At 38.4% G+C, this 284,311-nt stretch overlaps 1 protein-coding gene across 2 annotated transcripts; it reads right to left on the minus strand.

Moving 5' to 3' along the window:
• Positions 1 to 121,296: 121,296 nt before the first annotated feature.
• Positions 121,297 to 243,274, minus strand: IHH (Indian hedgehog signaling molecule). Of its 2 annotated transcripts, XM_053698154.1 has the most exons (4): positions 242,552 to 243,274; positions 149,464 to 149,725; positions 138,119 to 138,290; positions 134,742 to 136,940 (listed from the first exon to the last, which is right to left on the minus strand). In XM_053698154.1, exons 1-4 carry the CDS (start codon positions 242,849 to 242,851, stop codon positions 136,703 to 136,705), a joined length of 972 nt encoding a protein of 323 aa, XP_053554129.1. In that variant the 5' UTR covers positions 242,852 to 243,274; the 3' UTR covers positions 134,742 to 136,702. The 2 variants fall into 2 exon arrangements, with proteins under 2 accessions (XP_053554127.1, XP_053554129.1); XM_053698152.1 differs by lacking the exons at positions 134,742 to 136,940; positions 138,119 to 138,290 and adding an exon at positions 121,297 to 124,568.
• Positions 243,275 to 284,311: the final 41,037 nt, after the last annotated feature.

Below are 284,311 nucleotides of genomic sequence, written 5' to 3' on the forward strand. Positions count from 1 at the left end.
TTGGCTGATAGAATCCTATCAGCCAATCGGAATTCGACGGACGCCATCTTGGATGACGTCATTTAAAGGAACCTAATTCGTCGGGAAGTCGTCGTGCCGGATGGATGTTCCGCATCGGAGGAGCGAAGAAAGAAGATTGAAGATACCGCTTGGAAGAAAACTTCGCCCCGATGGAGGACCTCTTCTCTGCCGCTTGATTGAAGACATCGCCGGATGGAAGACTTCTTCTTTGCCGCTTGGATGAAGACATCGCCGGATGGCAGTGGAGGCTACTCCATTGGAGCACACTCGCACGTACTCCATTGGAGCACACTCGCACGTGCCCCCCGCAGCCCAGAAGAAAGAAAAAAAAAACAGAAAAAAATATATAATTTTTCAATAGCCCCCTATTGAAAAAAATTATATTTTTTTTTTACCCCCAGGATAAAAAAATAAATTTGTTTCAATGTTTTTTTAATACAATTTTTATTATTTGTGCCCTGTCTGGCCCCTGTACTGTTTGAACATACACACACAGTGTCACAGCCACTGTAGTACGATCTAATAGTCGGTCCCTAGGGCCTAAGCGCACGTGTGATAGAGAATCTATGGCACTGTGTCTGTGCGCATGCTAAATTTGGCTGCTGCGCAGCTCCCAGCCTCCTCATCCCCATAGACGGCTGATCGCACACTTCAGCCTGTGCGAGGGGTGGGAGGTGTTTAGAGCGAGCCCAGGCAGCAGCCAACGACACAGGAGAAGAGCCGAGTCTGAGCGTCATCACTAACAGTCACGTGATGACGCTTGAGACGCTCCTCCCAGGTTCCAGTGGGTCAATCCTTGTATGGAGATGGGGTCATCCGAGGTGCTGCCCGGGTAGAAACAAAAACACATGCTGAGCCCAACCAGGGCCACGTGCTACTGCGATGCCGACACCTACTGTCATCGGAGTGGTGAGTTTGGTGACTGCTAAGACTAGCTACCAGGGACAGTGCGGCGGCAGGTCTTTAAATGTATTAAGACCTTTTGTGGAATATTACTTCTAATATTTATTTGCCTAAATAGGATGTGTGGTACAGTTTAGGACCAATGACATTGACATGTTGCAGGTTTGAGTGCTGTGGTAGTCACAGGTTTTATTAGGATGCATCAGTTACCCCCATTTTTTCTTAGGGATATTTTACCATGTATGATTGAAGAATAGCATTTTGTTTGGTTAGTTCTGTAATAAAAAATATGATTGTGTATTTAATCTAAGTCATCCAGCAAATTTGTGGGTAATGCATGCCATAGTATTAAGAAAGCATATACAAACATGTTCGGTATGGATTTAAGGGCATAGTTCATTTTTATTCTACCTAAAATGAGCTGAGAAACAAGTGTGCTCCAAAATATAACTAAAGAGCACTGATCATTGAAGCCAATTACTGGGCATTCTCCGTGGTAAAAAGCTGTTTGTGGAATGTTATTTTCCCTAAAATGAGTACCTTTAGGAGATATATTCTTTTTAAGGATAAACTGGATATGAGTTTTGTTAAGCCCTAACAGCAAAAATGTAGCATTTTTTTCACATTTAGTCATGAAAATGCTATGATTGTGCATCTGTTAGCACTCTACAAATAACTAATTATAATAATGCCTATGTTATACTACAGTATCTATTTACTATACTAACCATGGGATTAATAAATCATATACACGTTTGGTACCTGTGTGCTAAGGAGTCATAGGGTAGTCTTATTTTCCATTTTTATTCTTTCTCCTTACTGCTATGTCAACAATACACATAAAAACATTCTGTTAAAATATAAAGAATACAAGAATACCTATATTGAAATGTGTTTCCTGGATGGATTTTAAGAAGGTTTTAGAAAACATGTTTTTTTGTGAGATTATGATTTTCAATAAAGGATATCAAGAGAATTAAGTTAATTTAATAATAGAAATAAATTCAAAAGTCTAATAAAATTGTATGCTCTTTCTGAATAATTTAAATTTTGACTTTCATATCTCTTTAATCCTGGTAAAAGGGATAAACACATAACTACTGAGAAGGAGATGACTGCTGAGTGGGTATGTGCATATGCTTTTAACTAGCTCACCAGCTGTGTCCTGCTCAAGAATTAAGTGCATCTATGTGTTTAACTTACTTAAGGGGTTTAAACACTAATACTAATGGGAAAATAATATGCTCTAAAACACTTAGTTTATTTTTGCATTAGAATGCCCCTTTAACATAAGTTTATAGGTATTGATTAGCAACTGTGTTAGTCCTCCTTAAAGGGATAGTTTATTCAAAAATAAACTTTCATGATTCAGATAGAGCATACCATTTTAAACAACTTTCTAATTTACTTCTATTATCTAATTTGCTTCATTCTCTTGATATTCTTTCCTGAAAAGCATATCATGATAGGCTCAGTAGCTTCTGATTGGTGGCTGCACATAGATGCCTCCTGTGATTGGCTCGCCCATGTGCATTGCTATTTCTTTGACAAAGGATATATCTAAAGAAGGAAGCAAATTAGATAATAGAAGTAAATTGGAATGTTGTTTAAAATTGTATTATCTGTCTGAATTATGAAAGAAAACTTTTGGGTTTAATGTCCCTTTAAGGTAACTGGCAGAGTGTACCTATGTATATGTACACACCCACATTAAAATGGGCGGAGCCATATGAGGGGCAGGGCTAGTGCTCCCCCATCTTCAAAAGTCACCAGCCGCCACTGCCGGATGGAAGACTTCTTCTCTGCCGCTTGATTGAAGACATCACCCGGATCGGATGAAGAGTTCTGCCCGGCTGGGTGAAGACAAGGTAGGGAGATATTTAGGGGGGTAGTGTTAGGTTTATTTAAGGGGGGTTTGGGTTAGAGTAGGGGTATGTGGGTGGTGGGTTGTAATGTTGGGGGGTGGTATTGTGTTTTTTTTTTTACAGGCAAAAGAGCTGATTTCTTTGGGGCATGCCCCGCAAAAGGCCCTATTAAGGGCTGGTAAGGTAATAGAGCTGTTAACTTTTTTAATTTAGAATAGGGTAGGGACATTTTTTTATTTTGGGGGGCTTTATTATTTTATTAGGGGGCTTAGAATAGGTGTAATTAGCTTAAAAATCTTGTAATCTTTTTTTTATTTTTTGTAATTTAGTGGGTTTTTTTTTTATTTAGTTTAGTTTATTTTATTGTATTTTAGTTTAGATATTTGTAGTTTTATTTAATTTATTGATAGTGTAGGTGTATTTGTAACTTAGGTTAGGATTTATTTTACAGGTAAATTGGTAATTATTTTAACTAGGTAGCTATTAAATAGTTATTAATTATTTAATAGCTATTGTACCTAGTTAAAATAAATACCAAGTTACCTGTAAAATAAATATAAACCCTAAAATAGCTACAATGTAATTATTAATTACATTGTAGCTATCTTAGGGTTTATTTTATAGGTAAGTATTTAGATTTAAATAGGAATATTTTAATTAATAATATTAATATTAATTAGATTTATTTTAATAAGAATTTAGCTAGGGATGTTAGAGTTAGATAGGGTTATTATACTTAATATATATATAATATAATAACGATATTAACTATATTAACCCTAATATAATTAGGGTTAATATAGTTAATATATATAATATAATAACTATATTAACTATATTAACCCTAATATAATTTATTTATAATATAGCTGGCGGTGGTGTAGGGGGATTAGATTAGGGGTTAATCTATTTAATAAAGCTAGCGGTGGTATAGGGGGATTAAATTAGGGGTTAATGTAATTAATATAGCTGGCGGCGGGGTAGGGGGATTAAATTAGGGGTTAATGTAATTAATATAGCTAGCGGCGGTGTAGGGGGATTAAATTAGGGGTTAAAAATTTTAATATAGCTGGCGGCGGGGTAGGAGCTCTCATTAGGGGGTAGTTAATGTAGGTGGCGGCGGTGTAAGGGGCTCACATTAGGGGGTAGATAATGTAGATGGCGGCGGAGTAAGGGGCTCACATTAGGGGGTAGGTAATATAGATGGCGGCTGGGTAGGAGCTCACATTAGGGGGTAGGTAATGTAGATGGCGGCGGTGTAAGGGGCTCACATTAGGGGGTAGGTAATATAGAGGGCGGCGGTGTAAGGGGCTCACATTAGGGGGTAGGTAATATAGATGGCGGCGGTGTAAGGGGCTCACATTAGGGGGTAGTTAATGTAGGTGGCGGCGGGGTAGGAGCTCACATTAGGGGGTAGTTAATGTAGGTGGTGGCGGGATAGGAGCTCACATTAGGGGGTAATATAGATAATGTAGGTGGCAGCGGGTCCGGGAGCGGCGGTTTAGGGGTTAATAACTTTATTAGGTGGCGGCGGGGTCCGTTAGCGGCGGTTTAGGGGTAAATACATTTTTTATTGTTTGGATAGTGAGGGGGGATAGCGGATAGAGGGTTAGACGTGTCGGGCTATGTTTGGGAGGCAATTTAGACAGTATGGGAGATTTAATAACTTAGTCAGGTTTTGTAGGCGCCGGCAGTTTCTAAAGTGCTGTAAGTCACTGGCGACTCCAGAAATTTGTACTTACGCAGATTTCTGGACATCGCTGGTTTGTCAGACTTACGGCACTTTAGCATCTGACGGCGCCGTATATAGGATAGCTCGAGTTGTGAGCTGAAACTACGGGCGGCGGGGTTCCCTCGCTTGCACCGCAAACTACGATCTTTATCGGATCGTGCCCCTGAGCGGGTCTGTTTTTATCACAGAGTGCTTCTGGCCAGCTGTCTAGTCACAGCCCGGCCCGACCGCGCCATTATACTCTCAGCGGGAGCGAGCTGCACTGAGTATAATGGCGCGGTCGGGCCGGGCTGTGACTAGACAGCTGGCCAGAAGCGCTCTGTGATAAAAACAGACCCGCTCAGAAGAGCACAGAGAGCGGGTCTGAAAAACGGTCATTTTTTATAAAAATTCACAGGGAATATTAGGTTTTATAAAGCTGTTGCTAATATAATGTTATATAATTCTGCACTATGTGCAGAATTATATAATATTATTTTTTAGGTTTACTGGCCCTTTAAGGAAATCAAAAACAGTTCAGAAAAGAAAAGAGAGAGCAAATATGACAGCAAATCAGAGACATAAAGAAAAACAAAAAAATACTTATGCTCATAGAAAAGCACGTTCAGAAAATTAACAATCAGAAACAAAAAACCATCTTAGCATAAGCAATATAGAAAGGGAACATAAAAGGAAACTTAGTGCAAGTTATGTAAAAAGTCATTGTACAAATTTGACTAAACATACTCAACATATTGCAGCATTTGCGAGATATGATGATTCATTGGTCATCATAACTGTGGAGAGCTAAATGTAATATGCAGCAACTGTGATGCATTACATTTTGCAGAAGAGCAGCCATTAGACAAATGATTTAGTCAATGCTGCAGCAAAGGAACAGTAAATATTGAAGCTATTAAAGTTGCTCCTTTACTAGAAAGTCTAATGACAGAAAGTCATAAACATTCAAAAATAATTTCCTAAAATATTTGATCTTTTAATAATTCCTTAGCATTTGCTTCAATGGGGGCAAATATTGCTCCTCCTCCCGGTTATGGCCCTTACTGTTTTAAAATTAATGGACAAATATATCAGAGAACTGGATCACTACATCCTTCCAATGAGGATAATAGAAAGTTTGCACAACTGTATATTCTTGATCCAGATGAGGCTACACAACAGTGCCTTGAGATTGATGAAAATACAAATTTCAACCTTGAATTAATGACTGAGTTGAGTTCTTTTATGGCTTTAAACAATCCTTTTGCAGAAGCATGTAAAATGTTATATGAAGTAGAACAAGAATGTTTAGCAGCTGCATCGCGAAATGGTGTTACCATGGCAATAGTACAAGATCGCAAAAACGATCAACGTAGATATAATGCTCCTCGGTGTAATGAGGTAGCTATTATTTTCCAAAATGCAGATGGTGAACCTCCTCTTGAGCAAGATCTTATTATTTATTGTCGAAGTACAAACAATGAAAAAAAACAGAAAGGATAAGTATTTTAGATCCAAATTTGGAACCAATGTTGTATCCACTTCTTTTCCCTTTTGGGGATCAAAGTTGGTCACCTAAAATGAAACTTAGTTATAACCCTACTACAGTTAGAAATATAAGAACTCAATCCTTAGCAAAGCCAAGAGAAAGGGTCACACAAATGCAATTTTATGGTTATATACTTTCCAAACGTCACGAGTTTAACCCATTTCTGAGTGCTGGGAAATTAACTCAGCAGTACTTTGTAGATGCATAAGTTAAAACAGAAGCTAATTGTTTAAACTATGTAAGACAAAATCAATACAAATTAAGGGTTGAAAAGTATACAGGTCTCAGGGCCGGATTGGGCAGCCAGGATACCGGGAAAAATCTTGGTGGGCCGCCGGCAGGCAGCTCAGCTGGGGCCGGGCTGACCTGGCTGCTGCTGATGAGCGCAGCAATTAGCATTAGGGCACTCGGATGGCTAGTAGTTGGCTTCAAGGGCTGCACCTGCAAGCAATGCTTTGCAATTTGCATATGATATTGCATTGGTGTGGTGTAGGGCACAGGCAGCCGCCGCCGGTGAATACTGAATATTATTTTTAATTTGTATGCTATTGCGGCAGTGCCCGCAGGCCGCTCAGTCAGTGCTCAGCTCCGTTCCGCCTACCCCACAGTGAGTGCACTGCCCAGGCTCCAAGTCATAGGCAGCAACTAGCAAATCTATTCTGACTGACTGTGTATATGTGATACATGCTGCCGCTGGGCCAGCATCACACATATACACATTCAGAATAGATTTACTGGTACTGCCTCTATAGTATAGTTGCTCTAAGTGCTCTTGTATTGCTTAGAGGCGGAGCTTAGTTAGTAGTGTCACTGGGTGAGGTCAGGGAATGCAGGGGTGGGGTGAGTTCAGGGAATGCAGGGGTGGGCCCGGCCCAGCTAGAGCATAACTTTAGTCTATACACTACTATCATTATTGTAGCTATAATAATACTGCCGCAACATCGCCATGGTTAGAATGTGGCTATAGCAATGTTACTGGCAACGTAACAGTTCTGGAACCATTGAAACCTGTAACCATAACCTTAGTCCACTTCCTAACCACAAACCCCAAACTGTTCCCTAACCGTAGTCCCTATAATCCATAACCCTTACCTTGAGGTTATTTACTGGACACAACATTTCTGCAGAGAGATATCATAGGCGGCATGGTTTCTGCATTCAGAAGATCTTAGCCAGCAAGATCCAAGCTAAAATATTGTGGGTGGTGATCTTATGCCCATAACATAGTAACTGGATATCATTAGATTTTTGGGATGGACTGTATGAAGTGGGACTTTTAAATAATACAAGTGGCTCAGTAGTGGGTATTAGAGCCAGTTGCTGCAAATTGTGAGCACCTCCTACACCCCTTGTTCCTGGCAAGTAGATAATAACTTTGTCAGAAAGAGGCTGGTTAAAGTGATCCAACCTCTTATCATTCTCTAAACTTAGTGTGTCATATAATACTATTTATCTATGAAGACAAAACACATGAACCATGTAATAAAATCAACATCCAGCCATCTCTTCATTTGGAGTTTAATTTTGGAGTTAGTGACTGCCCTGACTTTTTCCTTTCTGCAGATTACAGGGCTGCTTTTATATATATATATATATATATATATATATATATATATATATATATATATATTTATTTATTGTGTGTGTGTGTATATATATATAGTGTGTGTGTGTATGTATGTGTGTGTGCGCGTTAAAGTGCATTTCTTTCACAATTTCCTTTCACAACTTTTAGTGCGCGCCTTAATTTATTCCTAGTATGCAAACAAGCACCGAATTGGTGAGGAAAATGAAGAAAAGATTCTTCGCAAAGCTCTTTAGCGAAGATTCAAAATATAATAGTGTTTTAATGACAAAAAGAAAGTATTATTCCATAATTGAAGATGTAAAGCGAATAAAAGTTTACAAGAAGAAAGAATCATCTCAAGATTATCGAATAATTCAAATGTATGATGTGTTGACTGTACAAGGCTGTGAAAAACTCATTGAGTTGTTGTCAGATGCGCGAGAAAGTGTGAAAAAGTTTGTCTATGCCGAAGAATTGCTTGACATATTGTATTCTACTCATTTGTCAATTGGACACGGTGGAAGAGACAGAATGATCAAGCAATCAAATACACTGTATAAAAACATAACCCAAGCCCAAATAAAAATGTTTTTGGATTTATGCAAACCTTGTCAACAAAAACAAAAAAGTTTGAAAAAAGCGATTGTTGTAAAGCCGATTATTTCATCGCATTTCAATAGCAGATGCCAGGTGGCATCGATTACCAATCTCAACCAGATGGAAAGTTTAAGTTTCTTCTCGTATACCAAGACCACTTAACAAACTTTGTTGTATTGAAGCCGCTCACATCAAAACGGGCAGATGAAGAGGGCTATAACTTGAAAGTTATACTGGAGTTCAAATGAAGGCATCTTTTAATGACCTTCAAAGAGAAAGTTTTGAAGAAATAATTGCTGCATCGGAAAATGAAAGTTTACCACAAAGGTGTCATTTCCTTGATGGTCAAGGTGGTAGTGGAAAAACTTACCTGTACAAAACTCTGTTGAGGACAATTAGAGGGAATAGTGAGGTAGCATTACCAGTTGCTTCAACAGGTATTGCAGCAAATTTGCTGGAAGGTGGACGAACTTACCATTCACAGTTTAAGTTGCCAGTTCCTCTGGTGGATACTTCAACATCTTCCATGAGGCAAACCTCTAATGATGCGCAATTGATCCATAGTGCAAAAATAATTATTTGGGATGAGTCAACCATGTCTTCCAGTGATGCACTTAGATGTGTTGACAAACTGCTTCAAGAGTTGATGAACAACAAACCTTTTGGAGGCAAAACTATTCTGCTCTAAGGGGATTTTAGACAAACTCTTCCTGTTGTTACACACGGAAGTAGAGCAGCTATAGTTGAAGCAAGTATAACATTTTATCCACTCTGGCATAAGTTCAAAGTTTTGAAGCTGACTAATAATGTCAGATCTGGTGATCCAGAGTTTACCTCTTGGCTTTTAAAGCTTGGAGATGGACTACTGACAAATGAGCATAGTTTGCATGAAGACATCTTTGAAATTCTATCCCAAATGATATGCAAAGACTCCATTGTAAAGGAGATTTTTGATGAAGAGTTAAAAGATTCTGATGCTTTTAAGTTTTCAGTTTTCATAGTGATGTTGATCAAATCAATGAGGAAGTACTGAGTTTGTTAGAATGTGTAACCTCTACTTACTTAAGTACAGATTCCATTGATGATGAATCACAGGAATATAGGGATAACTACCCAGTTGAGTTTTTAAATGAATTGGCTCCTTCTGGAATGCCAGTTCATACACTCAATCTAAAAATAGGTAGTATTATTATGCTTTAGCGTAATCTTAACACCAAAAGAGGACTTTGTAATGGCACCAGATTAGTTGTAAAAGCATTGCGTGAAAATGTAATTATTGCACAAGTATTAACAGGTACAGTTGAAGGGCAAAATGTTTTCATTCCCCAAATAGATTTAGCCCCAAGCAATACTGAACTTCCTTTTGTGTTAAGAAGACAATTCCCAGTTAAATTAGCATTCGCTATGACCATTAACAAAGCTCAGGGGCAAACTTTAGAAAGAGTTGGCATCTATTTGCCAGAGCCAGTTTTTAGCCATGGACAGTTATATGTAGCTTTTTCAAAGGTAAAAATCTCTGCAGATGTAAAAGTAAAGGTCATAGACGGACAAGAACAAGGAAAATTAATAACTTTAAGTGATGCCTGTTTTACTAAAAATGTTGTATATAAAGAAATATACATAAAGTAGACATAATTTAAAGAGAACTTTTGTATTTATTTAGGACAGTAGTTTGTCCAATTAGAGTGTGTCTATATCTGTAGTTTATTATATAGAAAATATTTTTGATATATTTAAGATAGTAGTCCATTAAAAATATAGTATTGCTACACATGTAGCTTAAATTTTTATATAAAAGAAGAGTTACAAAATACGTTGTTTCAACATCTGTAGCTTAAAAAATAATTAGACTGCCCTCTGGCAGGCTTATCGACTAGTCTATAATAAACTACCTTAAAAATGGGTATTAGAATAGTAATTTTTTTTTTATTACTTTTGATAATTCGTTTTGTTATTTTGTGTATTGTTTTTTTTTTCATTTTGGGGTGTTTTTTATTTAGAATAGCCATTTTTTATTTTTAATGGGCAGTAAAAGAGCTGAAAGCCCTTTTAAGGGCAATGCCCATACAAATGCCCTTTTCAGGGCAATGGGTAAAATAGGTTTTACTTTATTTTTATTTTGTGGGTTTAGGGGGGGTGGGGGTTTGTAATGTTAGTGGGTCTTTGTGTTTTTCTTTTGTAGGAAAAAAGCTGATTTATTTAGGGCAATGCCCTACAAAAGGCCCTATTAAGGGCCCTTGGTAGTTTATTATAGATAAGGGATTTTTTTATTTTGGGGTGGGTTTTTTTTTTTTTTTTTTTTTTTTTTAAAAGGTGTATTAGAATAGGAATCATTTTTATTGTTTTGGATAATTTTGTTTGTTATTTTTTGTAATGGTAGTTTTTTATTTTTTGTAATGTTAGGTTTTTGTGTAAGGCAGCTTAGGTTTTATTTTTATTTCACAGGTAAGTTTGTATTTATTTTAACTAGGTAGTTAGTAAATAGTTAATAACTATTAACTAATTAGTCTACCTAGTTAAAATAAATACAAACTTACCTGTCAAATAAAAATAAAACCTAAACTAGCTACAATATAACTATTAGTTATATTGTAGCTAGCTTAGGTTTTATTTCACAGGTAAGTTACTTTGTATTTAGATTTAAATAGGTATTATTTAGTTAATAATTTAAACTTTAATTTAGGGCTATTTAAATTATGTTAAAGTTAGGGGGTGTTGGGTTTAGGTTTAGGGTTAGGTTTAGGGGTTAATATAGTTTAATTTAGGTTGTTGTGATGTTGGGGCAGGCGGTTTAGGGGTTAATTAATAGGTTAAGTTAGTATTTGCGATGTGGGGGGGCGGTTTAGGGGTTAATTGGTTTAGTTAGTGTTGGCGATGTCGGGGAACTGCGGTTTAGGGATTAATAGGGTTAAGTACAGTTGGCGATGTGGCGGGTGCATTTTAGGGGTTAATAGTTTAAGTTAGTGTTGGCGATGTCAGGGAACGGCGGTTTAAGGGTAATACTTTATTTAGTGATTTATTTAGTGTTGGCGATGTTCGGGAACAGTGGTTTAAGTAATGTTGGCAATCTGGGGGTGTGCGGTTTAGGGGTCAATAGGTTTAGTTAGTGTCGGCAATGTCAGGGAACTGAGGTTTTGAGGTTAATAACGTTTATTTTGATGTGTGAGGCGGCGGTTTAGGGGTTAATAGGTTTAGGTAGTGTTAGTGATGTGGGGGGAGGGCGATTTAGGGGTTAATACCTTTAGTGGAGGCGTGATAATTTTGTTTTGGCAATCGCCTGAAAACATTAGTTAGAAATAACGTTTCGGTCTGTAATAAAGATTCGGTCCGACATTAATAATAATTTGGTAACGGTTTCGAATGCATCCGAATTTCAAAATTTGTAACGGCATGAATAAATTCCAAAATTGAATTACCGACACATACCGAATTATTACGAATGTCTTGAACCAAATTTTTTTACAACCCAAATCGAAACAAAGTGATGCAAACCGAATTTTTCAATGGCACACAAGTCTAATAATAATAATCCTAAGCATATCAGTAGCCCATTTAAAAACTAAGGCCTAGATTTAGAGTTCGGCGGTAGCCGTCAAAACCAGCGTTAGAGGCTCCTAACGCTGGTTTTGGCCGCCCGCTGGTATTTGGAGTCAGTGATTAAAGGGTCTAACGCTCACTTTTCAGCCGCGACTTTTCCATACCGCAGATCCCCCTACGCCATTTGCGTAGCCTATCTTTTCAATGGGATCTTCCTAACGCCGGTATTTAGAGTCGTTTCTGCAGTGAGCGTTAGAGCTCTAACGACAAGATTCCAGCCGCCTGAAAATAGCAGGAGTTAAGAGCTTTCTGGCTAACGCCGGTTTATAAAGCTCTTAACTACTGTACCCTAAAGTACACTAACACCCATAAACTACCTATGTACCCCTAAACCGAGGTCCCCCCACATCGCCGCCACTCGATTAAAATTTTTAACCCCTAATCTGCCGACCGCCACCTACGTTATACTTATGTACCCCTAATCTGCTGCCCCTAACACCGCCGACCCCTGTATTATATCTATTAACCCCTAACTTGCCCCCCACAACGTCGCCGCAAGCTACTTAAAATAATTAACCCCTAATCTTCCGACCGCAAATCGCCGCCACCTACGTTATCCCTATGTACCCCTAATCTGCTACCCCTAACATCGCCGACCCCTATGTTATATTTATTAACCCCTAATCTGCCCCCCTCAACGTCGCCGACACCTACCTACACTTATTAACCCCTAATCTTCCGAGCGGACCTGAGCGCTACTATAATAAAGTTATTAACCCCTAATCCGCCTCACTAACCCTATCATAAATAGTATTAACCCCTAATCTGCCCTCCCTAACATCGCCGACACCTACCTTCAATTATTAACCCCTAATCTGCCGACCGGAGCTCACCGCTATTCTAATAAATGTATTAACCCCTAAAGCTAAGTCTAACCCTAACACTAACACCCCCCTAAGTTAAATATAATTTTTATCTAACGAAATAAATTAACTCTTATTAAATAAATAATTCCTATTTAAAGCTAAATACTTACCTGTAAAATAAACCCTAATATAGCTACAATATAAATTATAATTATATTATAGCTATTTTAGGATTAATATTTATTTTACAGGCAACTTTGTAATTATTTTAACCAGGTACAATAGCTATTAAATAGTTAAGAACTATTTAATAGTTACCTAGTTAAAATAATAACAAATTTACCTGTAAAATAAATCCTAACCTAAGATATAATTAAACCTAACACTACCCTATCAATAAAATAATTAAATAAACTACCTACAATTACCTACAATTAACCTAACACTACACTATCAATAAATTAATTAAACACAATTGCTACAAATAAATACAATTAAATAAACTATCTAAAGTACAAAAAATAAAAAAGAACTAAGTTACAGAAAATAATAAAATATTTACAAACATAAGAAAAATATTACAACAATTTTAAACTAATTACACCTACTCTAAGCCCCCTAATAAAATAACAAAGCCCCCCAAAATAAAAAATTCCCTACCCTATTCTAAAATACAAATATTACAAGCTCTTTTACCTTACCAGCCCTGAACAGGGCCCTTTGCGGGGCATGCCCCAAGAATTTCAGCTCTTTTGCCTGTAAAAAAAAACATACAATACCCCCCCCCCCCAACATTACAACCCACCACCCACATACCCCTAATCTAACCCAAACCCCCCTTAAATAAAGAGGACATCCGGACCGGCAAACATCTTCTCCAAGCGGCATGTTCTTCCATCCGATGACGACCGGCTCCATCTTGAAGACCTCCAGCGCGGATCCATCCTCTTCTTCCGACGACTAGACGACGAATGACGGTTCCTTTAAGGGACGTCATCCAAGATGGCGTCCCTCGAATTCCGATTGGCTGATAGGATGGCTGATCGGAACAAGATGGCTGATCGGAACAGCCAATAGAATGCGAGCTCAATCTGATTGGCTGATTGGATCAGCCAATCGGATTGAACTATATTCTGATTGGCTGATTCCATCAGCCAATCAGAAAATTCCTACCTTAATTCCGATTGGCTGATAGAATCCTATCAGCCAATCGGAATTTGAGGGACGCCATCTTGGATGACGTCCCTTAAAGGAACCGTCATTCGTCGTCTAGTCGTCGGAAGAAGAGGATGGATCCGCGCTGGAGGTCTTCAAGATGGAGCCGGTCGTCATCGGATGGAAGAACATAGAAGATGCCGCTTGGAGAAGATGTTTGCCGGTCCGGATGTCCTCTTCTTGCCGGATAGGAGGAAGACTTTGGAGCACCGGATTATGGATCGCCAACCCCCGCTTGGGTTGGATGAAGATCTTGGAGCCAGGACGGATCGTTGAACCTGGTATGGTGAAGACAAGGTAGGAAGATCTTCAGGGGATTAGTGTTAGGTTTATTTAAGGGGGGTTTGGGTTAGATTAGGGGTATGTGGGTGGTGGGTTGTAATGTTGGGGGGGGGGGTATTGTATGGTTTTTTTTACAGGCAAAAGAGCTGAAATTCTTGGGGCATGCCCCGCAAAGGGCCCTGTTTAGGGCTGGTAAGGTAAAAGAGCTTGTAATATTTGTATTTTAGAATAGGGTAGGGAATTTTTTATTTTGGGGGGCTTTGTTATTTTATTAGGGGGCTTAGAGTAGGTGTAATTAGTTTAAAATTGTTGTAATATTTTTCTTATGTTTGTAAATATTTTATTATTTTCTGTAACTTAGTTCTTTTTTATTTTTTGTACTTTAGATAGTTTATTTAATTGTATTTATTTGTAGCAATTGTGTTTAATTAATTTATTGATAGTGTAGTGTTAGGTTAATTGTAGGTAATTGTAGGTAGTTTATTTAATTATTTTATTGATAGGGTAGTGTTAGGTTTAATTATATCTTAGGTTAGGATTTATTTTACAGGTAAATTTGTTATTATTTTAACTAGGTAACTATTAAATAGTTCTTAACTATTTAATAGCTATTGTACCTGGTTAAAATAATTACAAAGTTGCCTGTAAAATAAATATTAATCCTAAAATAGCTATAATATAATTATAATTTATATTGTAGCTATATTAGGATTTATTTTACAGGTAAGTATTTAGCTTTAAATAGGAATCATTTATTTAATAAGAGTTAATTTATTTCGTTAGATAAAAATTATATTTAACTTAGGGGGGTGTTAGTGTTAGGGTTAGACTTAGCTTTAGGGGTTAATACATTTATTAGAATAGCGGTGAGCTCCGGTCGGCAGATTAGGGGTTAATAATTGAAGGTAGGTGTCGGCGATGTTAGGGAGGGCAGATTAGGGGTTAATACTATTTATGATAGGGTTAGTGAGGCGGATTAGGGGTTAATAACTTTATTATAGTAGCGCTCAGGTCCGCTCGGCAGATTAGGGGTTAATAAGTGTAGGCAGGTGTCGGCGACGTTGTGGGGGGCAGATTAGGGGTTAATAAATATAACATAGGGGTCGGCGATGTTAGGGCAGCAGATTAGGGGTACATAGGGATAACGTAGGTGGCGGCGGTTTACGGAGCGGCAGATTAGGGGTTAAAAGTGTAATGCAGGGGTCAGCGATAGCGGGGGCGGCAGATTAGGGGTTAATAAGTGTAAGGTTAGGGGTGTTTAGACTCGGGGTACATGTTAGAGTGTTAGGTGCAGACGTAGGAAGTGTTTCCCCATAGGAAACAATGGGGCTGCGTTAAGAGCTGAACGCTGCTTTTTTGCAGGTGTTAGGTTTTTTTTCAGCTCAAACTGCCCCATTGTTTCCTATGGGAGAATCGTGCACGAGCACGTTTTTGATGCCGGCCGCGTCCGTAAGCAACTCTGGTATCGAGAGTTGCATTTGCGGTAAATATGCTCTACGCTCCTTTTTTGGAGCCTAACGCAGCATTTGTTTGAACTCTCGATACCAGAGTTAAATTTATGGTGCGGCCAGAAAAAAACCCGCGGAGCGTTAACAGCCCTTTTACCGCCGAACTCCAAATCTAGGCCTAAAAGTGCAAGCACAGAGTTGTGTTTTCAATGAACTACCCTCCTAACTTTTTCACAAATGTGGTCACACTAGTTTAGCCACCTATTCTCCTATATCCTTTATCCAACAACTTTAAAGGGACAGTATACACCTATTGTTATATAACTTTATGTAATAGACACTTTCTTTTAAAGAAGAATATGCACAGATACTGATCTATAAATCCAGTATAAAACCTTTTAAAAACTTACTTAGAAGCTTTCAGTTTAGCTCTGTTGAAAAGGTTAGCTGGAGCACCCACTGAAAGTGGTTCTATAGCAAAAATAGCAGACACTCCCCCTTCCTCTGCATATGAAAAGACTCTACACAAACAGGAGCAAGCTGGAGTAGGTATGCGTCAGTATACTTATAAAACTTTGGGGCTTGGTTAGGAGTCTTAAAATCAGCACAATGTTATTTAAAAATCAGTAAAACTATATATTTTTTTACAAAACAAAACCTGTCTGGGCTATATAAATGGATCATCTACAAAACATTTATGCAAAGAAAAATCTAGTGTATAATGTCCCTTTAAAGGGATATGAAACACAAAAGCTTTCTTTTGTGATTGACAGTGCATACAATTTAAAAACAAAAATCCAATGTGCTACTTTTAGCAAATTTGCTTTGTTCCTATGTTATTCTTTGTTGAGGAGATACCTAGGTAGGTGTCTGGAGCACTTCATGGCAGGATATAATGCTGCCATCTAGTGCTCTTGCAGATGGATAACATTGTTGCAAAACTGCTACTATATAGTGTTCCAGACACGTGCCCGCTCCTGGGCTTACATCTCTGCCTTTCAACAAAAGATACCAAGAGAATGGAGGAAGTTTGATAATAGAAATAAATTGGAAAGTTAAAATATCATGCTTTATCTGAATCACAAAAGAGCTACTAGAGATTATCCTCAGACACAGAGATTCCTGTGATCTTCTGGAAATGTCATCCCAAACACAAGAAAAAGTCTGCATAGGTCCCTCTGGCTATGTTCCTTATAAAATATATTTTTAAAAATAAAACACATCAATATGTTGACAAGATTAACTGATAATCAAATCCAGAAGTTACAATGTAAAGATACATTCAAATATGCTTTTTATAATATATACATTATATATAGATATACATATTTACAAGAAGACATGCACAGCACTGTATAATAATAATTATTAAGTACACAGGCAACAATATGATTTGTGTGTGTATATAAATATATTATTTTATTTATTTTTTATTATTATTTTTAATGATTTCATAACTGAAATCCTGTCACTGTGAATGTCTGCAAGAAAAAGAATGAACATTAAAATGTTTAATAAACATATATCTGAAAACTTTTATGGGACCTAACGAAAAGAAAATATACAAAATAGATTATAATTACTCTTTTTTTATTTTCTTGGAGAAAGCCTACTTTTTTTTTAGATTGAAACACATAGAAACTGATTCTATACAACCTCCCAAGGGAAATTCAGGTCCCAACTTGATAATTGGGGTCAGTCTTTATTCTGTATGGTACCTCCTGCCAGGAGACATATTACAGTAATTAGGATAATGAAAAGTGAAAGTGCAGGCATCTGTGATCAAATCTAGCAGCCGTGACCCTTGTCCCGGCCCAGCATTAACACAGTGAGTATGATAATAGGAGGGGGCCTTGTCTGCCAGCCTCCCAATTCATGAAACTGAAAGCCAACACACTCCTCAACACATCTGTCACTTCCTTAACCACAAAAGAACAACTCATCTGTCATTGTTGGTGACTGCTACTAAAGACACTTTAGCACCTATTTTTGTCAGACTAACGTCCATTAAAGCAGAGTGTATGACTAGTCTCTCCAGCAGCAAAGGGTTAATTTACATACCAAAATAAAAGGGCTTTTAAGGGTCACTGGTAAGTGATTAGGTCAATAGGGCAGACTTAACACACAATACTGACTTTCTGCTTCTTTCTGAAGGTGTCATTATTTTCATAGTACTGTTCAGCTAAGCTTTCTTGTTGAGATTAAAATGTAGTTTTATAAGTTTTTGTGTTAATACAATGATACAAAGGATTTTCCTGACATAATATCACTGAGCCTCAGGCCTCTATTTAATTCATTACGGTACTTTTTGTTCAATTAAAAGTATTTTAAGGTTGTAGCAAAAATACATTAATTACATTATCTTTGCAAATATTTTGAACAAACAAAATGAGAATTTATACTTCTTGCTGTCTTCTAAATAGTAAATATTTTTTCTAAAATAAATACTAATCCTATCTATATATGCTTCCATTTGTATTATTATTATTATTATTATTATTATTATTATTATTATTATTATTATGTAAGATGGGTTTGGAGAAGAAAAGATTTCCAAAGAAAGATATGGCTGGGTAAATCTTTAATAAACATCTTTAAAAAAAAGTGGTAACAAGAATTTTGATACAAAACTTGCAGCTAGATTACGAGTCTTGCGTTAGATTTAAAAAGCAGCGTTGAGAGGTCCCAATGCTGGTTTTTAATGCCCGCTGGTACGAGTCTAGCAGGTACAGGTGTACCGCTCACTTTTTTTCCACGACTTGAGCATACCGCAAATCCACTTACGTCAATTGCGTATCCTATCTTTTCCATGGGATTTGCCTAACGCCGGTATAATGAGTCTTGGAAAAAGTAAGCGGTAGACCCTCTCCTGTCAAGACTCCTACCGCATTTAAAAGTCAGTAGTTAAGAGTTTTATGGGCTAACGCCGTAACATAAAACTCTTAACTAAAGTGCTAAAAAGTACACTAACACCCATAAACTAACTATTAACCCCTAAACCGAGGCCCCCACACACATCGCAAACAGTTAAATAAAATTTTAACCCCTAATCTGATGACCGGACATCGCCGCCACTGTAATAAATATATTAACCACTAAACCGCCGCACTCCCGAATCAACAAACACTAGTTTAATTTTATGAACCCCTAATCTGCCGTCCCTAACATCGCCGCCACTATAATTCCTATTTAAAACTAAACACTTACCTATAAAATAAACCCTAAGCTAGCTACAATATAACTAATAATTACATTGTAGCTATCTCAGGGTTTATTTTTATTTTACAGGCAACTTTGTATTTATTTTAACTAGGTACAATAGTTATTAAATAGTTATTAACTATTTAATAACTTCCTAGTGAAAATAAGTACAAATTTACCTGTAAAATAAACCCTAACCTACAATTACACCTAACACTACACTATAATTAAAGGGACATTATACACTCATTTTTCTTTGCATAAATGTTTTGTAGATGATTTATTATATAGCCCCAAAAGTTGTTTTTTTTTAAAAAATGTATAGTTTTGCTTTTTTTTTTAAAATAACATTGCTCTGATTTTCAGACTCCTAACCAAGCCCCAAAGTTTTATGAGAATACCGTCAGCTACCTACTCCAGCTTGCTCCTTTTTGTGTAAAGGGTCTTTTCATATGCAAAAGAAGGGGGAGGGGGAGTGTCTTATTTCCCACTTGCAGTGGGCTTTCCAACTACCTTTTCAACAGAGCTAAACTGAGAGCTCCTAAGTAAGTTTTTAAACAGTTTTATACTGGATTTTTATGTCAGTGTCTGTGCATCTTATTCTTTATAGTAGTGTCTATTACATGCAGTTATATGAAAATGAGTGTATACTGTCCCTTTAAATTAATTACCTAAACTAACTACAATTAATTACAATAGGATCAGCCAATAGGATTTTTTCTACCTTAATTCCGATTGGCTAATAGAATTCTATCAGCCAATCGGAATTGAAGGGACGCCATCTTGGATGACGTCACTTAAAGGTACCGTCATTAAGTGTTAGTCATCGGATGGAAGAGGATGCTCCACGTCGGATGGCTTGAAGATGGACCCGCTCCGCTCCGGATGGATGAAGATAGAAGATGCGACCTGGATGAAGACTTCTGCCCATTTGGAGGACCTCTTCTGCCCGGATCGGATGAAGACCTCTGCCCGTCTGGAGGACCACTTCTGCCCGGTTGGGTGAAGATGTCTCAAGGTAGGGTGATCTTCAAGGGGCTAGTGTTAGGTTTTATTAAGGGGGGATTGGGTGGGTTTTAGAGTAGGGTTGCTTGTGTGGGTGGTGGGTTTTAATGTTGGGGCGGTATTGTATTTTTTTTTACAGGTAAAAGAGCTGATTACTTTGGGGCAATGCCCCGCAAAAAGCCCTTTTAAGGGCTATTTGTAATTTAGTGTAGGGTAGGGATTTTTATTATTTTGGGGGCCTTTTTATTTTATTAGGGGGATTAGATTAGTTGTAATTAGTTTAAAATTCTTGTAATTATTTTATTATTTTCTGTAATTTAGTGTGTTTTTTTTTCGTACTTTAGTTTATTTAATTTAATTGTAATTGATTGTATTTAGTTTAGGTAATTTATTTAATGATGGAGTAGTGTTAGGTGTAATTGTAACTTAGGTTAGGATTTATTTTACAGGTATATTTGTATTTATTTTAACTAGGAAGTTATTAAATAGTTCATAACTATTTAATAACTATTGTACCTAGTTAAAATAAATACAAAGTTGCCTGTAAAATAAAAAATAAACCCTGAGATAGCTACAATGTAATTATTAGTTATATTGTAGCTAGCTTAGGGTTTAATTTATAGGTAAGTATTTAGTTTTAAACAGGGATCATTCAGTTAATGATAGTTATTTTTATTTAGATTTATTTAAATTATATTTAAGTTAGGGGGGGTGTTAGGGTTAGGGTTAGACTTAGGTTTAGGGGTTAATATATTTATTATAGTGGCGGTGGCGTTGGCGGCGGCAGATTAGGGGTTAATAAGTGTAGTTAGGTGGCGGGGACATTGGGGGTGGCAGATTAGGGGTTAATAAATATAATGTAGGTGTCGGCGATGTTGGGGGCAGTAGATTAGGGGTTCATAGGGATAATGTAGGTGGCGGCGGTGTCTGGAGCGGCAGATTAGGGGTTAATAATATAAAGCAGGTGTCATCGATGTCGGGGGAAGCAGATTAGGGGTTAATAAGTATAATGTAGGTGTCGGCGTTGTTAGGGGCAGCAGATTAGGGGTTAATAAATATAATGTAGGTGGCAGCGATGTTGGGGACGGAAGATTAGGGGTTAATAAGTGTAAGATTAGGGGTGTTTAGACTCGGGGTTCATGTTAGGGTCTTAGGTGTAGACATAAAATGTATTTCCCCATAGGAATCAATGGGGCTGCGTTAGAAGCTGAACGCTGCTTTTTTGCAGGTGTTAGACTTTTTTTCAGACGGCTCTCCCCCATTAATTCCTATGGGGAAATTGTGCACGAGCACGTTTAGCCAGCTCACCACTACCATAAGGAGCGCTGGTATTACAGTGAGATGTGGAGCAAAATTTTGCTCTCCGCTCACTTTTCTGAGGCTAACGCTGGGTTTGTAAAAACCTGTAATACCAGCGTTGTCTTAAGTGAGCGGTGAGAAAAAAATACTTGTTAGCCCCGCACACCATTACCGACAAAAACTCGTAATCTAGGCATTGGTTTTTAAGTTTATATTTATTTTTCTCTAGAAAAAGCTGTTGTTTGGTTAGAAACAATTATACGCCTAAAAAAATATTTAAAGGGATAGTCAACATCAAAATCGTTATTGTTTAAAACAATAGATAACGACTTTACTACACATTAACCAGCTTTGCAAAACCAACATTGTTATATTAATATTCTTTATAACATTTAAACCTCAAAATTTCTGTCAGTTTCTAAGGCACTACAGACTGCCTCTTATCACATACTTTTATATTAGCTTTTCACAACAAGAGACTGCTAATTCATGTGAGCCATATAGATAACATTGTGCACTCCCCCGTGGAATTGTGGCTGACAATGCACTAATTGGCTAAATTGCAAGTCAATAGATAAATAGCCATGTAATTAGGGAGCTGTCAAAAGTGGCTTAGAAACAAGGTTATCACAGACAAGTATATTAATTTAACCATGTTGGCTGTGCAAAACTGGGGAATCTGTATAATAAAGGGATTATCTATATTTTTAACAATAACAATTTTGGAGTTGACTGTCCCTTTAAGAATATGGGTCAGTAATAATTGTTTATTGTTCATCCCTTCTCTAAAAAGAAGTGCTACAAGAAGCTAAAGACATAGTTAGATCCTCTTTTCAGACAACCTACCATATAAGTATCAAAGACATAAACAGTGGAACCTAAACATTCCTGAAATAGGGCTAAAAGAAAGAAACATAGCTTCAAATCAGTATAGCTGACCATTCTATCACTGGCGGCTAAATCATGTATTATATTACCATATATATGTATAATTATAAAGGTATGGGTGAGCAAGCTCCCAGACAGGGGAAACCTGTATGCCCCCAATCACAACCATTTGAAATCGAACATTTAGCATGACACATTAAAAAGATACTGCATAATCGACTAAAGGACATTAATTCCTTATAAGTAAATGTTTTATAAGCATTTGAACTGTAACTTTGGTAACACAATTTGCTTCTTTGGTAATAAAGTAATCACTGTGTAGCATGTTCTGAATTCTGCAGGATGTACTCAGTCTTTCTTAGAGGAGTGGAACAATCACAGCTTTTAAAGGTAGTTAACATAAAAGTACATGCTTTTGATTTTTGTTTTTATTGTGTAAGACCATTTTATGAGGGGCTTAATTTTGAGTTTTATGTATATAAAAGTCCCTAGTTACTACTGACATTCTAGTCTACTACACCCCCCCCCCCACCCCCACCAAGCCATGAGACAAAAAATTGCTAGTCCTTTCCTAACACAGATCAGTAGACCTATGGGTTTATCAAACATGTAAACATTTAGACAAAGTGCTTTAATCAGTAATTATCTGCTTTCACAGTAAATGGTTAGACTGTCATGGCAAACTTCTGTAGCAGGAAAGTGTTTTTTTTTCACAACTGGATATGCCTAATACGTGTGCTTCAGAAGTAATGCAAGCAGACATGGAGAAGGTGGCAGAAGGTGAGCGCGCTGAAAGAATGAACTTGTGGGAACTGATCGCCTTCTCAGTGTCTGTCACAGATGTTAGGAGGCCAGAGTGGGGTCATATTCCTTCCACAATGTTTATGTGTCAGTCCCGTTGTGATGCTAATTAGTACATATTGATGATTGTGTTTCCCTTGGCTTGAACAAGGAGTTTGCACATGCCACCCACTAACAGCCATTAGTGTGAAGTGTGCTGGGTTTTTGTTGGAGAATCACATCCACTTATGTTCATCCTTACTATTTATTTTAGGTTACCTAGCTTTAAACAAAAATGGGGGTGTATATATATATATATGTTACGGGTGACGTCAGAAATCTGGGTAAAGCTGACATTACCCAAGCAGCTATGGGTAAAGCCCGAAGTAATTTAATTTCCCCATCTACACTATCTTCATGCATGGGAGCCTGGTCTTTATTTCCTGCTATTGGATTACCTGTATTAACTTACTTGCAATACTTTTTGCTACTGTTTGCTTTTTAAAAAAGGTTTCAATAAAGATGGACTTTTAACATTTTACTTACACAAACTGCATGGAGTGTTGCCTGCTACATTTTTGAATATATATGTATAGATCTACATATATATATATATATATATATATATATATATATATATATATATATATATATACACACACACATATGTATTTGTGTTTATATGTGTTTAGCTGTATATTTACTGTACATACTTCGCATTCCAATGTTCTTCACTTACAAGATAATGTCCATTTTATTCTAAAATAAATTTTTCTATTTATGAGTGTATATTCCTATACCTATATATCTATTGCAATAGATATATAGGTATAAATATGTATTTTATATGATCAGTATCAGAAATATATATTTAATACTAAAAAGTACATTATTTTCTGTGTGAAAAACAGCAAAGTAAAATATGCTTTTTGTGCATCGCGTTTCTCAATTTAGACTTTAAAATTCGGGTTAGCGCACAACTTAGGATTCTAAAGGTGTGTTATTGAAATATTAACAAAAATTAATATAAATTATTAAAAAATTAATATAAATTATTAAAAATGAATAAACATGGAACTTCCGGTGGGCGGGCTCCGGGATAGGCAGCAGAGCAGCAGAGCTCCGCACCAACTTGCTCTAACTTGCCCAATAAACTACCTTCTGTAGCTCATCCACGGCTAATTTTGCCCCTCATCTACCCAGCTGCCTCCCTGGAGCCCCACGAAAAAACCCTAGGCAGGGCCCGCTGCCCGGAGCAGAGGGGTTACTTGGTGGTGATCCCCTCCTGCACTTTTTCACAGGAGTGATTCCAGCTCCCCCACCGAAGACCCCTATTCTAATACCTCGGAGTGAGGAGACACAATCCTCGGACACCTACTTGCCGATGTACTTGCGGGGGTCAGTCCGGCTCCCGCTCTCTGCCCCCGGCGATTCCTGACTGCACGGATCTGCTGTGGGGGAATGCGCTTCAGGCGCGGCTGACGCCATCTTGGGCCCACGTGGCGCGCTGTCCTCTAGAGTCGGCCTAGTGTGAAGTGGAAGGTGAGGCCGAATATTGCAGGGAAAGGCCATTGTAACACCCGATGCCTGATACCCCAGACTCCGGACCCTTGCTACATTGGACTGCTGGGCGCCTGGACACATGGTCTTTGCTGCTGTCTGGCAGTGGGCGACCGATGGGACATTGAATCGGTCCACTCGCCTGGAAAGGTCCTTTGACACCGGAGAGGGCCATCATAGGCTCCCTCCGTTTGACGCTGAAACTCACCAACACGCCGGGGAGGTGCCCCGTGCTCACAGGGAACCGCCGCTACACCGGGTAAGATCATTACACCTGCACCCCCTTGTCCGCCTCCTCTGCCCATACATATAACCGTCCACCACTCCTAGCTGTGTTATAAACACGGCACAGAGACAATTGCTTGTTTGGTACCAATACACTCCCCTCACGGCCCCTGGACATCTGGACTGGGTCTCTCTTTGTCACTCATGGAGGTAACTACTCCTGCATCTGCCTGGCCTTTTGTGGGGTAGAACCTTGCTGGACATTCTTGCTGGTCCTACGCCAGAACCTAACAGGATATCTTACAACAGGATCTGGTGAAAGAAATATTAAGAAAGTAACTCTCTCTGGAGACTGATTGCCCCCTGGCTGCCCCTACATTGCAGGGAGAAAGAAGCGGCTACTTTACTTTGCAAGGCCTCTAGGGAGGGGACCTAGACTACGCTGTGCCTGTGCACCTTGTTATCCAGGGGACAGAAACTTTACAGACCCCCAGGGGGACATTCTCCTAGAACCCCAGGGTCAATTTTCTCTTTACCATATTGCATAAAGCTGCTTTGTACTGCATTGTATATAATTGCTGTCGGTTTTTGCCGCTAACCATTCTTCTTTCCCCTATAAGGCAGCTTGGTTTTGCTCCCTAGCTCACACTGGGACTCTGTCTACTTGCGAGGAGATTGCAGACTGGGGTGAGAACTCAAGAATTCCATGCCCCTTATGTTGACAGGTTTTGACAATATTTCCTCTGTTGTATACTATTTTGCTCATTGATGGTTGATGTGTTCTGTTCTATAATTGCCTTATCTTATCTTTTACTTTGTAATAGCAACGTAACACCTGCTTTTAAATACCTTACTTTTTCCCTTGACAGTTCTTAGGTATATGGATAAATATTTAACTAACACCCCAATGGCGAGTCGTAGTAAAGCCAATGACCGCCGTCACAGAGTTGCTAGTGATCAAACCACTCAGGGTCACAGTTCTGAAGCCCCGCTAGAGGGGGAGCAGGTGGACACCCACCCTATTGTAAAACAAATCACCTTACTTTTCATGCCTAAAATTGACAACCTACAAAGGGGTGTAGACACCCTTGCGGGTGAAGTCACGCAGTTCTCAACCAGGATTGGGGAGGCGGAGGGTAGAATATCTGATCTGGAAGACTCTAATATCAATACATCGAGTAAAGTGGCACACTTAGAGAAACAAAACACATCCCTCCAGATGAAAATAGACGACCTAGAAAATAGATCGAGACGCAATAACTTGCGTCTCCTTGGTCTCCCAGAATCCGTTAAACAACAGGAATTGATTCACTTTATAGAAAACACTTTGCCATCACTGCTGAATGTATCTATCAAAGACCTTATTGGAGGGGTGGAGAGGGCGCACAGGGTAGGGCCGGATAGACCTAGTCAGAATTTGGAGCAACCTCGCCCCATAATGATAAAATTCTTGCATTTTCATACCAAAACTGCCATCTTAAGAGCCTACAGAAAAGTTGGCGAGCTGATGTTTGAAAACTCAAGGCTATTACTGTTCCAGGACTTCTCTGCGGACCTAATGAAACGCAGCAGAGAATTCTCGCCTCTTTGCTCACAGCTTCATAAGGAGGGTAAACAGGCCTACCTTTTGTACCCCGCTAGGCTCAAACTGGTCACCCCCAGGGGTTCTAGATTCTTTGAGACCCCAGCTGCTGCCCAGGAATTCTTAGACAAATATGAGCCCCTGGCGCGCAGCCCCACACACAGCCCTCAGAGACACCTGAGAGGGGAGGAGGGTTGAATGGGAAGTATAGGTATAGCTAATAAATGTTTAATTATGTCTAATTGTACCAGACTTAAATTGACATAATGGTTGATTGGGCTTGGATACTGACTTTGTCTCAATTAATTACGCTACTATTGGGACCCCCCTTGGGGAAGGGCCGGGTGTTTGGCCCGCTCCCAGACACAGGGTTCACGCTCGGGACAGCCTTAAAGGGCTGTTCCGGTTGTGAATTCACAAGATTTTGTTACAAATGTTTTGAGTTCTTAGTTGAGGCAGCTTCTCTATGGCTGCTTCCTATTATTGGTGCACATGATGAAAAGAATATCTGTCATAACATGTTAATTTTTACTGATCTTATTATAAATACTGTATTAGATTGGGTTCTGATGACAAATTTGAATTTCTTTACAGCACCACTGTTTACAATGACTGTTCAATGGGGCCTGGCTGGGACTCGGCATGGTGAAGGGCTGAACCGGGAGCCTCTACACACGCCGCAAAGGTTTGAAACGATGGTTTTTGGGTTTTTTTTTTTTTTTGTTTTTTTTTTCTCTCCCGACCAAACGGTACTCTTCCTTTTTCTCCTTTCTCCCACTCCCCCTGTGTTTGTCTGCGCTGCCATCTACACCTCACCGCCCTTAGCCATGAAAGTGCCCTTAACACTCACATCATACCCACTAGATAAGATTTAATTTATATTCCTGGAATATAGAGGGAATCCACTCCCCTATTAAGAGGAAGTCGATTTTAACCCACCTTAGGAAAAAACGTGCAGAGATTGTATTCTTACAGGAGACTCACCTCTCAGACTTAGAACATAGTAAATTGCAGACTGGCTGGGTGGGAAGAGTTGAGTTTGTCTCATATAAATCAGCTAGTAGAGGATTAGCTATACTTTTCGGTAAGCAATTGGAATATGAGATTTTAGACGTGCTTAAAGACCCTGAAGGTAGATACCTGGTGGTGCAGATTAGAATCTTAGACAACACCTACACCTTATGTAACATCTATGCCCCGAAGCAAAGAGACAGAAAGTTCTGGGATTCCATCACGACCCTACTCACGCCCTATCTGGGTACCCACATCATTCTAGGTGGAGATTTCAATCTAGCTCCCAACCCCCATTGCGATAGGCTTAGAGACCCTAACAGATGCGCAGCGAGAAGCCTACCCAAAGTTTCAGATAAATCTGAGAGAGAAGTCTTTGAGGGTTTGGGGGGCGCCCTGGATGTCTCAGACGTCTGGCGCCAACTCAACCCCGATGGCAGAGATTATACCTGCGTCTCCAGGGCAACGCCTTCCATGTCACGCATTGACCTCTTTATGATTTCAAACTCGGTGATCACTCAGGTCATAGATACAAGATTGAGAGATAGTTTGGCGGAGGCCTATCGTGCGTATTGCACTACCCCCTCTCACAACACCTACCGTGCTTATACCGGCATCAAACTGGAGTATGACTCACTCCTTGCGCACCAGGCCTCTCAGGCACTCATACGGACCCGGGGTAAATACTACCGGTACGGGGACAAATCTGGAAAACTTTTGGCCACTCTGGTGAAACTAAGCACCTCCTCCAAGCATATTGCGGCGATTAAGGTCGGGGACAGAGTCCTGAGGGATTCGGGGGCTATTGCAGAGGCCTTTGCCTCCTACTACTCCTCTCTGTACGCAAGCGAACTCCCTACGGGGAACGTGGTGAGGGATCGCTTCTGGGAGACCATCACTCTCCCAAAACTCTTGGAGGAGCAATTGGCCACGCTGAATGCCCCTATAACAAGAGAGGAGGTAGAAAGAACCATCATGAGCATGTCAATGGGTAAGGCGCCCGGTCCCGATGGCCTACCGATTGAATTCTATCGCCTACTCAAACCGCAAGTGGCCCCCTCCCTCGTGGATCTGTTCTCTGCCTAATCCGAAGGGGAGAAAACCCCCTCCCCGGAGTTTCTATCGGCCTCTATCACATTAATCCATAAAGCGGGTAAGGACTGTTTGCTACCTGAGTCTTATAGGCCGATTTCTTTATTGAATTCGGACTATAAGATCCTTACCAAGTTGTTTGCCGAGAGGCTGAAGTTTATTCTGCCCAGTATCATCCATGAGGACCAGACGGGCTTCATGTATGCACGTTCATCGACGGTTAATGTGTGAAGGGTCTTACAGATTGTCCAACACTTCTGGGCGGGTGCCCGTGGTCACAGGGAAGATAGACCCGAGGCCTTTCTGCTGTCCCTGGACGCGGAAAAGGCCTTCGACCGTGTGGAGTGGGGTCATCTGTTCCACACCATGGCTCAAGCCAACTTCACCGGTCCCTTCCTTGCCCTTATCAAAAATCTCTATCAGGCACCAATGGCAAATGTGCTAGTGAACAATATATTCTCTCCCAGCCTTCAGTTGCACAGGGGTACTAGGCAGGGGTGCCCTTTGTCATCCCTCCTTTTCAATTTAGCTTTGGAGCCATTAGCCATCAAGCTTCGTCAGGCCTTTCCAGGTATCGATGTTGCGGGTGTTCCGCAGCATCTGGCTTTGTACGCAGATGACATGCTCCTCTTCGTGCAGGACCCCCAAGCGCACCTACCTAACATTCTGCAGATTCTTGCTGAATTTGGCCTGTTCTCCGGTTATAAAGTCAATGTGCAAAAATCATAGATTCTCTGGTTGAACCGCGCAGGGGGTTTGGATGCGGAGTACCCCTTCTCGGTAGCCAACCAGGATATTACATATCGGGGTATCAGGATTTCAGCTAACCCCAACAGACTATATGCTAACAATTTGACCCCTATTTGCGCGAAACTTCAGGCGCAAAACTTCAGGCTCAGATGAACAGCTGGAGATCTCTCCCACTTTCATTGTCGGGAAGGGTGGCCCTGCTCAAGATGGTGGTACTCCCCCGATTGCTCTATCCATTGCTCATGCTCCCCTTACTTTTGAACAAATCCGATATCAAACTCTTAAATTCGGCAGCGAGAGCCTTTATCTGGCAGGGGAAAAAATCAAGGATCTCAAGAGACAAGCTTAGCTTGCCCTTTCTCCACGGAGGTCTGGCGCTCCCAGACTTTCGGCTATACAATTGGGCCGCTCTGATCCGACTGGTGGTGGATTGGCAGGTTGGCACTGCACACTTTTGTCGTATAAATCTAGAACAGGCGGTGCTGGACAATGTCTCTTTGGCTTACCTTCCACACGTACCAGACGCAAAATCCCTGCGGCCCCTGGGTCTTAGCATGCTATAGAAAGACCCCTTGAAGGCCTGGTTACTGGCAGATAAATACCTGGGTAAAACTTGTCATTCCTCTCCTTACTTACCTATTAGGAGAAACCCAGACTTTCCGGCAGGCTCTGAGACCCTGCCTTTTCGCATTTGGGAGACGCGGGGGCTGTCTGCACTTAAACACTTGTTAGACCCGCTAACAAAAACAATCAAAACATTTGGGGCTTTGCAGAGAGATTACAATATACCAAGAGCTCATTTCTATGCCTACTTGCAGGTTCGTCACTATATGGGGGGGCGCTGATCAGAGACGGTGCAGATTTTTGGGAGGGTTCCCCCTTCAGCCTTTCTCAGACACTATATGCCATGGGTAGGTTCTCGCTTTCAGAAATTTACCATACACTCCTACACCACCTTTCCACTTCTCATCAGTCTTCGATACAGGCAGGTTGGGTTAGAGAGGATATGAGAGAGGTCTCTTGGATAGAAGTAAGGAACAGCTTGGAAAAAAACAGGAGGGCGACTTTGTCAGCTTCGTACAGAGAATCTCAAATACGTTTCTTGCACAGGGCCTATCTCACCCCAAGGGCACTGGCAAAATGGGTTCCATCCTGCCCGAACAGGTGTACCAAATGCGCCTTAGCTAACCCCGGGCTTTTCCATTACATATGGGATTGACCCCCAATTAGGCAATACTGGGGTAAGATACAATTCTGGTTGAGAAGGCGGTTACAGATACAGATTGATATACTCCCTGAGACTATAATATTTCTGTTGTGGGATGAGAGACTCCGGCAACAGGACTCGATACTAAGCCTAATTATTTTAGTGGCTAGGAAACACTTACTACAACACTGGATAGCAGACAAAGGCCCCTCTTTTAGAGGTTTCAAATATCTGCTAAAATCACAAATTTTCATAGAACAGATGGATGTGAGACCCGATGTTCAGAATAGATTAAGTCTGTTCCTACGCAAATGGCGCAGACTTATACTCACTTTTGAGCTGGAGGTTCAGAGGCTCATTCTCAGACCACTTAGGGACTCAGTTGCCTTCATGGAGGACACACTTAGGGGAGACTGGGACCACTTACTCAACTAAAAATCTATAGGGGATATTATGTCAAACTCCGTAACCTCCCTGTATTCTTATCTCCCTCTCCACCCTCCCCCCCTATTACCACTACAATATCCTTCCCCTTTTTTTTTTTTTTTGCCCAGCCAGGCCTCAGCACTACAGCGGTCCTGCCCTGACAGGTCCGTAACAGCTACCTCTGGCAGAGGTTTTACTATTTGCACTGGTTAGTTAGGGTTATATTGTTTAGTTAGGTTTACGGTTTTGTATTTTGAAAAAAAAAAGGAAAAAGGAGAGTTTGGGATTAGGATTTATGCACAACTGCCATTCCCATTTTCTGACATATACTGAAATACAATTTTCAACTGTTATCTTGTTATGGTAAATAATGTGTTAAACATGTAACTTGTATTCTACCATCTGATATTGTAATGAACAACCATTCCCTGTTGAATTGTGACAGCATCATGGAATCTTGTTTTATTTGTGCATTTTGTCCTCCCTAATAAAAATGATATTCTAAAAAAAAAAATGAATTAACATATTGTAAAATATTCTAATTAATCCATAGAATTTATCTATTTATTTTACAGTATGTTTATTAATTTTCAATAATTTATATACATTTTGTGAATATTTTAAATGTAATATTTCAATAGCGAGTTTTCATGTGCGCTAACCAGAATGCTTTAAGATCTAAATTGAAAAATGCAATACGCAAAACACATATTTTGCATTCCTATGTTCTTCACATAGAAAATAATATACTTTTTAATATTAAATGTATATTTCTATATATATATATATATGATACTGTTCATGTAAAAATATACACTCATATATAGAAATATGTATTTAAGAATAAAATGGACATAATCTTGTAAGTGAAAAACATTGGATATACAGTAAACACAAATACATATGTACACACACACACACATACATATATATATTTATTTAGACATGTATATGTATGTATCTCTATGTTAAGGCCCTTCACGGCCTTTTTTTTCTCTAACACCTTAGACCTCATATCTTTGATCCTTTTTATTGAGAACTTTTTATTGCAATATTTTTTTGTAATAGTTTGCATCTATAGGAATAGATACGCAGGTATAGGTATATACACACATGTATAGAAATATGTATTAAGAATAAAATGTACATTATCTTGTAAATGAAGAACATTGGACATAGAGTAAAACACAGAAATACATATGTACACACACACATACATACATATATATATATATATATATATATATATATATATATATATATACAGTATATATATGTAGATATACTGTATATATAGAAATGTATATGTATGTATCTCTATGTTAAAAGGACACTGAACTGAACCCAGAGTTTATCTTTCATGATTCAGATAGAGCATGCAATTTTTTAAACAACTTTCTAATTTACTCCTATTATTAATTTTTCTTTATTCTCTTGCTATCTTTATTTGAAAAGCAAGCATGTAAGTTTAGAAGCTGGCACATTTTTGGTTCACATCCTGGGTTGTCTCTGCTGATTGGTGGATAAATGCTGTCCAGGGATCTGAACCAAACATTGTCTGGCTTCTCAGCTTAGATGCCTTATTTTTCAAATAAAGATAGCAAGAGAATGAAGAAAAAATGATAATAGGAGTAAATTAGAAAGTTGCTTAAAATTGCATACTGTATCTGAATCATGATAGAAAAAAATTGGGTTTAGTATCCCTTTAAAGGGATACTAAACTCAATTGTTTTTCTTTCATGATTCAAATAGAGCATGCAATTTTAAGCAACTTTCTATTTTACTCCTATTATCAATTTTTCTTCATTCTCCTAAAATGCCATAAAATATGTTGAGATTTGTGCATATCCTAAAAGGGCTAATTAATTAAAAATAGTCTGCATAAAAAAATGTTTAAATATTGCTGGCAAGTAGTTTAAAATAATTTTCAAAAATAAGCAAAATGAATTACAAAGCTAAGCTGCCTGGGGCTGACAACTCCACCCCCTTATCAGTGTTTAGACACAGGCATTGTATTTCAATGAGTTCACAGATTCTAGGCATGCTCCAGCAGATAATCCCTATTCACTTTTGTATTCTACCAAAACAACAATGGATATAGATACAGCCATAAAATGAATTGTGTGGGGGGAGTTAGAGCTTTACAATTCAGAAACTAAACAATTCAGAAACTAAAAAGAAAGGGTTAATGGTGAGGCACTGTAGTATAAATTTGCAGGTGCCCCAACTTGTTTTATGTCCCTTTAAGTTTAGATGCCACCTCCCACCACAACTTTTTTCTTAGCTCAAGATTTTGCCAGCTACTTCAACAGCAATATCGACTCCATCAGAAATGAAATCAGCTCTCAACATACTACCGGTCTCCCACCCCTTCAAAAGCTCACAATCATCCAAAACCCACATAGCCATAAATTCAACTCTTTTGCCCCTGATACAGAGGAAGAAGTTTCTGCCCTTATACTATCCTCTCACCTCACTACCTGTCCCCTCGACCCCATCCCCTCACAACTACTCCCCTCCCTCTCTTCTACCCTTACCCCTATACTCACAGTGTCTCACACACATCTTCAACCTCTCCCTCAGCACTGGTATAGTTCCCATATCTCTTAAACATGCATTAGTCACACCTATCCTCAAAAACCTTCTCTTGATCCATCCTCCCCATCCAACTACTTCCCTATTTCCCTACTTCCTCTTGCCTCAAAGCTTCTTGAAAAGCTAGTTTATGCATGTCTATCCAATTTCCTTACATTAAACCCCCTCCTTGATCCACAGCAATCTGGATTTTGCCCCCTTCACTCAACATAGCAATTGTTAAGGTTACCAAAGACCTACTTACAGCAAAATCCAAAGGCCACTTCTCTCTACTTATCCTCCTTGATCTGTCTGCAGCCTTTGATACTGTCGACAACCCTCTTTTGCTCCATACCCTCCACTCCTTCGGCGTCTGCGACACAGCTCTCTCTTGGTTCTCTTCCTATCTGTCTAACCGTACCTTTAGTGTAGCCTTCTCTGGGGCATCCTCTGCCCCGTTACCTCTTTCTGTTGGGGTACACAAGGCTCTGTCCTCAGTCCCCTTCTCGTCTCATTCTACACGTCATCATTAGGTTCCTTAATAAAGTTCCATGGGTTTCACTATCATTTGTATGCCGACAATACCCAAATCTACCTCTCTGCACCAGAACTATCTCTTTCCTTGCTAACCCGTGTCACTAACTGTCTCTCTCATATCTCATCTTGGATGTCCTCTCACTACCTCAAGCTAAATCTCTCCATAACTGAGCTCCTTATTTTCCACCCTTCTTCCAAAATCTCCACCCCCCATGTCTCTATAACTGTTGATAACTCCATCATTACCTCAACCTCACATGCCCTATGTCTTGGGGTCACACTTGACCCAGATCTTTCTTTCACTCCTCACATTTAGTCCTTGGCTACAGCCTGCCGCTTCCACCTTAAAAACATCGCTAAAATCAGACGTTTCCTTACACAAGACACAACTAAGATTTTAATCCACTGTCTCATCCTTTCCTGCCTCGACTATTGCAACTCCATCCTCTCTGGTTTCCCTAGCTGCCACCTAGCTCCTTTACAATCCATAATGAATGCCTCTGCCAGGCCCATCTTCCTTACACGTCGCTCTTCATCTGCCGCACCGCTCTGCCAATCCCTTCACTGCCTTCCTCTTGCTTTCAGGATTAAACATAAAATTCTCACTCTGACACACAAAGAACTCAATTGCATTGCTCCCCCCTACATCTCAGACCTTGTCTCCAGATACTCTCCCTCCCAACCCCTTCGCTCCACTCATGATCTCCTACTCTCCTCCTCTCTTGTTACCTACTCACATTCCCGTTTACAAGATTTCTCCAGACTGGCTCCCATCCTTTGTAACTATCTGCCTTGCTCCACAAGTTTTAAAAGCTTCAAGTGCTCCCTGAAGACTCTACTATTCAGGGACGCATATAACCTACACTAACCTTCCTATCTCCACTGCTATCCCCTTAAACCCCATAGCATGTAAGCCTATGAGCCCAGCTGTTTGTAGTCCACCTTCATAAGAGACGACTACAACAGTGCAACTCACAGCAGGACCCTCTACCCATTTGATCCCTGTAATTGTTTTTTACATACCACCTATGTTCATAGCGCTGCGGAACCTTTTAGTGCTCTACAAATACCTATTAATAATAGATGCCGGCCCATTTTAGGTTCAGCATTCTGTGTAGTGCTTGCTGATTGGTGGCTACATTTAGCAACCAATCAGCAAGCGCTACCCAGGTGCTGAACTAAAAATGGGCTGGCTCCTAAGCTTAGATTTCTGATTTTCAAATAAAGATTGCAAGAGAACAAAGAAAAATTGATAATAGGAGTAAATTAGAAAATTGTTTTTCAAATTGCCTGCTCTATTTGAATCATGAAAGTATCCCTTTACGGCACTTCGGATCTTTTTTTCTCTCTAACACCTGATACCTTATATCTTTAAGGCCTTATAACTTTTTATTGCAATATTTTTTTTAATAATTTTTATCAGACAATGTTTTAAGAGTGTAACTGTACTGTGAAATGTATTTTTAATGTTCTTTTGTGACACTTTTTATTCAAGTGTCACAGTTAAAGGGACAGACAAGCATAAATCAAACTTTCATTATTCAGGTAGGACTTTTAATTTTAATCGACTTTCCAATTTACTTTTATCATCAAATTTGCTTTTTTCTCTTGGTATTCTTAGTTTAAACTAAACATAGGTAGGCTCATATGCTAATTTCTAAGCCTTTGAGGGCTACCTCTTATCACATGCTTTTTAAATCTATTTTCAACACAAAGAGACAGAAAGTACACGTGGGCCATATAGGTAACACTGTGTTCAGGCACAGAAAGTTATTTAAGATCTAGCACAATACAATGCTAAATTTAAGACAATAGATAGTAAACAGTCACAGTCATGTGATCAGGGGGCTGGAAGAAGGTTCCTAGATACAAGGTAATCACAGAGGTAAAAAGTATATTAATATAACTGTGTTGGTTGTGCAAAACTGGGGAATGGGTAATAAAGGGATTATCTATCTTTTAAAACAATAACAATTCTATGGTTGACTGTCCCTTTAACCAGAGCTCTGAGGTCGCAATAAATTCAAATAATTTGACGCACATTAAATTCAATTGCACTCGAGCGAACGAGTTCCCTTTCAACTTGAATGAGTTTACTTTCAACTTGTAATATGCGCGCTACTTACGACACGTGCAAACACCTGCAACAAACCCCTTAACACACGCGTGTAACAGTTAGTGCTCCGCTCGTAATCATATGTTGTCTAACACAGCAAATGATAATAAGTGCTAGAAATGCAAGTAAACAAAAATCACATCTAGAAACCATGTTATTAAAATGCCTGTATTTTGTTTATAGTCACATTTTTAGATGTTACATACAGTACTTTTACTTTTTTTAAAGCAAACGAGAGATTACTTTATGCCATTCTGTGGTGTTCGTTGGTTTTCTAGTACCATGATAGCTGTTTTCTGAAAATCGAAACGCAAAATAGTTTTAAAAGACCTGATTTTCCATATGAAGTATCTCCTAACGCGACCTGTTGTCACACATTTAAAGGTGTCAGCTAGGGACCACCACCCCTGGGCGAAAAGGTATTAGTTGGCGCTTCAGTATACCCCAAACCTGTCACTATTAACTTGCAGAGGGATGAAATTTATGACATTGCTTTAAAAAAATATGAAAAATTTTCACGTCAGAGTAGACTGTTTTAACGGCATGTTTGTGGTATTTTGGGATTTAAAAAAAATGCTGTTATCTTGCACAGTAAACATCTGTTCTGTGCAGTCATACTAAAGGGGATCTTCTTTGATGGAGTAGATCTCAAAACTTTACACTTTGATAATGGATATTGTGAGATTGTTTTGAGTCCCCCTAATGTTGATTGTAGAGGTTGTGGCTACAAAGTAATACAGCTTGATAAATTGAGATAAAAAATGTATAATAAGCACTTTTACCTACTGTCAAGATAAATAACCCAACGCACATGCCCACTAAATACCCACAATGCACCTTTACAAATAGCATTATTAGTCACTTATTGCTATGGGTTTGGAACAGAAGAGGTTCATTTTACATGTAACTTATTGTTAACATTACATATTATAGAAATGATCAATCAAAACACTTGTAATGTGTTTGTTAAACCTATGAAACGGACATTGTTTTTGTAATATTTTTCGTTTGTATTTTTGTTTTACTATTGTGTTATCAAGAACCTAACAACCGAAAACACGGTTTGTTTGTTTTCGCATCTTTTAAAACTTTTTTTTGCTGCTGAGTGGTTTAATAATAGAACCAACAGTCGATTGTAATCTCTTGAATTACTTGCTGCTGACAATACTAGATCCCGATGTCTACCAAAAATATAGGAAACATTGTGACTGACCCATTATGAATAAATGTTTATCTAAATATATTTTCAGTGCAGTGATTAATTTCTTATGTATATACATATTGTCAAGAGATACAACTTGTATTTTCTATACACTAGTATTGTTTTATTGTGCATCTGGGGATCAGAATGATCCACACAACGTTAATTGTGTTTTTATGTTTCTAAATTCATTATAAAAATGAGTGCACTAAGCAAAAGGAGTGCACATAAATTTAAGTTTGTTTAAGGGTCAGCAGACTGGGTCATTTTTCAATGGTTATTGCCTTTTGTTGATTATTCACCAGTATATCAATGGAAAGGTCAGTTAGCACTGACATCATAGCCATTTCATATGTGAGTTCCAAAGAAGTGTGATAAATTATGTTTATGAAAACCCAATAGATATTCCAGATCTCTTCATGTAAGAGTGATATCCAAGGAGACATGGACAGTGTATTGGCTTTTCATCAAGTATCTGACCAAGGATGAACAAAGGGTTATCTCCAGGATATAGGAATGTTTGGCTACAATCCACATTGCTCTTCCCTTAACAGCTAATCCTTCTGCTCACTAAGTTACAATAGGTGCGTAATCTTAAAGGGACATTCCAGTCAAAATTGGATTCCTCATGGATGCATTTCAGTTTTTAATAGAAGCATTTTTGTAATATGCATCTGTTAGCAAAATACTTCTAATAAAATCTATAGTTGTTTCAAGTGTGTATTTAAGTATGCACCGTGCACCAGCATTTTAAATGCTTCACTTGCTAAGAGAGCCTACGGTGCTTCAAGCACTTGTACCATCTGGTAATTACTCAATTTGTTAATTGCTGACATGATACAAGGCCCACTGGCTCTCTCAGCAGCTGAATGATTTAAAATGCTGGTGCACTGATAATATCTAGCTATGCTTCACATGCATGGCAGAGAAAAATGTGAACACTAAAACAGTAATAACTTTTACTAGAAGCATTTTTGCCAATACCTGTATATTGTACATATGTTTCTATTCAAATATGCAATTCATCTATGTGCTTTTAAATTTTGTCTGGAATGTTCCTTTAATTGTGAAAGCCCTGCCAGTATCAATTGCTCTTCCCAATCAATTCAATTTAAGGTTGTACGAAAATATTGGTATCCGCACTATGACAGTCATAGTTGGCTTGGTATTCATTAAGGAATATATACTTCCTTCGTCTACTGCAGTTCATTTGAGGATGGCCTTGCTTCTAGGGGGTTAAAGGGATATAGATGTCAAATTGAAACTCTCATGACTTTGACTTTATCAAAGCTGATTTGTTTTTATTGTCTGTAAATTATCTTATCGCTTTACTGTCTAATTATTTCTTAATAAATAATTACTTAGGCCTCGATCTGAAATAATTCACCGGTCAAGACGTGATTTTCCACGCCAACACTCGCAGGTGCAGTCCTCATAGACTTCTGTAAAATAAAGGGTCTGTCCCTGCGAGTGGCGAGATGTCTCCCATACAAATAATGTGCGCTCTCTGCTAGGTAAAAGTTTGCAATGGAGGGGGAAGTACAGAGGGGGAAACCTACGTGTTTTAAACCATGAATATTAAGCTTAATACAAATCAGATTACGCTGTTTTCACCTTAAATTCACTGTAATTTTCACATGCATGTTATTTCTTTTCAGAATAATTAGGGCTAGATTACAAGTGGAGGGCTAAATTATTGCGCTCCCACCAATGGGCAAATTTGCCCCTTTGCGGGAGCACAATAAGTAACCAACCATTACAAGCGGCTGGGTATTGCTAGCGCAAGCTCGCGGTAGCAATTAGCACTCTGAAAATGAGCCAGAGTTTAAAAATAGAGGGCATTGTAGTTTTAATATAAAAAAAGTGATTTTTTTAAATTAAAAACAACTGCCGTTCTGGTACGGCATCAGCACGAGGCTCCCATAGGAGCCTAAGGCAGTGTGCTCTTGTGAGCGCAATGCTTCCAATTGCAATTTACTTTTAATACCAGTGCAAATTATCATGCGCTGGTATTACAAAGTGGAGCGCTAATATCTCTTGCTCAAAAGCAATAATTAGCGTCCACTTGTAATCTGGCCCCTAGTGTATTAACTATTTTGGTGAAACCTTGCCACTTTTTAATTGGTGAGAAATTACAGTGAGCACTGTAGTGCGAAAAGGTTTATAGAATTACTCTGGAATTTTAGAGAAAATTTCATATATATACATGGAACGCCAGAGTTCAGCAAATGGTGTGTTTGTATATCTGTGTGTATATGTGTGTGCATAAATGTGTATATGTGTGTGTGTTTGTATATATGTATGTATAGGTGTGTGCATACATTTGTATATAGCAAAACTTCCAAAAGTAGCAGTAGCGTTCACTGGTGCGGACAGATGCAAATGGGAAGATTTTAGATTAAAACGTCCATTTTATTGTCAAATACAAAATATAAAACACTTAGGGCACAGCACACAGGCACTGATAGCTGACGCGTTTCATGCCCGTAGGTATTTCATCAGAGCTCTGATGAAATGCCTACGGGCATGAAACTGCTACTTTTGGAAGTTTGTTTGAATTTAAACAGTGGGTGTGAAGGAGAGCCCTTGCAGCTGCTATCACTTTGTTGCCATTGGAGTGCTTTTGTAGCCATTAAGCCGAGGGGAGAATAGTTACCCTGGTTTTCTTTCTGGGATCCTACCTGTATGGCGGACCTCCTGGTGAGACGTGAATGATCACGGATGGGGGTGTGGATCCGGTAAGGTACAAGTTACATAACAGTGTGATACATTGTAAATAATAACTTGGTGAATAACTGGGGTATACATATATATGTAGCGTTTCTCCCATATAAACATAGCAGAAGGGACTGCTCATATTTACTACTCCTATGAACAACATCATGTGTAACAGCTATCAGTATTAACTGATGAAATATTGGAGGAGTTTACATGAACTTTCTTTTTGTAACTTCACGATATGTTTGTTTCAACTCTTGTATATATACATTTGTATATATGTGTGTGTATATTTGATGTGTGTTCGTGTGTGTATATGTGTTTGTTTATCTGTGTGTGTATATATGTATGTATATAAGTGTGTATATGTGTGTATATATGTATATAGATATATAGTATTACAGTAACATTATAATATATATAAAATAAAAATTACATTACTTTCTTTCAGGTAGATTACGAGTTGTGCGTTCGTGTTTTAACGCTGAAAAAATTGTAATTTCAGTGTTAAAACAGCAACGCAGCCATTACAAGTCTTGTTGGTATAGCTGTACCACAAGCCTTTTAGCCTGTAACGCAACGCCAGTCCCGCACTCGTAAAAATTATGTTTTTTCATGGGACTTCCATAGCGCAGCCATTACGAGTTTTGCAGTGAGGCTAAAAAGCTTGCGTTCCAACCTATACCGACAAGATCCGTTGCGCCATCTGAAAGCAGTAGCTATGAGTTTTACGCAAAACAAAACTGTTACATAAAACTCATAACTAAACTGTTACAAAGTACACTAAACACCTATAAACTACCTATTAACCCCTAAACCGAGGCCATCCCGCATCGCAAATACTATATTAACGTTATTAATCCCTAATCTGACGCTCCCGACATCACCGCCACTAATAAAATTTATTAGCCCCTATTCTGCCACTCCCCGACATCGCCACCACTATACCAACGTTTTTATCCCCTATTCCTCAGCACCCCAACATCGCCCACTCTATAACAAATATATTAACCCCTATTCAGCTGCTCCCCGACACCACTATAATAAACCTATTAACCCCTAAACCACAAGCCCCCCACAACTAAATATACTATATTAAACTATTAACCCCTAAACCAGAAGCCCACACAACTAAATATACTAAATTAACCTATTATCCCCTAAACCGAAAAAGCCCCCACATCACAATAAACTAGTTTAAACTAGTAACCCCTAACTTAAGCCCCCCTAACTTTATATTAAAATTACAATTTCCCTATCTTAAATTAAGTTAACTTACCTGTCAAATTAAAAAACTAAGTTTAAACTAACAATTAAACTAATATAACTATTAAACTAAAATTAAACTAACTACCAATTAAATAAAACTAAAATACACATTAAAAAATCCTAACACTACTATAAAAATTACAAAGTATCTAATTACTAAAAATAAAAAATACTAAATTACAAAAAATAACAAACACTAAATTACGAAAATAAAAAACAATGACACCTAATCTAGGGCATTGCCCTAAATTAAACAGCCCGTTTACCTGTAAAAAAAAATACAAAGAGCACCCAACAGTAAAACCCACCACCCAACCAACCACCCAAAATAAAAAAAACTAACTCTAACAAAAACCTAAGCTACGCATTGCCCTGAATAGGACATTTGTATGGGCATTGCCCTTAAAAGGGAATTTAGCTATTTTGCATTGCCCTGAAAAGGACATTTAGCTATTTTAAGAAAAGCCCAAATCCTAAAGTAAAAAAAAAACCACCAAAAAAAGTTTAAAAAATCCTAACACTAACCCCCGACGATCCACTTACAGTTTCTGAATTCCGGACATCCAGGCAGCGAGAGGTCTTCATCCAGGCGGCTCCATCTTCACCCATTGTGGGACTGGCATATTCTTCATCCCTGCGGAGACGGAGGGGTCGATGCGCGGAGGCGGAGGTCTAGGCGAAGGTCCAAGGCGGAGGTCCAAGGCGGGGGTCCAGACGGAGGTCCATCGGTCCGACGTGGAGGTCCTCTTCATGCCATCACCTGCTGCAAACTGAAGATTGAAATGCAAGGTACCCCTTTATTACTGGGTGTACCATGGTATTCCTATTGGCTGAAAATGTTTAATCAGCCAATAGGAATTAGGGCTGCTAAAATCCTATTGGCTGTTCAAATCAGCCAATAGGAATTAGAGCTGCTAAAATCCTATTGGCCGTACAAATTAGCCAATAGGATTTAAGCAACTCTCATTCTATTGGCTGATTCGAATCGCATGAAGAGGACCTCCACGTCGGATCGATGGACCTCCATGTCGGATCGATGGACCTCCACCTGGACATCCGCCTTGGACCTTTGCCTGGACCTCCGTCTTGGACCTTCGTCTGGACCTCCTCCCCCCTGCATCAACTGCTCCACCTCCGCAGGGATGAAGAAGATGCCGGTCCCGCGATGGATGAAGATGGAGCCGCCTGGCTGAAGATGGAGCCGCCGGGATGAAGATCATTCAAGCAGGACTTCAACAACTGTGAGTACCTAAAGAGGGATTAGTGTTAGGTTTTTAACCTTTTTTGGGGGTGTTTTTTTTTTTTTAAATTAGGGTGGATTGCATTCCGCAATCGCAGGTGTTAGTTTTTTTTCTATCCCGCTCTCCCCATTGATATCTATGGGGAAAGCGTGCACAAACACGTCAAAACAGCGCTTGTAATTTGTGCGGTATGGAGCTCAACACAACCATATCGCACGCACAAGCCGGCTGTTTCAAAACTTGTAAAAGCAGCGCTATGGAGGGTGAAATAACGCAACGTTTGTTGCGTTCGTTAGAAACCCTCTAGCATGCATAACTCGTAATCTACCTGTATGTGAAGAACATTAGAATATAAAATATGCTTTAGGTCTAAAGCAGTGTCAGGTTAGCGCACATGAAGAGTGAGTTACTTTAAGACATGTTATGTATAATATTAAATATTAAACAATAATAATTATTATAGATACTGTAAAAAATGTATAGAATATATACTGTATATATATAGTTGTAGAAAAAAACAGCACTCACTGTACTAAGTGGTTATTCCGGGGTGCTTCCCAAGTAATATATAGAAAAGACTGTCCACAGGGAGCACTAAAAACTGTGTTTAGAAATTTTTTAGTACATCTATAATAATTATTTACATTAATTATTAATATTTTTCAATATTTTATATTTAATAAATACATAATCTACCTTAATATAACTCATGTCGGTTAGCGCATATGAAGAATTCGTCTACTCCTGTCCGGTTTATGTAACCAAACCAAACAGGAGTACTCTAATTCTTTAGACCTAAATCGTGAAACTTGAAGTGCATATTTTACATTCCAATGTTCTTCACATAGAAATTAATGTAATATACATATGCTAGCTCCAGGCATACACAATGGTACTTATTTAACTGTTTTTCAGCGTAAAACTGGATCTAAGACCATTCCAACTACACAAGACAATCTAAAATGGACTTTAGGAGCCTACAATAACCCTGCTGTACCAGTTCTGACAAATTGTCAGCCCATGTCCTGAGCCGGTATATCGAGGCCTCTCTGTGTAACGCCCGACATCTTGTTTTTCTTTCCGGAGCGTCAAGCATAATTACTAGCTACCTACTGTATGTGACAGGCTTGTAATCGAGATGGAGGGGCCACACAGGTCATTGGGGGATATGTTGCAGATCTTTGACCGCCAACTAGATAGCTGCTTCCTAGACTTACATAACACTTTAGTAACGGCAACTCGAGGAGTGGCAGAAACCACGCATCATGACGCCGAGAAACAACATAAGGCAACGGAGCAACCCCCAGAGCATCGACCTGAACCATCGGTGAGAGGTCTCGCATACAATCGCTTTGATCTAGATCTCACGATAATATGGCTACAACCGGCTACCAAGTTCTCGTCGGACTCTCCCGCAGGAGTACCTATACAGGCGGCAGCTAACAGGAGCAGTGTGGTCCGACCGGAGACAGCGCAGAGGGAGATATTACAGAGGCAGCTGAAGGAAACAAGTCATAAAATCACCCGAAATCCTGTAACCCACACGCTCCCTAACGATTTGGAGATTGATCTTGCTGCGATTCACATGCTCCCTAACGATTTGGAGCTTGATCTAATTGGAAACCCCCTAACATGCCTGGAGGCTAGGTCGAGTAAGTTACTAAAGGCCGAGACCGGGCTAAAGTTACCTCCAAGGCAGCACCCTTTACCTATATCTCCCAAAAGCCATGTGCACTTCATCAAGGGGGGTCACACAGTTTCGGATGAGAGGCGGCTTAGTTTCAAAATGGAGGCGTTAGCAAGACAGCTAATATGGATCCGAAATGCCAAATTACATACCGGGATATGCACGCCATGCTTATCCACACCACAGCCAGATGCTGATCTATCCTTCAGTCATTTCATAAAGGCAGGAGTGGGGTGAGTTTAGAAGCTGCGCAGCTGAGGCCTTATTCTTCAGATCCTACATTAGGCTTCTCTTTACCGGTGACTCTTGGATGCCTATGTGAGCCCAATGCTGTAGCTATTCACATAGCCTTAACTGTTTCATAGTTTTTTTGGCATTTTGAAATACCCTTGAACATTCTCCCGTTGTGGTGAACTTTGAACTGCCTTGGATGATTAGTCCCATATATATGCCTCTTGGGGTACTTGATTAATATTTTGTATGAAACCCTTATCTGAAAGGGAGAACTCTGAAACCCACAATAGTTTGTAATAAGTTTGTGCTCAGTTTGCTACGTATAGATTAATCCAACATATTATATTATCTCCTACTTGTCAATATATACTATTACGGTAGAGGTTTTAGTGGTATATACAGTCAACCTATCAACAAAAGTTAGATTTATTAGATGGTTTGTTGTTTTACATTTAGCTATGCAAGTCTCTTAGCTGGTATGGTTTTCCTTTTATTTATAAAGAATATTAAATCTACATTATTCGACAAACTATTCTGGTAAAACAGTGGACCACTCAGAATATCTCCTATTAGATAACAATAGGCCATTATTATTGCATAGTTTAATATTACTTATACCTCTCCTATATATATTAGTGGTTAATGCTGCTTTACTCACTATAGGCAACATTATATGTTGTAGTGGGGTCCAATGAGATTTTACTAAGACCCTTCTTACTTACCTAACTATGCGCTTTTATCTGTTTGTTTTTATGTGAAAATTGCTATATCTGGTTATTGCTAAACTGAGCTAGCTAGCATTGCAGAGTTTACTGTTGATATTACATATGTTATGGTGATGTTTTATTCAAAGATCTACCTTATCTGCCTCTTCTTTGTGGGAGAGGAAACATGTACACTTTATTTACAAAAAATATCCTACGCACTATGCTTGCTTAGAGTTAATGGTATTTGCTAAATGCATATCTGTATATGTTCATATTAGTGTAGTAATGTTGCAATTTGTACAGCTGAAGGCCTATTTCTACCTAGCATAATGTATACCCCAAGTGTTTGATTCCTATATCTGTCCTAGATTACCCCCCCAATATTACAGTTTACAAAGGTCTCTTTATTCCCATATTTTGGGAGATATAACAGCCAGATTAATAATCTTGTCACAGTTCATAGTTGAGCTTTCCTAGATTCTAGTGTAATCTCTCCCATTCAAGGTCTCATCACAAATGCTGATATCTGAGACAATAAATTTAGCTCCCATATACTCTCCCTGGCCTGTGTTGTATAAGGTGTCTATAGTTTAGCAGAGTTAGGTAATTAAACACTGGTTTGTAGGCAGGATTGCGTCTCTCAATAATAATATGTTTCTAACTGCTTAAACTGGGCTAATTTTATGATTACTGTAGTATAGTGCCTATAAAGAACCCTATCTCACACCCAGGTATTTCTTAACAAAACATGTATATTGATACTGGACTCACAGATGTATGTATATATGTGTTCTCAAGCTAGCTTCTTGAATATGTCTGTGACAGATTTAGATATTTACCTCTTTATGTACTGGATCAAGCAGCCTAAAAGTTTGCGGTCACCTTTAATGTGGGCATTTATATGTATGTGCACTATACTGTGCGTTTTGAGACTTATAATGCATTAGGCTATCTTTTATTTAACACTAGTCTACATTATAATAGCTAAGTTTTCCTAATATACCTAATGCTGTTAGACTTTATATGTTCATTCTCGAGTTAAATGCTTATCTGCAATTGCACCAATGATGTTTATCTCTTAACTTGCTTATGTTTAGAGGCCCATGTATATTCAGGATTAGGCCTTAGACCCAGATCCCAGCTGGCTCCCACAGAGTAGCAGAGTCGTACTATTTATTATGTACAGCATATTTAGGTAAGCTACCTACAGAAATTAGTTTAGGTAGCAAACATCTGGTTTTGCATTTTTATAATTCCAGAATTAGATATTTCACTAGTTTCATTAAAGATGAGTGTATTCCCAATCAAGCCCCTGGGCTACATAACATAACCTAACTATATTTATAAAGCAAAGCCCTTAGTAGCATTGATGAAAAGTCACTCAATTTGCATACTCTTTGAGAACACCCATATCATCAGATGATATGTAGCTCACATTTACCCTATGCTACTTGCACTTAAATATAGCTCCGCCCCCCCCCCCCTTTTCCGTATACATATAGCGGTGCTTACCCGCTGAATATCCTCCCCCCCCCCCTTATAGCTAGGCCCAAGAGTGGCTGATACTTATGTTACACCTCCACAGGCTGATATTTTGGTCTTAGGTAATATTTTGCTAGAGTGTGGAGTTCATACGCTGATAATATAAAAGAAGTTCTATTTTATCTCGCCAAAGATATTGTCTGTCCTCATAACCAAAACTGAAATGTATTTTTTTTTTTTATTGCTGTATGTGCATATTGCTCTCTCAATAATGTTCTTGAATAGACAATGTATTATTCTCTCTGTTGTAACTTTTGCCTTAGGGCGAGTCTCTGTTTAGACGATATATGCTTTAACTTCAATAAAAAAATTATTTTCAAAAAAAAAATATATACATATATGTGATAATATTAATGTAAAATATATATCAATACCTATATAACTATATGAATATATACAGGTATGGTATATACAGATATATGTAGGAATATATATTTAATAATAAAGTACAATTTTCCTGTATGAGAAAAACATTGGAATGGGAAAAGTAAATACACAGTAAAACACATTATATTATAAAATTATAATGATATATTATAGCCCTTGCAGTCAAACACATGGCCATAATTTGTATTAATATTTATACAGTATGTTTACTTGTTATCATTGTGTAACAGTTTATTGTAATGTATTTATGTTTTTAGTGCAACTTTTATTTTATCTCTAATCCTTTATGTGAAGTCTTCAGTCGTGCTAACCCAACGCAACTTAAATACAGCTGTACTTGTGCAGTCGTGATTACTTTAAACTTCTAATATGAGCTCAAGTTAGCGTGGACGCAATATCCCTATATCGCTCATGTGCAAACGTCAGCGCGTCACTTGTAATCTAGCCCTATGTATTTTAAGAAATTTCTTTAGTTCAAAAAACATGTTTTTAACTTACTTTGATACATTTGTAATATTGCTATTGCACTATATCAGACGTGTTCTATTTTAAAAACATGCAGTGGCCGATTTATCAGAGTGCAGTGGACATCGATAAATGCCGACAACATACGCTGTCGGCATTTACCATTACACAAGCATGTCACAAAAAATGCTTGTGCAATGCCGCCCCCTGCAGATTAGCTAGTAGAGGGTTTCAATCAACCCGATCATATCAGATCGCGCTGATTGCTGTCCGCCGCCTCAGAGGTGGCAGACGAGTTAACAGAGCAGTGGTCTTAAGATGGCTGCTTCTTAACTCCTGTTTCCGGCGAGCCTGAAGGCTCGTGCGCAAACAGATGTATACGGCCCCATTCGTGCCGTGATAAATTGGCCCCAATGAGTTAGATTACTAATTCACTTGAGCACAATTGAATTTAAAAAAGTGTTGGGATAGCGCAACCTCAGAGCTCTGGTTAACTGTTACACTCGACTAAAAAGTTGCACAAAATAAATAAAAAATACATTTAAAGTACAGTTACAATCATAATAACACTATCTAATAAAAATATTTTATACATACATATAAATATATATATATATATAAATATATAAATAAATAAATATGTATATGTATGCATATATATATGTTAATATGTGTGTACACATATATTTATGTATTGATATGCGTATATATGTATTTACAGGCATACATATGCATATAAATACATAAATACATATGTAAACATAAATAGACATATGTAAGTACATTGGAGCCTTTGCAGTCAAGTAGATGAAAACATGTAAAATCATATTTATGCAATATCCATATATAATAAAGGGTTTAACTGTATATTTACTGTAAATATTTCACATTCCAATGTTCTTAACATAGGGGAATGTGTTTATAGTATTTACAAATAGATATTCCTATAGATATCTGTATATATATATTTAGATGGAAGAAAATAGGTACTCACAAAAGCAGCGCACCCAATGGTGCTAGTGGGGCAGACTGGAACTTTGTAGTGGTCCAGCTCACTGTAGGTAGGCAAACTGGGCACATAGATGAGATTCTTATCACAGAAACATCTCAGGTGCCTATATAGAATTACAAAGAAAAGCTACCATAGCCTAGTACAGTAAAAACTGGTGTAGAGATAATAAAAGTTCACACTTACAAAAGGTACTGCACCGCCAGGTGCAGTAAAGGCAAGCTGGGACCTCTCAGTCGCCCAGTAGACCACTCTCCCCCATGTCGGCTCTTTAGGCTCACTACGATTGGGCTGCATTTCACCCCCCCCCCCCCCCCCCCGGTTTATGGGAGGGACTGATCGGATGCTCTCCGTAGCTGAGCATTTTGATAACAATATTTTTATATCTAGATGGATGTAAGATCACAACCACACAGTTGATCTTTAGGTGGTCTAACTTTATGTGATCTTCATCTAAAAATCCCCTATATTGTATACCGCTCCTATATCAAGGAACGATTTGGCATTTTTTGTAGGTGGGGGGTTTTTGGTTTTAGGGGATGACGTCACCATCTCTTTTACGTTGGCCCTAAGTGTTCGGTCTGATTGGATGACAAGTAACACACCTACAGTTGGGGGAAGTACCCAGAAGTCGAGTGAGATGGCGATGTTGCCATCGCTTATTAAGGTTATCACTGACTATATGGTAGGTCTTGACCATATTATAAGTTATTCGCAATGGGCTATACTTCTTACAACTCTCTCCAAGATGATATTTACTAACGATTAGATCTCCCTATAGGTATATGACCCATTTTATATTTTTTTTTTAAAATACATCAATGAGTGCCCTGATAAACATAGGGAAGGAGGGGTTTATGCAACATACAATTTTTGTATTAAAAGTAATATTGATGGTATCTTTTGGGTTAACCCATATGTCTTATGATGGGTCAATGTGCCTATACTGATGAGATCATGTATTTCTGGGGCCCACAATTTTTGTATACATATATTTTTTGCTATTTTGCAGATATATTTATGTGTTTGCACAGATGTTTTATTAATTTTTATTTTGGATTTGTACATTGTATTATTGTATATGTATAATTATAAATATATATTTTTATATTGTTTATACATATATGTATAGTTATTACTATTGCTGATGCTGGGTTGACATGCTAGCTTTGGTTATCTATAGTATTAAATTGTTTACTTAGATACAGTGGTTTATATCAGTTACCATGGCGACCCTTGCAAAGGCATTTCACACACAGCTGATGGTAATTACTAATTAACCAATCACTGATTAGGACAGTTGTGTTATATAGCAAGTGTATCAATCATTATCACACTGAATAGCCTGAGGAAACAGCCCTTGAGAGGCTGAGAAACGCGTTGTTTTGTTTTCAAATAAAGATATATGTTTTTATGATACACTTGCTGTTGTATGGGAATTCTTCATGCCGGTTCGTGGAGTTTGGTGAGGATCCTGTTTGCTAAGAGAGTGGTCTACTGGGCGACTGAGAGGTCTCAGCTTGCCTTTACTGCACCTGGCGGTGCAGTACCTATTGTAAGTGTGACCTTTCATTATCTCTACACCAGTTTTTACTGTACTAGGCTATGGTAACTTTTCTTTGTAATTCTACATAGGCACCTGTGATGTTTCTGTGCCCAAGCTCTCATCTATGTGCCCAGTTTGCCTACCTACAGTGAGCTGGACTACTACAAAGTTCCAGTCTGCCCCACTAGCACCATTGGGTACGCTGCTTTTGTGAGTACCTATTTTCTTCCATCTAAATATCCTTCTGCTTGACGGTACTAGGCCATGTTGGTGCCTCTGTATTTTTTCTTCTCCAGAATATCGTACACCAGGGATTGACCATCCTATGTCAGAGAGCGGCCACACCATTGGAATCCAAAGACTTTCATAGTGTCTTGTTTTGTTATTATTTGTTTTGGAATTAATTGTGTGTGTTTTTTTGTGTTTTTTTTATTTTTAATGTCAATTTTGATTAATTTTTATTTATTTTATTATTATACATACTTAGGAAGCGCCCCCTATGGGATTGATGCCTAGTTGCATTTCTCTGTAAAAAAAAATTTTAGATAAATATTTTCCCCCAAAAAATTATATATATATATATATATATATATATATATATATAAACCATATTTTTCTATGTGAAGAACATTGGAATGTGAAATATTCATATTTTCATGTCGGGTTATCGCACTTGATAAAATGTGATCAGGTTTGCGCCCGAGTAGGGTGTTAGCTTTTTTTTTACACTTTTTTGCTCCATTGAAATGTATGGGGGAATACGTTAACGCGGTCACTATATACAAAGTTCGGCTTTTTGCATGCTTTAGGTTAGTGCAAAAAGCCGAAGTCTAGCAGGGTTAACAAGCGAAGGGGAGCGATAACTACCGCTCCACTCATGATATAGCTCAAGGTGTTGCGAGACTGGTGAGACTGAAATAAGCATTTCTCACTGATCTTACAGTCCTTTGAACATTGGGCTCAAAGAGAGACATCTGAATAAAATATCTGAGTTTAACTGATCACTTAGACTATTGTCAAGATATTTAATGAGGGAGATAAAGCGTTCCTAAGTTTAACATATCTGCAAGAATGTTTGTCATGCTCTGAAAGTTACAGAAAATCTGTCTATAACATATATAAGGTCTAGGAGGCTTCATTACTTTTACCAATTACCACCAAACCAATTTCTTAACACTTAACTCTATTTTACTTATCTAACCTTATTTAAAATAAAAACACAGACACAGTTGTTATGGCAAAATATGGAAAGGTCACGATTTATTAAATAAATTTAATTTTGCCATTTTTACTTTTAAGTTTTGTAGAGCAAAATTCAGCTATATCATAAATCAAATTTACACACCACAAAAATGCCACTGCATTAACAAGAATTTTGGGACCTACGTCTAGGGGGGTGGACCACAAATATCCCCCCTGGCGGGGCAGGAGGGGAAAGGAGAACCCATGGCATAGCCCACCCCATAGATAGACCACCGGATCACCCCTCAGGGCTGAGTATGCCGCGTGATCCCCCCATCCCCCTATGCCATGCCTACATGGTACTCAAACTTCACTGCCTGCTGGGATTCCCAACTTTACTAGACTAAAACAGCTGCCGTCTTTTTATCCTCCAGCCAGCGTAGACTGCCGGGTCACCTGCTGTCTTTTGGTTGTGCTGTGTTGTTTCCCTTATGGAGGAGCACGGGCGGTCTTACTATGACTCGACCAAGTAGTCAACGTTCTGCCCCTATACGTGCTGCTACTGTTCTCTTTCACGTGACCTCTCCGGATTGTTGCAATGTCCTTCATTGTTTCTAGGGTGGAAGGGTGGGAAACAAGGAAAAACAAAGGTTAGTGACCGCTTCCTGTTGTCTCCTTCCCTATATCCCCTTTGCTCCGCTCCTCCCCTTCCCCTTGTCTTGTCCAATGGCCTCTCGCTGTCCCAAGCCACTCCTCTCAGGTAACCCCCTCTTGGCTATCCCCACTCCGGCACACCTAGCCAGCCTATTGTTCTTCCAGAAGCCCCTCCCTTAGGCCGTTCCTCTCATATGCATTCAATACACTATTTTTACATCACACCTGAAAAAAGAGAAAGCTGGAAGAAGAGAAAATACAGCAGCGGGTAAAACATGGTCAGTCTCTGTAAAAAACAAAGACTAATTCCTAGTATAGAAGGAATCAGTTTGGATATAAATATGGCAAAAGTAAAAGATATCTTGTGAGGAGAATAAATAGAATACTCAAGTGCTGGAGAAAATGGAGCAATATCAAGTAATGGTCACAAGATGGCAGCAGAGAACATTTTTTTTGCATTTTTGTACACAGCTACACATTCAAATTGCATCCACTTGTGGCATAACAGGCTTAGGCGCAAAGATCTCAAGGTGATTTCTGACCCAAGAAAGGCTGGGCAAGAGGGACACATGTGAAGAGTTTAAACAATTATATATACTAGTAAATGCAGGTGATTTGATCTCATACAGTGACAGAAACATGGCTATAAAGTTACAGTATTGTTGCACAAAAGAATAAAGAAATAGAAGGTGAAAGAATGGGAGATTTAGTCTTTTATAAAGCAGAAAAAAAGAATATTTCAAAGGCAGAATATTATGGACTTAATAGAATTGCGGCCAGATTACGAGTTTTGCGGTAAGAGGGGTGCGTTGCTAACTTGCACGTTATTGTCACCGCTCACTTACCTACAGAGCTGGTATTACAGGTTTTCCTAAACCCGGCGTTAAAAGGCAAGAAGTGAGCGTAGAGTAAAATTGTGCTCCATACCGCACTCCAATACCAGCGCTGCTTAAGTCAGCGGTGAGCTGGTTGTACGTGCTCGTGCACGATTTCCCCATAGACATCAATGGGGAGAGCCGGCTGAGAAAAAGTTTAACACCTGCAATAAAGCAGCGTAAAGCTCCGTAATGCAGCCCCATTGATTCCTATGGGGAAAGAAAATGTATGTTTACACCTAACACCCTAACATGAACCCTGAGTCTAAACACCCCTAACCTTACACTTATTAACCCCTAATCTTCCACCCCCGACATCGCCGCCACCTACATTATATTTATTAACCCCTAATCTGCCGCTCCGGACATCGCCGCCACTATAATAAATATATTAACCCCTAAACCGCCGCACTCCCGCATCACAAACATTAGCTAAATATTATTAACCCCTAATCTGCCGCCCCCAACGTTGCTGCCACTATACTAAAGTTATTAACCCCTAAACCTAAGTCTAACCCTAACCCTAACCCCCCCTAAATTAAATATAATTAAAATAAATCTAAAGAAAACCTACTATTAATAACTAAATAATTCCTACTTAAAACTAAATACTTACCTGTGAAATAAATCATAAGCTAGCTACACTATAACTAATAGTTACATTGTAGCTAGCTTAGGGTTTATTTTTATTTTACAGGCAACTTTGTATTTATTTTAACTAGGTAGAATAGTTACTAGATAGTTATTAACTATTTACTAACTACCTAGCTAAAATAAAATGTAAAATTAAACCTAACCTGTCTTACACTAACACCTAACACTACACTTCAATTAAATAAATTACCTAAATTAAATACAATTAACTAAATTAAATACAAATACCGAAATTACAAAAAAGAACAAACACTAAATTACACAAAATAAAAAACAAATTACAAGATATTTAAACTTATTACACCTAATCTAATAGCCCTATCAAAATAAAAAAAAGCCCCCCCAAAATAAAAAGAACAGCAATAGGCAAGGTATTGTATTTAGCTATGACATGTATCACCTGTAAGAGATTCGAGGCTAGTGGGATATATAGATGGTGAGAAAAGCAAATCATTTAGTGGTTTTACATAACTGTATAGAAATAAGCCTATACAAGTCATACCAGCAGCATAGTCTAACACAGAAACAGAGTACATTTCCACAGCAGAAGCAAGCAAGGATACACAATAGCTCAGACAGCGCCTGTAGGATTAGGGAAAGCAAGAACCAGGGAACTTCTGACTGATGAAAGACAGCCAGAGCTGCATAAAGCTTGTGCAAGCAGAGAGAGATTAACTGCTTGTGCAATGCCGCCCCCTGCAGATTTGCGGCCAATCGGCTGCTAGCAGGGGTTGTCAATCAGCCTGATCGTATAGAATCGGGCGGATTGATGTCCGCAGCCTCAGAGGCAGCAGACCAGTTAAGGAGCTTTTAACTTATGTTTCCGCCAAGCCTAAAGGCTCGCGCGGAAACAAGGGGGTTAGGGGCCATTCGGACCTTGATAAGTCGGCCCCATAGAGTCACAATCTGAAGGTAGACTAGCTGATTCAGGATTCATTTACAGAAGAAACCCCCCCCCCCCCAAGACTAGTAGAATAGATATGGCAATGACACAGTAATGCATTTCAATTCACAAAAATCTGTCATCAAAATCTGTGTTTGCTGTGTTGGAAGCGTATGCAGTAGAAGCTTTCACCATGAAATTGTGGTGTATCATTTTTGTTATTTCCATATTTCTTTATGTTGAAAAATAAAAAAATTTAAAACTTAAAGAGATACTGAACCCAAATGTTTTCTTTCATGATTTAAATAGAGCATGTCATTTTAAACAAATTCATATTTACTCCTCATCAATTTTCTTTGATCTCTTGGTATCTTTATTTGAAAAAGCAGGAATGTAAGCTTACGAGCCGGCCCATTTTTGGTTTAGCACCCTGGATAGCGCTTGCTGAATAGTGGCTTTAGTCACCAACCTGCAAGTGCTACCCCTGGGGCTGAACCAAAGATGGGCTGGCTCAGAAGCTTACATTCCTGCTTTTTAAAATAAAGATACCAAGAGAACGAAGAAAAATTGTTAACAGGAGTAAATTAGTTGCTTAAAATTGCATACTCTATATCAATGGTGAAAGAAAAAATTTGGATTCAGTATCCCTTTAAAAACTTTAAAACATATCAACCAATTTACTTTCAACTTTAAGCATTTCTAAAACATCAAAAAATGTGTTTATTTGTATGTATATCAAATTTGTATGTATATCGAATAGTAATCTGATTACACTTCTTCCAAGAGAAGTCCATAGAGCTTCAGAGAGTTTACTCAAGAAGTAATTACATGTTTTGCATCATAAAGGGGAATTCTGAAGTCCAACAGAAGAATACCAGTCATGTTCACAAAGATTCTAAATCTTTTAATCTTTTACATTTACTAATACATCAGCAAATTAGCACATGATATTACTAAATAATCCAAAATCAAGTAGGACAATAAGAGAAAAATTAATGAAAAAAGGGGCAGAACAAAAAACTAGAAGATTAGCATCTTTCAACCAGATTGGTAACCACTGTTCCAAAACATAATGAGCAGCAGTGATGATAACCAATCAGTACAAGGTAAGGACTAATTTACAATAAGGAGAATACATTCCTGGAGGTATGACAAGAGGATTGCTTCTTAGTTGTGCAAAAGGAGGACTTGAATAGCTGAGGTATACTATTAACAATAAAAGATCATATCATGATATACATTTAATTGATCAGATTTGAGATAATAGTATTGTTCTAGTAACAGAATTTGGCTTTCATGCCCTTTCCAATCAGACAGTAGATATCCTTGTTATTTTCAGTTTTTCAGCATTTATCAGTATTGTACATAAATTAATGATACTGTATTATTATCATTTATTTGAATAGACCCACAAAATTCTGTAGCGCAGGGTACAGAGATAAGGGTAGTAAATCACAAACACCTAGATTACGAGTTTTGCGTTAGGAGGGGTGCGGTGTTAACTAGCAGTTTATGCTCACTGCTCACTTACAAACCTGGTTTTTAGAAACCCGGCGTTAACCGCAAAAAAGTGAGCGAAGAGCAAAATTTAGCTCCACATCTCACCTCAATACCAGCGCTGCTTACGTTAGCGGTGAGCTGGCTGAACATGCTTGTGCACTATTTCCCCATAGGAATCAATGGGGGAGAGCCGGCTGAAAAAAACCTAACACCTGCAAAAAAGCAGCGTAAAGCTCCTAACGCAGCACTATTGATTCCTATGGGGAAATACTTTTTATGTCTACACCTAACACCCTAACATGAACCCCGAGTCTAAGCACCCCTAATCTTACATTTATTAACCCCTAATCTGCCATCCCCGACATTGCCGACACCTGCATTATATAATTAACCCCTAATCTGCCGCTCCGGACACCGCCACCACCTACATTATAGTTATGAACCCCTAATCTGCTGCCCCCAACATCGCCAAACCCTACATTATATTTATTAACCCCTAATCTGCCGCCCCCAATGTTGCCACAACCTAACTACATTTATTAACCCCTAATCTGCCACCCACAACGTCGCTACCACTATAATAAATGTATTAACCCCTAAACCTAAGTCTAACCCTAACCTCCACTAACTTAAATATAATTTGAATAAAAATAAATAATTCATATTTAAAACTAAATACTTACCTATAAAATAAACCCTAAGATAGCTACAATATAACTAATAGTTACATTGTAGCTAGCTTAGGGTTTATTTTTATTTTACAGGCAAGTTTGTTTTTATTTTAACTAGGTAGAATAGTTATTAAATAGTTAACTATTTAATAACTACCTAGTTAAAATAAAGACAAATTTACCTGTAAAATAAAACCTAATCTAAGTTACACTAACACCTAACACTACACTATAATTAAATAAATTAACTAAATTAAATACAATTAATTACAATTAAATAAAAATTATCTAAAGTATGAAAAAAACCCACTAAATTACAGAAAATAAAATAATTACAAGATTTTTAAACTAATTACACCTACTCTAATCCCCCTAACAAAATAAAAAAGCCCCCCAAAATAAAAAAAAGCCCTACCCTACACTAAATTACAAATAGCCCTTAAAAGGGCCTTTTGCCCGGCATTGCCCCAAAGTAATCAGCTCTTTTACCTGTAAAAAAAGTACAAACCCCCCAACATTAAAACCCACCCAATACCCCCTTAAAAAAAAAAACTAACACTAACCCCTTGAAGATCACCCTACCGTTAGACGTCTTCACCCAACCAGGCAGAGTGGTCCTCCAGACGGGCAGAAATCTTCATCCAAGCCGGGCAGAAGAGGTCCTCCAGACGGGCAGAAGTCTTCACCCAGACTGCATCTTCTATCTTCATCCATCCGGCGCGGAGAGGGTCCATCTTCAAGACATCCGGCGAGGAGCATCCTCTTCATCTGGAGTCTTCTTACTAAACGATGGTACCTTTAAGTGATGTCATCCAAGATGGCGTCCCTTCAATTCCGATTGACTGATGATCAGCCAATCAGAATTAAGGTAGAATAAATCCTTTTGGCTGATCCAATCAGCCAATAGGATTGAGCTGGCATTCTATTGGCTGTTCCAATCAGCCAATAGAATGCAAGCTCAATCCTATTGGCTGATCCAATCAGCCAATATGATTTTTTCTACCTTAATTCCGATTGCCTGATAGAATTCTATCAGCCAATCGGAATTGAAGGGACGCCATCTTGGATGACGTCACTTAAAGGAACCTTCATTCGTTGGGTAGTCGTCGGCCAGGAAGGATGCTCCTCGTCGGATGTCTTGAAAATTGACCCGCTCCGCGTTGGATGGATGGATGAAGATAGAAGATGCTGTCTGGATGAAGACTTCTGCCCATCTGGAGGACCTCTTCTTCCCGGCTTGGATGAAGACTTCTGCCCGTCTGGAGGACCACTTCGCCCGGCTTCGTTGAGGACTTCGGCCCGGTTGGGTGAAGACTTCTCAAGGTAGGATGATCTTCAAGGGGTTAGTGTTAGGTTTTATTAAGGGGAGATTGGGTGGGTTTTAGAGTAGGGTTGGGTGTGTGGGTGGTGGGTTTTAATGTTGGGGGGTATTGTACTTTTTTAAATGTGAATAACTTTTAGTATGTTTTATCAAATGTCCTGAAATTTTCAGAATATGTTTGAATAGATAGATTAATGTATTGTGGTAAGTTTGGGAGAAATTGGTTAACATCTAAGTTCAATTTTGTACGTTAAGCCACATTAAACTCCCCAAAAAATAAGCTTAAAGTCACTCATTTGCCTTGTGGAAAACCAATATCCATGAAACTTCTAGGATAGGCTTAGAAAATGGAAATCTTGGGTTGTGAAAAATTATGCAGCAATTGATTAACATTTGGCCACTTTGTTACTCATTAAGCCACATTAAGCTCCCTAAAAAACAAGCTTAATGTCACTCATTTGCCTTGTGGGAAACCAAAATCCATGAAACTTCTAGGATAGGTTTGGAAAGTGAAAAACTGAGTTTGTGCCAAGTTTCAAGGCAATTGATTGAAGTTTTGCTGAATTTTGGTACATTAAGGTTTTACATTAAGCTGCTCACATTAAATCTTTTAGGATTGTAAAAAAAATGTTAAATGCGAAAAACTTTTGGTATGTTTTATCACATTTCCTGAAATTTTCAGAATATGTTTGAATAGCTAGTTTAATGTATTGTGAGAAGTTTGGGGGAAATTGGTCAAATGTTGAAATGTGTGTCGATCTCAATCCGACGCAGATCGATGCTTGCGTCATCCCAGATATTTCAAATACACATTCGACTCTATATGACCCTTTTTCCAATTTACCAAACATTTAACAGGTACGCTTGCGTCTATTCCAGCGCAGCGTACCTATCGTTCAAACTGCCACCCTTGAGGCCGCGGATGCCATAGAAATCAATGGGAGTCTGAAAACACAGAAAGGTTATGTTCGATGCTGCAAGACGATGAAGCATATTAGATGATAAAAGTAAATTAGAAACTTTATTAAAATTCTATACTCTTTCTAAATCAAACAATATTATTGCTCCAAATTTGGTGCAAAGTATTGCTTCAATTTTGATGCACTAGTAGATAGAGGGATAAAAATGAAATACATTACTACTTATGGATTATGTTACATCTTTGTCTATTATTACAAAGCAAGAGGACAATATTATTGCTCCAAACTTGGTGCACTAGTAGATATAGAGATAAAAAATAAATAAATACACAACATAATATAGCTAACTTCCTTTTTTTTTTTTTTGGATAAATCTATATGCACCATGTTTAAGGCATGTAATACAAGTCCCACTCACCACTTTTCGCACCAAATATGACGCAATACTCTTAGACAACCCACATACTAGTGAATGTTTCCACCACTTTTGAATGGGATATGCATAATCACATGATTTATTACATCAGCCAATCAAATTTAAATATACATTGTATAGTATCATTAACGAATAAAATTGCTTGATACTTGTGTCATTGATCACCCATCAGAACTTGTAAGTGCTATCTGTTACATTGTGTATTATACTTTGAAAGTATGTATATGTGTAATTAGAATTAAAGATAAACATTGATGCTGACATTAGGACACACAATGTAATATTTTAGACAATGATTTTAAAATTTGAATGATGTTTCATTCAATATAATCTTAAGCTGATAGCTCAAAGAGATAGCCCATCTAACATTAAACCTTCATGATTCAGATACAGCAGAAATTAAAATCACCTCTTAACTGTCATGCTATTTTTAGTGTATTTTTTTCCTTCTCTTGAATTTCATTTTAATTAAGAAATGTCATCTTCTTTGCCAGCCAATTTTGTAATCCCTGTGTAGGGGTGGTTTTTAAAACTAGATTGCAATCCGGAGGGGTTACACAGGTACAGAGAGAAAACTGGCCCACCTCTTAAAATATTCATTGATTGTAAATAAATACATATGATACCCTGATGACATGTTATATTCATAATTATTCCTGCTCAGAATAATAATACATTTACACTATATACACTATATACACATATTGGTATAAATAAACACAGAGACATGAAAGACAACATTGTTTAGAACAAAAAAAGGAATTTAGGCACATGTAAATATGTTTGCAAAAGATTTCTGACATAACACACACACACACACACACATATATATATATATATATATATATATATATATATACATACACACACAAGCATGTGAAAAGATATATGTACAAATTCTAGCATTAATAATCATTCAGGGTCAGCTCCAGAACGAATGAAATGGGGGGGCATTTTTTTTCACGAGGGGGCACGCATTTAAAAAGCATGTATGAGAGTCAAAATAGGAGCAGACCTACTGGGGCAGTCCAGGGGTTACATTTATCAGATCTCTGGCTATGCAGGAGTTAGATTTGTTTATATTTCTGGAATTGCAGCGGTTACATGTGTCATATCTCAAGGAGTATAGGGGTTACATTTATAAGATGTCTGGCAGTGCCGCAGAAGTTACATTTACCAGATTTATGGCAGTGCAGGGGTTACATTTGTCATATCTCAGGAATGTCTCCCACATATGTCACAGCCAGTGGACACTGTTTGCATGTGTAGCTCTACCAATGACCCTACTAATGATTAAATAAGCTTTTACGTGACAATAAGTTTGAGTGCCAAGCAGTACATTACTTGTACAGATATTATTAATGATATTTACCAGCACACACACAGTATATATATATACATATACACACACACACATATATATACAGGGAGTGCAGAATTATTAGGCAAATGAGTATTTTGACCACATCATCCTCATTATGCATGTTGTCTTACTCCAAGCTGTATAGGCTCGAAAGCCTACTACCAATTAAGCATATTAGGTGATGTGCATCTCTGTAATGAGAAGGGGTGTGGTCTAATGACATCAACACCCTATATCAGGTGTGCATAATTATTAGGCAACTTCCTTTCCTTTGGCAAAATGGGTCAAAAGAAGGACTTGACAGACTCAGAAAAGTCAAAAATAGTGAGATATCTTGCAGAGGGATGCAGCACTCTTAAAATTGCAAAGCTTCTGAAGGGTGATCATCGAACAATCAAGCGTTTCATTCAAAATAGTCAACAGGGTCGCAAGAAGCGTGTGGAAAAACCAAGGCGCAAAATAACTGCCCATGAACTGAGAAAAGTCAAGCGTGCAGCTGCCAAGATGCCACTTGCCACCAGTTTGGCCATATTTCAGAGCTGCAACATCACTGGAGTGCCCAAAAGCACAAGGTGTGCAATACTCAGAGACATGGCCAAGGTAAGAAAGGCTGAAAGACGACCACCACTGAACAAGACACACAAGCTGAAACGTCAAGACTGGGCCAAGAAATATCTCAAGACTGATTTTTCTAAGGTTTTATGGACTGATGAAATGAGATTGAGTCTTGATGGGCCAGATGGATGGGCACGTGGCTGGATTGGTAAAGGGCAGAGAGCTCCAGTCCGACTCAGACGCCAGCAAGGTGGAGGTGGAGTACTGGTTTGGGCTGGTATCATCAAAGATGAGCTTGTGGGGCCTTTTCGGGTTGAGGATGGAGTCAAGCTCAACTCCCAGTCCTACTGCCAGTTTCTGGAAGACACCTTCTTCAAGCAGTGGTACAGGAAGAAGTCTGCATCCTTCAAGAAAAACATGATTTTCATGCAGGACAATGCTCCATCACACGCGTCCAAGTACTCCACAGCGTGGCTGGCAAGAAAGGGTATAAAAGAAGAAAATCTAATGACATGGCCTCCTTGTTCACCTGATCTGAACCCCATTGAGAACCTGTGGTCCATCATCAAATGTGAGATTTACAAGGAGGGAAAACAGTACACCTCTCTGAACAGTGTCTGTGAGGCTGTGGTTGCTGCTGCACGCAATGTTGATGGTGAACAGATCAAAACACTGACAGAATCCATGGATGGCAGGCTTTTGAGTGTCCTTGCAAAGAAAGGTGGCTATATTGGTCACTGATTTGTTTTTGTTTTGTTTTTGAATGTCAGAAATGTATATTTGTGAATGTTGAGATGTTATATTGGTTTCACTGGTAAAAATAAATAATTGAAATGGGTATATATTTGTTTTTTGTTAAGTTGCCTAATAATTATGCACAGTAATAGTCACCTGCACACACAGATATCCCCCTAAAATAGCTATAACTAAAAACAAACTAAAAACTACTTCCAAAACTATTCAGCTTTGATATTAATGAGTTTTTTGGGTTCATTGAGAACATGGTTGTTGTTCAATAATAAAATTAATCCTCAAAAATACAACTTGCCTAATAATTCTGCACTCCCTGTATATATATATATATATATATATATATATATATATATATATATATATATATATACACATACACACACAGTATATATGTATATACACACATATATATATATATATATATATATATATATATATATATAAAAATATATATATATATATATACACAAACAATATATATATGTGCATTGTGTGTATGTGTGTGTGTATGTATATATATATATGTATATATATATATAACATGTAAATAATAAACATCAGGCTATTTCACTCATTGTCCCACAGCTACATTTGAAGTGTGTGTATTTGAGCACCTATAATCTGACACACATTTTACACTGATCACTGCAGATAAAGCAGGCATAATGCACACTTGTTTTGTGTGACCTGCAGTGGGGAATCCAAGGAATTCCCAATTTTCTTCTTTATCTGTGGCTGCCAGGATATAAAGCACAATAGGGAAGGGATACTACTCTCACACACACATTGGTTATACGGCTGTGTTTTCACAAAATTACTTCTGCCTTCCCTCTCACTGACTGTTAGCTTCTCCCAGCACTTCCTGCAGAGGTCTGATGATGTCATCATCTCACTTCAGCTCTGTAGTCAGTGGGCTAGCAGGAGGAGGGGCATTGCAAGCCCTAGGTTAACTGTGAGAGCACCAGCAGGGAAATGCAACTTTATTTGTTATCTGGTTATAAATAGAGGAGAGTAAAGAGATTAGCTGGGCCCTCCAGTGGCGGATCTCCAGAGTCCAGTGGCTGCAAATGGTTGATGCGACATTTGGGACCCTGGACGTTCGGTCACTTTTAAAATGTAAAAAAAAAAAAAAAAATGTTTTTAAAAATCACTTATTTTGCCCTGGGGGGCACAGCATTCCATTTGGGGGGGCATTGCCCCAATGCCCCCCCCCCCCCCTTAGAGCCGACCCTGTAATCATTTATAAAAAATAAATAAAAATAACATGAGATAAAAGCATATCATGACTTCTAGAAATACAAATGCACATTAATTTATGTGAAAGTATCATATAACAAATAAATATAAAAATAACTTTCTATGAGATATTATTTGTTGAGGAATAACTCAAGCTATTTCTTGGATATCAACAGATGAGAAATAAAAGATTAGCTTTAGAGAAATGTGCTTGTTCATGGACAGTAATGAAATGGTATAAATAAAGTTGGGAAAAAACCTGAATAACTGCGACATCGATGACTGTTAGTTAACAACAGTCCGATGCTCATTGCACCGTACTTGACGCACGTGTTTTTGATGTTCTTTTTATAAATAAGGGCATTGTATGTGGATCCGCAGCAGAGATGTCTGGCGAGTATGTTGACGCCTGCGAAAGCGCCGAGATTGAGGCTTTGAAAAGTAAGTCCTCATATGTTTTACGATTGAAAAAAATGCTAAATGTAAATAACTTTTGGTATGTTTTATCAAAAGTCCTGAAAATGTTAGAATATGTTTGAATAGATAGATTAATGTATTGTGGGACATTTGGGGGAAATTGGTTAACATCTAAGTTCAATTTTGTAAGTTAAGCCACATTAAGCTCCCCAAAAAGCAAGCTTAATGTCACTCATTTGCCTTTGTGGGAAACCCAAATCATTGAAACTTCTAGGATAGGTTTGGAAAGTGAAAAACTGAGTTTGTGCCAAGTTTCAAGGGAATTGATTGATGTTTAGGTGAATTTTGGTACATTAAGCTCTTTTTACATTAAGCTGCTCACATTAAATGTTTTACTAGGATTGTAAAAAAATAGTTAAATGTGAATAACTTTTGGTATGTTTTATCAAATGTCCTGAAATTTTCAGAATATGTTTGAATAGATAGATTAATGTATTGTGATGTATAACCAGGCTCTTATCAATATGAAAATATGATTGACATATTTTGCATTATAAATAACATATTTTTAATTTTGCTTTGCACCACTACACCTGTGTTTGTTATATGACAAATATATGCCCTTTTCTTTTCCCTTGTTGTACGGAGTGTTGCATAATAAATAAATATATTTTTAAAAAAACTATGAGTAACATATATATTGTTTGAGTTTACATATATAGAAAACAACATAAGATAGTGAGGCATAGTCAGCTCAGGGATATGTGCTTAATCGCACCTAACAATTTATAACCATCTTCATATCTCCTGTAAAGAACGGTGCAGTTCATCTAGGAATCCCTTCTAGGCCACCTGTCAGTATTATGATTGTGTGTGAGGGACCCAGAGCCCTTTACACAGCAGGATTGTCACCTCTAGGACGCAAAATGCATAGCGGACATACCGTGCAGCATAAATTAATATAGCAAGAGTCTCCATTGCGATTATCTTCCAAAGAAGACCAACTACTATTACCTTATGGATCATCTTTTTGTTAAGATTGTGGATTGCCCATAATACTGTTTAGGCTGTGAGTGCCATATGGTAGTTATATGCTCAGAGACGAGTGATAAAGAGCATTATTCTATAGGATGTTCAATCACTATCGTTATCATTAGTTTGTTCTGGTCCTTGGGATAGGGTGCCATGGAATCCCTATTCACAGGATCTTGTGAGCTGTCTGTTTTTGAATTGATTAATAAATCTGCACTGCTCCACTCGAGGCTTTAAAAATGGCGGTCCAGCATCTGGCGAATATTCCTTTCCCATGCTTCTAAGGTCTCCATGTCAATAGTTCAGTTTAGAGCTTGGTCTTTGCAAGCTACTACTGTTCTGTGAGAATGTAATGCAGAGGTTCTCACTTTTTAGCAGGTTGTTGGTTGCTATGATACCCGGCTGGCCAGGAGAGAAGATGTTACAAGGTGTGTGGCAGCTGTTAACTCCAAGGGTCCAGAATAATGCTCTAGGATAGGTAAAACCGGTAGGGAATAAGGTCCTCCAATGTAAAAGTGGATGTTCTTCTTTCTTTACATAGTTGGAAGGAGGAATATTTATTATAGGTATGTTTATAATAGCTTATTTTCCCATTTGAGTCCAGAGCTACAGGTTTTTGCGTCTTATCATGGCCGCTGCTAGAGCCCGCCACCAAGCTTTTTTTAATCATGGTCCCTCTTTGAAAAAATATAAATAAATAGGTTTTATATTTCAAACATAAAAGACGAAATCCAGCGAGCTCCAAAGCAAAAAATAGTTTATTCAGATTACACACACTCGCCTAGATTTAGAGTTTTGTCGGTAAAAAGCAGTGTAGCTAACGCTGCTTTTTTTCCCGACGCACCCTTCCAACAACGCTGGTATTTAGAGTTGTCTGATGGGCTGCGTTAGGCTCAAAAAAGGGTGCATTGAGCCCAATGTAGCACCACTTCAACCCTCAATACCAGTGTTGCTTACGGTAGCGGTAAGCTGGGAAAACGTGCTTGTGCACGATATCCCCATAGGAAACAATGGGGCAGTTTTGGCTGAAAAAAAACCTAACACCTGCAAAAAAGCAGCGTTCGGCTCCTAACACAGCCCCATTGTTTCCTATGGGGAAACACTCTCTAAGTCTGCACCTAACACCCTAACATGTAGCCCGAGTCTAAACACCCCTAATCTTACACTTGTTAACCCCTAATCTGCTGCCCCCGCTATCGCCGCAACCTACATTATCCCTATGTACCCCTAATCTACTGCCCCTAACACCGCCGACCCCTATATTATATTTATTAACCCCTAATCTGCCCCCCCCCAACGTCGCCGCTACCTTACCAACACTTATTAACCCCTAATCTGCCGACCGGACCTCGCCGCCACAATAATAAATGTATTAACCCCTAAACCGCCGCACTCCCGCCTCGCAAACACTAGAATAAATTTTATTAACCCCTAATCTGCCCTCCCTAACATTGCCGCCACCTACCTACAATTATTAACCCCTAATCTCCCTCCCGCACCGTCGCCGCTACTATAATAAAGTTATTAACCCATTAAACCTAAGTCTAACCCTAACACCTCCCTAACATAAATATAATTTATATTAAACGAAATAATATTGCTAAAATTAACTAAATTATTCCTATTTAAAACTAAATACTTACCTATAAAATAAACCCTAATATAGCTACAATATAATTAATAATTACATTGTAGCTATTTTAGGATTTATATTTATTTTACAGGCAACTTTGTATTTATTTTAACTAGGTACAATAGCTATTAAATAGTTATTAACTATTTAATAGCTACCTAGTTAAAATAAATACAAAATTACCTGTAAAATAAATCCTAACCTAAGTTACAATTAAACCTAACACTACTCTATCATTAAATTAATTAAATAAATTACCTAAAATTACCTAAAATAAAATACAATAAAATAAACTATTCTATAATACAAAAAACCCCCATTAAATTACAAAAAATAAAAAAGAATTACAAGCAGTTTAAACTAATTACACCTAATCTAAGCCCCCTAATAAAATAAAAAAGCCCCCCAAAATAAAAAATTCCCTACCCTATTCTAAAATACAAAAGTAATCAGCTCTATTTTATACTTACCTATAAAATAAACCCTAATATAGCTACAATATAATTAATAATTACGTTGTAGCTATTATAGGATTTATATTTATTTTACAGGCAACTTTGTATTTATTTTAACTAGGTACAATAGCTATTAAATAGTTATTAACTATTTAATAGCTACCTAGTTAAAATAAATACAAAATTACCTTTAAAATAAATCCTAACCTAAGTTACAATTAAACCTAACACTACACTATCATTAAACTAATTAAATAAATTACCTACAATTACCTGAAATAAAATACAATAAAATAAACTATTCTATAATACAAAAAAAACATTAAATTACAAAAAATAAAAAAGAATTACAAGCAGTTTAAACTAATTACACCTAATCTAAGCCCCCTAATAAAATAAAAAAGCCCCCCAAAATAAAAAATTCCCTACCCTATTCTAAAATACAAAAGTAATCAGCTCTTTTACCAGCCCTTAAAAGGGCTTTTTGCGGGGACTTGCCCCACAGTAATCAGCTCTTTTGCCTGAAAATAAAATACAATACCCCCCCCCCAACATTACAACCCACCACCCACATACCCCTACTCTAACCCACCCAAACCCTCCTTAAAAAAACCTATCGCTAACCCCCTGAAGATCATCCTACCTTGAGTCGTCTTCACTCAGCCGAGCCGAATTCTTCATCCAAGGTGCGCAGAGGAGGTCCATCATCCGGTAGAAGTCTTCATCCAAGTGGGGCAAGAAGAGATCCTTCATCCGGTAGAAGTGTTCATCCAGGCGTCGTCTTCATTCTTTATCCATCCGGAGCGGAGCCATCTTCAAAGGAGCTGACGCGAAGCCATCCTCTTCTACCGACGGACTAACGACGAATGAAGGTTCCTTTAAGGGACGTCATCAAAGATGGCGTCCCTTCAATTCCGATTGGCTGATAGAGTTCTATCAGCCAATCGGAATTAAGGTAGAAAAAATCTGATTGGCTGATGCAATCAGCCAATCAGATTGAAGTTCAATCCGATTGGCTGATCCAATCAGCCAATCGTATTGGACTTGCATTCTATTGGCTGATCGGAACAGCCAATAGAATGCGAGTTCAATACGATTGGCTGATTGGATCAGCCAATCAGATTTTTTCGACCTTAATTCCGATTAGCTGATAGAATTCTATCAGCCAATTGGAATTGAAGGGACGCCATCTTGGATGACGTCCCTTAAAGGAACCTTCATTCGTCGTTAGTCCGTCGGTAGAAGAGGATGGCTCCGCGTTGGCTCCTTTGAAGATGGCTCCGCTCCGGATGGATGAAGATTGAAGACGCTGCCTGGATGAACACTTCTACCGGATGAAGGACCTCTTGTTGCCCTGCTTGGATGAAGACTTCTACCGGATGATGGACCTCCTCTGCGCACCTTGGATGAAGAATTCGGCTCGGCTGAGTGAAGACGACTCAAGGTAGGATGATCTTCAGGGGGTTAGCGATAGGTTTTTTTAAGGGGGGTTTGGGTGGGTTAGAGTAGGGGTATGTGGGTGGTGGGTTGTAATGTTGGGGGGGGGTATTGTATTTTATTTTCAGGCAAAAGAGCTGATTACTTTGGGGCAATTATAAATTAGCCTTCAGTAAATAAAGTGTCCTATACTATGTATAATCCAAAAAATGGAACGGAAGGAAATCACTCATGCCCTCCTGATTGACCATCTCAAATGTATGTATATTATTAATTAACCATTTAGGAGTAAATATAGGGGATTCCTTAGCTCATTATCTGTATTGCCAATGATTAATGATTTCAACATATGCATTAAATCCCTTTGGACATCTAGTTTACAGTGTGAATATCCAGAAGACCTCCCTGTGTAAAAGTTTGGAGGTTTTATCTCCCCCCTAGGACTATTTGCTATACACTCAATGATATGCCATTTGAAGGAATTCACTATCTTATTCTGATCTGTTATAAAATGTTGCACCAGTTCTGAGCAATCTATCCCTTTATCAATATTGTTAAGGTATTCCCTAATACGTGACCGTGCCTTACGTGTTGTACACCCTACATACTTTAATTTGCAGTCTGTACATTCCACCAGGTAGATCACATATCTGGTGCAACAGTTGGTACAATTAGAGGAAAGAAAAACCCTTTGTCTGACCCTAGATTGGAACCTATTTGTTACACTAGTATGACTACAAGCAAAGCAATTTGAGGAATGGCATTTAAAGTGCCCTTTAACTTGGAGCCAGCCAGTTCCACCTGTACTAATCTTTCTGAGCATGCTTGGTGCTAGGATATTCCCAAGTGTACGACCCCTTTCTGGGAATATAATTGCAACCATTTGAAACAAAGTCCTTGAGGCTATCGTCCCCTGTTAGAACTAGTAGGTGTTTGCCTATATCCCACATATTTCTGTAAATTGTGGACTTAATGGGGTGATGAATTTGGGCTTAAAGCCATCAAAAGTATAATGTTCTTTAATCTGCTGTACTATACATTTATTATAGTGGTGGCGAGGTCCGGTCGGCAGATTAGTGCTTAATAATTGTAGGTAGGTAGCGGCGACGTGGGGGGGGCAGATTAGGGTTTAATAAATATAATATAGTTGTCTGCGGTGTTAGGGGCAGCAGATTAGGGGTTCATAGGGATAATGTAGGTGGCGGCGGTGTCCGGTCGGCAGATTAGGGGTTAAAAAAATTTATTACAGTGGTGGCGATGTGGGGTGGCCTCAGTTTAGGGGTACATAGGTAGTTTATGGGTGTTTATGGGTGCCTGACTCTAAATACCAGCGGGCGGCCAAAAGCAGCGTTAGGACCCCTTAACGCTGCTTTTGACGGCTAACGCAGAACTCTAAATCTAGGTGACTGTTACCAGGGTAAATAAAGCTTCAATGCAATAAAAGCATCAACAAAAAGATGCAATGACCTAACAGCTCCCTTACGGCAAAAGGTGATCTCGTTCTATGGCACTGAATTAGGGCATAAATTAGCCTTCAGTAAATAAAGTGCTCTATACTATGTATAATCCAAAAATGGAACGGAAGGAAATCACTCAATGCCCTCCTGATTGACCATCTCAAATGTATGTATATTATTAATTAACCCTTTAGGAGTAAATATAGGGGATTCCTTAGCTCATTATCTGTATTGACAATGATTAATGATATCAACATCTGCATTAAATCCCTTACTTTAATTTGCAGTCTGTACATTCCACCAGGTAGATCACATACCTGGTGCAAAAGTTGGTACAATTAGAGGAAAGAAAAACCCTTTGTCTGACCCTAGATTGGAACCTATTTGTTACACTAGTATGACTACAAGAAAAGCAATTTGAGAAATTGCATTTAAAGTGCCCTTTAACTTGGAGCCAGCTAGTTCCACCTGTACTAATCTTTCTGAGCATGCTTGGTGCTAGGATATTCCCAAGTGTACGACCCCTTTCTGGGAATATACATGCAACCATTTGAAACAAAGTCCTTGAGGCTATCGTCCCCTGTTAGAACTAGTAGGTGTTTGCCTATATCCCACATATTTCTGTAAATTGTGGACTAAATGGGGTGATGAATTTGGGCTTAAAGCCATCAAAAGTATAATGTTCTTTATTCTGCTGTAGCATTGCCCCTCTATCCATTCTATCCACCTCAAGAAACGCTCTACTAATAGTTTTGTGCGAGTAGCCTCTTTCTTGTAACTGTTTCTTTAGAATATCTGATTCCATTAAGAAATCTACATTAGACGAACAATTTCTTTTTAACCTTATGAACTGTCCTTTATCCACCCCAAAACCAGTGTGTTTGGGGTGGCATGACCTGGCATGTAAGATTGTATTTGAAGTAATGGGTTTTCTAAGCAATGTAGTTATTACTCTAAAAGTAACTGGATCACCTATCAAATATAGATCAAAATAAGGTATTTTGATCTTATCATAAGTTGATGTAAATTGTAAGTTCAAATTATTGGAATTAAGATAAATGATTAAATACTTAATGTCTTGTTCAGTCCCTGCTCACACAAAGAGAAGGTCATCAATGTATCTTTTATATGATCGTATATTCACTCTGTATGGATTTCTTTCTCCAAAGATGTTGGACCTCTCCCACCTACCCATAAACAGGTTGGCATAAACGGGGGCAAATTTAACGCCCATAGCGGTCCCACATCTTTGGAGAAAGAAAGTGTCCCCAAATTTGAAATAATTATGAACTAGTAGGAAATCCAGGACTCTAATCAGGTAGCTTTTCAATTTAATATCATAGTTACTATACATGTCAAGGGAATACCTTATTGCTTCCATTCCACACCCATGTGGAATGCATGAGTACAAACCCACTACATCAACTGTTAACCAAGAACTGCTGGTATTCCAGACTGCTTGTTCTAAATTTGTTAGCAGGTGTGTAGTATCTTTAAGGAAAGATGGTAATTGCTGGACAATAGGCTGCAGGAGAGACTCTACCCAACCAGAAACCCTCTCAAAGAGGGAACCTATTCCAGATACAATGGGCCTTCCTCTCACCTACTCCAAGGACATTTGTACCTAGGGGAGGTGATGGAAGATTTGGATAATAGGAGTATTGACAAAAAGATAATCAAAAGTATCCTGGTCTAGGATAGCCTCCTGCAGTCCATCATCCAGCAAATCCAAAAATTGTAATTTTAAAACATTCATAGGGTCACGGGGGAGGGTGAGATATACTTCTTTGTCATAGATTTGCCTTTCTGCTTCTTCTCTGTCCAGCACCACTATGTTACCCCCCTTATCTGCTTGTCTGATGACTATGTCATTTCTTTTTCTCAAAATCTCTAGGGCATGTCTCTGACCCTGAGTGAGATTCTGGGGGTCACACAGTGGTACCTAGACAATTGTACCAGGTCTTCCTCTATCCTCCGGTGGAAAGCTTCCAAGAAGGGGCCCCTCTCCCTCGTAGGATAGAAGATTGACCTTGGTTTAAAACCTGTATGTGTGGTTTTAGCAAATAAATTAGGGGAATTGGACTCATAGCAAAGATCCTGTAATAGAAAATAACCACAAGCTTCCCTAAAGTTGATGGTACCCATTATTGGGGGGAGGTCATCAAAATTATCATGATATTGATCATTAGTATGTCTATCAGTTTCATGGGTTTGTATATCTTTGTCCCAAAAGAACTTCTTTAGTGTAAGATCTCTTACTAGACGATTTACGTCAGTTAAGGTCTCAAATAGATTGAATGTTGCATTTGAGACAAAGCCCAAACCCAGGCTCAAAACTGATATTTCATCCTCATCTAGTGTGGAATTTGAAAGGTTAATGATTTTTATATTCTGTATTTGTTGTATTGACCTCTCCCCCTTTGACCTCTTCCTGTGTTTCTTCCTCTTCCTCCTCCCCGTTTCCTTCCCCACCTGCCCAAAAAGGTGTTGATTAGTTTTACTACTGGTTTTTAAACATGGTTTAGTGGTGGTACTGAATGTCAGTGAATCTTCCTCATTTTCTCTCATACATTCCCTACGTCTCATATCTGTATTATCCATATTTCTATCCCTTTGACTATGGTTTCTAGTGACCACCAGTTCTATTCTAGTCGAGGTGGAATCCTGTCTATCACGTGTTGTCTTATTACCCTGTTTGGGTCTAGCCACTAGTTCTTCCTCTTCTGATTGGTCACTTGACCCACTTTTAGTAGAGTGACCTGCTTACTCATCGTCAGTAAATTCAGAGTCAGAAAAAGTAACTTTCTTCTCTAGACCTGATGTTTTGGGTTTTTGGTTAAACCATCTTCTCCACTGTCTGTTTATTCTATTTGAATTATGCCAGACATATACCTTATTGTTAATGTAATTATCATTTTTACGGTTACATTTTCTTAACTTGAAATTATCTAATTCTACTCTGAATTTGTCCACACTTTCCTTCAAAACTCTATCCAGGTCATCATATTTGGGGTGTTCTATAAAATCATTTAATTGTGTCTGGACATTAGTTAATTCCTCCCTCATTTTAACTAGTTGTTTATCTTTGAATTTAACTATTAAACCCATTAATACTTTGGAACAATTAGAAAGTGCTAAATTCCACTCATTAACAAATTCATAATCTTCAACTTGAAATGTCAGAAACTTTTTCAATCGTAGCCGCCTAGGTATAAGCTCAAGTAGGAGATATTTCTCCAGGGCTCTCTTGTTCCACCAAGTCCTATATTCTTTAATCAGAGTCCGTTCCATTAGAAGAAAAACTTCACTAATGTCCAATGTCTCTTGTTGTCTAATGAAGGTGTCCTCAAGAGTAAGTCTATTAGTGTCCATGTCTGTCAGTGGTTGAAGAGAAAAAAAGCTCATTGTACCCCCAGTGTGTTAGTTCCAGTTCGAGAAATTACGTTCTCAGTACAAGTATAATTACACAGCACATTCCCATGCAAAGGTCAAAAACACTGATTAGTAATTACACTCAAAGATACCTTTGCTCGTAGGCTCCAGGCTTTTATATAGGCTGCTTGTAATATTACAAGTACTAGTCCTATTTGTGGACAAACCAAAAGTACACCATACGTAACAAATTTCAAAGAACCAGTGCATGTCTTTTCTGTTTCCCCGATCTAAACAAATATTTTTGCTGACAGTAAACAGCGGTATTCTCACTGTGTGGTATTATTCACTCACTCCTGGTCCGCTACACGTCATGCTGTATAGTGAAGATCCGCTTAGCAATTATGGTTCACCCATCCTGCGATCAGCTTCATCCCCATTCAATCTGGGGACTCCATTGCGGCTCTGGTCACGTAGTAAATAGCTTATTTTACCATTTGAGTCTGGAGCTACAGGTTTTTGCGTCTTATCATGGCCGCTGCTAGAGCCGCCCCCAAGCTTTTTTTAATCATGGTCCCTCTTTGAAAAAAAATAAATAAATAGGTTTTATATTTGTGTTTTTTGTAGGCCTCATTGGCCTCTTCCTGTGGTCAGACCTCTTATCTTAATAGGACAGTAAAGTCCAAATTAAACTTTCATAATTCAGATAGGGCATGTAATTTTAAACAACTTTCCAATTTACTTTTATCATCAAATTTGCTTTGTTCTCTTGGGCCTAGATTTAGAGTTGGGCGGTAGCCGTCAAAACCAGCGTTAGAGGCTCCTAACGCTGGTTTTGGGCTACCGCCGGTATTTAGAGTCAGTCATTAAAGGGTCTAACGCTCACTTTCCAGCTGTCGTGGCTGTCGTGGCTGAAGTGAGCGTTAGAAATCTGACGACAAAACTCCAGCCGCAGAAAAAAGTCAGTAGTTAAGAGCTTTCTGGGCTAACGCCGGTTTATAAAGCTCTTAACTACAGTGCTCTAAAGTACACTAACACCCATAAACTACCTATGTACCCCTAAACCGAGGTCCCCCCACATAAACCCATTACTTCAAATACAATCTTACATGCCAGGTCATGCCACCCCAAACACACTGGTTTTGGGGTGGATAAAGGACAGTTCATAAGGTTAAAAAGAAATTGTTCGTCTAATGTAGATTTCTTAATGGAATCAGATATTCTAAAGAAACAGTTACAAGAAAGAGGCTACTCGCACAAAACTATTAGTAGAGCGTTTCTTGAGGTGGATAGAATGGATAGAGGGGCAATGCTACAGCAGAATAAAGAACATTATACTTTTGATGGCTTTAAGCCCAAATTCATCACCCCATTTAGTCCACAATTTACAGAAATATGTGGGATATAGGCAAACACCTACTAGTTCTAACAGGGGACGATAGCCTCAAGGACTTTGTTTCAAATGGTTGCATGTATATTCCCAGAAAGGGGTCGTACACTTGGGAATATCCTAGCACCAAGCATGCTCAGAAAGATTAGTACAGGTGGAACTAGCTGGCTCCAAGTTAAAGGGCACTTTAAATGCAATTTCTCAAATTGCTTTTCTTGTAGTCATACTAGTGTAACAAATAGGTTCCAATCTAGGGTCAGACAAAGGGTTTTTCTTTCCTCTAATTGTACCAACTTTTGCACCAGGTATGTGATCTACCTGGTGGAATGTACAGACTGCAAATTAAAGTAAGGGATTTAATGCAGATGTTGATATCATTAATCATTGTCAATACAGATAATGAGCTAAGGAATCCCCTATATTTACTCCTAAAGGGTTAATTAATAATATACATACATTTGAGATGGTCAATCAGGAGGGCATTGAGTGATTTCCTTCCGTTCCATTTTTGGATTATACATAGTATAGAGCACTTTATTTACTGAAGGCTAATTTATGCCCTAATTCAGTGCCATAGAACGAGATCACCTTTTGCCGTAAGGGAGCTGTTAGGTCATTGCATCTTTTTGTTGATGCTTTTATTGCATTGAAGCTTTATTTACCCTGGTAACAGTCACCTAGATTTAGAGTTCTGCGTTAGCCGTCAAAAGCAGCGTTAAGGGGTCCTAACGCTGCTTTTGGCCGCCCGCTGGTATTTAGAGTCAGGCACCCATAAACACCCATAAACTACCTATGTACCCCTAAACCGAGGTCCCCCCACATCGCCGCCACTCGATTAAATTTTTTTAACCCCTAATCTGCCGACCGCCACCTACGTTATACTTATGTACCCCTAATCTGCTGCCCCTAACACCGCCGACCCCTATATTATACTTATTAACCCCTAACCTGCCCCCCACAACGTTGCCGCCAGCTACCTACAATAATTAACCCCTAATCTGCCGACCGCAAAGCGCCGCCACCTACGTTATCCTTATGTACCCCTAATCTGCTGCCCCTACAACCGCCGACCCCTATATTATATTTATTAACCCCTAATCTGCCCCCCTCAACGTCGCCTCCACCTGCCTACACTTATTAACCCCTAATCTGCCGAGCGGACCGCACCGCTACTATAATAAAGTTATTAACCCCTAATCCGCCTCACTCCCGCCTCAATAACCCTATAATAAATAGTATTAACCCCTAATCTGCCCTCCCTAACATCGCCGACACCTAACTTCAATTATTAACCCCTAATCTGCCGACCGAATCTCGCCGCTACTGTAATAAATGGATTAACCCCTAAAGCTAAGTCTAACCCTAACACTAACACCCCCCTAAGTTAAATATAATTTAAATCTAACGAAATAAATTAACTCTTATTAAATAAATTATTCCTATTTAAAGCTAAATACTTACCTGTAAAATAAACCCTAATATAGCTACAATATAAATTATAATTATATTATAGCTATTTTAGGATTTATATTTATTTTACAGGTAACTTTGTATTTATTTTAACCAGGTACAATAGCTATTAAATAGTTAAGAACTATTTAATAGCTAAAATAGTTAAAATAATTACAAAATTACCTGTAAAATAAATCCTAACCTAAAATACAATTAAACCTAACACTACACAATCAATAAATTAATTAAATACAATATCTACAATTATCTACAATTAAACCTAACACTACACTATCAATAAATTAATTAAATACAATATCTACAAATAAATACAATGAAATAAACTAACTAAAGTACAAAAAATAAAAAAGAACTAAGTTACAAAAAATAAAAAAATATTTACAAACATTAGAAAAATATTACAACAATTTTAAACTAATTACACCTACTCTAAGCCCCCTAATAAAATAACAAAGCCCCCCAAAATAAAAAAATGCCCTACCCTATTCTAAATTTAAAAAGTTCAAAGCTCTTTAACCTTACCAGCCCTGAACAGGGCCCTTTGCGGGGCATGCCCCAAAGAATTCAGCTCTTTTGCCTGTAAAAAAAACACATACAATACCCCCCCCCCCAACATTACAACCCACGTCATTTAAAGGAACCGTCATTCGGCGAGTAGGCGTCGGTTGAAAAGGTTGGATCCGCGTCAGTTGGAAAGAAGATGGCTCCGCTCCGCTCCAGAAGAAAGACGATTGAAGATGCGGCTTGATAGAAGACTTCATCCCGATGATGGACTTCCGACTTCAGCCCGATGATGGAGTTCTTCAGCCGCCGCTTGGATCCAGACTTCAGCCCGAGGATGGACGTCACTCTTCAGCCCCCCGCTTGGGCTTGGATCAACACTTCCGAGGCTTGGATCAAGACTTCCGAGGACAGATCGGTGAACCTGGTATGGTGAAGATAAGGTAGGAAGATCTTCAGGGGCTTAGTGTTAGGTTTATTTAAGGGGGGTTTGGGTTAGATTAGGGGTATGTGGGTGGTGGGTTGTAATGTTGGGGGCGGGTATTGTATGTGTTTTTTTTACAGGCAAAAGAGCTGAATTCTTTGGGGCATGCCCCGCAAAGGGCCCTGTTCAGGGCTGGTAAGGTAAAAGAGCTTTGAACTTTTTTAATTTAGAATAGGGTAGGGCATTTTTTTATTTTGGGGGGCTTTGTTATTTTATTAGGGGGCTTAGAGTAGGTGTAATTTAGTTTAAAATTGTTGTAATATTTTTCTAATGTTTGTAAATATTTTTTTATTTTTTGTAACTTAGTTCTTTTTTATTTTTTGTACTTTAGTTAGTTTATTTAATTGTAGTTATTTGTAGGTATTGTATTTAAATAATTTATTGATAGTGTAGTGTTAGGTTTAATTGTAATTTAGGTTAGGATTTATTTTACAGGTAATTTTGTAATTATTTTAACTAGGTAACTATTAAATAGTTATTAACTATTTAATAGCTATTGTACCTGGTTAATATAATTACAAAGTTGCCTGTAAAATAAATATTAATCCTAAAATAGCTATAATATAATTATAATTTATATTGTAGCTATATTAGGGTTTATTTTACAGGTAAGTATTTAGCTTTAAATAGGAATAAGTTATTTAATAATAGTTAATTTATTTAGTTAGATAAAATTTATATTTAACTTAGGGGGGTGTTAGGGTTAGGGTTAGAATTAGCTTTAGGGGTTAATACATTTATTAGAATAGCGGTGAGCTCCAGTCGGCAGATTAGGGGTTAATGTTTGAAGTTAGGTGTCGGCGATGTTAGGGCAGATTAGGGGTTAATACTATTTATTATAGGGTTATTGAGGCGGGAGTGAGGCGGATTAGGGGTTAATAACTTTATTATAATAGCGGCGCGGTCTGGTCGGAAGATTAGGGGTTAATAAGTGTAGGCAGGTCTAGGCGACGTTGTGGGGTGCAGATTAGGGGTTAATTAATATAAAATAGGGGTCGGCGGTGTTAGGGGCAGCAGATAAGGGGTACATAGGGATAATGTAAGTAGCGGCGGTTTACGGAGCGGCATATTAGGGGTTAAAAAAATATGCAGGTGTCAGCGATAGCGGGGGCGGCAGATTAGAGGTTAATAAGTGTAAGGTTAGGGGTGTGTAGACAATGGGGCTGCGTTAGGAGCTGAACGCGGCTTTTTTGCAGGTGTTAGGTTTTTTTTCAGCTCAAACAGCCCCATTGCACGAGCACGTTTTTGAAGCTGGCCGCGTCCGTAAGCACCGCTTGTATCGAGAGTTGCATTGGCGTTAAATTATGCTGTACGCTCCCTTTTTGGAGCCTAACGCACTGAAAACCCAGCCATTCTGTGAACTCTAAATACCAGCGGTATTTAAAAGGTGCGGCCAGAAAAAAGCACGCGTAGCTAACGCACCCCTTTGGCCGCAAAACTCTAAATCTAGGCGAGCGTATTTTTAGTTAAAACTAAACCTAGGTAGGCTCATATGCTAATTTCTAAGCCCTTGAAGGCCGCCTCTTATTTGAATGAAGTCTACCGTTTTTCACACCTAGAGGGCATTAATTCATGTGTGACATATAGATAACATTATGCTCACGCCCGTGGAGTTATTTAGGAGTCAGCACCAATTGCCTGAAATGCAAGTCTGTCAAACTATCTCAGATAAGGAGGCTGTCTCCAGAAGTTTAGATACAAGGTAATCACAGAAGTAAAAAGTGTATTAATATGGTGGTATGGGTATTGGACGCTCTTTTCTGAGCCTATGCAAAGACTGGTCATTTATCTACTTTCTTGGAAAGTGTTATTTCTTTTAGCTATTTCTTTTGCTAGAAGAGTTCTCTGCTCTTTTTTGTGTTCCTCTTTATCTGATGTTTCATCGGGATAAGGTTGTTTTTTCAGACTTTTGACTTTTTTTTATTGAGGTAAGTTGTTTTGGCTTACAGACGATACATTAGAGCAGCACACAATTACAATTCAAAAATATCCAATAACTGAACATGTTTTCCATGAAACAATTGGAAGGTGGAAATAGCAAAAAGAACAGTTGTTACTGCTGTCAATAGCACAAATCTGAGAAGTGATTACAATTGCAGCATAATAACAAAACAGGGATATGCCAATTACATGGGAAGCCTTCTCAGAAAGTCATACCATTTAGGGTTAATTAGAACAGTAGAAGGCCACCTGAAATAAGAGAGACCGCTTGTGGATCTCATCTCATAAACCTCAGCTTTATTTTGAACTTTATACTATGGGGTATATTTATCAAGCAGCGGATGCTGCAATCTACCCCCGTAGTTTCAGCTTCCCCTGAAACTGAAGTTAAGAAGCGCTCCTTAACTCGTCCGCCACCTCTGAGGTGGCGGACAGCAATCATGTGATCAGATACGATAAGGATGATTGACACCCCCTGCTAGCGGCCGATTGACCACAAATGTGTAGGGGGCGGCTTTGCACAAGTATTTAACGAAAAATGCTTGTGCAATGATAAATGCCAACATTGTATGCTGTCGGCATTTATCGATGTACAGCGGACATGATCCACTACAGCTGCCCAATGATAAATCGGCCCCTATATCTGAAATCAATGTCAACAGGTTTAGATTTTCCCTAGTGATATAGTGTTAGCAGCAATCTCTGGCCTTCCCCAATGGTTGAGCATTGGTTTCTGTTGGAGGTACCATAATCATAAGGGGGAAGACTTTTGACATTTTGATTTCTTGCCTAAAGTGGTTTCTTCAGAGAACTTAAGCTGAGAGAAGTTGTTCCTTTTTTGTGTTGTTTTCTAGGTATGCTTCTGAGAGATCATTACTTGGATATTGTTTGGGCACTTGACTATTTCATTGCTGCTACTAGAATTTTAGACAAACTTTTAGTTTGTTCTTTCTGATCCTAGGGAAGGGTCTGAAGACTTCTGCTGTTTCTTTAGCCTTTTGGTTAAAACTTTTGTTTTTCAAGCTTTTTTTTGGAGGCAAGTCTGCCTCCGCTGCAGCAGATTTCTGTTCATTCTACTAAGTCAGTTGCAACTTCTTAGACTTTCAATAATAAGGCTTCAGTTGATCTAGATTGCTAGGCAGCTATTTGCTTTTCTTTTGTTAACTTTTTCTAAATTCTCCTTTTTAAGGTTTTTGCTTCTTCTTAAGCAGCTTTTGGTAGAAAGTTTCTTCAGGCAGTTGGATTTTTGTTGTTGTTGCCTTTTTGCTTATTTTGGGTGCATACATGTGTGTATGTATGTGTATGTATGTGTGTGTGTGTATATATATATATATTATAGAGCTCTTGGGGTTTGGGAATCTTTGCCTCCTCCTAGTGGTAGAGAAGGGTAATTCCCATGAGTAATGGATCATGGACTCTCACCACCTGTATGAAAGAAAACATAATTTATGCTTACCTGATAAATTAATTTCTTTCATGGTGGTGAGAGTCCACGAGACCCCATCCTTTGTTTTTTCCTGGTTTTTTTCTTCTTCAGCGCATATTTTTTTCCCTGCTTCTTTTATGGCTCGTGTTCCTTTTTCTTACCTCACTTGCTTGGCTATATGTTATAGACTGAGGTATCTGTAAGGTGGGAGGGGTTTTATAGAGCTCTTAGGGTTTTTTCAATCTTTGCCTCATCCTAGTGGTAGAGAAGGGTAATTCCTATGAGTAATAGATCATGGATTCTCATCACCATGAAATAAATTAATTTATCGGATATAAATTATGTTTTTTTTATGTGTTGATAGTGATTAGTTAACCTAACCATACTAATAGATTAGTCAATGTTCTGTGTAATTCATACATTGAGTAAATATATTTTAAATTATTTTTAAAGACATCTATAGATACAAGCTTAAAGGGTCATGAAACCCCCCAAAAATGATTTCATTATTCAGATAGAGCATACAATTTTGAACAACTTTCCAATTTACTTCTATTATATAATTTGCTTTGTTCTCTTGGCATCTCTTGTTGAAAATAATACCTTGGTAAGCTAAGGAGCTGGCTGCTGATTGGTGGCTGTTTATATATGCCGGTTGTCAATGGCTTACAGATGTATTTACCAAGTTCCCAGTAGTGCATAACTGATCCTTCAATAAAGGATACCAAGAAAATGAAACAAAATTGATAATAGAAATACATTGGAAAGTTGTTTAAAACTGTATGCTCTGTCTGAATCATAAAAGAACATTTTTGGGTTTTATGTGTCTTTAATGTCTTAAAAAAAACAAACAAAAAAAAAAAAAACAATATGACTGGTTTTATTAAAAGAACAAGACATATTTCCAAGTGAAAATATGGGTAATTACAGCCAGTTCAAATCTGATACTACTAGACTAGCACTCACATTTTAAAGGTAGTAGAAAGAAATTCTTGGGGGCCTATCTATCAAGCTCCGAAAGGAGCTTGAGAGCCCGTGTTTCTGGCGAGTCTTCAGACTCGCCAGAAACAGCAGTTATGAAGCAGGGGTTACAAAGACCACTGCTCCATAACCCTGTCCGCCTGCTCTGAGCCGGCGGACAGGAATCGCAACAATTCAACCCGATCGAGTACGAATTGTTTGATTGACACCCCCTGCTGGTGGCCCATTGGCTGTGAGTCTGCAGGGGGCGGCATTGCACCAGCAGCTCTTGTGAGCTGCTGGTGCAATGTTAAATGCAGAGAGCGTATTGATCTCCGTATTCAGCGATGTCTTGCGGACCTGATCCGCACTGTCGGATCAGACCCGCAAGACATTTCTTAAATATGCCTCTTGCAGTGTTCATTTTGTCATTTTAAAAAGGCAACAAACTAAACTGAATTAAAGGTATAAATTGTATACATTATTTAAAAAGTAATAACTTATGGCTAAATTACGAGTTTTGCGGTATGAGTAATAAAGCAGTGTTAAGGCTCATAACGCTGCTTTTTCACTCGCGCTGGTATTATGAGTCTTGCAGGTTTAGGGGCTCTGCACAATTTTTTTGGCTGTACCGCAAATTAACTTACGCAATTTGCGTAAAGTATTTTTTCAATGGGACTTCCATAGCGCCGGTATTACAAGCTTTTTCTGGCAGGCCAAAAAGTGAGCGGTACAGCCTATCCCGCAAGATTCGTAACGCATTCTAAAGTCAGTATTTATGAGTTTTACATTACAGAGCTGTAGCATAAAACTCATAACTAAAGTGTTACAAAGTACACTAACACCCATAAACTACCTATTAACCTCTAAACCCAGGCCCTCCACATCGCAAACACTAAAATAAAATTATTAACCCCTAATCTGCCTCTCCCGACATCGCCGCCACTAGAATAAACATATTAACCCCTAAACCGCCGCACTCCCGCCTTGCAAACACTAGTTAAATATTATTAACCCTTAATCTGCTGTCCCTAACATTGCTGCAACCTTCATTACAGTTATTAACCCCTAATCTGCTGCCCCTAACGTCGCCGCCACTATACTAAATTTATTAACCCCTAAACCAAAGTCTAACCCTAACACCCACTAACTTAAATATAATTAAAATAAATCTAAATAAAAATTACTATCATTACCTAAATTATTCCTATTTAAAACTACTTACCTATAGAATAAACCCTAAGCTATCTACAATATAACTAATAGTTACATTGTAGCTAGCTTAGGGTTTATTTTTATTTTACAGGCAAGTTTGTATTTATTTTAACTAGGTAGAATAGTTATTAAATAGTTATTAACTATTTAATAACTACCTAGTTAAAATAAAGACAAATTTACCTGTAAAATAAAACCTAACCTAAGTTACACTAACACCTAACCTTACACTAGAATTAAATAAATTACCTAAATAAAATAAAATTACCTAAATTACAAAAAAAACAACACTAAATTACACAAAATAAAAAGACATTATCAGATATTTAAACTAATTACACCTAATCTAATAGCCTTATCAAAATAAAAAAGCCCCCCAAAATAAAAAAAACCCTGGCCAAAACTAAACTACCAATAGCCCTTAAAAGGGCCTTTTGCGGGGCATTGCCCCAAAGAAATCTTTTACCTGTAAAAAAATAATACAAACACCCCCCAACAGTAAAACCCACCACCCACACAACCAACCCCCAAATAAAATCCTAACTGAAAAAACCTAAGCCCCCCATTGCCCTGAAAAGGGCATTTGGATGGGCATTGCCCTTAAAAGGGCATTTAGCTTTTTCAAAAGCCCAAACCCCTAATCTAAAAATAAAACCCACCCAATAAACCCTTAAAAAAACTTAACACTAACCCCGAAGATCCACTTATGGTTTTGAAGACCGGACATCCATCCTCAACGAAGCCGGGAGAAGTCTTCATCCAAGCGGCAAGAAGTTCTCAACAAAGCCAGGAGAAGTCTTCATCCAAGCCGGCAGAAGTGGTCCTCCAGACGGGCAGAAGTCTTCATCCAGACGGCATCTTCTATCTTCATCCTTCCGACGCGGAGCTGGTCCATCTTCAAGAAATCCAGTGCGGAGCATCCTCTTCTTTCCACGGCTAACGACAAATGAAGGTTCCTTTAAATGACGTCATCCAAGATGGCGTCCCTTGAATTCCAATTGGCTGATAGAATTCTATCAGCCAATCGGAATTAAAGGTGAAAAAATCCTATTTGCTGATGCAATCAGCCAATAGGATTGAGCTTGCATTCTATTGGCTGATTGCATCAGCCAATAGGATTTTTTCACCTTTAATTCTGATTGGCTGATAGAATTCTATCAGCCAATAGGAATTCAAGGGACGCCATCTTGGATGACGTCATTTAATAACGTGCAAGTTAATACCGCATCCCTCATAACACAAAACTCATAATCTAGCTGTTAATTTTTTATCCCCTGTGTCTCTTTAAAGTAATTGTAATCTTTAATAGTTTAATCCACAGATTATAACAATATTTATAAAAACAGGGGAATTTATACTCATTAAAACATTTAAAGATGCTAGATGGTAAATATTTTTAAAAGGAAGAGTCTTTAACCCATTCCCGATGTCAGGACATTCCATAACGTCCTAACTGCACTGGGCTTTAGCGCCGTTATGATGGCATGAAATGTCCTAGCCATTTGGCTGTACTGATCGCGTGATTTCCATGATGGGATCGGGTCAGGGGTGTGCCTATGACACTTTGCGTGCCCTCCAGCCCACGATCCCAGTTAGGAAGCCGTTATGGCTTCAAGACAGCAGAATTTCCACTGGTGCATTGGAGTGAAATGTTAACACTGATCAAGTATAATAATCATTGCCTTAATTGCTGCATTACAAGTACTATTTGACTTCAAGTAAATAAAGACATATATACACAAGATGAGTTACGCTAGAGGTTGCAATATGGGAGGCTACTTTACGTATACAAGGATACTAGGCTAAAATATTTAATCTCTCTAGCAAAAAATTCCAATTTCTCCAGCTCCAGTTCTGTTACAAGGGGCGTAACTACAGGGACCTAGGAGATCCTACACATATGGTCCAGTATTGAGTATACATTTTATTACAGGGTGCCTGGTGGGCATCTGTTTACCCTACATCATGCTCGGTCCCTCTGTTTGCTTTACAAGGGGCGTAACAGGGGGGTGGAAGGGTAAGGGGGGATCCCTACACTACAGAAAATAAATTATAGGCTAAAATATTTAATCTCTCTAGCAAAAAAATTCCAATTTCTCCAGCTCCAGTTCTGTTACAAGGGGCGTAACTACAGGGATCTAGGAGATCCTACACATATGGTCCAGTATTGAGTAAAATTGTGGTGTGAATTTAATAATAGTGAGAATTGTATTAATGCATTTACGCAGGTTATTTATTGAATGTACTACATCACACAGTACTTTCCCCAGCGTACCTATGTCCAACACTATGACACATGCTGTCCCTGCTGTCAGCTTAGACAATGGAGACTGCAGCCGGGGGCAGAACTATATAAAGCCAGATTGCCAATACAGACAGTGACAGACAGAGGGAGGGATGGGTCACTCCCTACACTATGAAAAAAGTGGACAATGAGAGGGAAAATGGGCCCTACAGGTAATAACTTGAAGGGGGAGGTGGGGAGGGTGAGGGGGATCACTAGACTACAGAAAATAAAAATAAATAAATAACTAAATAAAAAAAATACTCCTCCCCCTGACTACACACTTGCATATTGTCAGTAACAAATATGGGGGTGCAGTTGGAAGGAGATGGAAGTAACAGGGGGGTGGAAGGGTAAGGGGGGATCCCTACACTACAGAAAATAAATTATAGGCTAAAATATTTAATCTCTCTAGCAAAAAATTCCAATTTCTCCAGCTCCAGTTTTGTTACAAGGGGCGTAACTACAGGGACCTAGGAGATCCTACACATATGGTCCAGTATTGAGTATACATTTTGTTACAGGGTGCCTGGTGGGCATCTGTTTACCCTACATCATGCTCGGTCCTTCTGTTTGCTTTACAGTGGGCGTAACGCTAGAGGTTGCGCTAGAGGTTGCAATATGGGAGGCTACTTTAAGTATACAAGGATACTAGGCTAAAATATTTAATCTCTCTAGCAAAAAATTCCAATTTCTCCAGCTTCAGTTCTGTTACAAGGGGCGTAACTACTTGGACCTAGGAGATCCTACACATATGGTCCTGCATTAAGTATACATTTTGTTACAGGGTGCCTGGTGGGCATCTGTTTACCCTACATCATGCTCGGTCCCTCTGTTTGCTTTACAGTGCAAGGGAAGCTTATGGCTTTGCCTTTACATATATGCTGCCAGGGTTTTACAAGAAGGCAGTCACAATGTAGCGGTACACAAAAAACTGCCACCCTATTGATACAGGAATGTTGTGCAAGTGCAGATCACCTGGTGCTGACTAACCAATGGGGAAGGATGACTCACAATCACCGAGAAACAGCTACTGCTCCTATATGTCCGATGGCTCAGGTCCTGCTCAAACAGCCAGAAAGTTAAATGAGGGCCTTTTCCCAGTGCTTGCCCTGGGGCACAGTTAGGTCCAGTTACGCCCCTGTCTGTTACTCTAGGCTTCTGATTCACTAAAGCTCATCCAGCTCTCTTTATTTTAGTTAATCAACTGCCTAGAATAACATACAGGTTGGGATAGCTGGGGAGGCTGGAAAAGTGTTTTTTTTTTTTCATCTAAATTTTTCCTATTTTTTAAATTTCAATAAGATTAATTATCAAATGAATCTCACCTGTGAACCTTTGGTTTTACATCTTAATATACCAAAGTTAAGTCAAATTCATGTTTTCTGTTAACATAGTTTAATGGCAGCTAATTTTGCCTAATATATATTGTAAATGTTACTATTTGGGTAAAAACAACACATACGGGATTTAATGGACTATATTTAGCTGAACAATTAAAAACAGTAACTGTTAAAATTGTGGTGTGAATTTAATAATAGTGAGAATTGTATTAATGCATTTACGCGGGTTATTTATTGGATGTACTACATCACACAGTACTTTCCCCAGCGTACCTATGTAAAAACACTATGGCACATGCTGTCCCTGCTGTCAGCTTAGACAATGGAGACTGCAGCCGGGGGCAGAACTATATAAAGCCAGATTGCCAATACAGACAGTGACAGACAGAGGGAGGGATGGGTCACTCCCTACACTATGAAAAAAGTGGACAATGAGAGGGAAAATGGGCCCTACAGGTAATCACTTGAAGGGGGAGGTGGGGAGGGTGAGGGGGATCACTAGACTACAGAAAATAAAAATAAATAACTAAATAAAAAAAATACTCCTCCCCCTGACTACACACTTGCATATTGCCAGTAACAAATATGGGGGTGCAGTTGGAAGGAGATGGAAGTAACAGGGGGGTGGAAGGGTAAGGGGGGATCCCTACACTACAGAAAATAAATTATACAAAAAAAACTATCTGCATACTGGTTGCCAGTACCTAAGATGGTGCCCAGTGGGAGTTAGTAGGTGTCAGATCCGAGGGTAATCACTGCACTACAATACATTTTACCCTTAACAGCTAACTAATTATTCCCTTCACTGCCAGGAATTTCAGAGGGGTGGCGCACAGTTGCAATTAGCGGCTTTCTAATTACCAAAAATCTAGGCAAAGCCATGCATGTTTGCCATTTCTGAGCAAAGGGGATCCTAGAGAAACTTTTACAACCATGTATCTTATGACTGCTGTAGTTGTGTATAAATAATTTTAGTTTGAAGCCCAAAGTTGTTAATAAAATTAACATTTTTTTTTATATGATGGCATTTGGCATTCAAAAGGTAGCATGAAATATACCAAACTGGGTCTAGATCAATACCTTGGATTCTCTAGTTTAAAAATATATATATATATAGTTTTAAGGGGTCAGTTTTAAGAATTTGGGCAATACTGCTTTACCGAATGAGAGAAAATAATTAAAGAAAAAAGAAAAACAAGGAAACATACATACGTTTGGTCTCAGCTTAATCAGAGGATGCCTTTGAGGATGCCTTTTTACTTTTTTGTGGTAATTTTACAATAATTTTGTAATTTTGAGAATAAATATATATTTATTTATTTATATTGCGGGTTTGGTTCCAGACCACCACAAGCAAGTATAGCAATAAAGTCAGTCATACTCATTTTTTTTGTTTCCCAGTACATATAAAGTTATATTTACACTATACTGTAGTCAATTGTGCAATTGCATTATGTCTAAAAAAGCAATGTACATATTAAAAAATACTTAAAGGGACACTAAACCCAACATTTTTCTTTCATGATTCTGATGTAGAATACAATTTTAAACAACATTCCAATTTACTTCTATCATCTAATCTGCTTCATTCTTTAGATATCCTTTGTTGAAGAAATAGCAATGCACATGAGCGAGCCAATCACACTAGGCATCTATGTGCAGCCACCAATCAGCAGCTACTGAGCCTATCTAGATATGCTTTTCAGGAAAGGTTAGCAAGAGAATGAAGCAAATTAGATAATAGAAGTAAATGGAAAGTTGTTTAAAATGTCATGCTCTTTCTAAATCATGAAAGAAAAGAATTGGGTTTCATGTTCCTTTAATTGCTAAAAAATACTAACCATCATCTGAGCCGTCAGGGAGTCAATCTTTTTGATGATAGTTTATATATATATATATATATATATATATATATATATATATATATATATATATATAGGCAAAAAATTGGTGTATGCGCACTCTCACCAACGTTCAACAACTACCAGGGTGCTATACGGTGTATGATAGAAAAACAAAAAAGAAGCACTCACTGGATTTTCATCAAAAAGTGACCAGAAATTTAATGTAGTTTGTGACGTTTCGGGACAACAACAGTCCCTTCCTCTGACAAATAAACACTGAACAAAAGCTGCCTTAAATAGGCTCCCAAATACACTCCCCTCAGGTTCAGCCAATCAGGCTGAATAATTACACACACCCATTAAGTGACCAATGAAAAAACATAATCCAAATTGTGCATGTGACTGTTATAACGTTATTGGAAAAAAACTTTAAAAACACATTCCCTTTGGATCCCAATGCTAGTAGTCATGCCCTCTAGTGACAATAAACATCATATGTAATTATCAATCGTCTAAATAAATGCAAAAGATCATAAAATCATCTATTATTAAACATTCAATCAAACATTGGATTACAAAAACTCAACTTGTAATAGATTCTAATTCGTCATTCCTCTTACTCCTGATCCGCCCCTTGTTGCCAGGGACGCAATCAGCTGTAAGACTATAGCCATCAACCAAAGTTACGGATCAGTCCCTGATTACTGGGCACACAGACCTCGGTCTAATTCTAACCCTCAAACCAAATGCGCATCACCACACACAATAGCGCATCTACTGCTAAATTCCTTATTGTCTGCACCTTTCTAGATACTCGGTACCCGATCGCCTTGTGAAAAACTAACAAGCATGTAAACATAAAATCGTCCAATGGCAAGATGCCATGTAAAAATGGGCGTGTATAAAGGAGCGTGTATGCCTCAGTAGTAGATATGCTAATGTCTAATACATCACCTACCAAAAAGCCAATAGCAAGGAGCCACGACAGAAAATAGGCGTATACATAAAGGCTTGCCTGTCTCAAACGTAAATACACTGACATCCGATACATCGCAACCACAACCACAAGCGAAAACCAAAATAAAAAAGTGAAAACAAAAATCCCAACAACACAAAATGCACCAATGCACAAGCCAACACAAGCACACCGCTCCAATCCCTCTGTGCACCGGCGACCGCATCATACACAGCGCAATCGCAATGTCCAAATTGTCAATATGCACATAAAGCAATGATCAGTCACATCCAGTGCAACACACCCCCGGGTGTACACAACTAAACTTATAACAATGATTTACTTCTAGAACACCTATTTGGTGTCCCGCATATTTAATATGTTTTCTTAAATATTGCCATCTATAAATCAGTGAAACAAATCCAGCCAATCGCTAAAAGTCTAGCCCTACTAGGGCGTGTTTATTAACTCATAGTGCCTAAAAAGTGAGCCTATTGCTCAAATCCTAACGTGAACTATTGTCACTTAAAGATTATATAATCCCCGTCTAGGAAAAAGGGGACTGAAAAAATTCCAAAAATTTATTTAAAGAATATTAACACATGTGTCTAAATGTGTGGACCTAAAATTATCACCTAAAAAGTGCATAAACCTAAAAAATAAGTGAATCTAAAAAATAAGTGAATCTAAAAGATAAAAACATATATCCCCACATGTTAACCACACCATGTCTTTGCCCCAATCTCGGGCATCCAACTGTACCCCCAAAAGGAAACAAGGGGGGGGGGGAGGGAAAGACAAAAAGGGGCTGCATCATGTAGGGCATGACAAAACTGCAGAAGGATCCAATAGGAATCGTGTAACCACTCCATTGGAGTGATACACCACACGAACAGTACAATTAAAATAAAACAGTTAAAAACAAAAATTTGCACATGGAGAACTGACAAAGAACAAATATTACCTATTGAAAAAATATCAATATAATCTTATCAAAAAAAGGCAATTATTCAAGAAAAAACAAAAAACAAATATGTTACAGCGGATTATCATGGACTCTCACCAAAGCATGGAATCACATGGGGATTCCTAAGTAATCAAAAATTAAAAAATAAAAATAAATGAAAAATAAATAAAAATAAAAATAAAAATAAAAAATAAAAATAAAAAAAATAAAAATAAATATAAAAATAAAAATAGTGGTTACACGATTCCTATTGGATCCTTCTGCAGTTTTGTCATGCCCTACATGATGCAGCCCCTTTTTGTCTTTCCCTTCCCCCCCCCCCTTGTTTCCTTTTGGGGGTACAGTTGGATGCCCGAGATTGGGGCAAAGACATGGTGTGGTTAACATGTGGGGATATATGTTTTTATCTTTTAGATTCACTTATTTTTTAGATTCACTTATTTTTTAGGTTTATGCACTTTTTAGGTGATAATTTTAGGTCCACACATTTAGACACATGTGTTAATATTCTTTAAATAAATTTTTGGAATTTTTTCAGTCCCCTTTTTCCTAGACGGGGATTATATAATCTTTAAGTGACAATAGTTCACGTTAGGATTTGAGCAATAGGCTCACTTTTTAGGCACTATGAGTTAATAAACACGCCCTAGTAGGGCTAGACTTTTAGCGATTGGCTGGATTTGTTTCACTGATTTATAGATGGCAATATTTAAGAAAACATATTAAATATGCGGGACACCAAATAGGTGTTCTAGAAGTAAATCATTGTTATAAGTTTAGTTGTGTACACCCGGGGGTGTGTTGCACTGGATGTGACTGATCTTTGCTTTATGTGCATATTGACAATTTGGACATTGCGATTGCGCTGTGTATGATGCGGTCGCCGGTGCACAGAGGGATTGGAGCGGTGTGCTTGTGTTGGCTTGTGCATTGGTGCATTTTGTGTTGTTGGGATTTTTGTTTTCACTTTTTTATTTTGGTTTTCGCTTGTGGTTGTGGTTGCGATGTATCGGATGTCAGTGTATTTACGTTTGAGACAGGCAAGCCTTTATGTATACGCCTATTTTCTGTCGTGGCTCCTTGCTATTGGCTTTTTGGTAGGTGATGTATTAGACATTAGCATATCTACTACTGAGGCATACACGCTCCTTTATACACGCCCATTTTTACATGGCATCTTGCCATTGGACGATTTTATGTTTACATGCTTGTTAGTTTTTCACAAGGCGATCGGGTACCGAGTATCTAGAAAGGTGCAGACAATAAGGAATTTAGCAGTAGATGCGCTATTGTGTGTGGTGATGCGCATTTGGTTTGAGGGTTAGAATTAGACCGAGGTCTGTGTGCCCAGTAATCAGGGACTGATCCGTAACTTTGGTTGATGGCTATAGTCTTACAGCTGATTGCGTCCCTGGCAACAAGGGGCGGATCAGGAGTAAGAGGAATGACGAATTGGAATCTATTACAAGTTGAGTTTTTGTAATCCAATGTTTGATTGGATGTTTAATAATAGATGATTTTATGATCTTTTGCATTTATTTAGACGATTGATAATTACATATGATGTTTATTGTCACTAGAGGGCATGACTACTAGCATTGGGATCCAAAGGGAATGTGTTTTTAAAGTTTTTTTCCAATAACGTTATAACAGTCACATGCACAATTTGGATTATGTTTTTTCATTGGTCACTTAATGGGTGTGTGTAATTATTCAGCCTGATTGGCTGAACCTGAGGGGAGTGTATTTGGGAGCCTATTTAAGGCAGCTTTTGTTCAGTGTTTATTTGTCAGAGGAAGGGACTGTTGTTGTCCTGAAACGTCACAAACTACATTAAATTTCTGGTCACTTTTTGATGAAAATCCAGTGAGTGCTTCTTTTTTGTTTTTTTTTTATATATATATATATATATATATATATATATATATATATATATATATATATATATACAGGGAGTGCAGAATTATTAGGCAAATGAGTATTTTGACCACATCATCCTCTTTATGCATGTTGTCTTACTCCAAGCTGTATAGGCTCGAAAGCCTACTACCAATTAAGCATATTAGGTGATGTGCATCTCTGTAATGAGAAGGGGTGTGGTCTAATGACATCAACACCCTATATCAGGTGTGCATAATTATTAGGCAACTTCCTTTCCTTTGGCAAAATGGGTCAAAAGAAGGACTTGACAGGCTCAGAAAAGTAAAAAATAGTGAGATATCTTGCAGAGGGATGCAGCACTCTTAAAATTGCAAAGCTTCTGAAGCGTGATCATCGAACAATCAAGCGTTTCATTCAAAATAGTCAACAGGGTCGCAAGAAGCGTGTGGAAAAACCAAGGCGCAAAATAACTGCCCATGAACTGAGAAAAGTCAAGCGTGCAGCTGCCAAGATGCCACTTGCCATCAGTTTGGCCATATTTCAGAGCTGCAACATCACTGGAGTGCCCAAAAGCACAAGGTGTGCAATACTCAGAGACATGGCCAAGGTAAGAAAGGCTGAAAGACGACCACCACTGAACAAGACACACAAGCTGAAACGTCAAGACTGGGCCAAGAAATATCTCAAGACTGATTTTTCTAAGGTTTTATGGACTGATGAAATGAGAGTGAGTCTTGATGGGCCAGATGGATGGGCCGGTGGCTGGATTGGTAAAGGGCAGAGAGCTCCAGTCCGACTCAGACGCCAGCAAGGTGGAGGTGGAGTACTGGTTTGGGCTGGTATCATCAAAGATGAGCTTGTGGGGCCTTTTCGGGTTGAGGATGGAGTCAAGCTCAACTCCCAGTCCTACTGCCAGTTTCTGGAAGACACCTTCTTCAAGCAGTGGTACAGGAAGAAGTCTGCATCCTTCAAGAAAAACATGATTTTCATGCAGGACAATGCTCCATCACACGCGTCCAAGTACTCCACAGCGTGGCTGGCAAGAAAGGGTATAAAAGAAGAAAATCTAATGACATGGCCTCCTTGTTCACCTGATCTGAACCTCATTGAGAACCTGCGGTCCATCATCAAATGTGAGATTTACAAGGAGGGAAAACAGTACACCTCTCTGAACAGTGTCTGGGAGGCTGTGGTTGCTGCTGCACGCAATGTTGATGGTGAACAGATCAAAACACTGACAGAATCCATGGATGGCAGGCTTTGAGTGTCCTTGCAAAGAAAGGTGGCTATATTGGTCACTGATTTGTTTTTGTTTTGTTTTTGACTGTCAGAAATGTATATTTGTGAATGTTGAGATGTTATATTGGTTTCACTGGTAAAAATAAATAATTGAAATGGGTATATATTTGTTTTTTGTTAAGTTGCCTAATAATTATGCACAGTAATAGTCACCTGCACACACAGATATCCCCCTAAAATAGCTAAAACTAAAAACAAACTAAAAACTACTTCCAAAACTATTCAGCTTTGATATTAATGAGTTTTTTGGGTTCATTGAGAACATGGTTGTTGTTCAATAATAAAATTAATCCTCAAAAATACAACTTGCCTAATAATTCTGCACTCCCTGTATACTGGTGTGTATATATGTGTATTCACGCGTGTTTGTGTTTAAATGTGTATATATGTTGGAGAAATGGCGCCGATAGACTTGCTCGACACAGGGTTGCCACAAACCTTCAATTTGTAAAAAGAGCAACAACTGCGAAGCACAATAAAATGAAGCACAATAAAATGAAGCACAATAAAATGAAGCACAATAAAATGAAGCACAATAAAATGAAGCACAATAAAATGAAGTATGCCTGCGTATGTGTGCATGTGTATATATATAACAATTAAAATTATGGGGAGGCGAAAAGTGAGTTTAAAATCCTCCACTAAATACAAAATATAGAGAAAATTTACACAATGAGTTATTCTCTCTCTCTCTCTCTATATATATATATATATGTGTAAATATAGTTTTCATAGGCAAATAAAAACCAAAAACAAATGCTGTATCTTCTCTGTTTAAATGGAGTCATAGCAAAAATGCCAAAAATTATCCAGTTCTATGGGCAATTTTAAAATAACACAATTTCAACCACCTTGTCTGCTTTCTCTTTACATATTAGGACATTTTATACATTTATTTAAAAACAGAGTGCTTAAATCCCTTCCTTTTCATGTTGAGTAATTGTTCAAACCTGATCTTTCTATATATTAGCATTTAATTAGGACATTTTAAGTTTACCTATAAAACACTGCCATCTGCTGGTTGTGCCTGAGTGCACTCTGCCTTACACTCATGCAACAAGGAGCTGGGTTTACATCTTTAGGAAGAGTATTTCCTTGTAGCATGATACATGTAGTATTTATTTTGCCCTGGGTGTGTTTGCTTTCTGAAAAATTAACTATTGAGATCTTGAACTTAACAGAAAGGTTTGAGGTTTTCAATATCACTGCAGTCTTCAATATATTAAATAAAAAAGACAATCTGACTTCTTATTGTTGTAATACTATAAAAATACTAATCAAATAAAATGACAGTAAGACAATTGTTACCTTAGCTACAAGTCATTTTACAGTATAATGCAATTTAAAAAAACTTCTTAAACTTTTATTTTGCATGTGAACCCAAACTCACTGTCTTCTTGGTGTTTGCTTGCTCTGTCAACTAAGGTTACAGCTGCTGTTGCACGCCCTTCCCATTGTACATGATAAAACTATTTTGTGAAATGCATTACAATGTCCCTTTAAGAGAGGTGTTCGTAGACGTTGTATTGTAGACCCTGTGAAAGATGTGTAAGTACTGACAAGTATGGTACAAGATTGTTGTGTGTCACTCACAGACAGTAATGACAATATTGCCTCAAGTTAAATGTGTGTAAATGTGCTTTGCAAGAAGTATATACTCCACTGTACTGCACCACAAGTGCTTTGAAAGAAAAAGTCCTAGTGAAGCACATTACAACATTTGATAAATTGTACATGTAATTGTACACTTAAAGTAACATTAATTTGGCTTGACAGCCCCATTTTAAGACAAAGGGAGCGCTCAAAAATGTTGACACCATTTGCATCTAATAAACAGTGCCCTGACCAGAATGGGAAGAGAACAGATTAAGAGATGGGCTAATGCAGCCGCAATGTTGGATTGGTGGGGACAGCAGCCTTGGTGAGGAGGGGGGTAAGTGCTGCTGCTGGTAACTGGCCATAAGTGTTGGCTTGGAGTGAGATCAAGGTAGGCAGGAAGTGGATTAAAATTAACCATTTTTCTTTACCCTTCCTCCTATACTAGAGAAAATCAGAGCGATCACAGGAGAACACAAGCAACATAAGCTTTGGTCATATTTAGCGCTGTGGAATCTGTTGGCGCTCTACAAATAACCGATCATAATAATAATAATAATAATAATAATAATAATAATTTGGTTCTGATCATGGTGAATTTATATGATATAGTTAATAATTGGCTTACACTAATTTGGCCATAAAAGCAATGGATTGGCTATTTAATAAATGTGACCTTTTCCAATTTTGTCAGAAAGCCTCTGTCTGTGCATTTACTAGTGGAATGGCTTTAGATGAAGGGATGGATATGGTAAAATAAGGTATTGAGTAAATCATTTATGGGTCAATGAAGGCAGTTAGGAGCCTTGCATTCCCTTGTATTCCTATGTTCCTGGTTAGTTTCTGGCATTCCTATGTTCCTGGTTTGTTCCTGGCACTCCTATGTTCCTGGTTAGTTTCTGGCATTCCTATGTTCCTGGTTAGGTACTGGTATTCCTATGTTCCTGGTTAGTTCCTGGCATTCCTATGTTCCTGGTAGTTTTTGGCATTCCTATGTTCCTGGTTCGTTCCTGGCACTCCTATTTTCCTGGTTAGTTTCTGGCATTCTTATGTTCCTGGTTAGTTCCTGGCACTCCTATGTTCCTTGTTAGTTCCTGGCACTCCTATGTTTCTGGTTAGTTTCTGGCATTCCAATGTTCCTGGTTAGTTCCCTTAATGATGTATAGGTGTAAAAGATTGCCGGCCCATGTCATGCTGTGATCTCAACATCTTAATGTGCAACACAGGGACAACTGCATAATGTATGCTCCTTGACCTGACTCATCTGATTCAACTGGGCATTTTAGTGCTTGGATATTTAGTGGTTTCTGGCATTCCTAGTGAGTCCCTAATAATCCTATATTCCTGTAAGCTTCTGGCATTTTTATGTTCCTAGAGAGTCTCTGGTATTCCTTTGTTCCTGGTGAGTCCCTGGCATTCCTATGTTCCTGGTTAGTTTCTAGCATTCCTATGTTCCTGTTGAGTCCCTGGCATTCCTATGTTCCTGGTTAGTTTCAGGCACTCCTATGTTCCTGGTTAGATTTTGGGACTCCTATGTTCCTGGTTAGTTCCTGTCTTTCCTATGTTCCTGGTGAGTCCCTGGTATTCATATGTTCCTGGTTAGTTCCTGGCACTCCTATGTTCCTAGGGAGTCCCTAGTATTCATATGTTCCTGGTTAGTTCCTGGAACTCCTATGTTCCTGGTGAAAGCCTGGCATTCCTATGTTCCTGATGAGTTCCTGGTATTCATATGTTCCTGGTTAGTTCCTGGCACTCCTATCATCCTGGTGAAAGCCTTGCATTCCCATTAGTTAGTTTTTGGCACTACTATGTTCCTAGTTAGTTTTTGGGACTACTAGGTTCCTGGTTATTTCCAGGCATTCCTATGTTCCTGGTGAGTCCCTGATATTCATATGTTCCTGGTTAGTTCCTGGCACTCCTATGTTTCTGGTGAGTCCCTGGCATTCCTATTTTCCTGGTGAGTCCCTGGCATTCCTATGTTCCTGGCAAGTCCTTGGCATTCCCATGTTCCTGGTTAGTTTAGGGCACTCCTATGTTCCTGGTTAGTTTTTGGGACTCCTATATTCCTGTTAGTTCCTGGCATTCCTATGTTCCTGATGAGTCCCTGGTATTCCTATGTTCCTGGTGAGTCCCTGGCATTCCTATGTTCCTGGTGAGTACTTGGCATTCCTATGTCCCTGGTTAGTTTCTCGCACTTCTATGTTCCTGGTTAGTTCCTGGAAATTCCTATGTTCCTGGTTAGTTCCTGGCACTCCTATGTTCCTAGTGAAAGCCTGGCATTCCTATGTTCCTGATGAGTTCCTGGTATTCATATATTCCTGGTTAGTTCCTGGCACTCCTATCATCCTGGTGAAAGCCTGATATTCCCATGTTCCCGGTGAGTCCCTGGCATTTCTATGTTTCTGGTGAGTCCCTAGCATTCCTATGTTCTTGGTGAGTCCTTGGCATTTCTATGTTCCTGGTTAGTTCCTGACATTCCTATGTTCCTGGTGAGTCCCTGGTATTCTTATGTTCCTGGTGAGTCCATGTCATTCCTATGTTCCTTGTTAGTTTTTGTCACTCCTATGTTCCTGGTTAGTTTTTGGGACTCCTATGTTCCTGGTTAGTTCCTGGCATTCCTATGTTCCTGGTTAGTTCCTAACATTCCTTAGTTCCTGGTGAAAGCCTGGAATTCCTATGTTCCTGGTGAGTACCTGGTATTCATATGTTCCTGGTTAGTTCCTGGCACTCCTATCATCCTGGTGAAAGCCTGACATTCCTGTGTTCCTGGTGTGTCCCTGGAATTCCTATGTTCCTGGTGAGTCCTTGGCATTCTTATGTTCCTAGTTAGTTTTTGGCACTCCTATGTTCCTGGTTAGTTTTTGGAACTCCTATGTTCCTGGTACGTTCCTGGCATTCCTATGTTCCTGGTGAGTCCCTGGTATTCCTATGTTCCTGGTTAATTTCTGGCACTCCTATGTTCCTGGTGAGTCCTTGGTATTCCTATGTACCAGGTTAGTTCCTGTAATTCCTATGTTCCTGGTTAGCTCCTGGCACGCCTATGTTCCTGATTATTTTCTGGCATTCCTATGTTCCTAGTGAGTCCCTGATATTCCTATGTTCCTGGTTAATTCCTGGCATTCCTATGTTCCTGGTTAGTTTCTGGCATTCCTATGTTCCTGGTTAGTTCCTGGCACTCCTCTGTTCCTGATTAGTTTCTGGCATTTCCTATGTTCCTGGTGAGTCCCTTGTATTCCTATGTTCCTGGTTAGTTTCTGGCATTCCTATGTTCCTGGTTTGTTCCTGGCACTCCTATGTTCCTGGTTAGTTTCTGGCATTCCTATGTTCCTGGTTAGTTCCTGGTATTCCTATGTTCCTGGTTAGTTCCTGGCATTCCTATGTTCCTGGTAGTTTCTGGCATTCCTATGTTCCTGGTTCGTTCCTGGCACTCCTATTTTCCTGGTTAGTTTCTGGCATTCCTATGTTCCTGGTTAGCTCCTGGCACTCCTATGTTCCTTGTTAGTTCCTGGCACTCCTATGTTTCTGGTTAGTTTCTGGCATTCCAATGTTCCTGGTTAGTTCCTGGTACTCCTATGTTCCTGGTTCGTTTCTGGCATTTCTATGTTCCTGGTTCGTTTCGGGCATTCCTATGTCCCTGGTATTCCTATGTAACTGGTTAGATCCTGAAATTCCTATGTTCCTAGTTAGTTTCTGGCATTCCTATGTTTCTGACTAGTTTCTGGCATTCCTATATCCCTGATGATATAAGATATAAGAATGACCCATTAAGAATATATATATATTCTTAATGGGTAATGCCAATGTACATAAGTAACTAATGTAAATAAAAATTTAGCCAAAGTTAACAAGAAAATGTTTTATTTCACAATCACAATCTAATTTGAATATGTCCAAAACATTAAAACTTAATACTAAAGCAATTGTCAGAGTCAGTTTAATAGAAGAGTGTCTGGGCTGGAACACTGGGGGGGGGATGCTAGTTTGAGTATTTATGGTTTACCCTTTGAAACGTATATGTTTGGTCCTTTATGAATCCTTGAATCTATAATGTCAGTGTGCTCAGTAGGAAAGTATGTTTTTACCGTAAAATAGAAATAGGAGGTCAAATTTGACCCCTACATGCAACAATTGCAATCGCATTCTTCTGCATTTTAGTATCCAGAGATATTTCTCACTCTGAGACCGGGAAATCTATAATACAGACATGGCTGAAACAATGAGATAACATATATTATTTTAATATGTCTTGTCAGCCTTGATTTCATCATGGGTGTAATCATAAAAAGGCTGCTTATAAAATTTAAATGTTTGCCAATAACATCTCATTATATGCAGTCCCTACCCTTTCAAGTTCTATATATAAACATATACTTTTTTTCATTTCATTTATTCAATTCATTAATTGTAACAACAGACCATAGAACGTCATATATACAGCTGGAAAATGACCAATTTCAGTTTGTTTGCCTACTCGTTTAGCATTCTATTATACCAGGATTATTAAAACAAGTCCCTGTGACTCTTACTGTGGAACTAAGCAAAGTGGGCAATAGTTTTAGGACTTCCCACATCCATTAGTTTGCATAGCATGTCTATGCCACTAAAAGTAGTCTTATTACAGTTACCCAGAAAAAAGAAAAATAACTTGTCAAAATACAAGTTATATCTGGCTTTTGAGAAGTCATATGATTTTTTTTGGTCTGACTATACCTACTGACCTTGTTTGGCCCAGTGAAGGTATAATCTCCAACAGCTATAATGCTCTGTGAATGTTTTTGACAGAAGCAGACTGTCGGTCATGTATACTTTTGATCCATTCCTAGTCAAACACCTTAACATATACTATATCCTTTTTAAACACTTCGTATTCATTTTTTTTCCAATAATAAACTTACATTTTATATATGGGTGTCATACTTTATTTTAATATGTTTTACATGTGTCTGTGAAATGTGTGTGTAGCCCTAAAATTTACTTCAGGTCTCAAGTCCCTATAATTTTTCTAGCACTATTTTGTGTAACTTTCACCTTGTAATATGAGTGATATTTGTTCAGCGCTGTCACAATATCCATTGAAAGTATAGGACGTGTTAAAAGGATGTCGGCCGAGCTAAATATTACCTGGTTATTCAGTTTCACCATGGACTAACTTGTAACATCAATGTGTGCTCTAATTTTAGCATGGTCAAGCGATATTGATTTCGCACCCTACGTTATCTATAGCGGTCCACTTGTAATCTGGGTCTCTATGTTCAGCAAATAAGTTATCATTTGTATCTACAGAAATGCAATACTAGTAACCTCCTGTAGAGGGCAGCAAAGCTATAAAAATCTCATAATCCACCCTGAACCCAATTTTTTTTCTTTCATAATTTGGAATATAAAGAGTATACAATTAAAACAAAAAATTCCAATGTATTTCTACTATCACATTTGCTTAAAGTGATAGTAAACGTTCCATCTAAAATAGCACTAACATTCCAGATCTGTTTTTTAAAAAGGGGAGAGTTTACCATCACTTTAATTTTCTTGGCATCTTTTATAGAAAGAGAAGCAAAGCACTACTGGGATATAGCTGAACACAGCTTTTAAGCCAATGACAAGAGGCATATATGGGCAGCCGCCAATCAGCCACTAGGTCACAGTACTGCATTGCTGCTCCTGGGTCTATCTAGGTATGCTTTTCAACAAAGGATATAGAGTGAACAAAGCAAATTAGGTAATAGAAGTAAACTTGAAAGTTGTTTAAAATTATATGTTCTGTCTGCAATTTTTACTTTGCTGTCCCTTTATTACAGTTACATCTGCAATAAGATATGTTATGTCAATATATAATGTCAGTACACTGCTAAGCTGAATATGACCTGTGATTGGCATCTGTGCTTCCTTTGACTGTCTCAGCCGCCACATACAGCTCAGGACCAGTACAGCATTGCCGATCCAGAGCTAACTTAAGCTATGTGCTTAACCCATCTGCAGGAGTTAAAGGGACACTCAAGTCAAAATAAACTTTTATGATTCAGTGCATGCAGTTTTAAGACACTTTGCAATTTACTTCCTTTATCACATTTTGCAGTCTTTTTTATATGCACTTTTTTGGGAGGAACAAGATCCCACTGAACATGTGCACAAGTTCACAGTATATACGCATACTAGCCTGTGATTAGCTTATGTCTGTCACATGATACAGGGGGCTGGAATATGAGAGAAAAAATTAATTTGTCAGAAAAAAATCTTATTTGAAATTCAGAATAGGTGTTTTTGCATTATCTTTTTATTATGCACTTTTACTTGATTGAGTGGTCCTTTAATAAAGGTACATGCAAACAATGGTGCAGTAAGAGAATGCTCTAATCTAATGCATTACAACAGTGTGGCTTTATGTCCCTTTATATATAGATATGGTATATTGGAAAACAATATCAGCAAAACTATTTTTGACATTGGCTTCCATTATCAATAATGCTGCAGCATTGCTTTCCTCTTAGTAAAAATTGTGATGGATGATTAGAATTTCTTCAAGAAAAGGAAATTCCGTAAGAAAAGGGTCTGTCCCTGCGAATGGTGCGATGTCTTCCATGAAAACACATGGTGCTGGCTAGACTGGAACACTACACTGGGGAGCAGGGAGTGGGGGGCACCTTAAAATGAAATCCTGCAGCCAATACAAATCCGCTTTCACTGTATTGTCATTTGCAGGCGTGGTTCTGTTAGGCTAATAAGTGTTTTGCATAATATGACACAAGGTCGCTCATTTTTAAATTGCTAAAAAAACAGCTTCATCTGCAGGGGGGAAATGTTTATAGAATACTCCAGACCTGGAGGATAAACTCATGGAACGTCCATGTTCAGCCACTAGCAGAGGCGGGAAACTCATTTTACAATAACGAAAAGAATACGCTTTGAATGTCATATTATAAATACATATTTCACAGTGGTTTTTGCAGGTGCAGTGTAGTTTTCTCACTATTTCTACTGCACACCTTAAAGGGAGATAAACCCCACAAGTTACCTTTCATGAGTCAGATGGAGCATCCAATTTTAAACAATTTCCTAATTTACATCTAACACAGTTTCCTTTTTCTCTTGATATGTTTTGTTGAAAAGCAGAAATGTAAGCTCAGGAGGGTGCACATGTCTGGAGCACTATATGACAGCAGTTTTGCAAGAATGTTATCCCACTATTTCCTGCAATGTAGTACCCCAGATACCTACCTAGGTATCACTTTAACAAAGAATATTTGATAAAAGGAGTAAATTGGAAACTTTTTTAATAATGTTATTATCTGTCTGTTTCATGTCTCTTTAGTTTCTTTCCTGCAAAATTTAAGATTTTTACAGAACAATTTCATTACGATTTTTAATGCAATTAAACTATGTAATTTTTACTGCGTTTTATTATTTCAGTATTTTATTTATTTACTTTATTTGATTTGGAAAAATAGGATTTTTGTGAGCACTATTGTAATGTAGGCATCTCCTTCACATACTTAAGCAGGGAACAGTTATCAAGGTAAAAACTCCCTTTAGAGAATTAGGACAGGGACTTCATAGTCCTAGAGAAATTTCTTATAGCCCTTAGCATGTAAGCCTAAGAGTCCAGCTGTTTGTAGATCACCTTCTTTAGAGCTGACTACAACAGTGCAACTATTGGCAGGGCCCTCTACCCGTCTGATCCCTATAAATGTTTCCTTGTATTCCGCCTATGTTTATAGCGCTGCGGAATATGTTGGCGCTCTACAAATAACCGATAATAATAATAATAATAATAGAATTTCATAAGCCCAGAGACCTTTATAGAATCGGGCCCACTATGTTACAGACCTTTAGTGAGTACAGTGTGATGATGAATCAGTTGTACTCAGGTGAGCATACCTCCCTACCATCAGTAAAAATCAGATGAGCATACTTGCCTATCAGTAGTACTCAAGTGAGCATTCCTCCCTGTCAGTAGTACTCAGGGGAGTACTTTCCATCAGTAGTATTCAGGTGAACATACTGCCCATCAGTAGTACTTAGGTGAGCATACATCCTCATCAATAGTACTCAGGTGAGCATACTTCCCTGTCAGTAATACTCAAGTGAGCATACTTCCCCATCAGTAGCACTCATGTGAGCATACCTGCCCATCAGTAGCACTCAAGTAAGCATAGCTCCCTATCGGTAGTACTTAGATGAGCATACCTCCTCATCAGATGAGTATATCTCCTTATCAATATTATTAGGTAAGCATACTTTCCCATCATTAGTATTTAGGTGAGCATACCTTCCCATCAGTAGTACTTATGTGAGCATACCTTCCCATTAGTAGCACTCAGGTGAGCATTCCTCCTCATCAGTAGCACTCAGGTGAGCATACTTAGGTGAGCATACCTCCTCATTAGCACTGAGGTATGCATACCTCCCCATCAGTGGTACTTAATTGAGCATACCTCCTCATCAGTAGCACTCAGGTGAGCATACTTAGGTGAGCATACCTCCTAATTAGCACTGAGTTATGCATACCTCCCTATCAGTGGTACTTAAGTGAGCATACATTCTCATCAGTAGCACTCAGTTGAGCATACTTCCCCATCAGTAGTTTTTATATGAGCATACTTCCCCATCAGTAGTATTTATATGAGCATACCTCCCAACATCTGAAGAGTCTAAATATAGACACATATATCCTTGAAAACAATCAAGTTGTGCAGTTGCTCTCAGCAGTATAACATGACCTATTTAACAGTCTACATTGTAGTGCTATAAGTACAGGATGGCCATCAATACTGAATATGCCCATGACGCAAGTTTAATCAGTTAAATCAGGGACAAAAAATAACTTAGGGCAATGCATCACAGATGCATGTGTAGGAATTGCTGGGCATGCTTCATTAATGTACTATGCTTATTGCAATTTTGTGCAGGGGATTGAACTGTACATTGCTAATCAGTGACAACACATTGAGAAAAAATATTGAAGATATCATATAATGTAAATGAACATGTCATGTATTGTAATGCATTATCAATAAACCATTTATTATATATATTCACCTACAGTATATTTCCAGAAGTTATAGCCCCATTTATATGTAATATCTTAAATTCTACCTAGCACAGCAAAACACCCCCTGATCTACCAAATGGATTCAAGTACAAAATATCAATAGTTAAAACATGGAATGCTATTAGTGTTTGAATGAGATAGATTTCCTTTTTAATCAACAATACTTCCAAACAAAGAGACAGTTATGGGGCAAAAGAGGGACAGGGGGTTTTCTCATAGAAGAGGAATCATACTGACAAAAGACGTTCAGTTGGTTAGCATGTGCGGATTCATTACATAAATTCAGCAATTAGATGGGGAGGCTTAAAAGTATAGTTGAATGAAATTTAACAATTGGGCCTACAGCCTGCTGAGCAACAGCCAGAGTGCCGACACTGGGAAGTCCGGATTGTTTCTTCAAAGCAAGACCGGCTCCATTCTATCCATTGAGGACGGTTGGATCCAGCTCCCTTTAATTACAGAGCTCAGGCCATCTCATCAGTGGGAACAGCCAACTACGTGGCCTAAAGGGGTGAGCAAATCTCTTTAATACTACATAAGGCACCCATTAGCTCCCAATCCCCACATCTGCTATGGCCTAAAGCTCTCGGTGTTCACAGAACACGGAGCCTCTTACAATTTGTATAGTCCCTAGAGAGGAGGTGTAAGAACACAGTACAACCGGAGTACAGCTGGCCACTCAAAGAGCTCTGGTGGGGCCCGCTTGGGCTTCTGTTTTCCACGAAGGCTGCGCTGGATATACTGAAAGTCGTGAGAACTTGGGTGAAATCTGAACTTTTTGATATTTGACACACACTCTTTCTAAGTGGTGTAAATTACACTTAAGTGTGGTCATCGACAGTGCAAAACTATACGACCTTTTACTGGCACTTATCCTGACCTGGTCCTATCCCCGTTTCCCCTGATACCCCCAAGCCCAGCAGTTCATATTTCACAACTAGCAACACAGCCTCTCTGAGCAATCTGCTCTTCTTGTGTATTGGCTGCTGCAACAGCCTATTTGTATGCTGAGTACCATACCAATTGTAGTGTCATTTTTGCTGTCTAACCTAAATTTTTTCATTCCATAGAGCTTACTGACAATACCTGCCATTACATTATATGTCATAGGTCTTGCGTGCACTGTGGATTCCACTGATGCTCTTTTATTACTGTGTATAGTGTTTTAATACAAATTAGCCTACATTACCTAGCTTAATTTTCTGCCTGTGTATTGCGGGCCGGGGACCCCTAACCGGCCCTCCCTTTCCGACCCAGCTAGTCTGGGTTGGTCACTTCCTCCTCCCCTTTTCCCTTCCATAAGGTCGTACCCTCTGTTCCTGGGCCGGGTGGGGGTCCGTGGGGACCTACTTCAATGACAAATCTCAACCTAACATAGGACACAAGGGTAATTTTTTATTTACCTGTGCCTGAGGGGGAACTTGCTGGTCCTTGCACCTCGGTGATACTTACTGCGCAGGAAGATATTTGGTCTCTAGTGTGACCACCGTCATGGAGGGGTAGGTGTTGGGGAGAACCTCTTGGCCCCGCTTTGTGTGCTGATGACCATTACTTCTTGTCAATGTATTTTCTGTAACCTCCTGTGATATAACTAGCTGGTGCCTCTATAGTCCTATCTGTCCTGCATTTTCATTCATTCACTTGTGATTTCCCTTGCTGTAATTGAAAAATGCCTCATACTTCCAGACAGCATGCTAGAACCCTTGGGCCAGTAAAAAAAAACAGTTCTAGACCATTTCACCCAACCTCATAAAGAGCCAGAAGAAGATTCAAATGATGGGTTAAGTGAGTCAGAATCATTGGGGAATGGCCCCCAACCTGATGCTGCTCCAACTTCTAGATCCCAACATTTTATTACGGAGGACACTCTCAAAAAAATGTTTGCTCATCAAACACGCTCCATCACAAAAGAAATTCAAAGAAGTCATGCTGAGCTCAAAAAAGATATCTCAGAAATAGGAGACAGGGTTGATTCCCTGGAGAGAAGGCATGATGACATCACTTCAGACCAGTCAAACCTCTTGGCGTACTCTGAAGCTTTATCGGACGAATTGAGTCAACTTGAGTTCAAACTTGCCGATGTTGAAGACCGGGCCCAAAGGAACAACATCAGATTTCGGGGAATACCGGAAGACATCACACCTGCAGACCTACAGGGCTTTCTTTTGGAGCTCTTTGATGCTTTGCTGGGCTCTACCAAGGGCTTAACCACTACTATGGAAAGAGCACATAGAGCTCTGCGCCCAAGATCAGTCTCACAGGAGAAGCCAAGAGACGTTATAGCCTGTTTCCATAGAATTCTATTTAAGGATAAATTGATGCAGGCTGCCTTTCGCAAACCTCAAGTGGCTGAGAAATTCCAAGCTATTCGACTACTACCGGATCTGTCGGCTCACACATTACAACACAGAAGACAATACCAGCCAATCACAATGGCCCTCAGAAAAGCGGGCATAAAATACAGATGGGGCTACCCGGGCAAGTTGCTGATCTCAAGGGACAACGAGACACATACAGTGTCCTCGCTGGCCCAGGGTTCAGGCGTTACTTGCACAATGGGGACTCACAAACGGCAACCCATTGGAGCCTACTCCTGGCAAGGCAAAATTGAGAGCCACAGCACCTGAATGGTCCATCAAAGACCAACGGCCAAAGAGACAGAAAACGCAGCAGATACAGGATTCTCAGGGCCCCCATGTTACCTCTCCTTGAAAGTGAGACACCAATGGTCGACAACTGTATTTCCCTCCATTATGCCTCTTCTTCATGGCTAAGAAGAGGCTAAGTTTGCTTAAGTCACATTATGGGACCAACCCGGCGCAGGTCATTTGCCTTTAAGTGTGATGGTGGGATACTAATTCTACTACCTAGAGGGTAGACATCTTGCATTGTTACTTTCTGTTGTTGCTGCTTACGCTACCTGGTGGATATATTGCATTATTATTTACTGTTGTTGATTACGTTCATATGCTTTATTTAACTTAATTCTCAGGTTGACTACTCTGATTAGACAAATACATGATCTGTCCTCTCTGCACATTGAGGGGGGCCGGAGACTTCGGCCCTCTCTCCTAGCACTCCTCACCCAGCCCCCCCCCCCCACATACAGGTAGCCAATGCCAGGGTTCCAACCAGGTGGACTACTTTCACCTCATTCCCCAATACAACACCAACAAATCTAAAACCGAATTTAGCCCTCCATCCCCATATCTTTCTCCCCTTCCTCCCTCTGCCTCCCCATACCCTGTCTACTCCCAAAGATGGCAAACTGCCTAAGTGTTCTCACCCACAATGTAAGAGGCCTTAACTCTCCTTTCAAGAGGAGCCTCCTGACCCACAAACTCAAATTCTACAATCCGGACGTAGTATTCCTGCAGGAGACTCATTGGCAAGTGAGCTCCCCCCAATACTTTCACTCTCGCTCATACAGGGTTTTTGAACACTCCCCCTTCTCTAAGAAGGCTAGAGGCATGGCCATATTACTACATAATAGAGTTGTGTATGAACAGATACAATAAGAAAAAGAAGCACAGAGGCGCCAACATGGCCTAGTAACGTCACGGCAGTCGGATACAAAACATCAGCAGGATAGGAAATATACTCACAAGCATAGCGCACCCAAATGGTGCTATTGTGGCAGCCTGGAACATCAAACAGTGGTCCAGCTCACTGGTGTCTCCAGCCAGATAGAGATGATCCTTGGCGAAGGCCTATCCTATGATGCCTATAAGGGCAAAAAAGGCACACACATAGCCCAGTAACGTTTGTACACCAGATAAAAAAGGATTCAAGGTTGTACTTACAGGAAACAAAGCACCACCAGGTGCAATATCAGCAGTACTGGGACCTCTCAGCCGCCCAGTGGACTGTGGAATCCAATTTGCAGGATGCAGAAAATCACCACTTTGGAAGATAGGACTAGCACACACACTCTGCCCCCAAACAGGAGCAGAATAATTGTGATAAAGCAAGTGTATATTTAAAAACTTTTATTTTAAAAACAGCTGTGCGGCTGAGAGGTCCCAGTACTGCTGATCACAAGGGAAATAGAGCTGACACCATGCTTGCGAACAGACTTAGACATAAATACAGTACTTCTCGCATATCCCAAATTCGGCATAACGGCAAAACACACAAGAAACCCTCCATAATAGGAGAATGTTTTGCTTCTATTCTAAATTATATAACATAGAAAAAGTGGAGAACCCAACCCCTACCTCCCTCCAAGATATCAAACTATTTTTGTCCTCAGTAAATCTTCCCACACTCACAACAGAGCAGCAAGAATCACTCACAGTCCCATTGTCTCTAACAGAAGTCAAGCGCACTATAAAAAACCTTAAACCCTTTAAAGTGAATGTAAATTTTGATGCTAAAGTGCCCGTTTTTTCAAACTTCGATTAAAAACAGGGGCACTTTAATTCATCAAAATTTACATTTCACTCCTGTTGTAAAAAAAAAACGTACCTTTTAAACTTCAAAGCAGCTCCAGCTTCCTCCACCAGTTTCAAAGCCTCTTCCTGGGTCTAAAATGAGGCATCCGGCTTCCTCCAATCACGGCGTTGAATCAGACACTGATTCCCCCGGGGGGGGAAGCTGTGATTAGAGGATGACCTATCAATCATTTCTGACATCAGAAATGGCTTGTGAGACCGGAGGAAGCTGGATTCCCTTCCCAGTTCTACAAGATATACATCCACAAAATCTCTCCATACCTGCTAAGGTTCTTTGATTTGGCGAGTGGAGATGGCACTCTAGGGGAGGAATTCCTGAAAGCAGCCATAATCACCCTGCCCAAACCTGATAAAGATCCCTCTTTCTGTGCGAGCTACAGGCCAATTTCCTTGATTAATGTCAACGTTAAAATCGACTCCAAAATTCTTGCTAACCGCATTGGTAAGCTCTTACCGAGTTTAATTGGCCCTGATCAGGTAGGTTTTATCCACAATCGCGAGGGACCAGATAATACGAGGCGTCTCATTAACATCATATGCGAATCCACTAGGATGAACAAGCCTTTCTCGGTTATCTCCTTGGATGCCGAGAAGGCGTTTGATCGGGTCCGCTGGACCTACTTATGGGAAACTCTCAGAGCTTTTAATTTCCCACCTGCAAGGCTATCCAAGCTCTATATTCCTCCCCGACTGCTATTGTCCGGGGACTTGGCTTTCAATCGACTCCATTTCGCATTTCAAATGGCACTAGGCAGGGGTGTCCTCTGTCCCCCCTGCTGTTCACTCAAGAGGTCGAGCCTTTGGCTGCTCACATTCGGGATGACGCATCAACGCCGGGGATTAGGCTCTCAGGTACATTGCAAAAAATCACACTGTTCGCGGATGACATTACCATTTTCACTGCCAACCCAGGTAGAGCCATTCCTAGACTATTGGATGTCTTGAAGGCCTTTGGAGACCTCTCATTCTATAAGCTTAATGTTCTAAAGACAGAAATGTATTGGTGGGGATACCCACAAGACTACATCCTTAACCTAAAGGACCGATTTAATTTTAAATGGATGCAAGAGCAGGTTACTCATTTGGGGGTGAAGATATCCAATAGTGCTACACAAATGGTAAAAGATAATTATCTTCCCTTACTAACAGAACTGTGTAATCTAAAAAATACCTGGGACCATAAATCTATTTCTTGGATGGGGCGCATTGCTTCCATCAAAATGACTTTTCTCCCTAAACTCACCTACCTTTTCCGCTGCCTCCCGATCAGAGTTCCCATGCATCTTCTATCACAATTTCAGAGCAGGATAACAATGTTTATCTGGCAGGGCAAGACTCCACAAATTGCCCATAAAACCCTACAATTCCCTGTTCATTTGGGAGGCCTAGCATCCCCTTCAGTAGTAAAATATTACGAGGGTGATATGCTCACGCACTGTAATGTACTGTCTCTTTAAGCTAATTACCTGCAGCCTCCTTTTCACATTCACACCTCCTTTATTAAGGGCTCTCTCTCACTCATTCATTGCTTGGTATTCTGTGCTGAATGAGTCATATTACCAGCCCTGTGCTTATGTTCCTGCTGAAGCATATCGCATCCAATCATATCTGCATTGGTATTCATCTACCTTAATCCAGCTACCCTCAGGACTCTTGCTGTGCATATCGCCTGCATTTTCATCTTCCAGCTTTTGCCCTCACCATTCGATACCAGCCGACTTCGCTGACGTCACGGGCGGCCGCTCCAGCACTTCCGGTTCCTCCATACACTGAAGGTTAGCTGCAGCTCCGGTCTCCACTGCTTCACGCTTCTCCCTGTGAGTAACTTTACTATCCGCTGGCAACTTAGACACATAGAGTGTGTCCTGCAATTCAACTACTGATTAACTTATTTTTGGTTCAATTACTTATCTTATTTTCTGAGGGTTTTTGTGACATAACTTTTCATTTTTGGCATATTGTTTTCTCACTTAATGTGTGTGCTGCAATCACCTGTTAACACCCATTCTCATAGAGAATCCTCATGCAATATACATTCTATTTTTCTCAAGTCCACATATTTGCAATAACCATTTCTTAGGTAAAAGGACTCAACATCACAATTATCAGTTTGTTGATGTGAGAACTACCACCTAAATAAAACTTACCTTTCCCTCATATTACTGCCTGCTAGCAAAGGCACATATTAGAGGAAAAGGAACATTCAAATTATTTTCAACACTAATTGCAAACTTCCTATAACTTATTCTTGTCTTAAAGGAATATACTCTTAACTAAAGCTTTATACATGAACTACAAACAAATGTATTTTAAAACCTTACTTGCAAAAGTGATAATTTACATTTGGCTTATTACACGCACATTTCCCAATGGGGAGTACTCCATTCTCGTGACAGATGGCGAGAGATTGAGCAGGCCTCATTGCCCCAAAATGTCCTTCTAATCCCGGTTAGGGATTAGACAACTCTCGGACTTCTGGTCTGCTTTGCAGCCAGATGGATTCTTAGACTTAGCGCACATGAAACCTCACGCAGACATTCCTCCACTCCTTTTCTTTGAAGCACTCAGGGTTAAAAGCTTCTTAAAAAGCTGGGGTTTCCTCCCCTCCTCCTCTCATCACCTCACCCCTTGGGAGTCCATCTGACGAGGGGGACACAGACTTGTTAAACCATTATCGGTTCATTATAGATTGCTAGACGGAACATTGCCACCTGAAATAGCCCCACATTTGATGAGGTGGGACACTCTTATACATTCTCATATCTCTGCTGACTCAGGGCAAAAGGCCTTCTTTTTGACAAAAAAAACCCTTCACTGTGTCACAATGTATGAAACTTACTATAAGGTTATCTCTCACTGGTACCTGGTCCCCACTCGTTTGTCTAAGATGTATCCAGGAGTTTCACCCCTCTGCTGGAGAAATTGTGGCCTCCAGGGCAACATGCTCCATATTTGGTGGGAGTGCCCCAAAATCAAACCCCTTTGGGAGATGGGGCTCCACACCCTTATTGACTTTGGAATTAGAGTACCCGCTGGCCCAGCCATAGCACTATTACACTTAGACCTCCATGATTTACCCAAACACCAAAGCATATTTGGTGTATACTTGCTGGCTTCTATTAAAACTAACTTAGCTATAGGCTGGAAAAGGGAACTCCCCCCCCCCCCCCAAGTGGGGTGAGATTGTGAATACAATGGCTTTTCTATACAATATGGAAAAGGCCATATACCTTGACTTAAACAAATCTGATCTGTTTGAATTGATATGGGCTGACTGGAAAGACAAATATGAAACCTCATGGAGCCCATCTGCCAAGACACAAGATTCCCCACACACTTTACAATAGGCAACTCACCTACCCCGCCTCACGGATGCAGCACCTAGCCAGTTGGTATCCTCATCCCCCCCTTCCCCCACTCAGGTATCCCCTCTCCCTCTTCCTCTATGTACCTCATACACATAACATAAGGTGTTGTAATGGTATCTAATGGTCTCCCATCATTGACTAATCTGACTATTACATCTAAATTTGCACATGTGGTGATCAACCTGATTTTTGTTACTTTGTATTTTATATATTTCCATTAGGACCGCTCGGTCCGTAACCTTGCTGAATATTGAATTTTGAAATTTGATGTTTGTGAAGGGGACCTGCGAGTCTCCCACAGTTATTTCTAATTTTTGAAATTAAATAAAATGCTTCAAATAAAAAAAAAAAAATAACAGTCAATTGAAAAAAGACTATACCCCAGGTAAGAAAAAAAAATCCTAAAAAATGCATTTCCCATATATGAAACTGACAGTCTGCAAAAGGAAATATACTTGAACCTGACTCATGGCAAATATAAGTACAATACATATATTTAGAACTTTATATAAATACATAAAGTGCCAAACCATAGCTGAGAGTGTCTTAAGTAATGAAAACATACTTACCGAAAGACACCCATCCACATATAGCAGATAGCCAAACCAATATTGAAACGGTTATCAGTAGAGGTAATGGAATATGAGAGTATATCGTCGATCTGAAAAGGCAGGTAGGAGATGAATCTCTACGACCGATAACAGAGAACCTATGAAATAGATCTCCCGTGAGGAAAACCATTGCATTCAATAGGTGATACTCCCTTCACATCCCTCTGACATTCACTGTACTCTGAGAGGAATCTGGCTTCAAAATGCTGAGAAGCGCATATCAATGTAGAAATTATAGCACAAACTTACTTCACACCTCCATAGGAGGCAAAGTTTGTAAAAACTGAATTGTGGGTATGGTGAGGGGTGTATTTATAGGCATTTTGAGGTTTGGGAAACTTTGCCCCTCCTGGTAGGATTGTATATCCCATATGTCACTAGCTCATGGACTCTTGCCAAATACATGAAAGAAAAATAAATTAATATTCCATTACAAAAGTCAATGTTCAAAATCCAACTGTGGGTTTCACTCCTATGTAACCATAAAAAAAGGGCAACAATGCACGTGCAAATGTTCAAAAATGGAAAATTAAAATAGAAAAAGAAAAAGACAAATGCAAAAATGTGTACAATTGAAAAATATCAAATAAAATGAAAAATAAAAAATAAAGTCAAGTCAATCGATTATCCAGTGCTAAAGTGAATATCAAAAAAGCCAAACTTGTTTCCTGGTGGTGAGAATCTTTGCAGTGGATCCTAAGTGGTAAGAATCCTTGTGATGGATCCTAGTGGTCTCTCAATTTTCTCAATGAACCTCCTGAGTGTCCTGTGAATATGAGAAATATTAGTGTATATTGTACAAAAACTTGTATAGGAATTTAAAATATGCTTACCAGCTAGTAGTCAACGCGTTTCGGCCTCCTCTAAGGGCTTTATCAAGACTAATTGCTGTCTGTAACTGGTAGCCATATATACTGGTCGTTTACACCATTTGCATAATTGGGGGAGTCAATGAATACTGGAAGTTGTGTGTATTTGGATTTGTATTCATTTTTATTAAAACTTTAAAACTTTGTATTGCTTTAAAACGTTCTCTATGTTGGTGCATATATAAATGGATTAAATGTCTCTTAATGTATGTGGATAACATTTCTTATAGTCTTGCTGGAATATCGGCTATCTGCCGTAATTTACCCATTCTTATTGGATATGATTTCATATCCATTTTAATGCCATTGGTTATTGGTCATTTTACATATAGATAGACCATAGGTGTTCGCCGTAATCACTTGCTTCTGATTGGTTCTGACCTCATGTCCATGTGAACGGCCATTGGTTTCGGTTGTGTTTACTATTTTTACAGCCCATGCTTCCAACAGCTGTTTGCTGTTACGATCCTCACTGTTTATACAGCGCGTATATCTTACGGCTGCTGTTTGTATGTATTTTACACCACCTGTTCATTCACTGTATGGTATCCCACTATCTCCATAAGCCACTACATACTTAGGATTCATCCAAGTACGCTTATGGTAAGATTCTTAAGTCACCTAGCCCTGAGTGAGGAGCTCTGCACAAGCCTTTAATTCTATTCACCCTTGGGCTAGCTAGGTAGCCTTTGTTCTGAGCCAAACGTGCTATTGTCTCTAGACGCTTTGTCTCCACCTAATATTCTGATACCACAGGCTAAATCAGCTATTTCAAATGCCGAAATAAGGGGAAACAACTACTTGTAAACAATTTGATATACTCCAGCAGGTAAAATGGATCATAGGGAACAAATTAAAAGGAATAATTTGGGGGGGGGGGGGGGTAAACTGTTTCTTTAAAGGACAGGAATATAATGGTCCAGATATAGTGCTGCTTCAAGGTAGATTAAACACATAGGGATAAGATGTATATTAAGAAGGCATTTTAAGGAGCCACAAATCTAGAAGCTGTAACATTTCAGTTTAAAATGTCCTAGAAATGCTAATCAGAATATAATTTTAATCAGAATAATTTAAAGGCTAGAAAATGACATTGAGAAATCACATATATAGACAGACAGACAGGCAGACAGATCTTCCAGACTAGAAATATACCTGCTGTTAACGATATCCCTGCGTAAGCACAACTGAGTCGATTTGTAGTTTCTTATAGAGGGAAATCCCCCAAAATGGCCAATACTTCAACCTTGAAACAAACTGGACAGCCATGACTGGACAGACAGCATTTGTACATTTATTTGTTAAACTGTTTATTCTTTTGGAAAGACAAATATTACAATAAGAGGTCAGACACCGGGTATGAGGAAGACTAGCTACCCCTTCAGAAGTTGCAGTGCTTAAGACAGTAATAATGTTAAAATGTTCAAGAGGGATATATTAACTTCAGATTTAAACTTTTTAGTAACATGAGAAAAAAACAACTTGGTTTTAGTTATCTCTTAATGGAACTTGGAAATAAAAACTCTGCACCACCTATATGCAAGTACATCAAGAAAAAATCACTGCTGCCCCTTACCCAGCACATTCCATATATAAGAAACATAAAAAAAAGATCTATAAAACCTGAGCTACAAGTTTGTTTTGGACACATGACTACTGTACATAAATTTATTAGACTTGTGCAGCGTTTTAGACTAATCTTTCGCAATGAACAAACAATTTATTTTTTTGATTATTGAATTAAATTTATGTAAATGTTCCTTTGCTACAGGTGAAAAAGTTATTTAAGTCATTTTGCGCAGACTCTGGGATCCGCCGCAATAACCCTCCTATTAGCGCTGCCTGGGACTCTGTTAAGAAGTATCAGGATTATTGTGGCTCTCCGCTTCAGGTAAGTATTTAACCTTTTAAAGCTAATTTAAAGGAAAATAATGCATAATAACAGACTTTGTTAGTATTTGTTAGTTTTCTTTAAATTAGTTGGTGCATTTGTTTCGATACTCGTTTCGTAAAAATCAGTATTTTCATCACAAATTTGCATTCGTAATGAAACAAATGCACAAGCCTGAAATGTATAGCCTTTAATGTGTTTTGAACCTGTGCATTTCAACATGGGAATGAGGTCTTCTATTTCCTGAGCTATTCCAGCAGCTAGTGGTTTTACATTACATAATGTCATTGCATACAGAAGTATTCTGTGCTAGATTACAAGTGGCATGCTATTTAGCGCTTTCGCTCACACAAAGAAAAAAAACACTAGAATTAAACTTTTAACACGTGCGGCTCAGCACGTTATTACAAGTTTAATGTAAATGGTTTGTGCACAAGCAAACCCCGACGCCCGCTAACTTCAGGACTTCAGATATTGTGACTGCGTTAACTTCCTCTCCCATAGACTAAACTGTCACCACATTAGATCAAGTGTGCTCAACCCAAGCAGTGACCCAAGGTATTTTGCATATTTTACATTTCAATGTTCTTCACATAGAAGAATGTTTTTTCCATTTATATATATATATATGTATTTAAATTTGTAAATATGTGTGTGTATATATATACATATTTAAATTTGTAAATATTTTATTTATCTATATATTCATATAGATATATAGGTATAAATACAGTAACTACACACTAAAACAGTATAAAATATTAAAATGTGTATTTGGTTATATGTGTATGTTTGTATATACATATAAACATATATAAATACACAAGTATACACTCTGTGGTAGAAGTGCTATTGCTGTGGGACGCAGCAATAGAGCTTTTTTTTATTATTATTATTTTTTTAAGGGACATTAAACTGTTGTTTTTGTGTAAGTAATCTGCTTCATCCCAGTCTCCCCAAAGTGGTCAAAAAGACAAATCTGTAACCAACGTTTTCAAAATGCTGCAAATTTCCAAAACGATTTGATTTGCAGGTTGCAGGGTGAGACAAATTTACACAAAAGCAAGAGGTATTTAGTGTCCTTTCAACATGGCCCTAAGCACAGAGGTGTACTCAGAATGAACTGCCTGTGCAACCAATTCCTAATATATTTATTTCAACAATATTTGGTATTTATATACTTTTAAAATACACAATTTACTCCTAAATAAAAAAATAAAAAAAAACATTGTGAAAACAAATCTCCTCAAAGTTTTTGAAATTTTCCTCAAAATATGACGATTATGACAATGCGACTTAAAACCACTGCTGTACTCATTACTTAACCAAGTAAATTATTAGGAACAGGTAACTCTTTGGGGCGATTTATCAATGTCTGTCCGACATGATACGCTGTAACGTATCATGTCCAACAGACATCGCTGAATGCCGACAGTATACGCTGTCGGCATTTAGCATTGCACAAGCAGTTCACCAGAACTGCTTGTGCAATGCCACCCCCTGCAGATTCGCATCCAATCGGCCGCTAGCAGGGGGTGTCAATCAGCCTGATCGTATAGGATTGAGTGGATTGATGTCCGCAGCCTGATCCGGAACTTGATCATTTCGGCCCCATAGTCTCAGTTTTGTTTATCAAAATCTTTAGAATATATTGTACATAATAATCTTTATACAACTACAAACCAGTGCGTAGTATGTTTCTGCATTGTGTAGAACAGAATTTAGACATTTAATACAAAAATACAGGAAGACACAAAAAAAGCTGATTTTCAGTCATACTTTAATTTTATTGGAAGACCTGAGCTGGAATGTGCTTAAAACTAGGACACATACAGTTACTCTGAGCTACACAAGTGATGTCCATAGCATTAACAATGAGGCTCTGCAGGCCTCCTCCATCTATAAAGATCCTAATGTAAGAACAAGGCAAATCTTTCAATTATCTTAAATAATTATTTTATTTAAAAAACATTATTTTTCTACCCCTTGATACTGGCTGGCAGAAATATAATATTAATATCTTTGTTTTTATATATTTATTTATATATATATATATCAACAAGAAACATTTATACATCTATAGTACACACCTGCATAACAAAATAAATAAGGTGTATTTTAGGGGACACAATCCCTTTCCACTCCAAAAGGAAACACTGTGCCAGCTTATTAAACCTCTGGCAGATGAAGAGTTAACATATGACAGACAGACATTCAAGTTGATGGACATCTTATGCTGAGATGAATGTGTATTACTTTTCATATGAGAATTTTTTTGTTTTATTTAAAGGGATATTAAACCCAATTTTTTAGTTTCGTGATTCAGATAGAGCATGCAATTTTAAGTAACTTTCTAATTTACTCCTATTATCAATTTTTCTTCGTTCTCTTGGTATCTTTGAAACAGCAAGAATGTAAGCTTAGGAGCCAGCCCATATTTGGTTCAGCACCTGGGTAACGCTTGCTGATTGGAGGCTACAAAGCAGGAATGTGAGCTTAGGAGCCAGTACGTTTTTGGTTCAGCACCTGGCTAGTGCTTGCTGATTGGTGGCTAAATTTAGTCACCAAGCACTAAGCAGGTGCTGAACCAAGAAAAAATGGGCCAACTCCTTAGCGTACATTCCTGCTTTTGCAAATAAAGATACCAAGAGAATGAAGAAAAAATGATACTTGGGGCCCGATCCGATATGCAGCGTCGCCCGCAGAAGCCGGCGATGCCAAATTTTGCGCTGGTTTGGTATCACATATACGGCATAACATAGAAGTTACGCTAGTATATTTCACCCTTCGGCCGTAGTTTTTTGGCCCATAGAGTGATATACCAAACCCACGCAGTTTGGTATCCAATATACAGCGTAAGGACTTACGTGGCGAAAATGGAGAAATCTTACTCCATTTTCACCTCGCCACAAATTGCAGGCGTAGTAAGCCTTACGCTGAGTATTGGAGCCCCGTAACTCCCTAAACTACCTGCAAAATAAAACCTAACACCTAACGCATGCGCAATGTCTATCTACCTGTGAACCGCAATCCGCCGCCGCAATCCCTAATAAAGTGTTTAACCCCTAAACCGCCGCTCCCGGACCCTGCCGCCACCTATATTATATGTATTAACCCCTAATCTAATCCCCCTACACCGCCGCCACCTATATTAAATTTATTAACCCCTAATCTGAGCCCCCTACACCGCCGCCACCTATATTACATTTATTAACCCCTAATCTGAGCCCCCTACACCGCCGCCACCTATATTAAATTTATTAACCCCTAATCTGAGCCACCTACACCGCCACCACCTATATTAAATTTATTAACCCCTAATCTGAGCCCCCTACACCGCCACCACCTATATTAACTATATTACCCCCTAAACCTAAGTCTAACCCTAACACCCCCTAACTTAATTATTATTGAAATAAATCTAAATAATATTAATATTATTAACTAAATTATTCCTATTTAAAACTAAATACTTACCTATAAAATAAACCCTAAGATAGCTACAATATAATTAATAATTACATTGTAGCTATTTTAGGGTTTATATTTATTTTAAAGGTAACTTTGTATTTATTTTAACTAGGTACAATAGCTATTAAATAGTTAATAACTATTTAATAGCTACCTAGTTAAAATAATTACAAAATTACCTGTAAAATAAATCCTAACCTAAGTTACAAATACACCTACACTATCAATAAATTAAATAAACTACAATTATCTAAACTAAAATACAATTAAATATACTAAACTATATTACAAAAAAAACCCACTAAATTACAAAAAATAAAAAAGATTACAAGATTTTTAAGCTAATTACACCTAATCTAAGCCCCCTAATAAAATAAAAAAGCCCCCCAAAATAATAAAATGTCCCTACCCTAAACTAACTTTTACCAGCCCTGAAAAGGGCTTTTTGCGGGGCATTGCCCCAAAGTAATCAGCAATACAATACCCCCCCAACATTACAACCCACCAACCACACACCCCTACTCTAAAACCCACCCGATCCCCCCTTAAATAAACCTAACACTACCCCATTGAAGATCACCCTACCTTGAGCCGTGTTCACCCAGCCGGGCACCACTGGTCATCCGATGCAGCAGAAGAAGACATCCGGACCGGCAGACGTCTTCATCCGATTGGGGCAGAAGAGGTCCTCCATCCGGCCAAAGTCTTCATCCAAGCGGGGCAGAAGAGGTCCTCCATCTGGCCGAAGTCTTCATCAAAGCGGGGCAGAAGAGGTCCTCCATCCGGCAGAAGTCTTTATCCATCCACTGCTCCATCTTCAAGACCTCCGACGCGGAACATCCTCCTCGGCCGACGGACTAACGACAAATGAAGGTTCCTTTAAATGATGTCATCCAAGATGGCGTCCCTCGAATTCCGATTGGCTGATAGGATTCTATCAGCCAATCGGAATTAAGGTAGGAAAAATCAGATTGGTTGATTGAATCAGCCAATCGGATTGAAGTTCAATCCGATTGGCTGATTGGATCAGCCAATAGAGGACGTTGCATTCTATTGGCTGATCCAATCAGCCAATCGGATTGAACCTCAAACCGATTGGTTGATTAAATCAACCAATCAGATTTTTCCTACCTTAATTCCGATTGGCTGATAGAATCCTATCAGCCAATCGGAATTCGACTTCATCTTGGATGACGTAATTTAAAGGAACCTTCATTCGTCGTTAGTGTGTCGGCCGAGGAGGATGTTTCGCGTTGGAGGTCTTGAAGATGGAGCCGCAGATGGATGAAGACTTCTGCCGGATGGAGGACCTCTTCTGCCCCGCTTTGATGAAGACTTCAGCCGGATGGAGGACCTCTTCTGCCCCGATCGGATGAAGACTTCTGCCGGTCCGGATGTCCTCTTCTGCCGCATCGGATGCCAGTGGTGCCCGGCTGGGTGAACACGGCTCAAGGTAGGGTGATCTTCAATGGGGTAGTGTTAGGTTTATTTAAGGGGGGATCGGGTGGGTTTTAGAGTAGGGGTGTGTGGGTGGTGGGTTGTAATGTTGGGGGGGTACTGTATTGCTTTTTTTTTACAGGTAAAAGAGCTGATTACTTTGGGGCAATGCCCCGCAAAAAGCCCTTTTAAGAGCTGGTAAAAGAGCTGGTTACTTTGTAATTTAGTTTAGGGTAGGGAATTTTATTATTTTGGGGGGCTTTTTTATTTTATTAGGGGGCTTAGATTAGGTGTAATTAGATTAAAATTCTTGTAATATTTTTTTATTTTTTGTAATTTAGTGGGGTTTTTTGTAATATAGTTTATTTTATTTTATTGTATTTTATATGAGATAATTGTAGTTAATTTATTTAATTAATTGATTGATAGTGTAGTGTTAGGTGTATTTGTAACTTAGGTTAGGATTTATTTTACAGGTAATTTTGTAATTATTTTAACTAGGTAGCTATTAAATAGTTATTAACTATTTAATAGCTATTGTACCTAGTTAAAATAAATACAAAGTTACCTGTAAAATAAATATAAACCCTAAAATAGCTACAATGTAATTATTAATTATATTGTAGCTATCTTAGGGTTTATTTTATAGGTAAGTAGTTTTAAATAGGAATAATTTAGTTAATAATATTAATATTATTTAGATTTATTTCCATAATAATTAAGTTAGGGAGTGTTAGGGTTAGACTTAGGTTTAGTGGTTAATATATTTAAAATAGGTGGCGGCGGTGTAGGGGGATTAGATTAGGGGTTAATATATTTAAAATAGGTGTCGGCAGTGTAGGGGAATCATATCAGGGGTTAATAAATTTAATATAGCTGGCGGCGGTGTAGGGGGCTCAGATTAGGGGTTAATATAGTTAAAATAGGTGGCGGCTGGGTAGGGGGCTCAGATTAGGGGTTAATATAGTTAATGTAGGTGGTGGCGGGGTAGGGGGCTCACATTAGGGGGTAATACATATAATATAGGTGGCGGCAGTGTAGGGGGGTCAGATTAGGGGGTGATACATATAATATAGGTGGCGGCGGTGTAGCGGTGTCAGATTAGGGGGTGATACATATAATATATGTGGCGGCGGTGTAGGGGGGTCAGATTAGGGGGTAATACATTTAATGTAGCTGGCGGCGGGGTCCGGGAGCGGCGGTTTAGGGGTTAATATATTTATTATTAGGAGTGAGAGGGGGGATTGCGGATAGAGAAGTATACGTGTCGGGATGATGTTTGGGAGGCGTGTTAGACAGTAACGGGAGATTTTATACTTTAGTCAGTTTTTTTATGCGGCAGCAGTTTCTAAAGTGCCGTAAGTCACTGGCGACTCCAGAAATTTGTACTTACGCTGATTTCTGGACATCGATAGTTTGTCCGACTTACGGCACTTTAGCAACTGCCGGCGCCGTATATGTGATAGGTCGCTGTGCGAGGTGAAACTAAGGGCGGCGCAGGTTTCCACGCTTGCGCCAAAACCTGCGCCGTATATCGGATCGCGCCCTAGGAGTAAATTAGAAAGTTTCTTAAAATTCCATGTTCTATCTGAATCATGAAAGAAAAAAATTGGGTTTAATATTCCTTTAAGTCAAATTCATTTTGCAGAAATGGGGAACCAACAATAATAAGAAAACTGTAGAAGCGATATTACGCTGTTTGTAAGCCCCTGATTGCCAGAGAGGGCTGCAAGTCATTGCAAATCTTTCATTCAGTTGAACTGGCTGCTAATTTGTAATTATTTACTATTTTATGGGAATAGAACTCCATAGCTTTTGGACTGGAGTGAACAGGGGACATGTATCACTAGGATTTCAAACAATAAATGTATCATGCAATTGAAAGTAACTAACTTGAATTTTGCATTCCATTTTCAAATATTAAATATAATTGTGCCATTTTCAGATATGTTTAATATTCCTTTCTTTTAATGTGTTTTTTGATATTGTTTATTTTGGAATTTGTCCACAATTGTTTCATTCAGAATTTGAATTAGCAAAATGAACATTCTAAAACATGGCAAGCAAGCAAATTCATGTGCATTCTGTTCATACAGATTACCATTAACATATATCATATTAAATTATATAAACAACAAAACATACAAAATTACATGTTCAGGATACAATTACTGCAAATGTGCATGAAGCTTTTTTTAATTTGAGCTTGCAAATTGATGGCTTCCAAATGGTAACAGAGTAATTAAAGGGACACTGCACTATATAATTGGTTTCCCCTTAATGTGTTCCAAATGGCCTGTTAATCCTTCTGCAGAGTATTAAATGTAAGGAAAACTGTTCCTTCATGTTTATTTGTATTTTAAATAGTTGTTTTTGCTCAATAAAACCATCACCTATGGTGCTCTGTGACATGCCCCACTGGGATATTAATTAGTGCAATTTTCTCCTGATTACGTAACTTTTCTACAGAGAATATGTTTGTTATTCATATTTTCGGCATAGATGGTGATTTCTACAGGTTATTTCAAATAACTAAATAAATGTAAAGGTGTTATTTGCAGACAATTGAATAGAGTCCAGTAAGTACAATGAACCATTGGAAACACATTAAAATGGAGAACATTTTAGAGTACAATGTGCCTTTAAGGTAAAGTTGCTTCATGGTGTTGAAAGTCCATTAAAGCCTCTTGCTTTTGTGTAAAAACTGTGTTCCATGCTCCCTAGAAGGACAATTCTTTAACCTGTAAATCAATTAGCTGGTTTAGAGAATATGTAGCATTATAAAAACCCAGGTTGTAGATTTATCTTTTTGGCCTTTTTATAGAGTTGGACAAAGCAGAATTTTCTACGCAAAAGCAAATGCGTTTAATGTCCTTTTAACTGTAAATGTTTTAATACAAAATAGTTTTCTTGTGAGGACCCCATGATTGATCTAACATTTTATCATGAATCATTTTAAACAACATTGATAAAGTACTGAATGGTAAAGGACATAACGAAATAATGATAACAAGTAAAACAAAATAGATTAATCATTTTTAAGCATCTAAAGTAATTCTACATTACATGTCTAATGATTACTTGTATCTTCTTTTATGAAAGCAATAAGAAAGATTAAGTATTTATTTTTTTTAAATAAAAAGTCTAATTTAATAAGAGGCTGATTGGCTATGGGGGAATTGGTAATGAGAATTGAATACCTTGGTCTTCAAAAGGTTACAAAAAAATAGCTAAATAGCTGTGCTTCATTTTGAAAAAAATAGTCTACTAAGCATAATTCAATGTTACATTTAAATATATTTATAGGAAATTGATTTATTCCTAAATATCGAATGTGATGCATAATGAAAAAGACCTGGATCACAAACAATACCGTAGACATATTCAGCATTAAACTTTTTTCATGACAGAATCTGAACACTTTTTTTTTTTGTTTCTGAAAATCAACTGGTAAAATGTCTTGAATAAAAACATGTCAAATGTCTTAGCTTGATGGTTAGACTCTGGATTTAGATTTAATTTGGATTTTGTATAATGAAACTAGGGGAGGTGTCAGAGAAATTTACATCAAGTACAAGTATAGATTGTGTCCATTTTTTTCTTTGTTTCAAACATCTGTATTACTTGGCTGTCTTGTGGGGTGATTTTATGAAGCTTATCGGAAAAATACATAAAACAAATAATTTAATAGTAAAAGTCCATTGTAGATAGTTCTGACAAATGCAATGTAATGCACATGAATATTTGACTTGCTGTGACTACAATACAGTGAGATCGGCTGAGACTTCCTTGGTCACGTTTCAGCTTCTTTCAGTGCGGTTAAGGAATAATTTTGCCAGGAATTGTATACACTAAGATATAACTTAATGGAAAGCCACAAATTAGTATTGTTATTGTGGGTAACATATTGTGAGCTGAGACCCTTTAGTATGACAATTAGCATTGCTCTCATGGATGCAGATGTATAGAAAATAAATATCATATTTTGCTCTTCTGAGTAAACAGTGAAGTACCTTGAAACTGAAACCCCTCATACTGTTTCATAAGGTTATAGGGTGTCCTACTGAGGTCCGGAGAAGCCAAGACTTTGGTCCAAGCTAGTGAAATCCCACATTTCATGAAGCTTTTAATGCCCATAATTCACCTATTCAATATTCAGAAAATTACATATGTAGCAAATTAATTCTAAGAGGAAATGCGCCATAATGTTAATATTAGCCCACTAAATATTCTGTGAGAGCCCTTAGGTTGCTATGTGTTGTCTGCTTTAGTCTTTGATCTGCTACTGTGGGACAATAACTTGATCATTGTGCTTCTAAAGTACCATTGTGGTGATTGTCAAATAAGTAATCATATAACGTCAACTATTTAATAGAGGGCACTTTCTCTGATTTATTTCATGACCTGGAATCAACATTAATCCGGATTCAATCAATATGTCCTCCTTTCTAGAGACAGAATTCTCTTCTTATAAGAGTATAGGTTACATAGAAGGATATAACTGATTCATATGTTGTATTTCCAGGAGATTGCCTTTATTTGGTCTCCACTACTGTCTTGTCTGATACTCAACCCTCCAGCTGGACGAGTCCAAGAGGATGAAAATCTTTTTCGTGTAGCAAAATTCGTCCCAAGTTATAAAGCACTTGACTATACCAATGAACACCCACCCCCTGAGAGGCACTTCCCAACTCCCCTCCTAGAGTGTAAAATAAGCGGAGAGGCCAAAACATCATCTGGGCCAGCTTTTGCTTTTGTACCAGGGCAAAGCAAGAAACCACCACTTCATCCACCACCAATGTCCCATGTTGGGTTAAAGGTGCATAAACTCCAGTGTCTATCTTAGTAGTGACTGAGATGACTTTAGCTGGTAACAGGCCTAGCACACCAGATACTAAGATATATTGCCCCGGTTTGACATTGCTGGCAAACGCAGCTTGAAAATTAGAAGCTGGTATTGTAAAGTTTTCTGACACAAAAATAAGATGTGTAGGTGTTAGAGATAGTCTTCTTGGTGGGTCAAGAGTTTCTATCACCTGGAACATATGGTCTGCTTTGGGATCCTGGTCTAAATAGGTCAGGAAGTTGCTGTACGTTGTGTGTCCATTATTATCCATGGCCAATATTCTCATACCAGGACGGAGTTCTGAGACGGGAACCTTTTCACCAGATTCTGTTGTAGCCAAAGCTCCTTTTGGGAAGCAACCACCAGTCTTTGCTGCTGCAGAATGTTCTAAATAAAATAAATAAACAAATAAAAGTCAGAAAATATTTTTCAGATAATCAATTTTAAGAGCATACATCAAGCTCACATGTGGGATATAAGTAGGAATGCCCAAAATAGCTTCAATCAATGTTTTTTTCTGCAGTAGATAGTCTAGCATTCAAGCAACAAGCAAGTAATTACAACAGATGATTAAATAAAAACAAGTACAGTCATTAAGGCCCCATTTAAGTAAATACATAAAAATACCAACATGATGATTCTGTTGAAGTCCTTCTTCACTGAGCTTTTACTGCAAGGGTATGGCCATTAATCAAGTTATTATAGACATAAGTATTGAAATGTTTATCAGAGTTTTCTTTGGGTTGGATGCATTGTGTTCCTAGTATATACAATAAATATACCAGGTTATTTTATTTTCATATAGCTGATAACACTTTGTAAATGTATTGATAAGCTGATAATGTCTATGTGCTAAAGTTCTTTACATTAAGGGAGAGGTAAACATTCATCTACTAAATGTAGGGAATGAATCACAAATGCTATACCAGTGCACCCTCTGTTGTTAAACACAGTGCCCCCAGTCAGGAATAAAAGGTTTCAACCCACACCTCCTTCACCTAAGCTAAAAGCAAAAGCAAACAGAGTTGCGGTGAGGCAGAGGCCATAATGCTCACAAAAAACCTCACAAACAAGTGAGGATGCATCAGCCCTACAACTGCCTTCTGTGTAGAGGGTTTGGGAGCCTGTGGAGGTAGAGGTCATAGATAAAAATAAGTAGTATAATTATAGTAGATTCTGTTGAGCAAGGCAGTCAGCCTGAGGAGCTGAGGTGAGTTCTGCCAGGATGGTCATTGAAAGACGCATACAAGATACATTTATTAGGGCTGAACCTCTTGTTTATCTAATGCGCTCAATACACTGTGAATTTGTCATTTCCATCTCAGGTCATTTATTACACCAGGTTATTTCTTTACATCATTTCATTTTATAGCCATTGGACCCAGTTGCTTTAAAGGGACAGTATTCCAATTTGCATATAACTGCATGCTATAGACACTGCTGTAAATGAAAATATGCACAGATACTGATCTAAAAATCCATTATAAAACCTTTTAAAAACTTACTTTGAAGCTCACAGTTTGGCACTATTGATAACGTTAGGATGGGACACCCACTGAAAGGGGCTGAGAAAGCAGGAATAGCACACCCTCCCCTTCATATGAAAATACCTATTACACAAACAGGAACAAGCAGGAGTCTGTAGACTTGGGTCTACATGTGATACTTTGGGAGTCTGAAAATCAGCACAATGTTATTAAAAAATAAGCAAAACTATACAGTGTTACAAAAACACTCACAGATGGGCTATATAAATAGATCATCTACAAAACATTTATGTAAAGAAAAATCTAGTGTGTAGTGTCTGTGATTTTATACCTACAAGTGTCAATAGACACATAAAGATGTCTATTAGATACGTTTATGGTTGTGTTCTCAACCCTAAGGATTGATTAGAAAATAAATGCACACCAAAGGTCTTTATTAGAGCAATTTAAACAAAATCCAATTTTTTTTCATAATTTGTTTAACCTTTGCAAAGGAGTTAATCTCATAGTTTAAGTCACAAAGCCAAAACACCCCTTTGTCATTTTTTTTTCTGAAGATACAGATTGGTTGACACATACATATGCTGATATTGACTTAGTTTGCCAGTCAATGTCTCTTTAATAGTTTAAAAAAAATTAAACAAATGCAACTTTCTAAACAACCAACAAGTGATATGAGAACACAACAACCTAACTAAAAGACAATTTTAAGTCCCTTTTGACATTCATAGGACTATAAGTGACAACCGATATAAAGCAACCAGGTCCAATAAATGTAATGAGGGTTTTTTGTTTAGTTTTGTTTTTTTCTTTTAGCATGGGTTACGCTCAGGTCAAAAAGGAACTGGATGTTTTATCTTTTCCATAGTTTTTGTTTTTATTTCTGGATTAAATTTGTTCCAAGATAACATTATCATATTCCAATGATCTTTTTGAATGATGACTGCAAATTGTAATCTGTTTATATCAGTAAACACACTGTTAACCACTCTATAATGTTTGTTGTTTTGTCATTAGCAGAAGATGTGATGCACAAATATCTAAAACCAATTTCAATAGAAGTGTAATGGGTGTTTTAAAAATATATGCAGCAAAGGATGCTAAAATCGTAGGAAATAAATGTTTTTGTGAAGGGACATTGTACCAGTAAGCAAACTGTTACATTTATTTAAAATATTTTGAAACTAACAAGAAGTTGCATAGGATAAATTCAACACATTAAAACACAGAATAATAACCTGTAAAATAAAATAAAAAGGCACTTCCTGGTACTGTATTCCTTGCTGATGCCTCACTCTGCATAATTTCACTCTCATTGTGTGCAAACTTTGATGATTTTTTTAGTTGTTGTTGTTGTTGTACTTCTACAATCAAATTTGCAGTTTTCTCTTGGTCTCATTGGTTGAAACTTAGCCCCTTTCCAAGAGGACATACTAAAGCATACTCAGAAGTGTGCAGCACAATGTATATTGTAATGTTATACAAGTAGCCTGTAGAGGGAGCGTGAGTGGCATCAGGGAAAATACCTTCAATTTCTGCTGCTACATACACTGCCAAAGGAATGAAGCAAATTAGATAATACAAGTAAATTGGAAAGTTATTTAAAATTGCATGCTCTATCTGAATCATAACAGTTTCATTTTAAAGCTTCAATTTATTAAGCTAAAGCTTTTTCTTTATAGAGACATTACATTTTAAGTATGATGGAGGTATTTCAGCATCTCCATATGAAGTTTTAAAGCAAAAGCAGGTAAAGTGAATAATAACTTTTATATAAGGAGATTACCTGTTTAAATAAGGTCATCATTGGGCTAAAATAACACAAAACTATTGTAAATATCTTTATATCTATTGCACTTTCTACTTTAAACAAAAATAATAAAATACGATAATAAAAAGCATGAAAACAGATGATAAATAAGTTAAGATACTACAAGCAATACACACATCTCTGATCGCTGGTCCTCTCTTCTGTCCTCACAAATAAATTCAACCCAAGAATGGGCATTTTCCCACATCCCACAACCCGCAAATAAACAGCAACCGCACAAAGAATCATACAACAAATATTGTGCTGGGCAGAGATCTGATGTGGTACAGGGATTGGTGCCAGCTATTTGGGGCAAGGAGTAAGCTGTCTTGGGCACTAATTTCACAGAAGGCAAAACAATAATTTTTCTGAGAAGGTATCATGCAGGTCAGCTTTAACCTTTTCCAAACTAGAGGACGTTCATGCACCTTTTTTTCCATACAAAGGAAATATATATATATATATATATATATATATATATATATATATATATATATATATATATATATAGATCAGCACAATAAATAAATGTGTATGAATATATTCATACCTTTAGAAAAATAATATCCCTGTGCTGAGCTGCAATCTGTGCCAAAATGTCAGATAAAGTATTTTATTAAGACATTAAAACCCTATTACTTAAAGGGGCACTGAACCCAAATTTTTTTCTTTTGTGATTCAGATAGAGCATGCAATTTTAAACAACTTTCTAATGTACTCCCAGTATCAATTTTTCTTCGTTCTCTTGCTATCATTATTTGAAAAAGAAGGCATCTAAGCTTTTTTTTTGTTCAGTACTCTGGACAGCATTTTTTTATTGGTAGATGAATGTATCCACCAATCAGCAAGGACAACCCAGGTTGTTCACAAAAAATGGGCCGACATCTTAACTTACATTCTTGCATTTCAAATAAAGATACCAAGAGAATAAAGAAAATTTGATAATAGGAGTAAATTAGAAAGTTGCTTAAAATTTCATGCTCTATCTGAATCACAAAAGAAAAATTTGAGTTCAGTGTCCCTTTAAAGCGACTTGATACCCACATCTGTTTTCTTTCATGATTTAGAAAGAGCATACCAGTTTAAATAAATTTCCAATTTGCTTCCATTATCTAATGTGCTTCATTCTCTTGGTTTAAGAAGTAGCAGCAGTGCACTACTGGGAGCTAGCTGAACGGATTGAGTGAACCAATAACATGAGGCATATATATGCAGCTACCAATCAGTAACTCATGAGCCTACATTGGAATCTCTTTCTGAAAAAGATACCAAGACAATAAAACAAATTAGATAATAGAAGTAAATTGAAAATATGTTTAAAATGACATGTTCTATCTGAATCATAAAAGAAAAAAAATGTGTTTCATGTCTCTTTAAGCCCTGTGCCTCTCAGATGCAGCCGAGCAGCAGACAATAGGTGCACTTTCTCCCTAGTTTTATTTTCTCACTTAACACATGATTTAAATACTTTCAGTGTGGGTTTAGCGTTAGAGTACCATAGGGTCCATTGGATGACCCCAGATTATAGCCTTTGAGTCATAATGATGCACATAACTGCTCTAGTTCCAAAGGTGCACAAGAACACAGCACTGCAAAAAGGACAGGCAAAGAGGCCTTCAATAGACAGCGCCAATGCATGTCTCATATTTAACTTGGACATTCACAGGATAGGGACATTCATATAATCTAATGAACCCATACTGACTGGTTTAATAAAATACACTGTCCATCTATCTATCTATCTATCTATCTATCTATATTTCTGCCTGTCTATCTGTATGTCTATCTATCTATCTATCTATCTATCTATCTATCTATTCTATCTATCAATCATCTATCTATCTGTCTATCTGTCAATCTATCTATCTATCTTTATGCTATCTGTCTATATATCTATTTATCTATCTTTCTGCCAGTCTATCTGTATGTCTATCTATCTATCTATCTATCAATCAATCATCTATCTATCTGTCTATCTGTCAATCTATCTATCTATCTATCTATCTTAATGCTGTCTATCTATTTATCTATCTTTCTGCCTGTCTGTATGTCTATCTATCTATCTATCTATCTATCTTAATGCTGTCTGTCTGTCTATCTATCCATCTATCTATATATCTATCTATCTTTCTGCCTGTCTATCTGTATGTCGATCTATCTATCAATTATCTATATATCTGTCTATCTGTCAATCTATTTATCTATCTTAATGCTGTCTGTGTATCTATCTGTCTATCTATCTATCTTTCTGCCTGTCTATCTGTATGTCTATCTATCAATCATCTATTTATCTATCTATCTGTCTGTCTGTCAATCTATCTATCTATCTATCTATCTATCTATCTATCTATCTATCTATTCACACCAATCAGTGAGGCTATCCTTCAGATACAAGACTTCTTACATTTCTTCATGCACATTCTGGCAAAGAAAAGATGCTATTTCAGGCATGGTCCCCTCCCTGTGCCCCCCTCTGACACATACACACACCTCTCGGTCTCAAACCCATGTTTGCTTTTGGTTTAAATATAGGTGATCAGGTCGTTTTGAACTTTTCCAAGGTCCTAACTGTGATTATTATTAATATCCGTCTTGTTTTGCTGGGCTGGGCTGTGTGTTCTCTGTGGTTAGGGGATGTGGGTTTAAGATGCTGTGTGTAACCGCAGAGGGGAGCAGTCTGGCACTGCAGTGCTCTCTCTTCTTGCTCAACACTCCCCTCCCCTCTCCTCTCACCTCCTCTACTTTGCTACCTTGTCCTCCCCCTGTTCCTCCTTCCTCTGAGTATCTGTCCCTGTCTAACCTCCTCATTTGCTACATCACCCTGTTCAATAAATACATCACCCTGTTCAATAAATACATCACCCTGTTCAATAAATACATCACCCTGTTCAATAAAATAAATAAAAAATAAAAAAGGCTATGATGAGCATTTAAATACATTCTTAGCTCGGAATGTTTGACAAATGTTTATGTTTATTTTATTTGTAAATCTCAATAAAAACAATTTCAACATAAATACATTCTTAGCTTTCTAATTCTCATTGTAAAACTGCTCATTAGAATAATTTATTTTTTGAGGATTTTATCTGTGTTTTTATCTGTGTTTAACTCATGTGTAAAGCAACAAAGCCTTTATGTTTAACCCTATGTCAGAGGAGGACACTCTCTGATTTCTATGTGTTTAACCCCTGATAAAGGGTTAAACATAAAGGTTAGACTGTGCTACAGTGTCTTGTTCAGTAAAGCATATGTGATCATTCACAGAGGACTCTGTCAAAACAATAAACAGCACTAACAAAACATATGATTTCATTAGTATCTGTTTAATTTTTTAAATTAAATGTCTGCTGGTCCCTTTTGATATTTTGCAAAGCATCAGTACTATTTCGCATGGAGGCCTAATGTAGCCTAATGTATTAAAATAGAAGTCACTTTCACACTTAGGGCTAGATTACAAGTGGAGCACTAATTTATCACATGCCCGTAAATGGACAGATTTGCACATTTACGGGCACACGATAAATAACCAGCCATTACAAGTGGCTGGTTAATGCTACCATGAGCTCACAGTAGCAATTAGCGCTCCAAAAATTAACCAGAGGCCAGACCCCAAATAAAGTTTTTGTTTCCTTTTTATTTGAAAAAATATTTAGCATTTTTTTTTTTTAAACTGCACAAAACAGTTTTATGGGGTTAAAGTGTGCAGGTGTAGGGTGAAAAGTGCCTTTATAGTATATGCTTATATACATATATATTTATGTGTTAATATGTGTCTGACGGTATAAGAACAAGGCTCCTATTGGAGCCTATGGAAGTGAGCTGCAATGCGAATACGAGGCCGCGCTCACATTGCGCCAAAATTGTAATACCAGTACACATTTGCATACCCTGGTATTACTGAGTGGAGAGCAAACATTGCGCTCCTGTAAACCCAATTTTGCGCTCCACTCATAATCTAGGCCTGAAAGGGATATGAAACCCAAACATTTTCTTTTGTGATTTAGACAGAGCATATCATTTTTCAAACAGTTTCCAGTTTACTTCTATTACCAAATTTGCTTCATTCCCATGGTATTCATTGTTGAAGAGATACCTAGGTAGGTGTCTTGAGCACTAAATGGCAGGAAATAGTGCTGCCATTTAGTGCTCTTGCAAATGGATAACATTCTTGCAAAACTGCTGCCATATAGTGCTCCAGACATGTGCACGCTCCTGAGTTACATCCCTGCTTTTCAACAAAAGATACGAAGAGAACAATGAACATTTGACAATAGAAGTAAATGTGTTTGCTTTATTCAAATCATGAAAAAAAAAATCTGTTCTATATCACATCTTTTTCTTATCATTATTTACAAGGTGTTAAGCAAGCAGGACAGGGGGCTATTAGTCAAATAAATAAATAAGCTGCTCTAACTGTTTGAAGCAGATTTTTTTTTAAAAACAACACCAAAAAGGTAGGAGATAAAAACACAAAATTAAAAAAAACTTGCAAAAAATATTCTAATCAATAGTGGTTGTTATTCATTTTTTGAAGTTGTTAGTTGCCATTTACAAAAATGCATTTGAATTTTGCGATGATAAATATTTCCCTTTTGTAAAAATGACAGTGATATCCTGGCTTGACCTTAGTTTGACACAAGGTATAGAAACCAATTAAAGGCCATTACATTTATGATGTAAGAGAACTTACTTGCCACTATTTGATCTCAAAGGGGCGATCTATATGTACAGAATGGCCAGCAATATTTATAGTGTATGGTCTATTGCACACGCACAACAAACTCATTTGTCAACTAATCAATTCATTCATTAACCAACTATCATCACTAGTATTTGACCCTTCTGGACAGCGTTGCTGTCTTAGTGCTACCTGGCTCTGTGTCAGCATCAGAAACTAAAAGGCATCCGCAGCTCCAGCACTGGCAATGAGCATGACGCTGACCTGTAGCAGCCATAAAATGTTAGCCAGAAGTTGTCAAACAGGATCGGACCTGTCAGGACCAGTTCTCACAGTGCATAAACAGGAGAGCCCGGTCTAATCATTAACTGTTAATTGCTGATATATCTAGATAGGCAAAAATTGTCTTAAATCTGCAGGCCAGTCGTCTGAAGAATTTAGGATATGCCTTATAGTTTATACAGCTATTTTAGTCCATGTTTAACTCTTTATGCCATTGCCATTTACAGTTAACAATATATTTGTATTTCTCAGATCCAGTCCTCAGATGCACTGAGGTTGGATTTTTAAGATTACCTTGTACTAAGTGCAGCTTAGCTATACTTGTGCTGCACTTCAGACATCCTGAAACTGGATTTTTAGTGGGTGCTGAGAACTAGAGTTGGGAATCCCTGGGTTATAGAACCTTTGGGTGTCTGTGTGATAGTACTGGTTGCCTATTGTTGCTATGGCTAGTTTTTTAATTAAAAGACCAGTCAACATAGAAGATTTGCATATTCAACAAATGCAAGATAACAAGACAATGCAATAGCACTTAGTCTGAACTTCAAATAAGTAGTAGATTTTTTTTCTGACAATTTTAAGTTATGTCTTTTTCCACTCCCCCTGTACCATGTGACAGCCTATCAGCCAATCACAAATGCATACACGTACCATGTGACAGCCATCAGCCATTCACAAATGCATACACACTTATTCTTGCACATGCTCAGTACGAGCTGGTGACTCAAAAAATGTAAATATAAAAAGACTGTGCACATTTAGTTAATGGAAGTAAATTGGAAAGTTCTTTAAAATAGCATGCTATATCTGAATAAGGAAAGTTTAATTTTGATTGAGTGTCCCTCAATGTTTCAATAACTTTCTACCTTTCTACTTCCTTGTATTTTTGTGTTCAAAATTTACTTTCAACTATTCTTTATGACCTGAACATTTAGCATCAGACATAGGATTATAATTGCAATGGTCAGTAATTATAAGATTTAAAGGTACTGGATGCTTCAGTGTATATCTAACAACTATTGCAATTTCTTGAATTTTCTATGATTATTTGTCTTCTTGCTCATATTAGTACCATAAAGAGTTGTGCAACATATTTATCTGTGAATTTGAAAAATCCTTGATTACTCCATCACAAGATAAGGATAATATACATTTTATAATTGTGGAGTAGCTGACATTTACTTCTCTTTCCTTTTCTTCTGTTAATATTATTTATTCTTTCATTTGACTCTCACACAATGGCAAGATGATTCTGAGAGTTAGTATGAGATTCCTTTTTGCCAAAGGCTTAGTGCACAGTGTAGACGTCTCAAGGATAACTCTGCTACATATTTTCCCTAACTGGATTTAACGGAAAAAACAACTGTAAAATTATGCATTTTATACTAAAATAATGACATAATTGGTTTTAAAAATGTTTGGCTGATGTGCTGTGCTATCTATCTATCTATCTATCTATCTATCTATCTATCTATCTATCTATCTATCTAAAACAGTCAAAGTATATGACTGGCTGACAAGCAAAGCTCCTAGAACCCTACTATTGTATAATGGCACATGCCACAAGCTATTTTTTTTCAGCACAGGAACAACCCCCCCCCCCAAAAAAAAAAATGCTATTTTTTAGATGCAACAAAGAAAAATTTCCCTTTAAAGGGATAGTAAAGTCCAAATTAAACTTTCATTATTCAGATAGGGTATTTAATTTTAAACAACTTTCTAATTTACTTTTATCATCAAATTTGCTTTTGTCTCTAGGTATTCTTAGTTGAAAGCTAAACCTAGGTAGGCTCATATGCTAATTTATAATCCCTTGAAGGCCGCCTCTTATCTGAATGCATTTGACAGTTTTTCACATGCATGTTTCATATTTCATTAATTCATGTGTTTCATATAGATAACATTGTGCTCATGCACGTGGAGTTATTTAAGAGTCAGCACTACTTGCATGAAATGCAAGTCTTTCAAAAGATCTGAGATAAGGAGGCAGTCTGCAGACGCTTAGATACAAGGTCATTACAGAGGTTAAAAGTATATTTCTATAACAGTGTTGGTTATGGAAAACTGGGGGACTGGTAAATAAAGGGATTATCTAGCTTTTTAAACAATGACATTTGTACGACAATCACTAGCCTGGGACCAAAGTATATATTTAAAGAAAGAAAGAATAATTCATTATAAAATGATAATTAATATTACAGTACATATTTGAGATGGTACTTTCTAATACTGTGGAATATCTCAGAAGCTTGTATAAACACTCATCACACGTAACAATTCTCACAAAGGAAAAATACTCTGTGTATAATTCACATGGTTCTATTTATTTTAAATACTTCATACAATTTTACAGAAGCAAAATATACAATATATGGTTGTAATAGTACCAAATAATGAAAATCTGTAAATAATAAAAAACACAAATATACATTTGCTTACAGTAATATATTAGATCATTTGTAGGTTAATCCTTCAACAAATAACAGTTATTTGCACATAGGCATCTGCATGTTCAGGAATGGCTTACAGTCCGTACGTCATACAATACTGTTTCTGTTATAGAATAATTTAATCATTCATTCACATCTTTCTTTCTAATTTAAATGTTCTACAGCACTTTCCCATTTACCAGAAGATTTGTGTAATAATGTAATACATTTTGGTGCTAGATTATAAGTGGAGAGCAAAATATTGCTTTTGCGAAAGCGATATTTATGCTCCACTTTGTAATACCAGCGCAAGCAAATCTGCGCTGTATTAAAAGTTAGGCGCAATGGGAACGAGAGCTTTCGCATTGCACGGAAGCTTTGCACTCACGAGAGCGTTCTTCCATAGGCTTTAATGGTAGCCTCATTCTCATGCCGTGAGTCACATCATGTGAACTAGCGCAGCGAAGGGGGTAAGTCGCACAGCGATCGGCAGCAGATTGTAAATATATATGTATATGAATATATATATATATATATATATATTTATGTGTTAATATGTATATATATATATACACATAATAACACATAAATATATATGTATATAAGCATATACATACAGTATATATTTACAATACAGGGAACACACAGTCCCCTAAGACCGCTATGTAAAGGCACTTTTCAGTGACGTTTTTTTTTTCTAACACACCGCACGGGCCAACTTTAACCCCTCATAACTGCTTTTTGCAGTTTGTTTGTTTGTTTTTTATTTACAAAAAATGCTACTTTTTTAATAAAAAAAAAGAATATCCTTTATATTGGGGCCAATTGGGGTTAAAATTAACCAGAGGTCCGAGCTTGCGGTAGCATTAACCAGGCACTTGTAATGGCTGGTTATTTATCGTGCTCCCTTAAACTGGCGAATTTTCCCATTTACGGGCAATAAATTAGGGCTCCACTTGTAATTTAGCCCATTGTGGGAATTACATTACTTTAAAATTATGTTTACTTACGTTTTGGTGATGATTTTATTAAAGCATTTTGTGCATGTTCTCTAGCAGTTTCCTTCCTTGACGTTAATTTTTAGTGATGTCCATCTTTTAAATAAAAGATGAAAACACTGTCAAATTGGGATCATTGTTTTTTACATTTTCTTAATGATTTACAGACCTCTGTTCAATAATTACATTACATTTCTGTCTCTGGTAATTGGTTCTCATGCCTGTTTCATATTTCATTAATTTAACACATTTTCTTTTTACTTTTTTATATATTTCTTTATCATTTTCAGTAGTGCATCTGATGGGGAAGGATACGTTCAGTGGATCACACTGCCATCTAGCAATATTCACTATTACAGGCAAGGAGGCAAGGAGCACAGTCATTTTGGCCCTGTGCATAAGTCTAGTAGACTATAGATCTCTACATTATTTAATAGACCTCTATAGCCACAAAAGCTCATGCAGGAAAAAACCTCGATAGATAGACTGTGTTGCACAATAAAGAATAATACAACCAAACAATGACACTTTCACTAGCAACTATATCCTATTATAGTTGGCTTCACTAACCCACATAATGTTTCCTTAACCAATAAATAGATGGCCAATCAATGTCAAGGTGAGAATCTGTTTTTCGCCCTTATCATGCCATGACTCTTCTTTCTTATTGTATATATACTCTCTACTGCCTCCTGTTTTGCCTTCTCTTTCCTGCCCCTTCATACAACTCCTTCACTTCTGAATCCTTCATCCTGGTTCTGGAAGGTCCAGCCTCCCTTGTTTTGAGTCCTTCACTCAAGCTCTCTAAGCCCATTCTAGTCCAATATCTCGTTTTCCTCAATCCTCCTTCACAGGTCCTCCCTTCTTCTGCCTTTTCTGCTCCCTTCTCATAGACCTGTCACTCGCATGTTCCTTTCCCTTATTTCCTCCTTTGTTCCTTTTCTTTGCTCTCTTCTCTTCCCCTCCTTTCTCTCTTCCTTTCCAATCTTTTTTATTCTTCTTTTGCTCCATATTTTTCTTTTTGTTCTTCTTGTTTTTCCAACCAGTGGAGCCCAGTTCCTCTGCACCAGGAACCCTATAAATAAATCAATTTAAAAAAATAATAAAAAGGTTAGACAAGCCATGAAATGTACACATGTAAAATATAGCTACAAGACTAAATTTAAGTACACAGTTCTTTTTTAAAGTAGAATTGCAACATCCCTAATATGTGGGGTAACATGAAAAATGACAGCACACAGAAAAATCACAATCTGTAATTCCATATTGGTTTTCCAGCAACCGTAAAGCATTTTTATATGTGCCCCAATAAAATAAATGTATGTTCACCCTATACTTAGAAATTAAGACCATGTTAAATGTATATAAAGTATTGTGTTTACTTCTCATAAAACAAATACAGCTAATTTTAGTTCTTCCTCCCTAATGTCAAAGCATTATAGTACTATTATGATGAGATCAAACATTATTTAATGGAAGAACGTATCTGTCAGTAAATTACTCATCATAGTTAAGTGCCACAGGAGAGCAGTGTATCCTGTACATAATGATTTTTCAGACATATACTAAAATGTACATGTACTGGCAGTCATCCTGTAGTTTACTTTTTTGTAATGTTCTTGCCATTGGCTGGTTCCTGTCGGGTTCAAGATATATGTGATCTCTTGAGCAGAGTCTTAATTTAGAAAATCCATCATTAGGAGAGTGTTATGAACAACATCGGTACTTGGGTTCTCACTGTGCATTAACTCCTGTAAGGCTGCAAAGTCTGGAATGCATTACATTTCTGTTGGTATATATTATGCTTCAGCACAAACAAAACTGGACAAAATGATACATTTATTTATATATTATGCTCGATACAGCTTCATTCTGAAGTTAGTGACAATATTTGTTTATTAGGGCAATAAAACAAGCCAAGATTTAAGGATATCTCTACTTAGAGACAGGCAAGATTATATGTTCCAGTTAGCAGCCATAGAGAGGAATGGCAATATTTAATTCAAGTAATGGAGAACTTTTTAGTGTATCAAATCTTAGCAAATAATGCCGATAACAAATGAAATGGTGTCATCTGGATGACAGAATCCTACAGCTTTTTTATTATTATTATTAACAAGTATTTGTAGCGCGCCAACAGATTCCGCAGCGCTAGCTTTACATATGTACTCCAGAATGAAAGAGTGTCCATTCATTTAAATGGCTGAATACACAAAACCGAGCATGAATTAAAAGTCTATGTTGCTTACTCACCTTAAATAGTTATTCCATTGGTCATAATGCCCCTCTGCCTGCACATCCGCTGCTCCCTGCATTCTCCAATCACTATGGGGATCATGAACTTCTCCCAGTTTGTTTTTCTGAACTGCTAATTTCCAGGCATGATTCTGAGGGGTGTTAGGTAAGTTTCCTCCAACCACTGAGTCTAAGGGGGAAAAAAAAACAGAGAGCCATAAGCTCCCCTAAGCCTGGTGGCTTTACATAGAATATGTAATTGCACAGATGCAAATATACTTACCAAAGCAAACAGACGATCTTCAACCATGTACCCCTGTGATGATCAGCATAAGAGAGGAGCAGAACTAAAGGCACCACACCTTACATTTTGCATCACACTATTTCTGCTTCTCTCAAAGCCCAAAATTAGAAAGCCAGCTCTTGTAGCTTTGCCCCCCCCCCCTTCGATTAATGCGTTACAACATCAGTGGTGTACATGGGAAGTCACGGAAAACGTGTAGAGTGAAGGTCAAGATTATATCTCACACACACACACACAATATATAGTATGTACGGGACTTTTTAATATGTTACTCTACATGTAAAATATACAGTAACATGCGCAATACACAGAACAAACAGGACATTGCTGTGATATATACACAACAAACAGTATGCATCACCTCCTGCATCATTAAATGCAGTCTCCCTCAGTGTTTCTCTAAGGTACCAATACTATGCCCAAGAGAATAGCTTACTGATGCATGTAGAAACGCAACAGGGGCTTGTATAAAGTTATACAATTCTTTATAAAACCATTATTAAGGCAAAAAAACAATAAAATAGTAATATAAACAAAGAGAAGAATAATGATTAATGATGCTGGAAGTTAGTCATTTTCTAGTTAATAGCATAAAATTCTTTAAAAAAAATGATAATACTTTAGAAAATGAACAAAAAGTAGCTTTAAACTGCTTTTCCATACAATTAGTAGTATGTTATAGTTTATGGATCATATTTATATACAAAATTACCTTTATCACTTTGGCAAATAGCCTACAGAATAACAATTACAGACAGCAAAATACAAAATGGAGCTAATTAAAAGGGACAGTCTACTCCAGAATTGTTATTGTTTAAAAAGATAGATAATCCCTTTATTTACCATTCCCCAGTTTTACAAAACCAACCCTGTTATATTAATACACTTTTTACCTCTGTGATTACCTTATATCTAAGCTTCAGAGTGCCCCCTTATTTAAATTTTTTTGACGGGCGTGCATTTTAGCCAATCAGCGCTGAGTCAAGAATAACTCGACGGGAGTGAGCACAATGCTATCTATATGGCACACAAGAACTAGCACTGTCTAGAAGGCCTTCAATTGGCTTAGAAATTAGCATATGAGCCTACCTAGGTTTAGCTTTCAACAAAGAATACCAAAAGAACAAAGCAAATTTGATGATAAAAGTTAATTTAAATTACATGCCCTACCTGAATTATGAAAGTTTAATTTTGACTAGACCATCAACTTCATGTATTTTGTTTTACTTACATCAATGTTTGGTTATCCCCACCCTTCAAGGGAATATTTTTTTTATAAAATTGTTTTAAAAACAAAATCTAGAATGATATTCATTTGACATTATTTACTTGTTGAAAATTCACAAAATAAGCACATTGATTGTGTATGTGTATTTATTTTATTAATTAACATTTTAAATTGGAGAAGTTTCATAGTTTTTAGAAAATCTGGCCTAAGTCTTAAAGTCATACACAAGGGATATCATTTTCCCAAGAATAACATGTTAGATAGAAACATAGATAGAAATCTATTTAAATGTAAACATTTTTTTATCAATTCAAACTCTACGGATTTCCCTACGTGAGTGCCCAGTCACTGGAATTCAATATGAATGTATAGGGTGTGTGGCAAGCAGGTAATGCAGAAAGTAAGAAAAGGTCTTAAGGAGATCAAAAAATACACAAAAAGGGAACATTCTGAAAAACATAAATTATGCTTACCAGATCATTTCCTTCTGTATGAGGAGAGTCCACAGCTTCATTCCTTACTTGTGGGAATTACTGAACCTGGCCACCAGGAGGGGGCAAAGACACCCCAGCTAAAGGCTCAAGTACCTCCCCCATTCCCCTCATCCCCCAGTCATTCTGCCGAGGGAACAAGGAACAGTGGGAGAAATATCAGGGTATAAATGGTGCCAGAAGAACAAAACAAAAGTTTTAGGTCCGCCCAACAGAGAAAACGTGTGGGGGCCGTGGACTCTCCTCATACAGAAGCAAAGGAAATTATCAGGTAAGCATAATTTATGTTTTCCTTCTTAATATGAGGAGAGTCTACGGCTTCATTCCTTACTTGTGGGAAACATATACCCAAGCTCTAGAGGACACTAAATGAAACAGGAGGGAAAAAAAAAAAAAAAAGGAGAGGCAGACCCTATTCTGAGGGCACCCCAGCCTGCAAAACCTTTCTCCCAAAAGATGCTTCAGTCGAAGCAAAAACGTCAAACTTGTAAAATTTTTAAAAAGTATGTAAGGAGGACCAGGTAGCTGCCTTACAAATCTGCTCCATAGAGGCCTCATTCTTTAAGGCCCAAGAGGAATCCACTGCTCTAGTTTAATGAGCCTTAATCCTGTGAGGAAGCATATGTCCTGCTGTTTCATATACTAAGCGAATACTGCTCCTCAACCAAAAACATAAGGAAGTAGACGAGGCTTTCTTCACCTTACGCTTCCCAGAATAGACAACAAACAAAGAAGAAGTCTGTCTAAACTCCTTAGTAACTTGAAGATAGAACTTCAAGGCCCAAACTCCATCCACATTATGAAGTAACCGCTCCTTTGAAGAAGAAGAAGGGTTAGGACACAAGGAAGGAACAACAATCTCAGATACTCTGCGTGCCGAGGCAATAGCCACTAAAAAGAGAACCTTCCGAGATAGTAATTTAATGTCAAGGCCGTGCAAAGGCTCAAACAAAGCCCTCTGCAAAACCTTAAGAACAAGAATTAAACTCCAAGGAGGAGGTCTAATTCTCGTCAGAGCCTGAACAAAAGACTGGACATCTGAAAGTTCAGCAAGCCTCTTGTGCAGTAAAACATATAGGGCTGAAATCTGTCCCTTAAGGGAGCTAGCCGAAAGGACCTTCTCCAGACCATCCTGGAGAAAGGAAAGTATCCTAGAAAACCCTGACCTTATGCCAGGGAAAGCCACACTCTTCACACCAGAATAAGTAGGTCCTCCACACCTTATGATAGATGCGATGAGTAACCAGCTTACAAGCTTGAATGAGAGTATCAATAACTCTCTCAGAAATACCTCTCTTGGCTAGGACTAAGCGTTAAATCTCCACGCAGTCAGCCTCAGAGAATCTAGATTTTGATGAACAAAAGGACCTTGTTCCAGCAGATCCCTGCGACAAGGTAACCTCCAAGGAGATGAGGACATCCCCACCAGATCCGCAAACCACATCCTCCGAGACCACGATGGAGCAATTAGAATCACTGATGCTCGCTCCTGCTTGATGCGGGCCACCACATGATGTAGAAGTGGTAATGGTGGGAAAATGTAGATCAGACTGAACCTCCAAGGCACTGCTAATGCATCTATTAGCTCCGCCTGAGGATCCCTGGACCGTGACCCATATCTGGGTAGCATGGAATTGAGCTGGGACCCCATGAGATCTATCTCCGGTGTCCCCCAACTGCTGCAAATCTCTGCAAACACCTCAGGATGGAAAGACCATTCCCCCAGATGAAAAGATTGTCTGCTGAGGAAATTCGCTTCCCAGTTGTCCACACCCGGATTGTGGCTCGCTGACAGCGAGCAGTTGTGGGCCTCTGCCCATTCCAGAATCCGAGATACTTCATTCATTGCTAGGGAGCTCTTCATTCCCCCCCTGATGGTTGATGTAAGCCACCGAGGTTATATTGTCCGATTGGAATCTGATAAACTGGGCCGAACCCAGAAGGGGCCAAGCCTTCAGAGATCGCTCGAAGTTCCAAGATGTTGATCGGGAGGAGGGATTCCTCTCAAGTCCACAGGCCCTGTGCCTTCCTGGCACCCCAAACAGCTACCCATCCTGTGAGACTCGCGTCCATAGTCACAATCTCCCAGGATGGTCTCAAGAAGGACGTCCCTTGGAACAGGTGATCTGGACATAGCCACCAGGAGAGCGTTTCCCTCGACCAGCTATCCAGAGAAATCTGTTGAGACAGATCTGAATGATTGTCATTCCACTATCTCAGCAGCATGCACAGCTGAAGAGGTCTGAGATGGAATCTGGAAAGGGGATGATGTCCATGCAGGACATCATGAGCCCAATTACCTCCATACACCGAGCCACAGATGGCCTGAAGGAGGTCTGGAGGGCAAGACAATTGGAAGTTAGCTTGTAACGTCTCTGGTCTGTAAGAAACATCCTCATGGATATGGAGTCTATTATCGTACCCAGGAACTCGACCCAGGTACTGGGAATAAGATAATTTTTTTCTAAGTTTATCTTCCATCCATGAGATCGAAGAAGAGAAAGAAAGGCTTTCGAATCGTCCTCTGCTAGATGACAGGACAGTGCTTGAACCAAAATATTGTCTAAGTATGGCACCACTGCAATCCCTCTGGTTCTGGCCACTGCAAGCAGAGCCCCTAAAACCTTCGTAAAAATGCTTGGAGCAGTAGCTAAACCAAACGGAAGTGCAATAAACTGGAAGTGCTGTTCCAGGAACGCAAATCTTAGGAACTTAAAGTGTTCATTTTGTATAGGAACGTGAAGGTAGGCATCCTTCCGGTCTATCGTGGTCATAAATTATCCTTCCTAGACTAAAGGAAGAATGGACCTTATTGTCTCCATCTTGAACGAGGGGACAGACAGGAATTTGTTTAAACACTTTTGGTCCAGAATTGGACGAAAAGTACCCTCCTCCTTTGGGACCACAAACAGGTAGTATCCCAGACCTCTCTCTGCTGTAGGTACCGGTATAATGACCCCCAGGGTGGAGAGAGCTCTCACACACCCTATAAAAGCCTCTCTCTTTTCTTGCCGTGAAGACAGGTTTGATAAGAGGAATCTGCCCCTGGGAGGATGAGACTTGAAACCTATCCTGTATCCCTGAGCGATGTCCTCCAGTACCCACGGGTCTTGCACGTCCCCAAACCAAGCTTCTGAAAAGAGTGACAGTCTGCCCCCTACCAAATCCAAAGCCAGATCGGGGGCCGCACCCTTCATGCCAACTTTGACTTGGCGGGCTTCTTATTCTGTTTGGATTTATTCCATGACTGAGGAGGTTTCCATGTTCCCTTGGACTGCTCCGGCTTTGCAGAGGGCTGCTGACGTTGGGATTTATCCGAAGGAAAGGAACGGAAATTAGGACCTTGTCCCTTAGATTTGTTCTTCTTATTCTGCGGTAAAAAGGCACCTTTAAGAATTAAGGATATAATAGAAGAGAGTATGTATTAGATGACCAGGTTATAATAGGAGAGTTATGAATATATAGCTAGACTATAATTGGAGAGATATTTGTTTTGCTTCTGTTTTTTTCTCTTTTTTTTTCTTTTGTGTATAATAGATAAAATTGCAACAACAGGTTTGTGTGTTATATTGCTAGAAACTGAATGATCAGTTAGAGTTAATGAGTAGTGTGCTTAGCAAGTGTGGAGACAGCACCGTCTGCTTTAGGGACGGAACCCCACAACTCCAACTGAGAGTCTGGAACTGGGAACAATTTCTTAAAGGAAGAAGAAGGGGAAAAAAAAGAACCAAGTCTTTCCAATTCATTCTTAATAATGTTCACCATCTTTACAGGAACCGGGATAGTCTGTGGTACAACCCTGTCCTCGAAGACCTTACCTAATTTAGGAATACAAGGTTCCTCAGGTAATTTAGGTTCTGGAACCTCTAAAGTAGCCAAAATTTCCATTAGCAGAAAGAGTAAGTTTTCAATCCAAAATCTAAAGTCTGGTTCCTCTGCAGCTGGAGGCTTAGAGGCAGCAGATTCCAACCCAGAAAGAGCATCCTCTTAAGTATCAGAGGCGTCTTCATCATCGGATAATCTTGTATCAGATAAATCCAATATGCTAGTAGATGACCCCTGGAAAGGATAGCAATATTTAACCTTTCGCGCTTAGCAGGGTGAGGTAAAGCACTAAAGGCCGCAGACACTGCCGTCTGTAACTGTTCAGTAAAGTCTGTCAGTAAAAGGGCCCCTCCAGATGGAGGAATAGGAGTGCTACGGGAAGCTGCATGTGTATTAGGAGATGACTGTAGGGTGCGCACCTCACGGGATGGAGACTCCTCAGAGGTAGAAGGCTCAGTAGTACTAAACATATTAGCTTTCTTTGATAAGATTACTTTATCAAGGCATGTGGAACAGAATTGAGCAGGCGGGTATACCGTCGCCTCCTCACAATATAGACAGGCATTAGATTTAGGTACAGAGGGAGTACCCTCTAACGTATCAGAGTCCTCCATAGCTTTTGCTTATAAATAGGACTATAGACAAAGATAAATGGCACCTTTATACCCCCAATGGCTGGGACACCCACCACCTCCTATGACCCAGGCCCAAGAGAAAAAATGCTTTGTCTCCAGACAACTGCACGGTCAGGAAGAAGAGAATCAATGTGACCACACCCGGCCATGTGGTGCGCCATGCAGGACCGCCCCTGCACCACTAAAAGTGTGCCAAGCCTAACAGGCTGTGCAGCGCTCCAAAATGAAAGTAAAACCTATATGTTCCAACATCTGCTTGAGCCTCATCTCACACATGTCACAGCATAAACACAATATTTAAAATATGTGATTAATCCCTCCTGTTTAATAATCCCCTTCTGGAGACATTAACCCTTGATTCCATTCAGATAAAAGGAGTCACACTGTGACCCTGTCTTCTTGCATTATCAATTGTGTATTAAAAAATGAAACGATCTTACCGGAATCTATGCCGTGGAACAGAAACACAGCCTCTCAAGTTTGACAGTCTTGTAGTATCGCTCCTGACATTGACTTGAGTGATAGAAGCAGGCAGTGAAACCTATCAACACTGATTGCTTAGGAGCTGTTAATACGAGTCTGGATTCGCCAATGCTCTCACTGAGAGGCTGACAAGACTACTTAAAACTCCAGTCCCATTCCGAAGAGTACTACCCTCCATAAGGGACTACTCCGTATCTTCTGACACTCAACCTCCTGTGACGAAAGGCAAAGAATGACTGGGGGATGAGGGGAGTGGGTGAGGTATTTAAGCCTTTGGCTGGGGTGTCATTGTCTCCTCCTGGTGGCCAGGTTCAGTAATTCTCACAAGTAAGGAATGAAGCCATGGACTCTCCTCATATTAAGAAGGAAATGTGTGTGTTTTATTTTTTATTTTGTTGGTCCATTGGGTGCAAACAATTCAGGTTTATATCTAAAGTTATTTCCAGCACAAATAAAACATTTTAATTCATTGTCATATTTCAATCAGTATTTTGTGGAACTCATTTGACTTCAATTAGTCAATAAAATAATGAAGTCAAATCACATGTTACATACTCTTTATTTGTTTTAATTAGGTGATTGTAAGTTATTTGTAATAATAAAAAGGGATTTTTTGTTGTAGAGTTAGATAAAGGGACAATGTATTTATGCATTATATGTAGACAGATGATGATAGATATATGCTGTAGATGATAGACAGACAGATGATAATAGATAGATAAATAAATAGACAGGCAGATTGAGAGACAGATAGTTAGACAGACAGACAGATAGAAGATAGATAGATGATAGATAGATAGACATATAGAAGATAGATAGACAGACAGACAGAGGATAAGATAGACAGACAGATAGAAGATAGACAGACAGACAGACAGATAGATAGATAGATAGATAGATAGATAGATAGATAGATGATACATAGACAGATAGATGATAGATAGATAGATAGATCATGGATAGACAGATAGATAGATAGATAGATAGATAGATAGATAGATAGATAGATAGATATGTAAATGATCTAATGTGTTGGACTCATCTAACCAACCTCTGAAGCTGGGTCTTGCAAGCTGCAGAATACTTAAAGGGGCAGTAAACAAATTTTTCTGAATTGTTTTAAAGAACTGGAAGAAAGGCTTGCTATATGGTACAGCAGCAATGTTATTGTTGTAGGTAAGAGCTCTGCAGTCTGCATAATAAAGCACGATTTTATGTTTAATGTCCCTTAAAGAATGCAGGCCTACACTCCAGCCTTTCTTCAGGAATGGAAAAAACACAAATTGCAGAGGTCAAGAAAATGTGAGCAAAAAAAATAATGAACCTGCATTTTTTACTACTCTACAGGAGATTAAAGGGAAGTTTAAAAGTGCAAACATTATATACTATACATAGTTATGGCATGTCATACTTGCAATCCTTACAGTAGAACTCTATGCCTTTAACCCCAACAAAGGTATTAAATACATGACCACTCATGATCAGCAAGCATTGCAGCTCCCCAACTGAAGACAGCTGGTGATTGGAGGAAATGTGAAACTGCTGCCACCAGTTGGCTCATTGGCTGTATCTTACTTGGGACCAACAGTTCTCTGCAGCTGAGCAGGACTTTATCTAGGTATTTAACCATTTTGTGAAGGTTAAACGCATAGTTCCAGAGTGAGTAGTGCAAACATTACGTGGTCTTATGAATAAGAGCATGTACTTTTTGCATAGTGTCCCTTTAATTTTAATTTCTTTTTTGTCAGACTAGAGCACTGGTTTACAATCCTGTTCTGTCCTCAAGCCTCCCTAACGGGACAGATATTAAGGATAACTGAACTAGAGCACAGGACATTTAGCAATGTAAATTACAGCCTAAATAATCAAGAAAGTGTAGACAAGGAAAAGATATGAAAACATATTTTTGTGATTAAATATATTTATATATATAGTAAGACATTTGATAAAGTACATTTATCAAATTACTGCATGTAAAAATAAAGATTCGCCGCATTATTGTTTTCTTTCCACTAGTAAAAAGTTTTTTATTTTTTTTATTTTATATATTAATTTACCTATCGGGTAAGCACATCAGTATCAGTGCAACAGTATCATTTGTGCACAAACATACATTTCCTGCTACCTTTTTCAGTTTAGTTTTAAACATATTTTGCCTAAACTAATTTTGTCTGTAAATATTGTTTCTATGTTAAATGCTGCTCTTTAATATGCAGCATTATATAAATAATTTAAACATTATGTCCCTTTAAAAAAAATGAAACAATAATCTGGTTACAGAACTAAATATAAGCATGCAAAGTTACAGAAAATAAAAGTCTATAAAGTACATCACCTAACATATGTTTTCCGATAGCCAATAAACTCATTGGCTGATAGAAATATGATGCTACAAGTTAGAAGCAGTTAATCTATTCATAAATAACAATTCATTTAAAAATGAGTATACAACAATATATATAACTTTATAAATCTTAAAGGACTAGACTGTTTTTAAACCTTATGGGAAGTGAATTGATAGAGACATTAATTTTATAAAAAACATAAAAAGTATTTGTTTATTTATTTTTAGCATGGGCTGTCTTGCTCCTAGGATAACCCCATTTTAGAGATAAAATACCATAAAATTCCTTTCCATATCTAGTGCCATTGAACAGGATAGGCATTTATTAGGGCATTACCCTAAGGATATACAGTGGGGCAAAAAAGTATTTAGTCAGCCACCAATTGTGCAAGTTCTCCCACTTAAGAAGATGAGAGAGGCCTGTCATTTTCATCATAGGTATACCTCAACTATGAGAGACAAAATGTGGAAACAAATCCAGACAATCACATTGTCTGATTTGGAAAGAATTTATTTGCATATTATGGTGGAAAATAAGTATTTGGTCACCTACAAACAAGCAAGATTTCTGGCTCTCACAGACCTGTATCTTCTTCTTTAAGAGGCTCCTCTGTCCTCCACTCATTACCTGTATTAATGGCACCTGTTTGAACTTGTTATCAGTATAAAAGACACCTGTCCACAACCTCAAACAGTCACACTCCAAACTCCACTATGGTGAAGACCAAAGAGCTGTCGAAGGACACCAGAAACAAAATTGTAGACCTGCACCAGGCTGGGAAGACTGAATCTGCAATAGGTAAGCAGCTTGGTGTGAAGAAATCAACTGTGGGAGCAATAATTAGAAAATGAAAGACATACAAGACCACTGATAATCTCCGTCGATCTGGGGCTCCACGCAAGATCTCACCCCGTGGGGTAAAAATGATCACAAGAACGGTGAGCAAACATCCCAGAACCACACGGGGGGACCTAGTGAATGACCTGCAGAGAGCTGGGACCAATGTAACAAAAGCTACCATCAGTAACACACTACGCCGCCAGGGACTCAGATACTGCAGTGCCAGACGTGTCCCCCTGCTTAAGCCAGTACATGTCCGGGCCCGTCTGAAGTATGCTAGAGAGCATTTGGATGATCCAGAAGTGGATTGGGAGAATGTCATATGGTCAGATGAAACCAAAGTAGAACTGTTTGGTAGGAGAGAGAATGCTGAGTTGCAACCAAAGAACACCATATCTACTGTAAAGCATTGGGGTGGCAACATCATGCTTTGGGGCTGTTTCTCTGCAAAGGGAACAGGATCACTGATCCGTGTACATGAAAGAATGAATGGGGCCATGTATCGTGAGATTTTGAGTGCAAACCTCCTTCCATCAACAAGGGCATTGAAGATGAAACGTGGCTGGGTCTTTCAGCATGACAATGATCCCAAACACACCGCCCGGGCAATGAAGGAGTGGCTTCGTAAGAAGCATTTCAAGGTCCTGGAGTGGTCTAGCCAGTCTCCAGATCTCAACCCCATAGAAAACCTTTGGAGGGAGTTGAAAGTCTGTGTTGCCCAGCGACAGCCCCAAAACATCACTGCTCTAGAGGAGATCTGCATGCAGGAATGGGCCAACATTCCAGCAACAGTGTGTGACAACCTTGTGAAGACTTACAGAAAACGTTTGACCTCTGTCATTGCCAACAACAGATATATAACAAAGTATTGAGATGAACTTTTGATATTGACCAAATACTTATTTTCCACCATAATTTGCAAATAAATTCTTTCCAAATCAGACAATGTGATTGTCTGGATTTGTTTCCACATTTTGTCTCTCATAGTTGAGGTATACCTATGATGAAAAATACAGGCCTCTCTCATCTTCTTAAGTGGGAGAACTTGCCCAATTGGTGGCTGACTAAATACTTTTTTGCCCCACTGTAAATAACGTGACTGGTATTTGCTGTTAGATGATAGTTGTTCTTATGAAGTATTATCACTGAGAGCAAGAGATGCCTTTTATTTTTGTACCCAACATATAAACACATGTGTTGTACTGCTCTTACCTGACTTCACAGAGCAGTGAATGTGGGCTTTAGACTCATAGTACACCCAGTCGAATCCAGCTTCCACAGCCAGCCTGGCCAACATCCCGTATTTATTTCTGTCTCGGTCAGACGTGGTAATGTCCACAGCCCGTCCTTCATAGTGTAAGGATTCTTCAGAGTGATGGCCGTCCTCATCCCAGCCTTCGGTCACTCGTAGCTTGACTCCTGGCCACTGGTTCATGACAGAAATGGCCAAAGAGTTCAGACGGTCTTTACAGCGCTGCAAGAAAGAGGTGAGCCTGTGAGTCATGTGATACACAAACAGCAATCTTCAGTTTACTTCAATACTCAAAGGGACAGTAAGGGACAGTAAGGTCAAAATTAAACTTTCATTGTCTAGATAGAGCATGCAGTGTAAAAGGTACTTCGCTGGTCTTTCTATGGGGATTGCTTTCTCAATAGCACGGTCTTTCCGCCAGAGGTGAGGCTACACTAAGCCAGCTCCTTCTCCTTTTTTTCTTATTTTAAATAGCCGATTTTGTCTATTGTTTCCAAACCTATACTGAACATTTCTTAACTTAAGTTCTGGTTACACAAAAACCAGGTAAATAAGAAGGTTTAGACAAAATAATGCTCCGAGTTGGTGTCTGTGACAGAGAGGTACTAAAATGTATAAACTTGATCAATACGGTCCCACATGCATTAAAGTAGTGCAGAATACTTTTGTATACAAATAAATCGTATGTTTATAGTCAGTTGATTAAGCTATTAAAATAAATACATTTAAATTGATAATTAGTAGAAATGGTGATGGTGAGGAGAGATGTTCAAAGAATTAAAGGGTCATTAAAGACCTCTTGTTTTTGTGTAAAAATGTGTTAATTATTATTTGTCCCACACTGCCTTGAGAAGCCAAAAAGCAAAATCTGTAGCCTAGGGTTTCACATGCTGCAAATTGCTATTTGATTTGCAGCATTTGAAGGTTACAGGATTTGCTTTTCTGTATCTCTAGCGAGCATTTGACCAGCACAACATTTTATTTTAAAGCAAGAGGCATTTAATGCTTGTTTAAGTGGAATCTTTAGCAGAGCAGACTACCAGATTACATATGGGTGGAGGTAGCAAATAAAAATTATAAATGTACACTAATACAACATACAGTTTATTTATAGTTTTCACACCCACAAAGTGATATATATACAGGGAGTGCAGAATTATTAGGCAAATGAGTATTTTGACCACATCATCCTCTTTATGCATGTTGTCTTACTCCAAGCTGTATAGGCTCGAAAGCCTACTACCAATTAAGCATATTAGGTGATGTGCATCTCTGTAATGAGAAGGGGTGTGGTCTAATGACATCAACACCCTATATCAGGTGTGCATAATTATTAGGCAACTTCCTTTCCTTTGGCAAAATGGGTCAAAAGAAGGACTTGACAGGCTCAGAAAAGTCAAAAATAGTGAGATATCTTGTAGAGGGATGCAGCACTATTAAAATTGCAAAGCTTCTGAAGCATGATCATCGAACAATCAAGCGTTTCATTCAAAATAGTCAACAGGGTCGCAAGAAGCGTGTGGAAAAACCAAGGCGCAAAATAACTGCCCATGAACTGAGAAAAGTCAAGCGTGCAGCTGCCAAGATGCCACTTGCCACCAGTTTGGCCATATTTCAGAGCTGCAACATCACTGGAGTGCCCAAAAGCACAAGGTGTGCAATACTCAGAGACATGGCCAAGGTAAGAAAGGCTGAAAGACGACCACCACTGAACAAGACACACAAGCTGAAATGTCAAGACTGGGCCAAGAAATATCTCAAGACTGATTTTTCTAAGGTTTTATGGACTGATGAAATGAGAGTGAGTCTTGATGGGCCAGATGGATGGGCCCGTGGCTGGATTGGTAAAGGGCAGAGAGCTCCAGTCCGACTCAGACGCCAGCAAGGTGGAGGTGGAGTACTGGTTTGGGCTGGTATCATCAAAGATGAGCTTGTGGGGCCTTTTCGGGTTGAGGATGAAGTCAAGCTCAACTCCCAGTTTCTGGAAGACACCTTCTTCAAGCAGTGGTACAGGAAGAAGTCTGCATCCTTCAAGAAAAACATGATTTTCATGCAGGACAATGCTCCATCACACGCGTCCAAGTAGTCCACAGCGTGGCTGGCAAGAAAGGGTATAAAAGAAGAAAATCTAATGACATGGCCTCCTTGTTCACCTGATCTGAACCCCATTGAGAACCTGTGGTCCATCATCAAATGTGAGATTTACAAGGAGGGAAAACAGTACACCTCTCTGAACAGTGTCTGGGAGGCTGTGGTTGCTGCTGCACGCAATGTTGATGGTGAACAGATCAAAACACTCACAGAATCCATGGATGGCAGGCTTTTGAGTGTACTTGCAAAGAAAGGTTGCTATATTGGTCACTGGTTTGTTTTTGTTTTGTTTTTGAATGTCAGAAATGTATATTTGTGAATGTTGAGATGTTATATTGGTTTCACTGGTAAAAATAAATAATTGAAATGGGTATATATTTGTTTTTTGTTAAGTTGCCTAATAATTATGCACAGTAATAGTCACCTGCACACACAGATATCCCCCTAAAATAGCTATAACTAAAAACAAACTAAAAACTACTTCCAAAACTATTCAGCTTTGATATTAATGAGTTTTTTGGGTTCATTGAGAACATGGTTGTTGTTCAATAATAAAATTAATCCTCAAAAATACAACTTGCCTAATAATTCTGCACTCCCTGTATATATGGGCTGTAATATTGGCACCAGAGACACACACAAGTAGAAATGCACAAGCAAACAATGCTACACAGCCTTGACAAGATATATAGCTATTTCAGCTCTAAAAGATATATCTGCCTACTGGGACACAGTCTGTGCCAACATCTCTCACCCTCGGTACTGCAGTCTGCCATCGCCGCAGCTACACTAATAAAATATGAATGTGCAGATTAATATTTCAGCCCATGTGGTGATATTTACAGACCAAAATGTGGTGAAGAGAAGAAAAGGCGAGACAGAAAAAAAAATAAACCTTTTGCTTCACCCACAGAAAAAAAGAGGGCAAACTCAATGCATGGCAGCCAGTCCTGATTATAACTAAACATTTGCCCCCAAAATGAAAGTAGCACCTTTTGTACTTGAATCATTCTGCAAGTCAGTAGCAGATAAGCTCACTAATGATGTATTCTATCACAATGGCTACAAGACAACTTGATTTCACCTAACCTGAAACATGTAGATTGTTACAGTCAAAGGAAACTGTGTTTAGTTTTGTTTTAATCTTAAAGGGAATAGGAAACTCGAAATTAAACTTGCATGATTCAGATAGAGCATGTAATTTTAATACACTTTTAAATTCACTTTTATTTTCAAATTTGCTTTGTACTCTTAGTATCCCTTGTTAAAAAGAATACGCACATATCCTACACTAGTGGTAGCTAGCTACTGATTAGTGCCTGCACACATTTGTCTTTGTGATTGGCTAACCAGATCTGCTCATCTAGCTGCCAGTAGTGCAATAATGTTCTTCAGCAAAGGATAACAAGAGAATGAAGCACATTTGATAATAGAAGTATATTGGAAAGTTGTTTAAAATGGTATGTTCTATACAAATAATGAAATAAAATTTGGGGGGTTTCCTGTCCCTTTAAGACTTGTCCTCATTATCATATTCCAGAAGAGATGCACTGCCAGAGTGACAATGGTCTAGATTCTTTAAGAATACTAATAGAAGTTTCTCTAAATCTTATGCTATGAGCTCCAGCTCGGTTCACTAGAGTCAGAGAGACTGTAGAAATAACATAAAATAGTGAGAATGTTTATACTGGAGCCTTTTTTGTATTTTTGGGAAGAGCATGATTTTAAGATCTGAATAGAAAGGAAATGCTTTAAAATCATTTAACTCTAATTTTGCTCTTTTCACATTTTTTTTTACAGCCCAGAGATATATCTATTATGTTTATTTTTTTTCTCCTTTGCTGTGACCAATTACAGAGTAATAGAAAAAATTAATTTACAGTGTTTAAAGGGACATGATACCCAAATGTTGAAACACTTGAAAGTGATGCAGCCTAGCTGTAAAAAGCTGACTAGAAAATATGACCTGAACATCTCTATGTGAAAAAGAAAGATATTTTACCTCAAAATGTTCTAAGTATTCACACCCCATTGTAAAGGACTTTAAGCAGCAAATCAGTATGTCTGTCCCAGGACCTGCAAGGGAGTGAGCCTTGTGCACACTCATCTTATTTCCCTATTCAGTTTAAGGAAGTTTACTATGAAATCTCATGAAAATTGAGTGAAATCTCATGAGATCACAGTAAAAGAGTTTATGACCTCAGCACTGTTGATGCTGATTGGCTGCTGTTCATTTCTTCTTTTTTTTTTTTCTTTTTTTTTTTACCTGCAGCTGGGCAGCAGCTGAGTATAACTTTTTACACAGAACTTACTCTGCTGAGCTGAGGAGATTGTGAGGTAAAATATCTTCCTTTTTTTACATAGAGATGCTCAGGTGATATTTTCCTGTCAGCTTTTTACAGTTATACTGCATTAGTTTCAAGTGATTTAGCATATGAGTATTATGTCCCTTTAAATGCAGGAAAAGCAGGCAAAATAAATATTAAATATGAAAACCAACATTTTTATTTCTTGATTCAGACAGAACAAGCAATTTTAATCCATTTTAAATTTACTTCTATTATATAATTGTCTTTGTTCTATTGGTGTCCTTTTTTGAAAACAATACCAAGGTATGCTTTGGAGCAACAATGCACAACTGGGAGCTAGCTCTGGATTGATGGCTGAAAATATATGTATATGACTCTTGTCATTGGCCCACCTGATGAGGTCAGCCAGCTCCCAGTAGTGCATTTCTGCTCCTTCAACAAAGGATACCAAGAGAATGAAGCACATTTGATAAAAAAGTAAATTGAAAAGGTGTTTAAAAATGACATGCTCTGAATAATGAAACATTGGGTTTCATGTTCCTTTAAAATTACTTTATTTTTTGTTTGTTTTTATTGTGCGTACAGTAAACATTTCATAGGGAATTCAATTTTGAGTTTTATGCTGACTTAAAGGCACACGATTCAGATAGAACATACAATTATAAACAACGTTCAAATGTATGTCTATTATCAAAAGTTCTTCATTCTCTTGGTATCCTTTGTTGATGAAGCTGCAAAACACCACTGGAAGCTAGTGGAGTTCCTCAGCTGATCAAATGTCAGGAGGCGTTTATGTGCTGCTAGCTCCCAGTAGTGCATTGCAGTGATTTATATCACAGTAATAAAGTAAGGGAAATACAGCTAACATGGTATTAACAACCAGCTTGTTTTGTTTTTTAATTAGCAGATCAGAATTCTAGTGGTCTATTCATTGTGAAACAGTTAAAGGGATTCAGATAGTGCATACAATTTAAACAACTTTCCAATTTACTTTAATTTTCAAATTTGCTTCATTCTCTTGGTATCCTTTGTTAAAATAGCAGTAATGCTGTACTAGGTGCTAGCTGAACATACAGGATAAGCCAATGACAAGAAGCATATATGTACAACCCCCAATCAGCAGCTAGCTCCCATTATTTCTATGCTGCTCCTAAGCCCACCAGGTATGCTTTTCAACAAAGAATACCAAGTGAATGAAGCAAATTAGATAAAAGAAGTCAACTGGAATGTAATTTAAAACTGCATGTTCTATCTGAATCAATGGTGGCTACACCATGCTATTAAGCCCTCTATAGTACCCAAAGGATTAAAACATCAATAACTGAAAATATTAAGAAATACCATTTTTTTGTTATTAAAGGATGTTGGTCTTTTTTTCTTTCCAAATAATGATTTTTACCTAGAACAGGATTATTTTGTCACAAAGCAGCTATACATTAAACCTAATGCATCCCCAGAATGTAATTGTTTACTAATTAAATATCAATATAGCTCAAGCTGATTTGATATCTGTCTACATTACATTGGCCTATTAGTACTTCCTGTCTCTAAGGGCAGTACCTTTACATATGTGACGTTTCTGTTTACATTAAGGAAGCTCTGCCCTGCACCTATTTGTACACCAAGAACTGAGCTGGGTGTGTGAAAAAGGAGAGGTCTTCCCTTTAGGTCAGGGATGGGGAACCTTGGTCCTCCAGATGTTTCAGAACTATATTTAACATAATGCTCAACTGGACTTCAGCTTTAGTTGAAAGCAAGGGCCAGAATGCTGAATGAAATGTACTTCTACATGTAATAACTATTTGTACCAGTCTTCCAGTCTCTTCACTGGCTTCTAATATCCAGCATTATAAAAAATCCTGACCAAAACCATAAAACTAGCTCAGCTGTTCCTATATCACCTGTGCTATACACTCATCGTTTGGCATCTTCTTTTTAACAATTTACTCTTCCCATTACTGCCTACAAGACTTTACACTTACACTACGGAACTTTTGTTCCTTGTACTATCAGACTCTCCACTGATCATTACACCTTTTAATGCTGTATGTCACAGCCTCTTTAAGCCCCAAATCTGCCTTTTTTAGGGGAGAATGTTACTACAGTGTACCAGACTGATGCCATTTAAAAGGCACAATCCAATGACTAAATAACATAATTTATGTAAGAACTTACCTGATAAATTTATTTATTTCACAGTGGCAAGAGTGCATGAGCTAGTGACGTATGGGATATACATTCCTACCAGAAGGGGGCAAAGTTTTCCAAACCTCAAATGCCTATAAATACACCTCCCACCTCACTCATACCTCAGTTTCATGTATAGCCAAGTTAGTGAGGTGTAAAAGGAGTAAAAAGCATAAAAAAGAGGAACAGGATAAATAAAATGCTTTATATATAAAAAAAAATCATAACCCTCCCATAATTGTATGGGTCTCATTGACTCATAAAAGAACAGGTAACACAGTCCAGCACACAGGCCACTGCAAGCCACTTAGGGTTACCACCACACCCCCAGGTAAATCACAGAAAACTCCAAACGAAGTGGCAGCATAAAGTGGAACAAAGAAGCTTTTATTCAGCACATAAAACACGCAACGTTTCGGGAATTTCTTCCCTTATTCATGCAATAAAAAATGTGATACAGAGCATCCTTATATACCCCTCTGCCACCAGGGGGCAATAGAGGGATATTTACAAATGTAACTGTTTATCTACCAAACTAATACAGGTCAGTATACTACCAATACCCAGGGGAATCAACATTGCTCAAACCTGACACCAAACATACAAAAGTACAAAAAAGATTGCTACCATAACACTATCAGATGTATTTTTCATCACTAATTATGCAAAATTACAAAATACAAATGTTTCATTTTATCCTATTTCATACCAATATACACCTAACTATGTGAAGTAGATGAATCTCAAAAAGTTATTAAGTAGCAATAATGCAGCAGTTTCACTTAAAAACAAAAAGCAGCCAACAATTACTTAAGGGAAACTATGCTTAAAGGAAAACTCTTACTTGAAGGGAAATTTTACCAGAGGGAAAATTTAACTTAGATGGAATTACAAAAATACAGAGAGATCCCATTCCCTATTAAGGCCATCCAATCCAAGGGTACCAAGCTCATGTATCCAAAAACACTCTTGTTGCTTTAAAAAGAGCTCTCTATTGCCTCCTCTTCTGGGCCTAAGCATGAATTCAATGATCTGAAACCTAAGCTGATTAACAGCGTGACCCATTAAATTAAAATGACAAGCTATAGGGGCTAGTTTGTTATTGGTCCTAATCATACTTTTATGTTCAATAATACGGTCCCTAATACATCTAGTAGTTTCCCCTACATAGCTCCGCCCACACGGGCACTTGACAACATAAATAACGTATTGTGACAATTAAAAAACCCATTAATTTTATATTTTTTGCCCGAACGCGGATGATAAAAAACCGAGCCCTTGAATAAATTACCACAGCAAGAACACCCCAAACAGGGGGGGAATTGTTTTTACTATTCAAGTACTGTTGATTGTCAGCGACAGAGGACGAGCCAATATCAGACCTAATTAGTTTTTGGTGTAAATTAGAGCCCCGTACTACTACCTTTTCCTCACTATAAGTGAGTTTGAATTTACAGTGACTGGTGGAACTATTAAGTTAATTTACTAAAGCCACAAGGATTCCAACGTCGCCCAACCAAATTCCAAAGATATCATCGATATAGTGCCACCAACAGCCGCCATATCGAATGAAATCTAAGTGGGAAAGACAAACTTCTCCTCAAATATATTCATCAGCAAATGTGCATAATTGGGGGCGACGTTGGAACCCATGGCAGTCCCCTGTATTTGTAGAAAAAAGTCATCCTCAAACAGGCTCATTGACTCTTGCTACTATGAAAGAAATTAATTTATCAGGTAAGTTCTTACATAAATTATGTTTTCTTTCATGTAAGTGGCAAGAGTCCATGAGCTAGTGACGTATGGGATATAATACCCAAGATGTGGAAGTCCACGAGTCACTAGAGAGGGAGGGATAAAATAAAAACAGCTATTTATGCTGAGAAATTAAATCCAAAAAATAATTAAGTTTTCTTAAAAATCTAAAAAAAACATAATATTTCAATGCTCTTACCACATCCAAAGAATGTAAAGACCTTTCAAAAGAATTCTTAGGATTAGGACACAAAGAAGGAACAATAATTTCCCTTTTGATGGTGTTCAAAACCTTAGGCAAAAATTTAAACAAAGTCCGCAGAACAGCTTTATCTTGATGGCAAATCAGATAAGGAGACTCGCAAGAGAGAGCAGACAATTCACAAAACTCTTCTAGCAGAAGAGATAGCCAAAAGAAATATAACTTTCCAAAAAAGTAGTTTAATATCAAAAGAATGCATAGGCTCAAAAGGAGGAGCTTGCAAAATCTTTAAAACCAAATTGAGACTCCAAGGAGGAGAAATTGATTTAATAACAGGCTTGATACGAATCAAAGCCTGAACAAAACAGCAAATATCAGGAAGTTTAGCAATCTTTTTATGAAATAAGACAGAAAGGGCAGAGATTTGTCCTTTCAAAGTATTTGTAGACAAACCTTTATCGAAATCATCCTGAAGAAACTGTAAAATCCTAGGAATTCTAAATGAATGCCAAGAATAATCATGAGTGGAACACCATGAAATATAGGTTTTCTAAACCCTATGTTAAATCTTCCTTGAAACAGACTTATGAGCCTGTATCATAGTGTTAATTACTGAGTCAGAGAAACCTCTATGACTAAGAACTAAGCGTTCAATTTCCATGCCTTTAAATTTAGAGATTTGAGATCCTGATGGAAAACTGGGCCCTGAGACAGAAGGTCTGGTCTTATAGGAAGTGACCAAGGCTAGCAACTGGACATTTGGACCAGGTCCGCATAACAGAACCTGTAATCACTCCCAGAGGTGAAAAAATTTAAGCAGGTTGGTAAAACCATGGAACTGCTAGAGCATTCATCAATTCCGCCTGAGGATCCCTAGATTTGGAGAGGTATCTGGGAAGTTTCTTGTTTAGATGAGAGGCCATCAGATCTATGTCTGGAGGACCCCACATCTGCACAATCTGATATAACACATCTGGATGGAGAGACCACTCCCTGGATGTAGAATCTGATGGCTGATATAATCCGCTTCCAAATTGTCTACACCTGGTTTATGAGTCGCAGTGATTAGACAAGAATTGGATTCCGCCCAAGAAAGTATTAGAGATACTTCTTTTATTGCTAGGGGACTGCGAGTCCCCCCTTGATGATTGACATATGTCACTGCTGTGACATTGTCTATTTGAAACCGAATATATGATTCTCTCTTTAATAGAGGCCAAGCCTGAAGAGCTCTGAAAATAGCACAGAGTTCTAAGATATAGATTGGTAACCTCACCTCTCAAGGATTGCAAACTACTTGTGCTGTCAGAGACCCCCAAACATCTCCCCAACCTGAGAGACGTGCACCTGTTATGATCACAGTCTAGGTAGGACAAACAAAGGAGGCCCCTTAAACAATAAGGTGATGGTTTAACCACCAAGTCAGAGAGAGTGGAGAGTTGGGATTTAAGTATACCAGTTGTGATATCTGAGTATAATCCCTGCACCATTGGTGCCACATGCAAAACTGTAGAGGTCTCATATGAAAACAAGCAAAAAGGATTGCGTCCGATACTGTAATCAAGAGACCTAAAACTTCCATGCTTCCATGCACATAGCCACTGAAGGGAATGGTAAGAGACTGAAGGTTTAGACAAGCTGAAACCAATCTCAAATGTATCTTTTCTGTTAGGGATAGAGTCATGGACACTGAATCTATCTGGAAATCTATTGAGCTAGTACCAAGATATTGTCCAAATAAGGAAACTCTGCAATATCCTGCTCTCTGATTACAGATAGAAGGGCATCTAAAACTATTAAGAATATGCTTGGTGCTGTTGCAAGGCCAAACGGAAGAGTGACAAATTGGTAATGCTTGTTTAGAAAAGAGAATCTCAGAAAAAGATAGTGATCTGAATGAAAGTAAGCGTCCTGTAAGTCTATAGTGGGCATGAGGTGACCTTGCTGAACAAAAGGCAGAATAGTCCTTATAGTCACCATCTTGAAAGTTGTGACTCTTACAAAACGATTGAAAGTTTTCAGATTCAAAATTGGTCTGAAAGAATTTTCCGACATAGGTACAATGAATAGATTTGAATAAAACCCCCAATCCTTGTTCCTGCTGTGAAACTGGGACAATTACCTCTGAAAGTTCTAGATTTGAAACACATTTCAGAAAGACTTGAGCTTTTATTGGGTTTTTTGTTACATGGGTAAGAAAGAATCTTCATAAAGGCCAGTACGGCTGAAACGTGTAGATCTGCTCACCCTAATTACTTGTATTTTTACATCTCTCTTTACCCGCAATTATTGGTAGTAGGTCAGTAACATTGAGCCACTTGATGTTGCATGAGTGGTCTCTGTATGTATAATCCCTACCCCAGGACCTACTATATTATCTGTGAATAATTTGTTACTTTGGACATCCGTTAAACTACAGCAGTTAACCAGGCGTACACACCGTCAATCTGTACGTCGGATCTGGTAGTAGGACAAGGAGACTCCAATACCTTGATAACAACCAGTGGGGTCTGCGTGGAAAAATACTTTTGTCCCAAAATCTACCATCATTGTGCTATTACGGACACATGGATTCCCAAAATGTGCTGTAATTCATAACGGACTTTTGAAGCATACTCCCTAAAGCGGATAGACACCTCATCGGTCCTTTTGCAACAAAAACTGGACATATAAGTAATAAGAGCCCCATATATTACACTGCTCTGTTTTTCTCCATTCCTGAACCACATGTGTGATCGTATATTACGGACTCTGTAATTGGCTCTATTGGAAAATACTTTTTAACCAGGTACCTCATTGTATATTTTTTCTCATAGAGAGATTATCCTTGTATTAGAATTTATTTGGATCAGCTTTACTGCTTTTAATTTAGACGTTTCTATTGTTACTCGTATGTGTTTATATATTACAGTTACATTGTTATTAGTCATTTTACATTGTATCAATTCTAGTACACTATTAACTTTGATGCCGGCATCCCTACTATTAAATTGTATTGCTTATTATTAGTTTTATTGCTTTATCTATTTTAATTTTAATATAATTAAAATTGTATCCATTATATTTGTACCACATTCTTCTCTGTTTCTTAATCTGTACTCACAGTTTAACAAATAATTGCAAAAAAACTAAAATTTGAGAAAAAAATAAATACATAAATTCTGCAAATTTATATCCATGCTCCTTTACATGATATCTATAACAGGCTTGAGAGAATGGGAAACAGAGCAAAAATTAAAAAAAGCAAAAACAAAAAACTAATTCATAAAAAGCTGCATGAAAGCTCTCTGTGGGGCCTATCTATCAAGCTCCGTACTGAGCTTGAGGGCCCGTGTTTCTGGCGAGCCTGCAGTACGATCGGGTTGATTGACACCCCCCTGCTAGCAGCCGATTGGCCGCGAGTCTGCAGAGGGCGGCGTTGCACCAGCAGCTCACATGAGCTGCTAGTGCAATGCTGAATACAGAGAGCGCATTGCTCTCCGCATTCAGCGATGTCTGTCGGACCTGATCCGCACTGTCGGATCAGGTCCGACAGACATATGATAAATAGGCCTCTGTGTGTTTTCTGCGAACACTGATTGAGCTGGGGGCAGAGCTTATAATGGAAATTTTGGCGGGAAAATGTAATTTTTTGGCGCCAAAAAAATGGCACACAATGATAACACGTCACCCTATGACATAAATAACATCATCACATGCACGACATGCAAAGCTGAAGAGGATTTCTAATACACCTATCACTCTAAAAAGCAATGTTGATTGTATACAGTTGTGCTCAGAAGTTTACATATCCTTGCAGAATTTATGATTTCTTGGCCATTTTTCAGAGAATATGAATGATAACACAAAAACTTTTCTTTCACTCATGGTTAGTGTTTGGCTGAAGCCATTTATTATCAATCAACTGTGTTTTCTCTTTTTAAATCATAATGACAACAGAAACTACCCAAATGACTCTGATCAAAGGTTTACATACCCTGGTGATTTTGGCCTGATAACATGCACACAAGTTGACACAAAGGGGTTTGAATGGCTATCAAAGGTAACCATCCTCACATGTGATCTGTTTGCTTGTAATTAGTGTGTGTGTATAAAAGGTCAATGAGTTTCTGGACTCCTGACAGACCCTTGCATCTTTCATCCAGTGCTGCACTGACGTTTCTGGATTCTGAGTCATGGGGAAAGCAAAAGAATTGTCAAAGGATCTGCTGGAAATGGTAGTTGAACTGTATAAAACAGGAAAGGGATATAAAAAGATATCCAAGGAATTTAAATGCAAATCAGCAGTGTTCAAACTCTAATCAAGAAGTGGAAAATGAGGGGTTTTGTTGAAACCAATCCATGGTCAGGTAGTCCAACTAAAATTTCAGTCATAACTGCCAGGAAAATTGTTTGGATGCTAAGACAACCCCACAAATAACTTCAGGTGAAATACAGGACTCTCTAAAAACATGTGGTGTGGCTGTTTCAAGATGCACAATAAGGAGGCACTTGAAGAAAGATGGGCTGCATGGTTGAGTCGCCAGAAGAAAGCTATTACTACACAAATGCCACAAAGTATCCCGCTTACTATATGCCAAACAGTGATGAGACCAAAATTTAGCTTTTTAGTCACAACCATAAATGCTACATTTGGAGAGGAGTCAACAAGGCCTATGATGAAAGGTACATCATTCCTACTGTGAAACACAGAATTGGATCGCTGATGTTTTGGGGATGTGTGAGCTACAAAGGCACAGGAAATTTGGTCAGAATTGAAGGCAAGATGAATGCAGTATGTTATCAAACAGAACCCCTCATTTTCCACTTCTTGATTAGAGTTTGAACACTGCTGATTTGCATTCTCAATTCCTTGGATATCTTTTTATATCCCTTTACTGTTTTATACAGTTCAACTACATTTTCCTGCAAATCCTTTGACAATTCTTTTGCTTTCCCCATGACTCAGAATCCAGAAACGTCAGTGCAGCACTGGATGAAAGATGCAAGGGTCTGTCAGGAGTCCAGAAACTCATTGACCTTTTATACACATACACTAATTACAAGCAAATAGATCACAGGTGAGGATGGTTACCTTTAATAGCCATTCAAACCCCTTTGTGTCAACTTGTGTGAATGTTATCAGGCCAAAATCACCAGGGTCATTTGGGTAGTTTCTGTTGTCATTATGATTTAAAAAGAATAAACACAGTTGATTGATAATAAATGGCTTCAGCCAAACACTAACCATGAGTGAAAAAAAAGTTTTTGTGTTATCATTCATATTCTCTGAAAAATGGCCAAGAAATCATAAATTCTGCCAGGGTATTTAAACTTATGAGCACAACTGTATACAAAAAAACAAAATGTATCAAAATAAAGCATAATGGATACTTCTATTATAGCTGCATAAAATGTTATATATCAACATTTGAGACTAACATAATACTTAGTATCCTAATTTATCAATAAATTACTAGCTCCAAAAAAAAACTGTATGTTTCACAGACTCTACCAACCTTGACAAATATTTAGCCACAAATAAAGTCGCTAAAAAAGAACACTGAATTAGACTCAAGGCACGTATACAAACAATATCTAACAACTTTACTTAAAAAGTGCCTAATCCATAGCTGAGAGTGTCTTATATAATAAAAGTATATACTTACCGTGTAAGACACCCATCCACATATAGCAGACAGCCAAACCAGTACTACATGCTTCACCACCTCCTAAGGAGGCACAGTTTGAGTGAGGTGGGAGGTGTATTTATAGGCATTTGAAGTTTGGGAAACTTTGCCCCCTCCTGGTAGGAATGTATATCCCATACGTCACTAGCTCATGGACTCTTGCCACTTACGTGAAAGAAGTGTGGAAATCCCCTTCTGAAGGAGAGACATGTCAACCCCAGATGTACGTTACATACATTTGTAGGTTTCTGGTTCCAGCTTTAGGCTGTTTCAGACGTATTGCATACTTATTGAAAAGAAATACAGATTATATTTTTTACTAAAGGAAGAATTTTAGAGTCCTGACGAAGGTTTAAATGGACATGAAACCCCAAAATTGATCATAATTCAGACAGAGCATACAATTTTAAACAAATTTCCAGTTTACTTCTATTACCAAATTGGCTTCATTTTCAAGGTATCCTTTGCTGAAAGAGGAGCAATGCACTACTGGGTGCTAGATGAACACATCTAGTGAGCCAATCACAAGAGACAAATGTGAGCAGGCACCAATCAGAAACTAGATCTTAGTAGTGTAGGATATTTACATATTATTTTCCTCAAAGGTTACTCAGAGAGCAAAGTACATTTGAAAATAGAAGTAAATTTGAAAGTGTCTAAAAAAAAAATTCTCTATCTGAATCATGCAAGTTTAATTTTGATGTTCCTTTCCCTTTAAGTATTTTGTATACGTTTTGGGGCTATACTGTTAAAGGGACATTGTACACTAGATTTTTTTTGCAAAAATGTTTTGTAGATGATTTATATATATATAGCCCATCTGATAGTGTTTCTGTAACAAGGTATAGTTTTGCTTATTTTTTAATAACATTGTGACGATTTTCAGACTAAGCTACACAGTGTCAGATGTATACTCACGTTTACAGACTACTGCTGGCTCCTGTTTATGTTATCAGTCTTTTCATATGCAGGGAAGGGGGTGCCTGCTCTTTTTGCTTAACCAGCCCCTTTCACTGGGTGTCCCAGCCTAATCTCATCAACAGTGCTAAACTGGGAGCTTCTAAGTAAGTTTTTAAAAGGTTTAATGCTGGATTTTTAGATCAGTATCTGTGCCTATTCTTCTTTATAGTAGTGTCTATTACATGCAGTTATATGAAAATAGGTGTACACTGTCCTTTTAAATCAGTGCTTTTGAAGCATTCATAAATGGATACTTAGAAAAAAAAGAAAATTTCCCTGCTAACATTTGATTAGACATTGCATAGGACCAGTGGTGTATTTAGTTTTTTTACTGCCCTAGGCACTCAAAATTCTACTGCCCCCTACCCCCATCCACCCCATGGTTTTAGGCCTTTTTTTGACCATAATAGTTTTTGCCAAAGAGTAATGTGGATTTTTTTTTTTCATGGCATTTACAAAGTAAATGTTCACAAGAAATTTGCAAACACTTGCATACACGCATACACACACAGTTATACACATACACACACACACATATATGTATTGCTGCAATATATATATATATATATATATATATAAACCCCAAACACAGATTTCTTAATACAATACTTCCCCAACACACAATACTAAGTGCTCAAAGCCAACAGAACTAAAGGCAATAACTAGCTAAATAAATGAAAGGTTCAGAGTTACTCTAAAAAGTAAGCTCCATGGGCAGTCTCTTATTATACCCCCTAGAATGCAAGCTCCTTGGGCAAAAATTCTCATTATATACCTCTATAAAACTTCAAAATAACTAAGATTTGTACAAATATAGCCACAAAAATGTGCTGCCCCCCAACCTGCCGCCCTAGACAAGTGCCTTGTTTGCCTAGGCCAAAATATGCCACTGCATAGGACACTGGTACTCACATTTCATAGTTTTTAAAGTGGTGATGTGTATTTGCAGTTAGTAATTTTACATGATGCACACTGATATCCAATGAACTTGCATTTGCTGCAGGGTCCAAAGTATCAAAATAGTCAAAATAATAATCAGCTTCTGCATTTGCTGATAGGAAAAAATGATCATAATACAATATTCAGAGAATGACAATAATGATATGAGCAGAAAAACAAGGAGTAGATTTCAGTGGCACATGACCGAATCACACAAGTCTACATTGAAAAGGTATAGTGTGTTGTTCAACTATACTTGGGACTGTTAATGCGCTTCTATATAAATATTTATATTACAATATATTGTATCTCCCTTTTCATTTAAAATAACCATTTCCGTTTAACTGTCTTTCCATCTCCTAATTTTGCCCTTTACTGGTGTAAATGACATGTTATGTTAGATAAACTGATTATCTGAATAACTGAATATATATATATATATATATATATATATATATATATATATATATATATTTTAATTAAAAGGTAAGTTCAGCACCTTTTCTGTTGTGTTTTCCCAACACAGTAGTGCACGTACGCTTAATGAGGCCTGCCAACCTCACTGATATAGATACAGGGAAATAAAGGCTTGCGTCAGCACTGTTTCTTTAAAAGATTTCCATTCTTTATTTAAGCAACAATCAAATTAAAACAGCAACGTTTCGAGTCATATAGACCCTTAGTCGAAGGGTCTATACGACTGGAAACGTTGCTGTTTTAATGTGTTTGTTGCTTAAATAAAGAATGGAAATCTTTTAAAGAAACAGTGCTGACGCAATATTTTATTTCCCTGTATATATATATATATATATATATATATATATATATATATATATATATATATATATATATATATCTTTTATTTGTTTTTATTCATTTTCTTACAACAAATAAAGTACAATCAACAGAAACATTAATGGCCTGAGACTTATTACAAGTTGTAAAACAATTTAAAAGAAATGTAAATTATGTGGTTTGTTTTTGTTCAGTTGTTTCTTTGTTTATAAAAGAGCTACAATATACAATAATGTACATTTAAACACTGAACACATTTAAATAAAAAAACAATATATTTGTTTGCTATTTGTGAACTTATACAGTGAGCAATTATTTTACAACCAGTGGGAAAAGGGAGTGAGATGTTTTTGCCACTGTAAAATACATGAAGGAGGAAGCAGAGATTCATTGAAACAAACCTCACCTTTGCACATATTCTTATCAACTAACAGGCAAAGTGCACAAGCACAGTGCAAACACAGCTGCTAAGAATGCATTCTTGGATATGATAAGAAATCATATAGGTGTCCTGCCCATCTTAAACTGCAGGAAGTGATACTGTTGGCCCCTAGAGTGAGATAAGTCCTTACAGAGGCTAAGACTTGAATAGTAGACTTTATTACTTCCTGTAAATGAAGCCTGACTTCCTGGGGTATTGGTGGAGAGGCTACTGGGGGCTAAAGCCCAAAAAGTTCTGTCATATACATATACTGTAGCTCAGAAAGCCCTCTGCATTTACAAAGTGTTATGATTCCCTAGCATGTGTGTGTCAATGTGTGATTATAAATATAGTTGTATGTGATTCGCAGTGTTTAGTCCATCATTATCTCTATGTAATTGCTAACTGGATGAGGGGATTGTGTGCTATATCCTAATAATATGTATAAAAGCACAGAAATATACTAATGGTTCAGAGTGGCAGTTACCTAGGAAAGGGTTTAGCTGACTACTCTAGTAAGGAGATGATTAGCTACTTTTGGGCCCCAGTTTTTTCCAGCTCAGTAACAGATCTGCTAATCATATGACATTGTTATTATTTTGACCAAGTTTGTGATTTCATCCTGATTCTATCCCTCTACTGTGAAGCTTCAGCATCCACATTACTTATTCAGCCTCCCTAAAGAGCAGTAATTTCTGTCTTCTGATACCACAGACACAAGATTATAAATGAAACTGAAACTCTACTGTTTTTTTTACATTATCCCATTATGATATAGTACAGGGCACATAATTGTGAGAACCATAATAAAAGTTAAATATAATTAAAAAGTATAATATATTCAACGTTTCCATATATATTTATATATTCTCTAAATGCTCTTGGCCATTTCCAACATTTTACTTCCATCACTTAGTCGGCTCAAGGAAGATCCCATGATGTTGTACAATAATATACATTACTAGTTTGGGAAATGTATGTGCTAAAAATACTTTCATGCCCTTGTATTCTTTTGTAGATAAGGAGTTGCTACAGCCAATGAGCGGCTTCTCCTGCCCAGTCCATAATATGTAGAGCAACAAAAATTTAAATATGCAAAAATGTGAAATGCATTTACAACAAGGTGTTAGAGTGTCATTAAGGCCATTACAGTAAAAAAAAAAAAAAGCTCTAGTTTGTTATATTGTGTCATTTTATCACAAACAATGCTGTAAAGCTATGCCCTTTGTGGGAGTTAAACACATAGCTTTGCAGGGTCACTAGTGATATTATTACAACATGTAACAAATTAGATTAATGCAACTAAGAGACATTTTTTTACAACTTTTTTAGGAATACCCTCTTTTATATGGAACAAAGAAGACATATCTATAAATGTATTACACTGTAAAGGAATGCTAGATATAATGATGTATTCAAAGTAAGATTAGCTTGAGAATTGTATGTATTTTTGTATTTATATAAGTTGGTTAAATATTAAACATATAAGTGTAAAATCAATAACTTTCACTATGTACTTCATAATAAAAATACAAGAAAATAAGCTACAAGGGAAATCTGAATTATTTGGAGAGAACATGTTGTTCCTTACCATTAAAGAAACATGAAACAGTTTTAGATTGTTGCACTATAACATGTTTAATTATGTTAAACAAACTTTGCAATATACTTTTGTTATTTATTTTGCCCCCCTTTTCTGTAATGTTTAACTCTGAAAATTGCAAGTTTCCTTAAAGGGACAGTCAACACCAGAATTTTTGTTGTTTTAAAAGATAGATAATCCCTTTATTACCCATTCCCCAGTTTTGCATAACCAACACAGTTATAATAATACACTTTTTACCTCTGTGATTAACTTGTATCTAAGCATCTTCTGACAGCCCCCTGATCACATGACATTTTAATTATTATCTATTGACTTTCATTTTAGCCAATTAGTGTAGTGTCTGCCACAATCCACGGGCATGCTCACAATGTTATCTATACGGTTTACCTGAACTAGCTCTCCCCTGCTGTGAAAAGCAAATACAAAAACATGTGATTAGAGGCGGCCTTCAATGGCTTAGAAATTATCATATGAGCCTTCCTAGGTATAGCTTTCAACTTAGAATGCCAAAAGAACAAAGCAAAATTGGTGATAAAAGTAAATTGGAAAGTTGTTTAAAATTACATGCCCTATTTGAAACATGAAAGTTTTTTTTGGACTTGACTGTCCCTTTAATACTACTGAGTTTCTATTAAGTATTGGGTGCTGCTACTTTGATACCTGGGTTTATCTCTTCTGCTGAGGACAATTAGGAGTAGATATAAAATTGTTAAATAAAGAGAGTGTGCAAACACGATCTTTGTGGAAATCATTTTAGCCTTGTTTGCACATTTTCTTTTATTGAATGTATCTTTTATTAACCATTTATATCTTTCACTAATTGTCCTCAACAGAATAGATAGATAAGATGAAGCCTAGGTTTCAACATGGCTGCAACTATTAATTTATAGAAAATAAAGTACTTTATAAAAACTAAAATTTACTGACACAATTGGTTGTATCCAAGGTATTTTAAGATGTTCTTATGCAATTCAGCAAAAATGTTTCAATCAACAGCATATGGTTTATCCAAAAAAAATATATGGAATTTCCTACAGGAATCCACAGGCTTTTTTTCCCTTAAATAAGTCAACTACTTTTATTTACACTAGATTTTCAACCCGGAAACTTTGATAGACAATGTCCAAAATAATCAAGACACTTAGCACCAATATAGCCGTTTGCTCAAATAATATAATCTCAGTTGTGCATGTAGTACTATGTCTTTTAAAATGAATTTCTATATTCAAAAATAGACAAATCCGACAACTCCCTAGAGCAATCAAACACTGCTTTGAACTTGGAAGACCCCCTAAGGGCTTATTGGCAGCACCACCATCTTGAAAGACACTGGGTTTATGTAAAAGATAACTTCCTTACTTATTTAGTTGGGCTAACTAGAACAATAAATAATCTGGTCATAAATCAGATTTTGGTAGCAAAAGCATAATGTAATCACTGGCTATACATTTAAAGGGACACTGAACCCACATTTTTTCATTTGTGATTCAGATAGAGCATGCAATTTTAGGCAACTTCCTAATTTACTCCTATTATCAATTTTTCTTCATTCTCTTGCTATCTTTATTTGAAAAGGAAGAAATCTAAGCTAATGAGCAGACACTTTGCACCCCAGGGTGGGTTTGGGGTATTTCTGTGCAGGTTTAAGTCCTTCTGTGTGGTGTTTAAGCAGTACCTGGTTTCATTTAGAGAACCTGAGACATAAATATAAGGGAGAAAGCAGCAGGAGTGGAAAACATGACAGAAGCTCAAGCCAGTTAGAAAAATGTGAGACTTCTGGGTAAGCCGTATTTATTAATTTGCACATCCATTACAACAATTCCAGACCACCTGCACCTGCAAACATGAAAATCAGGGGTCAAGTCCTACAAAAAAAAGTGTGAGAACTCATCAAGACTTCCACCCCCTCACAATAATTATTGTTTTATACACACACACTTACACACACACACACTGTATTTATATGGATATAATCTATACACATTGGTTAATGACAGCAAATTCATTCCAATGATGGGTTGAATGTACCTTTGGGCCTGAGCCTCCTTCTCTGTCACAGAGTCTTACCCACTTAAGGTGGAATAGTCCTATTTCTGCTGAGGGGAGCTAAATAACCCTAGAGTAAGCTGCACAGAAATGTAAGCACCATATGTTCCACACAGTACGGGTGATCACACAGCAGGACCGCTAACAGGCTTGCATTTAGTGTATTGTAGGAAGTAGTACTGCACATTACTAGAGGATCTTACTATCCCTCTAATCAGACTGTGATCCAGCTCCTCCCACCAGCAGCAGCAGTTTCTGTTCTCTGCCCAGAGGGAACTTAGTTCCTCCTGAAAAAATAGTGCAGGAACTCCGTTCCCATGCATTCCCGTCAGACTTGACCCATGATGAAAATAAATACCAGATCATTTCTTACTGTTTACAAAGAAACACAACTATATTAGGCTGTCCCCAACCTGCACTGATCTCACCTAAAGAATTGATAAAAAATAAGCAAAGTTGTTTTTTTATCTCTAACGATCAGTGAAATGACACAGGGATCTTTGACCTCCTAAATACTTATCCATAATACAATCTGTAGCTGATTATAGAGGGCAGTGTGACATGAAACTCTGTACTGTGCTATAACTTATACAAGTAAATTAATGTCAACAGAATGTGTATATTTAATTCTTCTCCTCCCCCAAAAAACAAACAAAAAAAAAAAAAACAAGGTTTATACCCAGTTACATTGCTGATTTTGAGATAGCCAGATGCTAAGTGTCTAATCTAAACTAAGATTTGATGAAGTGTCCCCCCAAACCAGTTTTGTCTCTTCAATATTGTAGATGTGTTTAACCCCTTCAGACTGGGACCTATTTGTCTACATCAAAACTAAGTTCTGAAGTAAGCAAATAAGTAAAAACCTAAATCACTCGATCGTTTACATGATCACGTGATTTCAATAATGGGATTGAGTCAGGGGGAGTGCCTATGATGCTAGGCACGCCCTCCAGCCCCGAGATCCCATTTAGCAAGTGGCTATGGCTTCAGGACAGCAAATGGCTAGGACGTTCCATGCTGTCCTAACAGCGCTAAAGCCCAGAGCAGCTAGGATGGCATAGAATGTCCTAACGGCAGGAAGGGGTTACCCAAGTAGCCTTCACAAGTATTAATGCTACTTCATATCAACAATCACTCCCTTTAAAATACACAACTGGTGAAAATGACCACAGTGTGGTACCTTCTTTGTAAATGAAATATTTTTTATAAAAGAATATGGGCTACATTACGAGTGAATCGCAAATTAATTTTCCCACTTAAGCGTTAATTGTGCTGGAAGTAAGATTTTTGCGCTCGTTGGGTTGCGCTCTTATTATGAGTTGAAAGTAAACTTTTATTGCTCTAGAGGTAACCTGACTAGCGCAAAAATCCAAAGTTAGAATATCGAATGCACGTTCATGTATTCCCCTAATAGAAGTCAATGGAGAAAAAAAAAAGGGGGGGGGGAAAGCCCACTCTTGCGCAAGCACGATCATTTGCGCTAAACCAACAAGAAAATATGAATATTTCATATTCCAATGTTCTGCACATAGCAGAATGTTATTTTTGTTCATAAATAAATATTTCTACATATATCTGATGGTATTTTGGTACAATATATATCTATACCTATATATGTTCCTGGTAGAGCGCTTCTCTCTTCGTATGCAAATTTTTATGACCCTGGGGAGGTCTCCCTAAGGGTGATGGGGAAAACCAGACGTGGACTCCTTGCCCAGTGTGCTTAGAGGAATATAGAAGGCCGAAACGATTGTCTGGGGTTGTCATGTTCCTTGTTCAGAGGAGAATTGCCTGGTATTTCGGGCTGGACTGACCTTACTTAGCAGGATCAGACTGATATACTTCAGGAAAGTTTTCCCCTGTGAAAAGCACAACTGGGCTAAAAGAGGCTGCTCCTAGGTGGTAACTTGCCATAGAACAAGCTACTGAGCTGTTGTTCGTTCCTGGTAGAGAGCTTCTCTCTTTGTATGTGTATGTATATATATATATATATATATATATATATATGTAAGTGAAAGGAATAAGTTCATTCCAGAGGCAAAGTATTAAAACGTCCAAATTTTAATGTATTCCACAAACAAATAAAATAAGCCATATGGGGGTCCAAGAAAAATAACACACACAGTCCCTATCACCTAGATTGCAAGTTTTGCGTTCGTGTTAAAATAGTAACGCAGCCATTACGAGTCTTGTCGGTATAGCTGTACCGCAAGCATTTTAGCCTGTAACGCAACGTCAGTCCCCCATTAAAAAAAAAAAAAAACGTTTTTGTGTGAGATTTCATAGCGCTGCCATTACAAGTTTTGCGGTGAGGCTGAAAAGCTTGCGTTACAGCCTATACTGACACGATCCGTTCCGTTATCTGAGACCAGTAGTTATGAGTTTTACGCAACTAAACTGTTACACAAAACTCACAACTAAACTGTTACAAAGTACACTAACACCCATAAACTACCTATTAACCCCTAAACTGAGGCCCTCCAGCATTGCAAACACTAAATTACACATATTAACCCCTAATCTGCCGCTCCCGACATCGCCACCACTAATACAATTTACTAACCCCTATTCCCCCTCTCCCCAACATCATCGCCACTAATAATAAAGTTATTAACCCCTATTCCCCGCACCCCAACATTGCCCAGACTATAATAAAGTTATTAACCCCTAAACCTAACAACCCCATAACTTTAAATTAATATTACAAGACCCCTATCCTAAAATAAATAAAAACTTACCTGTGAAATAAAAAAAAACTATTTTTAAACTATATATTAAACTAACATATTATATATATATATATATATATATATATAAAATATATATTAACCCCTAATCTGCCGCTCCCAACATCGCCATCACTAATACAATTTATTAACCCCTATTCCCCCTCTCCCCAACATCACCGCCACTAATAATAAAGTTATTAACCCCTATTCCCCGCATCCCAACATTGCCCAGACTATAATAAAGTTATTAACCCCTAAACCTAACAACCCCATAACTTTAAATTAATATTACAAGACCCCTATCCTAAAATAAATAAAAACTTACCTGTGAAATAAAAAAAAACTATTTTTAAACTATATATTAAACTAACATATTATATATATATATATATATATATATATATATATATAATATATATTAACCCCTAATCTGCCGCTCCCAACATCGCCACCACTAATACAATTTATTAACCCCTATTCCCCCTCTCCCCAACATCACCGCCACTAATAATAAAGTTATTAACCCCTATTCCCCCGCACCCCAACATTGCCCAGACTATAATAAAGTTATTAACCCCTAAACCTAAGAACCCCATAACTTTAAATTAATATTACAAGATCCCTATCTTAAAATAAATAAAAACTTACCTGTGAAATTAAAAAAACTATGTTTAAACTATATATTAAACTAACATTACTATTATACTAAAATTAAAATAACTATCAATTAAATAATTTAAATTACACATTAAAAAATCTAACACTTCTAAAAAAAATTAAATCTACAATTACAAAAATAAAAAATACTAAATTACAAAAATAAAAAAATACTAAAGTACAAAAAATAACAAACACTAAATTACGAAACATAAACAAAATTATCCAAAATAAAAACAATTACACCTAATCTAATAGCCCTATACAAATAAAAAAGCCCCCCCCCAAAAAAAATAGCCCTTAAAAGGGCCTTTTGTAGGGCATTGCCCAAAAGAAATCAGCTCTTTTCCCAACAAAAAAATACAAAGACCCCCCAACAGTAAAACCTACTACCCAACCAACCCCCCAAAATAAAAAAACTAACTCTAAAAATCACCTAAGCTACTCATTGCCCTGAAAAGGGCATTTGTATGGGCATTGCCAACAGCATTTCAGTAACTCTCATGCTATTGGCTGATTTGAATTTCAAAAATCAAATCAGCCAATAGGAATGCAAGGGACGCCATTTTGAAAAAGCTCCCTTGCATTGAAGATTCAGAATACGGCGGCAACAGTATGAAGAGGATGCTCGGCGCCGGATGTCTTCAGGATGGACCCGCTATGAACCGCCGGGATGAAGATAGAAGACGCCACCGGGATGAAGATAGAAGATGGATAAATATAGAAGATGCTGCTTGGATGAAGATAGAAGACGCCGCCTGAATGAAGACTTCACTGCCTGGATGTCCGGACTTCAGAAACCGTAAGTGGATCGTCAGGGGTTAGTGTTAGGTTTTTTTAAACTTTTTTGGGGTGTTTTTTTTTAGATTAGAGTTTGGGCTTTTCTTAAAAGAGCTGAATGCCCTTCCCATACAAATGCCCTTTTCAGGGCAATGGGTAGTTTAGTTTTTTTTTTAGAGTTAGGTTTTTTATTTTGGGGGGTTGGTTGGGTTATGGCAGAGGTGTAACTAAAAACCACAGGGCCCAGGTGCAAGAATCTAAGAAGGGCCCCCCCACTCAAAAAAATGTGAATTTGACATTTAAAAAAAAAAAATGATATATATATATATATATATATATATGTATACACACAGGTGGGCACCATATTATTTGTTGCAGGGCTATCATTGTGTAAATATTACCCTCCCCAGGAACATACATGACTTTGATGTCACTAACCTAAGTAACCACATCCGAAGTAGGTGTCACTTACTCTCCACAGAGTACCAGAAGTCTTCACAGCAGTGTGAACCACAGACGCCTCTCTACTTTGCCAACCTATTGGGCAGCAGCATCTCCTGATTTGGACTTAAAATGCCAAGTTTGAAACCGCCACCTTATCTGAGCAAGGCAAATTTGCCTTGGTAAAAGAGCTCAGGGCCCCCAAAGTGTGGGCCTCACTTGCCCTGCCCATAGGTGAGCCTGCCTGTCTGACACTTGCTGCTTCTTACTTACTCTGAAGCCTTCCAGAATTCTGGGAACTTTTTGATCTGGGAGCAGCAGGACAGACACACAAGGCAGAGGGAGGGGGGGGCAGAAAGCCAGGGGAGTCTTGGTGTATCCCCCCAGCACAGGTCACCTTAAAGGGACACTCAATCAAAATTAAACTTTCATTATTCAGATAGAACATGCCATTTTAAACAACTTTCCAATTTACTTCCATTAACTAAATGTGCACATTTTATTTATATTTAAACTTTTTGAGTCAACAGCTCCTACTGAGCATGTGCAAGAATAAGTGTGTATGCATTTGTGAATGGTTGATGGCTGTCACATGGTACGTGTATGTATTTGTGAATGGCTGATGGCTTTCACATGGTACAGGGGGAGTGGAAAAAGACATAACTTTTAAAATTGTCAGAAAAAAAATCTACTACTCATTTGAAGTTCAGACTAAGTGCTATTGCATTGTCTTGTTATCTTGCATTTGTTGATTATGCAAATATACTGTGTTGACTGGTCCTTTAACTGCAAAGGGCTCCAATGCACACTGTATATATATGTATATATATATATATATATATATATATATATATATATATATATATATATATATATATATGTCTATATATGTGTACACATTTATTTATGGGTTTATATGTGTATATATGACTGTAAATATATATATATATATATATATATATATATACACATATAAAAGCATATGTACATATATATATATATATATATATATATATATATATATATACACACATACATTATACAATGTTAAACATGTATATGTATTTATCTCTGTTAAATCCCTTTGCCTGGCTTTTATTTTTTTTAACACCTGAGACCTCATATCTTTGAGCCCTTATAAATTTTATCTGCAATATTATTAAGAATACTTTTAATAGATGGTGTTATTATTAGTGTAAGTTTTATTTGTGTTGTATTTTTTATGTGTTTTCTGCTACTTTTTAGTTTCGCGTAACAGTTAACCAGAGCTCTAAAGTCACGGTAATGATTCTAGCGTAAATCGCAATCGCGTTTACTTTGAACTCGTAATACAATCGGTAAGCCCGATGAGCACAAACCTTTGGATTGTACCCTTTATCGCTCTAGCGATAATGTTTGCAATCTAGCCCTATATAGTTTCCATAAGATGGCCAACATAACCACATAACACTGACATTAGAAAATAATGCTTTTTGTTTTCCTTTTAGTGTTTTAGTCTACTTTGATTGTATTATCGCCTCCAGGGTAGAAGGATCAGACGCTGCTCCTTCACATGTATATGCCAGTAATTCTCTCTCCCACAGTGCCGTGTAGCTACCTTCTTGTACTCCTCAGCGCCATCCCCACCACTACAATGGGTCAAACAGCCGTTAACCAGGTATCTAGTCCTGCTGCAAGCTCTCTGTTTCCATAAGAAAACAACACTACTTGCCTGAGAGCAAAACTAGCTCTTATGTTTGCACACCAAGCCACTATGCTACTAAGGGAATATAGCTAATGAATGTTTGCAGAACAATGGAGTTTATTTTTTAATCAGTGAGACAAACTTCAAAGCAATAAAAGCACATACATGGCTTATAATTCACAGTTTTAAATCATGTGTCATTGTCCAACCTGCAAAAAATTCCAACTAATGGTGTCATACTATATTTCCAAATTAAAGAAAACCCCAGTCAGGCGTGAACCTGTGTAATCAAACTGATCACATACAACAAAAAAGGTGACTGTCACGTCTGTTACATCTGATATTACTGCAATAGAAAAAGATATTTACAACTATGAAATCATTTTTCTTTATTCAGGTTAATCTATTGCAGCGCAACATCAAAAATATACAAATAAAAACTGAAAAGAGATGAAACCAAATTACTTAAAGGGACAGTACACTGTAAAATTGTTTTTCCATAAATGTATTTTAAATAACTTGTTATACCAACTGCAGAATATAAAATATTTGAGAAATTGCATTTTCAGGGTTTATTTGTGTATCTGAAGTAGCTGGTTTTGTGCTTTGAAACCACAGCCTATTACAATGGGTTGAGCTTCAGGTAATATCAGATCTCATTATGTTATCACTTTTATGTACACAGACTTGCTTCCTCATCTTATATTTGTCTGGAACACCAAAGCTCAATACATAGAGAGAACAATGTAAAATTATAATGTTATTACTTAACTATCATGCTCCCCACTGAGGGTGTAATCTCTTCTGCTGGCTGTGTTTACTTAGGCTTGTCAATAGCGTATACGCCAGTATCAAAACTTTCAGTATAGGTTGGGAAACCACAAACAAAATCAGCTATTTCAAATGCTGAAATATGAGTAAAGGAGCTACTTGCAACCAATTTAATACACTCTAGCAGGTAAAAAGGATCATTGGGAATAATTTAAAGGGGAGAAAGTTTTTGGGTGAACTGTCCCTTTAACTGTGGCTTAAAGGTGATCTTATGATATATCTCAAAGTTCAAGTGCATTTGTTTCTCTGTAGTATGATGCTAGTAAGAAATATAACAAGTAAATGGGCCATAATAATAAAAAAAAAATATGCTCTAATTCGTTATTATAAGACTATCGACTCTGCACTACTGTCTAGTACCACTCAGGACACTAGGTCCTAGGGTTGCAAACCATCCCACGTTTCCTGGTTTCTCTTTTATTTAAATAAAATGTTTCCGTGTCTCCCGGCTCTCGTATTATGCTCCCTTCTGGCCACCAATCTCCCATTCTTCCTCAACACCAAGCTAGTACTCACAGCTTATGTAGGAAGGAATAGCAGTATGTATTTTAATGATTTTTTTAATGTGTCTGTTGCACTAATTCGCATTAGATATTTAGCGCAGGAACTTCGGAAGTTGAGGAGGTGGGAAATGCTAAGCTGATCTTTTAGTTTTCACAGTCTGCAAAAAACAGAGGCGTGGAGCTTCAGCTGATGTCTGATGAGGTAAGTAAGAATCTTTGCTAGAGAGAGACCTGCCCTTCCTGTATCAGAGAGAGAAATGTGAGTGTTTATCTGGGTGTTTGTAACTGTGTCTGTGTGTTTATGTGTGAAATGTTGTAAATTCCCAAGTCTCCTTTATTTTTTATAAGAAAGGTTGGCGAACCTAGCTGGCCCCAGCATAAACCACCAATGATCCAATCAGCAGCGCTAGTTCCACAGCTAGTTCTGACCAATTAGAAAATGTCATTTTGTCGCTATTATGGTCCTTTATAGTATTAAAACTGGGAGGTTTGACCTCTAGGACATACCTGTATTAAGATTATACTAAAACAGTAAAATGCGATTAACACTACTGCTATTTTTGTCATTATGCCATAAATCATAATTAATGTTTGCCCTCAAGATAAGGCAGTAGTTAAAGGGATATGGAGCAGTGCTCCTTTAGTAAAAACAAATATGTTAAATCAAAGTAAACATATAAAGAAACAGATTGTGTTAAAATTACTGCACCCTTCACAAATTACATTAAAAAAAAAAAGAAATAGAAATAAAAGGTACAATTATTTTTAAATGGTGAATAATACATATTGCAATGATTTCTATTAAGTATAACCCACTGCTTAGTGTTTATTTATTACAACAATTAAACAAATGGTTTATATCCCTTTAAGCTCAGGCTGAGAAATTTTACTTGCTGGGAAAAATCATAAAATAATAATTAAAAGGCTGATTTACATTAATATGATTATATGCTTTTACCATATATGGATTATTAGATTTCTAGATTAAATTTATGCTTCCCTAGTCTAATGAAAACTTGTAGTTTTTTTTTTCTCTTTCTCAAAGACAATAGCAGATTTTCACCAATAAAGATTAAGGGGTAGATTTATCAAATGTTGCGCTGTAGCGGATCATGTCCGCCTGACTTCGATAAATGCTGACTGCATACACAGTCAGAGTTTATCACTGCACAAGCATTTCTGCTGAAATACTTGTGCAATTCCGCCCCCTGCACATTCGCGGCCAATCGGCCGCTAGCAGGGGGTGTCAATCATCCTGATCGGATCCGATCGGGATGATTACTGTCCGCCACCTCAGAGGTGGCGCCTGAGTTAAGGAGCAGCAGTCTTACGACCGCTGCTTCTTAACTTAAGTTTCAGGCTGACTTAAAACTTCAGGGGTAGATTGCGGCATCCGCTGCTTGATAAATCTACCCTTATGAGTGAACTAACTTATTAACAAAGCATACAACAGTAGTATATAATGGGGCTACAGTATGATTATTGGATGATGTGTAATGCAATATATACCATTCCTACCTTCAACATCTGTCAGAACCACAACTACTTTTACCTTTTTGAAATTGCCAGTATGATTACCAAATGTATACAAAAATATAGATTTGTCAAAGGTCCAGTAAAGTCAAAATGAAACATTCATGATTCAGGTAGAGCATGCAAGTTTAACCAACTTTCCCATATACTTCTATTATCAAATTTACTTTGTTCCCTATGTATTCTTTGTTGAAAATTATACCTAGGTAGGCTCAGGATCAGCAATGCTCTACTGGGAGCTAGCTGGTGAATGGTGGCTGCACATATATGCCTCATGTCATTGTGTTCACATAGCTTCATTCAGTGCAATGCTGTTCTTTCAACAAAGGCAACCAGGAGAATGAAGCAAATTTGATAATAGAAGTAAATCAGAAAGTCTCTATCTGAATCATGAAATAAATATTTTATGTTTCATGTCCAGCAATCTATTTTCCAAAACAAAATCACACACTATGATGAGAAGATATATTTCAGATGATAAAAAATGAATACTCCAAAATGTACGTATGTACCATTGATATACAAAGTAGCTTAATCTGTTGCAAATAAAAATGTCATGAAGAGCCATATTTACTCCCAGGTTTACCAGGTACATACCTAGGTCAGCAAATTGGGAACTGAGGTAGCAAATGCCAAATTATTTGTTATGAAGTATCAAAACAATAAGGCTTTTATTCAATAATAAAAATGCAGTTAAATACAATGTCCAGTGTGTATTTGTGATCTCCTAGCAGAGGAGTGACATTTAGCAATCCCATAAATTATAGCTGGAATTCAACAGACCCTTGTGATCACACATATATATATTAAATAGCCTTATTAATTCAGCAGTCAAGGGGCAGCAAGGTAAGGGATATATACTGATGCTTGGCTAAAAAGGGGTTTAGATATGATGTTTATTGGTATTAAAACAATTAATCAAGGGACACTCAAGTCAACATTAAACTTTCATAATTCAGACAGAGCATGCAATTTTAAACAACTTTCCAATTTACTTCCATTTACAAAATGTGCACTCCTTTGGCAGCAATAACCTCAACCAAACATTTCCAGTAGCTGCGGATTAGACCTGCACAACGTTCAGAAGGAATTTTGGACCACTCTTCCTTACAGAACTGCTTCAGCTCAGCCATATTCTTAGGATCAAATAAAATATAAATAAAAACGATCAGGAGAACCAGACTTAAAATGTAACTTTTATTCCAGTGGCTTAAAAGAATACTGTACAATCCAGTTACAGACTGTTAAGGGGTCACTCAGCTACTTAGGATGTCTGGTGTGAACAGCTCTCTTGAGGTCATTCCAGCACATCTCTACTGGGTTAAGGTCTGAGCTCTAACTGGGCCACTCCAAAAGGCAGAATTTCTTTTTTTTTTTAAGCCATTCTGCAGTGGATTTGATTCAATGTTTACGATTATTGTCTTGCTGTATCACCCAAATTCTACTGAGCTTCAGCTGGCCCACAGCCATCCTGATATTATCCTGTAGGATATCTTGATACACTTGGGAATTTGTTTTTACATCAATGATGGCAAGTGATCCAGGCCCTGAAGCAGAAAAGCAGCCACAAATCATGATGCTTCCTCCACTGTACTTAACTGTTGGGATGATGTTTTCTTGTTAGTATGTGGTGTCCTTTTTACGCCATACATAGTGCTGCATGTTCTTCCCAAACAATTCAATCTTAGTTTCATCAGTCCACAATACATTTTCCCAGTAGTGTTGTGGAGTGTCAATGTGGTTTTTGGCAAACTTCAGGTGTGCAGCAATGGTTTTTTTGTAAATCAGCGGCTTTCTTCGTGGTGTCCTGCGATGGACACCATACCTGTTAAATGTTTTTCATGTATTAGACTCATGAACAGAGATGTTAACCAGTTCCAATGATTTCTTCAAGTTTTTAGCTGTCACTCTAGGATTCTTTTTTACCTTTTTGAGAATTGTGCGGTGTGCCCTTTGAGTCATCTTGGCTGGACGGCCACTTCCAGGGAGAGTAGACACAATACTAAATCGTCTCCATTTATAAACAATTTGTCTAACAGTGGACAGATGAATAAATATCTAAGCTCTTTGAGATGACTTTGGAACCCTTTCCAGCTTTATGCAATGCAACAAGTCTTGAATGCAGGCCTTCTGAGAACTCGTTTTTCAAGGCATGGTTCACATTAACAGATGCATTTTGTAAATAGCAAACTCATGTTAAAGTGCTTTGTATAAGTCAACACATCCAATCTAGTTTTATTAATTAGACACCAGGTTTGCCAATTTCCAAATTTAATTTCCTTTATGTTGAAATCATTAGCCTAGGGTTTCACATACTTTTTCCAACCTATGCTGTTAATATATATATATATACCGTGTACAAGAACAATACTATAATTTGTATGTTATTAGTTAAAACAAATTGTGTGTCTTGATTACTGTAACTTAGATGAACATCAAACATGATTTTAACACAAATTTATACATAAATGCAGTCATTTCTAAAGGGTTCACATACTTTTTCTTGCCACTGTATGGTGTGTCTTCCTTAAGCATTGCCTGTATTTGTGTGTCTATTCCTGTCCTAGCCCACATAATGACATTTTGATTGATGGCTACACCTCATAATATGTGACATCTTTTATGTACATAGAATTTGTATTTGTCTTCACCAGTGTAACACTCAGCCTTATATTTCAGCAAAAAGTAAGCATTTTATCTGTCCAATTCTTGGCCTATGCGAATGCAAGATAGACACGTGGCTAAAATTCAAGGTGAATTTGTTCAATTATAAACAAGTAAACACATACATATTAAAGTAATTCACAATATAACATTACATAACAGTATAGGTTAGTGAACTGATCCTGTCTCTATTTATTTAGATGACAATGTCCTGGGTACAAAAGTCAAAAGCAGTAAACTACATTTTGTTTCTGAACTGATCATTTCATAATAATTATCACAACAGCATTAATGAGACCACATCTACAAAACAAACAGCTTCCAATACCACTCAAATTCAGGGGACATTAGAGTCAAATTTAAAATGTACAGTAATGTGCTTCAAAATTTGAATACATGTGTTTGTATATACATGTGTTTGTAAAACTGGTTTTATTAAATCCCGGGTTTATATGTGATAAAAGCTGTTAAAAATGTATTCTTTTGTTTTATCTGATTATCAAAAGCACAGCTCTGGCTTTAGACTAAGACATTACAGATTAAGAAAAAAATGAGTTTAAAGACAAAAATTATGATCGTTTTATTCAGGTGATGGAAATTCCCTAGGGGTAAGAAACTAAATTTACCTGAGTTGAACTCATATAGACCTCTTGGAAATGTTTTAAAGGAAACTGGAATTTATACTGATTCTTTCTTTCTGTGCTCAAAGCTTTCATTTACACAGAAAAGCACAAGACCAGAAACCTTCATATTACTAATTCTACTACAGCTTTTAGAAACTTCTGCATATAACGCAATACAAATTATATCAAATACTGTATATTATTGTAATAATCATTTTAGTTGAATTATTCAAAAACTTTGTATTTTCTTTAAAACTCAAAAAGCAGCATTCTATTAAAGGGACACTGAACCCAATTCTTTCGTGATTCAGATAGAGCATGCAATTTTAAGCAACTTTCTAATTTACTCCTATTATCAATTTTTCTTCGTTCTCTTACTATCTTTATTTGAAAAAGAAAGTCCAGAACCCTGGACAGCACTTGTTTATTGGTGGATGAATTTATCCACCAATCAGCAAGAACAACCTAGGTTGTTCATAAAAAATGGGCCGGCATCTAAACTTTCATTCTTGCTTTTCAAATAAAAATACCAAGAGAATGAAGAACATTTGATAATAGGAGTAAATTAGAAAGTTGCTTAAAATTGCTTGCTCTATCTGAATCACGAAAGAAAAAATTTGGGTTCAGTGTTCCTTTAAGTTAGTGCTCTTTAAGAAAAAAATTTAAGGACATTAACATCAAAATGTTGCACCTCATATAGAGCTAGATTACAAGTGGAGCAGTATTTGTGCTCCCACTAGAGCGCTTAATCCGCTTGAATTAAGAATCTTGCGCTAGTCAAGTTGCGCTCATATTACAAGTTAAAAGTAAACTGTTTTCGCCCTAGAGGTAACTCAACTAGCTCAAAAATCCAAAATTAGAATATCGCATGGACATTCACAGATTCCCCCATAGAAGTCAATGGAGAAAAAAAGTGGAAAAAAACCACAATTGGATATTCTCAGCTGCGCTAAACTGACATGAAAATAGGAATATTTTATATTCCAATGTTCTTTACATATATATATATATACAGTATATATAGGTATAGATATATATAGGAATATCTATTTATAAATACTTAGAACATATTCCACTATGAGCAGAACATTGGAATGTGAAATATTTACAGTAAATACATAGTTAAAACCTTTTTTAATTAATATTGCATAAATATTACATATTTTCATTTATAATGGCAAAGGGCTCCAATGCACTTATATATATGTCTATATTTGTGTACAATGTATTTACGTGTTTTTATGTGTATATATGTCTTTAAATACCTATATACACATATAAATACATATCTAGGAGAGTTATTGATTAAACTTGAGTGGTGTAAGTGCTTAATACTGCTAATATTTTTACTGTCCACTTACAGTCTAGGTCAGTGTTTCTCAACCACGGTCCTCAGTACCCCCAATAGGCCATGGTGTTCATTATAGCTGAACTAGAGCACAGGTGAAGTAATCAGCTGATCAGTAATACCATGGTTACTAACCTGCTCTCACCCATAAGATGATTATTTCCCCTGTGTACTGGTTCAGCTATAATGAAAACCTGGCCTTTTGGGGGTACTTGAAACAATAGTCTAAGCCATAGTATATTAGGTAAAATGATATGCTCCAACTAAAATATGTTATTTTTACTGCAAAATGGCTCTTTAATGGATGTAAAAGTCCCTATAGCAAAATAACACTTCCTTCCCTATAGCAAACGGAGCCTCTGACACATTCTTCTGTTTACAATGAGTGCCCTCCTGTGTATATGGCTCTAAAAGCTCTAGATTCGTTGGATGAGTGACTGTGACTAATCTGGAGCCATTACAAGCAGGAGTGTGTTTGTGGTGGTCAGTGAAGGGCAATAGAAACAGAAGTAAAAGGGGTTTTTAAGCACTTACCTGTCAACTGTAAATACCCAATACCCAAGTGCATAATAAAAAGACAATACAATAACATTTAGGGGCTGATTTATCATTGTGTGGGCGGACATCGATAAATCATTTATCATTGCACAAGCATTTCTCGTGAATGCCGCCCCCTGCACATTCGCGGCCATTTGGCCGCTAGTAGGGGGTGTCAATCATCTCAATCGTATCCGATCCGGATGATTGCTGTCCGTCACCTCAGAGGTGGTGGACGAGTTAAGTAGCAGCAGTCTTAAGACCGCTGCTTCGTAACTTTGGTTATAGAGGAACCTGAAACTATGGGGGTAGATTGCAGCATCCGCTGCTTGCTAAATTTACCACTTACTTTGAATTTCAAATAAGCAGTAGATTTTTTTCTGACAAATTTATTTTTTATTTTAAATAGAAATGCTTCTATTTAAAATTAAATGCTTCTATTTAAAATTAAATATACCCATTCACCTTTTTGTTTTATAGTCTTCTACCATAAAGTGTCATAGTACTAATTCTTTTTCCTAGTTACTTACTAGTGTTATTATTAACATAGAGGTAAAAAATAATTAGAGGTATCATGCTAGAAGACTTTGTTATAAGTTGACAAATTGCATTAAATGTTTTATAGTTCCTTTTTCTATGTTAAAATGTCTATTTGCATGAATATTTGCATTTTCAATACTGCCTATACAAGTATTTATTGTATGTACAGTATGTTCATTTTGCACATCACCTCAATAAAGAAAAATGCAATCCCTATAGAAAGACCAGCGATTTAAAGGATACGTTGCTGGTCCTTAACCCCTTAACGACCAAGGACGTACGCCACACGTCCTCAAAAAAAAGACAGTTAATGACCGAGGACGTGTGGCGTACGTCCTTGGTCCGGAAAGCAGCTGGAAGCGATCCTGCTCGCTTCCAGCTGCTTTCCGGTTATTGCAGTGATGCCTCGATATGGAGGCATCCTGCAATAACCCCCCTTGGCCATCCGATGCAGAGAGAGCCACTCTGTGGCCCTCTCTGCACCGGACATCGGTGGCCGGTATCGTTGGTGGGTGGGAGCTTACGTGGGAGGCGGGTGGGCGGCCATCGGTGCTCAGTGTGGAGTGGAGGGGGGCGGGATCGGGGGCGGGAGCTACGGGGGCGCGCACGGGAGCACGCGCGTGCACGGGGGGGGGGGGGGGGGGCGCGTGCACGGGGCGGGAGCGGGTGGGAACCGCTACACTACAGAAAAAAAAGGTTAAAAATTAAAAACACAATGAATGTAAAATATCATCTAAGGGACCTGGAAGGGGTTGGGGGTTGGTCTCGGTGGGGGGGGGGGGGGGGGGAAGCTACACTACAGAAAAGGGAATTTTTTAAAAAAAAAAGGCACATTTTGTTACAAAACTGGGTACTGGCAGACAGCTGCCAGTACTCAAGATGGCGCCCATTATTGCAGAGGGGAAGGGTTAGAAAGCAGTTTGGTGGGGGATCAGTGAGGTTGGGGTCTAAGGGGGGATCCTACACATCAGCATATGTAAATATGCTTTTTTTTTTTTTTTTAAAAAAAGGGCCAAATACCTTTTATTTTAGTACTGGCAGAGTTTCTGCCAGTACTTAAGATGGCGGGGACAATTGTGGGGTGGGGGAGGGAAGAGAGCTGTTTGGGAGGGATCAGGGGGTCTGATGTTTCAGGTGGGAAGCTGAGCTCTACACTAAAGCTAAAATTAACCCTGCAAGCTCCCTACAAGCTACATAATTAACCCCTTCACTGCTAGCCATAATACACGTGTGATGCGAAGCGGCATTTAGAGGCCTTCTAATTACCAAAAAGCAATGCCAAAGCCATATATGTCTGCTATTTCTGAACAAAGGGGATCCCAGAGAAGCATTTACAACCATTTGTGCCATAATTGCACAAGCTGTTTGTAAATAATTTCAGTGAGAAACCTAAAATTGAGAAAAAATTAACGTTTTTTTTAATTTGATCGCATTTGGCGGTGAAATGGTGGCATGAAATATACCAAAATTGGCCTAGATCAATACTTGGGGTTGTCTACTACACTAAAGCTAAAACTACCCCAAAAAGCTCCCTACATGCTCCCTAATTAACCCCTTCACTGCTGGGCATAATACACGTGTGGTGCGCAGTGGCATTTAGCGGCCTTCTAATTACCAAAAAGCAACACCAAAGTCATATATGTCTGCTATTTCTGAACAAAGGGGATCCCAGAGAAGAATTTACAACCATTTATGCCATAATTGCACAAGCTGTTTGTAAATAATTTAAGTTAGAAACCAAAAGTTTGTGAAAAAATTTGTGAAAAGTGAACGATTTTTTTGTATTTGATTGCATTTGACGGTGAAATGGTGGCATGAAATATACCAAAATGGGCCTAGATCAATACTTTGGGATGTCTACTAAAAAAAAATATATACATGTCAATGGATATTCAGAGATTCCTGAAAGATATCAGTGCTCTAATGTAACTATCGCTAATTTTGAAAAGAAATGGTTTGGAAATAGCAAAGTGCTACTTGTATTTATGGCCCTATAGTTTACAAAAAAAGCAAAGAACTTGTAAACATTGGGTATTTCTAAACTTAGGACAAAATTTAGAAACTATTTAGCATGGGTGTTTTTTGGTGGTTGTAGATGTGTAACAGATTTTGGGGGTCAAAGTTAGAAAAAGTGTGTTTTTTTCTATTTTTTCCTCATATTTTATAATTTTTTTTATAGTAAATTATAAGATATGATGAAAATAATGGTATCTTTAGAAAGTCCATTTAATGGCGAGAAAAACGATATATAATATGTGTGAGTACAGTAAATGAGTAAGAGGAAAATTACAGCTAAACACAAACACTGCAGAAATGTAAAAATAGCCTTGGTCCCAAACGGACAGAAAATGGAAAAGTGCTGTGGTCATTAAGGGGTTAAGGGGTTAACCTTTCTATCCCTTGAACTACAATCTTCTTGAAAAGTTGGTGGCAAATAAGGTCCACACAAAAAAGGAGAGTTCAAGAGTTCAAGGCCAAATGGGATCTGCGTGAAAAACCTTTGTCAGGATCAACCCCCATATTGAGTTGCATAAACTCTAGCAGACCCCCAGGGTTTAGCGCACCAAGGCCACCACCTAGAGGCATCGCACCACCCATTAGCTCAACCGTCATTTCTTAGGAGCTCTGCACTCAAATAGGTCATCACCTTTGCAATGCACTTATTTATTTATTTTGCCTGATTTCACTGTTATTTAATTCTAAAAAACTTTATTGTTACCACTACCCCCCCCCCCCCCCCCCAGATATGCTAAAGTCAGTGTCATATTTAGGTTTTCTGCCCTAGGCATTCAAAATTCTGTTTGTTTTTGTAAAGGATGGGGCATACCACTTTAAACAACTTTCCATTTCACTTTTATCATCAAAGTTTCTTTGTTCTCTTGGTATTCTTTTTTGAAGACTAAGCTTAGGAACACTCATTGGCTAACTTCTAAGCCCATGAAGGCCAGCCCTTATTTCAGTGTATTTTATTAGCTTTTCACAGATAGATAGCGCTACTTCATGTGTGCTATATGGCTTACATTGTGCTTACTCTGGTAGAGTTATGCATGAATCAGCACTAATTCGCTGAAATCAAAGTTTGTCAAAAGCACTGAGATAAGGGGGCAGTCTGCATAGGCTTAGGTACAAGATAATCACACAGGTAAAAATTATATTAATATAACAGTGCTGGTTATGCAAAAACTTGGGAATGGGTAATAAAGTGATTATCTATCTTTTTTAAACAATAAAAATGTTCAAGTAGACTGTCCCTATAAGAGGCATTGCGTAATAACACCTATGCAGTGCATTGCTGCAAATATATATATATATATATATATATATATATATATATATATATATATATTGAGCTTGATTCAATAGATACAAGTGTGTTTTGACAAAACAGTTGACAATTATAAATGTTCTTTACAGCTGATTATTTACATTAAGTAATAATACCTACAGCCTGGTTTGTACACCGAATAGATCCTCTTTAAATCAATAGACCCTAGGTGACCTTTCTTTGCAATGTATTTCTGCTGGCTGCAGACTGCACCAGTTGCCATGTTTAGGAACAAAAAGGAGATTGATTTTACAAGATGTGGCTCATAAAAATAGATAGCACGCCAGCTCCTTGACCTTCACTAAAAGGAAGAGTCTTGAGGATCTAATGTGGACTATTTGTACCTTGCACAATTTGCAGTAATACAATGCAGGTGATTTTATGTACAGGGTATTCTGATCCATATTACATTTATATTATCATTCTTATACAATAATAAAATAATTGCATAAATGATACAACTGTGAATAAACTTGGTTGATGCTTTTTGTCTAAAGTTATGTGGGGGAGAGCTGACTATTTAACATGGGGCTAGATTATGAGTGGCGCATTATAGTTTGTGTGTAAGCCATGTTGGGTTTTCACTGCCTTTTGCACGCAAGTTAAATTTCGCTCGTATTATAAGTTGAAAGTAAATGCAAACGTGTGAGCGCAAACGCGATTTAAGCTAGAATAAGCATCCTCAGAGCTCTGGTTAACTGTTACGATTGACAAAAAAGTGTTACAAAACACATAAAAAATACAATTGAAAGTACAGTTACACTCATAATAACACTATCTAAAAAATATTAAATAAAAAGCTATAAGGGCTCAAAGATATGAGGTCTTTAACATAAAGATACAGACATACACATTTCTAAATATTTGCAAAAAGAGGAAAACTAGTGGCACCACTTGTGGAATTATATATTGTACCTATGTTACAAATTAGTATGTGTATACTGTACATATAAGAAAAATAGGCCTGGTGGTGCTGTGTATTATACAGTTACATTTTAACAAATACATTCGCAGAGGAAAAGAAAATCCTCTGTGCAGGAAGAAGAATACACATATAGCACTCGCTTTGTTCCACAGAGAGAGAAAAAGTGAAATGTAGTGTAGATAGTGCTTGGTGTAGCTCCATTTAACGGACTAAATTAAAATAATAATCTTTATTGAATTAAACATTAAAAATTGGTTCTCAAAAGCGAAAGTGCTGTGACTATATATCCATATAATGGAATAGATAACAGCCACACCGCTGTGAATTGAACTGTTGCTGGAACATATATTGGATCAAATTTTCTCAGAATTTCAATTACAGCTCAGCCAGTATTGAAACTGTCGCTATTATAATGTTGCCAAGTAGATATTGCAACTAAGAGATGATTAATACGTATTTGGGGATGCTTACAACGTCACTCAACATTTATAAGGTTAAATAAGCAGTGATAAGCTATTAGAAAAGAAAAATGCAGTTGGCAAAGTGTTTTAAACCTGTAGCTGCTAGGGCTTGTAAAGCCAACCTTAAGGGTTAATACGGTCTGTGCTTAAATAGAGATGTCTCACTATTTGGCATTGGTGTTGGCGGTAGTATGACAGTAAAGTGCGTTCCGTATTAAAAGAATATTCACCAGGTAGATTCCGAACTCATATCTAATATAACATTGCCGTTACATAAGCATATATTTAAATATGTAGTTACGGATAACCATAGAGAGTTGTAATTGTCAGTGCGGATAAAGGCCCCTATTTAAGAAAGTCTGGCGGACCTGATCCGACAGTGCGGATCAGGTCCGCCAGACCTCGCTGAATACGGCGAGCAATACGCTCACCGTATTCAGCATTGCACCAGCAGCTCACAAGACCTACTGGTGCAACAACGCCCCCTGCAGACTCGCGGCAAATGGGCCACCAGCAGGGGGGTGTCAATCAACCCGATTGTACTCGATCGGGTTGATTTCCGGCGATGTCTGTCCACCTGCTCAGAGCAGGCAGACAGGTTATGGAGCAGCGGTCTTTGTGACCGCTGCTTCATAACTGCTGTTTTTGGCGAGCTATCAAGCCATTCGGAGCTTGATAGGCCCCAAGGTCTTTTTACTAGTATTAAAATATCATAGAGTTAAGGATACAAACAGAGGTACCAGCACCCTGCTTGATATCCAAACTACTTCTAAACGGTCAACGTGATGCTGAAAACTTATAAAGTGAAATATATATATACAGGGAGTGCAGAATTATTAGGCAAGTTGTATTTTTGAGGATTAATTTTATTATTGAACAACAACCATGTTCTCAATGAACCCAAAAAACTCATTAATATCAAAGCTGAATAGTTTTGGAAGTAATTTTTAGTTTGTTTTTAGTTATAGCTATTTTAGGGGGATATCTGTGTGTGCAGGTGACTATTACTGTGCATAATTATTAGGCAACTTAACAAAAAACAAATATATACCCATTTCAATTATTTATTTTTACCAGTGAAACCAATATAACATCTCAACATTCACAAATATACATTTCTGACATTCAAAAACAAAACAAAAACAAATCAGTGACCAATATAGCCACCTTTCTTTGCAAGGACACTCAAAAGCCTGCCATCCATGGATTCTGTCAGTGTTTTGATCTGTTCACCATCAACATTGCGTGCAGCAGCAACCACAGCCTCCCAGACACTGTTCAGAGAGGTGTACTGTTTTCCCTCCTTGTAAATCTCACATTTGATGATGGACCACAGGTTCTCAATGGGGTTCAGATCAGGTGAACAAGGAGGCCATGTCATTAGATTTTCTTCTTTTATACCCTTTCTTGCCAGCCACGCTGTGGAGTACTTGGACGCGTGTGATGGAGCATTGGCCTGCATGAAAATCAGGGTTTTCTTGAAGGATGCAGACTTCTTCCTGTACCACTGCTTGAAGAAGGTGTCTTCCAGAAACTGGCAGTAGGACTGGGAGTTGAGCTTGACTCCATCCTCAACCCGAAAAGGCCCCACAAGCTCATCTTTGATGATACCAGCCCAAACCAGTACTCCACCTCCACCTTGCTGGTGTCTGAGTCGGACTGGAGCTCTCTGCCCTTTACCAATCCAGCCACGGGCCCATCCATCTGGCCCATCAAGACTCACTCTCATTTCATCAGTCCATAAAACCTTAGAAAAATCAGTCTTGAGATATTTCTTGGCCCAGTCTTGACGTTTCAGCTTGTGTGTCTTGTTCAGTGGTGGTCGTTGCAGTTCTGAAATATGGCCAAACTGGTGGCAAGTGGCATCTTGGCAGCTGCATGCTTGACTTTTCTCAGTTCATGGGCAGTTATTTTGCGCCTTGGTTTTTCCACACGCTTCTTGCGACCCTGTTGACTATTTTGAATGAAACGCTTGATTGTTCGATGATCACGCTTCAGAAGCTCTGCAATTTTAAGAGTGCTGCATCCCTCTGCAAGATATCTCACTATTTTTTACTTTTCTGAGCCTGTCAAGTCCTTCTTTTGACCCATTTTGCCAAAGGAAAGGAAGTTGCCTAATAATTATGCACACCTGATATAGGGTGTTGATGTCATTAGACCACACCCCTTCTCATTACAGAGATGCACATCACCTAATATGCTTAATTGGTAGTAGGCATTCGAGCCTATACAGCTTGGAGTAAGACAACATGCATAAAGAGGATGATGTGGTCAAAATACTAATTTGCCTAATAATTCTGCACTCCCTGTATATATATATATATTATTACCAATGGATTACTTTAGTTTGAGTGGCATTGCTAAAATATATTCACTAGTGAGCTCTGATTGGGTCAAAAGTTTGTTTGAAATAAAATACAATAAAATAAGTGAAATTTGGACAACTTTGGTACTATGCCATCTTTTGGTAGATTCTTAAGAATAGTACTATATAATATCTTATACTTGTTATACATACAGTATATGTATGATGGCAAAACCAAAAAGTATCCCGATCTAGTGTTGCATATGTGAAGATTTAATGTTGAATGTATTTCAACCATTGTGCTGTGATTGTTTGTGTTATGTGTTGAATGTCGAGTAAAAATTATGTGATAAATTCCTGATATATAAATAGCTTCATAGTGAGCTCAAATTGAATGTAGTACTGGGTATAGTACTGCTATAGGCACGTTGACCGTTTAGAAGTAGTTTGGATATTAAGCAGGGTGCTGGTATTGTAATAGTACCTCTGTTTGTATCCTTAACTCTATGATATTTTAATACCAGTAAAAAGACCTTATCCGCACTGACAATACAACTCTCTATGGTTATCCGTAAAAAACATATTATATGAGTTCGGAATCTACCTGGTGAATATTCGTTTAATACGGAAGGCACTTTACTGTCATACTACCATCAACACCAATGCCAAATAGTGAGACATCTCTATTTAAGCACAGACCATATTAACCCTTAAGGTTGGCTTTACAAGCCCTAGCAGCTACAGGTTAAGAACACTTTGCCAAGGGCATTTTTCTTTCCTAATAGCTTATCACTGCTTATTTAACCTTATAAATGTTGAGTGACTTTATAAGCATCCCCATTCCCAGTAACGTGTGATAAATACGTATTAATCCTGTCTTAGTTGCAATATCTACTTGGTAACATTGCAATAGCGACAGTTTCAATACTGGCTGAACTATAATTGCAATTCTGAGAAATATTATTTTAAGTTAGTCCATTAAATGTAGTTACACCAAGCACTATCTACACTACATTTCACTTTTTTCTCTCTGTGGAACAAAGCGAGTGCTATATGTGTTTTCTTTCTGCACAAACAGAGGATTTTCTTTTCCTCTGCGAGTGTATTTGTTAACATTTCTAAATATGGATATGCATGTATAGATATATATTTATATGTGTGCTCATATGTATTTATGTAATTATATGTTTATTTACAGACATATATACATATACATACATATGTATACATATATAGACTACATACATATATATGAGTGGATTGGAGCCGTTTGAAGTCAAGTAGATGAAAACATGAAAGATCATATTTATGCAATATTCATATTTAATAAAGTGTTTAACTGTATATTTACTGTAAATATTTCACATTCCATATAGGGGGGATATGTTCGATGTACTTTTAAATACATTTTCATACAGATTTCTGCATATATCTATACCTATATATAATCATGTATATATATATATATTTATATTTGTGTAAATGTCCATCAGATATATATTAAAATATCTCTTTAAGAATAAATACGCAATATCTTCTTATGTTGTGCTTTTAAATAACTGCGATTGTGTTTAAGCGATTTTTGTTTGTTAGGTTTTTTTCAAGTTTTTCCAACTCCATTAAAGTCTATAGGGAAATGTGATTTTGTGTTCGCGACTTCTCAAAGTCTATTTGATACCGCAACATTACGAACGCAAGAGCAAAAAACGTGTTACTTTTTACTGGTAATACAAGTGCGAATCTCAAAGCACAAAAAATGAATTGTAGTGGTTTTAACACTCAAATGCAAGCGCAAACTACCGCTCCACTCGTATTCTAGCCCACAATGCATTGTTTATTATGTAACAGAGATATCAACCAACCATGTTTAAAAAAGGTGACCTCTTATTTAGGGGTTCAATCTTCCCACTTACTCCCTTAAAGAGACACTAAAGTTAAATGTTCTTGATTCAGATAGAGCATGTGATTCTAAACAACTTTCCAATTTACTTATCAATTTAGCTTTGTTCTCTTGCTAATTCTTTTTGTTGAATTAAAGACACATGCACACTCCTGATCTTACCTAGGATTACTATTTAACAAAGGATATCAAGAGAACTAAAGTTGATAATAGAAATAAACTGGAAACTTGTTTAATATATCATGCTCAAGCCAACCCACAAGTTTAATTTTGACTTTACTGTCTCTTTAATTAAACCTCCCTCTTGTATTTCACGCTCCTCCATGTTTCTTGATAATAGTTAAATAAAATGCTACTGTAGTATCTGTCTTTTTATTTAACCTATGTTTTTAACCCAAGCAAAGTCTTTCTCAGGAGCATTGCAGCTCCTAAACTGCCAGTGAGCCGATCAGGAGTAGATGACACACAACTCACCAATCATGTTCTGTTCAGGAGCTGCAGTGCTTGCAGTTCAAAAGCGTGTCTAACTCCTTTGCGTGGAATAAACAAAACAAACGGCTAGATTACGAGTTTTGCGTTATGAGTGAAAAAGCCTCATAACGCTGCATTTTCACTATAGCTGCTATTACGAGTCTTGTAGGTATAGCTGTACCGCACACTTTTTTGGCCGTAACGCAACGTAACTACCGCACCTTTCAAAAATCCTTTTTTCAATGGGACTTCATAGCGCCGGTATTAGGAGTTTTGCCTGGGAGACCAAAAAGTGAGCGGTACACCCTATACCGTCAAGATTTGTTCCGCCATCTAAAGTCAGTAGTTACAAAGCTGTAGCATAAAACTCATAACTAAAGTGTTACAAAGTACACTAACACCCATAAACTACCTATTAACCCCTAAACCGAGGCCCTCCCGCATCGCAAACACTATAATAAAAATATTAACCCCTAATCTGCCGCTCCGGACATCGCCAACACTATAATAAATATATTAATCCCTAAACCGCAGCACACCCGCATCGCAAACACTAGTTAAATATTATTAACCCCTAATCTGCCGCCCCCAACGTCACCGCCGACACTATACTAAAGTTATTAACCCCTAAATCTAACCCTAACAAACCTAACTTTAATATAATTAAAATAAATCTAAATAAAAATTACTATCATTACCTAAATAATTCCTATTTAAAACTAAATACTTACCTGTAAAATAAAACCTATGCTAGCTACAATATAACTAATAGTTACATTGTAGCTATCTTAGGTTTTATTTTTATTTCACAGGTAAGTTTGTATTTATTTTAACTAGGTAGATTAGTTAGTAAATAGTTATTAACTATTTACTAACTACCTAGTTAAAATAAATACAAATTTACCTGTAAAATAAAACCTAACCTTTCTTACACTAACACCTAACATTAGACTACAATTAAATACATTACATTAATTAAATACAATTAACTAAATTACAAAAAAATAAACACTAAATTACACAAAATAAAAAAGAAATTATCAAATATTTAAACTTATTACACCTAATCTAATAGCCCTATCAAAATTAAAAAGCCCCCCCCCCAAAATAAAAAAACCCTAGCCTAAACTTAACTGCCAATAGTCCTTAAAAGGGTCTTTTGCGGGGCATTGCCCCAAAGAAATCAGCTCCTTTACCTGTAAAAAAAAAATACAAACAACCCCCCCAACAGTAAAACCCACCACCCACACAACCAAACCCCCCAAATAAAATCCTATCTAAAAAACCTAAGCTCCCCATTGCCCTGAAAAGGGCATTTGGATGGGCATTGCCCTTAAAAGGACATTTAGCTCTTTTTCTTTGCCTAAACCTCTAATCTAAAAATAAAACCCACCCAATAAACCCTTAAAAAAACCTAACACTAACCCCCAAAGATCCACTTACAGTTTTTGAAGACCAGACATCCATCCTCATCAAGCCGGGAGAAGTCTTCATCCAAGCAGGCAGATGTCCTCAACAAAGCCGGGAGAAGTCTTCATCCATGCGGCAAGAAGTCATCCTCCAGGCGGGCAGAAGTCTTCATCCAGATGGCATCTTCTATCTTCATCCATCCGACGCGGAGCGGCTCCATCTTCAATACATCCGGTGCGGAGCATCCTATTCATACGGTCCCAGCCGTACACTGAAAGTTCCTTTCAATGACGTCATCCAAGATGGCGTCCCATGAATTCCGATTGGCTGATAGAATTCTATCAGCCAATCAGAAATAAAGGTGAAAAAATCCTATTGGCTGATGCAATAGGATTTTTTCAGCTTTAATTCCAATTGGCTGATAAAATTCTATCAGCCAATCGGAATTTAAGGTATGCCATCTTGGATCATTTAAAGGAACCTTCAGTGTACGGCTGGGACCGTATGATAAGGATGTTCCACGCCGGATGTCTTGAAGATGGAGCCACTCCGCGTCAGAAGGATGAATATAGAAGATGCCGTCTGGATGAAGACTTCTGCCCAAGTGGAGGATTACTTCTTGCCGATTGGATGAAGACTTCTCCCGACTTCGTTGAGGACTTCTGCCCGGTTGGATGAAGACTTCTCCCGACTTCGTTGAGGACTTCTGCCCGCTTGGATGAAGACTTCTCCCGGGTTGATGAGGATGGATGTCCGGTCTTCAAAAACTGTAAGTGGATCTTCGGGGGTTAGTGTTAACTTTTTTTAAGGGTTTATTGGGTGGGTTTTATTTTTAGATAAGGGGTTTGGGCAAAGAAAAAGAGCTAAATGCCCTTTTAAGGCCAATGCCCATCCAAATGCCCTTTTCAGGGCAATGGGGAGCTTAGGTTTTTTAGATAGGATTTTATTTGGGGGGTTTGGTTATGTGGGTGGTGGGTTTTACTGTTGGGGTGGTTGTTTGTATTTTTTTTACAGGTTAAAGAGCTGATTTCTTTGGGGCAATGCCCCGCAAAAGGCCCTTTTAAGGGCTATTGGAAGTTTAGTTTAGGCTAGGGTTTTTTTTATTTGGGGGGGGCTTTTTTATTTTGATAGGGCTATTAGATTAGGTGTAATTAGTTTAAATATTTGATAATTTCTTTTTTATTTTGTGTAATTTAGTGTTTATTTTTTTGTAATTTAGTTAATTGTATTAGTGTAAGACAGGTTAGGTTTTATTTTACAGGTAAATTTGTATTTATTTTAACTAGGTAGTTAGTAAATAGTTAATAGCTATTTATTAACTAATCTACCTAGTTAAAATAAATATAAACTTAGCTGTGAAATTTTAAAAAAAACTAGCATAGCTACAATGTAACTATTAGTTATATTGTAGCTAGCTTAGGTTTTTTTTTATAGATAAGTACAGGTGGCCCTCGTTTTACAACGGTTCCATTTACACCGTTTCAGAATAACAACCTTTTTTCCAGTCATGTGTATGCTATTGAAAAGCATTGAGAAGCAGTGCATTTATTAAAATAGCCAGTAGGTGGAGCTGTCCGCTTGTGTTGCAGCAAAGCCAAGCAAGCTGAAATTAATCAGTTTAACCAGACCTGAGCTATCGAGCAGATTTCAAAGGAACAAGATCTTTCTGTCTATAAATCAGTCCAGATTGGAATGCATAGAAAGAACTGTTTGCAGAAAAATGCAAGTGAAGTCTGTGTTGTGTGATTATTTTATTAGGTTTATAATGCTGTTTAGCAAATGTTTTTGTTCATTTAACTATAGTTTAATTATATATTCTGTGTTGTGTGATTATTTTATTAGGTTTATAATGCTGTTTAGCATTTAAAGTCTTCATTTCAAAGCTTTAAAAATAATGTATTAGTTGTTACTTATGACAATTTTGAGAGGGGCCTGGAACCTATCTCCCTCACTTCCCATTGACTTACATTATAAACTGGGTTTCAATTTACAACCATTCCTTCTGGAACCTAAAACCGGCTTAAACTGAGGGCTATCTGTATTTAGTTTTAAATAGGAATTAGTTAGGTAATGATAGTAAGTTTTATTAAGATTTATTTTAATTATATTAAAGTTAGAGTTAGGGTTAGACTTAGGGTTAGGTTTAGGGGTTAATATAATTATTTAGTTTTAGTGATGTGGGAGGCCAGAGGTTTAGGGATTAATAACTTTAGTATAGTGTCGGTGGCGACGTTGGGGGTGGCAGATTAGTGGTTAATAAATTTATGTAGGTTGTGGCGACATTGGGGGGGGGCAGATTAGGAGTAAATAAGTGTAGGTAGGTGGCGGCGATGTTGAGGGCGGCAGATTAGGGGTTAATAAGTGTAATGTAGGTGTCGGCAGATTAGGGGTGTTTAGACTCAGGGTTTATGTTAGGGTGTTAGGTGTAAACATAACTTTTCTTTCCCCATAGAAATCAATGGGACTGCGTTACGGAGCTTTATGCTCCTTTATTGCAGGTGTTAGGCTTTTTTTAGCCGGCTCTCCCCATTGATTTCTATGGGGAAATCGTGCACGAGCACGTAAAACCAGCTCAAAGCAGCGCTGGTATTTGTGTGCGGTATGGAGCTCAACACTGCCATATTGCCTGCTAACGCTGGGTTTTTGCAAACCTGTAATAGCAGCGCTATTAAAGGTGAGCGGTGGAAATAACTTGCAAGTTATTACCGAGCCGCTCATAACACAAAACTCGTAATCTGGCCGTATGTTAGCTAGGGTCAGGACCAGATTATGCCATATGGCACAAAGAGATTATGATAATAATAATAATAATAAAACAATCTTCATCATAATAATAATACAGGTACAAAGCCCTTTCTTTAAACTGCTAGGGACTGGAAACGGTTTGGATTTCAGAATGTTTGTATATTTGCATCTGTAAAATGGAACAGCTTGGAGAGAGGATGGAACCAAATGTAAACAACAGCATTTTATATCATTTTACATGTCATAATACAGTTTATACATGCAACCTAAAGGTAGTTTTATATCATGTTTAATACTTTTGTATACACAATGGCATCAGAAAGATAGTACAGTACTGTAACCAGAAAGGTAATATTTGTTCTAATAATTCTGGACATTGGAATTCCCGGGTTTGGGGATTTGCACTTGTAGTAATAATAATAATTATATATATATATATATATATATATATATATATATATATATAGTTCACAAGCTCCTTGTAAACACTAAACAACAAGCAATACTCAGTCATGCAGTAAAAACCAGGCTGGGAGGTAACCTACTTTATGACCTGGAACCAGACCCAGAAGGTAAACAATTTGACAACTGACATTTTCACCTAAAAATCATGTGTTTTATTTAAAACTAAGGCAATGCAAACAGAAGGGAAAAATGCTCACCTTTCTGAGTACTTCTGAATGGAAAAAGCTTGTCACATTGTTTGCCAACTAAAAATAATATTTGTGTCTATTGTCACAAAAGGTGAAGCTTACGCTGTGTCCCCTTATATATGTGATCTTTAAATACCTTTGGTTCTCAGCTCAGACAACAGTGCAGTTATCTGTAACCGACCACGTCGTTCCTGACATATGGCATCACTCAGGTATATTTATATCCAGCAAAACACACAAATGCATACTGTAGTATGACTATAATGAATAAGCAATTACCAAAAAGTCATATTTGTGACTTTTATTAATTTAATTTAATAAATATTCCTAATAATTTTAGACTATTAGTCTAGGGGGGCCAGTATCAACTGGGCTAAATACATTAACGCAATACATATAGGTTACCAAGAGGAAGTCATCACATCTAATTTATGTGTATGTATTACAAGTTGGTAATTAATGAGAGGTCTAACAGAATTACATTCACAAAGACTTAAATGCATAGAACAAGCATTAACACTAGGTAAATGATTTATAACCAAAAGACTTGTGAAATATATATTATTAGTCATAGGGGCATATTTAACAATGTGCGAGTGGACATGATACGAAGTAGCGTATCATGTCCGCTGCACATCGATAAATGCCGACAGCATACGCTGTCGGCATTTATCATTGTACCAGCAGTTCTTGTGAACTGCTGGTGCAATGCCGCCCCCTGCAGATTTGCGGCCAATCGGCTGCTAGCAGGGGGTGTCAATCAACCTGATCAATACGATCAGGTTGATTTCTGTCCGCAGCCTCAGAGCAGGCGGATAGGTTATGGAGCAAAGGTCTTTAGACCGCTGCTTCATAACTTCTGTATCCGGCATTCAGAGCTTGATAAATATGCCCCATAGTGTCTAAGAAAAGTAAAAAGAGTATGATCCTGCAAATAAAACATTTGTACACATGAATGATTAGTCCTGTATACAGGCACAATGGGATGGGTTATAGGGGGACATTAAACACACAAATGTCTTGCATCTCCATTCGGAACTTGATAAATATGCCCCATAGGCTTCTAGGGAACATGGAGCAGATGCAATTTTAAAGCAAGTTATTTTAGAAAAAAAGCAAAAGAAATAATCAAATCGTAATGTAATGTTGTTTAATTTAAATTTCTTATTAACTTTAACCCCTTAACGACCGAGGACGTGCAGGGTACGTCCTCAAAAAAAAGGCAGTTAACGCCTGAGGACGTACCCTGCACGTCCTCGGTGTGGAAAGCAGCTGGAAGCGATCCTGCTCGCTTCCAGCTGCTTTCCAGTTATTGCAGTGATGCCTCGATATGGAGGCATCCTGCAATAACCTTTTTAAGCCATCCGGCGCAGAGAGAGGCACTCTGTGGCCCTCTCTGCACCGGAGATCGGTGGCTTACAGTGCGTTGGTGGGTGGGAGCCGAACCGGGAGGCGGGTGGCGGCCATCGATGGCCCTCGTGATGTGGAGGGGGGGGCGGGATCGTGGGCGGGTATGCCAGGGGCGCGCACTGACGCGTGCACGTGCACGGGAGGGTGGGGGCGGGCGAGTGCATGGGGAGGGAGCGGGTGGGAACCGCTACACACAGAAAAAAAAGTTTAGGAAAATAAAAAAAAATGTTAATTTTTTTTTATAAAAAACACATCATTTAGGTGGTGGGGGTTGGTCTGTGGGGAGGGGAAGCTACACTACAGAAAAACCGGGGAAAAAATAAAAAAAAAAACCCATATTTTCTTGCAAACTACTGGCAGACAGCAGAGGGGAGGGTTAGAGAGCGGTTTTGGGGGGGATCAGGGAGGTTGGGGGCTAAGGGGGGGATCCTACACAGTAGCATATGTAAATATGCTAAAAAAATTTTTTATTATTTTTAAAAAACCCTTTTATTTTAGTACTGGCAGACTTTCTGCCAGTACTTAAGATGGCGGGGACAATTGTGGGGTGGGGGGAGGGAAGGGAGCTGTTTGGGAGGGATCAGGGGGTGGGATGTGTCAGGTGGGAGGCTGATCTCTACACTAAAGCTAAAATTAACCCTGCAAGCTCCCTACAAACTCCCTAATTAACCCCTTCACTGCTAGCCATAATACACGTGTGAGGCGCAGCAACATTTAGCGGCCTTCTAATTACCAGAAAGCAACGCCAAAGTCATATATGTCTGCTATTTCTGAACAAAGGGGATCCCAGAGAAGCATTTACAACCATTTGTGCCATAATTGCACAAGCTGTTTGTAAATAATTTCAGTGAGAAACCTAAAATTGTGAAAAATTTAAAGTTTTTTTTAATTTGATCGCATTTGGCGGTGAAATGGTGGCATGAAATATACCAAAATGGGCCTAGATCAATACTTGGGGTCGTCTACTACACTACACTAAAGCTAAAATTAACCCTACAAGCTCCCTAAAAGCTCCCTAATTAACCCTTAACTGCTGGGCATAACACACGTGTGGTGCACAGTGGCATTTAGCGGCCTTCTAATTACCAAAAAGCAACGCCAAAGCCATATATGTCTGCTATTTCTGAACAAAGGGGATCCCAGAGAAGCATTTACAAGCATTTATGCCATAATTGCACAAGCTGTTTGTAAATAATTTCAGTGAGAAACCGAAAGTTTGTGAAAAAATTTGTGAAAAAGTGAACGATTTTTTGTATTTGATTGCATTTGGCGGTGAAATGGTGGTATGAAATATACCAAAATTGGCCTAGATCAATACTTTGGGATGTCTTCTAAAAAAAAAATATATACATGTCAAGGGATATTCAGGGATTCCTGAAAGATATTAGTGTTCTAATGTAACTAGCGCTAATTTAGAAAAAAAATGGTTTGGAAATAGCAAAGTGCTACTTGTATTTATGGCCCTATAACTTGCAAAAAAAGCAAAGAACATGTAAACATTGGGTATTTCTAAACTCAGGACAAAATTTAGAAACTATTTAGCATGGGTGTTTTTTGGTGGTTGTAGATATGTAACAGATTTTGGGGGTCAAAGTTAGAAAAACTGTGGTTTTTTCCATTTTTCCTCATATTTTATAATTTTTTTTTATAGTAAATTATAAGATATGATGAAAATAATGGTATCTTTAGAAAGTCCATTTAATGGCGAGAATAACGGTATATAATATGTGTGGGTACAGTAAATGAGCAAGAGGAAAATTACAGCTAAACACAAACACCGCAAAAATGTAAAAATAGCCTTGGTCCCAAACGGACAGAAAATGGAAAAGTGCTGTGGTCATTAAGGGGTTAAAGGGACATGAAACCCAACATTTTTTTTTTCATGATTCAGATAGAGAATAAAATTTAAAAAAGGTTTCCAATTTACTTCTATTAGCAAATTTGCTTCATTCTCTTGATATTTTTTGTTGAAGAGATATCTAGATGGGTAGCGTGCACATGCCTGGAGCATAACAGGAAATAGTGCTGCCATCTAGTGCTGTTGCTAATGTATAACATTGTTGCAAAACTGCTGCCATCTAGTGCTGCAGACACGTGCACACTCCTGAGCTTATCTTCCTTCTTTTCAACAAAGGATAACAAGAAAACAAAGAACATTTGATAACAGAAGTAAATTGAAAAGTTGTTTAAAGTGAAGGTCAATGTTATGCTAATGGACAGCATCAATTTACACATTAACCTATCTGCATTAAAGTCGCTAACTTTATTTTTCACTATTGCTTATATTTTTATTATCAAATCAAATTATATTATACCTCCGTTTTACATTGTGACTCCTTCCCTCCACCACTTCCTTATTCAGCACTAGTGACGTAGCGAGCGGTCCCACACGCTCACTACGTCACTGCAAAGCTTGTGCAAAATACCTACAAGAAACTGCGCATGCTTACAGTAACCGCAATCACGCATGCATTAAAATTTTACAGCCCATACCAGTGAAACATAATATTCAATAAATGAATACATTCATTCATTGATTACTATGCGATCGTGTTACTCGGTCGAACTTTGTGAAGACTCTAAGCGCTCTATATTTTCCCTGCAGCAAAACAAATTTAACAGTAGGTAAAAAAGCCTATCAGGCCAGCCTTTATCAATCTGATATTATTAAAATGTATCTGCAATATAGAAACACTTTTTAGATCGTTATTATGCTGAATCAGAGCTTGGGGACAGAATCTGAAAGCATTCTGTGGCATATTACATACCCGTAATTATAATTACAGCAGAGAATATCTTTAGCTAACAATCTTGTAGCGCGATCGATCGTTGTGAGTGAAAAAAATGTATCCAAATAACAACGAAGCGGAATACGCATGCTCGTCTCATGCACAAGCATGAGAGGTAGATGACGCGAGTTGCTGCTTAGCGCATGCGCAGAAGTGAATAGTGACATTTCTAAAAAGAGGATGGAGATTGGCGACTGCATCTGAAAAAACTGTCAATCAATATTGGCAAGATGGCGGGTGGACAAAAAAACGATAACGGGGAATAATTTGAAGATAAAATATAAATGTTATTTCAACAATTAGGCGAAATCATGAATGAACTTCAGGCTTATTTTTCATGAACTGCAGAAAGTAGTGAGCGACTAAGCCAGACTTGACCTTCACTTTAAAATTGTGTGTTCTATCTGATCATGAAAGAAAAAAATGGGCTTTTATGTCCCTTTAAGTATTATATCTCTACCACATATCAGCATATATGCAAATATTGAATTTGATACTAACTTGCTGGTTACGGCTTATTATGTTATTATTTCTTGTTATGTTATTTACTATTTGAAATAAATGTCCCTGTAATGGCCACAACCATTTTACAGTAATTAAATACTCAGTTGGTCATGTAGTAAGAAAAGGAGTGGCTGGGCTTGTAACTGAAAATAACACATCAGAGAAGCACTAAAAAATACTGTTTTGCATCTAATAGAAGGCATTTTACATCATATTACAGTTATTTGTATATGTGTATATATAATGGATGTTCCTATACTAAGAACAAACAAGGTTTTAATGCTTGTTAGAGTGTCACTATCCACCAATAGCATTGTGGTAGTTCTGCTTATCAACCAATGATCAATCAAAGCTTAAAGGGATTATTGAAAAGTAGAATGCATGAGCAGCATATTTATATATGCTCTTTGCACCTGCCTTAAAACTCTGCACCTACTCAATTTGCACCTTTGCTGATGCATTCATGACAAGCCACCACCAGCAGATGTGGTGTGTCAATTCAGGTGCAGGGAACACAAGTACTCAGTGTACTACTGTGTATCACTGAAATAGTTTACACTTATTTTAACAGGGGATCCATTCTGACAAAATCGTCCCTTTAAAGCTTGCTATACATAGTATGCAGCATGGTTAAAAGAAAGGAGAGATACTATAAATATTGTGTGTGTATAACTGTCAACGGACCACTGGTTGGCGATCGTCTGTTTAAACAATGTCACTGTAGTAAAATTAATGTTATACAGTATGTGGCATACACTCACAGATAGGCAGCAAGCCATACTGTCTCTGCTTCCAAGGAGGAGTTTTGTGACCAAAACAGCTGAGCTTATTTCAGCATTGATACATCTATTTTACCAACCCAAACTGAGACTGCCCTACTGACAACAAGAGACTTTACTGCTGGCATGAGAGTGGCCTACTAACTACAATAGACTTTACTACTGGCATGAGAGTGGCCTACTGACAACAAAAGACTTTACTACTAGCATGAGAGTGGCCTACTGACAACAAGAGACTCTACAACTAGCATGAGAGTGGCCTACTGAATACAAAAGACTTTACTACTGGCATGAGAGTGGCCTACTGACAACAGAAGACTTTACTACTGGCATGAGAGTGGCCTACTGACTACAAAATACTTTACTACTGGCATGAGAGTGGCCTACTGACTACACAAGACTTTACTACTGGCATGAGAGTGGCCTACTGACTACAAAAGACTTTACTACTAGCATGAGAGTGGCATACTGACAACAAGAGACTTTACTACTAGCATGAGAGTGACCTACTGACTACATAAGACTTTACTACTGGCATGAGAGTGACCTACTGACAATAAGAGACTTTACAACTAGCATGAGAGTGGCCTACTGACTACAAAATACTTTACTACTGGCATGAGAGTGGCCTACTGACAACAAGAGACTTTACTACTGGCATGAGAGTGGCCTACTGACAACCAGAGACTTTACTACTGGCATGAGAGTGGCCTACTGACAACAAGAGACTTTTCTACTGGCATGAGAGTGGCCTACTGACTACAAGGTACTTTACTTCTGGCATGAAAATAGCCTACTGACTACAAAAGACTTTACTACTGGCATGAGAGTGGCCTACTGAGTACAAAATACTTTACTACTGGCTTGAGAGTGGCCTACTGACTACAAAAGACTTTACTACTAGCATTAGAGTGGCCTACTGACAACAAGAGACTCTACAACTAGCATGACAGTGGCCTACTGACTACAAAAGACTTTACTACTGGCATGAGAGTGGCCTACTGACTACAAAAGAGTGTCTTACTGACAACAAAAGACTACTACTGGCATGAGAGTGGCCTACTGACTACAAAAGAGTGCCTTACTGACAACAAGAGACCTTACTACTGGCAAGAGAGTGGCCTACTGACAACAAGAGACTTTACTACTGGCATGAGAGTGGCCTACTGACAACCAGAGACTTTACTACTGGCATGAGAGTGTCCTACTGACTACATAATACTTTACTACTGGGCATGAGAGTGGCCTACTGAGTACAAATACTTTACTACTGGCTTGAGAGTGGCCTACTGACTACAAAAGACTTTACTACTAGCATAGAGTGGCCTACTGACAACAAGAGACTCTACAACTAGCATGACAGTGGCCTACTGACTACAAAGACTTTACTACTGGCATGAGAGTGGCCTACTGACTACAAAAGAGTGTCTTACTGACAACAAAAGACTACTACTGGCATGAGAGTGGCCTACTGACTACAAAAGAGTGCCTTACTGACAACAAGAGACCTTACTACTGGCAAGAGAGTGGCCTACTGACAACAAGAGACTTTACTACTGGCATGAGAGTGGCCTACTGACAACCAGAGACTTTACTACTGGCATGAGAGTGTCCTACTGACTACATAATACTTTACTACTGGCATGAGAGTGGCCTACTGACTACAAAATACTTTACTACTGGCATAAAAGTGGCCTACTAACTACAAAAGACTTTACTACTGGCATGAGGGTGGCCTACTGACTACAAAATACTTTACTACTGGCATGAGAGTGGCCTACTGACTACAAGAGACTTTACTACTGCCATGAGACTGGCCTACCTACTACAAAATACTTTAATACTGGCATGAGAGTGGCCTACTGACAACAAGAGACTTACTACTGGCATGAGAGTGGCCTACTGACTACAAAATACTTTACTACTGGCATGAGAGTGGCCTTCTGACTACAAAAGACTTTACAACTGGCATGAGAGTGGCATACTGACTACAAGAGACTTTACTACTGCCAAGAGAGTGTCCTACTGGCTACAAAAGACTTTACTACTGGCATGAGAGTGGCCTACTGACAACAAGAGACTTTACTAGAGTGGTCTAATGACAACAAGAGACTTTACTACTGGCATGAGTGTGGCCTACTGACAACAAGATACTTTACTACTGGCATGAGAGTGGCCTACTGACTACAAAAGACTTTGTAACTGGCATGAGAGTAGCCTACTGACTACAAATAGTGTCTTACTGACAACAAGAGACTACTATTGGCATGAGAGTGGCCTACTGACTACTAAAGAGTGCCTTACTCACAACAAGAGACTTTACTACTGGCATGAGAGTGGCCTACTGACAACAAGAGCCTTTACTACTGGCATGAGAGTGGCCTACTGATTACTTAATACTTTACTACTGGCATGAGAGTGGCCTACTGACTACAAAAGAGTGCCTTACTGACAACAAGAGACTTTACTTCTGGGAAGAGAGTGGCCTACTGACAACAAGAGACTTTACTACTGGCATGAGAGTGGCCTACTGACAGACAGAGCCTTTACTACTGGCATGAGAGTGGCCTACTGACTACAAAATACTTTACTACTGGCATGAGAGTGGCCTACTGACTACAAAATACTTTACTACTGGCATATAAGTGGCCTACTGACATCAAAAGACTTTACTACTGGCATGAGAGTGGCCTGCTGACTACAAAAGACTTTACTAATGGCATGAGATTGACCTACTGACTACAAAAGACTTTTCTACTGGCATTAGAGTGGCCTACTGACTACAAAAGACTTTACTACTGGCATGAGAGTGGCCTACTGACTATACAATACTTTACTACTGGCATGAGAGTGGCCTACTGACTACAACAGACTTTACTACTGGCATGAGAGTGGCCTACTGACTACAAAATACTTTACTACTGGCATGAGAGTGGCCTTCTGACTACAAAATACTTTACAACTGGCATGAGAGTGGCATACTGACTACAAGAGACTTTACTACTGCCATGAGAGTGGCCTGCTGACTACAAAATACTTTACTACTGGCATGAGAGTGGCCTACTGACAACAAAAGACTTTACTACTGGCATGAGAGTGGTCTACTGACAACAAGAGACTTTACTACTGGCATGAGAGTGGCCTACTGACTACAAGAGACTTTACTACTGGCATGAGAGTGGCCTACTGACTACAAGAGACTTTACTACTGGCATGAGAGTGGCCTACTGACTACAAAATACTTTACTACTGGCATGAGAGTGGCCTTCTGACTACAAAAGACTTTACAACTGGCATGAGAGTGGCATACTGACTACAAGAGACTTTACTACTGCCAAGAGAGTGGCCTACTGACTACAAAATACTTTACTACTGGCATGAGAGTGGGCCTACTGGACAACAAGAGACTTTACTACTGGCATGAGAGTGGTCCTACTGACAACAAGAGACTTTACTACTGCATGAGAGTGGCCTACTGACTACAAGAGACTTTACTACTGGCATGAGAGTGGCCTACTGACTACAAGAGACTTTACTACTGGCATGAGAGTGGCCTACTGACTACAAAATAATTTACTACTGGCATGAGAGTGGCCTACTGTTAACAAGAGACTTTACTACTGGCATGAGAGTGGTCTACTGACAACAAGAGACTTTACTGCTGGCATGAGCGTGGCCTACTGACAACAAGATACTTTACTACTGGCATGAGAGTGGCCTACTGACTACAAATAGTGTCTTACTGACAACAAGAGACTACTATTGGCATGAGAGTGGCCTATTGACTACAAAAGAGTGCCTTACTCACAACAAGAGACTTTACTACTGGCATGAGAGTGGCCTACTGACAACAAGAGCCTTTACTACTGGCATGAGAGTGGCCTACCGACTACTAAATACTTTACTACTGGCATGAGAGTGGCCTACTGACTACAAAAGAGTGCCTTACTGACAACAAGAGACTTTACTACTGGCAAGAGAGTGGCCTACTGACAACAAGAGACTTTACTACTGGCATGAGAGTGGCCTACTGACTACAAAATACTTTACTACTGGCATGAGAGTGGCCTACTGACTACAAAATACTTTACTACTGGCATAAAAGTGGCCTGCTGACAATATAAGACTTTACTACTGGCATGAGGGTGGCGTACTGACTACAAAATACTTTACTACTGGCATGAGAGTGGCCTACTGACTACAAAAGACTTTACTTCTGGCATGAGAGTGACCTACTGACTACAAAAGACTTTACTACTGGCATGAGAGTGGCCTACTGACTACACAAGACTTTAATACTGGCATCAGAGTGGCCTACTGACTACAAAAGAGTGCTTTACTGACAACAAGATACTTTACTACTGGCAAGACAGTGGCCTACTGACTACAGGAGACTTTACTACTGGCATGAGAGTGGCCTACTGACTACAAGATACTTTACTACTGGCATGAGAGTGGCCTACTGACTACCAAAGAGTGCTTTACTGACAACAAAAGACTTCCCTACTAACTTAGGAGTGCCCTACTGTCAACAGGAGGCTGTCCTGACATGACTGTGTCCTACTGACAACAAGAAACTGTCCCGCTGACACAAGTGTTTTCTTCTGACAGCAAGAGACTGAGCTACTGACTGCAAATACTACTCTACTGTTTTCAGGGCTATTTAAAGAAATGTTTTGTATAAGAACCCTGACATATGTATTTTTCATATGTGTCCCTTTTTAAAGCGGCAATATGGTCACCCTAATAATAAGAGGCTTCCTTCTGACCATACATGAGCCCTATTAACAGTATAATAATGCCTGATAACAGAACATTATCATATAAAGCAACTACTGGATGCTTATAAATGTTCTTGTTATACTATAATGATACTTACCTACTGAGCACATGACAAAACGTATTTGCAGCATAACACTGACCTACTGAAAACATAAAACTGACCTACTGACAACATGACATAAAACCAGCAATACCATGATACTGACTTACTGACAACATAAAACTGACCTACTGACAGCATGACATAAACCTGACCTACTGACAGCATAACATAAAACTGACCTACTGACAGCATGACATAAAACCGACTTACTGACAGCATGACATAAAACAGACCTAGTAACAGCATGACATAAACCGAGCAATACCATGATAGTGACTTATTGACAGCATAAAACTGACCTACTGACAGCATGACATAAACCCAGCAATACCATGATACTGACTTACTGACAACATAAAACTGACCTAGTAAAAGCATGACATAAACCCAGCAATACTATGATACTGACCTTCTGACAGCATGACATAAACCCAGCAATACTATGATACTGACCTACTGACAGCATGACATAAACCCAGCAATACCATGATACTGACTTACTGACAACATAAACCTGACCTACCGACAGCATGATATAAACCTGACCTACTGACAGCATGACATAAAAATGACCTACTGACACTGTCAGTAACAGCATGACATAAAACTGACCTACTGACAGCATGACATAAACCCAGCAATATCATGATACTGACCTACTGACAGCATGACATAAAGCAGCAATACCATGATACTGACTTAATGACAACATAAAACTGACCTAGTAACAGCATGACATAAACCCAGCAATACTATAATACTGACCTACTGACATTATGACATAAACCCAGCAATACCATGATACTGACTTACTGACAACATAAACCTGACCTACTGACAGCATGACATAAACCCAGCAATACCATGATACTGACTTACTGACAACATAAAACTGACTTAGTAACAGCATGACATAAACCCAGCAATACTATAATACTGACCTACTGACAGCATGACATAAACCTGACCTACTGACAGCATGACATAAACCCAGCAATACCATGATACTGACTTACTGACAACATAAAACTGACTTAGTAACAGCATGACATAAACCCAGCAATACTATAATACTGACCTACTGACAGCATGACATAAACCTGACCTACTGACAGCATGACATAAACCCAGCAATACCATGATACTGACTTACTGAAAACATAAAACTGACTTAGTAACAGCATGACATAAACCCAGCAATACTATAATACTGACCTACTGACAGCATGACATAAACCTGACCTACTGACAGCATGACATAAACCCAGCAATACTATAATACTAACTTACTGACAACACGTACATTCAATAAAACCCATTCTTGAAACTAAAATCTTGCAAGAATTTTTTTTTTGCTACAAATCAAAAAAATTACTCAATTCAAGAGATTTGTACCCGCCCATCATTATATCTACAAGTGTGAGTGATATTCCATTATATTAATGAAGCAGCATTTTTCTCATAACGGTTCAACTCTTGGCACATGGAACAAGCTCCATCACAAACATACTTACACAGCTGTGAAATATGGAGACACAATCTCAAAACAAGATACATCCCAGGGGCAAAAAAGATTTTGTGAATAGCTCTTCCATGGCATAAGTTTAGGTGAAAATGTTACATTTACTGGGCGCGATCACATATACGGCCCAGGTTTCAGCGCAAGCGTGGGAACCCGCTTCGCCCGTAATTTCACCTCGCACATTGGGGTATTACATATACTGTGCCGTTAGATGCTAAACTGGCGTAAGTAGGACAAACTGCCGATCTTCCGAAATGTGCGCAAATACACATTTTATTCGTCGCAAGTAACTTACCCCAGTATTTTATCCACGGAAAAAAAGAGTAGTTTTATGCAAATTAGGCTAACACTCGTAAAAATGAACCGCGACTTCATACAAAAATGCAACACGTAATTACGCTTTTCAAAATTTATATATAAACCCATGCGCAGCCGCCATTTTCTTCAGTGTGTTTGGATTGTTCTTTGAGCTACAGCACACTACAGTGGAGTGGAGGATTAGTCAGAGTAGAGAGAGAGGCGCAAACAGAGGAGTTAGTTAGGTCGCATTGTTGTTTGATTAAGCTTGTACACTTTTTGCATACATACATATACAAATACACCACACTTTTTTATCTAACACCTCACACATTTTATTTCAATTTTACAGTGTGATAGGCTGAGTGCTTGGTTGTGATTGTGTGTGATTGAACTGGGAGTGAGTGTGAGTGTGTGAGTGTGTGTAGTGTGAGGATGGCAGGGAGAGGTAGGACGGAGGGGAGGAGGGGAGAGGAGTGGCAGGGAGAGGAGTATTGTAGAGGACAGGAGGAGTAGTGGGGTCCCCGTCAGGGAGTAACTGGAGTGGGGAGAGGGAGAGCTAGAAGGGATGATGGGAGGGGAGATGCCAGAGAGCCCCAGAGACCAGGCACGTCTAGGAGAGGGACAGAGGGTGCACATGGGGACAGAAGGGGGGAGGAGGGAGAAGATAGGGAGGAACCCACACCAGGGACATCACAGGGAGCAAGCCAGGTGTCCATGGAGGATGAGAGGCTGAGATCTCCCAACTTCTCATTTGAGGAAAATGTTGCCCTAGTCCAGGCCATTATGGACAATTACAGTGCCCTCTTTGGGCAGGAGAAGGGCAAAGGCAGTGCCAAAAGGTGAAAAACAGCATGGTTGGGGGTAGAGGATGCCGTCAACAGTGTGGCCCCGTAGAGGAGGACTGTTGAGGGCCTTAAAAAGCGGTGGAATGACTGCAAGAGGCGGGTGAAAGAAAAGATGGGGCAGGAAGCTATGCACCAGAGGGGAACAGGCGGTGATCCATCCCTGGACATAGAATATAACTCCTGGCAGGAGATGATACGCAGGTCCCTGAGTATCACAGTAGTCCATGGACTTCCAGGGGCTCGTGACTCAGGGGCTGCAACCACAGCACATGCTGGTGAGTAACATCCCACACACCAGTATTATATGTATTTGGCCTACTAACAAAAACATCTACAATTATATTTGACATTAATGCTACTTAACACAATGCAATTCATGACATGAGGTAGAATAGTGCAATACTAACATGTCTCAGAGTAACACAGGCCACAAGCCACATGTAGAGTTTTCAGTAAATGGACACTATAGCCATCACAATACCTTTAGCTCAAGAAAGCAGTTTCTGTGTCTACATCAGGCTAAAGTAAATTGTGTGACCATAATGTCACTTAAAGAACACATTTTTTCCATCATTGATATGTACACATAACTATTGTATGAAACACATACCTGTATACTGCGCATATTAAAATCCCTCATATCACAAATCACAATGTGCACATGCATGTTATAGAGTTTGACATGAGAATCAGTATAGGCCCTAGCATGTATCAATGTACATTGTATGCCCACATGGACATATATATGACTGTACTAATCCCTCTCATTATTTGACTCCTCCACAGAACCTCCTGTCACGAGGATACAAACAGGCATGCCGCCACCACCACCACCAGTCACAGGCATGCAGCCACCACCAACAGTCACAGGCATGCAGCCACCACCACCAGTCTTCAGGCAAACACATGAACAGTATGCTCCCAGGCATGAGCATGGTTGGATGGCTTTAGTTAAGGACCCGGGAGTGATGCCACCACCATTGCCATATCACCCCTGGCAAGATTCCTGGACAGAGGAATATCCTCCCTTTGGCTTTGAGGGGGAGCCAAGACAGCTACAAAGGGTCCATGTATTTACCCCCCCCCCCCCCACACACACACACAACACAATCTCATGGCAGTCAGGGATTTCACCCACACACAATGTCACAGGAAGTTCCAATTGGACAGGCTGAGTGGTCACACACTCTTCATCATTGGGACTATCAACCAACCATACAAGCTCCACCATCCTCAGCAATTGGACGAGCTCCACCATTGGCAGATGGAAATAGAACAGATTCTACAGCTGCCCCACATGAACCAGCAGTTGAAGCTGGCCCACCACCACATGAACCAGCAGTTGAAGCTGGCCCACCACCACATGAACCAGCAGTTGAAGCTGGCCCTGCACCTCAAGCAACAGCAGATTCAGGTGACCCTGCCCCACAAGCACTTAGAAGCCCTGCTGCTCAAGAGCCTGTTGATGGGGCAGGAGTGAGGAATACATTGCACTCCAGAGGAGGCTCATAACAAGCACGGAGAACATACAAAGAGGCCAAGAGAGGTTCTTCAGGAGCCAAGAGAGGAGACAACAACGTAGCATAGAGCTACAGAGGGACATGGCAGCATGTTAAGTGCAAGTGTTCATAACCTATCACAGATTATGCGAATTCTGTCTGATATGCAAATGCAAATGGACAATAGATGGAGAGAACTCTTGGGTGTGTTGGTTGAGCACTTTACACACCAGCAGGACACTGCCTCCAGCATATCATCTGTGGCCACACCAGCAGAAACTACAGAATCTTCTCAAACCAGGAGAACAAGGCAATCCACTACAGCCACCTCAGCTCCCTTATCCAAGAAGCCAAAAAAGAAATAAATATTCTTATAGCTCACCATAAATCTTGTCCTCTGTTATTTAACATATAATTGTCATCCACATCCATGTGAGGTGTGTTTTAGTACACTAATATTGTTAAAACATATAATATGACCTGTGTGGAAATTGCAAAAAAGGTAATATTATCATGTTTATGACATATTCATGTTCTATAAACCACATCACATAGTTGTGTATGAAGGGTACATATAGTAATATTCACTTATAAGATGTAAATCAAGGTTTCTCACATCCAATATAAATTGACACATGGGTATATATATAAATAATAATGTATTTACAGAAGGCGTGAACATAAGGTATAAACATCCATTTTCATTCTTATTAATGATAGTCAATAAATCATAGTGACCTAAATATGAATTAAACAAATGAGACATTTTCAGTAATTAGGGTGGTTAAGGGAAGGGGGGTGGAATGTAGTAGTTTCACTTACATGCAGTGTATGTAATTCTGCAAGACATGATATATACACATGTAATGGTTTGTGAGGTACAGTCAAACATCATAATACCTGTGAATGTTACAGTTTACTGTACTTACGAACAAGTAACTTACAGGTGAAGTATTCACGGATGACAAAGTCCCTCACTTTATTCCCCTCAGTGTCCCCCTGTCCACATCCTCAGGTACAGGAACCAGCTGCTGATCTTGTTCTGGTTCTATGTCCCCCAATATACGTGTGTCCACAGCAATATGTAGAATACAACATGCATTGACAATGGAACACACTTTGTTGGAGTTATACTGTAAAGCTCCGCCTGTCAAATCCAGACACCTGAATCTGGTTTTGAGTAGGCCAAAACTCCTTTCTATTACATTTCTGGTCCGTATGTGGGTCTCCTGGTACCTGAGTTGTGGCTCTGTAAGGGGGTGTGCCAATGGGGTTAACAGCCATGGTCTGCAGCCGTACCCTGCGTCACCTGTCATGTAACATATGTATTATGATTACTACAGGTTCATCATGTGCTTAAAGGGACATAACATGGATTTCATTTAAAATATATATTTTACAAAAACATTAAATTGGTGCATTGTAAGCAATTTACTTTTATGCCAGGATTAGTCTAGACAAAATTCTATTTTCATGATTCAGATAGAACATGCCATTTTAAGAAAATGTCCTTTTAAGTGAAAAACTATTTATAGTATACTGTCCCTTTAAAGGGACATGAAACACACATTTCTTATTTCATGAGTTAATAAGAACCTGTAATTTTATTCAACTTTATAATTTACTTCTATTATGTATTTTGCTCCATTCTATTGATATCATTTGCTGACAAGCATATTAGATATGCTCATTAGCTGCTTATTGGTGGCTGCACATCTATGCCTCATGTGATTGGCTCATCTATGTGCATTGCTATTTCTTAAACAAAGGATATCTAAAGTATGACTCAAATTATATAATAGAAGTACATTGTAATGTTGTTTAACATTGTATTCTCTATCTGAAACATGACATAATTATTTTGTGTTTAGTGTCCCTTTAGTAGAAATATACAGACAGAATGAAGGTACTCACCAAGCAGCCATCCTCCCGAGAGTGTTCCAGAATCAAAAAGCTGGAATAAGGAGGTCTGGCGCAGGATGTAGGAATCATGGGCACTCCCTGGAAAGCCTGCATACACAATTTCAGAGTGGTATCACAGACCATCTGGCAATTCAAGGAGTAAAACCCTTTCCTGTTAATATAGAGGAATGGCTCCTCATGTGGGCCCACGATACGCACATGTGTGCAATCAATTGCCCCATGACATTGGGAATACCCCCAGTTGATAGAAGCCTTGTTTAAGACTGTTCCATTCCTGGGTGGTACGGGGGAAATTAATGTATCGCTGTGTCTGGTTATCTAGAGCAGTCAAAACCTCCCCTAGGAGCCTGGAGAAGGTGGACTGCACTAGGCCAGATACAAGCCCCTCTGTTGACTGGAATGAGCCAGATGGCAGGAAGTGTACAACACACAACAACTTCTGCATACCAGTCAGAGGTAGGTTCCTATTCGCTTGAGGGTCAATATCATCCTTCAAGACCTCATATAGGTCAATGAGGCTTGCAGAAGTCAAGCGATACTTTTCCCTGACCTCCCCTTCTGTCATTCCAAACAGGGTGACCCTAACCCTGTGTATCCTTGGTGCCCTTGCTCTTCCCCTCTGCTGATGCCGACGTCTTATAGGCCCTGCTGGCTTATGACCAGCAGCAGCAACAACAGCAGCAGGGTCAGCACCAGGAACAGGGACAGCAGCAGCAGGAGCAGGGACGGCTACAGCACCATGACCAGGGACCTCAGCAGCAACTATAGCACCAGCAGGTATATCCTGAACAACAGGGGCTTGTAGGGCTTCCAGCTCCCCTTGTGCCCCACGATGCTGTCTCTCTATGTATTGTAGGTAAAGCAGGGGAAACATGGTGGCTAATGAGGGTGTGCATTGCCAGGTGTTTTAAGGCTGCAGGTGAGAGGTTGTGCTGTTTGTGATTGGTTTGACACACTTGCAGGGGCAGGAATAATAAATGCTTAAAAGAGGTTTAACTGTTTGAGATCAAGCGGCTGATATGTATGTGATTACGCATGCATTTGTTAGGCCTTCAGGGAGTTACGTTGCTCTTTTAGTCAGTGCAAGGGTTCCTGCGCCAGCAATTTGTGGCGAGATAAGAATGGAGTAGATTTTCTGAATTCTGTGCGCGTAAGTCCTTACGCTGTATATTGGATACCAAATTGCGCGTCTGTTCTAAGTTAGTCTATGGGTAAAAAAAATACGTCCGAAGGATGAAAAATATGCGCGTAACTTGTATGCTATGCCGTATATGTAATACCAAAATCGCATAAAATCTGGTGTCGCCGGCTTTTGCGGGCGACGCTGCATATGTGATCGAGCCCACTGTGTTTCAAGCATGTTTCCAAAGTTGTAGCAGTTGTATTTGTTTTAACCCCTGAGTAATAGGTTGTGGTTTTATGTACGTAATCTGTATGTGGGTATCTGCCATGTACTGAGTGAAGGTTATGGGATAATTAGAGTTGCCTGTGAGGTGACATCTGTCCGGCAGATATAATCTCACCAGAGCTGAGAGTTATATTGCACCTAACCTAATATAAGCATTAGTCACAGTGAACCTATCTGCTCTGTTGCCTGTCTCCAGTAGACTGTACCTGTTCTGTTTTAAATAATTGCTAGCACCACTATATTAAATGAGTCTTGTTCCCCCATACTCTGAATATGCTGCATATAAATGGCACCTCCCCTTCTGTCATTCCAAACAGGGTGACCCTAACCCTGTGTATCCTTGGTGCCCTTGCTCTTCCCCTCTGCTGATGCCGACGTCTTATAGGCCCTGCTGGCCTATGACCAGCTGCAGCAACAACAGCAGCAGGGTCAGCACCAGGAACAGGGACAGCAGCAGCAGGAGCAGGGACGGCTACAGCACCATGACCAGGGACCTCAGCAGCAACTATAGCACCAGCAGGTATATCCTGAACAACAGGGGCTTGTAGGGCTTCCAGCTCCCCTTGTGCCCCACGATGCTGTCTCTCTATGTATTGTAGGTAAAGCAGGGGAAACATGGTGGCTAATGAGGGTGTGCATTGCCAGGTGTTTTTTTTTTTTTTTAAATATTTTTTATTGAGGTATTGAGTATAAGCAACACAACAAGGAATATGTCCAGTCAAATAACATAGGCAAAAAGAAAAAACTTATACAGATCACATATAAAAAAAGAAAGAAAAAGTAAACAAGAATTGAAACAGTGGTATACCAATGCAGTATTTGTTATCGGGATTTCTGAACTATAATAGTACCATGTTTATATAGAAGTGAAAGTCATTATCATATAATAGAGCTATATCAAAAACAGATGAATAACATATGATATTAATGATAGTACTGCCTTTGTGATCCGGAGTATGGAATGCAAACCTATATGTATAAAATGTGTGACTGGGGTATATAGGAATAAAACCTCGATTTTTAATACTAATAATGATGACAAGTATCTAGTGGTCCCCACCCCGAAATAAAAGATATGCTATAGGGAGAAGTGATGAGAGGTGGGGGGTTGGCTGTTATCAGGCCTCCCGTAGGCCTGAGTATATGGGGGGGGAAGCAGCGGGCAAAAGCCGCTCATAATGGAGGGGGGATGGGAGGACGGAGCCAGTTAGAATGTTCTAAAGGTACATACCATGGGGCTATTTAGTTTTATGATGTAGAGAGCTCAAATATGGAGGGTAAATGTCAGGAGTAGTGTGGTCAGATCCTATATAAAATTGGGATATATACCCCTGGGCTAGCTACCATAAGGGAGTATCATTTTAATAGCAGTGAACTAGTCCTGGGGGGACAAGAGTCACAATCGTGATACAGAGATATAAATCAATTGAGATATCATGAGTAGTAGGACATAGGCTGCAGACAGACATATAAAAGGTGGCTAATCATAGTTGAGGCATGTTTACACAGATCTAATACTAAGACCATATATTTGTGGAGATATACTAGTCAAGCAGAATGTCTTACCAAGTTGCATATAGCTAAAACATTTAAATAGAGAGCTTATGTGGTCTGATAGTGTTGGGATATGATCCTCTAGGTGAAGTACCACACTTTAGTTAGTCTAGAATCAAACCTCTCATGTAGGGGTAGTAAGGGAGCCAGGGAGAGCAAAAGATTACTATATGAGCTTACCAAGTAATAAACAAGGGATGAACAAAGAGAGAAATCGTTAGACACCATCTACATTAAACAAACAACTGATAAAATATGTGTGATGAAACAGCATATATAGACTAGAACCTGTAATATGTACTGATATACTTCATTGTGGCTATGATAACAATAACACAGTGGGGGTTTTGATGATCAAAATGGCAAACTTAGTGAGAGCATAATAAAACCCATCATATAACAGGAGATGGCCAAGATCCTCATGCCAATAAGTCTCTGATCCTATGCTAAGTTCAGTCAATATACAAACACAAATAACGCCAACTGCTACCAGTGAATTTTGTGAATATGTTAGAGCATGTATAGTGCTTTCAGTTGGCTTAGAAAAAGTAAATAAAAGATGCGTGGCGACCTCTCGTACATACTTCAGGAGTCTGGTCATTACAGTAATGACAGATTTGTCAGGGAGAGACCTGAACACTAGGGAGCATAAACAGGCTAATCGACTCTAGTTTGTATGTCAGCAGGAAGCTCTTTAGCAGCTATAATTTAGTCTCAGTTAGATATAACAATTAGTCCCACTTCAATAGGAGCAAAAATCAGGGGCATCCAAAGCAGTCCACCTCACAATACACAACCCCTGGGAAATCAAAGGATTGTCCGGTCAAGCCCGCAAGTCAGTCCAGTGTCACTATACACCTCAGCCGATACCTTCTCTCCTACAAGCAAGCACAGTGGCGCAACAGAGAGGTCGGCAGTCAAGGCCACAAACACAGCAACCTCGGCTAGAACAGACGCACATCTGGACTTCATCCACCCGCGGGAAGGAGCGGAGAGGAGTAAGACAGTCCGTTGTTATCTTAGGTATGGTACCGGCTCCTGGATCAGAGAGTCCCGAAAGCCCAGCTGGCAGTTGGAGACCTACGCCGTCAGTTGAGGTAACCATGTTACAGTGCTCCGGATCTAGAAGTGCCTGGGGCTTTGCAAATTCCAGGTAGTCGGCTTTGCGCTGTCGGGACCAGCCCAGCACAGGAACCTCATAGCTCAATCCCGCAGCAGATAAAACAAGGGTCGTATCAGGCATAGGAAGCTTCCCAGTCAAAGATAAATGGCTGTCAGTTAAACCTGTAACTGATAAATCGTGCGTAGCAGGCTTCAAAAGCGCTGTGAGTTCAGCGAAATTCTCCTCCATCCGCCATTTTAGATTAGCGAGCAGGGACTGTATCGCAGTGTAGACATTTTCTTCAGCAGTTATTAATGTAATTTCTGGCTGTGAAGTTCAAATTCTTGTTTCGTTCCAAAAGTGGACTTATGGAAGACCTTGTTAGGTAGTTTAGGCTGTATAGGAGTTGGCAATAAATCCTTTATAGTAGTATTAGGAGCCGGAGCTCTTGCTGTATGCGGCCAGTCTGCTTGGTAGTTGGCTCCGCCCCCCCCATTGCCAGGTGTTTTAAGGCTGCAGGTGAGAGGTTGTGCTGTTTGTGATTTGTTTGACACACTTGCAGGGGCAGGAATAATAAATGCTTAAAAGAGGTTTAACTGTTTGAGATCAAGCGGCTGTGTGTATGTGATTACGCATGCATTTGTTAGGCCTTCAGGGAGTTACGTTGCTCTTTTAGTCAGTGCAAGGGTTCCTGCGCCAGCAATTTGTGGCGAGATAAGAATGGAGTAGATTTTCTGAATTCTGTGCGCGTAAGTCCTTACGCTGTATATTGGATACCAAATTGCGCGTCTGTTCTAAGTTAGTCTATGTGTAAAAAAAATACGTCCGAAAGATGAAAAATATGCGCATAACTTGTATGCTATGCCGTATATGTAATACCAAAATCGCATAAAATCTGGTGTCGCCGGCTTTTGCGGGCGACGCTGCATATGTGATCGAGCCCACTGTGTTTCAAGCATGTTTCCAAAGTTGTAGCAGTTGTATTTGTTTTAACCCCTGAGTAATAGGTTGTGGTTTTATGTACGTGATCTGTATGTGGGTATCTGCCATGTTCTGAGTGAAGGTTATGGGACTATTAGAGTTGCCTGTGAGGTGACATCTGTCCGGCAGATACAATCTCACCAGAGCTGAGAGTTATATTGCACCTAACCTAATATAAGCATTAGTCACAGTGAACCTATCTGCTCTGTTGCCTGTCTCCAGTAGACTGTACCTGTTCTGTTTTAAATCATTGCTAGCACCACTATATTAAATGAGTCTTGTTCCCCCATACTCTGAATATGCTGCATATAAATGGCACCATTTAAAAAGTAGATGCAAATGAATAATGCTCTTTATCTGTGCCATCTGAAATGCCAGCATTGATTAGTTGCTGCATAATAAGGCACTTCTGATATGCTGGATGAGTAGGAGTAGCTAATGGCACAGCCTATAGAACAGGAACCACACCAAGCACAGATGTTCTATGCAAACTAATGTGAAGAATCTTGAAACTTCTCCAAAGTCCAGACCTACAATTAACAAACCACTATCCCTTGATTCATCCTCTGTCACCCAGCTAAATGTAGTAGCAACTTATTCCTTTATCTAAATATAGTCACTCACTTCCCCCCTATAAAAGCGTAGTATAAGTTATTTATTTCAGTGTATGAGACTGAAGATAGCAAACTAGTGCTAGAGAATATGTTATTGTAAAACATATAGCTGTGTCGTCTCATAAACCAAAAACTCCCAGAGGGACCTAAATCAGTTTTTACTTACAAGTTAAAAAGAAAAAGAACTAAAATAAGCCAAATGGTGCAAGTCTGTGTCAACAATATAGTTTGACACTTTTATAACTGAGCTTTTAGGTGCAGTCTTTGCACTAACATGGATCAGTGAACAACAATAATTCTACAATGAAGTTGCACTGACAACAGTCATAATTGTGCCTAAAATCCTCATTTACTACATTGCCAGAAGCTAACTCTGATATTTTCAGTTGGTAGTTTTTTTTTGTTTGTTTTTTGCTGTCCTAGGCATAGAAAAATCTCATCACCCACCCCCTATAATTTCACATCATATTAGCCTCATAGATATTTCTTCTGAATAAAAAGACAGCAGTATTATACCCTTGTGATTCACACCTAGGGCTAGATGTATCAATATATGGACAAACAGGATTCACATGTTGTGAACCTTCCTTATTTCATTGCTAATTGTGGGGCACGTGTTCCCCATATATACCACTTCACGAGCGAATCGCACGAGAATAGGACTTGTCGATCACCCCAGTTGAATGACTCCTGGGTGATTTTAAACCACTGCTTCATAAATGTCAGTTGCAGAGCTGTGCTATGTTGCAGATCATTTGCATGCAAAGACATTTTTTAATTATGTTTAAATTTCATTTTGTAAGCAAAGTTTTTAGGGTTTTAAATCTTGATATTCAAGGGACACATTCTTGTTAAGGTCTGTGTTATTGTTTCTTTTGCAGCGAGCCAATCAGAGGCTGATCTAAGGAAACATTTGAGGCTTATTGCAGCAGTGCCCTATCCACACTGACAGATAACTGCAGTATACACTCCAGGTTTGCAGTCAATCAGGGGGAGAGGGGGAAGCACAATTTCCATTGTAAATTTAGGTTTGCAGGTAGGGTTTGCAAAAGACCATAAGGATTAGACCGTAGAGGACTAGAGTATGGTCATCTTCTCTGATGAGTCCAGTCTTTAGCTTTGCCCAACACCTGGTCACCTAATGGTTACACGGAGACCTGAAAAGGCCTACAAGCTACAGTGACTCACACACACTGTGAAATTTGGTGGAAGATCGATGATCTGGGTGTGCTTCAGCAAGGCTGGAATCAGGCAGATTTATCTTTGTGAAGGACGCATGAATCAAGCCATTTACAAGGTTATCCTGGAAGAAAACGTGCTTCCTTCTGCTCTGACAATGTTCCCCAACTCTGACAATTGATTTTTCCAGCAGAACAATGCTCCATGCCACACAGCCTGGTCAATCAAGGTGTGGATGGAGGAGCACCAGAACAATACCTTGTAATGGCCAGCTCAATCTCCAGACCTGAACCCCACTGAAAACCTCTGGAATGTGATCAAGGGGAAGATGGATGGTAACAAGGTATCAAAGATGAGCTGCTTGAATTTTTGTGCCAGGAGTGGCATAAAGTCACCCAATAGCAATGTGAAAGACTGGTGAAGAACATGCCAAGACGCATGAAAGCAGTGATTGAAAATCAGGGTTATTCCACCAAATAATAATTTCTGAACTCCAGCTAAGTTAAAATATTAGTATTGTGTTGTTTACAAATTAATATGAATTAGTTTTCTTTGCATTCTTCGAGGTCTGAAAACACTGCATGCTTTTTTGTTATTTTTGTTATTCTGACCAGATGTCATTTTCTGTAAATAAATGCTCTAAATGACAATATATTTATCTGGAAGAATTGTTGTCAGTAGTTTATAGAATAAAACAAAAATGTTAATTTTACTCAAACACACACACACACACATATATATATATATATATATATATATATATATATATATATATATATATATATATATATATATATATAAAACAAAAAACTGAAGGATTTGCACTCTAACCTTCAATCAGCGAGCCAGGGCGACAGGAGCGAAGGAGATATAGAAGACAAAGGATCGGATCCCTTGTCTTATTTTATATATACACACACACAAATCTGGACATATCTATATACATTGGAGTTCTTTCTAGTCAAATACCTTGTCACAATTTTTATTAAAAAGTGTATATATCTGTGTAATACTTTTTTTAAATCTTGTTTACATGGGTCTTGTGCAATGTTTTTTTAACCTTTACAGTTTACTTTAGGTCTCAAGGTATGCTAAATATTTTAGAGCAGTTTTGGCCATACCCTTGAGTGCAACCTATAACTTTCAACTTGTAATACCAGCGCAAATTAGAACAGTTGCGATATCTATTAAAAGTATAGGCTAAGCTTGAGCGAAGGCGGCTGTGCTAACCCTTCTCTGGTTTGCGCGCTTCACCTTGTACTTTTAATATCAAAGTGTCACGCTAATGGTAGCGTAGTTCCGCGAAACTGGTTATTGCGTGCGCTATCATTAGTGCATTACTTGTAATCTACCCCTTTGTGTTTAATGCACCTTTAACTTCTTGTGGGTAACATATAGAGCTGTGATAACCACTCAAAGTACATTATTAACCCACTGTTAGCATTATACACAATATTCATAACACCTTCCAGCTAAACCAGTGTAATTTTTTGGTTAATTTAAGCTAAATGAATTGAGGATATTAATCTTTACAACCTCTGATAGAAGTCTACATAATGCATAGGCTTATCTGTTTTTGTCTGACATAAGATGTATTTTAATATGTTTCATATTTTTTTGCAAACAGGTAAACCAAGCGGTAACCAGTTGCAGTTTGTAAAACTAGGGGTAACCAGTTGCAGTTTGTAAACCAAGGGGTAACCAGCTGCAGTTTGTAAAACTAGGGGTAATCAGTTGCAGTTTGTAAAACAAGGGGTAACCAGTTGCAGTTTGTAAAACTAGGGGTAACCAGTTACACTTTGTAAAACAAGGGGTAACCAGTTGCAGTTTGTAAAACTAGAGGTAACCAGTTGCAGTTTGTAAAACAAGGGGTAACCAGTTGCAGTTTGTAAACCAAGGGGTAACCAGTTGCCGTTTGTAAAACAATGGGTAACCAGTTGCAGTTTGTAAAACTAGGGGTAACCAGTTGCAGTTTGTAAAACAAGGGGTAACCAGTTGCAGTTTGTAAAACAAGGGGTAACCAAATGCAGTTTGTAAACCAAGGGGTAATCAGTTGCAGTTTGAAAAACTAGGGGTAACCAGTTGCCATTTGTAAAACAAGGGGTAACCAGTTGCAGTTTGTAAAACTAGGGTTAACCAGTTGCAGTTTGTAAAACAAGGGGTAACCAGTTGCAGTTTGTAAAACTAGGGGTAACCAGTTGCAGTTTGTAAAACTAGGGGTAACCACCAGTTGCAGTTTGTAAAACAAGGGGTAACCAGTTGCAATTTGTAAAACAAGGGGTAACCAGTTGCTGTTTGTAAAACAAGGGGTAACCAGTTGCAGTTTGTAAAACAAGGGGTAACCAGTTTCAGTTTGTAAAACTAGGGGTAACCAGTTGCAGTTTGTAAAACAAGGGGTAACCAGTTGCAGTTTGTAAAACTAGGGGTAACCAGTTGCAGTTTGTAAAACTGGGGGTAACCAGTTGCAGTTTGTAAAACTGGGGGTAACCAGTTGCAGTTTGTAAAACATGAGGTAACCAGTTGCAGTTTGTAAAACAAGGGGTAACCAGTTGCTGTTTGTAAAACAAGGGGTATCAGTTGCAGTTTGTAAAACAAGGGGTAACCAGTTGCAGTTTGTAAAACAAGGGGTAACCAGTTGCAGTTTGTAAAACTAGGGGTAACGAGTTGCACTTTGTAAAACAAGGGGTAACCAGTTGCAGTTTGTAAAACAGTTAGAAATGCTAAATGCTAAAGATTTGTGACTGGAAAATTTGCTTGCAGTTGGAATATAAATAACTCTAAAGTGTTGCATGAGCTAAAACAGCTTATTTTAAAAAAAGAAACAGCTATTCTAGCATTATATATTATTTCTTATATAGGTTTTGTATCAAAAAGTAACTGGTGTTTGCGAATTTAGGATTTAAAAGTTCTTTAATGCTTCAATTATTAGGTTGCCAGTTTATATCTTGAAGTTAGAGGGACATTAAACCTACAAATTTCCTTTCACAGTTAAGATAGAGCATACAATTTTAAGAAACTTTCCAGTTTACGTCTATTATCAAATTTGATTAATTCTCTTGACATTTTGTTGAAGGAGCAGCAATGTACTACTGGGAGCTAGCTGAACACATTATGTGAGCCAATGATAGACATATCTGTGCAGCCACCAATCAGCAACTAGCTCTCAGTAAAGCATTGATGCTTCTGAGCCCACCTACATAAGCTTCTCAACAAAGGATAGCAAAAGAACAATTCAAATTAGATAATAGAAGTAAATTTGAAAGTTGTTGAAAGTTGCATGCTTTATCTGAATCATGAAAGAAAACTTGTATCTTTAATAACGACACATCAAGCCATAGTATAGATATACCTAGACATATGTGATTGCATCAGTGTTCATCCCATACACTAAATCTTTACTATAAAAACATAATCTTGATTAACAAAAATAATAAAAATCAGGCAAATTGTATGGAACAGTAGTGTATTGCCGTTTTTAAAGTAAAACTATTTGCCCATGCAGTGAATATAATACATTAGAACAGAATATCAGGTAAAGAAATCCTTTAGTGACAAAAGTCTTGTTATTAATCAAATGCCATTTTAACTTTAGTCATTAAGAAAATGGGGACCACAACTTCCGCCATCTGTTACATCACAACTGTTACTGCACCTGCATTTTTAGACAGCCCCTACCTCCAATACATATTACTTAATCACTTGTTTCTTTTTTATCACCTTTTCTGTTTCAAATCAATTACTTTTTTTAAACTTGTGCAGCTTTTGTTGTGCATGTGACATAGATGCTCAGAGTGTTGGTAACGTTTTTTTAGGTTATGTCACTCTGTTTTCCTACGTAGGCTAGGGGTGCCACTTGCACAAAAAAGCATTGTAATATTTTGTACTAGAATGTCTCCTTATGATGTGGGCTTCTATTCGGGAATGCTTAAAGCCAGCAGTTTATTGAATTATTTATGTTTAAATGAGAACCTCATGTACGTTTTTTTTTTTATAATATACTTATTTTGTATCACAAGATTCATATTCAAAACAGGTCATAATAATACTATAATAACAAACTGTATATGTGCAATTTTAAAAAATAATCTCTCCAAGTTTATTCAGATAATCATGTTTTTAAAATCATATCACAATTCAAATAATAATTTAATGTTAATACAAATAATATTCCCATACTCTAAAGTCAATCAAGGTTTGAAATCATAACGTAACATTTAAAAATATATCTAACACACAATATTGTTAATAGTATTGAAGTTGTTTCTCACACATTGTTTTAACACCAACTATTTTTTTTTACTATACTGTGCATGTGCACTAAAAAAATTTGTTTTGCCACTTTTAGATCAAATATTGTTTAAATGGCCTCTTTAATCTTGCCAATCAGTTCAGTAGTTCAGATTGTAGCCATGACTAAAAAAAGAATATTTCATCACATTTATTAATAAAACATAATTTATTTTTTTCAAATGCATGTTAATGTTTCTTGTATTTTAATTTAGCTTTTGAATATCTGATTCAGCATTTGAATATTAAATTGAAGGTTAACTTACCTTCATGCCGATCGAGTATTATACTTTTTGTACACAATCAATAGGAGTTTAATTCATCATTTTTTATAAATCTTATTTTCAACCAAGTTATCGGCGCTTTACAAATTAGATAGTATTTTTTTTTTTATTTTTTTTTTTACTCTTGATGAGGTTTTTAGCTTGTCCAATGGAAAATAGGGCCATCCAAGGAGGCGGATGACGTGGGGTGACGGCCGCCTAACGGCCAGGTTTTCAATTGGTCAAACTAAAAACGTGATCAAGAATTAAAAAAATAACAAAAAAACGGGTCGAATTTGTAAAGCGTCAGGAATCTATAGCACCGATAACTTGTTTAATAGTAAGATTGATAAAAAATGATGAATTAAACTCCTATTGATTGTGTACAAAAAGTAAAATACTCAATTGGCATGAAGGTAAGTTAACCTTCACTTTAACCTTTATATTTTTTTTCTCAGAGGCTATAGAATACACAATTAAAATATAATATATTAACATAAACATATTTACTTTTTCTAAGCAAAACTCTAAGGGGAACTTGACATCTGCTATATTAGAGTGTCAAAAGCGTCCATTGCTATATGAACAAATATCTGGAAAACTACTGAACCATTTCTCTTCAAATTTTATATTTTCAATTAAAAAATAGTAGTATATTTCCAAATGTCTTTAAAGAAAAAAAATACAGGTTTATCATGGAAACTTTGTTCAGAAACAATCCCTCAATGCAAAATGTTTCTAAAATGTATATTAAAAATGTTATGAACAATTTAAAAAATAGCTAATTTGCCTGTTGAAACCACCTTCCAGGTTGCGTGAGGGGGAGGCTGAAGAGAGAGAGAGATCCCAGTCCATTTGAAAGGGTGTTAATGCACAATCTTTGAATACAATGAACTCTTATCAGTTGCTTGCCTGAGTACACTTTCCCTTTAAATCTTCCATATGAAAAAGAATTGCATATTTTTATTAATAGGTTTTTAGCAAATGGTTCCTGATAATGTTTTTATCAGTGAAATTAGCATGCATGCATTAGGCACACATTATGCTCAAAGTCCATAAACTGAGCTAATATCCTTACTGCTAAAACGAAGAATATAATTTGAGACTCTTCTGTTGAATTCTACATACAGGGTCAAAATAGATGTTTCACATACCTCTAACAACTTCTGAGCCCCTTCCAAAATATACACCTCACTACTAGAGAGAGACATGCAGAGTGCTGCCGCACCCTAGATTTTTTCTCCAGCAACAAAACATTAGAAAAATGTATCACTAATATTGCTTCCAATGGGAGGGAATGATCTGACAAAAGCACCACACAGACTCAACACATTGCTTTCTAATTAGGGGAATTCCTAGTTCATGTACATTAGATTTTTGAAGATATTGGTAATGTTGTTCGAAAAGGGATTGATTGTCATTGTAAGGAAGTATGTTTTTAGGAATTCATCATTGTGACACAAATCTATACTGCTGGACCATACCCTTACACAAAACATGTATTAATAAGACATATATAAAAGAACATATAGCACTTTATATTGTTATATTAATGCTCATTGACTGGTAACTATTTAACCCATGCAAAAGAGCCTATATGAATTGCTGATCCCAAACAGGACATCTCACTCAAATATTGTTGCAGACACTTTTTCCAAATCCACTTGTATTTTGTGATTGACTTGTCTGGTAACAAACAAATAGTTATTATGTAGGTGGGTTTGAAACATCTTCACATAAACACAAATGTTCAATTCATAATATTAAAACAGGTAGATATGTTTCTGTAACACAAACACTTCTACTCTCAATGCAAATCTAGTTTGCACAAACCTCTTTACAATAGTGGGACAATGCATGAAGACAAAGACCAATATGTTGTACAAAGAAGAAAGGAAAAATAAAATAATTTGGCCAGACATTATCTTTTGATTGACTGTGCTCAACCAGCCAACCGTCATTAGCCAGATTCGTCCACCAAAATGACAGATTTGTCAAATGTTGGTTGGTGTATTCAAACACATCATTAAAATGCCTTTCTATATTTTATATACATTCATCTTATAACAATCTTGATTTTCTCCCTTTAACCCACATATCCAGCAAGATTCATACATAGACTATAATTATTCTTAAAATGATCCTCAGATGATGGGCACACAGACTGTATGACCCTGTTCAGTTGTTCCTTCCTAAATACTTTTGATTTTACATCCAACACAGCCCCTGCTCCCCTTGCATCCTTAGGGACCCACAAACTACAGCTTTTGACTGATCAGAGAAAGATTATTGATGATCATGGCTTATCCTTCAACTTGTTATATGTTAAAGTACAAATGTGTGGCACAGCATCAATATCCACATAAGTGATATCTAACATGCACTTGCCAGTTATTCCTCATAAACCCATAGCAGTAATCTTGTAATTAGCATAGGGCATTATAGCCCAACATTGTCTTAATTTGTTTAACACATTTAGCAAAAACATAACAAAACATGAGTACAAGAAGGAATATTCTAAGATTTAGTAATACTACCTTATAATCATTTATTTGTACACTTTATTTATTTATTTTATTTTCTTGTGGCAGTTAGTTCTTTTATACACTCAATTTCCTGCAAAGCTTTTAATGAACCTGTCTTGTTTTAATTGGCTAAACAAATTATATGTTATATGAGAAAAGATGTAGCCTTTGACTCTGTTGAAAGAAAAATGTAAGTGATCCATTAGAAGAGATGTGCAAAACCGTATAGATATGCTCAGTTTGACTTCATGTGTATATGGTATCCCAGGAAAAGCTGGGTAAATAAAAGGGGGGGGGGATCCAGAAGAAACAGGCATTTCAGTGGGTTTTCAAATACAATTTTACAGATGACACAACACATTTCTATATTGATAATGTGGGAATGAATGTGCTTGATTGCAGGTTTTGTCATTTACCTAATAATATCTCTGATGTAGGAAATAAACAATTTTATAGTAACTTTAACATTAAACTATCATGATACACAAAGGGCATGCAGTTTTAAACAACTTTCCAATTTTATTTTTAACAAATTTGCTGCGTTCTCTTGGAATCCTTTGTTGAAGAGTAAACCTAGTTAGGATCATACAAGCACATCCTAAGCATTCTATGGCACCAAGTTTTCAAAAATGTATAATATTGCTTTAAACGTTGTTGCAAGCATGACTGCCATAGAATACTAAAGACACGTGCATGTTCCTGAGCTTGTATGAGATTCTATTATGAAATTGACTTTGTTTTCTTGGTACCCTTTGTTAAAGCATAAACCTGGGTAGGCTCATAAAAGTTTAGGTGTGTGCACGTCTTTAGCATTTTATGGCATAAATATTTACAAAAATGTGTAATATTGCTATAAACATTGTTACCAAGAGAACATAACATATTTCATAATAGAAGAAAAATGGAAAGCTGTATAAAATGTGCTCTTTTTAAAGCATTTTTTTTAAATATCCAAACACTTTATTGCAATAAGAAGTGAACATTCTGGATATCATCTTGCACATATTTTGTCATTTAAGTGTGATTTGAGGCATATATACTTTAAACAAGGCAATTAGAGTGTAAATATGTGCGCTTAGAATAGGCAAAAACATTAACAGTAATTAAAAACTTAGCAAACAGTCAAGATATTCCCTACAAGAAGCAAAATTTGGTTTTACGCATTGAAGGGTGTAAAAAATAATAATAATAATGTAAAAATCTGCTCAGAAAGTTTTTTCTGAAGAACTGGAGTACTGCTGTCACATTAATGGTATTAGCTAACAGTGCAAAGCAAGATAACGACAAAACAACCAGGATTTCTAATGGATTAGAAAGATGTTGCATGGAAAACCCTGCAAAAAACGGTTGGAAACAATTTACACAGCCTTCTAATGGATTGGAATAGACCCCTGTTACCTTAAAAGGAATAATAAGAACTCTTGCTTCGACAAAAAAACAAAATCTGTAACCTAGACTTTCAAAATAGTGCAAATCAAACAGAGGGTAGGCAGTTTTCAGCATTTTAAAAATCTATGTTACAATATTTGCTTTTTGGCTTCCCTAGGGATCATAGGTCAATCAGGTTTTTAATGTCCCTTTAATGCAACAAAGCTGGTCTTGTAATAGATGAATTAAATTCCTTGATGCAAACGCCATCTGGGTCAAACACTGTAATCGTATTTTTACTAGGTTGACATTGGACTTCTTTCTACAAGTAGTCAAAAGTAACTTGTAATTGAATGTTGAGATTTTTTTTTACAATTTGTTTTTTTCTTCTATATATAGCGGGGAAAAAGTTTAACATATTTATAGTTTCTGTTTTAATATTAACCCCTTGGTTGGCAGAGAAGATTTAAATCCATTGCCCTTTTTTGAGAACGGTAAATTCAAAAACCGGTTGAGGTACTTAAAAAAAATGTGCATTAAAAAAAATAGGCTAGTTTTCATAGTTGGTGTTTGATTAGTGTAAAAAGGTATGCTAAATGCCCGTTAAAGGGACAGTCAAGTCCAAAAAAAACTTTCATGATTCAAATAGGGCATGTAATTTCAAACAACTTTCCAATTTACTTTTATCACCAATTTTGCTTTGTTCTCTTGGTATTCTTAGTTGAAAGCTAAACCTAAGAGGTTCATATGCTAATTTCTTAGACCTTGAAGGCCACCTATAAACTCAATATATTTTGAAAGTTTTTCACCACTAGAGGGCATCAGTTCATGTGTTTCATACAGATAACATTGAGCTCACGCACCTGAATTTAAAGAGGAGTGAGCACTGATTGGCTAAAATACAAGTCTGTCAAAAAAACTGAAATAAGGGGGCAGTCTGCAGAGGCTTAGATATAAGTTAATCACAGAGTAAAAATGTGTATTATTATAACTGTGTTGGTTATGCAAAACTGAGGAATGGGTAATAAAGGGATTATCTATATTTTTAAACAACAGAAATGCTGGTGTTGACTGTCCCTTTAACAGAAGGGGACATCATGTTTTTATAATATAGGGATGTGCAAATATTCAGCATTTTTGTGAAGCAAATGCCAAACATGGCCACAATTTGCGGCATTCAGCTCATTTCGTCACCAGATTTGTTAGAGTAAAATTGCAACACACAAATATCTGGGTTTTGTACATCCCTATTATATTATAGATCGCTGAAATATATTACAAAAAAAAGATAACTTATTTTACAAATCATGGTGGGGGGGTGCACAGAAAAAAAGCTACAATTAGAAACAAAATGGCTAGTGGTCTGTTTGGTCCTTTCTCAGTGCATTCTGATACAAATATAAACTGTAAGCTGATATTGTGCCTTTAGAGAATGGCTCGACAAACCCAGGAGCCAGGGAGCTGCCTGCGCCTAGAATTTTACCATTGGATACTAACTTTTTGGGTTCTCCATATATCCCATATACAAATGCCACTCTCTGGCTCCTAAATATTTTTACTGGCTACTAAATTTTAAATAGATTTGCCCACCCCTGCTTTAGAGGCTCATGGAAAAGGAACTCAGCTCCTATCCCTAAGAGCATACTATGGTAGGCTCAGGAGTGTGCACATTTCTTGAGCAATATATGGCAGTAGTGCTTGCATCAATGTATGCTTTCAAAGAAACAAGATACTAGTGGTGGATCTGGAGGAATGGGGTGCTGTAGCATTATCAAACCTCAAAGGCGCCACCTGTGCTAATTTTGAAAACAAATGCCTTGTTTACATGTACAAAGCTATATTCAGATCAATAGGAAGGCATTTCAAATGTTTCTTTCCTGAATATACCATCTTTCTTTTATTTGTCTTGTGATGACTTGTCTTTTTTTAAAAATAGACTTGTGGGAAATGTCCTTATCAAAAATTGAAAAAATAATTTCAGTCTATTTGAAGTTAAAATTGGTCTTTATCTTCCATTGGATTAATGTCAAAGGAAAAAAGGGGCAACATTACAGGCAAGCTATAGGCCCTTAGTCATGTCCAATAGCTGACCAGAAATGTTGTCACTTTTTATTCCTTGGACCCTAATGCAATGGAGAAATAAAAGTCTATTTTTGCTTCAAATAGGCTAGAATTGTTATTTCATTTTTGGTATATTGGAACTGGCAAGTCTCAGATTCTGTGCCTTAATACTTGAGGGTGCTGTCTTCTATTTTTGTATTATTATTTTTTTACATGTCCTTATCAACCAGTGATCAAGCTGTGCCAAGGAATCAGTTGTGAGCAAACATATAGCCTGATAGTTTCATTATCAGTTTTAACTGCTTTAACCTGACAGCTGTTCGTGCAAAAAAAAAGAAGGGTATATTTAAAGTGGCGGGAAACCTCAATATTTTCTTTCATTATTTGGATAGAACATACAATTTTAAACAACTTTAAAATGTACTTATATTATCAAATTTGCTTCAATATCTTGTTATTCTTTGCTGAAGGAACAGCATCGCACTACTGACAGCTAGCTGAACATATCTAGTTAGCCAATCACAAGAGGCAAATGTGTGCAGGCACCAGTCAGCAGCTAGCTCCCACTAGTGTAGGATATGTGTGTATTCTTTTTTAACAAGGGATACCAAGAGAGCAAAGTACATTTTAAAATAGAAGTGAATTTAAAAGTGTCTTAAATTTACATGCTCTATCTGAATCATGCAAGTTTATTTTTTACTTTCCTATACATTTAATGCTCTTTTATATGCTTGTTAGAAATGTTTTGATCACAAAATCACTTTAAATGAACATTGTAAACATTTTGAAATTGATTCATTATTTACTTTTCATTTCGGAATGGACAGTTTTGTGCTCAATAAACCAAGATTTTCTTGCCAGGCTTATAGTGGTGTCTATATCTACAAGCAGAGTCATAGTCCACTCTTTATCAGCCAAAAAGTATTAATACAGCAATATCCTTTGTACACAAACATACATTTTCTAGCAGTTTCAATTTAAAGGGAAATAATGGTTGACTTTGAAATAAACACCAGTGTGTTTAAAATTCCTTTAGAAGCATTTTGCAATATTCTTATGTTGTAAAAATGCTGCTTTATAATTGGTTGGAAATATTGTGTTATTTAAAAGTCTCTTGAAAACTACAGAATTTATAAGAGCTTTTAGCTTTTTCCATGCACACAATAATATTTTAACTTGTTTGATTGCTAAACTACAAAAATGAATATGGTAGAAAGAAGTCTAGCTATAGACCAAATGATCACAATAAGAAGATAATATTTAGAGAAAAGTATAAAAAAATTGCTATTCTATGTATAACATTTGTCGATTAATAAGGTATATTTCGAGATCCTAACATTTGTCCTCAGTATATGGACCTTTAACCCTTTGGCTTTCAAAAAGTAGCAATATTAAAGCGTCATTGTACTCTTTACCCTTATTTCATTTAAAATAGCGTTTTTTTGCCTTTTTAAAATACCACCTATACTAAAAATATGAATATGTGTTATTCTATGTAGAAAGGCTATGTAAACAAGAGACAATAAGCAGCAATCAATTTCACAATGGGGGGTGGAAAATAAAGCTAACACAATTTTCATTTTTAATTGATTTTCTACGTACTGGCCATTGTGAATAGAAAGAAAATTTAGATAAGAAGGCCTTAATAAAAATAGAGATAGATAAGATTAGGAGGTCTGCTTTCTATACATGATTGGCCCATTTATATGGGCATTTTCATGAGAACAATGGATTGAGGCTTCAGTCAGCAGAAACATCTTTTTCATATACAAATGTAATTATTCCCATACATTATATACCATATAGCTACTATAACAAGTAATTTGCGAACACATTAAGGGAAACTAATTTTACAGTACAATGTCCCTTTAAATAATAACATATAAAAAAAATAACACTTTCTATTCTTTGCAGGTTGGGGGCCACACTGAAAGCACGTTTAAATCCCAAGGCAAGTGAATAAACTGTCATTTTTACTTAAAATAAAGGTAAATCCATCTCTATAAACACATTTGAAAGTAGCATATTTTTGCAAGCTATGTGCAGACACACACATATGTAAAAATCACATGATGTTCCACAATCTGCATCATTTCCAGCTGTCAGTGCTATACATTAAGAGGAAACAACATCTACATTTTGCTAGACCTCAACTGTACCTCATTCAACACTATCCCAAATCCATTTACACATAAATAAAAGATGAACGGGTTGTCAGAAGAGTAAAGTGTAGAACAATGTTGTGTGGCATGGATCAGTCTTTAGCTGCACAGTTATGTGCTATACTTGGTTTTAAATGAGGGCTTCCACACATAGCTAAAGGGTTAAAAGAATGGCCATACATCCAATTAAAAGTCTGTTTTCATTTTGATTAAATTTTATAGCAAAAAAAGTAAATTGTGCTATCGTTTGAATTAATCACATCTCCCCACCAACTTCATATATTATTTTACTTTACATTTTGCAAGTAATAATTAAGTTAAAGGGATACTAACCCCAATTTTTTTTCTTTCATGATTCAGATAGAGCATGCAGTTTTAAGCAACTTTCTAATTTTACACCTTTTATAAATTTGTATTCGTTCTCTTACTATCTTTATTTGAAAAAGCAGGAATGTAAGCATAGGAGCCGGCCCATTTTTGGTTCAGGACCTAGGTAGCCCCTGCTGATTAGTGGCAAAATGTAGCAAACCAATCAGCAAGCGATACCCAAGTGCTAAACTAAAAATGGGCTGACTCAAAACCTTACATTCCTGCGTTTTCAAATAAAGATAGCAAGAGAATGAAGAAAAAGTTATAATTGGAGTAAATTAGAAAGTTCCTTAAAATTGTGTGCTCTATCTGAATCATGAAAGAAAAAAATTGGGTTTAGTATCCCTTTAAGTGCACAAAAAAATGTTACAGTCACCTAAATCTGTTATAGATACATAGACAGATAAATAAGATAGATAGAAGCAGACAAATAGACAAAGAGATAGACAGATAGATAGAAAGATAGATAGATAGATAGATAGATAGATAGATAGATAGATAGATAGATAGATAGATATTAGATAGACAGACAGATAATATAAATTGTTGGTAATACAGTTACTCTGAACCCAAAAAATACCTAAGTTTCAAATGTGCACTGTTTAACATAAACCACTGCTTTGACTTGCACAAGTGTTTTGCTCTGTCTGGTAATATGATGTAGTAATATTATGATTGTATTACTGCACATATTAACACAGATACATATGCAGTTTCTTCTCAGCCATTCTTTCCTTCCACATACCTCTTTTTATTCTGTCCTAACATCACCTTCCCCACTGATACTCATATGCCTCTAGGAGAGGATTGTTACAGTGAATATGGCAGGGGTTACACCACACAATGTATTACATTTTGGGGAAGTAGAGGGTCAGATTAAAAAACATTGTCTCAGGTTATACAAAGCTAGTCTATTGTCTTCTAGTTATGAGAACGATTGCCTCCTAGTCCTATGTAAAGCCTCAATGATAGTCTATATTTAATGCTACTTATTTCATAGAATATCTCAGATTACTGATCATTTGCTTTATACTTAAACACTTACCTTGTATGCACCAGGCAGGCTGAGGAAAAACTTTTCTGGTTTGTATACAGTATATATCCTGAGGCATTTCAGATTTAAATAACTATAACTATATATAGTTCTAGTATTGTACTATCTATAAATAAATAAATATAGAAAACATATAGCCTAAAACATTATTTTGTTGCATTTACTTTTATACTATGAGTGTCTAAATGTTATGTCTGCATCCTATTTGTTTTTACACTCTTCCCTAGCTGATGTATATTTGTCAGTGGGCACTACTATCTTTAAATGGACAAAACATATAGGGGCATCTTTTTGCATATTAAATAGACATTTTACCACTTTTGCCATACTGTGTTATGTTAACAACAACCTGATTTTATTGTTTCTTTTAAGTCACCTGCTCTACAATTCTCCCCAGGCAGATACCCTCTGAGCCTTGGAATCCTTTCTACATTCTGTTACAATTTGCCATCCATGACAGCCTACTGTACTCTATATTCCTGATTATCTTTGTCAGTGAAGGGGTTTAACTGTGCAATTAATTCCCCCCCCCCCCCCCTTTATAAGTATACCTCTAATAAGCAGATACCCCCTATTCTTTCACCAAATTAATCCAGTTTCCTTCAATTACAATATTTCCTTGCACTGTGAAGCTTGTCATGGGTCAGACACATCTATCCAAAAGTAATCCTGTCCCTGTGCTGTTTGAGCTCACCCAAATTCACTCAGCTGTGCCATATCTCTCCCAAGATTAGTCTTCAATTCAATCATTTGATTCCATGCCCGTTAGTTTATGCTATAACCCAATGTCCATAGTTGGGTAATAGGAGTATCTATAAATGATCACTCAGCCTATCTTCGTATTGTGCTAGAGCCATATAGCAAAGTCACTATCTCCTCACATTTCTCTTGGGTCATACATTTTTCTCCCGAGCCCCACTGTTCTTAACAGCATATAACATCACCTATGCAGGCAATTACCTTAGTTATCTCACCCTATTTAACGCTTCTCTCCAGTCTCCCCTCACATGAGCTGGTCCCTAAAGCCTCACATCTCCCTTGGGTCATACATCACTATGCAGGCTGTTACCTTAGTCATCTCACCCTATTTAACGCTTCTCTCCAGTCTCCCCTCACATGAACTGGTCCCTAAAGCCTCACATCTCCCTTAGGTCATACATCACTATGCAGGCTGTTACCTTAGTCATCTCACCCTATTTAACGCTTCTCTCCAGTCTCCCCTCACATGAACTGGTCCCTAAAGCCTCACATCTCCCTTGGGTCATACATCACTATGCAGGATGTTACCTAATCATCTTACCTGTTTAATGCTTCTCTCCAGTCTCCCCTCACATGAACTGGTCCCTAAAGCCTCACATCTCCCTTGGGTCATACATCACTATGCAGGCTGTTACCTTAGTCATCTCACCCTATTTAACGCTTCTCTCCAGTCTCCCCTCACATGAACTGGTCCCTAAAGCCTCACATCTCCCTTGGGTCATACATCACTATGCAGGATGTTACCTAATCATCTTACCTGTTTAATGCTTCTCTCCAGTCTCCCCTCACATGAACTGGTCCCTAAAGCCTCACATCTCCCTTGGGTCATACATCACTATGCAGGCTGTTACCTTAGTCATCTCACCCTATTTAATGCTTCTCTCCAGACTCCCCTCACATGTGCTGGTCCCTACATCTTCCTTGGGTCACAATCTTGTCTCTTTAGTCATCACCTGTTTAGTAACAGCTTATAACACCCTTACCTGTCTAGTGACCTTGTCCTCTCATCTGCATGTTGCAGATTCCTATCCCCTCACATCTCACCTGTGCTATATATTTGTGTCCTACCACACTTAGCATAAAATAACCTCACTGGTGCCATTCTAAGTCCTCTCACCTATGTAATATTGCCCTCCAGAATCTCATCTGGGTCATGCTTTTGTCTGACAGCCCTACTGTCCTACAGCAAATAACATCACCTGTGTCATTCTATTGCCCATGTCCTCTCACCTAGTAATGCTGCTCTTCAGAATCCAGTCACTTGTGCTGGTCCCTAATGACTCACATCTCCCTTGGGTAATAATGTTGTTTCTTGAACCCTCAACATGCATCTGTTTAATACCAGCTTATAACTCCCTTACTGTGCCGTGACCTTGTCCTCTCATCTACATGTTGCCACCACAACAGTCACCACAAAAGTGTCTCACTTCTGTCATACCTCTACTGCAGTCCCTTTTGTCATACCCCTTTTCTCTAGTCCCTTCACCTGTAAATTGTCACCACCTGCACCCCTCTCCTTTTCTTTCCACTCCTCACCTGCCTTATGGATCTCCTCTCCCTCACCTCAGAAGTTCAATAAAGCTCACTTTACACTTGCATTCCTCACCTGTTACATGTGCCCTACCCGCACTCATGTTGCCATACTTCTGATTAGTTACCACTAGCCTGTGCCATGCACCTGCCCTGTCACTCATAAACATGTCCCATGCCCCTGCCCTTTCACTCATACACATGTCTCATGCCCCTGCCCTGTCACTTATACACATGTCCCATGCCCCTGTCCTGTCACTCATACACATGTCCCATGTCCTTGACATCTCACTCATACACATGTCCCATGTCCCTGACCTCTCACTCATACACATGTCCCATGCCCCTGTCCTGTCACTCATACACATGTCCCATGTCCTTGACCTCTCACTCATACACATGTCCCATGTCCTTGACCTCTCACTCATACACATGTCCCATGTCCCTGACCTCTCACTCATACACATGTCCCATGCCCCTGCCCTTTCACTCATACAGATGTCCCATGTCCCTGCCCTCTCACACATACACATGTCCCATGCACCTGCCCTGTCACTCACACACATGCCCCATGCCCCTGCCCTCTGATTTAAACACATGTCCCATGCCCCTGCCCTGTCACTCATACACATGTCCCATACCCCTGCCCTTTCACTCATACACATGTCCCATGCCCCTGTCATGTCACTCATACACATGTCCCATGCCCCTGCCCTTTCAGTCATACACATGTCCCATGCCCCTTCCCTCTCACTTATACACATTTCCCATGCCAATGCACTCTCACTTATACACATGTCCCATGCCCCTGTCCTGTCACTTATACACATGTCCAATGCCCCTGCCCTGTCACTTATACACATGTTCCATGACCCTGCCCTCTCACTTATACATATGTCCCATGCCCCTGCCCTGTCACTTATACACATGTCCCATGCCCCTGCCCTGTCATTTATACACATGTGCCATGCCCCTGCCCTGTCCCTTATATACATGTTCCATGCCCATGCCCTGTCACTTATACACATGTGCCATGCCCCTGTCACTTTTACACATGTCCCATGCCCCTGTCACGTTTACAGATGTCCCATGCCCCTGTCACTTATACACATGTCCCATGCCCCTGTCACTTATACACATGTCCCATGCTCCTGTCACTTATACACATGTCCTATGCCCCTCTCATTTATACACATGTCCCATGTCCCTGTCACTTATACACATGTCCCCTGCTCCTGTCACTTATACACATGTCCCATGCCCCTGTCACTTATACACATGCCCCTGCCCTGTCACTTATACACATGTCCCATGCCCCTGTCACTTATACACATGTCCCATGCTCCTGTCACTTATACACATGTGCCATGCCCCTCTCATTTATACACATGTCCCATGTCCCTGTCACTTATACACATGTCCCCTGCTCCTGTCACTTTTACACATGTCCCATTTCCCTCTCATTTATACACATGCACCTGTCACTTATACACATGCCCCTGCCCTGTCACTTTTACACATGTCCCATGCCCCTGTCACTTTTACACATGTCCCATGCCCCTCTCATTTATACACATGTCCCATGCCCCTGTTACTTATACACATGCCCCTGCCCTGTCACTTTTACACATGTCCCATGCCCCTGTCACTTTTACACATGTCCCATGCCCCTGTCACTTTTACACATGTCCCATGCCCCTCTCATTTATACACATGCCCCATGTCCCTGTCACTTATACACATGTCCCATGTCCCTGTCACTTATACACATGTCCCATGCCCCTGTCACTTATACACATGCCCCTGCCCTGTCACTTTTACACATATCCCATGCCCCTGTCACTTTTACACATGTCCTATGCCCCTCTCATTTATACACATGTCCCATGCCCCTGTTACTTATACACATGCCCCTGCCCTGTCACTTTTACACATGTCCCATGCCCCTGTCACTTTTACATGTGTCCCATGCTTCTGTCACTTATACGCATGTCCCATGCTTCTGTCACTTATACACATACCCCTGCCCTGTCACTTTTACACATGCCCCATGCCCCTGTCACTTTTACACATGTCCCATACCCCTGTCACTTTTACACATGCCCCATGCACCTGTCACTTATACACATGTCCCATGCCCCTGTCACTTTTACACATGTCCCATGCCCCTGTCACTTTTACACATGTCCCATGTCCCTGTCACTTATACACATGTACCATGTCCCTGTCACTTATACACATGTACCATGCCCCTGTCACTTTTACACATGTCCCGTGTCCCTTTCACTTATACACATGTACCATGTCCTTGTCACTTATACACATGTACCATGTCCCTGTCACTTATACACATGTCCCATACCCCTGTCACTTTTACACATGCCCCATGCCCCTGTCACTTTTACACATGCCCCATGCCCCTGTCACTTTTACACATGTCCCATGCCCCTGTCACTTTTACACATGCCCCATGCACCTGTCACTTATACACATGTCCCATGCCCCTGTCACTTTTACACATGTCCCATGCCCCTGTCACTTTTACACATGTCCCATGTCCCTGCCACTTATACACATGTACCATGTCCCTGTCACTTATACACATGTACCATGCCCCTGTCACTTTTACACATGTCCCATGCCCCTGTCACTTTTACAAATGTCCCATGCCCCTCTCATTTATACACATGCCCCTGCCCTGTCACTTTTACACATGTCCCATGCCCCTGTCACTTTTACACATGTCCCATGCCCCTGTCACTTTTACACATGTACCATGTCCCTGTCACTTTTACACATGTCCCATGCCCCTGTCACTTTTACACATGTCCCATGTCCCTGTCACTTATACACATGTACCATGTCCCTGTCACTTATACACATGTACCATGCCCCTGTCACTTTTACACATGTCCCATGCCCCTGTCACTTTTACAAATGTCCCATGCCCCTCTCATTTATACACATGCCCCTGCCCTGTCACTTTTACACATGTCCCATGCCCCTGTCACTTTTACACATGTACCATGTCCCTGTCACTTATACACATGTACCATGCCCCCGTCACTTTTACACATGTCCCATGTCCCTGTCACTTATACACATGTACCATGTCCCTGTCACTTATACACATGTACCATGCCCCTGTCACTTTTACACATGTACCATGCCCCCGTCACTTTTACACATGTCCCATGCCCCCGTCACTTTTACACGTGTCCCATGTCCCTGTCACTTATACACATGTACCATGTCCCTGTCACTTATACACATGTACCATGTCCCTGTCACTTATACACATGTACCATGTCCCTGCCCTGTGATCGCTCACCTGTGTCATGAGTCGGTCCGCCCCGGTGTTCTCCTCGTCCTTGAAGATGATGTCCGGGTTATAGTTAGGGGTGAGCTCCTTGAAGCGCTCTGAATTGCGGGCGATCTTGCCCTCGTACCTCCCGCTAGCCCCCAGCGTCTTCTCGCGCACATTGGGGCTAAACTGCTTGTATGAGAGCGGACTGAGCTTCGCCGGTCTGCGCCTCCTGCCCACTACCCTGCCCGGACCGCAGCCCCTCACAGCCGGGCTCAGGAGCAGCGCGGCGCCGCAGAGCAGCAGAACTACCGGGGGCAGCTGCATGGGGCTCCCTGGGCTGCTGATCACGGGAGCTCCATCCGCCGCCCGATACCTCGAGCCCGGCCAGGGGGAGCGGACCCCTGTGGCCCTGGGCTCCTCGGTCTCTAACCCACACTCAGTTCTGTGTGCCCCTGTGCTGTGAGTCTGTAGTCCGGTTAGAGGGGTCTGGGTGCTCCCTGTGGGGTTGTAGCCTGGACTTGTTTCCTGCAGGTGCCTGATGTGCCCGTACTCCTTATTATTAGAATGTTGTCCCCTGAAGATGCTCCAGTGACCTGAGTGCCGCCTGAGCTGTCACTGACTTATGCGGTGCCTGCACTCTGCTCTTTGAGCTGTTAGCGCTGCCTGCACTCTGCACTCCCGGACCTCCTGGCAGTACAACTATCTGTGAGCTCCCGCTGTCCGCCTGCAATAAATAGGAAAGGCGGTTTGTTTTGGCACATGGAGTGTAAGGGGGGGTCCGTGAAATACCGGGGTCTGCGGAGCTCACACTCACCCTCACGCCCACTTCATGACACTGATGGGCTGTCACTCACAGTGCCCATTCCCTACCAGAGCTGGGCTGTCTCTGTCAATGAAATTATGTATCTGCCTGTGTTGTTTCAGACACATTTGTTCACTGATGTCGAAAGCATTTATTTCATAGCAGCCCCCCCCTTGTCTGTTTACCTGCCCTATAGGTAGCCTTGTTTGTGTGCCTGCCCTGTAGATAGCCTCGTCTGGGTGCCTGCCCTATAGATAGCCTCATCTGTGTGCTTGCCCTAAAGGTAGCCTTGTTTGTGTGCCTGCCCTATAGGTAGCCTTGTCTGTGTGCCAGAGGTAGCCTTGTCTGTGTGCCTACCCTAGAGGTAGCCTTGTCTGTGTGCCTGCCCTATATGTAGCCTTGTCGGGGTGTCTGCTCTATAGGCAGCATTGTCTGTGTGCCTTCCCTATAGGTAGCCTTGTCTGTGTGCCTGCTCTATAAGCAGACTTGTCTGTGTGCCTTCCCTATAGGCAGCCTTATCTGTATGCCTTCTCTTTAGGCAGCTTTGTCTGTGTGCCTTCCTTATAGGTAGCCTTTTCTGTGTGCCTTCCTTATAGGTAGCCTTGTCTGTGTGCCTGTCCTATAGGTAGCCTTGTCGTTGTGCCTTCCCTATAGGTATGCTTGTGTCTTTAACTGCTCTGTAGATAGCCTTGTCTGTGTGCCTGCCCTATAGGTAGCCTTGTATGTGTACCAAAGGTAGCCTTGTCTGTGTGCCTTCCCTATAGGTAGCATTGTCTGTGCGCCTTCCCTTTATGTATCCTTTTGTGTTTAACTGCTCTATAGGTAGCCTTGTCTGTGTGCCATATGTAGCTTTGTTTGTGTGCCATAGCTAGCCTTGTCTGTGTGCCTTCCCTATAGATAGCCTTGTCTACGTACCTTCCCTATAGGTAGCATTGTCTGTGTGCCTTCCCTATAGGCAGTCTTGTCTGTGTATCTTCCCTAGAGGTAGTATTGTATGTGTGCCTTCCCTATAGGTAGTCTTGTCTGTGTGCCATAGGTAGCCTTGTCTGTATACCTCCCCTATAGGTAACCTTGTCTGCGTGCCTTCCCTATAGGTAGCCTTGTCTGTGTGCCATAGGTAGCCTTGTCTGTATACCTTCCCTATAGGTAGCATTGTCTGTGTGCCTTCCCTATAGGTAGCCTTGTCTGTGTGCCTTCCCTATAGGTAGCCTTGTCTGTGTGCCTTCCCTATAGGTAGCCTTGTCTGTATACCTTCCCTATAGGTAACCTTGTCTGCGTGCCTTCCCTATAGGTAGCCTTGTCTGTGTGCCATAGGTAGCCTTGTCTGTATACCTTCCCTATAGATAGCATTGTCTGTATACCTTCCCTATAGGTAGCATTGTCTGTGTGCCTTCCCTATAGGTAGCCTTGTCTGTATACCTTCCCTATAGGTAACCTTGTCTGCGTGCCTTCCCTATAGGTAGCCTTGTCTGTGTGCCTGCCCTATAGGTAGCATTCCAGTTGCATTTCAGTAAACCTGCCACTGTGCTATAAGTGCAATGAACTAATTATCCTATAGCAACCAGGTGCCTGTATCTGCACCTTCCTGCTGTCACTGGGCTACACACTGCTCCCTGTACCATCCACTAGATATAGTAGCGATACACTATTTTCTTTCATTGCATAATTTGTCATGTTGTTCTTATTAACCCCTTGGCTACCAGAGAAGGTTTTAGCTAACTGCTATTATTCGCTTTATGTTTAATACAAATTAATTTTCTACTTCTTATGCATAAGTTATATCACCTGGTACAACTGCTTTTCCTTTTAAATATTGCTTTAATCATTTTCGTTTGAGCTATTAATCTAACAATATCTTTGTTACACATCTTACTGGCTTTTGGGCGATAAATATATATAAAGGTTCCTATCATAGTTACATTTGAACTCATTTCCTTGTATTTTAGTGCACATACTTATATTCAACAATAGCTGAGACCTACTGAAGCTAACCTGCCTTTAATGGTAATTATTTGTCTAATTAACCTTTCTGTATATGTTACTCGAACAGACTTCTGACTAAGGAGCCTGGAGTCATTTATAATAAAAAATGTTTTCTATTTAGATATTTAAATACTGCATTCTCAATATCTGAATGGGTATTGTTTGTTTTTCCATTCACACAATGAAGTGAGGTGTGTGCTACTTGATAAATAGCAAGTTTTCTAAACCTCAGATATCTTTTTTTTTTTATTTGTCAAATTGAAATAAAAATGTAATATTTAATAGGTGTGAGGCAAGGTGTGATTTATGTGTGGTATGTGTGTCAGTACTGTGTGAAATGACTCTGTACCTCTCAGGAATGAAACCTCTGCTTTAGTAGCAAACTGCACTTTGTACAAACTGACTTTACCACATCATTGTTGACTTAAAAGGTAATATAGCCAGGCAGCAAATACATTGTGTGCATGCTGTTTTTAATCCCTGTATATACAGGTTACAATTAAGTGGTGCAGGTACACAGGTTGTATCTGTTTCCCCATAAGGCTGGAGGAGAGTTTGTAAAATCTGAGTTTTGAGCTATGTTCATACTTGTGCAATCTCATATGGCCAATATACTGTAACTAATCTGCACCATATTATAGATAGCTGAAGCAGTGCGCTTTTGACGCAGATACATTATTAAAGGTAAAACATTTAAAGTCCCTTATACTCAGTGTGTATCCATATAGTCAGCACAGCACTCAAATCCATTACAGGCAGACCCTCGTGCTTTCAGGCTAGAGTTAACTGCGAGCACCTCACCCTGTTCTGTCCTGGTGCCCCACCTCTGCTCTGACTGTGATCAAACTCCTTACAACTCCTTTTTCACATATTCAGGGCTGGATTAATAGAGCTGGCACCCCTAGGCAAATGTATACTGGACATTTGGACTTATTATTGGTTAGTGATATCACCTCTCTGCTTCATAAAATAAAACGTATTTCTTTGTATTTTAATACTGTGCTGTACAGTAGATCCCATAATGCATTGCAATGGAAAGTATCTTGCAACATTTTTTTTACACTTTGAAAGAAAAGCATCCATAGGCAGTTGTTTACTTAAAAAGATCTGGCCACATTTAGTGATCACCATTTTTTGCCTATTTGTAAAATTTATTCTAAGAATTACTTTAAAAATACCAACCTTGTACTATGTCTTGCATTTTAGAAATTTCTCCTCATTTATTTTTTCTTTCCCATCCTAGTTCTTTAAATGTACATGGTTCTCAACCCTTTTCTATCATGAATACAAAAAAGCATTAGTTAAACTATATATATGTTGTCTTCAGTATTAACAAATGCTACCTTTCCTAGTGCTATAGAAAAACTATAAATAAAGTAAAGCCTTTTTATGTTTTTTTTCTTCTTGTTGCGCTGATAGGAGATGATACTATTGTCTGTACAGTGCTGTTAATAGCTGAGGGGCATTTTCTTGGTTAGAAGCAAACACACCTGTATTGTCTCTTTCCCTAGCCTTATACACATCTCTAACTGTTTTCATTAACTCTACAACTCTCTGTATATGGGTGATTAAACACTTCATTGTATCAAAATCATTCCTTTTGTAAGAGGATGGTACAGTGTAGTGCAATAAAATGATGTTAGGCCACTCTGGAGACAAGAAGTGTCTCTCAGCTCCCTCCCCCTTATCAGAGCTGTATCTTGTATAGACACAACATGCTAAGGGACTCTGGCCCTTTGGGATAAAGGTTAATACTGCTCACCCACAAGCAACGTCGGATTCTAGTTGAAATTTAACCAGAACAGGCTTTAGTCCCTATTGTTTTGATTTGAGGCCCAATATTTCCACAACAGGATTAAATGATCTGATTAACTCAGTTAAACAACAATACTGGGCAGGGATGGGCTTCCCTTCAGAGTTGCCAATGTAAAAAATAATAGTAAAACACCCTGGTTCTATGAAGAAAGGCAGCTCAACCATTTAACCATTGGGAGCCTGAAAATATTTACACAAGTAAGTAGCACAGCTCCTTAGCACAGTAGTTAACACGTTAAAATGTTCAGGTACTTTATTTCCACCTTACTGTCATGCAACTGTTTGCAGATTCTTCTCTGCCCAGCCATACCCAGTACCAAGACATATTCCTCCTTGATGTGTTCCTGTTTTTTAACTTGTAATAAAACTGCTGTCAAATGTCACTAAACTGCTAACATATTAAACATGTACACTGCCTTTTGATAGTTTCCTGTGCTTATTCTAGTTACATAAACATTGAAAAGCCTCTATGTAGATACTTGGGCACAATATCACTATGCCAGCATTATGGTGCAAAGTACTATGATGATGTTTGGTTGCTGAAACATATTTTCAAAATTGAAAACGTTTAAAGGGATATTAAACCCAAATTTTTTTATTTCATGATTCAGATAGAGCACGCAATTTTAAGCAACTTTCTTATTTACTCCTATTACAAAATTATCTTAGTGCTCTTGGTATCTTTATTTGAAAAAGCAGGAATGTAAGCTTAGGAGCAGGCCAATTTTTGGTTCAGAACCCTGGGTAGCGCTTGCCGATTGGTGGCTACATTTACCCACCAATCAGAAAGCGCTACCCAGGTGCTGAACCAAACATGGTCTGGCTCCTAAGCTTACATTCCTTCTTTTCAAATAAAAATACCAAGAGAACAAAGAAAAATTGATAATAGGAATACATTAGAAAGTTGCTTAAAATTGCGTGCTCTGAATCGTGAAAGAAAAAGTTTGGGTTTCATATCCCTTTAAGAAGACTTTAATTTAGAATAGTGTGAGCATGCTACTGTAACACCAAAACTTTAGTGTATTCACTAACACCCATTCTCATCACTGTTGTATTAATTTTGTTATTGGCTTGCTGATTTTGTTTAAACTAAGGGTTCCAGTAACTCCACAGAGCTCTTTATGCGCTACATGCCAATTACAATGTGAGCAGGGACGTGCAGTCAGGGGAGGCAGAGCCTCAGCTGTCATGAAAAGAAAAAAGAAAATAATGTTAAAGTAAAATAAAAACTTACCAAATTTTCTGACTTAAGCTGCAAATACATGGAGAGACAACAAACTAATATGTCCACAGCCCTCACAAAGATAGTAATTTATTTAAGATAACATATCCAGATTACAAATAGCAACGTTTTGGGTAGTACACCCTTAGTCATGTAGACTGCATCTGTTTGTAATATGGATATGTTACCTTAAATAAATTACTATCTTTGTGAGTGCTGTGGACATATTGTTTTGTTTCACCTTTTTGAGAGCTTAACAGTGAACTCTGGTCTTCACGTGCACTCTCTGCTTGAAAGGACATTGCTGGTTTCCATTTTCTGGAAAGAATACACTGAGAGAGGCAACAACTATTTCAGCCTCCTTTGATTGCGCAACAACTTAGAAGGTACTGTATGGAGCGCCCAACCACTTTTTCAGGTCAGGAGTCACATTTCATCATTAAGCCAATCAGGAAAAAAAAGACCCAAGTGAGTCAGCTCTCATATCTGCCTATTGAGGGGGGTAATAGTGTTAGTGTAAGAGAAGTACTGATAGAAGAGGGAAATCTGAGCATCAGAAATAAAGTTCTGCAACTGCCTTTCCACTTAAAATTGTGTACAGCAATTTTTGTTTTGAGTGCAATGTCTGCAGCATCAGCAGCCGGAGAGGTGATTATTTAGTGCCTCTCTCTGTTCTGCACTGCCTGTCCTATGTGGGAGAGTCTGGGTTTCACTTATACAATTCCCCATGTAGAGGGCTGCTGGAGAGTGCAATGCAGGGTAGCAGCAGTCATTGCTCTATTTTGGCGGCTGGCTGCCTGTCTGTGCTTTTTTACAAACTTCTGCAATCTGCAAACAGCAGCCATGCCTTCAAGAGGGCAGAGCTGTTAGCCTTTCACTTCCTCCCTCCACTAGGCAGATCAACAGTGCCTTACTGGGATGTGCTGCTCTTAGCTCTCACTGCTGTTTTGATAACTCTCATGTGAAGGTACTAAGGAGGGACAGCCTTGGTAAAGTATTTATTCTACAAGATTTTAACCCCTTATGCTCAAGCTGTGATGGTGATCAGGGACATTACTCAACAGCATGAAAAAAACTATGTATTTGTATTCAAGAGAGGAGGATCCATTTAATACAACTCCAAGTATTTTTACCAGAGAAAGAAGGCTCCTAGTTCATTCTAATAAAGTGATTATTTTACTCACAAAACTATTTCCACAAGAAATACATTCTACTCTTTAAAAATCCATTTGTCTAACTGAAATCAAAATCACTTATAATGAAACATCACATTCCTTAGCCAGAACCACTGACGTTTTTAAAATATATATTAATATATATATATATATATATATATATATATATATTCTTCTCCCCAGAATCCATGGGAAGCTGTGTGTTGTGAACCATAAGGAGCAGTGTGTTGCCTAAGGACGCTGAAACATATTTCTGCAGTGTTGCTTAATGGTAAAAAATGTGTTTTAAGAAACTTAGTAACAGCATTATAAGCATGTGATAAAACATTCCAAATGGATAAAGTACTCCCAACACACAAGAAAAGCAGTATAGATAAACTATGAAGCATAGTACAGATGCATGATAGGCACTTCCTGGATTGTTAGGAAAAAAAAAAAAAAACATAAGAAAATTCTATTTAATTTTTTTTTTATAGAAATCCAATGAGTGCATGTTATTGTGCATCTCTATATATAGTATAGCTATTTTTTTCTTTTTGTTTATTAGTCTGTGTTTCTTGGTGCCTGTATGTGTGTGTGTGTGTATCTGAGACTTTCTATGTGAGTGTCTGAGAGTGTTTTTGTATATTTTAATGTGAGTGCATGTGATTATTTCTGAGTGTCTGTTATTGAGTACGTTTCTATGTGTCTTTGAATCTTTTTTTTGTGTGTGTGTGCCTGTATGTTTCTGCAGACTTATAAGTATCCAATAATTGAACCTCTATTGGGTTCATATAATTTTTTTTTTTATTGGCTCTGATACTAGCCAGAGCCTCACCAGCCACTGGCCTCACCGCACATCACTGAATGTGAGGTCTGAGTCTTTATGGTTTAAAAGACAAGTTTAAAGGGAATTAAAACATAAACTCCACTGTTTATTGTCTCTAGTATTATTTTTTATAACAATAATAATTACTAATAATAATACCAAAAATCTTTTAATAAACTTACAGGTTTAGGCCCACATTGTGGCCCTTCTTTACATTTCATGTGATCCTTGTTACTCCACTTCTCACAATTTACAACACATAGGGGTACATTAATTAAATATATGTGTTGCTCAATTGAAGGTTGTTCATATAGATGTACAGTACTTACTTTTGGTTTGATAAACAGAATTTCTAAAACATGTTAACTACCCACATGTGTGAAAACTTCCAATATGTTTTTTATATGCAAAAGGATGGACACAACTATTTTAACTCTTAAACACTTTAAAGTGAATAAAAAAAATAGAAGCTTAATGCTTTAAAGGGACATGAAACACAAACTTTTTCTTTCATGACTCAGACAGAGAATAGAATTTAAAAAAGTTTCCAATTTACTTACTACTATTATCAAATTTTCTTCGTTGTCATGTTATTCTTTGTTGAAGAGATATCTAGATAGGTAGCGTGCACATGTCTGGAGCACTACATGACAGGAAATAGTGCTGCCATCTAGGGCTCTTGCTAAAGTATAACATTGTTGCAAAACTCCTGCCATATAATGTTGCAGACACCTGCACACTCCTGAAGTTACCTTCCTGTTTTTCAACAAAGGATAAGAAGAAAACTAAGAACATTTCATAAAAGAGCATACAATTTAAAACAACTTTCCAATTTATTTCTATCTGAATCATGCAAGAAAAAAATAGGGTTTTATGTTCCTTTAATGTTATAACATTTTATTATTGCACTATTGTTCGAAATGAAGTTAAACACATACCTAGTCAGGTCTGTATTGGTAATGTACAACAGGTCCAGAGCTGAACACAGCCACAGAGCCTATCAAGTATGGCACTAATCAGTAGTTCAGGTTCAGCAGTACATTGCTGCTCAAGAGTTGATTTAAATATATGTTTAACTCCTTTGTGGGTTAAAAGACATAGTTCTCTGCAAGCACTAGTGCAATAATACAATTCTGCTGAAAGATTTAATTATATTTGCATCACTTTAATACATTTAACCATCTCTTTCCCAAACATAAAAGTATGAGATATCCTGTAAGACAATCACTGCTGAATGTTATGTATAATGAAAACTACAACAGTAACAGAAATGGGAAGAATATATATATATATATACATATATATACTAGTAGAGGCATTGTTGGTAAAAGAGGCTATGAAACATAACTAAAAATTAATAATTCAAAATAATAAGAATAGTAGAACGGACATCAGTCATCTAGAACTTTATGTTTGTTACCACCTCTGATTGGAACCCGTGCCAAATCTATTGCCTGAACTGATATGTCTGCTTTATTGGTAAAATGAATACAATTGAAGTGGCTAGCAACTGCAGATTCCTTCACATCATTTTTTACATCCCTAACATGTTCTCCTACTCTTTTTCTTTGTCCTGTATATTGATTTTTACCCTATCTGATTTTGTATCAGAGCACCCTAAACACCTTGTTACAGCTATTCCAAAAGGCCAATTCATTAGACTCAGGCGCAATACCAAATCAGATAGGGTCTATGAGAATTTGACATCAGTTACTTCATTGATGACTGATGTCCATTCTACTATTCTTATTATTTTGAATTATTAATTTTTAGTTATGTTTCATAGCCTCTTTTACCAACAATGGGGCTGTCAAAAGACAGCTGCTCCATAACCCTGTCCGCCTGCTCTGATGAGGCGGACAGGAATCGCCGGAAATCAACCCGATTGAGTACGATCAGGTTGATTGACACCTCCCTGCTGACGGCCGATTGGCCACGAGTCAGCAGGGGGCGGTGTTGTGAGCTGCTGGTGCAATGTTAAATGCGGAGAGCGTATTGCTCTCCGCATTCAGCGAGGTCTTGCGGACCTGATCCGCACTGTCGGATCAGGTCTGCAAGACCTTTGATAAATAGGCCCCATTGTCTCTACTAGTATATATAATTTCTTTTTCCATTTCTGTTAGTGCTGTAGTTTTCATTATGTCTCTGCCTCCATTTTTTGGTATCATTTAGAATATTTATTTAGTATATAGGATGCTTGTATATCAATGTGCATTATTTTGTATTCTGCCACATCACTGTGATTATACTGTTCAAACAATGTTACTTTTTTATCTTGACTCTGCACTGAGTGTGTTTTTAACATTTTCTGTGAGAAGCAAAGGGTTAACCAATTACTGCTTTGTGCATAAATTGGCTGCCCCTTACCTGCTCCTGTAGTCTATGATTAATCGCCACTAGGGGGGGTGAAACGCGTAAGACAATCCTTTTGTGTATGTCCTCTGTCTGGGAACACTCCACTTTTTAATTGGTCTCAATAAAGCATATATTTTTTACTTTATCCTAACCGAGCAGTGCTTACTATTTGTGCTACAATTTGTCATTACTTGGCCTGATCCGCCGCTTGCTATGGCACTCTGGGTATTTGGGCAGCAGCAGTTTGTTTTACTGCATGACCTGTAGTCTTTGACCATGTACTCACCCTTTGTCTAATAAAGGGATTATCTATCTTTTTTAACAATAACATTTTTAGAGTTGACTGTCCCTTTAACACTATCAAATTCACACAATTTCTCTTTGCAACTCTTATATCTTTTGACATTGGAAACCTTTCCTTATATAATTTCCTCTCATGTCACAGTATTCCAAAATTACTACAATTTATTATGTTCAATTCATGGTTAATACATTGTCATATGGTGCCATTTTATGATAATTATACAGCAGGGGTGTCTAACATTCATAAATCTATTTATCGTTCTTTCGAAATAAAATTTTCCAGCCTTTTAATTATTCTGATTATATTTTTCTTTAAAAATCTAGAACATTTTAAACTGAAAATTTATAGTGAATAAATGAATCTGTGATTCATTAAAATGCCTTCTTAAAGGAACATTTATTTATTTATTATTTATTTATAAAATATTTTACCAGGAAGGATACATTGAGATTTCTCTCGTTTTCAAGTATGTCCTGGGTCCACAAGACATTGCATTGATACAATAGGGTACAATAAAATACAAAAACAATAATAATACACAATATATGCAAAAAATGTAACATAGAACAGGTAGGAAATATTTAATCAACCATGACAAGTGCATTCTGTTTTGAGATATGTAGAGAGGGATCTCTTAAAGGATATTAGGCTTGGGGAAGGTTTGAAAGTGTGCGGGAGGTCATTCCATAATTGTGGTGCTCTGTAGGAAAAGGAGGATCAAGCTGCTTTCTTTTTGTATTAAGGCAAGCTAAATAATGTGCTGGTATTGTATCGGAGGTTATAGGAGGTGGGAATAGCCGGGGAGAGCATTCTGCTCAGGTAGGGTGGGAGCTTCCCAGAAAGGCTCTTAAACACAAGGCTGGAAAGATGGAGGGAGCGTCTGGATTCCAGCGTCAGCCAGTTTAGTTCTTTTAGCATGTCACAATGGTGGGTCCTGTAGTTACATTGTAGCGCAAAGCGACAGAACGAGTTATACAATGTATTAAGTTTATTAAGGTGAGTTTGTGGTGCAGGTGCATAAACTACTTCCCCGTAATCCATGATAGGCATCAGCATTTGCTGTACAATCTTTTCCTTTACTGTAGGGCTGAGGCAGGATTTGGTTCTGTACAGGGTACCTAGTTTTGGATAAAGTTTAGATGCAAGTTTTTCTATGTGGAGGTCTAAAGATAGATTGGGGTCTAACAACATACCCAAGTATTTGAAAGAGTCGACTGCGATCAGCATGCAATTGGATTTTGTTTTGATGCGTAGATGGGAATTTTGTAATTTGTGTAATTTAGGTCCCGTTCCAAAGATCATTGTGACAGTTTTGTCAGTGTTTAGGAAGAGTTTGTTTTTTGAGATCCACTTTTCTACCTCTGTGAATTGGTCTTGGAGCACTGCTTCAAGCTGCGGCAGATCGGAATTGTTTGCATAGATTACTTTGTCGTCTGCGTACATGTGTACAGTTGAGGATTTGCAGACATTACGCAGATCATTTATAAATAATGTGAATAGTAGGGGGCCGAGAATGAAACATTGGGGAACACCACACGTGACTGAGAAAGGGAGGGAGTCGCTGTCAGAAACGGAGACATATTGTGATCGATCCGATACATATGATCGAAACCAGGTTAGCGGACGATCACCAATACCTGAGTTTTTTAGTTTGAGCAGTAGTATGTTGTGGTCTACTGTGTCAAAGGCCTTTGCAAAATCAAGGAAAATAGTTCCAGTTAGGTCTCCTTGTTCCATGCCAGTTTGGATGTCGTTGCAAACTTTTAGGAGGGCAGTTGTAGTGGAGTGATTTGGGCGAAAACCTGATTGATCAGGGGTCAGATAGTTAGATTGTTGGTAATACTCACATAGTTGCGTATAGACGCATTTTTCTAAGATTTTTTACAATACTGGGAGCAAAGATATAGGACGATAATTAGAAACCAAGGTTAACTCCCCCCTTTTATGGATAGGCACTACTCTTGCAGTTGTCCAAAGTTTGGGTATGTATCCAGACACCAAGGATTCGTTAATTAGGGTTGTGATGGGTTTAGCAATTGCCGGCGCACTGAGCTTCAACAGCATTGCTGGGATTTGATCAGGTCCAGACTGGTTTTTCATTTTTAGATTAGGTGGTGGGGTGGTGGGGTGGTGGAGCATCCGACAAAATAACTATTAAAGGCATTTGCTACTTCTAAGGGGAGTTGCAGGGTTTGGTTGTCCACATTGACAGTGGGGGGTTGGGAGTGGATTGGTGGATTTTGTAAGTTGTTTATGAGTTTCCAAAACATTCTAGGTTTTGATATGTCATTGTTCAGATTTTCACAGAAATATTGGGCCTTGGCTAATTTTGTTTGTTTAGTGCATACAGTATATTTCGCCATTGTCTATAAACACAGTGATCGTTCATAGAGCCTGTATGCTTGAACTTTGACCAATGAATCCTGAAACTGGTACATTTGAATGAAGTCAGCTGTGATCCAATTTAAGTGTGCTCCTTTTATTCTCACCTTACGCAGCGGGGCATGCAAATTCCAAACTTGTAGGAGTTCAGACTGAAAGAATTCAACTGCAGAATCTAGATCTGGGATTAGGATTAATCTGTGCCAGGGGAGGTTCTTGATGTCATTTAGAAATGATTGAAGATTAAAAAATTTTAAGGACCTGGTGATTTTAACCTTGGGAGAGGATATAGTTGCCTTTATTTTGCGCACGCAGTACACTTGGCAGTGGTCACTGAAATTGTTAGGGAGAACACGTGCCTCCTGGATTTGGTCGGGAGAAGTGGAGAGAATCCAGTCAAGCAGGGTGTTATTATGGCTTTTGATGTTTATGCGAGTTGGCGAAGAGATTAATTGCGTTAGCTGCAAAGATTTAAACAGCGAGTGAAAACTATTATTTTTTGGATTCAGCCAATCAATATTAAAATCTCCAAAAACCAAAATTTCACTTTTTGGGTTTTGAGTACTTGAAACCGATGCAGCATAGTTGTAAAAAGCTGACTAGAAAATCTCATCAGAACATCTCATGCAAAAAAATGAAGATATTTTACCTAAAATTTCCTAAGTATTCAAACCCCATTGTAAAGAGACTTTAAGCAGCTAGTCAGGATGCTTGTCCCAGGACAAGGTAGGGAGTGTGCTGATGCTGATATTTATTTTTTTAACTTGTAGCTGGACCGTAGCTGAAGTATTTGCACAGCACTTACTCTGATTAGCTGAAGAAATGTTGAGGTAAAATAGCTTCCTTTCTTACATAGAGATGTTCAGGTAATATTTTCTTGTCAGCTTTTTACAGTTATGCTGCACCACTTTCAAGTGATTTATCATATGAGTATTATGTCCAGTGGACATGGACCAGTAAATTTGCAGAAATCAACAAATGCATGATACAAAGACAATGCAATAGCACTTAGGGGCCAATTTATCAAGGCCCGAATGCAGCTGTTTCCGAGCGAGCCTTCAGGCTCACCGGAAATAGGAGTTAATAAGCAGCAGTCTTAAGACCGCTGCTCCTTAATTCGTCTGCCACCTCTGCGGTGGCGGACAGCAATCAGCCCAATCATATACGTGAGGCGGCGGACAGCAATAAGTCCGAACGGATCGTGTCTGTTCGCACATTGTTAAATCGGCCCCTCAGACTGGACAAATATAAAAGTTATGTCTATTTCCCCTCCCACTGCACTGCATCATGTGAATGCTCTAGCTGAATCATGAAAGTTTAAAGAGCAAGGCCAATCCAGAATTTGTATTGTTTAAAAAAGATGGAGAATCCCGTTATTACCCATTCCCATTATAACATTGCGCTCACGCCCGTGAGAGGGCACTGATTGGCTAAAATTCAAGTCTGTCATAAGAGCTGATATAAGGGGGCTGTCTGCAGAGGCTTAGATACAAGATAATCACAGAGGTAAAAAGTGTATTAATATAACAGTGTTGGTTATGCAAAACTGGGGAATGGGTTATAACGGGATAATCTATCTTTTTAAACAATAACAATTCTGGAGTAGACAGTCCCTTTAAAGGGACATTCAACACTTAGTGTAACATGTTTTTATATTGTAAATTAAAAAACGGAGGTCCGCCTACACTATACCCCTCCTCCCTTGCCGCCTTGCTTCTGTCCTAATCAGCGGCGCTAACTACTCTAATACCCGGTCAATATGGATGCCGAACTCCCCCCACTATTACGTAGCTGCCTTCTTATTAAACTGATAAGCAAATCAGAATCCAGTCCTCGGACAGAAATTGCATGCGCGTGCAATTTCTGTCCGAGGACTGGATTCGGATTTGCTTATCAGTTTAAGAAGAAGGCAGCTTCACATCAACATGCGCAATGCCAAGTGTCCACTGGAGTGGTGTAAAGCCGCCCCCCACTGGATGCTGGAGCAGTGGAAACATGTTCTCCGGAGTGCTGAATCACACTTCACTATCTGACAGTCTGATGATGTCATCTTAAAGGAACACTAAATTCAAAACCAAACTTTCACAATTCAAATTGAGCATGCAAATTTAAATAACATTTCAATTTATTTTCATTACAGATTGTGCACTGATGTTTTATATTTACACTTTCTGAGGCACCAGCTCCCACTGAGCATGTGCAAGAGTTCACAGTATGTATGTACATGCATCTTGTGATTTGCTGATGGCTGTGACATGATGCAAGCAGTATTAAGTGCTATTGCATTGTCTTGTTATTATGCATGTATTGATTAGCCAAGCCAGACCTTCTCTTCCAATCCAACATCAGTGCCTGACCCCACAATTGCTCTTTTGGCTGAAAGGACACACATTCCCCCAGACATTTTCCAAAATCTGGTAGAAAGCTTTCACAGAAGAATTGAGTCTGCTATAGCTGTGGGGGGGGGGGGGGGGGGGTAAGTCCACATTAATGCCAATGGTTTTCGAATGGGATGTCCAACAAGCTCATATAGGGGTCATGGTCAGGTGTCCACATACTTTTGGTAAAGTAGTGAATATATAATTATGCCATCATAACATTTTAGAAAATATTACAAAAACTGTTAGATACTGTATGCTAATAATGTGTTATTTAAATCATAATTAAACAGTTTTGTATTTAGAAACCTATTTTAGTTTTGCAATGACAAACTTTCCTTAATATGACCCTATCCTGTAGCTGGAAAGGGAGCCGTGTTTTCATTATTTTTTAACCCAGTGTCTGATCTCAGAAATAAAATTGTACAAAGTGCCATTTAGTTAAAGGGACAGTCTAGTCCAAAATAAACTTTCATGATTCAGATAGAGCATGTAATTTTAAACAATTTTCAAATTTACTTTTATCACCAATTTTGCTTTGTTCTCTTGGAATTCTTAGTTGAAAGCTTAACCTAGGTGGTTCATATGCTAATTTCTTAGACCTTGAAGGCCGCCTCTTAAGAATGCATTTTAACAGGTTTTTTACCACTAGAGGGTGTTAGTTCATGAATTTCATATAGATAACACTGTGTTAATGCACGTGAAGTTACCTGGGAGCTATCACTGATTGGCTAAACTGCAAGTCTGTCAAAAGAACTGAAAAAAGGGGCAGTTTGCAGAGGCTCAGATACAAGATAATCACAGAGGTAAAAAATATATAAATATAACTGTTTGGCTATGCAAAACTGGGGAATGGGTAAAAAAGGGATTATCTATCTTTTCAAACAATAACAATTCTGGTGTAGACTGTCCCTTTAAGACTGATTTATTATTATTATTATTATCCTGTAGCAGTTTAGGTTATAACATTATTATAATGGTTTGATATGTTACTACACATACTATTTGCATAATCAACAAATGCAAGATAACAAGACAATGTAATAGCACTTAGTCTGAACTTCAAATGAACAGTAGATTTTTTTAATGACAATTTTAAAAGTTTTGTCTATTTCCACTCCCCCTGTACCATGTGACAGCCATCAGCCAATCACAAATGCATACACGTACTATGTGATAGCCATCAGCCAATCACAAATGCATATACGCTTATTCTGTGAATTCTTGCACATGTTCAGTAGGAGTTGGTGACTCAAAAAGTTTAAATATAAAAAGAATGTGCACTTTTTTAATGGAAGTAAATTGGAAAGTTGTTTAAAGTAGCATGCTTTATCTGAATAATGAAAGTTTAATTTTGACTGGATTGTCCCTTTAATGGAGTATCTGACCATCTGGTCAAAGGATGCCACATCCCAATGTCTTGTAGTCTGTATTCTGCAGAACAGGTTAAATGCTACAGCCAATCACACTGTTCGCCATCAAGTATACAATATATATATATGTTCTGGGTCCTCTACTCTTCTCCATTTATACTTCTTCACTGGGTAAACTTATCAACAGTTATGGCTTCAAATATCACGTCTATGCTGATGACACCCAGGTCTACCTTTCCATCCCTGCTCTCTCTCCCTCTGTCCTTTATCATGTCAGCGACTGCTGAATCTGGTGTTTCTTCCTGGATGACCTCTCACCACCTAAAGATTAAAATGTCCAAGACTAAGCTCCTTCTAATCCCCTCCCTCAAGCTCTATGCTGACTTCTGACTTTTCTATCCCTGTCAATGGCATCACCATTTCCCCATCGCCCCAAGTCTGCTGCCTTGGAGTTACACTTGACTCAAATCTATCCTTTGTCCCCCACATCCAATCTCTTTCTACATCCTGCCGCAACCACCTACGCAATATTTCCAAGATTCGCCCTTTTCTGAGTGCTAACACCACAAAGCAAATAATTCACTCCCTTGCTATTTCCCGACTTGACTACTGCAATAACCTACTTACTGGCCTTCCTCTTTCCCGCCTCTCCCCCCTTCAATCCATCCTTAATGCCTCTGCTAGGCTAATCCACCTTTCCCGTCGCTCTGTATCTGCTGCACCTCTCTGCGAGTCCCTTCATTGGCTCCCCATTCACAGCAGAATTAAATTAAAAATACTCACCCTTACATACAAAGCTCTTAGCAATGCTGCTCCCCACTACCTATCCTCTCTAAGAAACAAGTATACTCTAGCCCACCTACTAAGATCCAACAATGGCCTGCAACTTGCATCTTCGACTATCACCTCTTCCAATGCTAGACTGCAGGACCACTATTTTTCCATATGATTGGACATTAATTAGTCTCGTTCCTATTACTTATTATTTATTGATTTTGAACTGATCTTGTTCATTGTTTTATTAGTATTTGCACTTTTGTATTGAAGGTATATACCTCTCACTTAATACTTATATTTATATATCCATACACTGGTTACTTTATAGTATTTTATTGGATTTAATAACTTTCATATCCACCTTCAGCTATAGCGCTCCTGTTTCTGTATCCTTGTATTTATTGCTCTAACCTATGTGAGGGACTCATAGGTTTTCTCAGGAGTTTGGTGGTCTCACCCTGCGCTCAGTTTTTATCCTTTGTTTGGACTTCTGTCGTGCAGCACCTACCCTTTGACCTAATCTTTCTTCCTTTAAATGCTCCATTAAGACTTTTTTGTTCAGAGAAGCCTACCACCCAACTCAATAATAAATTATTTTCACTTACTTGACAACATTTCCCTCATCTAACTCTGCATTAACATCTTTCTCAATCTTGCAGTCCTCACCTCCTGTTTCTCAACCTCCTACCATTCTAGTTTGTAAGTTCCAACTGGAATAGGGCCCTCAATTCCTTCTGTATGTGTTTGTAAATTTTGCCCTGTCTCTTACAAATTTTTTATCATTGTTTTATTTAAATGAATTGTACTCATGGACAGCGCTGCTGAGGAATATGTTGGCGCTTCATAAATAAAGTATAATAATAATAATATATATTATATATACTGTATATATAAATAAAATATGCTGTCAGTAGCATCCCTGGAAAAAGATTGGGTGAAAATATAAGTATAATACAATACTGAAAGGGTTTCCCATATATTTAGGAATTCCAAGCAGTTTACAGCTCTACTTTAGCAAAACCAATAGACACATCAGAAAATACTGCTATTACTTATTCACAAAACCATTTGAACTTCATCTTCTCCAAAACACATAAACACTGTATTTCTACGTCTGTGGAACTTCTAAGTCTATAGACAATTGTACATAAAGCTCTGACAGCATATTAATAGGTGTGCACCTTTTTTGTTAAGCACTGCACAGCACACTATAAAATGCCAGCAATAGGAATTGACAGCAGCATTGTCTGAAACAGCAGTAAGCAGAATCCCAGGCTTTCAGGACGTCCTGTGTTGAGCTGTTCTCGATTGATAACCCCCCCCTCCCCCTTATCGCAGCCCCTATCTCTGGCTGTATGGTGGCAAAGCATGTGCACCGGATTGTGTACACACTTCTACATTGTAAATCACATTAATTCTTTTGAGTGGGTTAAAACCCTTTCAGCACCAGATGTGATGAATCTATAAGGTTGCTCAGTATAGATGAAAAGTATTTTAGTTTTATATGGGTAGTAGAGTAGTAGATCACCAGCACTACGATTAGCATAACTATTTTGGGACCATAAAAGAGGACAAGGGATTAAAATACCATTAGGTCACCAAGCCGGTAGGAATGAAGACACTATACTAAATTCTGATTTTCATTGTGGCTTTACGAACTTATTAGGTGTCCCAGTAAGATAAACAATAAACAGTGTGCTAGATATGCAAAGTTTGGATAAGGAGGAAAGAAACAATTTAATACAATCTCCAGATTCATTAAAACAGGATTTGGAGAATAAATTGGATGGTAAAAAAGTTTTCCTTTGCAAATAATTGACTGGTTAAACCATTGCCCACTAAACCTGACAAGTGTTATTCCCTAATGGTTGGTAGAGGTAGGTAAATAATGTAAATAGGCTATATAGAATTGTTTTGTTAGTTATTGGGAAATATTAGAGACCAGCAGCACTCAGTATCGTAGCTGATAAAGGAAACTCCCAGTTGATGGACAGTGACATAAGCATAAAAAAAACATGTTTTATTAAAGGGACATACAACTCAAATTTGTTCTTTCATGGATCAGATAGAGCATACAATTTTAAACAATTTTCCCGTTTACTTCTATTATCTAATCTGCTTAGTTTTCTTGTTATCTTTTGTGGAAAAGCAGAGATGTAAGCTCAGGAGGGGGCACCTGTCTGTAGCACTAGATGGCAGCATTATTTCCTTTTGTACTGCTTCAGACATGTGAACGCTACCTACCAAGGTATCTCTTCAACAAAGAATAACATGAGAACAAAGCAAATGTGATAATAGAATTTAAATGAAAACTTTTTAAAAATTGTATTCTTTATCTGAATCATGAAAAAAATAAAATATTTGGGTTTCATGTTCCTTTAAAGACAGGAATAAGATGATTGTCCCTTTACCCATTATCTAAACAGAACAGTCTCAGGAAAGGTTTACAGCAAGTGGTGCAATGTGAGGATTGTCATATCAGTTTTAGATGTGATTCTTTATGTAAACTATTTTTTTATCTATATATTTGCTTCAGAAATAATTAATATGCAGATCTTTATCAGTTATGGGCAGATATCAATGAGGACTTGCACATAGCGTCTGCGGCACCGTGAACAAGGGTCAGACTACCACGGCATGCACACGGGGAGTAAGAAAAAATATTTTTTAATGTTAAATTACAGGAAACAGCAAACAAAACAAAAGTGAATTGCAAAGTTTTCCCCTAATGTATTAAAATGTTATGGGGAGTTGAATTTAGGGTTCAATGTCACTTTAAATAAGGTAGAACTCTTGTCCACTGACTATCACCATAGACTACAATCTGTTGCAAGAAGCTCTTCATTTAACTCAAGATGACTCCTTATTCCTTCTGAACTGTACAACACAAAATAATGCTGCCTACACTTATTGTGATAGCTGTTTTTGTTTGCCATCATTCTGTATCTTTTAGAAACTCAACTCTCAGCTGAAGTGACAAATAAATATGATACATATAAAAGGCACAAAGAACTGTGTCTGCAGTAAAAGATTTAAAAGATTTTGAAAAAAACATAATTTATGCTTACCTGATAAATTTATTTCTCTTGTAGTGTATCCAGTCCACGGATCATCCATTACTTGTGGGATATTCTCCTTCCCAACAGGAAGTTTCAAGAGGATCACCCACAGCAGAGCTGCTATATAGCTCCTCCCCTCACTGCCATATCCAGTCATTCGACCGAAACAAGACGAGAAAGGAGAAACCATAGGGTGCAGTGGTGACTGTAGTTTAATTAAAATTTAGACCTGCCTTAAAAGGACAGGGCAGGCCGTGGACTGGATACACTACAAGAGAAATAAATTTATCAGGTAAGCATAAATTATGTTTTCTCTTGTTAAGTGTATCCAGTCCACGGATCATCCATTACTTGTGGGATACCAATACCAAAGCTAAAGTACACGGATGATGGGAGGGACAAGGCAGGAACTTAAACGGAAGGAACCACTGCCTGTAGAACCTTTCTCCCAAAAACAGCCTCCGAAGAAGCAAAAGTGTCAAATTTGTAAAATTTTGAAAAGGTGTGAAGCGAAGACCAAGTCGCAGCCTTGGAAATCTGTTCAACAGAGGCCTCATTTTTAAAGGCCCAGGTGGAAGCCACAGCTCTAGTAGAATGAGCTGTAATCCTTTCAGGGGGCTGCTGTCCAGCAGTCTCATAGGCTAAGCGTATTATGCTCCGAAGCCAAAAGGAGAGAGAGGTTGCCGAAGCTTTTTGACCTCTCCTCTGTCCAGAGTAAACGACAAACAGGGCAGATGTTTGACGAAAATCTTTAGTAGCCTGTAAGTAAAACTTCAAGGCACGGACTACGTCTAGATTATGCAAAAGACGTTCCTTCTTTGAAGAAGGATTAGGACACAATGATGGAACAACAATCTCTTGATTGATATTCCTGTTAGAAACCACCTTAGGTAAAAACCCAGGTTTGGTACGCAGAACTACCTTGTCTGAATGAAAAATCAGATAAGGAGAATCACAATGTAAGGCAGATAACTCAGAGACTCTTGGAGCCGAGGAAATAGCCATCAAAAACAGAACTTTCCAAGATAAAAGTTTAATATCAATGGAATGAAGGGGTTCAAACGGAACTCCCTGAAGAACTTTAAGAACAAAGTTTAAGCTCCACGGGGGAGCAACAGTTTTAAACACAGGCTTAATCCTAACCAAAGCCTGACAAAATGCCTGGACGTCTGGAACTTCTGCCAGACGCTTGTGCAAAAGAATAGACAGAGCAGAGATCTGTCCTTTTAAAGAACTAGCTGATAAGCCTTTGTCCAAACCCTCTTGGAGAAAGGACAATATCCTAGGAATCCTAACCTTACTCCATGAGTAACTCTTGGATTCACACCAATAAAGATATTTACGCCATATCTTATGGTAGATTTTCCTGGTGACAGGCTTCCGAGCCTGTATTAAGGTATCAATGACTGACTCGGAGAAGCCACGCCTTGATAGAATCAAGCGTTCAATCTCCATGCAGTCAGTCTCAGAGAAAGTAGATTTGGATGATTGAAAGGACCTTGTATTAGAAGGTCCGGCCTCAGAGGCAGAGTCCATGGTGGAAGAGATGACATGTCCACTAGGTCTGCATACCAGGTCCTGCGTGGCCACGCAGGCGCTATCAGAATCACTGATGCTCTCTCCTGTTTGATTTTGGCAATCAGTCGAGGGAGCAGAGGAAACGGTGGAAACACATAGGCCAGGTTGAAGAACCAAGGAGCTGCTAGAGCATCTATCAGCGTTGCTCCCGGGTCCCTGGACCTGGATCCGTAACAAGGAAGCTTGGCGTTCTGGCGAGATGCCATGAGATCCAGTTCTGGTTTGCCCCAACGATGGACCAGTTGAACAAACACCTCCGGATGGAGTTCCCACTCCCCCGGATGAAAAGTCTGACGACTTAGAAAATCCGCCTCCCAGTTCTCTACGCCTGGGATGTGGATCGCTGACAGGTGGCAAGAGTGAGACTCTGCCCAGTGAATTATCTTTGAGACTTCTAACATCGCTAGGGATCTCCTGGTTCCCCCTTGATGGTTGATGTAAGCCACAGTCGTGATGTTGTCCGACTGAAATCTGATGAACCTCAGTGTTGCTAACTGAGGCCAAGCAAGAAGAGCATTGAATATTGCTCTTAACTCCAGAATATTTATTGGGAGGAGTTTCTCCTCCTGAGTCCACAATCCCTGATCCTTCAGGGAGTTCCAGACTGCGCCCCAACCTAGAAGGCTGGCATCTGTTGTTACAATCGTCCAATCTGGCCTGCAAAAAGGTCATACCCTTGGACAGATGGACCCGAGAAAGCCACCAGAGAAGAGAATCTCTGGTCTCTTGATCCAGATTTGATCCAGATTTAGTAGAGGGGACAAATCTGAGTAATCCCCATTCCACTGACTTAGCATGCATAATTGCAGCGGTCTGAGATGCAGGCGCGCAAATGGCACTATGTCCATTGCTGCTACCATTAAGCGTGGAATAGAATCAAGGACACGGCAAGCATTTAGAAGTTTTGATAACCTGGACTCCGTCAGGTAAATTTTCATCTCTACAGAATCTATAAGAGTCCCTAGGAAGGAAACTCTTGTGAGTGGTGATAGAGAACTCTTTTCCACGTTCACTTTCCACCCATGCGACCTCAGAAATGCCAGAACTATCTCTGTATGAGACTTGGCAATTTGAAAGCTTGACGCCTGTATCAGGATGTCGTCTAGATATGGAGCCACGGCTATGCCTCGCGGTCTTAGAACCGCCAGAAGTGAGCCCAGAACCTTTGTAAAAATTCTCGGGGCAGTGGCCAACCCGAAGGGAAGAGCTACAAATTGGTAATGCCTGTCTAGAAAGGCAAACCTTAGGAACCGATGATGATCTTTGTGAATCGGTATGTGAAGGTAGGCATCCTTTAAGTCCACTGTGGTCATGTACTGACCCTCTTGGATCATGGGTAGGATGGTCCGAATAGTTTCCATTTTGAATGATGGAACTCTGAGGAATATGTTTAAGATCTTTAGATCCACGATTGGTCTGAAGGTTCCTTCTTTCTTGGGAACCACAAACAGATTTGAATAAAATCCCTGTCCTTGTTCCGTCCGCGGAACTGGATGGATCACTCCCATTACTAGGAGGTCTTGCACACAGCTTAGGAATGCCTCTTTCTTTATCTGGTTTGATGATAACCTTGAAAGATGAAATCTCCCTTGTGGAGGAGAAGCTTTGAAGTCCAGAAGATATCCCTGAGATATGATCTCCAACGCCCAGGGATCCTGAACATCTCTTGCCCACGCCTGGGCGAAGAGAGAAAGTCTGCCCCCCACTAGATCCGTTTCCGGATAGGGGGCCGTTCCTTCATGCTGTCTTGGGGGCAGCAGCAGGCTTTCTGGCCTGCTTGCCCTTGTTCCAGGACTGGTTAGGTTTCCAGGCCTGTCTGGAATGAGCAACAGTTCCCTCTTGTTTTGAAGCGGAGGAAGTTGATGCTGCTCCTGCCTTGAAATTTCGAAAGGCACGAAAATTAGACTGTTTGGCCTTTGATTTGGCCCTGTCCTGAGGAAGGGTATGTCAGCAATAATTTCCTTCAAGCCAGGCCCGAATAAGGTCTGCCCCTTGAAAGGAATGTTGAGTAATTTAGACTTTGAAGTCACGTCAAGTCAAATGAACAATGGCATCAGAAACAAATGAGTTAGCTAGCTTAAGCGTTCTAAGCTTGTCAATAATTTCATTCAATGGAGCTGTCTGGATGGCCTCTTCCAGGGCCTCAAACCAGAATGCCGCCGCAGCAGTGACAGGCGCAATGCATGCAAGGGGCTGTAAAATAAAACCTTGTTGAATAAACATTTTCTTAAGGTAACCCTCCAATTTTTTATCCATTGGATCTGAAAAAGCACAACTGTCCTCAACCGGGATAGTGGTACGCTTTGCTAAAGTAGAAACTGCTCCCTCCACCTTAGGGACCGTCTGCCATAAGTCCCGTGTAGTGGCGTCTATTGGAAACATTTTTCTAAATATAGGAGGTGGGGAAAAGGGCACACCGGGTCTATCCCACTCCTTGCTAATAATTTCTGTAAGCCTTTTAGGTATAGGAAAAACGTCAGTACACACCGGCACTGCATAGTATCTATCCAGCCTACACAATTTCTCTGGAATTGCAACTGTGTTACAGTCATTCAGAGCAGCTAATACCTCCCCAAGCAAGACACGGAGGTTGTGAAGCTTAAATTTAAAATTAGAAATCTCTGAATCAGGTTTCCCCGAGTCAGAGATGTCACCCACAGACTGAAGCTCTCCGTCCTCATGTTCTGCATACTGTGACGCAGTATCAGACATGGCTCTAACAGCATTTGCACGCTCTGTATCCCTCCTAACCCCAGAGCTATCGTGTTTGCCTCTTAATTCAGGCAATCTAGATAATACCTCTGACAGGGTATTATTCATGATTGCAGCCATGTCCTGCAAGGTAATCGCTATGGGCGTCCCTGATGTAATTGGCGCCATATTAGCGTGCGTCCCCTGAGCGGGAGGCGAAGGGTCTGACACGTGGGGAGAGTTAGTCTGCATAACTTCCCCCTCGACAGAACCCTCTGGTGATAATTCTTTTATAGATAAACACTGATCTTTACTGTTTAAGGTGAAATCAATACATTTAGTACACATTCTCCTATGGGGCTCCACCATGGCTTTCAAACATAATGAACAAGTAGGTTCCTCTGTGTCAGACATGTTTAAACAGACTAGCAATGAGACTAGCAAGCTTGGAAAACACTTTAAAACAAGTTTACAAGCAATATAAAAAACGTTACTGTGCCTTTAAGAAACACACATTTTCCCAAATTTTGAAATAACAGTGAAAAAATGCAGTTACACTAACAAAATTTTTACAGTGTATGTAATAAGTTAGCAGAGCATTGCACCCACTTGCAAATGGATGATTAACCCCTTAATACCAAAAACGGAATAACAAATGACAAAAACGTTTTTTAAACAGTCACAACAACTGCCACAGCTCTACTGTGGCTTTTTACCTCCCTCAATACGACTTTTGAAGCCTTTTGAGCCCTCCAGAGAAGTCCTGGATCATGCAGGAAGAAGCTGGATGTCTGTGTCTGTAATTTTTGCTGTGCAAAAAAACGCTAAAATAGGCCCCTCCCACTCATATTACAACAGTGGGAAGCCTCAGGGAACTGTTTCTAGGCAAAATTCAAGCCAGCCATGTGGAAAAAAACTAGGCCCCAATAAGTTTTATCACCAAACATATGTAAAAAACGATTAAACATGCCAGCAAACGTTTTAAAATACACTTTTATAAGAGTATGTATCTCTATTAATAAGCCTGATACCAGTCGCTATCACTGCATTTAAGGCTTTACTTACATTACTTCGGTATCAGCAGCATTTTCTAGCAAATTCCATCCCTAGAAAAATATTTTAACTGCACATACCTTATTGCAGGAAAACCTGCACGCTATTCCCCCTCTGAAGTTACCTCACTCCTCAGAATATGTGAGAACAGCAAAGGATCTTAGCTACTTCTGCTAAGATCATAGAAAACGCAGGCAGATTCTTCTTCTAAATACTGCCTGAGATAAACAGTACACTCCGGTACCATTTAAAAATAACAAACTTTTGATTGAAGAAATAAACTAAGTATAAAACACCACAGTCCTCTTACGACCTCCATCTTAGTTGAGAGTTGCAAGAGAATGACTGGATATGGCAGTGAGGGGAGGAGCTATATAGCAGCTCTGCTGTGGGTGATCCTCTTGCAACTTCCTGTTGGGAAGGAGAATATTCCACAAGTAATGGATGATCCGTGGACTGGATACACTTAACAAGAGAAAGTGGTCATACAAAAAATTGCAACATAGATTAGTATAGGATAGGATGGGCTCATATTATTAGTTTGGCTGAAATCTTGGGGAAGATAAAAGGAACAGTAACTTTAAAATAAAACTTTCATGGCTTAGACAGAGCATGTCATTTTAAAAATGTTCTTATGCTTAGGAACGTGCACATGTTTTATGCGCTCTATGGCAGCTGTGTTCGCAGAAATATTTGTAGCAATGTTATACATTGTTGCAAACACTGCTACCATTGACATGTGCACGCTCCTGAGCTTCTATGAGCATACTATGGTTATTTAGCCTACTTAGGGCTATATTACGAGAGGAGAGCTATTGTTTGTGTGCAAGCAATATTGGGATTTCATGGCTGTTTGTGTGCAAATTACATTCCGCTCATATTATAAGTTGAAAGTAAATAGTGATTTACGCTAGAATGATTACCGCAACCTCATTGCTCTGGTTAATTGTTGCACAAATCAAAAAAGTGCCACAAAACACAAAATAAAAATACATGTAAAAGTAACACTCATAATAACACTATCTAATAATAATAATTAAAAAAAAAATTCATGAAAAAGTTATCAGGGCTCAAAGATATGAGGTATCAGGTGTAAGAAAGAAAAAAAAAAGACTGCAAAGTGCTTTAACATAGAGATACATACATATACATGTCTAAAGATATGTATATGTTTATATGTGTGTACATATGTATTTATATTTATTTTTCTAGACATAGATACACATAAAAACACATAAATACATATCTATACATATATAAACATATAGGGGTGGGCAGACTTTTGTAAGGCAAGGGCTACCTCTAATTTTATTCCAAGTGACGTGGTCACCTAACTAAAAAAACAAAACACCAGTCTTGATAATAAAAATTAAAATAATGTATTTATTGAAAAAACACAAAGAATAGTATTTTTGACACAAATAAGACATGCTGGCTGAAAATTGTATTTTTGCTACAAATAATACAGTTTTAAAAATCAGCCGCGCTCTTTAACAAATACAGCCGCGCTCTGTCTTTCTCTCTTTACATCATGCTGGGACCGTCAAGCAACCTTATCTGTGTACCCCGTCTGAGTATGATAAGTAGTCTCACAATCAAGACGGCTCGAGACTGATTCTACAAGGTAATTTTATTGGCTGGACGCCATGTCAGGTTGATTAGGGGCAGGTCCTGTAACCAGAGCTGGGGCAGCGAGTTCAGCTACAGCCCGTCGTGCATGCCAAATTACAGTGTCCATACCACCGTCATAGACTCGATTTTAAAGGTCTGCATAAGAGAAAGATTTATCACACATCTAAGGTGGCGAGGCTCTTCACTCAGAATCTAGATTCTATCTAGAATTCTAGATTCTGAGTGAAGAGCCTTCGCCACTGTAGATGTGTGAGAAATCTTTCTCTTATTATGCAGACTTTTGAAATCTTACAGGCGGTCACCTCAAACTTCACTCACCGCCCACTGGTAGACCGCAATCTACTTCTTGCCAACCCCTGCATAAGTGCATTGGAGTCCTTTGCAGTCAAGTAGCTGAAAACATGAAAAGTCATATTTTTGCAATATTCATATTTAATAGTGTTATACTGTGTATTTACAGTAAATATTTCACATTCCAATGTTCTTTACATAGGGAAAAATATTCTATGTATTTTTAATTATATATTCCTATATATAGCTGTATATATCTATACCTATATATAATCACATATGTATATATATATATATATATATATATATATATATATCTTTGTGCAAATATCCATCAGGCATATATTTAAATATTTCTTTAAGAATAAATATAACATATTTTGCTATGTGCAGAACATTGGAATATAAAATATGCAATATTATCTTCTTATGTTGCGCTATAAAAAAACGCGATTGTGTTTGCACGACTTTTGGGTGTTAGCTTTTTTTTAAAACTTTTTTGACTCCATTGTAGCCTATGGGGGAATGCGATTTCGCGTTCGCAACTTTTCAAAGTCAATGCGTTATTGCAACATTAAAATTTCTTCTAGCGGGGGGGCGGAGCCAGCCGGGTAGGTGAGCGGTCGCACATTCTGTGTGCTCTGACTAACTTTATCTATTTTTCAACCAGCACTGCTCACCTTCCCTACAAAACAGCTTATGTTTGCTTACTAATACTATCCTAGTCATCTAGCCTTGGATGTAGAGGAGAGAAACCTGTCTGTGTGCAGGTAGAGGCTTGAGAGGACGGAACGGAGATCGAGTACAGACGGCAGCCATTTTGGCTGCAGGGTGAAGTTTATTTGGCTTAACTCCTGTCACCGCTACAAAGACCTGATACACCAGCTCAAGCACTCCAAGTCCAGGTATTGGGGTGCTTGGTTAGTTAGAATACCCTCGGACCATTTCTGCTCATAGACTGCGCACTAGCTTACAAATGGATCACACATTCTATCATAAGCTACGATGCCTACTCCAAAGCCATTACAACGCACTTGAAGACATGCTACACACAGCGTTCTGCTACAGTGGCTCACACACTATCCAACAGCCAGCCCTGCCTGCAATTTCCCCAGACTGTGGCGGTGGGGGCGCTTTGGGGCCCCGGCGCTTTCCACTCACCCCTGTTACTTCATCATCCGACTCCACGCTAAGCATGGGATCAGAGGGCTTGGTTACGGCTGAGAAATCAAAGACCGTTCTAGAGAGCCACGTGACTTCAGTGAAGAAAGGTAATCGCACTTTTGCAGAATATGGGTCAGCCATGGTAATGTTTCAAGGGGCATTCATGAAAAGCCTAGATAAATTATCTAGTGAAATTCGGCTACAGATCCCCTGCTCTTTATTAACCTCCTTGCCGTATGACATCTTCTATCTGGATTGGCTACACTTTCAATGGGACCCTGGAGGCTTACCTCAGCGACCCCATTGCGGGGCAAGTTTGGGAGCGGGTTAAATCTGATATGCCCATTGGGGCTGTACAGCTGATTTACTTCTTGCAACGTTTTGGTCCCTTGGGCCATTGCATCTGGAGTTACCCTCTTAGTACCATCGCCGTTTGCTGAAGCAATAGGGCTTCCCATAGTAAGTGGGAGATAGCATGAGAACTCCTCTTAGCCCATCACATCATACAGGGCTGCAGATTTATGATATTTATGTCTCTTATGTATGTGCTATAACCAGTTAATGTCTGCACCGACATTCTAACAGCAATATAGCAATGGACCTCTAGTTTTTCATGTATGCACTTATATAGACTCTCCATATGTGACAGAGACTTTTGCTGTTTCTGATAGCGACTTATGTTTATTTTCTATCATACGCCAATATGTATAGCCTTCCAAGCAAGATGAAAACCACAAGATATAGGTTCGTTTATTGTGACTGTGCCCTATCTATAGCTTAATTTTGCTTATGTATCACATTTCTGTTAACTAGACTAGGAGGCTTTATTTCTCATATATCTGTGTACATATTATGTTCAACTGCACTAATATATATAGAAGTGAAATTGCCGCTACTCTTGTATGGATGCTCCTGTCATGTCTGTATTTTCCACCACGTCTGAGGACCCTGTGGGTTGAAGTTTTATATATATTGTAACTAAAGGCTGAGCTCACGATCTAGTTTGCTGTTAGATTTATCAAATGCTTAGTGTATTACTACTCTGTATGAGGCATAACATACACGCTGGTGTGCAATGGGAGTCTAAGGTGCTGAAAACGTGCTTCTCCCTTATATCTTTTATAATTACGGGGACCAAAGCTTTTATATAACTAATTTGTGTGTATGTGCGATAATATTTCTTAGGATACATTCATGAGGCAATCTATCTCATAGGCTTAGATCTGTTATTAATATCAATAGAATTTTGGAATGGTATAGTCAATTTTACCTTTTGTACAGGTTGGGGACGCCATGTATAATTCTTAAATATCTGCTATGGGAAGTAAAAAAAAAAAAGTTATAAACCAAAACACAGAGACAGATCATGGGTTTAGACCAAGTGGTCATGTTTAAACAGCAGATTAGCTTAATGAATAAATAACATACGGCTAGATTACGAGTTTTGCGGTAAGAGCTGCTCGGTACTAACTTGCAAGTTATTGTCACCGCTCACTTACCTACAGTGCTGGTATTACAGGTTTGCAAATAACCCGGCGTTAGCAGGCAAGAAGTGAGCATAGAGCAAAATTGAGCTCCATACCGCACTCCAATACCAGCGCTGCTTGTAGCTCTTTTTACATGCTCGTGCACGATTTCCCCATAGACATCAATGGGGAGAGCCGGGTGGAAAAAAGCCTAACACCTGCAATAAAGCAGCGTAAAGCTCCATAACACAGCCCCATGGATTCCTTTGGAGAAAGAAAATTTATGTTTACACCTAACACCATAACATAAACCCAGAGTCTAAACACCCCTAATCTGCCGCCCCCGACATCGCCGACACCTACATTACACTTATTAACCCCTAATCTGCTGCCCCGACATCGCTGACGCCTACATTACACTTATTAACCCCTAATCTGCTGCCCCCAACATCGCCGACACCTACATAATATTATTAACCCCTAATCTCCCGCCCCCTATGTCACCGCAACCTACCTACACTTATTAACCACTAATCTGCCGCCCCCAATGTCACCGCCACTATACTAAATTTATTAACCCCTAAACCTAACCCTAAGTCTAACCCTAAGCCTAACACCCACTAACTTTAATGTAATTAAAATAAATCTAAATAAAACCTACTATTAATAACTAAATAATTCCTTTTTAAAACTAAATACCTGTAAAATAAAACCTAAGCTAGCTACAATATAACTAATAGTTACATTGTATCTAGCTTAGGTTTTATTTTTATTTCACAGGCAAGTTTGTATTTATTTTAACTAGGTAGACTAGTTAGTAAATAGTTATTAACTATTTACTAACTACCTAGCTAAAATAAATACAAATTTACCTGTAAAATAAAACCTAACCTATCTTACACTAACACCTAACCTTACACTACAATTAAATAAATTTAAAAAAAAACCCACTAAATTACACAAAATTAAAAAAGAAATGATCAGATATTTAAACTAATTACACCTAATCTAATAGCCCTATCAAAATAAAAAAGCCTATCCTAAACTAAACTACCAATAGCCCTTAAAAGGGACATTGCCCCAAAGAAACAACCCCCAACAGTAAAACCCACCACCCACACAACCAACCCCCCAAATAAAATCCTAACTAAAAAACCTAAGCTCCCCATTGCCCTGAAAAGGGCATTTGGATGGGCATTGCCTTTAAAAAGGCATTTAGCTATTTTTCAAATGCCCAAACCCTAATCTAAAAATAAAACCCATCCAATAAACCCTTAAAAACACTAACCCCAGAAGATCCACTTACAGTTTTTGAAGACCCGACATCCATCCTCAACGAAGCCGGCAGAAGTCCTCAACGAAGCGGCAGAAGTCTTCATCCAACCGGGCAGAAGTCTTCATCCAACCGGGCAGAAGTCTTCATCCAGACGGCATCTTCTATCTTCATCCATCCGGCGTGGAGCGGGTGCATCTTCAAGACATCCGGCGCAGAGAATCCTCTTCAATCAACGTCTTCTTGAACAATGAATTCTCCTTTAAATGACGTCATCCAAGATGGCGTTCCTTGAATTCTGATTGGCTGATATAATTCTATCAGCCAATCGGAATTAAAGGTGAAAAAAATCCAATTGGCTGATGCAATCAGCCTATAGGATTGAGCTTCAATCCTATTGGCTGATCCAATCAGCCAATAGGATTGAGCTTGCATTCTATTGGCTGTTCCAATCAGCCAATAGAATGTGAGCTCAATCCTATTGGCTGATTGGATCAGCCAATAGGATTAAAGCTCAATCCTATTGGCTGAGTGCATCAGCCAATAGGATTCTTTCACCTTTAATTCCGATTGGCTGATAGAATTCTATCAGCCAATTGGAATTCTATCAGCCAATTGGAATTCTATCAGCCAATTGGAATTCAAGGGACGCCACTTTGGATGACGTCATTTAAAGAAGAATTCATTGTTCAGGAAGACGTCGATTGAAGAGGATGCTCCGCGCCGGATGTCTTGAAGATGGACCCGCTCCGCATGGATGAAGATAGAAGATGCCGTCTGGATGAAGACTTCTGCCCGATTGGATGAAGACTTCTGCCTGGTTGGATGAAGACTTCTGCCGCTTCGTTGAGGACTTCTGCCGCCTCGTTGAGAATGGATGTCGGGTCTTCAAAAACTGTAAGTGAATCTTCGAGGGTTAGTGTTAGGCTTTTTAAGGGTTTATTGATTGGGTTTTATTTTTAGATTAGGGTTTGGACTGAAAAAGAGCTAAATGCCCTTTTAAGGGCAATGCCCATCCAAATGCCCCTTTCAGGACAATGGGGAGCTTAGGTTTTTTAGTTAGGATTTTATTTGGGGGGTTGGTTGTGTGGGTGGTGGGTTTTACTGTTGGGGGGTTGTTTGCATTTTTTTTACAGGTAAAAGAGCTGATTTCTTTGGGACAATGCCCAGCAAAAGGCTCTTTTAAAGGCTATTGGTAGTTTAGTTTAGGATAGGTTTTTTTTTTTATTTTGGGGGGCTTTTTTATTTTGATAGGGCTATTAGATTAGGTGTAATTAGTTTAAATATCTGATCATTTCTTTTTTTATTTTGTGTAATTTAGTGTTTTTTTTGTTTGTTTTTTAAATTTAGAATTGTATTTCATTTATGTAATTTATTTAATTGTAGTGTAAGGTTAGGTGTTAGTGTAAGACAGGTTAGGTTTTATTTTACAGGTACATTTGTATTTATTTTAGCTAGGTAGTTAGTAATTATTTATGCCTAGATTTAGAGTTCTGCGGTAGCCGTCAAAAGCAGCGTTAAGGGCTCCTAACGCTGCTTTTGGCCGCCCGCTGGTATTTAGAGTGGTGTAGGTAAAGGTCTAACGTTCACTTTCAAGCCGTGACCGCAGATCCCTTTACGCCAATTGCGTATCCTATCTTTTCAATGGGATCTTCCTAATGCTGGTATTTAGAGTCTTGGCTGAAGTGAGCAGTAGACCCTCTACCGACAAGACTCCAGCCGCAAAAAAAAGTCAGTAGTTAAGAGCTTTCTGGGCTAACGCCGGTTTATAAAGCTCTTAACTACTGTGTTATAAAGTACACTAACACCCATAAACTACCTATGTACCCCTAAACCGAGGTCCCCCCACATCGCCGCCACTATAATACATTTTTTAACCTCTAATCTGCCGACCGCACACCGCCGCCACCTACATTATCCCTATGAACCCCTAATCTGCTGCCCCTAACATCGCCGACGCCTACATAATATTTATTAACCCCTAATCTGCCCCCCCCAACGTCGCCACTACCTACCTACACTTATTAACCCCTAATCTGCCGACCGGACCTCGCCGCTACTCTAATAAAGTTATTAACCCCTAAACCGCCTCACTCCCGCCTCGCAAACACTATAATAAATATTATTAACCCCTAATCTGCCCTCCCTAACATCGTCGCCACCTTACTTCAAGTATTAACCCCTAATCTGGACCTCGCCGCTACTCTAATAAATGTATTAACCCCTAAAGCTAAGTCTAACCCTAACCCTAACACCCCCCTAAGTTAAATATAATTGTAATCTAACTAAATAAATTAAATATTATTAACTAAAGTATTCCTATTTAAAACTAAATACTTACCTGTAAATATTATTAACCCCTAATCTGCCCTCCCTAACATCGTCGCCACCTTACTTCAAGTATTAACCCCTAATCTGGACCTCGCCGCTACTCTAATAAATGTATTAACCCCTAAAGCTAAGTCTAACCCTAACCCTAACACCCCCCTAAGTTAAATATAATTGTAATCTGACGAAATAAATTAAATATTATTAACTAAAGTATTCCTATTTAAAACTAAATACTTACCTGTAAAATAAACCCTAATATATTCCGATCAGCCAATCCGATTGAACTTGAATCTGATTGGCTGATTTAATCAGCCAATCAGATTTTTCCTACCTTAATTCCGATTGGCTGATATAATCCTATCAGCCAATCGGAATTCGTGGGACGCCATCTTGGATGACGTCATTTAAAGGAACCTTCATTCGGCGAGTAGGCGTCGGTGAAGAAGGATGGATCCGCATCGGCTGGAAGAAGATGGCTCTACTCCGGATGGATGAAGATAGAAGATGCCGCTTGGATGAAGATGTCTGCCGGTCCGGATGTCCTCTTCTGCCCGGATAGGAGGAAGACTTCTGCCGCTCCGGATGTCCTCTTTTGGTCCATCGGTGCCCGGCTGGGTGAACACGACTCAAGGTAGGGAGATCTTCAGGGGGGTAGTGTTAGGTTTATTTAAGGGGGGTTTGGGTTAGAGTAGGGGTATGTGGGTGGTGGGTTGTAATGTTGGGGGGTGGTATCGTGTTTTTTTTTACAGGCAAAAGAACTGATTACTTTGGGGCATGCGCCGCAAAAAGCCCTTTTAAGGGCTGGTAAAAGAGCTGGTTACTTTTTAATTTAGAATAGGGTAGGGACCTTTATTATTTTGGGGGGCTTTTTTATTTTATTAGGGGGCTTAGAGTAGGTGTAATTAGCCTAATATTCTTGTAATCTTTTTTTATTTTTTGTAATTTAGTGGGTTTTTTTTTTGTAATTTAGTTTAGTTTATTTAATTGTAGGTAATTGTAGGTAATTTATTTAATTAATTTAATGATAGTGTAGTGTTAGGTTTAATTGTAACTTAGGTTAGGATTTATTTTACAGGTAATTTTGTAATTATTTTAACTAGGTAGCTATTAAATAGTAAATAACTATTTAATAGCTATTGTACCTAGTTAAAATAAATACAAAGTTGCCTGTAAAATAAATATAAATCCTAAAATAGCTACAATATAATTATTCGTTATATTGTAGCTATATTAGGGTTTATTTTACAGGTAAGTATTTAGTTTAAAGTAGGAATATTTTAGTTAATAATATTTAATTTATTTAGTTAGATTAAAATTATATTTAATTTAGGGGGGTGTTGGGGTTAGGGTTAGACTTAGCTCTAGGGGTTAATACATTTATTAGAGTACCGGCGAGGTCCAGTCAGCAGATTAGGGGTTAATAAGTGTAGGTAAGGTAGCGGCGACGTTGGGGGGGCAGATTAGGGGTTAATAAATATAATATAGGGGTCGGCAATGTTAGGGGCAGCAGATTAGGGGTACATAGGGATAATGTAGGTTGCGGCGGTGTCCGGAGCGGCAGATTAGGGGTTAATAGTGTAATACAGGTGTCAGCAATAGTTGGGTCGGCAGATTAGGGGTTAATAAGTGTAAGGTTAGGGGTGTTAAGACTCGGGGTTCATGTTAGGGTGTTAGGTGCAGACTTAGAAAGTGTTTCCCATAGGAAACAATGGGGCTGCGTTAGGAGCTGAACACTGCTTTTTTGCAGGTGTTAAGTTTTTTCCAGCCCAAACTGCCCCATTGTTTCCTATGGGGGAATCGTGCACGAGCACGTTTTTCCAGCTAGCCTCTACCGTAGGCAACACTGGTATTGAGAGTTGAAGTGGTGATAAATATGCCTTTACGCTCCCTTTTTGGAGCCTAACGCAGCCCTTCAGAGAACTCTTAATACCAGCGTTGTTTAGAAGCAGCGCTAGAAAAAAAAGATGCGTAGCTAACGCACCACTTCGGCCACAAAACTCTAAATCTAGGCGAATGTTATTAGTAGTAGATTTTATTTAGATTTATTTTAATAACATTAAAGTTAGTGGGTGTTAGGGTTAGACTTAGGGTTAGGTTTAGGGGTTAATAAATTTAGTATATTGGCATTGTGGGCGGCAGATTAGGGGTTAATAAATGTAGGTAGGTGGCGGCGATGTTAGGGACAGCAGATTAGGGGTTAATATTATTTAACTAGGGGTTAATATGTTTATTATAGTGGCGACGATGTCCGGAGCGGCAGATTAGGGGTTAATAATTTTATGTTAGTGTTTGTGGTACGGGAGGGCCTCGGTTTAGGGGTTAATAGGTAGTTTATGGGTGTTAGTGTACTTTTTAGCACTTTAGCTATGAGTTTTATGTTACGGCTTTGTAGCGTAAAACCCATAACTACTGACTTTCAGTTTACGGTATGGATCTTGAAGGTATAGGCTGTACCGCTCACTTTTTGGCCTCCCAGGCAGACTCGTAATAATGGCGCCAAGGAAGTCCCATTGAAAAAGGATTTTTTAAAAGCTGCGGTAGTTACGTTGCGTTACGGCCAAAAAAGTGTGCAGTGCCCCTAAACCTGCAAGACTTGTAATACAGCAGTAGTGAAAAAGAGCCTTAACGCTGCTTTTTCACTCATACCACAAAACTTGTAATCTAGCCGATAGATAACAATCAGCCCTGCAAGCAGCTCCCCTAACCTATCCCACATTGTTATTGGGGCAAGGCATAGGAACAGCTGTAATGCATCTTTATGCACCCAACAAAGGGAGCTTTTTCAACCAGCGTCATAGGAATGTGTGCGGATGTGCTGTTCTCATGCCCACATGGTTTATACCAGCCAACACCACAGACCAACTGTCACTGTATGGAAGGCTTCTCCTGACCCTATACCAAGAGCCTTGACCTTCTACCGCTGGGTAGTACTTTACCTTTGGACATCCTAGTACACAAACCTAGCAGCTGCCTATACATGGATTTAGTCCAATACAATAAAAACCTTAAGACTCACAAAGGACTAGGATGACTAGCCAGGCACCAGCCACAGTGAATTAACGAGGGGCCTAGAAAACCCACTTTGAAACACTTTCATCGCCAGCTGACTGGAACCTGTGGATCTGCACTTGCAAAACAGGAAAAGAATTGGAGCTAAAAAAAAAACAGTAAGAAAGATTTTTTAATTAGGCCAAGCCAGTCTCCAACTCCCATTATGTCATCTGCCTCAGTAGGATTAACCCCAAAATGGTCACAGTCCCATGTGCGTCCTTACACTTATATATTTACTTGTCCCTTTTGGGACATTTATGCGAACATAAGTAAAATGTTATACTTTGATAAAGAATTGGCACTCTAAAATATGTTTATAGTGATGTCTATAATTTTCTTTGAATTCTCTGACCGCTAGATTACAAGTGCCGTGCTATCAATAGCCCAGGTGTGATATTGTAATATTGCAACCGCAATAATTTGCAACTGTATTACAGGTTCAAAGTAAATGTGTTCAATCTAGTGCAATAGAATTGAATGTGCATCAGGTTGTGTTGAAGTCCTTGTTTGATGGCTAAGTGCACCACACACATCATAAACACATTAAAATAAACAGTTACACTCATAAAAACACTATCTGATAAAATTATTCTTAAAAAATATTAATAAAAATGTTTTATAAGGGTTCAATGTTATATCACCATGCATGTGACTGCAAAGGGCTATAATAATTATATATATATATATATATATATATATATATATATATATATATATATATATATATATATTGTATATGTATGTATGTATATACTGTATGTATACAGTTGTATGCAAAAGTTTAGGCACCCCTGACAATTTCCATGATTTTCATTTATAAATAATTGGGTGTTTGGATCAGCAATTTTATTTTGATCTATCAAATAACTGAAGGACACAGTAATAGTTCAGTAGTGAAATGATGTTTATTGGATTAACAGAAAATGTGCAATATGCACCAAAACGAAATTAGACAGGTGCATAAATTTAGGCACCCCAACAGAAATATTGGATCAATATTTAGTAGAGCCTCCTTTAGCAGAAATAACAGCCTCTAGACACTTCCTATAGCCAGTAATGAGTGTCTGGATTCTGGATGAAGATATTTTGGACAATTCCTCCTTGCAAAACATCTCCAGTTCAGTTAGGTTTGATGGTTGCCGAGCATGGACAGCCCGCTTCAAATCACCCCACAGATTTTCAATGATATTCAGGTCAGGGGACTGGGATGGTCATTCTAGGACATTGTACTTGTTCCTTTGCATAAATGCCAGAGAGATTTTGAGCAGTGTTTTGGGTCGTTGTCTTGTTAAAATATCCAGCCGCGGCGTAACTTCAACTTTGTGACTGATTCCTCAACATTATTCTGAAGTATCTGCTGATATTGAGTGGACCCTTAACTTTAACAAGATTCCCAGTACCGGCACTGGCCACACATCCCTACAGCATGATGGAACATCCACCAAATTTTACTGTGGGTAGCAAGTGTTTGTCTTGGAATGTTGTGTTCTTTTGCCGCCATGCTTATGCCCCTTGTTATGACCAAATAACTCAATCTTTGTTTCATCAGTCCACAGCACCTTCTTTCAAAATGAAGCTGGCTTGTCCAAATGTGCATTTGCATACCTCAAGCGACTCTGTTTGTGGCGTGTGTGCAGAAAAGACTTCTTCCGCATCACTCTCCCATGTGCTGAATTGTTGAACAATGCACGATGACACGATGACACCATCTGCAGCAAGATGATGTTGTAGGTCTTTGGAGGTGGTCTGTGGGCTGTTTTTGACTGTTCTCCCCATCCTTTGCTTTTGATCTCCGATATTTTACTTCTGGCCTTAACAAGAACTGTGCCTGTGGTCTTCCATTTCCTCACTATGTTCCTCACAGTGGACACTGACAGCTTAAATCTCTGCTATAGCTTTTTGTAGCCTTCCCCTAAACCATAATGTTGAACAATCTTTGTTTTCAGGTCATTTGAGAGTTGTTTTGAGGCCCCCATATTGCCACTCTTCAGAGGAGAGTCAAAGAGAACAACAACTTGCAATTGGCCACCTTAAATACCTTTACTCATGATTGGATGCACCTGTCTATGACGTTCAAGGCTTAATGGGCTCACCAAACCAATTGTGAGTTCCAATTAATCAGTGCTAGGTAGTTACAGGTATTCAAATCAACAAAATGACAAGGGTGCCCAAATTTATGCACCTATCTAATTTCGTTTTGATGCATATTGCACATTTTCTGTTAATCCAATAAACCTCATTTCACTACTGAAATATTACTGTGTCCTTCAGTTATTTGATAGATCAAAATGAAATTGCTGATCCAAACACCCAATTATTTATAAATGAAAATCATGGAAATTGTCAGGGGTGCCTAAACTTTTGCATACGACTGTATATGTATATTCATACATTTATACACATGTATATATATATATATATATATATATATATATATATATATATATATATATATACTGTACATGTGTATAAATGTATGAATATATAAACTTTGGAGCCCTTTCCACTCAAAAACCTTTTAACACGAAAAATAATTTGTATTTAATATTAATTTAATTCTTAATAATTTGCTATAATGTGTATTTACTGTAAATATTTTACATTCCAATGTTTTTCACATAAAGGAAAATGTTCTATGTATTTTTAAATAGATATTCCTATATATATCTGCATATAACTAAATGTATGTATGTATAATATATGAACATGTTCTTGTATGTGAAAAGCATTGGAATGTGAAATATACTATCTTCGGTTTAGCGCTGTAGGACTAATGAGGTGTCGGGTTAGCAAGTGAATGATAAGTGTTAGTTTTTTTTTATATATAGTGCGCTCCATTGAAGTCTACAGGGAGAAGTTAACGCAGTCACAATATCCGAAGTCCTGATTTTTGCGTGCATCAGGTTTTGTTTGCGCACAAACCATTTATTTTCAACTTGCAATACGCGCCCTAACCAGTTTGCATTACAAGTTTACTTCCAGTGCTGTTTGCTCAGCTTTGTGGCCCCAACTGTAACGTTTAGACAACCCCTGCTATGGATAAAGCCATTTAACATGTAGAAAAATAATAAGGGTACAACTACTCTTGTTCGTGTCATTTTTGAGTCGTCGGTTCTGCCACTTTCTTTCTAGGATTATGGGGAAGAAGAACATATGCTGAGTAACATTCAGAGAGCTGGAGAAATAGATTAGCCGAGAATTCGGGAAATGGTAGGTGTGGGAAGGGAATGATAGCCGGTACATGTAACAACAATGTAACAACTCTTCACAGTAAGTGCAAGAGGCAGATAGCAATGTCAGTTCGGCAGCACCCAATTTCCTGAAAGTTTCCCAAGATACAGACTCTTTTGGGAATTTCAGACAAGAATACTCACTGGTGAGTAGCAGAAATCTCACCATTTCATAAGAAGTTAGAGTTTTGAAATCCTGACACATTGCTAATTTCAGTAAACATGGGGTTTATTTCCCTGTAAAGAGCTCATAAATGAGTTTTATTATAAAATATTGTAAACCAAGTAGGTGACAGCAACACAAAACATGTCTCTAACAGCAATACTACAGCAATAAGCAGACTATTGTGCCTGTTCAGCCGATTATTGCCACAGAACATGTTAAATAGTCAGTAAATGCATTTTTTTTCCCCACTCTGTCACTATATTATTATTGATAGTTATTTATGACATTTGTCAAATAATCACAAAAAAGTGAGCTCACTGAAAAAAAACACACATACCAATTACCACAAATATACAAATATACACACAGATACACACTGATCTAAAAAGAGAGAAAGAAAAGTGTGTAACATGCTTGCTGCTTATCTATCTAGGCGCTGTTTTACAATGCAATATTTAATACCCTGGCTGCAAAAGAAGTGCCCATGTGCACAAAGTGTTGCAGCTCTCTCTGGCAAGCAGTAGGTTAAATTACCACTAATAAAGGAGTTAGCAAGACATTGTGCTAGAAATCACTACAGACTGTTCTGGCAGCAGCAGGGTTAAGAAAGAAATAGCAAATAAAATAGTCATTGTGAGGTGAGGTTTAACCCTAATAAAACCCTCCTTGACCTCTGTATTTGGCTGCTCCCATAATACACACTTCTATAAGACCTCGTAGCCAGACCCTCAGTGCTAGTCATTCTGTCTCTGGCTGGGTGAGGGAGGTGGGCGCCCTAATGAGGGGGCAGCCGGAAAGATGGGGACACCAGGTCCCGCCAGTAGCGAGACTGGTTCTCCAGAAGCCTTGTTCATTCACTGCCCTTGTTATCCCCATTCTAAAAATACTCCCTAACCAATCAAAGAGGTCTTTAAACAAGCTCGGCTCCCCCAAAACCACTTGATAAAAAAAATGTGACAAATTAGCAGGGTGTGGCACAGGCAGGGGAGGGGGTTACTACATTGCTATATTATTGGAATACTGTGCAAACCAAGCAGAAAGCCAGAAAATCCACTATTTACAACCTGCGGCTAACTTTCCTGTTAGTATAAAGTTTAATGCAGACTGCCAAGAAAAACATCCTAACCTCAGGGGTTAAAACCTTGCCCGGAGGCTCTTTGCTTCCTACCCTCAGGGGTTAATAATTCAATCCTTTAGGAATTGTATCACTCAGATTTCACACTCTTATGGGATAAAGAGGAATTATTTTCAGATTCCCTTTCATTTCTAGAGAGGCCTCGTTGCAGCAAATGCAGCCATGTCCTTGATGTGTGTAAAAGAGGACATGAAATGATACAGAGTTTGTATTTCATAATCATTTCTCTATTTACCAAGGGAAGGTGGGAAATGTTTCAAACTATTTAAGGCTGTATTTCCAGAAGGACA

This window comes from Bombina bombina, chromosome 1 (genome assembly GCF_027579735.1).
Source record: "Bombina bombina isolate aBomBom1 chromosome 1, aBomBom1.pri, whole genome shotgun sequence".
Taxonomy (NCBI): domain Eukaryota; kingdom Metazoa; phylum Chordata; class Amphibia; order Anura; family Bombinatoridae; genus Bombina; species Bombina bombina.

What these genes read in the sequence shown, in the direction of transcription:
- IHH (XM_053698152.1), bottom strand. Translation starts at nt 242,851, where the DNA reads ATGCAGCTGCCCCCGGTAGTTCTGCTGCTCTGCGGCGCCGCGCTGCTC. An exon ending in CGGACCGACTCATGACACAG is followed by an intron (nt 149,726 to 242,551) that starts GTGAGCGATCAC and finishes TCTTTCTTGCAG; the next exon opens with CGCTGTAAAGACCGTCTGAA. An exon ending in TCACTGCTCTGTGAAGTCAG is followed by an intron (nt 124,569 to 149,463) that starts GTAAGAGCAGTA and finishes TATTTTATTTAG; the next exon opens with AACATTCTGCAGCAGCAAAG.